Below are 239924 nucleotides of genomic sequence, written 5' to 3' on the forward strand. Positions count from 1 at the left end.
CCCAATTTTTTTGGAGCCAATCTGCAAGGAAAAGGTATTTTAAAGCCCATATCAGAAAATTTAATTTGTGAAATAGACATGTCTCCAGGACATATGCTTATCTCTAGAGGAAGAAACGATCTAGGGAGAAGGTTCGTGAAACACTAGATAATATGGTAGAGGAGTCATTGACTACTGGAAAGGAACTGGAAGATTGGAACGAAGAAACATGGTGGCCTGGATGTAAGGGGGGCTAAATCCAAACCCACTCTCTTCAGTTCTGTGTTAGGAATGAACTGTTATAAGGAGCAAACAATGACTATTTATACAATAATCAGATAACCAGCACTCAACATGAATTTAAAAGGGAATGTCCTGTCTGATCAGTACCTTTGAGCATTTGGCAGCTCAAAATAATCCTAAGATGCTGTGTCTTAAGACTTTTAAAAAGCATTTGATAAAGCTTTCGATTCTGATTTTACCTGTGAAGGTTCAAGGTAATTTGTGGGAATAAATAAGGACCTGGTTTAAAAGTTGTAAACAAAAACTTATGAGCAAAGTTGTGGGGGGTAAATACCGAATGAGATGGTACTAGAGCTTGCTACTGGACATGAAATTTACATTAAATAGGACATAGATCTCAAACAAATTGGTCAAATGTCGAAGATATTCAATGTTAAAACTTGGAAGGCCTGTGAAGGCACAACTCAGTGATACAAAATAAACAAATGCGAAATGAGCAGAGGTAATCTTAATCTTAAATAATCTTTAAATTATTTCTGATATTTACAGTACAGGGCATAGAAGTCAAATGGTGTCAAAGGATGTACAAAAGGACAGTTTCTAATTATGTGCACTTTCTGTCGAGCCAAACCTATTGACACCTTGGTGGTGAATGAGTCACATCTAATCGCACCTTGAGTCCAGTTTAGGTTAAAACTGACAAATGAGCGTTGGAGAGTGCTGAAAAGCAGTTGAAACTGTTTTCAAAGATAAAAATAATGGAGAAAGACTGGAGATCCTTGGGCTTTTTATCCCTGAAATATGGCAAAAACCAGTGATCTCAGGGCTGCACAAGGACACAGAAATGTTGTCTATAGTAAATTGTGGGAGCAAAGCAAGGGATCACCTACTTAAACCTTTTTTTAAAGCTGGAATGCAATAGAAATTCTTCTTACATTAGTTGAATAACAGCTTGATGGTGGTGCTAAAAGTACACATAATATAAGAAATAATTGTTTCATTAATTAACTTTAGATTTTTTCTGGTTCTTACAAACTAAGATGGCTGAATAATCTGCATCCTTGATGAGCTAGAGATAAGGACATATTCTTTCTGATGCATTTGACCTGCACTGATGTAACTAAAGCAGTCAAACCGCTTTCTGTCTTTTTAATGCCGATGGACCTGTGCATTGTCTATAGTCACTTGTGGTTTTCTGATTGTGGATAGTCTAAAGGAAAGTTGCCCTTTATTTATGTTTTGTCTCTCTTTCACATTGCTGTGCAAAGAAAGAACATGTCTGCTGGAGACACCAGGAGTAACTCAGTCATTGTGAGGAAATCCAGTGATGCCCAACACCAGGCAAAGTATTCAAGTAGGTATAAAAACCTTCTGTGTCAAAACCTGACAGCCTTTCTTTCACAAACGTTTGATGTATTTATTGTGATTTAATAAAGTCACACAGCAAATTCAGCTACAATAAGGAATTTTTATCCACATTATCATTAGAACATGCAACAGAACAGCAAAGGAACAGGCCCATTGGCCCACAATGTCCATGCTGAACATGATGCCAAGTTAAACTAATTTCCTCTGCCTCTATGCCCTGCATATCCATGCACTTATGCAAAATTTATTAAATACCCCTGCCATATTTGCCTCCACCACCTTACAGCGTGTTCCAGGCGTCCATCACTTTCCCTGTAAAAATACCTGCCCTGTATATCTCCTTTAAACTTTGCCTCTCACATCTTACAGCAATGCTCTTTGGTTTTTACATTTGCACCCTGGAAAAAAGTTTCTGAGTGTCTCTCTTATCTATGCCACTCATAATTTTGTATACTTCTGCACCACTCTATCCATTTCTGTTGTCACTTTCATCCGTACATGCACTTCTCTCTGTACATCAATGTTCATAACTTCATAAGTTCATAGGTCATAGGAGCAGAATTAGGCTATTCAGCACATCGAGTCTACTCCACCATTCAATCCTGGCTGATCTATCTTTCCCTCTCAACCCCATTCTCCTGCCTTCTCCCCATAACCTCGGACACCCATACTGATCAAGAACCCGTCATTGCTTTAAAAATACCCAATGACGGCCTCCACAGCCGTCTGCGGCAATGAATTCCACAGATTCACCATCCTCTGATTAAAATTCCTTCTCATCTCCTTTCTAAAAGTACACCCCTTTTATTCTGAGGCTGTGCCCTCTGGTCCTAGACTCTCCCACTGGTGGAAACATCCCCTGCATATCCACTTTATCCAGGCCTTTCACTATTTGGTAAGTTTCAATGAGGTCCCCCCTCATCCTTCTAAACCCCAGCAAGTACAGACCCAGTGCCGTCAAACGCTCATCATACATTATCATAGTTTTGTGTACAATAGACAATAGACAATAGACAATAGGTGCAGGAGTAGGCCATTCAGCCCTTCGAGCCAGCACCGCCATTCAATGCGATCATGGCTGATCACTCTCAATCAGTACCCCGTTCCTGCCTTCTCCCCATACCCCCTCACTCCGCTATCCTTAAGAGCTCTATCCAGCTCTCTCTTGAAAGCATCCAACGAACTGGCCTCCACTGCCTTCTGAGGCAGAGAATTCCACACCTTCACCACTCTGACTGAAAAAGTTCTTCCTCATCTCCGTTCTAAACGGCCTACCCCTTATTCTTAAACTGTGGCCCCTTGTTCTGGACTCCCCCAACATTGGGAACATGTTTCCTGCCTCTACTGTGTCCAATCCCCTAATTATCTTATATGTTTCAATAAGATCCCCCCTCATCCTTCTAAATTCCAGTGTATACAAGCCTAATTGCTCCAGCCTTTCAACATACGACAGTCCCGCCATTCCGGGAATTAACCTAGTGAACCTACGCTGCACGCCCTCAATAGCAAGAATATCCTTCCTCAAATTTGGAGACCAAAACTGCACACAGTACTCCAGGTGCGGTCTCACCAGGGCCCGGTACAACTGTAGAAGGACCTCTTTGCTCCTATACTCAACTCCTCTTGTTATGAAGGCCAACATTCCATTGGCTTTCTTCACTGCCTGCTGTACCTGCATGCTTCCTTTCAGTGACTGATGCACTAGGACACCCAGATCTCGTTGAACATCCCCTCTTCCTAACTTGACACCATTCAGATAATAATCTGCCTTTCTATTCTTACTTCCAAAGTGAATAACCTCACACTTATCTACATTAAACTGCATCTGCCATGTATCCGCCCACTCACACAACCTGTCCAAGTCACCCTGCAGCCTTATTGCATCTTCCTCACAATTCACACTACCCCCCAGCTTAGTATCATCTGCAAATTTGCTAACGGTACTTTTAATCCCTTCATCTAAGTCATTAATGTATATCGTAAATAGCTGGGGTCCCAGCACCGAACCTTGCGGTACCCCACTGGTCACTGCCTGCCATTCCGAAAGGGACCCATTTATCCTCACTCTTTGCTTTCTGTCTGTCAACCAATTTTCTATCCATGTCAGTACCCTACCCCCAATACCATGTGCTCTAATTTTGCCCACTAATCTCCTATGTGGGACCTTGTCAAAGGCTTTCTGAAAGTCGAGGTACACCACATCCACTGACTCTACCCTGTCAATTTTCCTAGTTACATCCTCAAAAAAATCCAGTGTGTACGAAGGAACTGCAGATGCTGGTTTACACCGAAGATTGATACTAACTCACCACCTCCCTCTTGATCTCAAATACACCAGCCAATTAGTATTCCCCACACTGATCTCACTATTGTCTATGTCCTTCTCCCTGGTGAGTGCAGATGCAAAGTAACCATTTAGTACCTTGCCTACATCCTCTGACTCTAAGCATAAATTCCTTTATTTATCCTTGAGTCATTCTACCTTCTCATTAGTTACCCTCTCGTTTTTAAAATACATACAAAAAGCCTTGAAATTTTCTTTAATCTAACTCACCAATTACTTTTTATGACCCCTTTTATATTTATTTTATATTTTTCAAGCATTTTTCAAGAATTACCAAGCATTCTTACCAAGGTTGTAGAGGGGTTAAGAAGAAACAATGACTTATCAAAAAGTTAATAATAGTTAAAGTCACATAAAGAAAGAGTTAAAGAGAAAAAGTTACAAAAGAACTCCCGGCATCTATTTCAATACTGGTATTGATGAGAGAGATAAACGAACATCTCATCTGAAAGACAGCACCTACAACATGGATTTTCATTTTTTAAGGGCGGAACAGTAGCATAGCTGGTAGAGTTGCTGCCTCACAACACCAGATAGCCAGGTTCCTGACCTCACGGTGCTATCTGTGTGGAGTTTCCACTTTCTCATAGTCACACAACACAGAAAAAGGCCCTTTGGCCCAACTTGCCCATGCGAGCCAGGGTGTCCCATCTATATTAGTTCCACCTGCCCACATTTGGCCAGTATCCCTCTGAATCTTTTCTATCCATGTACCTGTCCAAATTCTTTTAAATGTTGTTATAGTAAATGATTCAACTACCTCCTCTGGCAGTTCGTTCCATCAACCCACCACCCTCTGGGTGGAAAAGTTGCCCCTCAGGTTTCTATTAAATCTTTCCCCACTCACTTTAAACCTATGTGCCCTGGTTCTTGATTCCCTTACACTGGGTAAAAGACTCTGCATTCCCCCTATCCTCCTCGTGATCTTATACACTTCTATAAGATCACCCCTTAGCCTCCTGCACTCCAAGGAATAAACTCCTAGCCTACCTAACATCTCCCTATACCTCAAGACCTAGCAACATCCTTGTAAATCTTCTCAGTATTCTTTCCAGCTTAACAAAATCCTTCCTATAGCAGGGTGACCAAAACTGAACTTAATACTCCCAATGTGGCCTCACCAATGTCTTGTACAACTGTAATATAACATCCCAAGTTTTATACTCGATACCCTAACTGACGAAGGCCACTGTACCCAAAGCCTTCTTGATTACTATATCTACTTGTGACACCACTTCCAAGGAACATTGTACCTGCACTCTTGGATCCCTCTGCTCTACAACCCTCCCCAAATATTCACTGTGAAGATCCTACCCTGGTGTGACTTGTCAAAACACAACTTCTGACATCTATCTGCATTAAACTCCAATAACCATTCCTCAGCTTACTTGCCCAACTGATTGAGATCCTACTGTAATTTTTGATGACCATCTTCGCTACCTTCGATACCACCCACGTTAATGCAATCTACAAACTTACTAATCATGCCTAATTTTCTCATCCAAATCGTTGCTATAAGCAATCCATGAGGCTCACCACTTGTCAAAGACCTCTGATCTGAAAAACAACCTTCCACCATCACCATCTGCTTCCTTCAATGAAGCAATTCTCTATCCAGTCAACTAGCTCTCCCTGGATCCCAAGCGATCAAACCATTTAGAGCATCCTACCATGTAGAACCTTATCAAATACCATGCCAAAAGCCTATAAAGACAACACCTACGGCTTTGCCCTCACCAACCTTTTTGTTTACTTCTTGAAAAAAATGGAATTAGATTCATAAGACATGATCTCCCATGTACAAAAGCATAACTATCCCTAATCAGCCCCTGACTATCCAAATGTATATATATCTAATACCTCAGAATCCTCTCCTGTAATCTACCTACTACAGATATTAGGCTCACTGGTATGTAGTTTCCAGATTTTTCTTTACAGCCCTTCTTAAATAGATGCACAACATTAGCCATCCTCCAGTCTTCCAGCACCTCCCCCGTGTCTAATGATGATTTATATATCTCAGCCAGGGCACATGCAATTTCCTCTCTAGCTTTCCACTGTGTCCTCTGGTATATATGATAAGCCTTAGGACGTTTCGGTGCCCGGGGCGGCTCGGCCGCGGGGCCTTCCATCCCCTTGCGGGGGCTGTGCGTGTCGGTTGCCTCGGTAGGGGTCGAGCTGCCTGTCCGTGGGTGCGGGGGGAAGAGAGGGGAAGTTTTGTTGCCTCCATCACAGTGAGGGGGTGTTTGGAGTCACTGTGATGGATGTTTGTGTTGGGGTCGTGTGTCCTGTGTTCTTTTCTTTTTTGCTGTGTCTTGTGACTGCTGAAATTTCGTTCGGTATTTATACCGAATGACAATAAAGTTCTGTTATGTTATGTTATGTTATCTCCATTAACTGTTCCAAGTTCCCCAGTCTTCATGTCTTTCTCCCTAATGTGGTCTGTAAGGAAATGTACATGGATACAATTTCCACAGGTGTAGTTATCAGGGATACCAGCAGTTTCCCCGACTTCCCACATAATGCAAGAACATTGCACTATTCTACCTGCCATCTCTACTGCAGTAAAACCAAAAGGAAATAAAGCACTGCAATCACACACAAAAAACAACAGACTGTACCTTTACCTCCTGACCCCCACTGCTCAGCCTTTGCTCAGAGCCTCACACTTGCCCTCTACACAGCACTTCCCTTCAACTACCTTGCTCCCAATAGAATGCTCAGCTACACCTTTTATTCTTTTTATTAGCTGCTCAATTAGCTCATTTTGGTTATTGAACCAAACCAAAGGCAAGCTTTTGAAATCTCCTGCTGGTCTGACACTGAAGTATTCTCCCTATAACCGTGTGGGTTTTCTCCAGGTGCTCCAGTTTCCACCCACATCCCAAAGATATGTGGGTCTCTAAAAATCGGCATTAGTGTGAAGGGAGAGTTGAAATTGGAATAACATAAAATGAGTGTGCACAGGTAATCAATCGTCGACGTGGACTTGGTGGGCTGTAGGGACTGTTTCCTGCTTGCATCACTAAACTAAACCAAACCAATCCAAACCAAACTATGCAGCACTCCATAGTGCTGGGCTAATTATCTGCCCAGGTCTGTAGTGTGGTTTGAACTCAGAACCACCCGACTCACAAGATGAGTGCTATTAATCAAGCTAAAATGACAATTGAAATGTTTTTTTCTAAAAACCTGCACTGAATTTCCCTATGTGAAAACGGAATAAATTATTCACTAACTTAGCACCATGCAATTTGAACACAAATCTGGGGAACACAATTGAGTGAATCCTTCATGTGCTAGGTTATGCACAGAAAATGTGTTCTCACATGTGTGAGTCTAAAATTATTGGCCAGAAATAAAAAAATAAGTAAAAAATAAATCAAATAGGGAATTAAAGACAACAATTCTTTATCCAGAGTGTGGTTAGAACTTGTGGCTGGCTTTCACAGGAGTAAATAAAGTGAACAACATAGAGTCATTGAAGGGCGAAGCTAGATCAACATCGGGGGGATAAAGGAAAGGAAGATATGGAGCCTGGGATAGACGAAGAAGGATGGCAGGAGGTTGGTACAGAGCACAAACACAGGATTAATCCAGCTGGACTGAAGGGCCGAGTTCTGCTGTAAATTCTACATATTATTGTTCTAGGTTCCTGGAGAGATAATGAAAGTAGTGATGAAGTGGAAGAGGATATATTCAGACATAAAGGCACGGAAGATGCAAAACACTTAAATAAATTTAAACTCTCACCAAACAGTCCTTCATCGGGTAAGAACATGCGAATTCAGGCCACAGGTACTTTTATTTCCATTTGCACTATAAACTATTTCTTCTTCATACCTCAATTTTTGTCTCCTTTTGTCTCATAGATGTTGATTTTTTTACTCATCTGTGGTAATCTTTGCTGTCTGAGACTGGTAGAACAGGTTCCAGACGAAGTAGTAACATTACCAGAAAAGCCACTGCAAATAATCGACACAGGAATGAGAAATCGGACTTCTCACATGGTGTTAAAGGGACCAGTGGAAACCTTTTTCAGGTTCTTGGTTTCCTTTCGGGACTCTTTATTAACATTAAAGATGTCAAGCATAACAAAGGCCAATGCTATGGAATGAGTGGAGATCTTTGCATGCTGAGACAGGAGACTCTGAGTTCAGTGATGGAAAGAGAACCAGAAGCAGACTAAAAGCACAATTCCTTGCCCCTCAGGATGAGTCCCATTTCACTCCTGCATTGTCGGTGAGAAAATCAAATGCACCCCTCCCAACCCTTCCAAATTTGGCGGAAAGTTACCGCTTTCTTAATTCATTTCCACCATTCCGATTTCACTTCACATTTTTCCTTAAGACAGTCGGTAATTGCAATTTGTCAATTCGGCAGCTAGAGGTCGCTAGGGGTTCCGCGAGAAATCCCCCATCCCTGGAGGTCTCCCCGAAAATGTGGCACCTAAGCTGGGCAAGGCAGCCAATCTCGACCTCATCGGGACTTCCATGGCCGATCGGTGGGTTGAATTTGCAACCTGCGGCCGGGGCTCTGGAACTCCAGCCCAGCTGGAGCCAACACATTATCCAGCCGTCTTCCTTGGCCAGCTGGATAAACCAGCAAAGCTCTGGAACCAAGAGTGCCAGAAAATCAGTGGTGGAACTGTAATGATTAAATATTACATTTAAATGCAAGATTATATAACTATATTAATTCATTAAGATGGGGTTAAAATATATAACACAGCAGAAAAGCCAATTACCACCTTTTTGGGCTGATTATCAATTAATGTGCAAATTTACTTCAACAAGTACTTCCGTATGCTTAGTCGAGTTGCATATATCAACTCTTTCTTCATAACTTAGTCATACATTTTATGACCATTGTTCTTTTATTCAATACCAAGAGAATTGGGATGTGTAAGGAAAAAGCAAAATAGAAAAAACAAAACAAAACATTTTTTTCTTTGTGTTGCAAAAGGTATGTCTGTTCAATAACCTTTCTATAAATAGCAGAATATACTCATGATAGGCCTGACATTGTACATGTACATGTAGTCCAAGAACTACAGACAGTTGGAAATAATAGTCGTTTTTCACAAATCGTAAATTGAAAATATTGTAAGTCGAAAATGGATTTAATACACCTAACCTATCAAACATCATAGCCACCTAACCTACCGAACATCATAGCATAGCCTAGCCTAACTTAAACTTGCTCAGAACACTTACCGCATATCGCTAGCCCGGGAAATGATCAAAATTCAAAATTCGAAGTACGGTTTCTACTGAATGTGTATCGCTTTTGCACCATCGTAATGTCGAAATATCGTAAGTTGAAGCATCGTAAGTCGAGGAGCATCTATACTGAATGTGTACCACCGCTTCACTTCCTGAAGTCGATCTCTATCTCCTTTGTCTTACTGCGATTGAGAGAAAGGTTGTCTTAACACCAAGTTACAAGATTGTCATTCTCCTTCCTGTACTTCGTCTCATCATTATATGATATCTGGCCCACTACGATGGTGTCATCTGCAAATTTGTAGATTGGATTTGTACCTAGTTTTACAATCGTGGGTGTATAAGGAGTAAAGAAGGGGAGTGAAAATGCATCCTTGCGAAGGATCAGTGTTGACCATTATCATAGAGGTTGACTTGTCCCCTATCTGCACTGATTGTGGTCTGTTGGTCAGGAAGTCATTGATCCAGTTGCAGACTCCAAGTTCCACGAGTTTGGTGATGAGCTTGGATGGGGTAATGGTATTAAAAGCAGAGCTGTAGTCTATGAATAGAAGTCTGATATAAATGTCTCACTTATCCACGTGTTCCAGGGATGAGTGTAGGATCAGGGAGATGACATCAGCCTTGGGCCTGCTGTGGCAAGGTGACCCACTGCATTATCAATATGACATTCTGTATGATGCGATCTAATTACTTGTCGGAATCTCATCCAGCTCTATCCTGAAGGGAAAGAGTCTGTACCCACGATACCAAATGGAAAAATATTCCAAAGGGTTCTCAGGGAAGCAGGAACTGGCCAATATGCATTTTTTCCAAGTTTAAATGAAAGTGTTTGGAATCCAATAACAAATGTAATTTTCTTCTCTTCCAGCGAGATCCAGCCAAAGCCTCTCTCGGATATCAGGAGAAATGGATTCTGATGATTCTGACGATGTCATTTTGTTTTAACTTCATGGCTACTGAAACATCAAGACTGACTTTTAGAGGTGGATTGTTCCACTCCAGGAGCCTTCCAAGAAAAATGTCTTGAGAGTTGATAGGGGAGTAGTCAAGGAATTTAATTTTGTTTGATAGATAAAAATACAGAACTCATGGTGCACAAATGGAAAGGGCTAATTGTTAATGGTGATTTTAATACTGTTTTACAAATATATATGATAAAAGTGACAATTTGCTAGATATGCTCAGCAGGTCAAGTAGCAAATGTGTACATAGAGGTATGTTTTCCGAGGACTACTTAGTGCCATCTACAAAATGCTTTTTCGCAATTCACCAAGGCTGCCTTAACATAATTTCAGAAAACCATTTCCTTTGCCATCTTGAAGGAAGAGGTCAGAAGCCACATGAATATGCCATCACCTGCAAAGTTCATTCCAGGTCACATGCCATTCTGGCTTAGCATTTCATGGAATATGAAATAGCATTTCATATCAGCATTTCATGGATTTCTGGGTCAAAATAATGGAATTCCTCATCCAACAGCAATATGGGAATACCTCCAATAGAGGTTCTGCAGCACGAGAAGACAACGGCTCACCACCACTTTATGAAGACGAATCAGCATATAATTTAAATGCTATGCTTCCAAGCATTGCCTACAATCTATGGTCCAAATTTAGCATCATTATCCCTCAATGGAAAGAAATGTTACCTCAACTTCAGAACTTTTGCTTCTTTGAATTTAACACTACAGCCTATTTCTTTATGTAATAACTCAACCAAAAAAGAAAACACTGAAACAGCTGACATCCGAAGGTTTGAAACATAAATTGCTGAAAGCTACGACCTAATTCCAAGAGGCTATGGAAGATGAGTGTCTTTTCCACCATGGGAAGCAGTCCACGGTAGTAGCCCTGAGCCTCCTGTTGCTGCCACTCACTCTCGCCCTGCCTTGTCTGTCTGTGGCCTCCTGCACTGATTTAATTAGGCCTAATGTAAGCTTGAGGAACAGCACCTCATTTTCCACTTGGGCACATCCTACACATCTGGACCTTGTCATATTCTACAAATTCAGGTCATTTGTTTTCTCTCGAACAGAATGGGCCAAGCCATTCATGTGTGCTCTTGGCTCTCCTCTCTCTCCATTAGGAAAGCCTGACCTACTCTGCCCTGACAAAGTGCCTTCAACTTGAAATATTAACTCTGCTTCTCTTTCCACAGATAATGCCTGATCTGCTGAGTATATCCAACATTTTTTGATCTGGCAAAATAGTGTTATAGGAACTGGCCCCTTCAGCCCACAATGTCTTTGCTGATGCCGACAAACTCTTAGCTAATTCATTTCACTCCATTTTCTGTATATCCATGTGCCTATCCAAAAACCTCTTAAACACCGCGATCATATCTGCCTCCACACTACCCAGGCAGCGCATTCCAGGCATCCACCAACCTCCTGTGTGAAAAAAAAAAAACTTGCCTTCCACATCACCTTTAAATTTTGGCCCTTTCACCTGAAAGCTATGCCCTCTAGTATTGGATATTTTATTCCTGGAAAAAGGTTACAAGTGTCTACACTATTTATGCATCTCATCATTTTTTATACTTCTATCAGACCTCCCCTCAACCTCCAGCTTTCCAGAGAAAACAATCTAAGTCTGTCTAACATCTCCTTGTTGCGAAAAGTTCTTGCTGTTAATTGTATATTTTCCCTTTACATTCGACCTCTCAAAGTGCAAAACGTCACACCTGCTCGGACTAATCGCCATCTTCCATTTCAACGCCCATTTCTGTAGCTGATCTATATCCCGCTGTCTACTTTGACAGCCTTCCTCACAGTCCACGACTCCAGTAATCTTGGTATTATCTGCAAACTTACCAACCAATCCATCTACACTTACGTCCAAGTTATATTCATATATATATTTAATCACAACAGTGGTCTCAGCACCGATCCCTGCGGAACTCCACTGGTCACCAATCACCAGCCTGATTATTATCCTTCCATCACAACCCTCTGTCTTCCAGCAGTAAGCCAGTTATGAATTCATACAACTAAGTCACTGTTAATCCCTTGCATCTTAATTTTCTGGAACAACCTACCATGGTGAACTTTATCAAATGTCTAACTGAAATCTATATAGACAATGTCTACTGCCCTACCCTCTACGATTACCTTCATTACCTCTTCCAAAAAACTCGATCATTAATAAGTCATGACCTGCCGCATACAAAGCCATGCTTACTGTCCCTAATTAGCCCATTCTCTTCAAATTGGAGTAAATCCGATCCTTTAGAATCCTCCCCAATAGCTTCCCTACCACAGACGTGAGGCTCACTAGCCTGTAATTCCCTGGATTTTCTCTACTTCCCTTCTTAAACAAAGGAACACCATTAGCTACTTTCCAGTCCCCCTGGTCCTCGCCTGTGGTTAGAGAAGCTGCAAAACTCTTTGTCAAGGCTCCGGCAATCACCTCTCTTGCCTCTCTCAACAATCTGGGTGAGACCCCATCAGGCCCTGAGAATTTATCCACTTTAATGCTCCCCAACATTACCACCTTTTTAATCTCACACCGCCATTGCATATTAGTATGTTCCACACTGATTTCGCTGTCCTTCTCTGGATGCAAAGTACTTGTTTAGTGCCTTGCCTTCATCCCCGAGAGGTCCAGCTTTTTCCCTGTTTTTAATGTAGGTATAAAAAGACAGGGATTTTCAATAATCCCACTCACTAAAGCCATTTTGTGACCCCTTTTGGCCATTCTAATTACCCGCTTGAGTTCTTTCCTCCTTTCTTTATATTTATCAAAGGCTCTGTCTGCTTTCATTTTCTTAAACTTTGCATACACATCCGTTTACTTTTTGACTAAAGTGACTACTTCTTTAGTTCCCTTACTTTGCCATCCTTATCCTTCCTCCTTACTGGAACATTCCAGTCCTGCACTTTGATGTTGTCATCATTATGCATCTATTCACTAGATCTTGAGGTTTGTTTTACAAACTGCAGTCTGAACAAAACCCCTCAAAAGCCAGAATGCTGTTAGAAAAAGTTGCATCTGACCTTCACGAACATGAACGAGATACTTGTCACCAGGAATGCCATGCAGGTTTAACACTTACGTTTCAATATGGCCTGACCAGTATCTGATTCTGAATAAGACACCCAAGTTTCCTCCCTACATAAAGTACAAGAATTTAAATAGATTGTCAATTGGCTTATAAAGACTCAACGTTCCAAATGGGCAGCGTTGTGGGATTTAGAAATGTGCTGGATGGAATCCATTTTACATGTCTATTATGACAGTGTAATACATTTGACCAGAAAAAGTGTCTCCTACCTTTCCCGTGTATATAAACAAAAACAGAATATTGTGGACGCTGGAAATCAAAATAGTAATGGATATACTCATTTGGTGAGACTATCTGTGGAGAAGCACAACTGTTACATTCGCGTTCTATATCGTTTCATCAGGTCTTTTATTCGCAGATGTGGCCTAACCTGTGTACTGTTACTCGCATTCACATAATTCTGGAAAAGTTTATGACACATAATTTGACCCATGGTGATTGTGCTGGTTAAAACCCCCCGCCTAATTCCAACATTGGGTCCATTACTCTGCAAGTCAAAGCTCTTCAGGTTCACATCACACTCATTAAACGTGATGGTTTTGCTAACTTTGAGCATTAATTTCCTGACTACTGCTTTATGTTTTGTTTCTTCTCCCTGCTACTCCCCCATCCCCATGAACTTTTTTCCTTTCATTAAACTACTTGTGTGCTGACTTGTTAAAAACCTTGCTAGAATCCATATAGACACTGACCTTATTAACCCTCCTTATTATATCTTTCATAAAAAAATTCTCATGCTTGAGCTATTATATCTTATTTCTATGCTTTGTGGTTTTCCTGTTTTAGAAGTGTATGTTGCATGTTTTTTTTTAAATCATTCATGGAATATAAATGGCTAGACTGGCACTTGGTTCCCATGCATAGTTTCCTATGGGAGGAAGATCTTGGGTTTTGAATTGTCACAATGCTATTATGTATGTATATCCATATACATTGATCCAATAACAATTTAAAACATCTAGTCTCAAATTGGAATATTGCAGCCATTGGAGAGAAACTTTTGAAATGGTTTACTCAGGTATCTGCTGCTCTCATACTTTCTAGGTTGTTAAGCGTTGTGATGAAGCTTCGACAAGATTCTGTAGTATATCCAGTAGGTACTCTGCACTTCAGTCACATGGTGATTGAGTTGCCAGAAGAATGGATTACTTTATCATGGATAATGTTGAGCTGCTTGAGTTGGAGCTGAAGCCATCTTGGCAAAGTTGACTGAGTGCTTTCACACTCCTGACTTGTGCCTTGCAAGTGGTAGAGATGCTTTGGCATTATAGAAGAACCATGTATTGGAATATTGGGGGTATTTGCAGTGATGAGCTTGGGTTAAGAAACGGATATAACTTTAGAATAATGTGACCTATCGGAATATTTTGATAATAGCATCTTCCTTGCAATTTATATTGGAAGAGAGGATATTTATGATCTTTTCTGATTCTTATTAATCGTGTATTTATGATGCATAATTTTTGTCGTATTTTTGTAACATAAGATATATATTTTAATTTTTATTGTCAATAGATATTTGAAATAAACTTTTTCTCAAATATTTTACAAATATTCGTGCTGTTGACCTCTATTGGATCTTATCGGGAAAAAACCTGTTCTGCACCTCTTCCAAAGCCTTCGTATACTTCCTGTAGTGATGTGACCAGAACGGCACACAATAATTGAAATGCAGCTTAACCAACATTTTATAAAGCTGCAACATGACTTCCTGACTATTATACTCAATGCCTCGACCGATTAAAGCCAGCATATCATATACTTTCTTTACCATTCTATCTACATCTGCTGCCATTTTTAAGGACCTATATATCCGAACCCTCTGTACATAATGCTTTTAAGGGTCTTGCCATTAACCATATACTTTCTTCTAACATTAAACCTCCCAAATTGCAGCTTTCTTTTTCTAATGGACTTATCGAGGACTTCCAATATAACCCTGCATAGCCAGACTTAAAAGCCCAGGATCTGGTCTTCAGTAGATTACGGACCTCCTGGTTCATCCAAGGCTTTCGTTTTGGGTTCACTCGGATGGTCTTGGTGGGAACACACTCCTCCACACATTTTCTTATGGAGTCGATTACAATTGTGGCATATTCTTTTAAGTCCTTTGCAGAGTTCCTAATCATTGCCCAGTCTATCAAGGCCAATCAATCACAGAGGTGTTCCACTGTCTCCCCTGACCAGCTCTGGACAATCCTCACCGTTGGAGCTGCGCTCTTCAGTCGCTATCTATAACAGGAAGGAGCACAGCCATGTGGTCTGATTTTATAAAGTGAGAGCGAGGGATGGAGTGATAAATCACTGTCTCTGTAGCTACCAGCTTCAAAACTCCGTGGTGCACATTGAACCCTGGGATTTATTAAGTTTGATCTCAGTAACTTCTGTACCATTTTCTTTTACTAATTTTAAAATTAACAGTATACATACATTTAATCTGATTTGTTTACTGAAGTCAGTGGAGTATAAATATTGGCCAGAACACCAGGCAGGCCACACCTGCTATTCTGCCCACGTGCGGCGGGAGAATCCCGGCAAGTCGCGGCCAGACCCACCAGCAGGCCCGGCTTGCCCGCCATGGCCTGTGCTGAGGACCGGGAGCCCACACAGAAGGCCCAGCTTGCTGCCGTGGACTGGGTACCCCAGCCGGGGAGACCCGATGAGTGGGGCGGCCGGATGCAAGAAGATTGCGGCCTACTAGGAGGAAGCCGCGACGGCCAGCCCTTGCCCATCCCATAAACACCGGATTACCAAAGAGGTGGGAGTCGGTGAGGGTGGTCGAGAGAAGCAAGGTCGATCACCGCCATACCGAGGCCATACCCAAGCACAGACATGGCTCGCCTGCCCAGACAGGAGAGAGTAGGACGTAAGCTGACCAGCTGTGGGAGACAGTGTACTGCCTCAACAGCGGAGTGGGCCTTGGAGGCCCTGAAACAGTCTGGGGCTTGACTGGACTAGGCACTGCTCCAAAAGGCCGAGCTCGTGGAACGGATGCGGCCTACACCGGTGAAACAGCGGTGGAGGATGCCACGGCTACTCTTAGCCAGGCCAACCCTGCAACACCATCAGGCCACCAGGCCTTCATGGTCAGGTCAAAAAAATGCTTCACTGACAGCTACTGGGACTTAAGAAATTGCGGCAAATCTTGCGACTGTATACTGTCTAAGTATACTACTGCTATACATTTGTACCGTATCTGAGATACTTATTTAAGATGTACCTAAGTGCTTATGTATTGTGATACTCATACTGCACTGTAAACAAAAATGAATTTTGCTGTACCTCAGTACATGTGACAATAAAGCACCTTTGAACCATTGAAATATTTCCATGGGACCTATTATATCCACTATTGAGAGCAAACAAAATCTCAGTTTAATGATTTATTCAAAAGGATTCACCTCCGACAATGCAAAGCTCTGTCAGAACTGGCACAGGGGTGTCGGCATCTCACTAAAGTATTAATTAGTTAGCCTATTGGAACTAATTAGACTGACTACTGGAATTCAGGAGAAACGTGTGAAATTATAGTGTTTAGTTTACTTAATGCCAGATTTTAACAATTGGGTCCCCAAATCATATTGTCAGACAACTGGACATTAGGCAACACAAATTTTTTGTTGAATGTAAAGGTTGTAAGATCCACTTACTGGAGAGATGCTGAACACAAGAAGGTTTCTGGATCAGACTTGAAATTTGCAGCAATGATTTATGCATGGAAGTTATTTTTAAAAGCAGATTTGCCAGAATATTATTTAGCATTGGAAATTCGTTACATCCCACAATTTTTTGTGGAGCTCTGGAACTCTCTTCTCCCAAATACTTAAGGGTTAATTCGATATTTAAAAATGATAATGATAGATTTTTGTTAATCACTGCCATACGGAACCAAAGTATGCAAAATTGTATAATTTCTCCAATAAACATATCAACATTAAACTAATTAAATGGTGAAATAGCTCAATTGATTAAAAGGTGATAATCATTAATATTTAGAGGTTCAGACATGGGACATGAGATTGATTTATGAAGCTTCTCGTTACCACGAAGCTGTACTCTGAAATAAATCAGCTTCTTCTGAAAGAGATGAGATGGAATGGAGGAGACCTGGAATATAAACACCAGCACAAATTAGATGGGATGACTGGCCAGCCCTTATGATGTAAAATCCACTAACAGGACAAAAAGCTAAAATGAGAATACAGCTCCACTGGATAGCAGGAAGAGAAATGCTGTTTCATAATGTCAGACATTTCACCAGTTTTATCTCTGCAGGTGGCAGTGGCTTGGCTTTTAATCAGAAATCTCTAATGTATTGTTAGAAGCTTGTGATCTGCCTGCTGTTGCCTAGTTCCAACCGGAAGTTTCTATGGTAATGTGTAACCTCAGTAAAATGAAAACTGAGGAGCACATATGAAGAGCAGCAAAGAAACAGGACTTGTGTGACAATGCCACATCAGGGGTCATTCCACTAAAGAGACCTCACTGGAAATGTTTTGATTACGTCAACTAGACAGTTACATCTGAAGTATTCAATGCTGTTTAAACATTACCCAAAGGAACAACACTGCCCCAACATTACTGTGGGGTAGGTAACTTAGTTTACTAAAATGAAGTCTTATCATCTCGAAAGAGGTAATGACAATAAAACCTCATTCTATTTGATGGTACAGGCATAACATTTGCTTCAGTCAAAATGCCTTGGGTTCAACAGCCAAGAATGTTTTATTGTCACATGTACCAAAACTGAACAATGAAACTCTTACTTGCAGCAGCACAAAATATTTGTAAATAGAGTACCCAATAGCTAATATAATAAACAAACATTTTTAAAAATCAATAAATAAAAACCAAATATAGTGTAGAAAACAAACCAAACCCCGAAGTTCCTAGTGCAATCGAAGCAGTTTGTAATTCAGAGTTTACTTGGAGTTCTTAGTGTTCAATAGCCTGTTGGTCATTGAGAAAAAGCTATTCCTGAATCTGAATGTTACAGTTTCCAGACTCCTATACTTTCTTCCCAATAGCAGGAGTGAAAATGAAAGAGTGGCCAGGGTGGTGTGGGCCCTTGATGATGTGGTTCAAGATCCCACCTCAGAGACTTGAGACAAAATTCATTCTGACATGTACAGGGCAAGGACTGGCTGCATTTTTAGAAATAGCTCTGTCAGACAAAACGTTCAATATGACGGGAAAAACTGCACTATTGTTTGGATATTGCTGAAGGATCCACTACTGAGGAGCAGCCAATACCTACAAATGGAAAGAAGGACCATTCTGTCTGGATGATAGGTTTTTACTTCAATAAACAAGATTGTAATATTACCATGTCAATTCTATCGGCCAGCTAATGTCACTCCAACAATTTCTTTCAGGTACTGTTATTTATACTTGTAGGAGATGTCTGATTGCAATCTGACTGCTACATTTGTAGCATTAGAATGATGACCCTTTTTAAAATGTCCTTCATTACTGAAGTTGTGAATGTTACTGTAGAAATGCAATTAGTTTTGTTTAACATAAGGATCTTTTTCTATGCACCTTTTAAAATGAATTATTTTTATTTGGGACTAGATCCTGTTGGCAGCTCACATCTAACAAGCGCAATGGTAATGCATCAATTTTGAGCTGTTTTGGCTGCCGTAAGGACTGCCCCGTCCAAGATCATGATCTTCCAACAACTCTATGTGCCTTTCTTTCCCAGATGGATCAATGAACAGCGATCATAGCTGTTTGTGTTTCATTGCTCATTAGCCCAAGGTGTCTTTAAACCAACTTAGGCCCAGTGTTGATTGCTTGCCCTCTCATAAGTCATGGAATTAAGCAATTCACTAAGGCTTCATTGATTGCCAATCCCAAACTCACCATCCAGGAGGTCAAGGGCAGTAGGTGCATGAAAATAGCATACTTTGCAAGGGACCCTGAGTCATCCAAATCTGGAAATATATTACCATTTTTTCATTATCAATTGATCAAAATTCTAACCACATTACCGGATACTATTAAAGAAGTACTGTGTTCCCATCGCAAAAGTTGGAACCAGTTTTTAAAAGTTAGTCTTCTGAAAGAAGAGACATTAAATGCTGGTCTTTCCAGAGAAATCAGATCAAGTGAACGGATAATAAGGCAATGCCAAATGGAAAATTAGATTGTATAGAAAAAAACTTGCACGTTTTAATGCCTCAGGACTTCCCAAAGTATTCTAGAGCTATTGAACTACTTTTTAAAATGTCTTAGTGAACACAGTAGCTGATTGGATATGGCAAGCTCCTGTATAACATAATAAAATTGATTGTATCTTCTAAGAGATATATACTGACAGAGACATCAGAGAAAACTGCTTTGTTACTTAAGAGATACAGCATGTAAACAGGCACTTCGACCCACTGAGTCCACGACGACCATCGATCGCCCGCACACTAGTTCCACGTTATCCCACTTTCGCATCCTACATACTTGAGGCAATTTACAGAAGCAAAATAACCTAAAAACTTGCACGTCTCTACAAGTCGAGTAGTGATGGAAATTAGGAGGATTAAAGAAGAGGAGGTACGGACACTTTTGAAGAATATAAAAGTGGATAAGTCTCCAGGTCCTGATAGGATATTCCCTAGGACATTGAGGGAAGTTAGTGCAGAAATAGCAGGGGCTATGACGGAAATATTTCAAACGTCATTAGAAACAGGGATGGTGCCGGAAGATTGGCGCATTGCGCATGTTGTGCCGTTGTTTAAAAAAGGTTCTAAAAGTAAACCTAGCAATTATAGACCTATTAGTTTGACGTCTGTGGTGGGAAAATTAATGGAAAAGATACTTAGGGACAATATATATAATTATTTGGATAATCAAGGCCTGATTAGAAACAGTCAACATGGATTTGTGCCTGGAAGGTCATGTTTGACTAATCTTCTTGAATTTTTTGAAGAGGTTACCAGGGAAATTGATAAGGGCAAGGCTGTGGATGTTGTCTATATGGACTTCAGTAAGGCATTTGACAAGGTTCCACATGGAAGGTTGATTAAGAAGGTTAAATCGTTGGGTATTAATAGTGAGGTTGCAAGATGGATTCAACAATGGCTGAATGGGAGATACCAGAGGGTAACGGTTGACAATTGTATGTCAGGTTGGAGGCCAGTGTCTAGTGGAGTGCCCCAAGGATCTGTGTTGGGTCCACTGTTGTTTGTCATTTACATTAATGATCTGGATGATGGTGTGGCAAATTGGATTAGTAAATATGCAGATGATACTAAGATAGGTGGAGTAGTTGATAGTGAGGTAGATTTTCAAAGTCTACAGAGAGACTTGGGCCTTTTGGAAGGGTGGGCTGAAAGATGGCAGATGGAGTTTAATGCTGATAAGTGTGAGGTGCTGCATTTTGGTAGGACAAATCAAAATAGGATGTACAGGGTAAATGGTAGGGAATTGAGGAATGCAGTGGAACAGAGGGATCTGGGAATAACTGTGCATTGTTCCCTGAAGGTGGAATCTCATGTGGATAGGGTGGTGAAGAAGGTGTTTGGTATGCTTGCCTTTATAAATCAGAGCATCGAGTATAGAAGTTGGGATGTAATGTTGAAATTGTACAGGGCATTGGTGAGGCCGAATCTGGAGTATGGTGTGCAGTTCTGGTCGCCAAATTATAGGAAGGATGTCGACAAAATGGAGAGGGTACAGAGGAGATTTACTAGAATGTTGCCTGGGTTTCAGCACTTAGGCTACAGAGAGAGGTTGAACAGGTTGGGTCTTTATTCTTTGGAGCGTAGAAGGTTGAGGGGGGACTTGATAGAGGTTTTTAAAATTTTGAGAGGGACGGACAGAGTTGACGTGGGTAGGCTTTTCCCTTTGAGAGTGGGGAAGATTCCAACAAGGGGACATAGCTTCAGAATTGAGGGACAAAGGTTTAGGGGTAACATGAGGGGGAACTTCTTTACTCAGAGGGTTGTGGCTGTATGGAATGGACTTCCGGTGGAAGTGGTGGAGGCTGGCTCGATTTTATTATTTAAGAGTAAATTGGATAGGTATATGGATAGGAGGGGATTGGAGGGTTATGGTCTGAGTGCAGGTAGATGAGACTAGGTCAGGGAGAATGGTCGGCGTGGACTGGTAGGGCCGGACAGGCCTGTTTCCATGCTGTAGTTGTTATATGTTATATGTTATATGAAATTAGTGCACTCGAAGAAAGCCAATGGGAAGAATGTACTAACTCTGCACAGACAGCATCTGTAGTCAGGATTGAGCTCAGGTCTCTGGCGCTGTGAGGTACCCTAAAATAGTACCATGTCTTTTATGTGCACCTGAGTGGCTAACCTGGGTTTTAATTTAATTTCTCAACTAGGGTGGCACAGTGTCGCAGCAGTAGAACTGCTGCCTCACAGTGCCAGAGATCTGGGTATGATCCTGACTATGGGTGCTGTCTTTGCGGAGTTTGCACGTTCTCCCTATGACCACATGGATTTTTTCCGGTTTCCTCCCACATTCCAAAGATGTGCAGGTCTGGAGGTTAATTGGCTTCTGTAAATTGCCCCCGGTGTGTAGGATGTGAAAGTACGATAACATGGAACTAGTGTGCAGGTAATCAATGGTTGGCATGGACTCAGTGGGCCAAAATGCTTGTTTCCCTGGTGTATCTCTAAAGTAAACTAAAATGATAATGCAATACTGCTCATACTACTTTAGCAAGCCAGTTTAGAGGGGTTTATAAACCCCTGCCATTCTGACATTGGACCGAGGCTAATACAAATTAGTTACTACTAATACATTTATGCCTTAGTCCGAAGCTTGCACTGATCAATGTATAACATCACTAATACTATAGTAAGGAACTACACTCTTTTGATTGCCCTGAACACCATCTTCTCACAATATTCCTCAATCTTTCTGCATTTAGAAGTAAATGAACGATTTTGAAGCATATTTATATTCTCTTTTAAGTGGTCCATCGTTAAATGTGGCACAAGAAGAAATTCCAAAGACGTACAGGTTTGTAGGCTAATTGGCTTGCTATAAATGTAAGTTGTTCTTAGTGTATCTTAGTGTGCGGGAATCGTTGGTCGGCGTGGTCATGGTGGGCCGAAACAACAGACAGTATTGAGATGAAAGTGCATTTAACTTCTGCCTGATTTTATTTGATTGCTAAATATTGGTTGATCTAACTGTGTAGTCACATTGCTGTTCTTCTGGTCTTGGGAGCCATAATGCAGCTCCGAATCACTGCAATGGACATACAAGTTCCATAGAAACATGGAAAATAGGTGCAGGAGGAGGCCATTAAGCCCTTTGAGCCAGCACCACCATTCATTGTGATCATGGCTGATCATCCACAATCAGTAACCTGTGCCTGCCTTCTCCCCATATCCCTTGATTCCACTAGCCCCTAGACCTCCATCCAACTCTCTTTTAAATTCATCCAGTGAATTGGCCTCCACTGCCTTCTGTGGCAGAGAATTCCACAAATTCACAACTCTCTGGGTGAAAAAGTTTCTTCCTACCTCAGTTTTAAATGGCCTCCCCTTTATTCTTAGACTGTGACCCTGGTTCTGGACTCCCCCAACATTGGGAACATTTTTCCTGCATCTACCTTGTCCAGTCCTTTTATAATTTTATACATCTCTTTCAGATCCTCTCTCACCTTTCTAAACTCCAGTGAATACAAGCCCCGTCTTTCTAATCTTTCCTCACATGACAGTCCCGCTATCCCAGGGATTAACCTCGTGAACTTATGCTGCACTGCCTCAAATAGCAAGGATGTCCTTCCTCAAATTAGGAGACCAAAGCTGCACACAATACTCCAGATGTGGTCTCACCAAGGCCCTATACAACTGCAGAAGGACACCTTTACCCCTATACTCAAATCCTCTCGTTATGAAGGCCAACATGGAGGCCAACATTAGCTTCCTTCACTGCCTGCTGTACCTGCACGTCTACTTTTAGTGACTGGTGTACAAGGATACCCAGGTTTCGTTGCACTTCCCCTTTACCTAATCTGGCATCATTGAGATAATAATCTGCCTCCTTGTTTTTGCTGCCAAAGTGGATAACTTCACATTTATCTACATTATACTGCATCTGCCATGCATCTGCCCACTCACTCAACCTGTCCGTCACCCTGCAACCTCCTAACATCCTCTTTGCAGTTCACACTGCCACCCAGCTTTGTGTCATCTGCAAACTTGCTAATGTTACTTCTAATTCCATTATCCAAATCATTAATATATATTGTAAATAGTTGTGGCCCCAGCACTGAGCCTTGCGGCACTCCACTCGCCACTGCCTGCCATTCTGAAAAGGACCCGTTTATTCCTACTCTTTGCTTCCTGTCTGCCAACCAATTCTCTATCCACGTTAATACCCTACTCCCAATACCATGTGCTCTAATTTTGCTCACCAATCTCCCGTGTGGGACCTTATCAAAGGCTTTCTGAAAGTCTAGATACACTAGATCCACTGGCTCTCCTTCATCCATTTTACTTGTCACATCCTCAAAAAATTCCAGAAGATTAGTCAAGCAGGATTTACCCTTCATAAAGCCATGCTGACCTGGACCAATCCTATTACTGCTATCCAAATGCGCCGTTATTACCTCTTTAATAATTGACTCCAGCATCTTCCCCACCACTGATGTCATAATTCCGCATTTTCTCTTTCACTCCTTTCTTGAAAAGTGGGATAACATTAGCTACCCTCCAATCCACAGGAACTGATTCTAAATCTATTGAACATTGGAAAATGATCACCAATGCTTCCACAATTTCTAGAGCCACCTCCTTCAGTACCCTGGGATGTAGACCATCAGGCCCTGGGGATTTATCAGTCTTCCGTCCCATCAATCTACCCAATACTATTTCTCGCCTAATGCAAATTTCTTTCAGTTCCTCTGCCTCCCTAGATCCTCTAGTACATCTGGGAGATTGTTTGTGTCTTCCTTAGTGAAGACAGATCCGAAGTACCTGTTCAACTCTTCTGCCATTTCCTTGTTGCCCATAATAATTTCACCTGTTTCTGCCTTCAAGGGACCCACATTTGTCTTTGCTAATCTTTCATATTTATATTTCAGTTGATGTGCAACCCCAGGGTTTCCAATATCACACAATCATGATTTGATGATGTAATTCTAGTTCTGGCCAGAAGGAGCTGTGCATTGTCTTTCTCTGTAACATGACAAACTGAGAGTGGATTAATCCGCTTGAAGGCGCCTGGTATGCTTGCCTTCATTAGTTGAGGCATTGAGTATGAGTCAGGAAGTCATGTTGTAGTTTTATAAAAGTTTGGTTTAGCTGCATTTGGAGTGCTGTGTGCAGTTCTGGTCACTCCATTACAGGAAGGACGTGGAAGCTTTGGACTGGGTGCAGAAGAGATTTATTATATGGTGCTATCTGGATTAGAGGGTATTAGCTATAAGGAAAGATTGGACAAACAAGGATTGTTTTCTCTGGAGTGGCAGAGGCTGAGGGAAGACCCGATTGAAGTATATACAATATAAGAGGCATAGATAGGAGAGACAGTCAGAGCCATTTTTCCAGGGTGGAATTGGCAAACAGTTCCATAGAGGGCATGGATTTAAGAATGGAGGGGGGGCGTTTAAAGGAAATGTGGCAGAGCAAGTTTTTTACGCAGAGGGTGTTGGGTACCTGAAACGTGCTGCCAGAGGTGGTGAAGGAAGCAGATACAATGGTGATGTCTAAGCCTTTTACGTGGACACATGAATATGGAAGGGAATAGAGGGATATGGATCATGTGTAGGGGGTAGCTTACTTTGTCATCCTGTTCGTCACAAACATCGTGGGCCAAAGAACCTATTCCTGTGCTGTGCTGTTCTTTAACCTATAATTAAGTTCCATCACAGCATTTAAAAAACATTTGGACAGGCACATGGATGGGATTGGATTGGAGGGATATGGGCCAAATGCAGGCAGGTGGGACTAGTGCAGATGGGCCATGTTGGTAGGCAAGTTGGGCCATTGGGCCCGTTTCCACACCACATGACTCTTTGATTCTAATTCTTTGGGTGTATGGGACTGAATGGGAAGATGAGAGATCCAGTTGCATTGTGTGCACTAGGAATGGAAAGAGGGTCGGTCCTCAAATTGTGAACAGAGGGGTGAATTAAAGCAACAACAACTTGAATTTGTATAAGCTTTCATACTATGTTCCTAAAGCATTTTACAATCAATGAAACACCTTTAAAATAGTCACTGTTCTAAAGTTGTGTAATGCGAGCATCTATAGTAGAAAGATAGGCTGAGTGGGTGGTCAAGACATGGGGAAAACAACCTTACTCTTGGAATTAGCATTGCGGGGTCTCACATTCACCTGGAGGCAGAGAGGACCTCAGTATAACATCTCAGAAACACCATTATCTGCTCCCTCATTACAACTCTGGAGTATCACCAGCCTGTTCGTTGAGCAGATATCTGTCTGATGTGAGTAAATGGGAGGGTAATACATCCATATATTCTATAAAATAGGAATAAAATGGAATGAATCACCCATTTGAAACATGTCGGCTCGGAGTGAATACGAAGTGGTGCTATTCTTTAATTGTATTAGCAAATGCAACTAAAGTGTTTGATCCTTTGAAATCCTACTTTGAAATAGGGATGTTGAATGTGAGAAACTGGATATGCCTCCAAATATGTAATTAGTTTTCACAGTGAAAAGAATGTGCCATTTTTAGAAGACGTGACAGGATGACTCTATTTTTTTCCTCACAATAAATCCCCCTTTTCTCTCCTTGTGGGTGCCCATTAGCATTTTAAACAAATCCAGTTATTGTGGATTAACGATGAATTAATCCAACAGGCTTTACACTTCTAATTAAAACATTTATAATTCATTAAGAAAGTGCCCTCATTAGGATGGAGAGCTGGTCATCACCTTTTGGAGCAGGTCCCGATGCGGGCTCCTCCTCTCTTCCCATATTCCCAACACAACCGGACAGCTGCCAGCAGAACTGCATCTGCGAGTCTACCTGACAAGAGGAAGTACCTCTTCACAGGGTCCTCCCTCCCCTGCCCCAGCTGCGAGAAATCTAGGATTTAGCTATGTGAAAAAAAAAACTGTACAGGGTGGACTTCGGAGATTAGTACCCATCCATTTAGATGCCACTGGGTTTTAATTGTTTTTTTTCTCTCTCTTGTGAGTTGGAACAACATGGCTGCTGAGATTGCGCAGAAAGAATGAAGAGTTAATAAAAAATTCTGCATTTTTCCTCTCTCTGGATTTCTGAAGGATCTAGATTTTTTTTATTTTAATCTACCCCACCCCCCACCCCCGTCTTTTTTCCCCCTCTGTCATAAACACACACATTCCCTGTGGAACAGATAAAGAAGACCTGGGAAGCAGAAAATGACTGCAGGTAAATCTTCCAAGCTATTAACAGTGCCCGCAACAACAAAAAAAAAACAAAGCACCTACCCGAGGGCAAAGGATTGCTGTGAATTAATGCGTCTGACTTGATCTAGTGAGCGGGAGGAGGAGGCGGGACCGGGGGGGGGGGGGGGGGTAATGTGGGGGGAAGATCAGAGTCGATCCGAATTCGGATCGGCGTCGCAGAGCTGAGATCCGAAGTGGCCAGTGGTAGCTGGTTTTCCGATCTAACGCATGCTTTGGATGTTCGATTTCTTTCTGCAGCAGGGAGACTGGACAGGATCAGCTGGGCATTTCAGCCGCTGATATTTTCAATTCCAAACTCTAATACCTTTCCAAGAGGAGAAGGGAAAAGTACTGTTTGCAGGGGGAAATCTCTTCAGAAACTGAAGAAGCACCATCCGATGTAAGTCTACTTGGTTTTTCATTTTTTCCCCTCTGCAATGCTTTTCTCTCTTATTTCTCTCTCTCTCTCTCTCTCTCTCTCTCTGGCGTGTCTTTGAAGAGAGGAGAGGCCCCTCGACTGACTGCTGATGCAGTCTGTATTGCCGGCTATACAGAAAGCTCGAACAGGATAACCTGTCTGCTAGTATCTGGAGGGCTGGCAATACAAATTGAAGCCCACGGATTTTTTTTAACTGGTTTTAAGTGCAAGGCTGTCTGTCCTGAGAGGCATTAGCAGAGATCTTAAAGGGAGGATGATTCAACGTAAGGAATCGTTTTATTCATACGTGCATGTACGTATTACATTTGGAATTGTATATTAGGTTTATTAATTTGACTGACTGAAATATAAGGGCAACATGTTACCAGTGGCTTAAGGCACACTCTTGGGCTTGTCTATGTCACTCTGTGTGAGGGGTATGGGAGAAGAGTGGTCCTCTTTTCTCTTCTGTCAAATTAGATAATGAAATTGAAGCATGGTGATAATGGTTAACCACAAGTTATAAATGCATGGTGTTCTGGCTGCATGTCAACATTGATGTACTTGGATAGTATTCTAGATAGTAAAACTCAATCCCCACCCCAGTGAATGGTTGAAAGGTGGTGATAGCACTCTTGCCTCAAGTCCTGCTCTGGAGACTTAAGCAGGACGGTGCAAGTATTGCGGAAATGTTATACTGTGTTAAGTGGTGCCTTTCACAATAGAAAATGGAAATGTAAAAAATATCATGGCCAATATATTGCTGAAGATTTTTTCCCAATCTTTTGTCCAAAATTTATACTTCAACCAGCACAACAATGGTTTGGTTATTATCATAGTGTGGGAGTTTGCTGTGCAAAACTGACTGGTTTTTGTGATATTGCAACAATGATTACACTTTAAAAATAAATCTCCATTTGGATGATCAGCACTTTGGGATGTCTAATTTGATCAAAGGTTCAAGTTTTTTTTTATAACCCTTAATCAAGCAAAAGATGCAAGAATTGTGTTAATTCTGTGCTCATTAATCTGGTATAAGGTTGAACATTCAAGCGGGCCATTCCAATATGCATTACTTTTGAACCAAATGGCAGGTTGTTTCCATGATATGCATGTTATGGGATTCCATCAATTTTAAAAGGAAACCAGGAAATGCTGGAAGTGCCACTGACCTGAAATGCAAATTCTGTTTCTAACATAAGTTTTTTTCTTTGTCAAGCATAAAAACAAATGTCACATCCTATTTTCACTTTTCCAATTGCAAGGAGGGAAGGACTGGGGCATCAGAGGCAGTGACTAGTCCACTGACCATTAATCAGGTGTTGTCCAAATAAGTGAGTATCTAGTGGATTGTAGTTAGAGTCATAGTTACACTCCCACTACAATCATATGTAGTCAATGCACTCCTACTGCCATGTTCTTATTCGTACCATGAATTAGACAAAAGACTATGTTTGCATCAAATCGATTTATTCACAAAATGCTGGAGTAACTCAGCAGGCTCAGAAGGAATGGGCGACGTTTCGGGTCGAGACCCTTCTTCAGACTGAAGAAGGGTCTCGACCCGAAACGTCACCCATTCCTTCTCTCCCGATATGCTGCCTGACCTGCTGAGTTACTCCAGCATTTTGTGAATAAATCGATTTGTACCAGCATCTGCAATTATTTTCTTATACTATATGTTTGCATCAAACTTACACTAAAGTCACCGAACTTCTGAAGTAATAATTCACTCTGTGTTTCTTCTGAAATGCCAAAAGCCTTCAAGTGTACAGAGAATTCACTTCCATGGAAAAGCCCAAAATAATCTGCAATCAGGAAATGAATTTGAGCTCATTATTACACAGGCAAATACAGCACAGATTTTCACCAGCAAGGTTCTACAAACAGAAACGTCATTATATTGGTAGACAAATAAATATTAGTCATGATATATAAGAAAATAACTGCAGATGCTGGTACAAATCGATTTATTCACAAAAAGCTGGAGTAACTCAGCAGGTCAGGCAGCATCTCGGGAGAGAAGGAATGGGTGACGTTTCGGGTCGAGACCCTTCTTCAGACTGATGTCGGGGGTGGGACAAAGGAAGGATATAGGTGGAGACAGGAAGATAGAGGGAGATCTGGGAAGGAGGAGGGGAAGGGAGGGACAGAGGAGCTATCTGAAGTTGGAGAAGTCGACGTTCATACCACCGGGCTGCAAACTGCCCAGGTGAAATATGAGGTGCTGCTCATTATATTAGTCATGATGCTGGAAATACTCTACTGTCCTTTATAAAATCAGATATTCAACATTTACTTCCGCATTAATAGACACTATAAGGTTTTTAAAAATCTGAGATTTGCCTCCACTGACAGTATAGTCCTCCCTCAACATGGCACTGGAATTGATTTAAATTACGTGTACAAGTCTGTCCACTTGTGTTTGAACAAATGTCCTTCTGATAGAGTTCAAATAGGGAGGCAACACATAACATCACCTCTCTCCCATTTCCCCACTAAATTCCTGGTCCTAGAGTGTTGTTTGAAGAATTTTCCTGTTCCTGTGCTGCAATTCTCAGTAAAAACAAAGGAGTTTAAAGAATATTTTTTTTAATCCTGGATGTTCACTAACCCTAATGCAGCTGAATGAAGAACATATTCCTGTTCCCTCTAATATGTGGTTATCTGTGTATACCCTTGCATCCTGAACCAATCAACACCAGTAGAAAACCTGTATGCCCATAATTGCCCCTTTCCCCACTGAGATTATTTGAGATTTCCTTGGAGACATATCACCATGGAGACAGCACAAAATGTATAATGGTTATCTTTGCTTTTTTCTAGAAATTTATCAATGGCTGGAATTTGTTGTCAGTGGTGGGGCTTTCTAGTTTTGCACACACAAGAATTTTCAACTTTATTCTTAATTGTGTACCACTAATAAAACCAAGGTGGAGTGATTAGTGTTGACATGTCATGTTGAATATACTTCTGGTGATTTTACCTTGCAATTCCTAATTTCCTTGTTATTGTATTCCTGATATGTCCATTATTGTGAACCACATCCAATTGTATGGAAATAGAATCCATTAGCAGACTCGATGATCCTTGACTATCAGTCAAACAGCCACCGCTCACTATTTCAAAAATTTCATAACTAATAAATATGTTCAAATGGGGAACAAGTGTTTTTATGATTTTTTTTTACCCCAGTTACATTACAGGAAGGACGTGGAGACATTGGGTGCAAAAAGGTTTACTAGAATCCTGCTTGGATTGATGGGTATTAACTATCCAAGAAGTTGGACCAACTTGGATAGTTTTCTCTGGAATGCTGGAGGTTGAGGGGGAAGCTAATAGAAGTATGTACAATTATGAGAGGCATAGATAGGGTAGGCGATTAGCACCTTTTTTCCCAGGGTGGAAATGTCATAGAGGCCATAGCTTTAAGGTGAGAGGGGCAAAGTTTAAAGGAGATTTTATACAGAAGGTGGTAGATGCTAGAATGTGCCGGCTGGAGTGGTGGTGGAGGCAGATATAATGAGGCATTTAAGAGGTCTTTAGATTCTCACATGAATATGCATGAAATGGAGGGAAATAGATCATGTGCAGGCAGATGAGATAAATTTATCTTAGCATCATGTCTGGCACAGACATTGTAACTTGAAGGGCCTATTCCTGTGCTATACTGTTCTGCTTGTATGTTTGTATGTTTTTTTTAATTTTTCTGTTAATTTGCGTTAAATGGTGCAAGTGGATTTGAGATTGGAGTTGTAACAGGACCAAATATTACACAATATTCTGTAAATATTTGTTATTTTTTCACTTCTATGATTAATACTAATTATATTGAAATCTGATCATACCTTTTAAAATAATGACCATCCAAAACATCAAAGATGGAGGCAATTTTTCTGCCTGTCCTCTCAATAAAACTAACTTAAAAGTTAAAATAATTCTTCCCCATTGATTAACCAATTGATGGTGATATTGGTGACACACGTTTTGAAAACTATTCAAAATTGGAGAGAGTTGGGTGGGTCAGATTGTTTTCTATAAAATAAAGAAGGCCGAGGAACTGTTCTATTAGCAAGTGTGTCATTAACCAAAAGAACCAAATAATCAAATGTGAGATTCACTGTGTGCAATAGAGTCATACGGTCATTGCCACACCCAACAAGTACATGCACAACAAGTATCGCTGCCAGGAATAAGAAGAATGAGAATTTCCTTCCCATAGTCATGGGTGTGTCTGACCGTGTGCCTGAGCCATTATCCTGGGAATCAATAAGATGAGCAATCTACAAATCTATAAATTATTATGATTTGGAATTCAGTTTCTAAAAAGATAAAATTTGAGACGTAACTTTCAGAAGGAATTTAGATAAATACTTGAAAAATATTTGCAGAAAGCAGAACTAATGGTTTACCGTTTCAAGGAGTCTGCTCAGGCACAATGAGTTGAGCAGATGCCACCTTAGGTGAATTAATCTATTCAACATCTAAAACTAATGAATTATCTAGTTTATCCCTCAAAATCCAGGGATAGGAACAGGATGGGGCCAATTTGAGCCTCCAGGCAGTTTTCATGTTTAATGAGATCATGGCTAATGCATAACCTAACTCCACATATCTGTTTCTGTGGTATCTACTGTTTTTCACCTTTTGAAAAATATTCTGATCAGTTTTGGACCATTGTATTTTATTTGCCACAACTTTATCTACTTGTTCATTATCCTTTTATAATTTATTGTTTTCATCAACTCTACTTACAGTTTTGTCTATCTTTGATTATTGCATGAATATCTGAGGCCAGTTGTCACATTATGCTAATTGGATGGCACATCCACGATGTTCTCATCCACTTCCTTCAAAACAATGGGATAGATCAAATTTGTCATTCACCAGTTGCTTTATTTTCATTATTACTGTGATTTTGCTTCTACTAATTTTGTTCCCATCCTTGATTCAATATTACAAGTGATGCCTAGCATGCTATTATCTTCCCTGCTGTAAATTCTGATACATGTAATTAATCGACACAACTGCTGCGGCTTTATTTTCGTTTCAATATTAACATAATCTATTTTCAAGATTTCAACAAATCTGTAAAAATATTTTGTTGTTTTTTATATCCTTTTCATACTCCCTTTTGGTAGATGCTATTGTTTGTCACTGTTTGGAAACTGGGATAGATACAAAGGCCAGTCAGTCATACTATATTTTGCATTAATAGCATTTTTTCTTTGATTTTATTTTGTTCATTTTCTCATTAGTTGTCCATGGCTGGTTTTTATTTGGAAAATAGAGTTCTTGTTTCTTCACAGTATTAACTGTGTTTTATATATATATTTGAACATCTCCCACTGATATTGCAATTTTTCCAGTTTACCATGGGTGGTCTATGTCTCATCAAAGAAATTCTTGCGGAAGTCTAAAAATATAGGAAGTATTGTCACTTTTCCTTTCATGTACAATATTGTATAGCTAGACTATTAGCCAAATCTGACATTACTCATTAATAAATGTAACATGACCTTCTTTCTTTTAATTTCTAGGACCTATTGTTGCAATAAACTTCCTGAATTCTCTCAAGAACATGAGCTAGAATATAATCAGCAGAAGACACGAGTTGGGTTGCTTGTCCCAATCTATATGAAAGTTAAAATTCCTCATACTCTCATTCATACTTGTCTAATGTCTGCATTTATACATTCCACCACTTCACAATTGGTGTTGAAGGCCTCCAAACGTCTCCCACCGTTGTCCTAAATCCTTACGTATTTCTTAAAAGCACTTAAACACTCCACCAACTGCTTTCTAAAATTATGTTGTTTCAGCACAGTGATATTTAATTCTTAATCACGCAATCTGCGGCTCTCCATTTATCAATTATCCCATCTTTCCTACCAAACTTGTACTTGGATTTAGATACCAGGCCAAACCATCTTGGAGCCATGATTCCATAATGCACACCGTTATTATCCTGCAGTTCATTCAATGCTTTCTTTATGATCTCTTGTTGTGCGAAGAATACACGTTATAGCTTCACTTTTAACCTATTTTTCGTGTGTTTTTTGTAGTTCTTCTTGCTTAATTATTTTGTCTTTTAGCTGAATGATTTGTGTACTTCCCTTTGATTTTGATGCTTATTAAGGTCTATGGAAAAAATATTAGCAGGTAAAATCATGTAACATGCTAAGATGCTTATTAAATACATAAAGGGAAATAGAATTAATGAAGAGTAGAAACTATTGCCAACCAAAAAGGTACCCGAGTGTGGAGGCAAAAGAAATATAGAGTTCTAAAATGATGCTTTACACCTGTTTTCATGAAGGAAGATGATGTTAAACATTGTTACTGAAGAGAATATAGTAATATGTTAAATAAGGTAAACGTAGAGAAATAATATCTTAAAAGGGAATAAATTCCCAGGCCGGGATAAAATCTTTCCACACTTGTAAGGAAAAAAGTCCTGGTGGGGAGCAGCAGAGCTGATCATCTTATATGGTCCTTCTAGTCGAGGGATGTATTGCCAGAGGTCTTAAGGACTGCTAATATGGTATTGTCATTTAAAAAGGGAGAAATATATATACTGAGTAAACTACAGGCCATTTTGCCAAAAATAGGTGGTGAAGAAATTATTGCGAAATATTCTAAGATTGTGTTAGTCAAGATGGGGAGGTGGAGATATAATTGAGGATGAAATTATAGAGTGATAAAGGGATATAGTGAGAGAAAGCAGGCTGCAGTTTGTGGATGGATTTAAGAAACAAGCATGGATTTAAGGCTGTGGTGGGAGTTATATGCAGGGCTCTGGCAGCAGCTGTCAAGTAGCACAGGTTATTCAAGGATTTTTTTTAAAGGGAAGGTTCTGTCTGACTAATGGTTAACCCTTTTTTAATTTCCTCAAAAAATTGATGATGAAAGCACAATGACACTGCTGCACAGTAGACTGATCTGGAAATCAGGGATCCAACATCCAGGGAAAGTGGTGTTGCATTCAAAATTAGCTCAGTCGGAAGAAAGCAAAGGGGAATTGTGAAGGAAAGTTTTAGATTGGAGATCTGTACAAAATGCGGTTCTGCAGGGCTCGAGTATATATACCTAACTAGATTCTAATGTAGGGGCTATGTTCACGGTCTTTGCTACATATTTAGGACTAGAAATGGGGTTTAATTTAAGAAAAGCTCTTTTTTTACTTGTATGGATATGGAAGTCTGACTGATATCCTTCCTGTTATTTTCTATGATAACTTTTTCCTACGTCAGCCCTTTCCCACTTGCTCATTTTAAGTCATTCTGACTAACCTTGTCCTTCAACAAAAATGTAGTTCATATGGAGCATTGTCTCAATGTATGCTTCCTTTCTGATCCAGTAATGTACTAGCATCCCACAATACAAACCCTCTTTCCACAGCACTGGGATGTGATGTTAAATGTTTCTCACTCCACAGATCCTATCTCAGCTGCTGAACATGTCCATCATTTTCTGTTATATTTTAAATTTCCAGAATCTGCTTTTTGAATCCTCATTGAAAGTTTGAGATACGACTTTGTCACTTATGTAAGACTTTTAAGATAGATGGATGGTAAATAAAATTGCTGCCCTTTTATTGGGTGAATTACTCACAACTTCTTAGGATTGAAACATGTCCAAAAAGATCCCTATGTTCTGCTTGGTCTCTGGTTTTTAGCAAGATACTGGATCTCCGTGAAAGCAACAGGGTGGGTATTATAATTTGTCTCAGAGCCCCTGGAGTTTGTAAAGGGAAACTGTTATGCTTGGGTGCTGCAAAATGGTGAATCCGTGTATATCACCTGAGGTTTGAATCACACTAGGTATCGATGGTCCTCTTTCACAGTACTATCTCATCCCTAATCAGATATCCTGACCACAGTTACTAACATAGAAGAATTTGGGATTAACAGAGTCAGGTGAAAGAAAATGTAAATCTGTATATACATAGGATTTCAGTGGAAAGAGCAGTATGGTTCCTTAGCTAAGTCTGCATCTGTCTGTTGCCGATTTTATTACACGCAACAGATGGCTCCATTCTGACATCCAGCAGGCTAATGAGGAAGAGACGTGATTCTTGGAGCATCTACAATGTGGAAGAGATGTAATTCCTGGATCATTTCAAGTATAGCAATGTGCAAATGCAGAGGGATTAAAGACAATGACAGATAGTGAGAGTAAGGGCTAATGAGTCTGACACTCAAAAAACAATGAGGTGTATAAAACCATGAGAGGAATAGATAGGGTGAATGCACAGACTCTTATTCTTAGAGAAGAGGAATTATGAATGAGCGGGCATAGGTTTAAGGCGAGAGGGGAAAAATGAATAGGAAACTGATGGGCAACTTTTACACACCCAGTGGGTATATACAATATGCTGCCAGAGGAAATAGTTGAGGCAGGTACAATAACAAGACGTAAAATATATTTGGACAGGTACATGGATAGGAAAGGTTTTGAGGGATATGGACCAATCACATGCAAATAGGGCTAGGTTAGATGGGGCATCTTAATCAAGATGGACGAGTTGGGCCAAAGAGCATGTATCCATTCTATGTGACTCTATGAGAGTCTGAGAGTATGAGACCATTAAGTGGGCAAAAAAGTGATGGAATATGAGAAAGGGGGAAAGAGAAAAAATGTAGAGAGTGATAGAGGAAGTCAGTGCGAACGTATGTGAGGGCAGAGAATTACCTCAGTAGAGAGGAGGTAAGAAATTTGTCATTTGTGAACCGACTGATATATTAGACAGAAAAAAGGGAGGAAAACCTGAAATCAACAGCAGAAAGAAAATCAGAAAATATAGTCTGAAAAGTGAGAGAGCATTTCATCTATTTTGCAGTCTTTAAGCTGATGTAGTTTTAGGTTTTAATGACATTTTGGGCAATACTTCATCCACTGTTGAGGGATCCCTCATTTCATCTCTAAGACTACCTAATATCCACCTCCCTGATAGGAACTGTTTGTAATACTACAGCGTGTCTGTTGCTTGAACTAACTTCAATCCTCATGTTGCCTCCTACTCAATTATTCAGATGAACCCTTGGCTTATTTCCCATCCTTCACCCTCCATCAACAAACTCATCCAGAATTCCTCTCATGACATAAAAGAAAATGATTTGGCCCATCACATCTGTGCCCCTCATAATCCCACTCCTCTTTGTATTTCCCCACAATTGCTCTCTCACATAAACACATTATTTCTCCCCAATTCTCTTACCACCCACTCAGGAGATAAATGTACAGCAGCCAAATTAACATAAACCTTTTTTGAGACATAGGAGGAAACTGAAGGACTCTAGAGAAAGCCACATATTCACAGAAAGAGCATGCAGACTCCATCTGACCTCCACTCAGAAGTTAAGTTTGAATCTAGGTTGCTGGAACAGTGTGGTAACAGGACTACCTGCTTCTTCACTTCAATGTGCCATCTCTATTGCTGCTTTGTAGCTTGTACCATGTTCGTGTATCACCATATGGCCTCATTGACTTCTGTTGGCTGCTAGTCTGCCAGTGCCTCAGGTTAAATTGTTATTCTTGTGTTCATATTTCTCCACGGTCTTCTGCCACCCCCACCCTGTCTCTCCTCTTCCTCTCTCTCTCTCTCTCTCTCTCTCTCTCTCTCTCTCTCTCTCTCTCTCTCTCTCTCTCTCTCTCTCTCTCTCTCTCTCTCTCTCACCTTCTTCCAAAAAGTACCTCCAAGAAGGTTGTATTTCTTCATATCTGAACATTTGGGATGCATCTCATCATTTGCAAACATGCCTACCTATCGACAGCTGTTTTGTCCCTCAGATCAGAGACTTATTCATTAACATTCTGCTTCTCCATCCTCCTCAAGACACATGAACATGAACATCTACCCCATGATTACACTTTGGTCATCTAACCTTCTTTTGTCAGTTTTTTTTGTCACATTATTCTCACGTGAAACCAAGCATTTTCTATCTGTGAAGTTTGCTATATAAATGCAAATTATTGTAAATTCTTATTTAAGATCTGGTTGGCCAAGTTTTGCCATTTAGCCTGCTATTATATTATAGGAGCTCCTTCCTTGGTATTGATCATAGTTTGCGTCTGGGATTTTAGTTGCGTGAGTATCACACAGAATAATCATCTGTCGTTTTAAGCATGAATCTAGACAAGCTGGATCTTGTTGCTGAGGTACACAGTCAGTACCACTATATGCACGTACAGCTATTTATAAAGTATTCCCAAAAAACCTTATATCAAATATTTTAAAAGATGCAAAGTGCTGGAGTAACTCAGCAGATCAGGTAGCATCTCTGGAGAACATGGATAGTTGACGTTGAAGGTTGAAGACTTCTTAAGTCTGAAGAAGGGTCCCAACCCGAAACGTCACCTATCTATAATCTCCAAAGATGCTGCCTGACCCTTGAGTTACTCCAGCAATTTGTGTCTTTTTTTTAACAAGAACCTGCAGTTCCATGTTTCCATGTTTTTCTGTCCAATATAAGTTGCTTGAAGAAAGCTTTCTCAATAATGCTTGATACTTTAAACATCACGTAGGGAGTATGTTTTGATTCATAGAAGTGGGAGAAAGACTTGCAAAGGATATGAAAAAAATCTTTGCAATAATGGCATTTAAAAACCTCCAGCCTCCTAGCAACAAGAAGCAACCATGGAGAGGATTATACTCTCTTGCATTGTGATTCCTGGGTTGGATTAAATGGTTTATGGTTGGTGGTATTTTGAAATGTTAAAGCTTTTAACTCTCACAGGTAAAAAAGGAACTTTGGATGTTCTAAGTTTAACCAACCCTTCGCCGATTCAGCATCCCTTAGGTGCAGAATGTGCAAATTTAACATTGTCCATTGTTTTGGTAGTCATGACATTGTTTTGAAACAAGTTGCCAGTAGTTGCCATGTATAAAATTCAGTTCTGTTTGGGGTGGGGGGGTGAATGATAATTTGAAATCTGGTATTTCTTTTCAGTGATTGCTCTTGTGAAGAGATTATTAATTGGGATTTAAATATAGTGGATTTCTTTAAAAGATCTATATATGGTATATGCTGATAGCATTTATAATTTTACTGATGACATTGCTTCTTGCTGCACCATTCTCCAATAACTGTTTGTGATAAAGGTCGGGCATTTTGCTGGGGTATGGATGAGAATTCAACACATGGAACAGAGGTTGGGAGTTGAGGAGGGGGGGGGAGGGGGTAGGAGGAGGGGGTAGGGCACAAGTATAGCCAAAACATCAAGCCCCACCCAAGGTGACAGATGTTCTGCTTGGAAGATAATGTAAGGTGGATGGGAAGTTGAGGTCGGGAAATGTCAGTCTCATCCACTACTTGCAATCCAATTTTCTTCACCTTCCACAATCACCACTCTGTATAAATGCATTCTGAAGGCCCCAATCCATAACATCATCTATCCACGTCCTCCAGAGATGCTGCTTGAATTGCTGAGTTACTTCAATGCTTTGTGTGTTTTTTTGTAAACCAGCATCTGCAGTTCCTTGGTTCTACTGAATACATTATATGTCTTCTTTCTCATTATTTTTTTCAGTCTCTCCTTCCTTTTCAGTGTCTTTCTTACCTCTCCCCACACTTTTACTGATCTCATTTAAAAATTGAATTCAAATTTTAAATTTGGCCTGAATTGATGCATTCACCAGATTATCATCCTTTTATCTCTCACCTCTTTATAACAGTCACATTCACTCTACATTCTCATTCCTTTTACAGGATCCCAATCTGAAATATTTACAATTTATTTGCCTCCACAGATGGTGTTTGACCCACTGAGTTCCTCTAGCAGTTTGCATTGGATTAAAGTCCAGATCGCTGGAATACTGATCCAATCGTATGCATCATCTTACTTGATAAGATAATGAATATTTTGACTGATTTCATTCTTCCAAATGAACAGGACAGAAAGAAATATTTTAGCCTTCCAGAGATTATTTTACATTTCATGCATTCTGGCAATTTTGTAACAGGTCTCCTGGGCCAGGTGAGTGGTTTCATCTGTTTTGGTTAAAGAGTCAATGCCGATTTTTGACCTCACTTTATCCATTATCTGCATGGGCCTGACTGCAGTTAAGCTCCATTTGTTACTCAGTTAAGGGGTATGCATGCATTTTCTGTGATGCAACTTTTAACAATGAGAAGGTGAGAGTGCAGGGACAGTGTGCAAAGTACTTGCTCTTTATGGGTAATCTCTCAGAGCTAAGGATAACGTCTTTCTACATTGTGGAAGATGTCTCTGTGATTTCTTTTGACATAGGGAGTACAGAGTGAGTACAGATAAGGTTCACTAGATTGATCCCTGGGATGGCAGGACTTTCATATGAAGAAAGTGGATAGACTAGGCTTATACTCGCTGGAATTTAGAAGACTGAGGAGGGATCTTATAGAAACATATAAAATTCTTAAGGGGTTGGAGAGGCTAGATGCGGGAAGATTGTTCCCGATGTTGGGGAAGTCCAGAACCAGGGGTCACAGCTTAAGGATAAGGGGGAAGTCTTTTAGAACCGAGATGATAAAACATTTCTTCACACAGTGAGTGGTGAGTCTGTGGAATTCTCTCCCACAGAAGGTAGTTGAGGCCAGTTCATTGGCTATATTTAAGAGGGAGTTAGATGTGGCCCTTGTGGCTAAAGGGATCAGGGGGTATGGAGAGAAGGCAGGTACAGGTTACTGAGCTGGATGATCAGCCATGATCATATTGAATGGCGGTGCAGGCTCGAAGGGCCGAATGGCCTACTCCTGCACCTATTTTCTATGTTTCTATGTTTCTATAGGATAAACTTTCCACACCAGCCACGACATGGGCTTAAAAGTGTGAGGTCTTGGCTGAGTGACAGGAAAATCTGTGATAATTGGTGACAAGCTCTGCTGCAGACTTAACACGCACACAGAATATGATTCTCTCTCCCCACAGATATATGCTAGCCACACAAACACCCACACAGCTCCTACATCCCACTACCCTAACCATTCCATCCTGCCTCAGTCTCCCCCTCTCTCAAAACACCAGGTTTTCTCAGCCTGCCCCTTTCAATTACCTCTCCAACCTCCATGCCCTCTCACACTACCTTCCTCCAGTTCTTCCCTTTCCCTCACACTTTACCTGCTGCTTTTCCATTCCCTCCCTGTTGTCTTTGCTTCAGCCTCCATTCTATCTTTGGCTTCTATGTCCCTGCCCCATCAGCCTCAAGCCACTCATTCCCTCCTGGAGTGAGATATGACTACTGTCCGTTTACATGGATTGCATATCAGTGCAAAGTGCTATATCGCAAGTAATGGCCCAAGTCACCTTGCAACCACTTTTTGATTTGCCATGGAATCTCAAACGCAGGTAGTGTTGAATGCATAGAATAAAGGCATCATAAGTCTGAAGAAGGGTCTCGACCCGAAATGTCACCCATTCCTTCTCTCCAGAGATGCTGCCTGACCCGCTGAGTTACTCCAGCATTTTGTGTCTACCTTAAGTTCAACCCAGATACTGGGCACTGACCTGTATAATTTGCAACTTATGGTTTGCATGGCAGCTTGACTCTGAGGGAGGGAAAACAATTTACTTTCAGCACAGGCAAGACTAAGAAGCAGCCACTATGCACAGTGGGAAGCTTCCAATCCTAGTACAGCAGAACAACCAAGTAAAAGAGAATGAAATATAGTGGGTTTCCTACGTAAATTGCAACAACGATCTTCCACATGGAACTATGGATAGAAAACTTTGAGATACAGCAGGGAAGCCTTTGGCCCACTGTCTACACTGACCCATCAACAACCTATTTACACTCATCTAATCCAACTTTATTCTTTCAAAAAAAAAAGAAACAATGTGCTGGAGTAACTCAGCAGGTCAGGCAGCATCTCTGGAGAACATGGATAGGTGACATTTCTGGTCACAAACCTTATTCTCTCTTTTTAGTTATCTATTCCCCCAGATTCTACAACTCACCTAGACACAAGGGGCAATTTTGACAGCATCCAATTTAATTATCTATCCATCGGAATTGTCAGACCCCCTTTAAGCCTTTTCCCTCTCAATTTAAACCTATGCCCCTAGTTTTAGACACACTTACCATTGGAAACAGATACCGGGTATTTCCCTTTTCTCTGTCTCTCATACGACTCTGATTTGTCACCTCTCAGCTTCTTTCACTCCAGGGAAAAAAGACCAGGCCTATCCAATCTTTCTTGATAACTCGATTCCTCCAATCCATTAAAAATCTATGTGAATCTTTTCAACACCCTTTCCAATTTAATTAAATGTTCCCAGCAATTTTTGATTTAGATCTTAGAGTTGGCATAGGCACAATGGGCCAAACTGACTCCTGCTGTATTTTATGATTTTTGTACAAATATTAGGAGCTTTATTTATGTGCTGCTACAATTTTCTAATAAAAACAAAATACTCAGCAGGTCAGGCTGGATGTTTCCACTAGTGGAAGAGTCTAGGTCTAAAGGTCATAGCCTCAGAATTAAAGGACATTCTTATAGGAAGATGAGGAGAAATTTCTTTAGTCAGAGGGCGGTGAATCTGTGGAATTCTTAGCCACAGAAGGCTGTAGAGGCCAAGTCAGTGGATTTTTTTAAGGCAGAGATAGATAGATTTTTGATTAGTACAGGCGTCAGAGGTTATGGGGAGAAGACAGAATGGGGTTAGGAGGGAGATATAGATAAGCCATGATTGAATGGCGAAGTAGACGATGGGCCGAATAGTCTAATACTCCTCCTATCATGTATGACCATCCATGGAAATAAATCTTGTTAAGGTTCTACGGTTAAGGTTCTATGATCTTGCAGAACTGAACTGAATGATCTGAAACATTAACTTGTTTTTACTCTTTGCAGATGCTTTGTGATCTACTAAGTATCTCCAGCATTTAAATTTCATTTTACCCCGATTTGTATTATTTTGCTTTTATTGCTGAAAGTATGTATCGTTAAAAGAGTGGTAGAGTAGAAAATAGAGGGAAAGATGATATTCAAAATTAAGGGATTCATGGGATGAAGTGGAAAGTCTTCACCCATTCCTTCTCTCCAGAGATGCTGCTTGTCCCACTGAGTTACTCCAGCTTTTTGTGTCTATCTTCGGATGAAGTAGAAATATCCATTTGGAGTATTGGGTGGAACAAGACTTTCCATTTCTCTTAGTGTCTTCATCTGTGACTAATTTGGATCAATGTCGTGTTGTTGTCTGCAAGAGCTGCTCCTGGATGGAACTGCAACTGTCTCAATAGAGTTACACTTGGAAGTAGCTGCTGCAGTAAACTGCTGTGTTTGATGGTAATTGATTCTGAGCAGGGTTTTCAATCATCTGCTTCCTGCCATCATTGGTACCTACCTTCATCCTGTAACAGCTCACCTCCATCACATCTACCTTACCCCAGCACATTCCAACTGAAATTATCATCCATGCCAATGCTTCAGCCATTCTCAATTACTCCAGAATTCCCTTTTGCATTATACAAAAGGGACGGATTGCACCTTAACAGGTGGGGGACCAGCATTCTGGCAGGCAGGTTTGCCACTGCTACATGGGTGGTTTTAAACTAAATAAGGGGGGGGGGGGGGTCAAATGGGATAGTCAAGGATGGAGTTAAAGGGGAAAGAGAGTAAAGGGATAGTTAATTACCCCAGAATTAATAGGAAAGAAAGCTCACAAAGGGATAGGAGAGTATGGCCAAATGTAATAGGGATCGATGTGAAGGCTGAGATGAGTAAGGAATTAAAAGTATTGTATATGAATGCGCGAAGTATAAGAATTAAAGTAGATGAGCTTGAGGCTCAGTTAGAGGTTGGTAGATATGACATTGTGGGGATTACAGAGATGTGGCTGCAGGAGGATCAGGCCTGGGAACTTAATATTCAGGGTTATACATCCTATAGAAAGGACAGGCAGGTGGGCAGAGGCGGTGGGGTAGCTCTGCTGGTGAGGGATGAAATTCAGTCCCTTGTGAGGGAAGACATAGGGACTGATGAGGTAGAGTCACTGTGGATTGAGTTGAGGAATTGTAAAGGCAAGAAGACACTAATTGGTGTTATCTACAGACCCCCAAATAGTAGCCCGGATGTAGGGTGTAAGATGCAGCAGGAGCTAAAACTGGCATGTAAGAAAGGTGATGCCACTGTGGTGATGGGGGATTTCAATATGCAGGTAGACTGGGAAAATCAGGTTGGTTCTGGACCCCAAGAAAGAGAGTTTGTAGAGTGCCTCCGAGATGGATTCTTCGAGCAGCTTGTAATGGAGCCTACGAGAGAAAAGGCAATTCTGGATTTAGTGTTGTCCAATGAACCAGATTTGATAAAGAGAACTCGAGGTAAAGGAACCGCTTGGAGTGATCATAATATGATTCGTTTTAATCTGCAATTTGAGAAGGAGAAGGTTAAATCGGAAGTGTCAGTGTTGCAGTTGAACAAAGGGGACTATGAAGGCATGAGAGAGGAGCTGGCCAAGGTAGACTGGAAAGGAATCCTAGCAGGAATGACGGTGGAACGGCAATGGCATAATCCGGAAGATGCAGGATCATTTCATTCCAAAAAGGAAGAAAGATTCTAAGGGGAGTAGGAGGCAACCGTGGCTGACAAGGGAAGTTAGGGATGGAATAAAACTAAAAGAAAAGATGTATACAGCAAAGAGTAGCCGGAAGCCAGAGGATTGGGAAACTTTCATAGGACAACAAAAGGTAACAAAACGGGCAATACGGGCTAAAAAGATGAAGTACGAGGGGAAGCTGGCCAAGAATATAAAAAAGGACAGTAAAAGCTTCTTTAGATATGTTAAGACAAAAAGAGTAGCAAAGTCAAATGTGGGTCCCTTGAAGGCAGACACGGGTGAAATTATTATGGGTAACAAGGAAATGGCAGAAGAGTTGAACAGGTACTTCGGATCTGTCTTCACTAAGAAAGACACAATCTCCCAGATGTACTGGAGGACAGAGGATCTAGGGGGGGGGGGGGGGGGGTAGAGGAACTGGAAGAAATTTTCATTAGGCGAGAAATAGTATTGGGTACACTAATGGGACTGAAGGATGATAAATCCCCTGGGCCTGATGGTCTGCATCCCAGGGTCCTCAGGGAGGTGGCTCCAGAAATAGTGGACGCATTGGTGATCATTTTCCAATGTTCAATAGATTCAGGATCAGTTCCTGTGGATTGGACGATAGCTAATGTTATCCCACTTTTGAAGAAAGGAGCGAGAGAGAAAATGGGGAATTACAGACCAGTTAGCCTGACTTCGCTGGTGGGAAAGATGCTGGAGTCAATTATTAAAGAGGTAATAACGGTCCATTTGGATAGCAGTAAAAGGATAGGTCCAAGTCAGCATGGATTTATGAAAGGGAAATCAAGCTTGACTAATCTTTTGGAATTTTGTGAGGATGTGACAAGTAAAATGGATGATGGGGAGCCAGTGGATGTAGTGTATCTAGACTTTCAGAAAGCCTTTGATAAGGTCCCGCATGGGAGATTGGTGCACATGGTATTGGGGGAAGGGTGTTGACATGGATAGAAAATGGGTTGGAAGACAGGAAGCAAAGAGTAGGAGTAAACGGGTCCTTTTCAGAATGGCAGGCAGTGGCGAGTGGAATGCCGCAAGGCTCAGTGTTGGGGCTGCAACTGTTCACCATAAATATTAATGATTTGGAAGAGGGAATTAGAAGCAACACTAGCAAGTTTGCGGATGACACAAAGCTGGGTGGCAGTGTAAGCTGTGAAGAGGATGTTAGGAGGTTGCAGGGTAACCTGGACAGGTTGAGTGAGTGGGCAGATGCGTGGCAGATGCAGTACAATATAGATAAATGTGAGGTTATCCACTTTGGTGGCAAAAACAAAGAGGCAGATTATTATCTCAATGGGGTTAGGTTAGGTAAGGGGGAGGTGCAGCGAGACCTGGGTGTCCTTGTACACCAGTCACTGAAAGTTGGCGTGCAGGTACAGAAGGCAGTGAAGAAAGCTAATGGAATGTTGGCCTTCATAACAAGAGGATTTCAACATAGGAGTAAAGAGGTTCTTCTGCAGTTGTATAGGGCCCTGGTAAAACCACATCTGGATTATAGGGTGCAGTTTAGTGGTTTTGGTCTCCTAATTTGAGGAAGGATGTCCTTGTAATTGAGGCAGTGCAGCGTAGGTTCACGAGATTGATCCCTGGGATGACGGGACTGTCATATGACGAGAGATTGAAAAGACTGGGCTTGTATTCACTGGAGTTTAGAAGGATGAGAGGGGATCTTATAGAAACATATAAAATTATAAAAGGACTGGACAAGCTAGATGCAGGAAAAATGTTCCCAATGTTGGGTGAGCCCAGAACCAGGGGCCACAGTCTTAGAATAAAGGGGAGGCCATTTAAAACTGAGGTGAGAAAAAACTTTTTCACCCAGAGAGTTGTGAATTTGTGGAATTCTCTGCCACAGAGGGCAGTGGAAGCCAAATCACTGGATGGATTTAAGAGAGAGTTAGATAGAGCTCTAGGGGCTAGTGGAATCAAGGGATATGGGGAGAAGGCAGGCACGTGTTATTGATTGGGGACGATCAGCCATGATCACAATGAATGGCGGTTGTGGCTCGAAGGGCCGAATGGCCTCCTCCTGCAGATATTTTCTATGTTTCTATGCATGTTTCATGTTCCCCAGCTTCCACGTCTCATCTCTGTTCTCCATATCCGACCTGCTCTCCAATTCACCTATCTGACTCTTATTTTACTCCCTGTCCTGACAATTCAGATTCATCCATGACCTTGCCTCCTCTTCATCTCTCCAACCTTGTACAGAAGAATGCCCATTGATATATTTAATTTCACAACTTCAGGGTCGTTCACAGCCAATGATGATCATGATGATACTTTATTGTCACTTGCATCTAGCTAGGTGCAGTGAAATTATTTGTGTTTGCATACAAAGTGCACTAAAGCGTTGCCACAAAGGCATCAACAAAGTTACAAAAGGTACAATGAGCAACTTTTAGGGGAGAGTGAATATTGTGATGTGGGGAACTGCAGAAGCTGATTTGTTCACAAATAGCAACAGAGGGATCTGGGAATAACTGTGCATTGTTCCCTGAAGGTGGAATCTCATGTGGATAGGGTGGTGAAGAAGGCGTTTGGTATGCTTGCCTTTATAAATCAGAGCATCGAATATAGAAGTTGGGATGTAATGTTAAAATTGTACAGGGCACTGGTGAGGCCGAATCTGGAGTATGGTGTGCAGTTCTGGTCGCCAAATTATAGGAAGGATGTCGACAAAATGGAGAGGGTACAGAGGAGATTTACTAGAATGTTGCCTGGGTTTCAGCACTTAAACTACAGAGAGAGGTTGAACAGGTTGGGTCTTTATTCTTTGGAGCGTAGAAGGTTGAGGGGGTACTTGATAGAGGTTTTTAAAATTTTAAGAGGGACGGACAGAGTTGACGTGGGTAGGCTTTTCCCTTTGAGAGTGGGGAAGATTCCAACAAGGGGACATAACTTCAGAATTAAGGGACAAAAGTTTAGGGGTAACATGAGGGGTAACTTCTTTACTCAGAGGGTGGTGGCTGTATGGAATGAGCTTCCGGTGGAAGTGGTGGAGGCAGGCTCGATTTTATTATTTAAGAGTAAATTGGATAGGTATATGGATGGGAGGGGATTGGAGGGTTATGGTCTGAGAGCAGGTAGATGAGACTAGATCAGAGAAAGTGGTCGGCGTGGACTGGTAGGGCCGAACGGGCCTGTTTCCGTGCTGTAATTGTTATATGGTTATAAGATAGCATAAAGTCATAGAGACAGGAACAGAATAGCTCCTCAGCCTCCGTCCTAACCCATTTTATTCTCCGAACATTCACATCAACTTCCTCCAGTTACCATCACCACCCACACACTAGGGGCAATTTACAGTGGGCAATTAACCTATCAACCTACGTCTTTGGGACATGATAGGAAACTGTGGCACTCTGCGGAAATGCACATTGCACACAGACTGCACCAGAGACCTGGGTCACTGAAGCTGTGAGGCAGCAGCTCCACTACTGCGTATCACTGAATATGTTGGCCAAAACACCAGCAAGAAATCTGTTGTCTTTTGAATATTGTTAAAGGATTATTTTTATTCATTCGTCACATATGAGCATTGCTGCAATATTTACTGCCTGCCTCTAATTGCTCGTTATTGGTATGCCTGGTAGTGTCTCTGCAGATTGTTTGAGCACAATCCAATTGTACTCTTTGGTAATGCAGCTCTGGTGACATGACACCGTAGCAAAGCGGGATGACCAAAAGTCTTCCACGTGAGGATAATGTGTTGGTTTTGGTTTATTATTGTCATGTGTACTGAGATACAGTGTAAAAACGTTGTTTTGTGTGCTATCCTGGCAAATCATACCATTGATGTGCATAATCAAACTATATATGAGCGTAACATGTAGTGCAAAAGAAAAGGGACGTGAGAGTGCTGAGTATAGTGGTACAGATACAGAGAAAGTGCAAGTAAATAATGTGCAAGTGCCATGATGGGGTGAGTTGGGTGATTGCGAATACATCCTTACCATGTGAGAGGTCCATTCAAGAGTTTGATAACAGCCAGGAAGAAATCGTTCTGAATCTGACGATACATGCAAAAGATACAGGTTTTTTTGTCTCTGCTGCTTCAGGGCAGAGGAGGAGAGGTCATTGATTATGTTGGCAGCTTTTCTGAGGTAGGATGAATGTAGATGGAGTCAGTGGGGGTAGGAGGGAAGACTGGCTTGTGTGATGGCTTCATCCACAACTCTCTGTAATTCTTGTGGTCTTGGCCAGTTGCCAAACCAAGTTACGATGCATTGTGATAGGATGCTTTCTATGATGCATAGTACGTGAATTGAAGGGGTATCTTTTAGAGGTGGTGATATTCCCATGACTCTTTCTTACTTGTCCTTTAAGGTGGTACAGATTGTGGGTTTAAGGAGGTGCATCCAGATAAGCTTTGGTGAGTAAGTGCCGTTTACCTTGTAACCACAGTAGGCAGTGGCAAATACCATAAATACTGAAGGTGCAAGATTGGATACTGATTAAGCAGGATTCTTTGTCCTGGATGACCTAATATTCTTGAAGTTTGAGTGCTTTTGGTGAGGAGGTACCCCGCTCTTCAAGAAGCGAAGTGGTGCACATACCCTGTATGAACTGACAGAGCCAAAGTATGGATACTTCAAGTTCTTAGGAGTAAATATCACCAGCAACTTGACGTGGACCAGCCACATCAAAGCAATGTCCAAGAAAGCACACCAATGTCTACTCCCTTAGAAAGCTTAGGAAGATTGGTATGTCCCCAACGACGCTCACCAATTTCTACAGATTTACCGTAGAAAGCATTTTAGCAGTCGCATCACAGCATGGTTTGGGAACAGCTTCATCCAAGACTGCCAGAAATTGCAGAGTTGTGGACATAACCCAGACAATCATGTAAACTAATCTCCCTTCCATTGACCCCATCTACACCACGCTACCTCGGGAAGGCCATCAGCATTAACAAGGACGAGTCTCACCCTGGTCACTCCCTCTTCTCCTCTCTCCCATCAGGCAAGGGGTACAGAAGTTTCAAAAACAGATACCTCCAGATTCAGGATCAGTTTCATCCTAGCCATTATCAGGCATCTGAATCATCCGATCACCAACTAGAGTGGTCCCGACCTACCATCTACTTCATTGGAGACCCTCAGACTATCTTTAATCGGACTTTACCTTGCACTAAACATTATTTCCTTTATCCTGCATCTGTACAGTGGACACCTTGATTGTAATCATGGATGGTCTTTTTGTAGACTGGATAGCACGCAACAAAAACTTTTCACTCTACCTTGGAACACGTGACAACAAACCTAACTAAAAAGTTGGATTATCCATTCAGCTCTTCTGCCTGCAAATGGTAGTAAATACTACATTTGTTTGCACATGAATGTGCTTCAACAAATGAGTCTGATAGTGGTCAAAGAGTTTCCTGCTCATGGTTGTTCTGCACAATAGGAGCAGGAACAGGCCACCAGGCCCCTCAAACCTCTGTCATTCAATATGATCATGGCTCTCTGTGCTGATCTCGACAACTCCTCTCTACCAGTGCACCATAACCCTCAATTCCTAAATCCTTCAAATATTTATCTATCTCCACCTTAAATACACCGATCAGCCAAAACATTATGACCACTGACAGGCAAAGTGTATAACATTGATTATCTTGTTACAATGGCACCTGTCAAGGGGTGGGATATATTAGGCAGCAAATTGTTATGGCCAGATGACTGGATCAGAGCATCTCTGAAACGGCAAAGCTTGTGGGGTGCTCCCGGTCGGCACTGGTGAGTACCTACCGACTGTGGTCCGAGGAGGGACAAACTGCCAACAGGGTGTTGGGCGCCCAAGGCTCATCGATGCGCGAGGGCAACGAAGGCTATCCCATCAGGTCCGAACCGACAGAAGGTCTACTGTGGTTCAAGTCACAGAAAATTTTAATGGTGGCCATGGGAGGAATGTGTCACAAGACACATTGCACCGCACCACACCCTGCTGCGTATGGGGCTGCACATGGAAGACCAACAGCATATTAGGCAGGTGGTCATAATGTTTTGGCTCATCAGGTCATAATGTTTTGGCTGATCGGTGTATATCCAATGATCTGGCCTCCTCTGCCTGCAAGGTCAGAGTTCCAGAGATTCATTACCTTTTGAGTAATGAAATCCCTGGGCACCTGAGTTTCAAATGGCCATTCCTTATTTTATAGCTATATCTCTTGTTCATGAGATATGAGATACGGCGGCACGGTAGCGCAGCGGTAAAGTTGCTGCTTTACAGCGAATGCAGCGCCGGAGACTCAGGTTCGATCCTGACTACGGGTGCTGCACTGTAAGGAGTTTGTACGTTCTCCCCGTGACCTGCGTGGGTTTTCTCCGAGATCTTCGGTTTCCTCCCACACTCCAAAGATGTACAGGTATGTAGGTTAATTGGCTGGGTAAATGTAAAAATTGTCCCTAGTGGGTGTCCCTAGTGTTAATGTACGGGGATCACTGGGCGGCACGGACTTGGAGGGCCGAAAAGGCCTGTTTCCGGCTGTAGATATATGATATGATATGATGATATGGAGTCTCCCACTCCTGAAAATATGTCACCCATTAGAATCTTCCGTGTTTGAATAAAGCAATCCCTCATTCTTCTAAACTCCAATGCAGATACAAGCTGTTTCATGCCACCCTGATAAGATAGCCTTGTCATTGCACAAATCAGCCTGATGAATTCAATACTGGTCGAACTGCAAAGCTTGAATCTTATCCATTCATTATGGGACTGTTTAGTTCTACTTGCAGTATACTTCTTTTGATGTTTACTACACACATAATTCAGCATTGCAGTTCAAAAGGTTGACTTCACATTTGGTTGCTGAATGCAATTTGGTTGTTGATAATGGGTGGTCTGTTCATTTTATTTTTCATGTTTTATTATTTACAGCTTATTTACAATCTCCTGGTTGCCAAACATTTTAACTCCCCTTCCCATTCCCATTATCTTTCTGTCCTGGGTCTCCTCCACTTTCACAAGGCCACACACAAATTGGAGGAACATCACCTCATATTTTGCTTGGGAGGCTTTATAGCCCAGCGGTATGAATATTGATTTCTATAATTTCAAGTAACCTTTGTACTCCTCTCTCTGTCCCACGCCCACCTGGGTTGCCCTGCAAGTGTCACTGTTCTTATCCCTTTGTTATCACCTGCTCCACAGCCAAAAATGGGCCATTGTGGGCTCCTTAGCCATTGGTGCCACCTCTGATTTATTCTATACCTTTTCATACCTCTAGTTTCTCTCTCCCCTGACTCTCAGTCTGAGGAAGGGTCTCGACCCGAAACGTCACCTATTACTTTTCTCCAGAGATGCTGCCTGACCTGCTGAGTTACTCCATCCCTTTGTGTCTATCTACAATTTACAGCAGTTTGTTACAATTGAATGCCTTACTGAGTCAATCAGGAGATAATTAACATTCTAACACATTTTAAATGAACTCGAGAAGCCTGATGGGGTTTTTGTAAAATCTCTTGCAAAATGTGTCCATATTACTGCACTGTAACATTACCTGAGTCTCTCGAGTGAGACTTGAACTAGTAACCTTCTGACACAGGGGTGAGAGTGCTGCCTATTGAGTTACTGAGTTTTGTATAATATTTGGTGCCCTGCCATTGGCAGGCTTGACATCAACACTAAATGCTCATGGCAATTTTCTCCTCTTTTTACCCCTCTCCTCTTCTTTATGTCTCTCCTTATAACCCACATATTTAAGCTTATGGTGACCTGTCAAGACGTCCAAGAGAGCTTGGTATTTATTTTCTGCCCAATTACTTTTCTGTGAAGGAACATCTTTCAACTTTAATGGTACTATATAAGTGAAAGTTTCTGGTGTCAATCTCATTCAGCAAAGCATACGAGTTTTAGAATGAAAAAGTAGAAACTATCTAATTGGTTCAGCAACTTCTGATTATCTTGACCAAAGCACTTTACAGCCAATTAACTATTTTTTAGGGATATGTAGTCACAGTTGTAAAGATAGAATTGCGGCTTTGAGCACAGAAAACTTCAAATCAGCAAAGTGCAATGACCAGATAATTTATTTTTAATGAGGATTGAGGGATAAATATCAACGGGGACACCAGCAAGAACCCCTACTAGTCTTTGAATTTGCATCCACAGGAGACTAGACAGAGGCTCGACTGATATCTCTACCAACACTCCCTAGGTAATACATGCGGCTAGGGTCTTGAATTTGTATTAAATGTATGGAGTGGGAACTGAACAGTCTGACTCAGAGGTGAACACAATCTACATTCCTACGAGTGACAGCTCGAGGGATCCTTGTAAGTTGTTGACTGTGTACCTGTTACATTTTAACTATAAACATATTTTCTTGTCCTATATTCAAGTGTGTCCCCATAAAGGCCAGAAGATGAGGAAAATCTCCCACAGTGGAGGATATCTCTCTGAGTGTAAACTTTACTGTGTGTTGTACCTGCTGAATCCTGCTGGAGTATTTGATGCTGGCAACAGTGTTCCATCACTTCCTACTTTTTTCATAACCCTGAAATCCCTTAACTCTGATCAACATGAAACATTATTTGAAAAAGAACAATATGATCTAAAACAATAAAAACAAATTGTCCTTCAAACCCGCCGTAAATCTCTGTTCTGCGAGGTGTAAATGTGACTGGGGGGGAAGCTTTATTCCTAGCTGCCTGCTTCAGCGCCTGTGGTTGGTTATCACTGTCAGCACGATTCCTTCTCTCTGAGCGCACATACTAATATACATTGGAAAGATTAAAATGCTAATGATGCGCACAGGCAGCTGCACAGTGACATGGCAGTGAATGCAGCAATGTGTCCCTGATATCAGGTTTCAAGGAACAGAGAGGAATCTTGACAAATTTGGGCACACCAAATTGTGATATTGTAACGTCTGGAACCAGCAATCATATTGTAACAGAAATCATGCCTGCAATCTCCATAAGAGGTGCAGGGGACATGTTATCATTCAGTACCAGATACAGGTATTCTTTGTATCTATAAGGGGATTCTGATAGTTATTAGTACAATTTGCCGAACCTGTGTGTAATTTCTAGAAAATAGCAATGACTGTAGCAGTAATGTGTCAACATAGAGAATAACAGAGACTGCAGGTCATAGTATATATTATGCACTGTCGTGGGGTTCATAGGTCTTAACGTGTATTACAGAGAACAGCAGAGGCTGCTGGGCCCAGAATAGGAGAGACTAGATAAATGTATACATTGAACAGAACAGAACAGAATAGACTATAGGGAAAGGCAGAAACAGTAGATGGCTCTCTATTTTACATAGAATAGTAGGCTCCAAGTGCTTACAGCGTACAGAATTTCAAATTCTGCAAATGCCTGTCTGTCTATGTTAGACAAAATAGCAGAGGCTGCAGTAGCTTGTGTATATTCAATTTAAGAGCAGAGACTGCAGGTGTGTACAGATTGGCACAGCCTGCAGTGTCTGTTAGATTGAATCCTGGAGACAATTGATGCCTGGGTATATTATACTGTATAGCAGCGACAGTGGGTATTTTGTGTACATTGTACAGCATGGTGTAGACCCGTATGTAATATGTAATATTGCAGCGATTCCTGTACATATTGTATTATATAGACTGTAAATGCCTTTGTATTATGCAGTATGTCACAGACTGTGTATGTTGTACAGAGATGCAGAAATTGTAGACGTATTATACACCTTATGTACATTGAACACTATTGCAGAGACTGACGGTTACTGTGTATACTGTACAGATTCAGAGGTCCTTGTATCATTGTATTGAATAGAAGATAATTCAGAGGTGGTATATTCTGGAGAGGAGCGGTGACTACAAGCCTCTTTGTACATTAAAAACAATGCTGACCGGGGGTCCCCGAGACAAAGTGCCCGCCGTTCAACAGCAGGATTTGCGAGTTCGAGGCAGAGTCTGCTTGTTTCATGGACTAACAATGATTGTTTACTCGAGCTTGCTTGTCTAATTCTTCTCTTGTCCGTCCACAGGGCTCAGTAGGGCGAGCTAAGTGGCGATGCAGTCCTTCAGAGACCCGGGCGGCTTCCAGGGCGCCCAGCAAAACTTCCAGCAGCAGGCGCGGGCCGACTCCGCCCGTCTGGAGACCTACAGACAACAGAACGCGGTGGCTCAGACCTACGAGGCACATGGGATGGGCTCAAAGGAATACTACAACCAGCAGACTTACCAGGGTTACGGGAACAGCGCCGCAGGCAGTTACTTCAGTGGCACTAAACAAGTCTCCGTCTCGCACACACAGGGCAGGTCTTCCAACTATCAGAGCGGAGGCTACTCCAGGCAGTTCCAGAGCGAAGGACAGCCCTCGAAATGGGGCTCTCCCACCTCTTCGGTAACAGGCCTATCCCAGTATGTGCAAGACTCCTTCAAAGGCTCCGTCCCTTCCACCACCGCCAGCGTGGCCGTCTACCCACAGCAGCACATGGCAGGCGGCGCGGCCCAGAACCTGCAACACACCCACTTCATGCAGCAGCCTCATCACAAGCCGCTGATGCAGCAAGCCCCCTATGTGTCCAGGCCCACGCATTTCAACCAGGCCTTTCAGTCCTCGCCCAACGCCTACCCCGCGGTGCAGGATTACACCCACGCATCCCGCTCGTACGAGGGCTTCGCACAAATGCCCGCGAGTCCTCACTACGACCAGCAAAGCCCTGCCGCCCCGGACTACCCTGCCCAAGCCGGCTACGGGTACAAAGCGGCCATCAGTAAGGCCGCGGGTTACGAGCAGAATAAGGCAGCTCATGTCAAGCAGCAGAACCTCCAGTACCACAGCCAGCCCAAGATGCACCTCCTGAACCAGTCCCCACAGGTGTACTACCAGCCCGATGCCCCTGTGAAATCTCCGGAACAGTTCTACCAGACCTTCAGCCCCGCGTCCACCCACTCTCCCGTCTCCACGGTGGTCAGATCCCCGTCCTACAGCTCCACCCCGTCTCCGCTGATGTCCAACCCCGAGGCCCTACAGTTTGCGCCGCCCTCCGAGGGGGGCTCCATGGCGCCTGACATCAACAAGGCCAACGTTTCTCACCTAATGCCGGCAGCCGCCACTTCCACCAACCAGGGCTCCAGCAAGACCCAGGCTGACGCCTGCAAAGTTTTCCTCAAGGAAAAAAATTCCGAGAAGTTGCTGTCGGACGGTGCTTTCAGCAGCCTGGTGGCGCTGAGCTCTCAGGTGGAAAACATCCCCCGGACTGTACAGCAGCTCTTGCTTTCCAACACGCTGGCCCCGCACCGGAAGATGGCCAAACGCCTGCCCAAAAAAGCGGAGCTCCTGAAGGAGCTGAGGAGTCCCAAGGAAAGCATGTACTCGGGCGAAGAAGCCCATGGCACGCCTCAAGCCGACCTGCAGGAAGGAGACTATTCCAGCAGCTCCGAAGATCAGATGGAGAAGATACACTTCTTTCAGAACCACGCCGCCAATCTGGACGCACTGAGGAAGAACCTGGACAGTATCCTGGCCTGTTCTGGGACCTCACCGAGCGAGGTGCTGGCCCAGATCAAGTCAGAGGACTCTGTGTTTTGCGGGGAAAGCTGTCCAACATCCTCGGGCCTCTCGAAGTTGGCAACTGATGGACACGCGAGCCTGTTCGGAAATGAGGATGCGAAAACCTCCAGCGTCATTATTCTCAAGGACTCTTTCAAGGAAAGGTTGGAAACAGAACTTAAATTTAATCATCTGGAGGAGGACAAGGAAAGCAAGTGCTCCCCGTTAGATATGGAAAGCGCCGAAAACTTTTTCGGCCACCTCATCCATCCGAAACGCACGGGCCAAACTCATGGCTCAGACTGTAACGACTGTAGGATTAAGAGTGACTGTCCAATGATGACCAGAGGGTTTGCGGATGATAGTGGCAGCGAATCTCAACTCTTCCTCAACAGGTCGGGCTCATCAAACATGCTGCAGCCCATGGCAGATTACAAAGATGACCTGGTGCCCTCACTGCCCGGCAGCAACCGCCAGTACTGTTCCTCGCTGATTTCAAGTGCCTCGCAGGATCTGGAGAAGTTGAATCTTTTCGATTTGCCCGATAAGAGAGGAAGGGAGCAGCCGGGGGAGTGGGGGCAGCTGGGGGACGACATCTCTCAGTGTGACCTTCAGAACCAGTATCTCCAGAAAGTACACGCCAACTCCAGGGAGCAGAGTCCTCTGGAGACGGGCTTGGCTCCACCACAGTTCGCACCACAGGTGGAAGGGACGAGGGAAACAGGGGGCGAGGGAGATCTCGAGGGCGGGGAAGGCAGGAATTCCGAACTAAGACTTCTTGCCAATGACCGGGAGCCATCAATGGTCAAACTGACGGCAGACGAGGAGCCAGAGATAGAACCAATTGATCCCACTGCCCCGCAAGACCCTGCTGCTGCTTCAGCTGAAAGAAAATCCGTCATCTGCGATGTTTCTCCAACGCGATCCGCCGCCAAGGAGGTGGTCTCCCCATACACTCGGGGGAACTGCGAGAGTGCAGAGGGAAACGCGAGCGGCGAGGCGAAGATGGGTGCAATTGTTGGTCCCCGCTTGCTCGGGCACTCCGTTATCCACGTGGGACCAGCTATAGTAGCAGAGTCCAGGGCTGGCGAGGGAGAGCCCTCTGAGGGAGAGTGTGGGCGCCACATGGACCAACTAGCGGAAGGGGTTCTGGACCCCGCGGAGGCAGAAACACCGGACCTGCCGGCACTTTCCTCTGACTTAATCAGCTCGGCGCTGACCGAAATAGAAAATGGTCCCACCACGGAGCCGGCGAGCAGGGGTGCGCGGGTCCGGAGGCTGTCGGCGAGGGTGGCGCAAGGAGCAGGGTCCAGGGGCAAAGATCACTCGCCGCCACGGGGAGAAGACAACATGCAGCATCTAAAGATGGTGCCCACCAAACAAAGGTGCCTGGTTCCACAGAGGGACCGAGCTAGGAGCAAGCTCCCTCAGCAAGGCTTCGCAGCTGCGGAACCCGTGGATAACCCGCCGACCAGAATGTGCACCCGTTCCTCCACCGTCCTGGTGGACGCTGAACTGCCCCTCCAATCCCGGACGCTGCTGAGAAGGAGAATGAGTTCTCAGCGAGAGGACGGCCCGAGGGAGCTGTGTTGTTGCTCCAGGCAGCGGCTACACACCGACCCGGACAAGTGTCTGATCCACAGGCAAGCTCCTAACGCCAATGTCCGAGCGCATCTCCCCACCTCGGTCTCCGCCTGCACCGCCCACCCGGACCAGCAGCTGAAAGGCCGTGACCCCGTCCTCAGGGCCAGGACAAGGGCACAGGGGCAGATTCTGCACAAAGATGCCAAACAACGAAAGAACTGCGATCAGGCTCACAGTCGGTGTCTCGCCGCCAGAAACAACTCGTCGGTGTCGAGGTCTCAAAAACAATTCACAACGGGCAGACAGGAGCCGCTGGACTTGATCGCGACAGAGGTCGCGACAGAGAGGTTAAAAACACGACACTCAGCTTCAAGGCTGGAAGGGGCAGAAGATCAAAGGTTTTCCCTGTCACCTCCTCTAAAAAGAAAAGGTTATTGTTCGTTTCCGTTAATACCGGCGAAAAGGCAACATCAGATGGTAAAAGCGAGTGATACCCGGACAGAGAAACAGAAACAACTGCCTGGCCCTTCCTCAGACATTAACCTTGCAGCTCCAACCAGCGCTGGAGGACCCGGCCAAGGTCCCAGTCGGGAGGGATCTTCAGAGCACGTCGTCAGTAAGGGGGCCTCCCAGACCGATCCCAATTGCCAGTCCGGTATTTCTTTCAAGACCCCGCCGAAAACAAAAGTTCTCCCTCCCCGGAAAGGCAGAGGCCTCAAACTTGAGGCCATTGTGCAGAAGATCACCTCTCCGAACTCGAAATCATTCGCCTGCAGCAACTACTCAGACAGCAGCGCGCCCTGTCTAACCCTGGATCAGATCCTGTCTTTGAAAGAAGACAAACTGAGTGAAAGTGCTATCGGCGAGGCGCACCCGGCACCGGCCGAGCAGAACAAAGCGACGGCCAAAGACGCTGCTCAAAGGACCTCCCCGGTAGATACAAGTAAAAAATGCCTTATCGCTTCTAAAAGACTCAAAGAGGAACACGAATGTAGAACGCAGGAGAAGAGCGGCCCCCGCGGGAAGGGTGAAGTGAAAGCAGCAGAGGAGCCAGGCGCTGGGGAAACTGGAGAACCACCGACAGTCGAGGAGATGGAGGGACAGATCACTACTCTCGACCGTTCCCCTCCGCTCGCTTCCCCCTCCTCGGGGTTGGCTTCCACTTTGGATCCAGGCGCGAGTGTGGAGTTGGAGAGTGGTCAGGACGCCGGGGTGCCCAAGAGGCAGGCGTCTCCCAAATGTTGCCTCCCTCCTGCGAAGAGACGAGGCCACTCGACGGGGAACAAGGCCAAACAAACCAAGAGCAATCCCAAAGTGAAGAGGCCCGGCGGGCGAGGCGCCAGGAGGAGGAGGAAGCATCTCAAAGGAACCAAGGTCACGAAAACTGCCCACAGGCGGAAGAAGCCGCTGAAAAGAAGGAATCTCCCGATGGTCGAAAGCAAGGAACCGGTGATACGCCTGAAATACGTATCGTACAAAATGCCCAGAGCTGGCAATAAAGTCATGGCCTTTTCTCCTTACGTTCGCGTCGAGAAGGATAACGCGGTCTCGTCCATTTGCACCATCATCAACACGCTGTCAGAAGAACAGTCCAGGTTCCAGAAGATGAAGAAGAGGTCTCCGGCCTCGCAGGCGCCTCTGTCAGTCAGCAAGACGCTGCCAACATCTTCGGCGATGTTGCCTGGGCCGGTGGTGCTGGATTCCGCCAAGCAGGGTTATCTGCTCTGCTGTTTGTGTGGCAGGGCCAAGAACCACAAGGAACTCGGAGACCTGTTTGGACCTTATTATCCAGAGGACTACATCCCGCCAGTGGCAAAGAACCAACACATCCGGGGGAAAATCGAGATAAAGAATGGGATTAAGGAGACGCCAAGTCGCCTGAGCATCGAACCTAAAGTTGCTGACTCGGAGAGAGAGAGTCCGGTCAGTAGCAGGGCCGAGGCGCCGTCCCATCTGGAGAAGGCAGCCGAGGTGGAAGATCAGAGCCCGCTTCGGACAAGCTCAAGGGAGAAGTGCAAGAAGATGAGCTGCTACTGCTGCGAGAAGACGACCGAAGACACGGAGCTGAGGAAGGTGAGGAGGAGGGCAGGCGTGGAAGAGGAGTCGCAACCTCCCGAGCTGCCCATCGACCCACAGGAGCGCTGGCTGCACGGCGCCTGTGCTGTGTGGACCAGCGGCGTGTACCTGGCCGCCGGGAAACTCTACGGTCTGCTGGAGGCGGTGGAAATGGCCAGCGAGATGGTGAGCGAATAGGGTTTTGTTTAACAAAAAATAATTGAATCAATAGACAATAGCCAGCACCGCCATTCAATGTGATCATGGCTGATCATTCTCAATCAGTACCCCCTTTTCCCCATACCCCCTGACTCCGCTATCCTTAAGAGCTCTATCCAGCTCTCTCTTGAATGCATTCAGAGAATTGGCCTCCACTGCCTTCTGAGGCAGAGAATTCCACAGATTCACAACTCTCTGACTGAAAAAGTTTTTCCTCATCTCAGTTCTAAATGGCCTACCCTTTATTCTTAAACTGTGGCCCCTTGTTCTGGACTCCCCCAACATTGGGAACACGTTTCCTGCTTCTAACGTGTCAAACCCCTTAATAATCGTATACGTTTCGATAAGATCTCCTCTCATCCTTCTAAATTCCAGTGTATACAAGCCGAATAAATTATTTACAATAATATTTACAGTACGAAATAAATCGAAACAAAACCCCACCACCACCAAATACAAGTCAAACAAATATGCTACATAAACTGTCCCTGGCTAACACCGCCCGGGCGCGGACTTGAACCCGGAAAGGAGGCAATAGACAATAGGTGCAGGAGGAGGCCATTCGGCCATTCGAGACAGCACCACCATTCAATGTGATCATGGCTGATCATTCTCAATCAGTACCCCGTTCCTGCCTTCTCCCCATACCCCCCTGACACCGCTATCCTTAAGAGCTCTATCTAGCTCTCTCTTGAATGCATTCAGAGAATTGGCCTCCACTACCTTGTGAGGCAGGTAGCCGGCTCGGGCTGAGCCCTCTACCGCCTGGAGCCGTGACTCGCGGATGGCCAGCGAGGGCGGGTTACTGCCGTCAGGAAGCTTGGTCTGAAATTATTAAAACACATTCGGAACTCTATAAAGTGAATACGCCGGCAAAACCCAGCGGACGGAGCAGCGTATGTGGAGAGGAAGGCAGCATGTCTCATCGATTAACCCCCCCCCCCGGGCCTCTGGGCTGTCCGTCATTGAAATTAACGCTGCGACCTTGTATAAAATGTGGCATTTCCTTTAACCAGGCCACAATTTACCTAATTCACAATCAATTTTTGAGGGAAACTGGTTTCCAGCATTGCCACTGAAAAACGACATCCCAGTGCGGTAATGTTTGGGGGGGATAGACAGAGACTGCGTTCAGGCCCTCGCCTGAACGCAGTCTCTGTCTATCCCCCCCAAACATCTGCACAGAGTGACACAACTGCACTTCACAGAGTGGGGAGTGCAGGAAAGGGCATTCGGACCACTGTACTTGCTTTGTGTGAGAGCAATCCAATTAATCCCACTCCCTGAACCTCTCTCCCTGAAGAGTCATAATACAACACAGAAACTGGCCCTTCAGCCCAACATATCCACGCCGACGATTAAATGCCTGCCTCTACTCATCTCACTTACCAGCACTTGGTCTGTTGCATTCTATCCATTGATAATTTAAGTGCTCAACTGCATACTTCACAAATGTTGTGAGAGTATCTGCCTCTACCGTCCGGTATCTTCCAGATTGCAACCATTTTATGGATTAAAAAAACCTCCAGTTACCCTCTAAACCTCTCTCTTCACCTTTAATTCCCCTCTGAACCTCTGTCTTCACCTTTAATTCAGATACTCATCCAGCTCTCTTTTGGACACTACATTTGAGTCTGCTCCCTCCACTAACCCTGCCAGTTCATTCCAGATCCCACCAGAGCATCTCAGTTATAGACATATAGCACAGAGAGAGGCCCAACTCGTCCATGATGGCCCATTTAAGTGTGCCCCATTTGCCTGTGTTTGGTCCATGTTCTTCTAATCTTTTCCTATCCATGTACCTGTCCAGGTCTTTTAAATGCTGCCTCATTTCTGTAGCTGCTTCAACTACCTCCTCTGGTAGCTCGAAGGTATTTATTCACAAAATGCTGGAGTAACGAAGGGTCTCGACCCGAAACGTCACCCATTCCTTCTCTCCTGAGATGCTGCCTGACCTGCTGAGTTTTAAACTCTCTCACTCCTCTGGTAGCTCGTCCATGTACCCATCAGCCTCCGAGTGAGAATGTAGCTCCTCAGGTTCCTATTAAATTTTGCTCCTCTCACCTTAAACCTGCCTTCCAGTTTTTGATTCCACTACCCTTGGGGGAAAAAAACTGCACTCACCCTATCTATTCCCCTTATGATTTTCTACACCTCTATAAGATTACCACTCAGCCTCCTGCGCTCCAACAAATAAAGTGCTAGCCTGCCCAATCTCTCCCAAAACTCAGGTCCTCACATCCTGGCAACATCCTCGTACATCTCATCCCTCTTTCATTAAGACAAAGAAATGTGAGGGAACACCAGTTTGCCCTACAGTGCAGCTCAAAAATACTTGAAAATAAATTGTGCAGGTTATGGGGAAAAGAGGGAAATTAGCCGAGGTTTTTGGTCTCTTCTTCAGGCAGAGGACGAAAATGTATCCATGTGTACAGTTTTGATTTCTGAAACTGAGTTAAATTATTTGAAGATTTGGAGTCAAGTTCATATTTTCCCTCCATTATTTATCAGTTTTAGCAACTTTGCTTCCCACTAGCAGGGTAATAACTTACTAATCTGTCCTCTATAAGTCTTAAACTTTGGTGTTAAATCTTCAAACCAATGGTGTGTGCAAAGATATTTCTCCTTTTGCCAGTTCATTAAGTCCTAACAGGTTCTCAGTTTCAGAATGATGTATTCCTATTCCCTTGCCTTGAAAGCCCGTGGTTTTGTTCCACTTCATAGAATCAAAATGATTTACCACCAAAGGAGGCCATTTGGGCCATCTTGTCTGTATTAGCCAAGAAAACGCTGCAGAGCCTAATCCCACCCTTCAGCACTTGGTCCTTAACTAAGTTGTGGCTCTTCAAATGTGCACCCTAATTTTTATTAATGATGTATTAAGAAATCCTGTCTCCATCACTCTTACAGACTGGGAGTTCAAAATGTTGTTGTTGGAAATCTGAAATAAAACCAAAGTGTTAGAAACACTAAATGGCTCAGGCAAGTGTTTGCATGCAGAGTGTTTCCAGCATTTTCTGCTTTTACCTCAGATCTCTTATTTTATGTAGGCACCTTATTTTATGTACCTCAATTAAAATCTTCCCTCGCCTTTCTCTTTTCAAAGAAAGTAACAGCAGCTTAACCAATCTTTCCTCATCCTCATAAATTTCCTCTCCAAGAGCCCCGGTATTTAGATATTTGCAGTCTTTCTGTAATCATAAAGTACCTTCCGATTCCCGTGTCCTCTTTATTTTCCTAATTTTGCTTTTAATTCCCTACCTTTTCCACATTCTCCTCACCTTCTCCATATCAAACTGTCTGACAAGCTTCCCTTTCTCCCTATCCTTTTCCTATGCACCCTGACTTTGAGGGTTTTAGATTTTAGCAGTCTTCACTTCTCCTCTCCCTCCAATCCACCACCACTTTGAGAACATTTGACTCTGAACTCCTTCCTAAATGCTATGGCACTGATTTACTTTCCAGTAGCTGTTTCCAGTTCACTTTTATTAAGTCACTTTGCATCCCAGTAAAATGGGTCTTTCCCCTAAATTATAATCTGTACTCTAATTTTATCCTTTCTATCACAATGCTAAATCTAGATGAATTATGACTCCCACCGCCAAAGCATGCTCCCGCTGATACACAACCATTCAACCAGCCTCATTGCCTAAACATAAACCCAGACGCACCCATTTTGTTGAACCTGCCACTCACTCATTGGATAAAGAAAGTTCATCAAAATTGAGTTTGGGAATTCCCATCTTCTGTACCTGTAGAAGTTGTATTCTGGTTATTGTGAGAATAATTGCAATCATCAAATTAACAGAGCGGAGATCAAATGCTTCAAAGAGTTATTATCAAGTAGAAATTTGACATTGAGACCCATATTAGGAAAAAAGCTAACTTGAAGATGGTTTTCATGGAACAGGTTTTATACGAGGTGGGAGAGGAATAGGATTGGGCCTGGCAAAACAAAAATATTTAGGGAAGGATTTGCTGACCTGGGGCCAAGACACCAAAAGGCAGAGATGGTATGGTGGGATGAAGTTGAAGGAATGGCGAGTTCCTAGAGTCTGAAAAAAACAAGCTTTCGTACATTATTTTGTTTTTGAAGAGTTAGATTTTGTTCCATTTGCTTGATGCAAAGATTATTTTGAGATAATCCTGGAATGTTTTGTGTTGGTATTTATTTATCTTTTTTTCTTTCTCCTCAGAGATGCTCTATGTGTGAGCAGACAGGGGCCACTCTTGGCTGCTATACCAAGGGATGCAATCAGAAATACCATTATATCTGTGCCATTGAGTCGGGTAAGAAAACCAGCAATTCACAGCAACTGTTAATGTAGTTTTCCTCCTAAATTATGATGTTTATTACAATGAAGTGATTTTGATGGGTGAACAGAAACTACTTCATTGGTAGGACAGTTGGTAGCTAGAGAACAACAATGTAAAGATAACTGTAAAGATACGGGTGTCAGAGGTTATGGGGATAAGGCAGGAGAATGGGGTTAAGAGGGAAAGATAGATCAGCCATGATTGAATGGCGGAGTAGATTTGATGGGCCGATTGGCCTAATTCTGCTCCTATCACTTATGAAAAAGGTAGGGAAGAAATGTTTGTAATGCAGGATTTTATTAACAATACGTTGCCTAAAAAGATGTTGGAAGCAGATTCTATAATAATTTTCCATAAAGAATTATAGGTATTGGAGAAAAAACTACTTTTCTTTTACGACGGGAGGGGAGCAGGAAGGCTTTGAGATGTCAAGACAGGGAAGGCAAGCTGAATGGTCTCCTGTGTTCATTGAGAAACAGTAAGCATCTATTGATATTAGGTTCCATTTTATATGATAATTGAAAGTTAAAAGGTGACATTTAACCGTATCTATAGAGGTTACAAATTCATAGTTTCTGTCCGAGGTACAAATTTATATCATTAACTAACTGTAGCTAACTTCAATGATGCATTCCATGGATTAACCAGACACATGCATTTTCTCTGTATCTGCAGGACCATACAATTTCAGAAGAAATTAATGTTTAAGTCATGATAGTGCTAGAAAATTATAAAAATAATTTATACTTGTATAGCAACTTTCACAACCTAAAGATATACCAACATTTTTACAAATTAATGACTTGAAGTTATTTGTAACAAAGCAATGGCAAGAATCGATCATTCCATATAAAAGCTCTACCAACAGCAGTGTAATAATGACCACATTTGTCAAATAGGTTGAGGAGTAAATATTGGAAAACCAGAAAACTCCTGCTGCTCTTTTGACAAAATGTCATGCGATTTTTTATTTTCCTTTTCTCTCAGTTCATGGCAGAGGGCTTAACATCTCATCGAAGTATGCTGCACTGTACTGCATTGGATTTCAGGCTAATGCATTGCATGAGTTCCTGGAGCGTGGTTGAATCTACACCACCTGACTGTGACAGTTAACACTGACTGAGGCACAGTTTACATTGTACCCCAAAAATGTTTCCTCATGTTGTCTCTTTATAAATACTAAATAGACCTGTGCTAATTACTGCTCTCTTGTGTTTTCACACATCCCGTCTCCCTGCAGGTTGCCAATTAAGCGAGGAGAATTTTTCAATGAAGTGCTCGAAGCACAAGGTAAGAAAGAAATGTTTGTGGGGCGCCTTGGTTCAAAAGCAGCATACCTCACTTTCAGCTTTTTCTTCAGAGTGAAGATTACAATATAAACATAAGGCCACTATCATTCCAAACTGCAGGACAGAAACAGACAGGCAGGACAGAATATGAGAATTACCCTTCTATAATTTAATATTACTGTTGCGTTTATTTTAAGGATCCCTGCCACTTTAAAATATAAAACTGTTGTTCCCTCTCTCCCAAAGGCCCAATGCAATGCCAAGTGTGGTGAGACAAACATCAGAACCAAATTTGCAGAGGTGATTACAATTTGCAACCGTTAATCTTGTAACTTTATCGTTGGTAACCACATATTAATTTTTCATTCTAGCAAGTCTCAGGAGCTTCTGATCAAGCTTTAATTTTAAACACAACAATTGTAATGGAGGGAAATATACCAGCTAATTTCTGCAAAGCAAGGATTCATAAATAGCAATTAATGATCAGGTAAAATGTTTTAGGGTTACAAGGAACTGCAGAGTTGGAATCTTGAGCAAAAGTCAAAGTGACGGAGGAACTCAGCAGGTGTGGTCGCATTTGCGGAAGGAATGGAAAGGCTATGTGAGGAAAGGGGAGACAGCAAAGAAATGAGGGACTCTGGGATGGGAGATTAGTGTACAAAGGAGGAGAAAGGTGACTTGGAGGGTGGGAGTTAGTGGTGAATGCTCATTCTTTTGGGTTGTAAGCTGCCCAAGTGAAATACAAGGCGAGTGTGCATGTAGCCTCAACGTGGCAACGGAGGAGGCCAATGACAGAAAGGCAAGTGTGGAAATGGAAGAATTGAAAAGGTTAGCAGCCAGGAGAACCAGCAGACCTTGGCAGTCTACGCACAGGTTTTTGGCAAAACAGTCACCAAGTCTATGCTTGATCTCACCAATGTAAAAGAGGCCACATCAGGAGAACCAAATGCAGTAGACAAAGTTTGAAGAAGTGCAGCTGGACCTTTGTTTCACCGGGAAGGGCTGCCGGGGTCCCTGGATGGAGGCGAGGGAGGAAGTGTAAGGAGGCGGGTGCAGTTGCCAGGGAAAGTACCTGGGGATGTATTGTTCTAAGTGAGAGTAACCCCACATGTAGGTGTTATAACAGACTGCAACCTAATAATGTAGTTAGTTTAAAATTAAATGTTGGTTAAGACACAGAACTCCCTGTAAACCTTCCAATAAAGCAGTAGGATCAGTTCAGTTTGCTACCTTCGTACATTAATGGAATACAAAACCATGTTCTAACTTTAATTAAGATATTACATACTTAAAGATATAATGCTCTTGTATATAACGTCCAATATTCCTGTATATATTATTTTAATAAAAATTCTAATTTCGTATTACTTTCTCCTTTTAGAGCATATTGTCTAAAACACTATAACACCAGGAAAGCTCCACTGTGCCAAGTGACGTTATCCCATAAGTAGGTGTTAAAACAGACTGCAACCTGACAAGTGAATGAATGTATCGTGAAACAGTGCAGTTAATAGGATGGAAGAATGAAACATCCGAAAGCAACATCACCTATCCCAAAATACCAAGAGGATACCAATAGGTTGACACTCTTAGTCAATGTACGTTCTCCTCCATTGAATCCTTGCTGTATTTTTCTCCAGGGGCGATGGGGATAAGGGTGGGTTGGGAAATGAGGGTCAGTGGGTAGATAAATAAACAGTTTTGAGTTTCTCTGAACAGAAAGGTGCCTGTGCCAGCACTTAAAGAAACTCCAAATTGTCAGTTGTCTTAATGTTGCTGTGCAGATAATCTAATGAAGTGGGATCCAGGGAATCTTGCAAGGAAATGTGAGAGGAGTTCGGAACAATACTAATCTGCAGTCTGCTATTAAATGATTTTAAAAAAAAGCTTCATGAATGAGCATAGTCTAATTTGTTAAAGTTGGTAATGAAATACATTTTGAAACAAGGACACAGCTGATTGCCTCACTATGTTTTTTAAAGTTCAGCTCAGTGGTTATTTTATACAGTAAAACGGTGATATTCATGGGCCTTCCAAGTGAAGTACCACGGGAGATTAACAGTATGATTCACAAGGCGCAAGTGTTCCCTTTATCACACTTTGCAGTGTTTGTTTATTGATTTCTAAAGTTAATTTTTAAAAGTTTTTTTTTAAAGGCAAAGGAGGCCAACAGGCACTGTTATGGAAACATTCCCAATATGTCATGTTTGGAACAGGTGGAAATATTCTTCCTAAAATTATTCATGCTACCATTGTGACGATGATTATTAAAAATTCATGGCGCCGGTTATGTCTGGACGGTTTGATACCTACTGAGAACTGATCCATAACTCTTAAGCTTTCTTTCAATGTGTAATGTACTGTACATGTAATGCAATGCCAATTTTTAGGAATAAAAAGCTGCAGGAAGCAATCTGGCCCATAGGGATAATTGAATGGGTCTTTGTAATTACATTTCTCCTGGATTTTGTGGAATTGCTGGTTTAAGGAGTGGTGCAGAACAGGAAACATTCTTGGTTGCATTATCTAGAATCTCCTTTTTCAAAGTGATGCAGATGCGAGGGGGGGGGGGGGCTAATTATATCTGAAACTGACTTTTATTAAGCAGTTAGGAAGCATAAACAAAAATAGAATTGGACACAAAATGCTGGAGTAACTGAGCGGGACAGGCAGCATCTCTGGGGAGAAGGAACGGTGCGACCTTTCTTCAAGAACTGCAAATGCTGTCTATCTTCAATTTAAACCAGCATTTGCAGTTCTTTCCTACATAAATAGAATTGGATATGATCTGGTGGAAGGAGTCAAGGGCAGAGTGGTAATGTTTGCTCCCATTAATCATCGTATCACAGCACAGAAGCAGGCTCCATAGCCCACCACTTGCATTCCAACCAAGTTCCCATCTATACTAATTCCACTTACGAGCATTTGGCTAATGTCTTGGCAATTCAAAAGCTAGCCCAAATACTTAAATGTTGCGAGAATCCACTTCCACCACCAAACAGCACAGGTGAGGAGACTAATGTTGTAACCATCTTCTCTTTGCGTCCCTGACGCTGCCTGGTCAGAATCTCAGGTTAATGCCTTGTTGAAAATAATGCAGTTACAATTATCTAGATTCCCTCAGTACAATCACTCATTCAAATCTTTTGTGGCACAGAGGGCAGGGAGAAATTATTCTTGAAGTACCCTGTCTTTCCAATCTACCAAACAAAGGGAAAAAAAGGAAAAAGGAAAAAGGAAAAAAAAATTGTTCTGAAATTATACTGGTATATGCAAACAATTTAGTGTGAACAAAAGACAACTGCATTGCATTCTTTCATTTCGGTTATTTTAATTATATAAAAGCATATTGCACAGAATACAGCCCAGAAAGGCCTTGTCATTGGTGTAGTATTACACGGGAAGCTAAGCTTCTAGAGAAGTGCTTTTAATTCTACAAAAATGATTTTGCTGCATCCCAACTTTTGACTTAAAAAAATTATAAATATTTTATGTACACTTTTAACCTATGAAAATATGATTTTTATTTTACCAAGTCATTATTTTAATAAGAAGTTAAAAGGGCAGTACTGTTTCATCGGGGGCATATACACTATACAGTCACAGCTTTTTCAGCATATAGGTGGGACCTCCCTTTAAAAGTTACCACCAGTTCAACTTGTGGTGACTGTGGTGCCGCTGCCCAGTTTCATGATCATCTGCTGACAGTCATGAAGAGTCCTTTTGTCACCAATCTTTTCTAGTGTGTGGGCTGCTTCTGCCAGCATGCCAACTCGCTGGCCCGGTGCAGACAGGAAGCTTGGTGGAAGATAGCGGCACGCTAGTAGGAGTGCTTCAGCATGTTCACGCCTGCCAGGATGCGTCTCAGTCTCTCCTTCCAACACACAAAATAGAAGAAAAAAAATGGTCAGAAGGGAATGAAAGTCAAGCATCCTTTGATGAGGCATCAGTGTGGCTGTGGAGGGATCTCATCTTCCATTTCCATTGTAGGTTGAATCAGTTGGTGTAACTGGCATACCAACCTCAATACCTCTGGGATAGAGCAGAGGATGTTAGCCCACCTAGGCATCCTATTACCAATCACTGGTGTGATCATGTTGTCTATCACAGGTCAGCTGCCTGCTGATCAGAGTGTTCAGCAGAGTTTTCCATTGAAAGCAGCCATTTGAGCAAAGTATTGCAGGATTACAAACTGCTCTTACCAAGGTTCAGGGAAACACCAAACAGGTCAACAAACTACACAGGCCCAAACCAGAATGAGCACTCTCAATGTCATTGCACAGAACTTCTCAGAATACTGGAAGCTCCAGGTAAACAAGTGAACAAGGACTTGACCTCAAACAAAAACCCAAGTTTGCATCCAATCTATCTTTGTAACAAGAAAATGCTCAGAACTAAGATGTATTTATGATTTCTGCACATCAAAGGATTCAACCCTGGCTGTTTAATAGCAGTGTCTAACAACCAGGATTCATAGACTATTGCAATATGTCTGTTACCTAAATATAGCTACTCACCACCTTTGGGCATTGGGTTTGTGACCCGCCTCCTGAGACTGCGGTCTAACAGTTGGTGAGTCCGGGTTGGACTGGCTCCTGCCATTAACCTGGCTGTTGCTTCATGCAGGAATACCTGAAAAATAAATAAACTAAGACATTAAATTGCAACTTTTGTACACTAATAAATCTTCCCCTTTAAGCCTCACTATCTCATTCCTCCTACCCAAACCATCACTGCATTGATGTTAAAACTCGCTATGCCAGCTCTGATTTCCACATTTCACATCTCCAAAAAATTCAACTTTGCAGCTTCTTTACCCCAAAAAGCAATAATCCAGAGATCGTGCTGATATATTCAGTTGATATTTTTAAATTCGATCTTCTCTGGTGAAAGACAACGAGCCTTGACTTGTCATTGAGTTACTCCTGGTAATCTGGAGAATATTTAGCCCTTTATTGGCTTTCGTTCCCATTAAGTTTTTAGCTCCTCATTCACTCAACCTGTTGTTCTCCACTGTTTCCAGGAGATCTGCGTCTCCTCCACTGTGTCACACACAAAATATCTGTTTTATTTCTCTGCCATTTCCTTATTCCCCAAATTAATTTCTTCTGCCCCAATCTATAAGAAATGTGCATTCATTATTTGCTAGCCTTTTCCTCATCTGTAGATTTGTTTCTTGTTAAATTACTTTTGCATTCTACTTTCCCTTTCCCCATCAATTTTTTGGGTCCCCTTCTAGTGAAATTTGATGTTTTCCTAGTCCTCAAGCTGTTAGCCTTTCATTCAATATTATCTATAACTTCTCTTATTAGCTGTTGTTAGGCTACTTTGCCTCTAGAGATCTTGTCTTAAGGAAATATGAATTTGATGACAAAGATGTTTTACAAGTTAGCAATTGCTAAACAAAATTCTATACCATGATCCAGAAGACACAAGGACCTGCACAAACTGGAATCTTTCATAGAGCACAAAATACTGGAGTACCACAGTGGGTCAGTCAATATCTCTGGAGAACATGGATAGGAGACATTTCGGGTTGAGACCTTTTTTCAAACTGAAGGCCCTGACCGAAATATTGTCTATCCATGTTCTCCAGAGATGCTGCTGACCTGCTGAGTTGCAGCACTTTGTGACACCATGATCACTCTTCCCTGAAAGCCCTGTATCTACAATTATTAATTAAATCTTTATCATTGCACAATAGTACAGTAAAATGGTCCATACCCTCATTGGTTGCTCAATATATTGATTGAGTAAAACATCTTAGACACTCCAAATATTAATTCTCCAAACTATTATTGTTAAATGAGTTTGCTCAACCTAAATGTAGCATCTATTATATTACTACCCATGTAATGTGGATCTCCAATGTCCTAATGTGTAGGAAGGAACTGCAGATGCTGGTTTAAACCAAAGATAGACACAAATTGTTGGAGTAACTCAATGGGTCAACAGCATCTCTGGGGAAAAAGAATAGGTGACATTTTTGGTCGAGACCCGAACTTTTACTTATGAAAAGTCTTGATATTTTGCTTAATCTCAGCTGGTGAGATTTTTTGGTCCCATTATGACCTCAATTTCTTTTTTATAGCATCCTCCGACACTCTACACTCTCAAAGGTTTAAGATTCACTTGGGTTACATCTAGCACTGCCCTATCTCTAGTACTAAGCTACTCCCTACCAAGCCATAGGTCCCTATATTGTAAGATTTTATAATCTTGATATAAATCCCTTCACATGCCGTGTGAAGGGCACACGGCATGATCCCTTCACATGCCGTTTTCACTGCCCTTCATGTTCCTGGGAACACATTGTGAGCTCCAAGGCACCATTATATTTGTTTCTGATGATGTTTGCTGAAGGAGAGACTGGGAGATTAACACTCCTTTTCAATCAAAGGTACATCATAGAAATCCATTTGAACAGATGAACCAAAATGTAACTGCTGATCCAAAAGATGGCACCATTGACATGGCAAACTTTGTTCTGTTGAGGTTATATTCACCATTCATTGGTTATTTCACAAATTATTGATGCTCAAGTGAGAGCTCTGAAATGAGGTTCTAAGGATCTTTCATGGTCTTTTCTTCCATTTGCAGTATTTGAGCACTATTAGTCTTTCTCCCCTCTATCATGGGCCAAGATCAAGAATTCAATCAGATGACACTGTTCGCAATCTAGAGATCACTATTGAATTAGCAACTATTTTATTTTAATTGTGGTATTCCCCCCAAAATAAGTGTTCCAGTTCCACCAGCTGCACTGGTGCTCCTCAACCCTCGTACCATCACCATGTCACAATTTACTTACCCTACGGAGGGCAGGTTTGAAAGTCTGAGATAACTTCCTGAGACTGCTAAGGTCCTGCTGAAAGCCTCTGAGTTCTAGTGGGGATGCATGATGCATGCCACTCATGGGCTGGCTCCCATTGAACAGTTGCTGCCATACACTGGTCCTGGAGACGAGCAAGAGATCACACAGCAACAGCTGCACTGCCTGGAAAGATAACAGACAACCTCAGACACACAACCTCTCTTCTGGTGGTTAAATGAACCAATGGAATTAGCACTAATTACTTTGCAAGTTTTTATATTACTATGTTTGCTCAGATTTATCTTTTTAAACTTTACTCAAAACCTACTTCAGACCACTTTAATGTGGCTATTTTCAGTATGACCCTAGTTCCACAGGCATGTTACTGAGCTGGGCACTCATTAGGGTGCCACGATTTCCAGTTTGCAGCTACGATTCTCCCCGTTAAGGCAACCAATCCCCAGGTTACAGAGCAGTTACATTCCTAGAAAATGGTCTGTATCATAACTTTCCATAACGCAAAACGTTGTGATCTGTGAATGCATCAAATAATGAGAAAAAATGTGCTTATTCATGTACTTTTTCACATCAATGTGTGAATTTTATTCTGCATTCTCAAATGTTTGGATAAAAGGTTGCAAATTCTCCAAGAACGAATTTCCATTTCCAAAATCGCCATAATGAGGGGATCGTAGTTGGTTTCTATTTCGGTTATCAAACAACAGGGAAATAAAAAGGAGATAGGCCACAGATTGTTTAAAAATAGAAACATCACAGTGACGCAAATACATACAAACTGAGAATTAGACAAGAAATGGAAGAGATTAAAAATTGCAGAAACGTACTATTCAAACAATGCACCATTCACAGAGCTATGGTCAGCTCCGATTTTCAGATATGCGGCTTTTCCTTCTCAGTCAGTGTGTAGAACTGGTGTTGGGGTCTGGCTCTGTATTGCATTGCAGGTGCATTGCACTTCGAGAACACATGCAATGCAACTACAATGCACCACAGCTGCAGCCATTTATCCAATAGAGTGGGGGCGGTGAGGCAAGAAAGAATAAAATACTGAAGGTTCTGAATGTCCCAGGGTTGCTCCATGCTTTGAATTGTCAGCCAATTTCAGCTGTGATGGCACCGCTGTGCTACCTTCTGCTTCAGTGATCTTCAACTCCAGTTGCAGATCACCTCCATTGATCTCTTCTGGTTATACATACAAGTAAGACAGGATGAGGGTGTGCTGTGATGCTTGGTCTATGAATGTGGATGTGTAATATTCTGTGGATGCCTACTACCTTTCCTCACATCTGGATTGTGGCCATGAACTACACATCAAGAGAGCTAATGAACCTGTAGAAACAAACATTTAAATAAACCAGTATTTTCAGTAGAAAAATAAATGTGGTACAGTGGGTAACTACCTGAATAAGTCGCCCAACTGCTGAAGAACATATAATTCAATTTTCGTTAGATTTCAGGAAATGTCAGAACTGCCTATCTTCCTCACCCCCCACACATGTACTTCTCTTCATCTATGCTAGACCTTTCAAATCTATACTAGAATCCTTCCATTGACCCAAAGCAACATTTAACTAGAGCAAAGATGCTGACCCACAGACCTGAGTGGTCACGATTAAGATTAAAGTGAGGAAGGGCAGAAAATAGTGGATAGAAGAATGGTAAGCAAAATGGCAGGCACCTGCTGAGCAATGGAGAACTGGAACCCTTGATGTTTTTGAAAGCAGCAAGACTTGCCGGATATTCCTTTAAAAAGCACGGAGCAGAAATATGGGCTGGACTGGGATATGTGGCACCACCACCACCAACATCCTGACATCTCCCATAAAATTTGAATTTATATCCCCATCAATCCATCTCCCAAGGAATGTCCTCTTTCCATCTCTTTGCAAGAAAAAAAATCTACTTTCGTCATTCAGCAAAGGCATATAAAAAAAAATTAAAAGGACGCAAACACTAGAGCAGTTGTATTTTCCACCCCGCACTAAACACTCTTTAACACTTTCCTCCCTAAACTCATCAATACACAAGGAGCGTTCACCTCTTAATGACAACTGCAAGCTGTTTAAAGACCTAAATTGAAAGGTGATGAGCAGAGGCTGCAATGCCTCCCAGCAGGGAGCAGGGACGATTACAAGGCTGAGTCACACTTGAATAATCTCCGATATCACTTGGCAGTCAGCCTGCCAGCATCTTTTGCATTCAGGAATAAAAGTAAGTAAATTTCACTCCTCACAACCCCCAATATATCATAAAAAGAAAAATGTTCATTATTTATTCAATTGGTAAAGCAGATCATTTTAATTTTGGGGGACAAATAGAATAATTAGAGATAGAACTAGTGACAACATATTGCTAATAGGATATAGGGGGAGCTTTCATCAAGGTTTCTCCAACTTCCATTATAAACATTCTGTTCATCATGATAAAGAATCAGAATATACCCAGTATTTTTTCTACTTTTATTGCATTGAACCATTTGTCACATGAGGTTCCCTTCCCTGCATACCTTATCAACAGTGTTGCTGGTGGAGGATGCCATATTGAGACTGTCCCTCAGGTACCCACTGGCCTTCTCACAGTGCAAGAAGCTCATCTGGTTGCCATCCTGTTTACCCAATATTGCACGTACAGCCTTGAATGCAAACAGCGCGGCCCTTGGCAATTGGCTCCTGCAAGAAGTTAGCATTTAAAAATCAGGATGGAAGTAAAACAACAACTTTTCATTTAGCTTTTCATCTGGTATGGGTAGCTCAATTCTTTACCTTGAACAAGATTCAAACTTATAACTAAATAATCCGATGCCACTCATTATTAAATGGGAAATGCTTGCAATCAAAGAACTACCTTTACCCAGTGGCCATTATTCCATCTATTTATCACCCTTGTCCTAATTTCTGAACCAAAAATGCCTCTGAAGGTCTTTTTCACCAAATGACAGAAGTCTACACAATTACAATTACCGATTTCCGGTCAAGCTCAAATGAAAGCATGTCAAATCCTGGGTATTCTGTGGGGAGCAACGCACTTCTGAACTCCCAATAAACATCTACAAAGCACAAGTCAGGAGTGTAGATTTGAAGATTCATAAAAATGTACAACACAGAAATTAGTCCTTTCGACCCACCTTGCCCAAACGGATGGTTATGCCTATCTACACTAATGCCATATGACCACATTAGGCCCATATCCCTCAATTCCTTTCTTATCGTAAGTACTGTTGAATCACCTTTTAAACATCACCTCCTCCGGCAGTTCATTCTCGACATTCACCTGTGTGCGAAATAAACATACCCCTCAGATTTTGGAATTTGCCAACATGCCTTGGATCCCGTGTGCCCCAGGCTTCATGACCGATCAACCATGTGGGACCTTGTCAAAAGCCTAACTAAAACGCATGTGAACCATGTGTAGGAAAGAACTGCAGATGCTGGTTTAAATCGAAGGTAGACACAAAATGCTGGAGTAACTCAGCGGGACAAGATGCTGCCAGTCCCGCATGTGAACCATGTCTACTGCTCTGCCTTCATCAATGTTATTAGTGATCGAAGAATATCTACCATTCCATTAGTTTCACCATCTGCCACCTAATAAAATGCACTCAAATTCACCAAGTTTTTTATTACAGTACTTCACAATCCATATTCTTGAACACTCAGGACAAGAGTAGAAGAGATACAGGTGCTCCCCGGCTTACGATGCTTCGACTTGCGATATTTCAACTTTGCGATGGTGCAAATGGCAGCGACCTGTAGCGAGCCGCAGCTCGCTTCCGGCCATGTGATCGCGTGTATTAAATGCTTTCGATTTACAATATTTTCGGTTTTCGATGGGTTTCTCGGAACGGAACCCCATAGTAAGCTAAGGAGCACCTGTACAAGGGAATATCACCAAGTTACCCATCTGTTTTCATGGATAAAATCCCAGAACTTCCTCAAAATAGTACAAGTACCTTTTCCACGTAAATTGTTGACATACATTAAGGTCCATTACCACCACCTTCTTAACAAATGAGCAAGCAAAATAAAATACAGATGGCAGAGAAGGGCATAAAATTTCTCAAGGCTACTCCACTGTTCAAAAAGACTGAAAGATTCTATCCCCCATGTCTGCGCTGCGAGATCCCAACATTCTCCGATATCTTTAGTGCTCAGGAAAACGGTGCACTAAGGTGATATCGTAATTTCCCATGATACGAAGTAATGTCATCGTGATTGTGTCAAGAAATGTCAGTTGAAAAAAAGATTTTGTACCAATTTATCTACATTAATTTCCACGCAAATGCTGCGAGTGTGAATTTAAATTTGTATATATCAGATTGTTGTGACTTCTATAAGGGTACATTTCCATAAACTGAACAGCCGTAAATTAGCATGCAAGCCTCTATTAGCATGCTTGGAGCTATCTTTCCTCATATCATGACCACGTCATCTTTGAAATTAGTCTGGTGAATGTATGCTGCACCCACATTGGGCAAGTACTGGGGACCGTCAATAAATGTTGACCTGACCAACACCCATGCCCTGTGATTGAATAAAAGCGAAATAAGATTTTGATGTTCCTTTGCACAGTTATCAGTCATCTAAAATTCTTACCATATTCCAAACAGAGAGTATATTTGATATCCTCAGCCACCTTCCCCACCACTCCCCGCAATGCTACACAGTAATAATGCAATTACAACATTAGATGGATTTTAACATGAGATTACAAATCTATTTGGTGGTGGAAACGATAATACTATAGTTAAGCACAAGCTTAAATTAGAAGCTGTGGTGTTACACAATTAGAACTGATACTGAATCTTATACGTTTGGAACCATCAAATGATCAAGTTAAGTTAGTTAATCTTAAAACACTCTGGGCTAAAACAACATTGTTCAAGATACTGTAGAAGAGGTTATGTGGAGATAATTTAGGCAATGGCACCTACTCTGTTGCATGCAGTGGCTTTGGCATGCATTCCACCATAGGATACAGACGCTCTGCTGCCTCATCATCACCTTGCAACCAGTTGATGGCAACAACAATCATGGAAGTCCACCACTTCATGACTGGATCCATGCCTATGAATATGATGAACACCAAACATTAAAATCAAAAGTAACATAGCCCAGGTGGGCACAAAGCCATATGTACAGGAAGATAAAAGTGTTTGTGCAGTTGTGTAATTACAGAGAAGTGATGACTGGCATCAATGTCCTGATTTGGGACCAGTCGCTTGTTTGCCAAATAAAACATAAGGTGTGGTAATTGATATAATTGAATATCAAACAGCCTCCCACATCAACTGTCAGGGTTCACACAAAGCCAAGCAGATCAATCACACTGTTGCAACTGAACTGTCCTAGTTCATAGGCAAAATATTGCAGAAACCAAAAGCACAAAGTACTGTAATCACTCAGCAAGTTATGCAGAACCTGTAGTAAGGAGAACAGAAATAGCGTAACAGGCGGATCACATTTCATCAAAATTGTCCTTCGTGGATAAAATGATGCAATTTAAGAGTGAAGATGTGGGTTCATAGATTGAGTTGAAAAATCAAGTAGTCAGTGTCATGCCCGCAGATTGTGACAAATAGTTGGAGAAACATACAGCCAGAGTGATGGGTCCATGAGTCCACTGCACAGGGTCAACATACCCAGCCACAGAAACAGCATCAAAAACACAGTTTGGAAAGGATCCACACATTACTTTCTGACATGAATGAAGGCTGTACAGCCCATTGTCTAGGATAGCTCTCTGAGCAATTGTACTTCCCCATGTTATTTCCACATAACCCATTGCCTCTCACAAGCTTAAATTATTTCCTGTTTTTCCCAGCAGGGTCAGTATTCAGGGGTGAATTAACCCGCAGGTAGGTCTTGAGGATGTGAGAGGAAGCCTGAGCACCTGTGGAAATCCACACTATCATTGTCACAGGCAGAATGTGCAAACAGCACACACAAGCAGAGGTCAGGATTGAATTTGGGATACTCGACATCTGTTTGAATTTAAGAATGGTTGATATTTATGATCTTTGACACCTGAAAAGATTAAATAAAACCCCTTTATTTCAAGATCAAATGGGGTGATGGTTGCAGTGGAAGGGACAACACTGTGGAAGTGTCTGAGAGAGGGGGGCAGACAGAGGGAGGCAGGCAGAGGGAGGCAGACAGAGGGAGGCAGACAGAGGGAGGCAGACAGAGGGAGGCAAACAGAGGGAGACAGAGAGTGAGAGAGAGAGAATGAGAGACAGACAGAGAGAGAGAGAGACAGACAGAGAGAGACAGAGAGAGAGACAGAGAGACAGACAGAGAGACAGAGAGAGTGACACAGAGAGTGACACAGAGAGAGAGAGAGATAGAGAGAGACAGAGAGAGAGAGAGACAGAGACAGAGAGAGAGACAGAGAGAGAATTGAAGTTTGGTCATTTATCTGATCAAGTGAACAATTGCTGAGCTGAAACTTGAACTTCACTTTTCTCTCTTCATTCACAGCACTGGAATAACTGAAATAATCAATTATTTGAATTAGACAATGTCCAAGAACTGCAAGAATAATTAAAAGCTAACCTGTGACAGTTGCCATACTAGAGCCGATGGCAAAGGTTTGTGTGGTGATTGCAGCAGCATCAGAGCAACTATTCAGGAGTTGTAAGTACTCAAGAGCATCTGAGAATTCTCTGCAACAGAAAATTCGTCAAAGAATAATAGACATCAGCACAGGATCTTGCTCGGTTGTCCAAGGTCACAATTTAATACATTTGCAGGATTGTGTAACCGATTTAATAGCTACATTTCCAAAATCCAGAGCAGCAACTAAAATAAATAGGGAATAACAGCTGTCAAACAATGCACTATTCCTCTGATAGACTTTTTTCCTGTTATTATTTTTCTGATTGAAACAGAGAAACTAGGTGCAGGAGGAGGCCATTTGGCCCTTCGATTGAGTAACAGACGAGGCAGTACCCTTACCATCCTTCAAAGTCTCAACAATCACATTAGTCACAGACTGTTACATAAAGATGTGAAACATAACTATCTATGAAATCAGGTCTGTGCCTTTCTTGATACTATTGCTGAATTCATTGCTCTTAGCATGACAGTTAAATAGACTGGAGTTGCCATTTAACCCCTAGGATCTCACCAATATTGTACATAAAGCTGATGGGCAAAGGCACTGAATTGCATGGAAACTGTTCCAACACTTCTAGCAGCTCTTTCCTCAGGTATGAATTATTGGTGCTTAGGCCAAGTCTGTGTACACTGTAAAAGCAATTCAGTCAGAAGCCCATGGGTCAAATTTCCAAATCTTAGTGCTGAAAAATCTTAAAACATCAATCTGGCTTTTCACACCCTTTATTCCCTTTATTCTTGCAGCAACTCCATCCCAACAGATTACACAACTCCATTAATTTTTACTCACCCTCCCTCTCCAGTCACCGGCTTGCTGTTCTCCGGTTTGGCAATGCAATACAATGCTTTCTCCAGGAGATGTTCTCGGAAAGCCTGAGTAACCTGAGCCAATGGATCAACTAAGGAGAGAAAATACATTTAACATTGATGGAAACCATGGGTGTTATTACAATAATGACAACAACCCTTGCTGCTGATTAATATGGACCAAATCTTCCAGCATCTATCCTAATTCCCATTCCTCTCCTGTAATATGTAAAGCAAAAGGAGGATGCAATATGAATCTACAAAGGGATGCAAACAGATTGAATGAGTAGGTAAGTTAGTAAATGGAACATAATCTGGGGATACACGAGTATACAATAAAATTTAAATAATTCATTATCCAACTATTTGGTACTCCTGAAGTTTAGGTATCTGACTGACTGGGGCCCTGGTACCCATGTTTCCTCTGCTAAACCAGGGCTAAACTTTTTTCCCCACTCACCAGTGCCCCGATACCAGTACTTCCTTTAAACTCACCGAGGCCCCAGTGAGTTTCCCTGCACTCTCTGGTCCCTGGTCCCAGCGCTAAGGTGAATTAGAGGTAATTGCCCAGGGCCCCAGTTAGTTTCAAGGGAATGCAGCAACTGGGTCCCGGGTGAGTGCAGAGGCAAGGACCCTGGTTTAGCAGATGGAGTGTAATAACCAGGAATATCTGAAGCTCAAAACATGCCAGATTATGGGATTTTTACCATATTTAGTTTGGCAGAAAGAACAGTAGAATCATTTTTAAATGGAGGAGAATAAATGTTCAGATGATTTTGGCATTGTTGCACACAAAACAGTGTCGGGCACAGCAGATTAACGTATTTTATAAAGTGGGTGTCCCACGATGAGGGATTGAGTAGGATGAGCACAAAGAGTTATGAATCCAGAGTTGCTGAGTTTATTCAGGTTGAGAACAATACATCTTCGACTGAAAGGGAATTAAGGAAGTCAGAAAACAGGCAGAAAAGAGACAAAGTAGATGATCATTTAGATTTTATTGAATCTCGGAGCTGGCCAAGGGAGCCATAAGGCTCACAACTGTTCCAACATTTTACATTTCCGAAGCTGCTGTGGGTTTGACTAGCTATTCTAGTCTGGGGACAAACATAAAATATATTCTTCTACTTGGCTTCACTCCAAGAGCGAGCTGCTGTAAGTTTGCTGTGACTGTTCAACTGAAACTCAACATTAATTAGGATCTTCAGGAATGGATGAAGTGAAGGAAAATGCAGAGCATACAAAGTGCCTGATGCCATTATGCACCCTCCTATCAATACGTGGCTGGGATAATTACATCAACTTTTCTTTGTGTTAATAAATGATTCAGTTACCTGGGTTTCCAGTAAAACTATAAATGCTGTCTTTAGGGGTGCTTTTAACAGTCCAGTCCTCATCAACAAAGAACCTATGGCCCTGAGGATGGCACAGCCATTTCATTGCAGGTGGTATGGTTCCGCTCTGTGACAGACAGATTTGCCTGGCACTGCTCAGAAAGATTCGCTGCATGACAAAGATAAATAGAGATCTTAACACAGATAAGAATCAAAAGGCCAAATTAATTAAACAGTATAAAACGTTGAATTACTCTATGCTGAGTTAACTCATTTTAGCCAAGCAGTGGCACGGGGAAATGGTTCCTGCCCCTGATCACCATCCAGCAACCATCTCAAATAAGACAGGCTTTGACTGCGACATCGTTTTTTACACCAAACCCATAATCCCAGCCATCACTTTCATCCCTAAGCTTCAAGTATTAAAGAGATACATGCAATCATAAATAGACAGTTTTCCTGATGTGTTAAACAGGCATTGCCAAAACAATGGGAACTTGCAAATAAAACAGCAACGTTGCAAGTTTTCCGCCATTTCTCATTTTAAATGGGCTTATGGGAGAAATCACTGCTCACTGGTATAAGGGTACATAAAATAATAAAAGTTCGGTAAAATCATTAAATAGACTTGGACTTCCTCGTGGATGTATCAAAAGGTAGGAAAGCAGAATCACGAACATGCAAGTAAAACAAGAGCCTTCAACTGAACCATGAAGGCAGTGGAGTGCAGCCTGCCTCCTCCCTCTATTGGACAGGAGCAGCACAAGGCACTGAGAGTCATGAAGTGATGGAGGGACTACAATTCTCCAACACAAACAGCACGCATAAGTAATTTGCTGTTGTTTTTGTTTCCCTGATTTCTCGCACAACCGAGGTTGAAGTTCATATTGCTTTTTTTCCTTACATTTTTACGTTTTTCTGTACAAACATGACCGTTATGCTATTTTATACCTAACCAGGAAAACAATTAGACCAGATCTTGTAGAGATGCTTCTTTTGTGCCTCCTCACAAGAATGAATGAATGCAATAATCGCCACATAAGGGGCGTTTTCAAAGTGCCAAGTATCCCACACTAGGTCTATCTTTGTTTTTCCCCCCTCCCCTCCCTCACGGCGTTCCCCCCACGCTGGGTCCCCATTGCTCTTTCCCTCCCTCTGGGCGGTCCCCCCCATGCTGGGTCCTCCTTTGTTCCTTCCCTTGGTTGCGGCGCCCTCACTCCATTTGGTCCATCCTCATCCATCGGTCGGAGCCCCCATTGACTGCCGCACCAACCTCTCCACTATCAATAGACAATAGGTGTAGGAGTAGGCCATTCGGCCCTTCGAGCCAGCACCAACATTCAATGTGATCATGACTGATCATTCTCAATCAGTACCCCGTTCCTGCCTTCTCCCCAACCCCCTGACTCCGCTATCCTTAAGAGCTCTATCCAGCTCTCTCTTGAATGCATTCAGAGAATTGCCATCCACTGCCTTCTGAGGCAGAGAATTCCAGATTTACAACTCTCTGACTGAAAAAGTGTTTCCTCATCTCCGTTCTAAATGGCCTACCCCTTATTTTTAAACTGTGGCTCCTGGTTCTGGACTCCCCCAACATTGGGAACATGTTTCCTGCTTCTAACGTGTCCAACCCCTTAATAATCTTATATGTTTCAATAAGATCCCCTCTCACCCTTCTAAATTCCAGTGTATACAAGCCTATTGCTTCTGGGTCCCCGCCGGAGGCCTCCATGAGACCGACTCAGGCCCCAGACATGGGCTCCGCCAACCCAGGCTCTGCCGGCTGCAGACTCTGACCTCCGAGGCCCCGACTCCGACTAGAGGCTCCGACCCGAGGGTGCCTTATTGTCACTACACTTGGATATATCATGCAGTCTCCTCATCTGAATCATTAATATTGATATAAAGCCCAAGCAATGATCCTTGCAGCATTTCTCCAGTTATACCATTTCATCCTAAAAATTATCTTTGAATCCTACTCCGAATGTATTTCTTCATTAACCAATTCTCAATTACATCAAGACTAATTGGGAGAAGCACTTTACTGAATGTCTTCTATCTATTCAAATACATAATGCTGGAGTAACTCAGTGGGACAGGCAGCATCTCCAGAGAGAAGGATTGGGTGACGTTTCATGTCAAGACTCTTTTTCAGACTGAGCACATATGAACATATGTCCTCTTCTTTTTGATTCTCCTGTCCCATGTAAAAAACTGTTCTATTCCCTATCTACTCCCCATCATGATTTTAAATACCTCTATAAGATCACCCCTGAGCCTCCTGCATGCCAAGGAATAAAGTCCTAGCTTGCCCAACCTGTTCCTATAACTCAGCCCAAGTCCTGTCAACATCCTCACAAATCTTCTCTGCACTCTTTCCAACTTAATGGTTTCCTTCCCATGGCAGGGTGACCAAAACAGAACAGTTCCCCAAGTGTGGCCTCACAAACGTCTTGTACAATTGTACCATAATGTCCTAGCTACTATACGCTATACTGTGACTGATAAAGCCCAATACATGCAAAATACTCTTATATTTTTGTTCTGTTTTCTTTAAAGCAATTTCAGTTATTCTTTGTTGGTTTATAAAGCATCAACCAGCGTCACCTTTTAGGTTTGCAACAATGCAAGATACTTCTTTAATCTACCACTTCAGTTATTTTTTCTAGCTGGTCATTGGAGGTTTACACTTTTCAGAATAAAAACTTTTTCTCTGTGATTTAGGAGTTATTCATTTAAATATTTGGGTTTCCTTATCAATGCCTGATCTATTAATCTAATTTTCCAATCTACCTCTGCAACTTTGTGCTTTCTGGTGATCTAGGTTCTACAATTTAAGCAAAGCCAATTAGTTTCTGAAGATCTCAACAAGATCAACCAATACTAAATTCCATCATATAATGATCAATCTTCCCAAGGATTTCTATTATATCAACACAATTCTAGATACAAAATAAATAGCTCCCGCACTCAGAAAATCATCTTCCACAAATTCTTCCTCATGTTACTGTTGCCAATTATTCTAATCTATTTGGTGATAAAAAGCTCACCATGATTAATGCTCCAAGTCTTCTGATTTTAAACCCATTCCTATATTTTGATTACTACTGATAAGGGGTTACTAAATTACTCCTACCAGTCTTTAATTCCTCTTATTATTCTGCAATTTCAAACATAACAAGTCTATCAGCATTTTATGGACCAAAATCTTTTCTCCTTACTGTCTATATTTTACATGCAGTCTATAAAAGCCATTGCTCCTCCCACCTCTTCCAGGGACTTAAAACTATTGTCTAGCAACACCAACCCTGTTCTGTAGCTGCCTGACCTTCTGACTTTTTCAGAAACTTTGTTTTTGTTTTATTTCCATTTTGTCTACCTTTTTTAAAAGTCAAGAATCCCAGAATCTTTAGCAACAAAACTTAGCACTCATTTTTTGGCAAGACCAAGCGCAGGCCCAGCGATCATTTCACTGAACACCCACGTTCAGTCTGCCTAGACCTGTGTGATCTCCCGATTGCTAAACTCTTTAACTCCCCCTCCCATACCCACACTGATGTTTCCGTCCTGGCCTCCCCCATTGTCAGAATGAGGCCCAATGCAAATTGGAGGAACAGCACCTCATATTTCATTTGGGCAGCTTACAACCCAGCGGCAAGAATATTGATTTCTCTAACTTCAAGTAACCATTGCTTTCCCTCTCTCTCCGTCCCCCACTAGTTCTTTGACTAGTTTCACTGAGGACATGTTTCTTCTGGTTAATTTTACTGATTGTGTGCCTTCTTGTCATCTACCCCTCAGCTAATGAACCAATCTACATTTCCTTATCATCGTCTGCTTTGATATGTCATTTTCACTCCTTACCCCTCCATATCTCGTCTCCCTCTCCCCTGACACAGTCTGAAGAAGGGCATTGACCTGAAACATCACCCATTCCTTCGCTCCAGGGATGATGCCTGTCCTGCTGAGTTATTCCAGCATTTGTGGTCTATCTTCGGTGTAAACCACCACCTGCAGTTCCTTCCTACTCTGTATATTCACTGCTTTTTGTATCGAATTTTAGTCTCTTCTCTTTTAATATTCATTCAGTCTGATTCCACTCTCCACATATCCAGTATTCCATCAATTCCAGTAACCAAATCCCTTGAAGGTAGTACCTCCGGAACCCTGCTCTCCACCACTATCATGCTCCGATCTCCCTTTACATTACTAACCAGCACCCTGCTTAGCTTTAAAGTTTTGTAAAGCAAAAAACTAAAGATTTTGAAATCCAAAATAAAAACAGAAAATGCAGAAAATACTCATCCAATCAAGCACCGTCTGTTCAGAGAAAAAGAGAGTTAACGTTTGAGGTCAATAATTTTTCATTAGAACTAGGAAACAAGTGTGTTTTTAATTTGAATGTGTGGAAGAAACTAAGGGAATGTCTACACTAAAGGGGAAGACCAAAGATTGAACATTTGCAATTAGTAAGACTTTACCCTCCTCTTACTGCTAGCTGAACTGCCACTTCATCAGTTTCCCCTGGCCTTCACCCCTCACAGACAATCCCTTTGCTATGTCCACTCCTTCCTTTTTCTCTGAGACTTACTAACTTGCTCAATTCTGATAGAAGGTGGCCAAGCAACTGTGGAAACCTGTTCACATACATGTCCTCGCAGTGTTACCAGATTGGAAGTGTGAAGCTTTGATGCCAAACATAATCATATTCTAACCCGTGCCTCCCATGTGTCCATACACACAGACACAGATGGCACATTCTATAGCAAACATCAACAGAAAGCTTAAGGGAAGATGTGCCATAGCTCAGACTTGCCAATTCAGTATCTTTCAACAAATATAAGAGAACACATAAATATCTACTCACGGTCATGAAATGGAGCCTTCTGTGCAGGCTGATTTTAATACGAATTGCTGCTGCCACGTACATCTCTGCCATAGTGGCAACAGAGATAGCATCTCCAGCACATTCAGCAAGGTTTATTGCACTCAATGCCATGTTAATTGCAGATAAGTAGCTGCCAACCAATTTGCCTAAGAGTTACAAGAAACAAGACGGCTGTTAATAACAAATCCATACTTGTAAATAAGGTAATGCAAGAATAAATTAGTAAAATACCGCCAAAAAAAAAATCTTAGTATCGTTTATACTGCTAGCAATACCCAGCACCCCATCCACTCAATGGGTCTGCATTATTCATAATGGAATCCCACAACCTGAGAAAGCTAAATATGTACAACTGAATTTTTGCTAGCACATTTCTGTCACAATAAAAAGGGACAATTGCTTTCATCAAAATGTTCACAAGCTCCTTACTTTGTTCTATTATTTCCTTTTCTAGACGGTTAGCTTTACAAACTGGAATACACTGCAGTGCAGTACCCTTTGTGCAAGAAAATTCAAGAAAAATCGGAGCAGGAATAGGCCATCAGACCTCTCAAACCTGCTCTACCATTTAATATGAACATGACTGATCTACACTGGCCTCAAATTCTCTTCTGTGCCAATTCCCCATAACCCTTAATTTTCAGTCTTTAAAATATAAATCTATCTCTACATTAAATATGTACAAGAATATAGAGACATGTTAGAACTTCTCCCCAATTTCCAGTTACTCCACCAAAGCTCCATTGTACAGGTAATTTACTAAGTGGAAATGCCAGTTCTAGAGCAGAGTTGTTACCAGTCACGTGTCGAAGTGGCAATGATCCAATTAGACCTCCCAACAGTCAACCAAGTAAGAGACTGGGACCAATAGTAAATGTGTTCACATTCCCCAAAAAACTAAAACTAACGAGTTGAAACTTGTTTCCTGACAATCTCTACAATTGTTTAAAATTCTGAACACAACAGGATGGAGGCCACCAAGCACCAAGGGCGTTAAAACTATATGTGCCATTAAATCCCACATCTCAAGGGCTTTGAAGACTACATCCTGCCATGGAAGAGCATGGAATTTCCACTGGTTTTCTTACCAACCCTCTCGTCATTACCTCATTTGTTGCTTTTATTGTGTAACTGAGTGATGTGTATCCTTCATTACAAAAGCAAACATATTTCAAAAATAATCAATTGACTATGGAGAATACAAGGTATGATATAAATGTAATTTCCTTCTTTCACCAACAAACTCAAAAATCGGCTTTATCTATCATTAACCTGCATTTTCAAGCAGGAGCCACAGGTATAGAATCCAATTTGCCCGCTGTGGTGCAATGGAACATAGAACAATACAGCACAGGTACAAATTCTTTGGCCCACGAAGTCTGTGTCGAACATGATGTCAAGTTAAAATAACCTCTGCCTGCATGCAATTCATATCTCTCCATCCCTATGCAATTCCACATGCACATCTAAAAACCTCTTAGTCGCCACTGTCGTAACTGCTTCCAACACCACTCCTGGCAGATAGGTGGCATTCTAACTGGGACCAGTAAACCTATGGTTGGCTAGGGAATGACTGAGTTTGGATCATTTGATACTGGAGTGCAATATCATTCTATTGATTATTGAACCAGTTCTTTCCCAATATTTATGCCTTCCTCCGAATGGATTCACAATATGGTGAAGTTAACTGACTATAAATTCAATTTTTTTCTTGTTGTCGGGAACCACTAAAATGGTAGACTGTCAAGACTTATTTCATAATTTGTGAACTAATCTGATGTACACTCAATATTATTCCAATATTCCTTCAGTTTTGTATGGATTACATACCAGTCATGTGAAGCTGCTGCAGCTTGTGATAGACCAGCGCAGCCTCTTGAGTGCATTTCTTCATGTCGTCCTTCAGCTCTTGGTCCTGTCTGAAACCACCAGCCTGTGCTGCAAACCAGCGGCCGATCCATAGTCGCTGCAGAATATGTCGGATGACATTCCACATTAGGCTGCAGGCAAAATCTAAATTGGAAGTTGGCAGGGGACGCCCCAACGCTTTCAAACAAATCCAGAGGTTCTGGGAAGCCTGTGCAAAATCTCCCTAATAAAAACATGGACTGTTACTTTTCCACAGAGATTTCAAACTACTACCACACGTTAAAAAAAAATATAGCCCTTTTCTTTTTATTTGCAACGGAAACCACCGCATTCTACTGGCATGTAGCTCCAAGCGTAATATTGCTCCGTGAGCATGCTACTGGCAAGCCTAGTCAGAGTAAATGTCAGGAGGTCATGTGGCATCACAGACTAGGTAAACTCTTCCTTTCCCCTCTATCTCTGACCACAAACCTTCCTCAGCATATGGAACTCCTGACTGCAATTGGCAATGGAAATCAATTCGATTTTCATTCTTTTGTTCAGCAGTGCTTAAGTCCATTGTTGCTATCTACAAATATCCCAGACTGATCTAAGTAACGTTAGGTTCACCAAGATAAATCATAACTTTAACTATTCTTACAAAAGAGATCAAATTATTTAGGTAGGAAAGAACTACAGATGCTGGGTTAAATCGAAGGTAGGCACAAAACGCTGGAGTAACTCAGCGAGACAGGCTGCATCTCTGGACAGAAGGAGCGGGTGACGTTTTGGGTTGAGACGTCTGTGTTTCAGATCGGGTGTGAAGAAGGGTCTTGACCCGAAACATCACCTATTCCTTCTCTCCAGAGATACTGCCTGTCTCGCTGAGTTACTCCAGCACTTTGTGTCTATCTTCAAGTTATTTAGAACCTATACACCAAGCAAGTAACATGGATGAACAACAAGGTAGACACAAAATGCTGGAGTAACTCAGCGGGTCAGGCAGCATTTCGGGAGAGAAGTAATAGGTGACATTTGGGGTCAAGACCGTTCTTCAGATCCGATCTGAAATGCAGCCATCTCAACCCAAAACGCCACCCATTCCTGGGTGACATTTCGGGTCGAGACCCTTCTTCAGTCTGATGTCAGGGGAGGGGGCGGGACAAAGATAGGATGTAGTAGGAGACAGGAAGACAATGGGAGAGCTGGGAAGGGGGAGGGAAAAGAGAGGGACAGAGGAACTATCTGAAGTTAGAGAAGTCAATGTTCATACCGCTGGAGTGTAAACTGCCCAAGCGAAATACGAGATGCTGTTCTTCCAATTTGCGCTGGGCCTCACTATGACAATGGAGGAGGCCCATGACAGAAAGGTCACACTGGAATTGGGAGGGGGAGTTGAAGTGCTGAGCCACTGGGAGATCAGGTTGGTTAAGGCGGACTGAGCGAAGGTGTTGAGCAAAACGATCACCGAGCCAGCGTTTGGTCTCGCCGATGTAGAAAAGTTGACATGTCGAACAGCGGATACAATAGATGAGGTTGAAGGAGGTGCAGGTGAACCTCTGCCTCACCTGGAAAGACTGTTTGGGTCCTTGGATGGAGTCGAGGGGGGAGGTAAAGGGACAGGTGTTGCATCTCCTGTGGTTGCATGGGAAAGTACCTGGGGAGGGGGTGGTTTGGATGGGAAGGGACGTGTGGACCAGGGAGTTACGGAGGGAATGGTTCTGCGGAAAGCAGAAAGGGGTGGAGATGGGAAGATGTGGCCAGTAGTGGGATCCCTTTGGAGGTGACGGAAATGTTGGAGGATAATTTGTTGTATACGACGGTTGATGGGGTGGAAGGCGAAGACAAGGAGGACTCTATCCTTGTTACGAATGAGGAGAGGGGGGGGGAAGCAAGAGCGGAGCTACGGGATATAGAGGAGACCCTAGTGAGAGCCTCATCTATAATGGAAGAGGGGAACCCCCGTTCCCTAAAGAATGAGGACAACTGTGATGCACTAGTGTGAAACACCTCATCCTGGGCACAGATGCGGCGGAGACGGAGGAATTGGAAGTTTTTACAGGAAACAGGGAGGGAAGAAGTTTAGTCAAGATAGCCATGGGAGCCAGTAGGTTTGTAGATGTCGGTCACTAGTCTGTCTCCTGTGATGGAGATGGTAAGATCCAGAAACGGTAAGGAAATGTCGGAGATGGTCCAAGTATATTTAAGAGCAGGATGGAAATTAGTGGTGAAATTTATGGTCAGTGTGTTCTGCATGGGTACAAGAGGTAGCACCAATGCAGTCGTCAATGTAGCGGAGGTAGAGTAGCGGAAACAGACTAGTGACCGACATCTACTACAAACCTACTGCAAACCATCAGGTAATGATCATTTGCAGAACTATCCAGTTATCAGATAAAGGGATGTCAGAGAGAGTGAGAGAGAAATAAAACAAAAGATGCTGTCTCATCTTTCGTTTTGGGGAGCACGCTGGCGCAGCGGTAGCGTTGCTGCCTTACAGCGAATGCAGCGCTGGAGACCCGGGTTCTATCCCAACTACGGGTGCTGTCTGTATGGAATTTGTACTTTCTCCCCGTACTCTGCTTGGGTTTTCTCCGAGATCTTCGGTTTCCTCCCACACTCCAAAGACGTACAGGTACGTAAGTTAATTGGCTTGGTAAATGTAAAAATTGTCCCTAGTGGGTATAGGATAGTGTTAATATGCGGGGACATTAACTTGCTGGTCGGCGCGGACCCGGTGGGCACCATGTATCTCTAAACTAAACAACAACAAAAAAATCTGCTGATGTTTCCAGCACTCTGTTTCAGATTTCCAGCAACTGCTGTGCATCTCACTGTTCCAACATGTTCTTTTGTTCCCCCACCCCCACCCCCCCCCCCCCCCCCCACCAAATGTCTTCATTTAATGATTAACTAAAGACACAAAGGCCTTTGTATGACCCAGACACCATGGCCACACTAGATCACAAAGACTTGCTTTGTTCTTTTCACCCCTTCCCTCCCTGCAACAAAATGGGCTTGTTTTCTCAATTTTCTAGTTCCGATAAAGGATACTAACTAGAAATGTTGACTACATTTCTCTCTCCACAGGGCTGTGCTGTGGCAGTGCAAGTGGTGTAGCAAGCTTACAGATCCAGTGACTGGTGTTCAATCGTGACATCCAGACTTATCCATTGGAGTTTGCACATTCCTACTATGCCCAGGTGGGTTTTCCTCGGTTCTCCAGGATTCTCCCTCACCCCAAGTTCATGCGGATTGGTAGGCTACAGAAAATTGCCTCTCCTAGGTAGGTGGATCAGTTAATAGTTACATCATAGAATCATACAGGACGGAAACAGGCCCTTTAGCCCAACCCGTTCACTCCCAACAAGATGTCTACACGAGGAACCGTGGGCAAACAATACTAATGGGATTGCCCTTAGAGTTAATATCATCGCGATGGGCTGAACAGCCTCCATCCAAGCCATGTAGTATGAAAAATAACATGAGGTACTACCCGTTCTGCTAAGTGTTTCTAGCATTTTTTGTTTGTTGGACTATTAGATACCTGGGCCTTTCACCAAACTGGCACAGCACCTCTCCTGCTATCCATTACTGTGTACCATCACTCTAATGCATGGGAACATGCACCAAAGATTTTTAATGTATATTATTGTTCAGGCTTACTTTGGACTTCATAAATTAAAGGTTTCAACTTGGTTCCAGTAAATAGGAAGGTGCAAATTTTAAGTAATTGCTGCAAAAACAAAAGAATGGTGAGGGAAGGCAAACTTTTATCCATGGTAAGTCAACCATATAAAGAATAGACCAGCATTTGCTTAGCCAAACCATCCTTACCCTTGCCAGGTCCAGATCCGCCTGTTTGCGGTGCCTCCAAAACAAGACAGACGACTCAGAGTGTAGCCTAGTGACCGGCTCGCCGTAGACAAAGATCTTAATGAATACGATCAGGACCATTATTCCATTAATTAACCATAGGATCAGTGTTGGCCACAGCCAGGAAAACCAGCTAGAAGCAGCTATTGGGGAAAAACAAAATCTCCAAAAATTATTAGTTAGGCAAATTAGTTATTGTGCCAAACAGTAACAATGTACCACAGAATAAAACAAGGAGACGCTTAATCCACCTAAATGTCCACCTCAACACACACTTACGTGGATTAGTCCACCATGGGAAACTTGTGCAGTTATCCATACAAGCTTCCAGAACAAAAAAGAGAACAGTCACATCCATCTTCACAATTCAACATAGCAATACTGTTCAGGTCAGTTAAAAAGGTAGCCCTCAAATATAGAAAATTACCAGCTTTAACTCAAGTGCAAATTAATGTAATTAAAAAAATAGCTGCAGTTGCTTTTCAACTTTCTACGGGAAAATAGCACTTATTTCAATTAACCATTGACAAACTTGCAAGGGAAAAGCAACCTATTGGGAGAATACGAAAAGGTTTGAAAAGAATTGTCAAAGAGCTGGATAGTACAAAAGTAAAACCAGCTAAAAATAGAGTCCTTGCTAACACTGTCGCGGGTTTTTTTAAATTGAAAGATACATTGATGAAGGGCTTTAATACTTTATGCTCAGTGACATAAAAGAGATACTGATGCAGGTTTAAATTATGCTCTAAGAGTCCCTCCCAACATCTATTTCATTCCGTAGTTTGTCATGAAAGGTAATTGCAGAAACTTTAGAGGGCAAAGTCATTCCTGGATTGCAAGTTATAGGGGACAGTGGTCAGGAACAGCATAAGCGTCCATCTTCGCAGTTCTAGGCTTCTGGCCAAATGAAGCACAAATATATCCATCATGTCAGAAATATGCAGCATGCAAAAAGGTCATTCATCAGGCTAAAAGATCATGCCTGTGTTTGTGTTTCATACTCCTTTTCATCTAACATCTTTCACGTGCAAATGTATATTGCAGAGTAAAAGATTTTGTTTATTTGCTTTGAATCACTTACCTTCTACAGAAAATCCCAGCATGCTTCTGCCTGCTCCATGATATTCTTCATTCTCCATTGACCTGATGTCTGACCCACCCATCAATGACGCCAGTGGGTTAAAAGAAAGGCAAAGGAATACAAAGGTACAAAGTACTATCCTGGATCGATCCAACATACCAACACCGGTTTGCAGTGTTTGCTCTTGTTTAACGGACATCTAGAAGTTAACAGAATTCACTATGAGTCATAATACATCAGAGTAATCACTGCATTGATGCAACTCTCAGGACTATTAATACAAAGATTTTTTTTAAGCTTAATTTATTGTTCTGGTTTGACATATGCTTTATAATTCACATCACAATGAACTTTATAGCAACCATTTACAATTGTTTCAAGGTTTCAAGGTCAGTTTATTGTCACATGTACCATTAAGGTACAGGGAAATGAGTTACCAATTGTAAGTATAAAATGGTTTCTAATCTCTCAAATGTTAGTAACTTCACCTTTCACTGGATTTGTAGATAAACGTACTCAAATAAATTGCATTTTATGGCTTTCTTTAAAAATAATAATTCAAACAGTCCCCATCTGAATTAAAATATTTATACAGTACAATGCACCAATATATTCAATGCACCTTGAACAAAGCCCAAATAGTTCCCCTCCACCGACTTATGCATTTGGCCAAACTTGTTCAATGCAAGGACAACTTCTCCTTCAACTCTGCTCACTTTCTCCAGATCAAAGATGTAGTTATGGGAATGTATGTAGGCTCAAGCCTCTTCTGACTTTTTGTGCTAATTCCAACCCTTTACTCACCCTCTCTTGGTCTATCTCGACTGTTCAATTCCCCCTCTGGACCTCTGTCACAAACTCAGGGATAGGCTGGTCAGAACCATCCATGACAAGCCCAAAGCCCCCAGAGCTACCTTAACCGTTCTAACTCTGCCGCCTGTATGGACTCCACTCTATTCTCCCAATTCCTTCTTGGAGGAGAGTGGTAGCATTTGCTGACGATGAAACATTCCACAAAAGTGCCTCTGAGACTTCTTCATCCACCCTTACCTGTGGCTTCACTCTACCATGGTTGACCAAACCTCTGATTTTCAATTTATTCATTTAATACTTCTAGGCTCTCATCCAGTTTCATCCTGGACAGAGCAAGGATGGGAAAATGGAATACAGGTGGAATATAGCATAGCAAAGTGTGGAGTCGTGCATTTTAGTAATAGGAATAAAGGCGTAGACTATTTTCTAAATGGGGAGAGAATTCAGAAATTGAAGGTGCAAAGGGACTTGTGAGTGCTGGGACAAGATTCCCAAAAAGTTAATTTGCAAGTCGAATCGGTAATAAAGGAAGGCAAATGCAGTGCTGGCATTTGTTTCGAGAGGACTAAATAAAGACAGGGTTTAATACTGAGGCTTTATAGGGCACTTGTCAGACTGCATTTGGGAAATATTGAGGGCGGTTTTGGTGTCCATATCTGAGGAAGGATGTGCTGGCATTGGAGAGTGGTCCAGAAGAGAATAATCCCAGGAATGATTGAGTTAACATATAATGAAAATTTGACAACACTCGGCCTGTACTTGCTGGAGTTTAGAAGGATGAGGAGGGACCACATTGAAAATTAACGAATAGTGAAAGGCCTTGATAGAGTAGATGTGGAGAGGATATTTCCACTATAGGGAGAGTCTAGGACCAAAGGCCACAGCCTTAGAATAAAAGGACATACATTTAGAAAGATGAAGGAATTTCTTTAATCAGAGGGTGGCGAATCTGTGGAATTCATTGCCACAGAAGGCTGTGGAGGCTCAGTCAATGGATATTTTTAAGGCAGAGATTGACAGGTTCTTGATTAGTACAATTGTCAGGGGTAATGGGAAGAAAGCAGGAGAATGGGGTGAGGGGGAAAGATAGATCAGCCATGGCTCAATTCTTCTACAACTTATGAACTTCCACCTTCCAGCCCAACCACATTCATAGATTGCCCTTTGCAATTTTCACCACCTCCACCACTGGGCATGTGTTCCACTCCCTTTACAACATTCCAAAGGACTTTTCCTTCTCGACCCAATTCTTCAATCCCCACCAACCAATTCCCTTATTTTCCAACACCAGGAGATACACCACCTGTTGTTTCATTTTCCCCTTCCACCATCCAGGGACCTAAGCAGTGCTTCCATGTGAAACAGAGATTCATTTGAGTTTTTCCAATTTAGTGTACTACATTCAGTGTTCACAATGTGGTCTCTTCTACAATGCAGCCTCTTCTACAATGCAGCAAGCAAACACAGATTAGGTGTTGTGGTCAGTCTGCAGGGCAACCAAGGGGTCCTGGTCTCAATATCACTCTGACCTCTCTGTGGTCACCAACTATGATGTAACATGATTCAATGCAAGGCTGAAGAAATGACCATTACAATCTTGTCATCTATCCATGGTACTATCTCTATTTTTCTCTTTCTATTGGCACAGCCTGACCTGCTGGGCAGGACAGCCCTACATTTCACAACTGTTTAGTCTTAGACTCATTTGTTTGTAACTTATTCTCTAGATGCCCCCCCCCCACCTTAACCCAAGAACTGGATGACTATACATCTTTCCCACATGGCAATCCTGGCCTCAGCCCATCACGGACATTCCTTCGCCCCACCTCCACTGCAACTTGTTTTCTCCATTTCTCAGTTTTGATGAACAACCTTAATAATTAAATGTTTATTTTCCACTGATGCTGCCAAACCTGCGGAATGTTTCTAGTAATTAGACAACTGCACATGCACAAGGCATGATTAGTAAGTTTGCAAATTATACTAAAATAGGTATTGTGGACGGTCAAGATGGTTGTCAAGAATTACAGTGGGATCTTGATTAGCTGGGCAAGTGGGCTGAGTAATGACAAATGGAGTTGAATTCAGTTAAGTGTGAGGAGTTGTATTTTGATCGGGATCTTCACAGTGAATGGTAGGGACATGGGGAGTGTGGTAACGCAGAGGGATTAGGAGTACAAATACATAGTTCCCTGAAAATATCATTACAGGTAGATAGAGTAGTGAAGAGGACATTTGACATGCTGGCCTCCATCAGTAAGGGCAATGAGTCAAGAAGCTGGAATATTATATTAAAGTTGTATAAGACAATGGTGAGTCCGCCCTTGGAGTATTGTGTTCAGTTTTGGTCAAGATGGCATTACGCTGGAAAGAGTGCAGAGATTTAAGAGGATGTTGCCAGGACGTGAGGGCTTGAGCTATAGTGGGAGGTTAGGCAGGCTAGGACTTTATTCTGTGGAGTGTAGAACTATAGCAAGTCCCGGTATAGTGCAGAATTGCAAGGACAGAGTTCAAGCTTCAGTCCCTCAAAAAGGTTGGAGCTCAGTCTCCTTAAAGGCAGGATCAAATCAAGCTTAAATTGTTTTGGAAAGTGAAATAGAACAGAATTTAAACTCTTAATATGTTTTCACTTTCCATAATTGTGGGATCACAAATGGATTTTCATTGAATTTTTAGATAATAATATAATTAGATAAGAACTTTTCTTTAGGACAAAAGAGAAAAGCTTTGTTGATTGTTGGACAAAACACTTAAGTTATGTAAAGAAATTAGAATTGAAAAAAAAAATGCCCAAGGTAGTTTTAAGCTAGCTGATCTTAGCTAGGATACTTGCAGAATTAGAATAGCCCCCTGGCTTTCTTACCAAGGCAATGAAAAATATCTAGATGAACATATGACCAGTAACTTAATGGGCTAGGTATTAAAGATGAGGAAGATACACACAATCTCCCAAATGTTCTAGGGGCCGGAGAACCTAGGGTGATGGAGGAACTGAAGGAAATCCACATTAGGCAGGAAATGGTTTTGGGTAGACTGATGGGACTGAAGGCTGATAAATCCCCAGGGCCTGATGGTCTGCATCCCAGAGTACTTAAGGAGGTGGCTCTAGAAATAGTGGAAGCATTGGAGATCATTTTTCAATGTTCTATAGATTCAGGATCAGTTCCTGTGGATTGGAGGATAGCAAATGTTATCCCACTTTTTAAGAAAGGAGTGAGAGAGAAAACGGGTAATTATAGACCAGTTAGTCTGACATCAGTGGTGGGGAAGATGCTGGAGTCAATTATAAAAGACAAAATTGCTGAGCATTTGGATAGCAGTAACGGGATCATTCCGAGTCAGCATGGATTTACGAAGGGGAAATCATGCTTGACAAATCTACTGGAATTTTTTGAGGATGTAACTAGGAAAATTGACAAGGGAGAGTCAGTGGATGTGGTGTACCTCGACTTTCAGAAAGCCTTCGACAAGGTCCCACATAGGAGATTAGTGGGCAAAATTAGGGCACATGGTATTGGGGGTAGGGTACTGACATGGATAGAAAATTGGTTGACAGACAGAAAGCAAAGAGTGGGGATAAATGGGTCCCTTTCGGAATGGCAGGCAGTGACCAGTGGGGTACCGCAAGGTTCGGTGCTGGGACCCCAGCTATTTACGATATACATTAATGACTTAGACGAAGGGATTAAAAGTACCATTAGCAAATTTGCAGATGATACTAAGTTGGGGGGTAGTGTGAATTGTGAGGAAGATGCAATAAGGCTGCAGGGTGACTTGGACAGGTTGTGTGAGTGGGCGGATACATGGCAGATGCAGTTTAATGTAGATAAGTGTGAGGTTATTCACTTTGGAAGTAAGAATAGAAAGGCAGATTATTATCTGAATGGTGTCAAGTTAGGAGGAGGGGGAGTTCAACGAGATCTGGGTGTCCTAGTGCATCAGTCAATGAAAGGAAGCATGCAGGTACAGCAGGCAGTGAAGAAAGCCAATGGAATGTTGGCCTTCGTAACAAGAGGAGTTGAGTATAGGAGCAAAGAGGTCCTTCTACAGTTGTACCGGGCCCTGGTGAGACCGCACCTGGAGTACTGTGTGCAGTTTTGGTCTCCAAATTTGAGGAAGGATATTCTTGCTATGGAGGGCGTGCAGCATAGGTTCACTAGGTTAATTCCCGGAATGGCGGGACTGTCGTATGTTGAAAGGCTGGAGCGATTGGGCTTGTATACACTGGAATTTAGAAGGATGAGGGGGGATCTTATTGAAACGTATAAGATAATTAGGGGATTGGACACATTAGAGGCAGATAACATGTTCCCAATGTTGGGGGAGTCCAGAACAAGGGGCCACAGTTTAAGAATAAGGGGTAGGCCATTTAGAACGGAGATGAGGAAGAACTTTTTCAGTCAGAGGGTGGTGAAGGTGTGGAATTCTCTGCCTCAGAAGGCAGTGGAGGCCAGTTCGTTGGATGCTTTCAAGAGAGAGCTGGATAGAGCTCTTAAGGATAGCGGAGTGAGGGGGTATGGGGAGAAGGCAGGAACGGGGTACTGATTGAGAGTGATCAGCCATGATCGCATTGAATGGCGGTGCTGGCTCGAAGGGCTGAATGGCCTACTCCTGCACCTATTGTCTATTGTCTAAAAGCAAAGGACTACTGTGAAACTCAAACCCAGTAAGCTATGGGGTAAAGTGTGTCAAAGGAAACAAAGGGCTAGGAAGACGGATATTAGTCTTGAGTCATCTGTGAACTCAGAATATGAAAATAATATAACTAGCCCAACAGCAATCTTAAGTACCTTGGCATCATCAAAAAATGGGCTGTCTGTCTCAGAATCACTGCTGCTCACAGAGAATGGGCTGTTCTGAGGTGGTGAACCGGCATCAGACGGTGGTGGGCTGAGTAGATCAGGTTCCTGCTTGAACCCATTCGTCATTGAGTCCAGACTTATTCCAGAGGAAGCCACAATGTCTTTCAGAGACTCTGAAATTGGACAATACATTCAGTGAATGAGACCCATTCTAATAATAAATTCAAATTTACACTTTCATAGAAGATATATATTTGTGATTTAGAAGAAAGAAAAATAGGAATGAAGATATTACATTGAAATGTCACTAAGGTCACTAACCCAGAAATTCAAAATTCTGCAGCATCATGAATTCTTCATTTTAAATGTCTCTAAGTTTACATAGCACTTGCCATTATAAATATGGACATAGGAAATGATATTGGATCGTAAAAGTGAGGACACATCCATGTACAGATCTGTTAGTTTCTAATCCAATTAAAATATCCATGTCCAGACTGCCAAGCGACATGGACTATAGTTAAAAACTTGGCAATCTTCTCAATGCAGTTAAAATGCATCTTTAAGAAAAAAATTCCAATCAAAATCAAGCATTTTAATATTGTACAAAATAACCACTATTTTGTCTTTTACACTTGAGTCATTCAAAAAACCCACCAGGCCAAGCATTCCAGGTAATTTATCAACAGAAAATGTGAGAGAACAGTAGAGATTGTTTCACTAACCTTGGAAGATGAGGTTGGGGGGAGTCTACCTAGGCCAGTTAAGTCAGTGCGGCAGTGCCACACATACATACAGAGTGTAAAGTTCTTCACTAGCATGTTTATGGCCCAAATATTAAACTACTACAAACATAAACAAGTATATTTTATTTACATCCTAATAGGGATTTACTGAACTTTATTTTTGTTTGTGTATTATGTTATCTATTGAGTACTGTGGCAATAAAACATTCTGGACTCTCTCTTGACTCCTATAAAACTGACTGCTCAAGATTCTAGTTTCACCCTTTCTAATCAGCGAGATGTGCGTGCAACACAGAATACTTACGGTTTTTCTGGGTAGCCAATCTTAACACCATGTTCTCTTGTTTCAACTTCTGATTGGCTTGTTTCAAGAAGCGGATATGATCAACAGCCTTCCTGAGTATTGCTGACTTGTTCAACTGCCAGAGTAAAGAAAATAAAAAGGTTTTCAAAAGGCCACACATTTATGTTTTCAAAATGGGAGTATACTGATGCTTCCAGGCTCTAGTGACCTGGGTACCATCCTGATTTCCAGTGCAGTTTGTGTGGAGTTTGCATCTTCTCCCGGGTGCACTCGTGTCTATGCTCGCAGCTTTATCGACCACTGCAATTTACCCCAGCTAATTTGCAAATTGGTGGGTGGCAGGAGAATTAGTGAGTTGATAGGCATGAGAAAGAGAAAGGGTCAGTGGGAAATGAATGGTGTCATACATGTAAGGAGTTATGAAACCCAAGACATGTCATAAGGAAATATGATCTTGTGTGTACCCAATAAAACTGTGCTACAGTGTCATAGGGCAAATGACAGCATCTAATATAACACTCAGGTGGAAAAGTTCCAATTCTGAGCAACCCATTATGACAATTCACTTTGTTGCAAGAACAAGCTTGGAGAGAGCAATGACAACACTATAGCTGTGTGATTAACTACCAGGTGATTACCAGGTGGCATCAACGGTTTCACTGTGCCTGCTTGACAGGTCTCCTTCAGTCAGGGCTGGATGTATTCTGAGTGGGGAAAATGAACTGAAGTTATGTCTATATTTTGACTTGTCTTTCCACTCTAAACCAATAAGTTATTCCACATTGATCTAGAATCTGATTTAGCCATACCAACGACAATGTTCTACCATCATGCTAGGTGCTGAGAAAGGTGAGATACTGCCAAGATACAGGGAAGTTTTTTTTTGAAAGAGAATGCAGATGCAAAGAATCATTTACTGACATATGAAAATCTCATCAAAGCATTTAATTTTTTTTACAGATTATGGACGAATCTTTTACCTTTCCTTCAGTGCCAACTACAAGATCTTTCAGCTCCATAATCTTGTCATTGATAGATGACCTGTAACGTTTCTCAATGGCATTGTGTGCTGTGCGTTTTTCCCCTTTCATTGATGCATGGCCGGGTCTGCCACTTGCAAGTATACGATTGATGGGAAGTTTGTCTGCATCTACCATCAGTGGGACTGTGGTTAAAATTGTGTTCCCACTGACCAGAGTCTGAAGAATACAAGTTTATAATCCAACTTAGATCACATTTTTACAATAATAGAACAAGTTAAAAATAAGATAAATCAAATCATTATTTTATCAGCCAGTAAACGAAGTAATCCGCAGGTTAGTGTTGGGTTCTATTCATGAGAATTGTTAATTACCCGGACAATTCGCAAGTTTGGAAACGCAGCTAGGAATCAAATGCCTACTTGGCAGATGATGCCTACAGGCCCACAGCAGCTGTCAAATCCACACCGCCGATCTCCCACTCACTTGTGGTAGAGAGGTATTACAAACTTCTATAATTATTATTCCATTATGGACTCTATTCTATTCACACCACTTCTGTCATTGATGTTCATTGATTTGCTTCATTGATGAGTCTTTCCATATCAGTGTTTCTAAAATGCCTTCCTTTTCCTGAACTGTGGCATGCCCTGTCTCTTATTCATAAAGCTCCTGACCACATCTCATCAATTTCCTGCACTTCTGCTCTCATCTCCCCTCCACCAAAACAGAACAGAGTAAAGTTTCCAGGTTCTCACCTACCACTCCACAACCACCACATTCAACAGATGATAGTAATTACTGCCACTATCAAAGATTTCACAGTGAAGGCAATCTGTTCTCTGCAATTAATCTTTGCAACTTTGATTTATTGATAGGGGAAAAAAGTCCATTATGGTGTTATTATCTTAATTGTTATCTATCTATAACTGCTGGCTGACAATGGATTTGAGAAAGGAATAGCATTAGGCTTCACACTGAAACAACCGAATTGAAGAGTTTGCAAATGTCCAAATACAGCATTGAGTCTACAGGTGCTCCTCAACTTAAGATGGGGTTACGTTCCGAGAAACCCGTCGTAAACTGAAAATATCGTAAGTCGAAATGCATTTAATACACCTGATCAGGTGGCCGGAAGCAAGCTGTGGCTCGCTGCTGTTGCCCAGCGTTTGCACCATCGTAAAGTCAAAATATCGTAAGTCGAAGCATCGTAAGTTGATGGGCACCTGTACTTTTAAAATCAATTTCAACTCTAGATAATGTGCTTCACCATAATCTATGATCCTTTCGTATTTGTTTTCACAATTTAAAGAAAACGTTGTTCGCTCTTCTGAAATGATGCTGACCGACTTCTCATGACAACTGATCTGGTTGCTTTGTTGTTATCGTCTCCTAGGTGATACAATTATACATTTTCCTTGATCCACGATGTCTTGTTTTCACACCTTATACTTTCCTATCTCGGTATCTCCCTCTCCCAATTCAGTCTGAAGAAGGTTCTCAACCCAAAATCCCACCCATTTCTTCTATCCAGAGATGCTGCCTGGCCTGGAGTTACTCCAACATTTTGTGTCTATTTTCAATAATTAACATGGCTTGTCTGCTTAAAGCTATTGCTTTTCTCTACCGGAGAAGCTGCAATGCTGCTTTTCATGAGGAGAGACCAAATGGCCTCAAGCGCAGAGAAAATGGTTGATAATGACTGACCTGTTCTCCATCTTTGAGGAATTAAACCTGCATTTTTATTTAGTCTAGCCTATCATGACATTCCTGAAGTTAAATTTAACTTCAACCTAAAATGGCCCAGCAAGATGATATTTAAGGGCAATGAGAGGCAATAAATAATTTTGCCAAGTGAGGCATCAGAGAATAAAATGTATAATTAGACAGGAGTCATCCCGGGTCCACTGCATCTTTTTTTAAAAACCTTGATAACGTATTTGGCACTTCTTTTAGCAGTAGTTTTTGGTATTACTTTATTATTATCACATGGGCTGAGATATAAAGAAAAAAATAATTTGCCTGCTACCTAGTCAAATCATACTATTCATGACTATAATCAAACTATACACAAATACAAAAGGTAGTGCAAAGAGATAAATATCAGAGTGCAAAATATAGCATTACAGCATGAGTGTTCCAGTACAGAGAAAGTACAGATATAATAAAGTGCAAATGCCATAGGAAATCATCTGAAGCAATAGAGTGCATAATAGTATTTTGACAAGATTTATCAAAACATCATCAACCTTCCACTCCCTCAATCAATGTAACACAATGATTATAAAAGTCATGGTATATCTACCGGCATCTGAAGGGATGTAGTTTGAATGGGAGTAGTGGTTGTTGGTAAAGCTGTTATAGCAGAGGACTTTACTGATGTCACAACTGTACATCCATCTGGTTTCAAAGCCGTCAGAAGCAATGAGTCAGCTTTAATGAACTGAGGCTGGAAGAGTACCTACAGAGAAATAAAGATGCATTTTCACATTTTTATTTGATTCATTAAATACCTCCTTCCATTGCAACACCATCTCTGGGTTTTCATCAGTGGCATCTCAACCAAACATATTTCAAGAGCAAATAATACAATTTTTTAGAATGTTCTTCAGTATCATGTTTGCAAATTTTCTTCTGATTTTGACAACCAGTGGGAGCGTAAATTAATCCTGTCCTTCAAACAAGATGCTCAACAGATAGCCATTTATAAGTGAGAAATATTGACCTATTGACCCCCCCCCCCCCCCCCATCCAGGGCACTTTGGAAAATTGTACTACATTCTCCCAAACATTATTTTACTACATACACTGATAAGCCAAAACATTATTACCACCTGCCTAATATGCTGTTGGTCCTCCGTGTGTCACCAAAAGAGCACCGACCCGCCGAGGCATGGACTCTACAAGACCACTGAAGGTGTCTTGTGGTATCTGGCACCAAAACATTAGCAGCAGATCCTTCAAGTCCTGTAAGTTGTGAGGTGGAGCCGCCGTGAATCGGACTTGTCGATCCAAAGACGTACAGGTATGTAGGTTAATTGGCTGGGTAAAGGTAAAAAAAATTGTCCCTAGTGGGTGTAGGATAGTGTTAATGTGCGGGGATCGCTGGGCGGCGCGGACTTGGTGGGCCGAAAAGGCCTGTTTCCGGCTGTATATATATGATGATATGATGATCCAGCATATCCAACAGATGCTCAATCGGATTGAGATCTGGAGAATTTGGAGGCCAGGGCAACACCGTGAACACTTCATCATGTTCCTCAAACCATTCCCGAACAATGTGTGCAGTGTGGCAGGGTGCATTATCCTGCTGAAAGAGGCCACTGCCATCATGGAATACCATTGCCATGAAGGGGTGCAACGAGGTTTAGGTAGGAAACACGTGTCAAATTGACATCCACATGAATGGCCAGACCCAGGGCTTCCCAGCAGAACATTGCCCAGAGCATCACACTCCCTCCACCAACTTGTCGTCTTCCCACAGTGCATCCTGGTGCCATCACTTCCCCAGGTAAACAGTGCACACGTACACGGCCATCCACGTGATCTAAAAGAAAACGGGACTTATTGGACCAGGCGACCTTCTTCCAATGCTCCAAAGTCCAGTTCCGATGTTTGCGTGCCCAACGTAGGCACTTTCGACGGTAGACATGGGTCATCATGGGCTACGCAGCCCCATACGCAGCAGGGTGCGATGCACTGCGTATTGTGACACATTCCTCCCGTGACCACCATTAAAAGTTTTTGTGACTTGTGCCACAGTAGACCTTCTGTCGGTTCGGACCAGACGGGACAGCTTTCGTTTCCCACGCGCATCGATGAGCCTTGGGCACCCTGTCGCCGGTTTGTGGATTGTCCCTCCTCGGACCATTGTTGGTAGGTACTCACCACTGCTGACCTGGAGCACCCCACAAGCCCTTCCATTTCAGAGATGCTCTGACCCAGTCGTCTGGCCATAACAATTTGGCCCTTGTCAAAGTCGCTCAGGTCTTTATTCCTGCCCATTTCTCCTGCATCCAACACATCAACTTCAAGAACTGACTATTCACTTGCTGCCTAATATATCCCACCCCTTGACAGGTGCCATTGTAACAAGATAATCAATGTTATTCACTTCACATGTCAGTGGTCATAATGTTTGGCTCATCGGTGTATAATTAGACCTGACCCGAGAACACCACTTCAGATCTTATTGCTCAATTTGGTCAAGTTCCCAATGGCAAACAAAAAACAAGTCGTCAACTTGACATGACAGCAGCCATAATGTTAGACAAATCATTCACTGAACAAGTGTAGGTAAATACTCTTATTTACTCCGCATTGTAAAATATTTGACTATTCACTTGTTGATGAAAATATGAAATCTTACTCCTGGATTCAATATCAGTTTATTATTTCATTCACTAGCTAGTTTTGTACTCATGACTCAATTCACAAGCCAATTTTCATACAATATTCTGCTCATGAACTTCCAGCATATTCACAAAAGATGAACTTTCAGCTATTCAGAGAAATCAGGCTCCATGTCAGTGTGTCCTTAACCAACCCTGCCAACTCCCTGCATTTAAAAGACCTGTGCCTGAAATAGGCAGAATATCCTCCTTTCTAACAACTTAAGTGCCATAATAGCAATACCATCTGTACTCACAAAATGCTGGAGTAACTCAGCAGGACAGGCAGCATCGCTGGAGAGATGCTGCCTGTCTCGCTGAGTTACTCCAGCATTTTGTCTACCTTCGATTTAAACCAGCATATCCAGTTCTTTCCTATTCACCTGTACTCACAATATCAACCATTGCGTGGTTTAGAATAGAGGCAACATAAAGGCAGACAATGGGTACATGAAAGAAATGATTAACATCAACACTCAAATTAACCAGTGATAACTTTTGTACTTAGTTTTCAGATATGACTGGGTGTGCAAATATAATTTCCTACAAAATGTTTGTTTTCTGAATAATCCAATTCTTCTCCTGATTCAATCTCTCAGGACGGCCTTTCTCAGGAAATGTATTTACTTACTGGTACTTGCTGGAGCTGTGCTGAAACAGTTGGTGTAGAACTGGCTGTTGCAGTTGTCAAAAGATGCTGGGCAGAAATATTCTGTACTTGGGCCTGGATGGTCATGGGCTGCATCTGCTGAGGGACTGCAAGACCCTGGAGCTGCTGGGTAGGCATCGCCTGTTGTAGTGCTGCACGAATTAAAGCCAGAGCAAAATTGAATTTCAATACAAAGTACTTTACTGTAGGCGAGTCCCAGTTTTAGTTCAGTGGTAGCACTCTCATTGGTGAGTCAGAATAATGTGCGCAAGCTCCATTCCAGCATATCCTGTCACTGGAATACAAGGAAACGCTACAATATTGAAAGATATTAAGCACAGGTTGTGTATGCTGCCTAAAATAGCATAGTTCTTCCGCCCAACTCATCCATGCCGACCAAAACGCCCCATCTATACTAGTACAAATTGCTCACGTTTGGCATCTTATCTTTCTAAACCTTTCCTGTCCACGTAATGTTGTCATTGTGCCTACTTTAATTACTTCTTCAGGCAGCTCATCCTAAATTCCCACCACATCATGTGTGACCCGTCAGTCTCTGTGCTCCAAGGAATGAAGTCCGAACCTGTCCTACTTCACCTGATAGTTCAGGTCCTCAAGTACTGGCAATATTGTAATATATCTTCTCTGCACTCTTTCCAGCTTCATGACATCTTTCCTCTAGCAGGTGATCAAAACGGAACATAATACTCCAAATGGCACCAACGATATCTTGTGCAAATACAAAATAATGTCCCAACTTCAATACTCACTGGTCTTGCTGATAAAAACAACATGCCAAAGGTCTTCTTCACCACCCTATCTACTTGTGACATCACTTTCAGGGAACTATGTACTTGTACTCCTAGATCTCTGTTTTACAATACTCTCTCATTCTCTATCATTCAATGTAAAGGTCCTGCCCTGGTTTTGACTTCCCAAAATGTAAAACCTCACACTTATCTCTATTTGCATTCTTGTCTCAATTGGCCAGCTGATCAAGATCCTCTTGACAGCTACTTCACTATCTAAGATACCACATATTTTAGTGTCAAACGTACAAATCGTGACTTGTATATTCACATCCAAATCTTTGACACAGATAATAAAACACAATGGGCCCAGTACTGTGCCCTGAGGCACACCACTAGCCACAGCGGAGTGAACTAAAATATAACAATTTAGTATATTTTTAAATGCAAGACATTAAATAAGTATTTTATTGTACATTGGAGAGAATTAACCTAATTAATTTTGTGCAATATCCTAGTGACAGGTGTGAAACAGATTGATTTAAACATACAAAATGCAGGCAGCTTTTTTCAATCCATCTGTCCTCAAATTCTTAATATGTGGGGAAACGAAAAACTGTTAGGATTTACATTTCATTTTGTAGAGTCAGGTGCAAGTTGACAATTATTTTCACATCCTTATCTTCAAATTTATATCCTGTTGCTGAAGTCCAAGACTTTACCTCATTTAAAATGTTCCTCATAACCTATATCTTCAACAAAATTTTAATCATTGGTCCCGTTGTCTCCCTACGAAATTTAGCATCAATTTTAGTTTGTTATTGTTGAGGTGAAACACTGGAATATTTTGCCAAGTTAAAGGTAGTGTATAAATAGAAATTCTTATTCCTTTCTTGCACTTCAAAATTCACACAACCATCTTATATACATTTTCAAAATAATCCTGGTCAAGAAAAAATATTATTCCAGCCATGACTACTGAAATGAAAAAGCAACCGAGAAATAGTTCCAGTGTGGGAGGATTCAACAAGAAATAATCTCCGTTCATGGATTTTGTTTTGCAACACTGCAACTGATCCCCAAGATAACTCACTAATCTACAACTAATGCATGCTGAGTTTATTGAAACAGTGATCTTAAACTCACTAGGATGCGCCTCATTCAGAAATTTGTAATTAATATTTAGTCTTAATTTTCAATCCATTTTTAACTCTATTTTCATTGAGTTCGGAAAGTAGCTTCCGCTGATGGCTTTATATATATTGCACGTGTTATGGCGGCTGATATAAATCATGTTCCATGCCATGTTGCCAGGAAGCCAGTGTTGATTTTAAAACAAAGAAAAACATCCCCCAAGAGCAGCACTTAATCAATGTGATGCCATTAGAATAAGGTCTCTGTTATGAACTGATCACATTAGAATTCTAAATCTAAGCTTTCAAATCCATTTGGTTACTGTGAAGTGGAGTCCAGCGTAATAGAATGCCCCAAATTCAGTCCCGAATATTTCATTGATCTCAAGTACCACAGGAGTAGGATAATTGGGCTTGGATAAGGACTGCGGAACAATTTTAAAATTACATCAGGACCTGTACATCTCACTGCATCCTCTGTTGAAAAGATAGAAATCCATAAACTGAAATAAGCCCCAGCCACATTAAGCAACCTTGGATGGACAAAGACGAAGACTACAAATCTGAGTTTATGATCCTGGTGTGCCACACGAAGCGCTGTGGTTAGGGTGGCAGAGTAATAATACTGCTAGAATTAATATTCTGTAGGCACCAGTTCTGAGATCCAAGAAAATTTCCAACCCATTCAGTTGAATAAATGATATCATCAATCAAAATACTTTGATATTGAAATTGATGATATTTTATCGCAGATAACTAGGTGAATTAGCTCTGCTCCTTATGTATCTCTTACTTGGTCCTAAATACCTGTCCTTTCCATACTCTATAAAATCTTATTACAAAATTGCCATATTAAAAGACATTGTTGACGTCTTGATGAATGTGCCGACATCTAAATTAAGTTGTGGGAAGAAGTTTCCTGACATGGTGATGTTGTCCCTCAATCAACTAGTTCTAAAATTCTGCAGTTTTACTGTATTTCTGAGTCCTGGTATGAGACCAGTGAAAATCTTCTATGCTTTGCCATAACCTTGATGTTGCACCTGAAACTTTATGCTGTGTTCCAGCTGTATACTAACAATCTACCCCTTTGAAAGGCACAGTTTTGTAACCTGCTGTACAAATAGACTGTGCAGACAAGCTCGGCTGCAGTCTAGGTGTCCACTCAATTAACTGGAGTCAGATTAGAGTGATATAACAGCTCGAAGGCAAGGGATGTTACATAATATTATTTAATTGCAGTGAGGTGTCATTTTTCACTGCTTGAGACTTTGCAAAGAGAATGTTGGACCTGCGGAGATCCACAAGGCTCCATCCTAGGCCCCATTCTCTTCTCTCTATACATGCTCCCCCTTGGCCAAATCATTCAAAGGCACGGCATTTCTTTCCACTGCTATGCCGATGACACTCAGCTTTACCTCACCCTGAAACCCAACAACCAGTCAAATTTAAACAGCCTCTTACACTGCCTTGAGGACATAAAATGTTGGATGGCACAGAACTTCCTCCAATTAAATGAGAGCAAGTCTGAGGTCATCCTATTCGGCCCCCCCGACTCCATCAAATCGATAACAGGCAGTCTTGGAAGTCTATCCTGCCTAGTCAAACCGCATGTCAAAAACCTCGGCATGATATTTGACTCTGCATTAAAATTTGATAAGCAAGTCAACGCTGTGGTAAAAGCCAGCTTCTTCCAACTTCGAACCATAGCTAAAATCAAACCTTTCCTCCAATTCGACGACACAGAAAAAATCATTCACGCTTTCATTTCCTCCCGCCTAGACTACTGCAACTCCCTATACACTGGGATCAGCCAATCTTCCCTGTCCCGCCTGCAACTGGTCCAAAACGCCGCAGCGAGACTCCTGACGGGTACCCGTAAAAGGGACCACATCACCCCGATTCTGGCCTCTCTCCACTGGCTCCCTGTACGGTACAGAATCAACTTCAAGCTCCTCCTATTCACGTATAAAACCCTAAATGGACATTCCCCCCCCCTACATCAAAAATCTTCTAACCCCCCTCTCTAACTCCAGGTCCCTCAGGTTGGCCGACTTGGGGCTACTCACTATCCCGCGGTCTAGGCTTAAGCTCAGGGGTGACCGCGCTTTTGCGGTTGCAGCTCCTAGACTGTGGAACAGCATCCCTCTCCCCATCAGAACTGCCCCCGCCATCGACTCCTTTAAGTCCAGGCTCAAAACCTATTTCTACTCCCTAACGTTTGAGGCTCAATGAGGAGGCGCTGTGAACTGTTTGCGTGCTACTGTATGTTTCATTTTTTTTCCTTAGTACCTAATCAGATGTACAGCACTTTGGTCAACGTGGGTTGTTTTTAAATGTGCTATACAAATAAAATTGACTTGACTTGAATAAATATAATTCTAATGGTTCTCCATATTCAAATATCCCGCCAACAAAATCTCAGATGAAGAATGATCAGTGGGATGCCACAGAACCATACAACAAAACAATTTGGTGTCTTCAGAGAGAAGGACAGAAGATAGAAAAACAGAGGTAAAATATAAGTGACTATAATACCATACAATATCCAAAATAATCAGCTGAATATTTTCCCTTAAACAACAACTTCTTGCTTTTGGCTCCTATGGTGAACGAATCTAAAACAAAGTGGTTGCATTTTAATTCACATCAACTGGACACAAGACAAGAAATACCAAACTGGTGTAAGCCATCTTAAAAGCATCAGAAATACTTTCTTTAACGTTACAGATTATTGTAATGTGAATAAGGGTTAGAACAAACATATAATTGTAAGACAATTATATTTAACTTCAAAAAAATTGCATTTAACCATCCTTCTGCACCAAATCATTAAAAATCACTTTGTTTTGTTTAATCCTATTCTAATAATTATAAGTTACCTGTAAATCCATTGGAGTTTTGATAACCCAGCAAAGGCTGCAGTTGAGGCACAAACTGTGGCTGTGATTGTGGAGAAGCTGTAAAACTCTGTGCCATCATGAGAGGCTGCTGTTGTTGGCCCAGTTGCAACTGAACAGCCTCTTGCTTGACGTGTTGTGTAGAAGGGGCCTGAAGGAGTTGTGACTGCTGCAGATGTTGAAGCTGCTGTTGGAGCGGAGGCCCTTGGAACATTTTCACAGGAATTTGAGTCTTACTGCTATTCCCCAAGAGACTGTCAAGGGATATGTTGAGTGAGCCTTGGTTAGATAGGGCTGATGAACTACTATCTTGCAGAGGGGTGCTCGTGCCAAAGTGGTTGTCAAACAACCCAGAGAACTCTCCATCCTGGTTGTTTATCAGCTGCAACATATCTGCAAATCAGACAGAACACAAAGAACAAGACTCGATAAGCAAGTTGCTATCTTTGCATTGGGCCAAAAATAGGGGGGGGGGGGGCGCTGATGGCATAGTTATTGTAAACAATGTGCAGATACAATCCACTTAAAAAAACAAACATCATAACACCGATGGCTGCCCGAATGAACTAATGTGACAATTCACTTTAAATTTACAATATGCACAAACTACGAGATGAAAACTGGTATTTTCTGTTAATCAAAACCTACAAAATAAAAAACTGAAGCTTTTATTTAGAATTAGGAATTAAAACTCAATGAATTTCCAAACACTATAATATCATTAGTGGGTGCCTTTAATTCTACTTACAATAAGTTCTTTGGTATTTATTCACAAAATGCTGGAGTAACTCAGCAGGTCAGGCAGCATCTCGGGAGAGAAGGAATGGGTGACGTTTCGGGTCGAGACCCTTCTTCAGACTGATGTCAGGGGGGCGGGACGAAGGAAGCATATAGGTGGAGACAGGAAGATAGAGGGAGATCTGGAAAGGAGGAGGGGACGGGAGGGACAGAGGAACTATCTAAAATTGGAGAAGTCGATGTTCATACCACTGGGCTGCAAACTGCCCAGGCGAAATATGAGGTGCTGTTCCTCCAATTTCCGGTGGGCCTCACTATGGCACTGGAGGAGGCCCATGACAGAAAGGTCAGACTGGGAATGGGAGGGGGAGTTGAAGTGCTCGGCCACCGGGAGATCAGTTTGGTTAATGCGGACAGAGCGCAGGTGTTCAGCGAAGCGATCGCCGAGCCTGCGCTTGGTTTCGCCGATGTAAATAAGTTGACTTCTAGAGCAGCGGATGCAATAGATGAGGTTGGAGGAGGTGCAGGTGAACCTTGCAGAACTCACTAACTTCATACACTTCACCTCCAATTTCCATCCTGCCCTTAAATATACCTGGACTATCTCCGACATCTCCCTCCCGTTTCTGGACCTCACCATCTCCATCACAGGAGACAGACTAGTGACGGACATTTACTATAAACCCACTGACTCGCACAGCTATCTGGACTACACTTCTTCCCACCCGGTCCCCTGCAAAAAGTCTATCCCCTACTCCCAATTCCTCCGTCTACGCCGCATCTGCGCCCGGGATGAGGTATTTCACACTAGGGCTTCAGAGATGTCCTCGTTCTTCAGGAAACGGGGCTTCCCCTCCTCCATTATAGATGAGGCTCTCACTAGGGTCTCTTCTACATCCCGCAGCTCCATTCTTGCTCCCCCTCCCCCCACTCGCAACAAGGACAGAATCCCCCTCGTTCTCACCTTCCACCCCACCAGCCAGTGGATCCAACAAATCATCCACCAACATTTCCGTCACCTACAACGGGACCCCACCACTGGCCATATCTTCCCATCCCCTCCCCTCTCTGCGTTCCGCAGAGACCGTTCCCTCCGTAACTCCCTGGTCCACTCGTCCCTTCCTACCCAAACCACCCCAACCCCGGGCACTTTCCCCTGCAACCGCACGAGATGCAACACCTGTCCCTTTAACCTCCCCCCTCAACTCCATCCAAGGACCCAACCGGTCTTTCCAGGTGAGACAAAGGTTCACCTGCACCTCCTCCAACCTCATCTATTGCATCTGCTGCTCTAGATGTCAACTTATTTACATCGGCGAAACCAAGCGCAGGCTCGGCGATTGCTTCGCTGAACACCTGCGCTCGGTCCGCATTAACCAAACTGATCTCCCGGTGGCCAAGCACTTCAACTCCCCTCCCATTCCTAGTCTGACCTTTCTGTCATGGGCCTCCTCCAGTGCCATAGTGAGGCCCACCGGAAATTGGAGGAACAGCACCTCATATTTCGCCTGGGCAGTTTGCAGCCCAGTGGTATGAACATCGACTTCTCCAATTTTAGATAGTTCCTCTGTCCCTCCCGTCCCCTCCTCTTTCCCAGATCTCCCTCTATCTTCCTATCTCCACCTATATCCTTCCTTTGTCCCGCCCCCCTGACATCAGTCTGAAGAAGGGTCTCGACCCGAAACGTCACCCATTCCTTCTCTCCCGAGATGCTGCCTGACCTGCTGAGTTACTCCAGCATTTTGTGAATAAATACCTTCGATTTGTACCAGCATCTGCATTTATCTTCTTATATAAGTTCTTTGGACTGTTTTAGATTTTTAATATTTTGCAAATACAAGCAGTTTTCATTGATGGCAACCTGTGCATTTTCAAAGGCATGTCTAAATTCTTGCACTTTCAAAATAGTCCATGGTATTTTGTGATGCATTCAACAGAGCATATTACAACATCTAAAATAAACACCGGTAATGTCTTGGTAATAAACAATAATGAAATGAGGAGGTCGAAACTAACTTGGCTTCTGAAAGATTTTGAACATAATATCCCACATAAATATAATCGTAACAAAGTCAACCTTAGGTCATTGCACCTACTTTTATCTTTATAATAAAACCACATTTTAATAGTTTTACCTTCAAATATGCAATCCATTGCTGCAACCTCTGTTCAAAATTTAAGAATTAAATTGATAGATTTGGAGCAAGATTGTCACTCATGCATATATATATTTAAAATGTTATCTCCAAAGCATTTTCAGATCAGAGCAAGCACGAAAATATTTTGCAGAGCAGTATGGATACAGAACTGCCGACATCACCTCCTTCCAAGAAAAAATGCACTGACTGTATTCAAATTTAGGGGTGGATATTGGATTTTTTTCCATGAGGTGATCTGGTTGAACCAATCACTGCAGTGCCCAATCGCTCGCTATGTTTGGCTTAGTTCTCAGACATGACAGAAATAATTTGTTTAATCGTCGAAATTGGCAGGAGTATTGATTAATTGAGGAAGGTGAATAAAGTAAGGTTACTTTCGGACATCTGTCAATAAAGCTCATTGCAACGGCAAAACACTTACGCGAATTAAAGCTTAAATTTAACATTCTGACACAATTCGAGATTAAAAGAATAAGATTATACTTTTCAAAATCCTCAATATATTTACTTTGTGATGTCGTGAAAAATTCGAACTTTTGTTATTAAAAAAAATCAGAAGCAGCTAATTAAATTGAAATTATGTTAAGGATCAAGTGCTCATAAAAGATACTCCTGTGGTTTGATACCAACTTGGGTTCCGAGTTGTACGTGTCTGAGAGTCGGTGAACTTGAGAATTCCCCCACAGCAGAAAGCAATAACCGCTAGTAACCCTGGCATGATGTCACTGCTTGAAAGGGTGAAAGGGGCTTGGTTCAAACAGAACACACGATTGAGCAAGTGCAATCTTGATAAAGTTGCAGCGTTGCCATGAGGGCAAATAGCATATCCACTTTCCACATTTTAAAAAATCAACTAAAGTCATAACTTTTGGCATGATGGACATTTTGATTAAATCCATAAATGTGTTCCTTTACCAATAACCCACATCAAATCAGATCTAAATATAATTTTTCAAAAATATAATTTATTTCAAACATACCGACTTACTTACTAACTTATTATAATCAAAAGATAGCCGGACAGACAAGATATGGAGTTGTGCGCAACTGTTCGTAAATGTGATTTAAACGCAAACTTCACCTGTTCAAAGTCCCAAAGAAAATAATATAAAACAATGTACAGAAATAAAGGCATTTAAAGGTGTGCAGCACATAACACGTTAATGTCCCTGCATGTCAATACTTTACAAGTACTTTCAAATATTTAACTAAATAATGTTTTTAATTCTTTTCGGACAAAATCCTAATTCTACAAGTGGCCAGGCCCATCCAGCAATTGGTCCAGAAATCAACTCCAGAGATGTGAATTCAGCCCAGTGTGGAAAAAAACCCAATTTCCCAATGCCCAGTTGTCACGCCCGTTGCCGCCAGCTAACAAATATACCTGCCGCACCATTCCAACGGACGCCATTCCATGCCGACCCTCACTCACCCGACCCTTCTCCCCTGCTCTGCCCATCACTCACCATCAATGTCACTGAGCAGCGTGTTATCGATCACGCTGCCCTCGGGCAGAGACGGGTCCAGATTGTCCAGGGAAGAATCGTCGAACATCATGCCCGCGTCAGAGAGTGTCTGGAGATGCTCCCCGTTATTCATGTTCAATGTACCGGAGGGGGTAAGGAGACTTGCGTCGGGGAGGGAGGAAGGGGGTGCTCGGGAATTCCTTGTTTACAGCAGCTTCACGCGCCACCACACCATGTCAATACGCGACAAGACCAACCAAACTCGCTACCCCAACTGCAAGCGGCCAATCGCCTTCCTGGTACCGCCCTCTTGTTGTGATTGACGGCTAATCCAACCGGTGAATAAGCAGAATGGTGGAGGGCACGGCGCTCGCGGGCTGCCCGATTCCACCAATCACGATTCAGGTTTCCCCAGGTTAGGTTGAGAGGGCACGGAGGAGGGTCCGGTCCGCGTGCTGCTGGAACCAGGGAAGAGCAGCCAATCGCCGCGCACACCGCGCTGTGGGGTGATCTCCCGTCATCGCTTCAGGCACCGCCCCTTTTCCTTCTGGCGGTTGCGTCATCACAGCGGTGGAGCCGCCCCACGTGCACGCTGCAACTCACTGGGTTTTACGGTTAACGGTCTAGTGTTTGAAGAAGAGTTCGAAGTGGGAGGGCGCAGTGTATTTATTGTCACAGCTTAAGTGTTTGACTTTATAAAATGTGCTACTGCTACTTTAAAAAGTAATTCAACTCAATACAGAAGTTAACCAGGCCTTAAATTGAAAGAAGAGGCACATATCGCAAAATTGAGTGGTGAGCTGCAGGTTTATAAAAAGAGTGTAAGTGTAACGTTAGATAGACACAAAATGCAGGAGTAACTCAACGGGCCAGAGAACATATCTGGAGAGAAGGATCAGGTGACGTTTTTGGGTCGAGACTTCAGACTACTAATTCTACTACTTTACCCTCCATCTTAATGAAGAATTCTGACATGCGGCTGTTCTTTTCCTAAACAATTATTTGTTACTCTTTTCTCATTGCACAATACCCAGGCTAGGTTCCTCTAGAAACCTTGAAACACACTCCCAAGGAATCCTCCTGCAGTTTTTTTTAATACTTAAAAGAATCATTCCGTGTATAGACTAAAGTAACTCACGAAGGTAACACAAAATGCTGGAGTAACTCAGCGCGTTAGGCAGCATCTAGGAGAGAGGGATTGAGAGAGAGGGAATTCCCTCTCTTCTAGAAGCTGCCTGACCTGCTGAGTTACTCCAGCATTTTGTGATACCTTCGATTTGTACCAGCATCTGCAGTTATTTTCCTCCACAAAGTATCTCACGAATACAGTTGTCATATTCTTGCCATGTATCTAATTTATTGTTTAATTCCTCCCCATCTCACCATTTCTAATTGGCACCTGGGTGTTTCTTGTTTCACCCATAAAGATTTCAAGCCAATATCCTTCCTTGCAACTCCATTGATCTCCTTGACAATAACATCACAACTCCTTTCCCTTTTTGACTGTCTTTCCTAAGTATTGAATTCCACAGGATGTTCAGTTCCCAACCTCGGTCATCCTGTAGCTTTATCTCTTTAACAGCAATTATATCATAACTGTTTATTTGCACTATTATTTATTAATTTAACTGTCTTATTATCTATGCATTAAGGCAAAGTAACTATTGATATGTCATTTTAACATATTGATCTGCTTGGCTTCTTGCATTCTTATACTATTTGCTTTGCATCTTTGTTTTCTCAGCCATCCACTTTGCTTTTTCCTTGTGTTTTTCAAGATAAACTGAAAGATGCCGAACATGGTGCCAAGTTAAACTGATGTCATCTGCCTGTACATGATCCATATCCCTCTATTCCGCTGCTCTCTCATTTATGATGTATTAAAAGTACCACCATGTAAACTTCACCTCACCCTACCCTCTCCAATTACATTGAAGTCCTATCCATAACCCAAGTTATGGAATTTTCCACAACACTATATCCCCAATGGCAGTTTCCTTTTACCCCAGAATTGGTGGCAGTCTGTGTGAATAGGGACCCATTTTTTCCCCACACCAAATTTTGAGCCAGACGGTGTTATTGGCTTCGTATTCCAGAAACCTGATGTAAATATGTAGAGATGAGTTGAAAACCCACTACAAAAGTGTTCTTATAAATTTGGAATTAAAAGCTAGCTGAAGTAATCATTCAAGAGTGAGCTAGATAGAGCTCAAGGATAGCGGAGTCAGGGGGTATGGGGAGAAGGCAGGAACGGGGTACTGATTGAGAATGATCAGCCATGATCACATTGAATGGAGGTGCTGGCTCGAAGAGCCAAATGGCCTCCTCCTGCACCTATTGTCTAAAACTTATCTGATTCCCATTGTCATCTTTGACTTCACTAATATTTCCAATATTCTACTCTAGCCCATCACCACGCTCCAAAATGGCCAGCCTTGGCACTCAAGTTAGGATGAACAATGCCAGACATCCACTGTGAATTAGTAAATTATAATGTAAACTTCTTTCAACATATACAGTGCCTTCCATAATGTTTGGGACAAAGACCCATCATTTATTTATTTGCCTCTGTACTCCACAATTTGAGATTTGTAATAGAAAATATCACGTGGTTAAAGTGCATATTGTCAGATTTATCTATATACTAAAACTCTCATTTGTTTGTTCCTGAACTACAGCCAAAACGGTACACGATAGCGCAACAGCTTTAGGCCCACCTTCCTCACCGTCGTCCCTTTGGTGCAAATTGAAGTTTCATTGAAATCGGTGTTATATTTTTAAAGTTATTCACATTTTAAAGTTTAAATCTTTGTCCGAGGGAGGGGGAGGGTGGAGGGAGGATAAGGGGGGGTTCGGGGGATGGAGAGGAGGGAGGGAGAGGGGGGGGGGGGGAAGGAAAGGATGCTGCATCAATGCAGGAGAGGTTTGAGCCCAACGGGTCCACTTGGTCTCGTTAATTCTAAAACCAAGGAGCTAGAACAAATTAGTTACATTTTGCTAACAAATGCAATATAAAACAAAGTGCGCAACCAACTAAAACGAACAGGTTTGTGGATGCCAAACAGAGGAATATAAAAGGAAAAGCAGGCACTGATGGTAGGGAATCACATGACATCACAATCTCCCCCTCTCCAATTCTGGCAATTTGATGCTGTTGTCCTTACTATGCTGAAAGGTGCTTCTATTGTCCATTAAATACCTCAACCCTACCCCTCTATGCTTCCACTCCCTTATCTACCAGCATCCACAAAGACTCTTCACACCCCTGCAACAGTCTGTTCGAACTCCTTCCATCGGGCAGACGATACAAGGCCTTCTACGCCCGCACCTCCAGACTCAGGAACAGCTTCATCCCCAGGGCCATAGCTGCTATGAACCGGTCCTGCTGAGCCGGATGGCCACAACGCATAGATCAACTTGCACTTTACCCCGTTTCGTTGGGTTGCTGTTAATTACTTAAATTATTGCATCGTATGAGAGGCGCATTCCCAATCTCGTTGTACCCCTGGGTACAATGACAATAAAGATATATTGTATTGTATTGTAAGACAGTTCTCAGCAGTGTTGAAATTTCAAGGAAACTAAACTTGAACAGTCTGCATTCAAACTTCAACCTTGAGTTTGAACATGGAGCATTAACCACTGGTTTTTGCCTAAGGCGAGCAATATACAGAACACTGGATAAAAAAAATACACATATATACACACACACATCAGTCGTGTTTATTTATAATAACATGCAAGGATCATGCACTGCAGAAATTTAAGCAATATTGACAGTTCAGTGCAAACCATACATTCATATCATTCTTATACACATGGTTGACAAAATTCAACATCTGCATTAACACAAAGTCAGTGAAATGCCAGGATATGGGCACAAACGTGGGATTTTTGTATGTGGAACCCAAACTCAACTGTTAATAAATATGAAACCATTCCTGTTCGGATTGACTAACATAGGAATTTAGCTCTTACAGCTAACATAGTTTAGTGTTAGATGAATATAATTGAAGAGATCACACTGTTAAGCGCCATTATTCGGAGTAAGTTATGTGCATACTAAATCCTTGTAAAAAGCAAATCACATCCCTGCAACAGCAACTCAACGTTAGGCAGCAATATTAATCAGGAATCTTGTCTTTTACACATCCTCCCCGTTATCCCACACAGAAAACCAATTCTGGTTAATTCATCTCGCTCCTCTTTCAAATTTAATAAATGGGAAAGGCTAAATAGTGAATCTAATAAAATTAATTCATTTTAAAAGATTACTGAAGACTTGCCTGGCAAAATTAGGTTTGAAACGCAAGTCTGAGGTTGCACACCAACGGTAAGGGATTCTGACCATTGAAATTTTATCCAGGGAGTCCCTGCATTATTTCCTGCTGTCCACAGACATTGCACCTATGGGTTTAAGTGAGGTTGGGGGCTTCTTCAAATGTATGTGTAGAAGGGGAACTAAACCTTATGACTAAACAAACTTGTTCAAATGAAAGATCGCAATGTAAACAGTTTAGGTGTTCCAATCTGCTGGTTAAACCAGAAATTATCAGTACAACTTACTTCTAGAAAACAACTACACATTAATGTGTAGCTGCATACACATTGTGCTATCATAAAATCAAAATTAACTGTCAGTGAAAGGTTAAAATGCCATGATGACTTCTCGATAGTGGGGTGAGAGGGACAGTAGGTCGGAGAGTTCAGAAGGTGGTGTTTGAGGATGGGGGAGGATGTGGGTGGTGGTGGTGGTGACAGGAGACATTCCATACTGGAATCTGTGGCCCAGTGCATCCTCTCTGCTCTTCCTAAAACATTTCAAATAACATATGTTCTTTTGCTAATGAATATTTGATTTTTTAAATAACATTTAACATATCCTGACAAAGGAAAGCTGACACTGACCAGCACTTTGTTAGCTTTGACTAAAATGTCGTTATAATCAGGTATCTTAGAAAATTAGTGTGGTTTGGACATATTAATGTTCTTCCTTCACATTTAGTACCATCTAAAACTTCCATTGGCTTCAATTTAAGTCAAGGCTTCATTAACCATGTCTTGCAAAGTTAACTGCAGTTTTAAAGAACAAAATCACCAGCCAAGATTTCTACGTGCTTCCCTTACGATTTGTGTGTTTCTTTTGAGGGTGGTTAAGTGGGTAGTAGTTGCAATGTGGTGATTCTTTTGCATATTCATAGCATATACATCCTTGACTTATTACCCACCTTATTACCCACTTATTACCCCAAAAATCCAAGGGATGTATTTGGTTGAATTAACCCACATTAAACGATAGGCATTCAAAAGAAAGATTAAGTGTAAACAATTCCCCTCCACATCCCACCCAAATTGGTCACAAAACGCAAGTGAACAATATTCCCATCCTTATAATGGTATCCAGCATTCTCTGTTCATTGCATATAGATTTTTTTTGCAGTAAGTACCAGTTATCTGAAGCATCAGTAATCAATGTATTTCAGCATTGAGTAACAATTTATAATAGATTTAATGATCAATAAAAGGTATCAACTCAAAATATATATATAAACCTCATCAGTACTCGCTGTGAGAATTGGTGAAAGCACACTTTAACTGTCGTGAAAAGGTCAGATGAAACGATTCATAAATAAGGAGACTTTTGTTACTACAGAATAGCATTACTTGGAATAGTTGAGGCTAAGTAGTAATGTTTACAATTCACTTGATGTCATCAATTATTACACCATTTTGAGATGATTAGAACGATGTTCCCAAAGACAGTTGATCAGAAGGAATTTACTGCTTCATACATTATCGTTATACATCATATTATTCTACGAAACAAGACACAATATCTGAAGTTCATTGCAACTAATTATTTGTGCAAATCGCTTATTTTAGTTATGTTCGCAACAATGACGTTATCAAATAATATATACCTCACTACTAACAAATGAATCCTTTCGTAAGTAGACATTAAGAATTTATTTTGTAACCACTTTATTTTTTACAATAAATCCAACTGTACATTAATATTCTTGTTAGTTTTCCTATTAACCCTTAATACACTTTTGAACAATATTTCTTCACAATGGCATTACACTCTGTCCAGATGTACTGGGCTGTTTTTTCCCCATTTTTCTTCCCTTATAAATAATGCTTTACAATAAGTATCTGAACCAGATACATTTCACTAAACTACTGGGTGGCATGTGCAACTGAAACCTTAACTTGCAGACTAGGGGCTGTGGCAATTACAAGCCAAACTAGATTAATCAATCACATAGACTTTAAATTCACGGCAGTTTGATGGAATAGGAAATTAATTTCACAAGCACTCATCTCTAATGACGTTGTAGAGCTATAATCAGCACTGTTCAAATTACCATTTTTATAGATCTTGATGGTTCAATCTGAAGAAGGGTCTCGACCCGAAACGTCTCGACCCAAAACGTCACCCATTCCTTCTCTCCTGAGATGCTGCCTGACCTGCTGAGTTACTCCAGCATTTTGTGAATAAATACCATTGATGGTTCAAACAGTTACACCATTGAGATTACTTCTGCTGTTTTATTCGTTTTTAACTTCTTTTTACCAGTCACATTACTAGAGGGTATTGCTTTAAGGTGAACAGGGCAAAGTTTATAGATGTGCAAAACAAGTTTTTTCAACACACACACACACACACAGGTGGGTGCATGGAACGCATTGCCAGGTGTGGTGGTGGAGGAAGATAAGATAGTGGCATCTAAGAAGCTTTTAGACAGGCACATGGAGATGCAGGAAATGTAGGAATATGGAACGTGCATTAATTTAGCTTGGAACATAAGATTAATTTAGCTTGGCATCATGTTCAGCAGATATTTTGGGCCAAAGGGCCTATTCCTGTGCTGTACTTTTCTATCTTCTATATATTACCTGTGCCCCATAAAGTATAAATAGCATACCAAAATGCAACGTGCACTCACACATAATGAGAATGTACAGAAAAATAACTTTACCATGAAAGTCTATTAAAATTCAGCTGTTGGAAAAAGCTCTGCCAGCCAATTTTGCAACCTCCTTAATATTTTCACATTCTAAAGATATGAATAAAATTAATCATATGCCCCACTTCGTGTCTCCATTTACTGCAAAAATACACGTCAGTAAGGGCCATAACCAGTTTTGTATAATGTTACTCAATCAAAATGGCACTGTTTTGTCAACCCACCAGTTTCATCTGAAGATGCAGCGACATGATTTTGTTTACATGCTGGATGTGCAAGTCATACGCTTTCACTGTATGATTCATTGGCTTTGAGTTACAAACTGCAACCAAGGGAAATTTCAGGATTCAGCTTCAAAGCAGGATCTTGTATCTGGCAGGAGGCCAGATTGAAATGGCTTTCAACAGGTACTTTGGCTGGAAGCAGGGCCTGAATTGATTGACCTTGTACTGTGCAATATGACTGCACACTTCCATTGCATGATCATACATCTTAGCAAAAGGTGTTGTCATGTGCAGCGAGGACTGCAGCAATCAAGATAGTATTGATTGAAAGTCCCCCCCATGAAAGTAGTGCTGGCCTCTATAATACAGAAATATCTTTCCACAAACTATCAGAAAGAATCATGGTTGTGCTCCACAACTCACTCCCAGTAGTTCCAGTTTATCCTTCATAATGTTCGAGTGGAACTTTTCCCCAACTTTAAGAACTGATTTTCCAGTCAGTACTGCTGTCACAGTAAAGTCAAACACCTATTGCATGCACATTGTTGTCACCACTACATAGTCAGAGGCAGAGGTGCATCGTGCATGCAAAAGCAAGCAAATCAAATTATCAATGGGCACCATGCATGCACATGTACCAATTGTATTTAGCAATCAAATTTATACTTCAATCATGCAGACCATAAAAATTTCCCTACACAATGAAATTTCATGCCACAATGTTTCAACCTCTTTTGGATTGTAATCTTATGTAAAACATGCAAGCCAAACATAGATTTATCACACAAATGAATTATTTTGTGTATGCGGGTGCAGACTCTAAAGAGAAACCTCAAACTTTTTTTGCAGTTCAAAATATTTTTGCAGTGCCAGGGAAATTTAAAATGGTCGAACCAAAGAAAATATCTGGAAAGAAGCACTCATTAAGTCCAGTAGTGACTTAGGAAGGTGAAAAGGTTTCAGGAAGATGACCTTGTGAAACTAAACTTTTCTCTCCAAAGCTCCTGGTTGTCTTGTTGCTGAGTGTTTTTAGTTATTGCTGTTTTTTTAGTTTTAGTAAGTTATTGCTGATTAGCAAATACGTGAGAAATTTTGTGGAAAGTTAATTGTTCATAATATTAAAAATGGAACACTTGTGTTACATTCAGACTTGGCTATTCAATACTGGCTAACTTCCCTGGTTTTATCTCCCTCAAATCTACTGTTGTGAGCTACCTCCTAACAATGTCACCCTAACATTGCTCCAGGTAGCAACAACGTAATTTTAATGAGCGAGAGGCTAGAACTGGAGGATCTGGATAATTTGTGCCCCCCTATTCTCTAGTCTTCCAACCTCCCCATGGCTGTGCCCTTCTCCATCTGTCAACTACCAACATATTCAGATCCCCCAATACTAGGATTCAGATCCCCCAGTTCCAGGCTCCTGTTTATCGTTGAATATATTTATCAGCTGTCAAGGCCATATATTTGACAACTACCTTTCTAACCCTTCCACTTATAATCTCATCCGATGTATTTTACATTCACAGTTTTCACCAATTTATGATCATTTGCTTAATAACCTTAGCTGGTCAATTTTTACCAACTAACACACTGGTGAAGCTTGAGGGAATGGACTTGCTTTGATCATGACACTACATAGATAAGATATTTTGTTAAAAAAGTTGAAGGTTTTAAAGATCCTCACAGTTTGACATCCTATTGAAGCACATGGCAAATCTGGTTATTAACAAAAAATGCTCAAATCATGGTGAACACAACGTATTAGTGGTGATTAAAGCTATGGCCTGCTCATTTTTCAGATATGGGATGGGATTGGGAATCTGAACAAACACATGAATGCCAAACAAAGAATCAACTACTTTCCAAGTCCCTGCACCACTCACCACACCTCGCCTAACAAGGGCCCTGGATGTATCTCTCAAATATCTGTGAAACTGTGTGTATTTAACAGATATTGCAGTGATGAATTATTTAACCACACAAACTTTATTCTCCTACAAAACTGGAGAAGATCTATGGAGAAAGTGCAGGCAAGAATTAGAATTGAAAATAGTTCCAAGACTTATTCAATATGAACACACAATAAAATGTCATGGATTTAACTGAGAATAAATTTACTGCTAGTGCACTGTTAGTAATTGTCAGTTCAATAACCTGCATTTATATATTTTAATGTGGGAAAATACCCCAAGATGCTCAAAACAAAAAACACCAAGTCAAAGGACATTAAATTAAATAACATGGTTGATTTTAAGGAGGGTCATAAGGGAGAAGTGAAGGTGGACAACTTAGGCAGAGGATTTCTGAGCCTGAGAACTAAGATGATCTAGCTGTAGGCACCTGTCCCTTTCTTAAGATGAAAGTCACTGCTACCAACATAGCTGGAAAACAAACATTCCAGTGTTACATTAACTCGTGAATATCTTACTTAGTGAGCTCAACTTGTTCCCACAAATAATGACCAATTATTTATATTTTGTTCAAAAACATCTCTGCTGAGACAAACCAAGTTTGAGAAAGAGAAAATTAAATGCAATACTATGTTTTCTAACATTTTCAATAGGTCATGTGGACAAAATTCATTGTTAATTGTTACTTCGATTATAAAAGATAATCATGATATATATCCGTTTTCAGCATTACACAATCCCTTTTCTTAGCTACTCTTAATACAATACATGGTGAAAAAGGTGGATCAAAAAGGCAAGATAAACCTGAGAGAAGATGAACATTTGTATCTACTGTGGCCACATTTGAAAGCAAACGACTGTAGTTAATTCTACTATTCTAACATCACTGTACTTACTACCATGATGGTTACTACGTGGCCAATTCTTTGAAGGCACAAATGTATGCTAAAATAGCCAAATAATTTAAGTTGACAAAAATGTGCATAGGTTTGATTCCAGTACCAAAGGGATGAATGCAAATAAATACACATACACTCCAGCTTTTAAAGGAAGCAAAAAAGAAAGCACCTTGTGCGAAACAGTGAAGAGAAATTTGGAACGTTACTATGAGGCACTGCAAAAGGGATATACAAAAACAATGCAGCTTCCCTTTTCTTTCAATAACCTTTTAAAATCAAAAATGCAAATGTTATAAGTTCTATATAGACCTCACTTATCATTCAAATCTGAAGCAAGCATGAATATTTACATAGACCTGACTTCAGGAAACAGATGATCTTGCAGTGCCAACTTCCTGTAAAAATGGTTATCCCCTCCAAAAGACTACATATACCATCGTGTTTCCTGCAATATCACACTGACACTGGGTGGTATAAACATTCTGTTGAGATAAAACCAATAGCGCTGACCACAAAGCTTTCTCCAGGGTTTAAAGTAAAGGAAAAAAGAGACCCTAGCGCACATACATATGAGAAATTACTATTTACCACTGCATCATACAAAGCACGAGTGGCTACTTGCACAACAGTCAGTATCTTAACAACAGTTTCTCCTGCATTTAATGGTATATTTTCTAGTGCAGTTCTAGCCACAATACATTACTTAGTGTTATACTTTTATACAATTAGTTAAACACTAAGATATAGATTAGAACAAACCTGAATTTTTCTAATGTCCCTTATAACATTGACAACTTCTATGATATCTGTTAATCAGTACAAGGTGCTCTAAGCCAACAGTTTTGAACTCTAGTTAGAGGAAATAGTTTACTGAGATAAAAAATTATTTTTTCAAAAATACTGGTTAAAATGTTAGTGTTTTAAGAACAAATAAACACCACACAATAATGCCAAAGTGGTCTATTTCTTTTCCCACAAATAACCTTTGGCAAGATACAGTTTAATCAGGAAGTAGGTCCTTTGGGGGTCAAACTATTTGGGTCATGGTGCACTGAAACATCTAACTGTATATATGAATAATACTCAATTCTGTGGCAGCATTTAGTGATTTGAAAACAAACTTTGTCAGATTTTAGCTAACATCCACAGCAACAAAGGCAGTTTTTGGGAGGGAGGAGCATTGAAGGAAATGCACAAAGTAATTCAGTGCATCACCAACTGTGTTTTAAGGAACCATAACCACAGCACCTTGCCAAATAACAGATGAACCACACACATGTGCATACACTCAAGAAAAACAGTTATTTACAGAGCAAAGAGGGCGTCCTTGGATCGGTCCTGCTTCTTCATGCTTGCAGCTTGCACTGCTGAAGAAGTAGAGTTGCTTGAAGGAGAAGATGACAGATTTGGGAGTCTCTCTGCTGCTTTTGCTCTTTCTTCCAAAAATTTGTCAAATTCTAAAATGTGAAACACACACAAAATTTAACAAATTCTTGCAGACAGCTTGCTCCTTTTAGATTGAAGCCACGCAAATACCTCAGCCCTAAATGAGAATACGTGCAAATAACCTGGTTCCACATCAATGCAACATGAGACACCAGCAAGAGAACAAAGGGTATGGAAGAGTCATCAGTTTACCTGCCAGTCGTTTCAGCATCTCTTCCATAGACATTGCCAAGCCAACCCACAACAGGAGTAATTACATACGGTGCTTCGATCTCTTTGCCCTGATTATGTCTAAGTTTTATCAATGGACAGTATGACAAGAAATCTCAACCTGCTATTTTAAACACACTTTATGAGTTTAGTTTCACAAAAGCTGATCTACAATATATTGATTTTGGTTTTTTTTTAAACTGTATTAAGATGGTATGATGAACTCACCTTCATTTGTAACCCCTTCTTCCGCATCATCTCCCTTCTGAAATTAAAAACAAAATGTCATTTTAACTTCAGTCTTCCCTAAAGCTGAAGAATACCCCATGGACATCAACAAAATATGGCAAATCTGGAATATTTTGTTCGATTCCCCTGAAAATATGAAACCATGTTTCACTTCATGAAAAAAATCATGCACAGAATTTCACCTATAATTTGTATCCTCCTCAATCTATATTGTCAATTTAGACAAAGAACATAATGTTACCAACTGTTCAAAATATTTAACACACACACACACACACACGAAAATCAGTGAAGATATTATAGCAGAGTTGAGAGCCTGGGGAGAAAGTAATCTTTTAATCACTGCACTAAACATACGCAGTTCATACTCCTCGCCCCTTCAGTTTCATTGGAGTCAATGAAACAATAATAAAATTTGCAGGATTTATTATAAAAAAACAAGGGAGAGAAAATACTGATTTTGAAAAACAGTGCCGGAGGGTCCTGTTATTTTGTCCATCCACAATCACTTTGTAATCCATTTCTGCATAATCCCCACTCAGTCAAAATACAAGAATAGTCTACTCATACTGAGGCGATGTTAGGAATGAAGCCTGCATGATCAAAGCAATGAAAAGATGGTTCAGACACGGTCAACTACTTTGTTTAAAGTAACCTACATTGGTGCACCTTATGTACATTTTTTGTAAACCATTTTTTGTAAATCATTCCAACTGACCCTCTGTTGCTCCAAGACTGGATATTGCTTGTTTATTTGACCTATGAAACAACTATGAAGCAGCAACGATTTTTGAACGTCAACCACACTGCTGATGAGAGAACATTGCACTACCCCACATCAAAAATTAAGATCAGTTTACTGAAATTTTCCCATCTGGAGTTTTACTTGAACAATCTATATAATGATTAGACATGTCACTCACTCTGTGAACATTATGTGCAATGGGAGAAGGAAATGGTTTATATTTGGATCTCCGTTTAAACAGTGCAGTAATATCCAGCACAATTTGCCAAGAATGATGATTTATGACAGTGATCTCAAGTGTAGGAGGGTATAGAGCAACATAATGATACATGAGTGACGTACATTAAAAGAACAAGGCAAAAATAAAAGAGTAGCCATGAAATAAGGCAAATGAATTAATCAAGAATATTGGGAATGAGATGCATGCAAGTTATTCCTCAGCATCATGGTAAGTAGCACATCTGGTTAAAGCACTACTTTAACTTTTTTAGAAATACAAGGATGAGGGACAGAGACCTCAAAGAGAACAGAATCAACATAAAAATATTTAACATAAAAAACTCCTGTTTTTAGTTCAGCCATTACTTGTTATGTACTTCTAAATTAAGATTATTTGCGATGTTGTCCTATTTAGCTCCCTGAAAATCCTTTCCATGCCATATACATTGTGGGTAAGAAAGCAGATAGAATCATACAGCGTGCAAACACGCCCTTCAGCCAACCTTGAGCCCACACTTGATCCATGCCAATCAAGTTGGCACACTGAGCTTGAGTGATTTATTTGCATCTGGCCCAAAGCCCATTAAACCCTTCCTATCCATATATCTGTCCATATGTCTTTTAAAAGCCACTTATATAGCTTCCTCTGGCAGTTCATTCCAGATAAGGACTACCCTATGTGAAAATGTTGCCCCGAGGTCACTCTTATATCTCCTCAAGGCCTATAACATAGTTTTAAAATCCTTTACCCTGGAAAACAGACTGCAAGCATGCACTTTATCTATGCCTCTCATTATCTTGTACACCTCAGTAAGGCCACCCCTCGGCCTCCTATGCTTCAAAGAAAAAAGTCCCAAACTATCCAACCTCTCCCTATAACTCAAGCCCACAAGCACAGGAAACACCCTGGCGACTCTTCTGCACCCTTTCCAACCTAATGACATCCCACAGCCGGGCGACCAGAACTGCACACACTACTCCGAATGTAGTTTCATCAAAGATGAGACCTTTGAACTCATTACCCTTCCATATGAAGGAAAGCATGCCAAGTGCCTTCTTCACCACACTCTCCACCTGACTCTCCATTTTCAGGGTACCTTGCACCAGCACTCCCAGATCTTTTGAAACACCCTCCAGTGCTCTAACCTTACTGTGTAAATCTTGCCATGGTTTGACATATCAAAATGTAATACCACACAATTGTCAGAGTTAAATTCCATTTGCTATTCCTTGGCCCACCTCCCCAACTGATCTCGATCTTGTTGTAAACTTTATTCCTTACTGTGCACTCTACCAAATTTACTAATATGTTAACCACATTTTCATCAAAATGGTTAATGTAGATAACAAATAGTGTATCCAGCAGGGACTCCTGCAGTATTCCACTGGTCACAGGCCTCTAATTTAAAAAAAAACCCACAACTACAATTTCACTCCTTCCTGAAAGGCAATTTGGAATCCAGTTGGCTAACTTACCTTGGATTCCATTTGTCCTAACCTTCCAAACCAGCCTACCATGCAGGATTTAATCAAAGACCTTACTAAAGTCCATATAGACACCGTCCACTGCTCTGCATCATTAATCCTCTTGGTAGCTTCTTCAAAAAAACATCAGATTTGAAAGACACTATTTCTCAATGCACAAATCCTGGCTGACTGTTCCTAATGCGGATAGATCCTTCGACCCCAAGAATCCCCTCCAAAAAAATTCCTGCCACTTACTTGTGCAGTTACCTGCCTTGTCATTGCTACACTTTTAAAATAATGGTACGTTAGTCACCCCTCAGTCATCCGGAACATTGCCTGTTTGCTAAAAATGATGTAAATATCTCCTCAGGGGCATCCGCAATTTCTTCCCTAGCTTCGCACAAGATACCTACCAAATTGAGGTTTTAGGTCTTTCAATCCAGCATCACAACAAATGCAATTTGAGGATTGTTCCCAGGAACACCAATATACATTTAATTGCTTTCCTTTCTCTCTTTACCAATCCTTCCCGAGCACAACAACAGAAATGTATGCAATACAGATTAACATTATCGTGCATCAACATGATTGTGATTCACAATTTAGTTGATGTTAGCCTGTGCCAAAAGCAAATAAGAAAAGGATGGTTAAACCTATCACTTTTCACTGAGGGTCAAGAATTATTTTTTTCTTTCCAGTGCCAAGAAGGGTCTTAATTATCAGTTTTCCATACAGCTACTTCCTGATATTAATTGTGTTGGAAGGAACTGCAAATGCTAGTTTAAATCGTAAACACAAAATGCTGGAGTAACTCAGCGGGACAGGCAGCATCTCTGGAGAGAAGGAATGAGTGAAGCTTAGGGGCGAGCCCCTTCTTCAGACTGATGTCAGGGGAGTGTGCGGTACATAAATAAGGAAGCGTATAGATAAGGAAGTTCAAGGTATGAAAACAGGACAAAGGGAATGGAGATCAAGGAAAATGTAGATCATTGTTAGTTGGGAGAAGGTAACAATAAAGCAAACGGAGATAAAATGTAGTTGGAGACAGTAAGACTGGTCAGAGAACTGGGAAGGGGGAGGGGGATGGAGAGAGAGGGAAAGCAAGGGCTACTTGAAGTTAGAGAAGTCAATGTTCATACTGCTGGGGTGTAAGCTCCCAAGCGAAATACAAGGTGCTGTTTCTCCAATTTGCGCCGTGCCTCACTCACAATGGAGGAGGCCCAGGACAGAAAGGTTAGTGTGGGAATGGGAGGGGGAGTGAAAGTGTTGAGCAACAGCTTAAGTCTATCCTGATATTAATTGTCCATTTCAGTTACTGGAACTTCTTCTGAGTTGAGTACGATGAGGAATGAATAGCGCTTGTTTAACGAGTGTCCAAAATGGAATATATACCTATTGGTCTCTTTTTTATGCAATTTAAGAATACTAGTCCTCATGCATAAGATATTTAATGTTTCCTTCTGTTCTCTTCTGAGTTAGAAAGCCATTTGACCTGTCAACTTTACACAGATTGACAGAGCTATTCTTTTTGGGGGGAAAAGGAGGATGCACCAGCACAAATTAGTCCAGCAAATACAAGATACATGGGCTGTTTTTGGACATGGATTTGAATTTGTGACGCTTTGGTTTGCCAGGGCTATGACACTTTTTAAGAATTGACTTCTTCTAAGGAGATAACAAGAGTCTGCAGATGCTGGAATCAGGGGCAGTCTTGATGCAGGGTCTCAACCCGAAACGTGACAATTTCATCCCCCACATAGATGCTGTTCGACCTACTGAGTTTCGCCAGCAGTTTGTTTTGAGCTCCACTTTTCCAATTTCCTTACTGTATAGCTTCTTCCTAGTATCAAGAACTCCTCAATTCCTCACCAAAATGGTCACAGTTCATATCTCACTTCAAACAAGAATATCAATTGTTATTTAACAATGAAGCACATCCAAATTAAACCATATCTTATTTTTAATGAACTACTTACTATATGTGCATAATCCTAGAGTCGATGGATAGGAGTCAAGAGAAGAAATCATCTGATCCTTAATTTCTTGGATGTTAAAAGTATTTTCAGCCTCTCGCCCATCACCCCTAAGAGCTGACATCACAATTCATTTCGCAATTATTGTTTGATGCGCTTCTATAGGCATGATGCATGGATTAAATCTGAATGATAGCTTCAACTTTTGTTTACTTTTTTGGGAAGCAAACACATTGATGAAGTACCTTGAACAGACAGTTCCATGCACTAGAACTACAGTATACAGAACCTTTGTAAACCTTGAAAATATTTAAACGTCACTCTTCTCTTTGACCGGTCATAAAATGTGATTATTGAGTAGTGGTGATTTCATTAAATCTTGCAACAGGCAGCTATGGGAACATAACGTTTCCACAGTGGAAAATATAAAAAAAATTCAAACTCTGTGGGTGAACTGGATCTCTCCTCATGGTTGTTTTTTTTTTTAAAGTCTCACAAAAGTTATGTAAATGCATATGCACAAGGATAGATTTCATTTATCCCTACAAAGATTTAGACAGTTTTCCACCAGTACAACACAGAGTAGGATGCCATTCACATTAAGACAATGTAATACACAATCTAGTATTTTTTTTTGATAATTTCAAAATAAAATAGTAAGTATAGTTTTACTAGAAGCACCCCAGTCACTCCTGATGTAAATAGTATGAGGGTGGGGGAAATATAAAAAAGAAAAAGCACCAGGAAAAGTTCAATCCAAAACAAAAGTAAAATAGCTATAGGCCCTCACCATATCAGTGCTGAGCCATTCTTCAACGTCGTCCATGAGTGACTGTGAAACAGGAATCTACACAGCGATGGGAGAACCAAACCAGACAACCAAAGTATAACACAGAAAATAAAACAAAACATAATAGAAATGTAAAAATTCTAAATTTACAAAAAATATTGCAGAAAAATATAAACAAAGAAATAACAGGATCATATTTTTAAAACTACCAAGCCGATGTATAAAATTCAATGTATATGAAGCACCTGAGGGCTTTTTTTGGTCGAGGTACCAAGAGGACTCAATGGTTCAATGATACTTTACTCTAATTCATTGGTGAAAATTTTACAGATGACCAGCTTTTTCAAACAAATGCCTCAAAACTCATTGGCCGGCAGTTCATTCTACAGCAAGACAATGATCCCAAACATACTGCTGAAGTAGCAAAGGAGTTTTTCAAAGCTAAAAAATGGTCAATTCTGGAGTGGCCAAGTCAATCACCCAATTTGAACCCAATTGAGCATGCCTTTTATATGCTGAAGAGAAAACTGAAGGGTACTAGCCCCTAAAACAAGCAGAAGCTAAAGATGGCTACAACACAGGCCTAGCAGAGCATCACCAGAGAAGACACCCAGCAACTGGTGATGCCCATGAATCGCAGACTTCAAGCAGTCATTGCATGCAAAGGATATGCAACAAAATATTAAACATGACTACTTTCATTTACATGACATTGCTGTGTCTCAAACATTATGGTGCCCATAAACAATGCTGTAATTTCTACATGGTGAAACCAAAATGTATAAAAATGGCCTTTATTAAAACCTGACAATTGGCATTTTAACAACGTGATCTTTTCTATTACAAATCTCAAATTGTGGAGTACAGAGGCAAATAAATAAATGATGGGTCTTTGTCCCAAATATTATGGAGGGCACTGTATAACCTCAACAATTATATACTTTGTGTTTAGGGTTGTACCAAGGACTTCTGTTTTTACATTATTATGTTTTTACTTAGTGTTATTCTTATTAATTTATTGATTTTTTTTTTTTTTTTTTAAATTTTTGTGCATGTCGCATTTTCAGGCCTGCGAAGCAGCTGCAAGTAAGAATTTAATTGTTCCGTTGTCGGCACATATGACAATTAAACTCTCGACTTGGAATTGTGAAATCTCACACATTAGAGTTTGTAGCTTCCATTCTCCAGAGCAAGTTTCAAATGTCAGAACACATTTAGAACTTCAAAATATTTTCTGACGGAAAGGGGATAATTACAAGGTATTGGCGTGTTAAGTAATCATTAAGGTCTTCAAAGTTGTAACATCTTAATTTATTACTGTCGATGAGTCTAGATGGAAAGAGGAGAAATCTGGTCCATGAGTTTTTGGGAACGTGGGGTGTTTTCTGCCATTGCTGAAGCCTTGCTGAATGCTGAAGAGTATTCAGCAAGGCTTTCTAGATCAATTGAATATTATGAACTCCAATAAAGAAATGCATCTCCAAAGCGATCTTCCACAAACCCATACAGGTTGCATTCACAGTTATCCATTATTCTTTAAAAAAAATTATTAACATTACATCTTACCCATACTGTATAATACATACCCATACAATGGAAGCATCCCACCAACAACTAGAGAGCAGTCCGAAGCTACTATCTACCTTATCAGAGATCCTCGGACTATCTTTGATCAGACTTGCTATTGAGGGCGTGCAGCGTAGGTTTACTAGGTTAATTCCCGGAATGGCGGGACTGTCATATGTTGAAAGACTGGAGCGACTAGGCTTGTATACACTGGAATTTAGAAGGATGAGAGGGGATCTTATCGAAATGTATAAGATTATTAAGGGATTGGACACGTTACAGGCAGGAAACATGTTCCCAATGTTGGGGGAGTCCAGAACAAGGGGCCACAGTTTAAGAATAAGGGGTAGGTCATTTAGAACTGAGATGAGGAAAAACTTTTTCAGTCAGTGAGTTGTGAATCTGTTGAATTTTCTGCCTCAGAAGGCAGTGGAGGCCAATTCTCTGAATGCATTCAAGAGAGAGCTAGATAGAGCTCTTAAGGATAGCGGAGTCAGGGGGTATGGGGAGAAGGCAGGAACGGGGTACTGATTAAGAATGATCAGCCATGATCACATTGAATGGCGGTGCTGGCTCGTAGGGCCGAATGGCCTCCTCCAGCACCTATTGTCTATTGACTTTACCTTGCACTAAACATTATTCCCTTGATCAAGTATCTGCACTCTGGGGATGGCTTGATTATAATGATGTATTGTCTTTCCGCTGACTGGTTAGCACGCAACAAAAGCTTTTCACTCTACCTTGGTACACGCGACAATAAACTAAACTAAACTCTAGCAAAGGTCATGTTGGTCAGCTTTCATCCCCCCACCCCCCCCCCTCCCCCCCCTCCCCCTCCCCACCCCCAAAACAACACCAATTCAGGATACATAATTACCCCATTGGGTCAGGTTTAGAATGTAGAAGTAGCTACGTTTACATTAGGAGTCAGTAATCAGATTTAGGTCAACATCAAGTTCATTGCAAGGATGCTTGCACAACGGAAGTGCAAAGTCTGAGTAGAAGAGCAGATTTGAAACAGATCTTTTGGGAAGGAAACCAAGAAAAATGTTTAAATACACTGCTGAATTGCAATGAACATAACATCTTTGAACAAATAACAGGGAGGAGCATGGGGGAACGAAAAACTCTGGATCGTGGTCATACAATATAGAATCCATAGAGGAAAAACTGCAAAAACAAAAATTGCAATAAGAAACAGGAAGTGATTTTTATGGGCCAAATTATTGTAAAGCTACAATGTAAAATAGTTAATCAAATTATTTGCCTCTAGGATGTAGACAATTAGTATTTATTAAATGTTAATTTTAATATGATAAAAGGAACCTGTTCAATTATTCCAAAACCGCACAGTAAGTGACCTATTGACACTATGTCATAAAAAATATGGCAAGCACAAATTAAATATGATTCCTCTCTGTTACCCATCTCCACCTCCCTACTCCACCTTCAACAAGGAAAAATTAATAACTTTGTGTTTTCCCATTTTCTATTCACCTCAAAATTATTCAAAATTGTAGTTTCTTTCTATCAAAGGATAAGAGAATTATTCATTTGACTTTATAAATTTACACAAATTGGATATTGGTTGTGCAAACTGGTCCTTATTGACATAGATGGAAAACACACTGCTTTCTGTAACATGCGCATTAAATGAATTCCTGAAGACCAAAATGACACTGATACAATCAGTGGAAAGATTTATCAGGCAAAATGCAGTTGAGGTATGGTGAAGTGGTGATTGTGCTATCCTTAATCTGGTTAAATAGTGACACCAAGTGACAAACTAAAAGTGAATAGGACTGATTAGAATGCTCCAAGACCTGGCTTAAACTCAATATGCTAAATGGCCTCCACCCAAGCCATTTTTATAAAATATAAAAATACAAAATAAAATGTGTAACAAATTTGCATTCATTGGTACACGTACAGGAGACAATTCACATCCTATCCCTCTCTACACCAATGCATCTTCAATATCATCTACATAAAGGTAGTTGCAAACTGGTGGAAAACAGATTTAGATCTATGGAAGTTACACTGCAAGGATGCACAAGTCTAAATTCTGCCCACCTTGGTCTTTTACTGTGCAGTATTGGATCAGAAAGATTGCGATTAATGGAGAGAAGCTGTTGAGCAGTGTACAGCAAATCAATGTGGTGAAAGCTCACCAGTCCTTGTGTCATGAGCCACTTGTCTATAGGCTCGATGGCTGGATTGTCAACTCTAATGTTCAGCTGCATCAGTTACAGAATATTCCCAAAGGCCCCGCAGTAACAAAAATCAGAACAAAGCCAAGAAAGGAAAAGATAAATTAAAGGGAAATCCACATGAGATTACTATATTTTTAAATACACCTGTGCTGCATCACTACTAAAGTTCTTTTGAATGAATTTCAATGCTTAATAATAAAGTTAACTCCAAAGTAATAAAAATAGTGGTCACACATACATCAAAAAGAAGTTGGTTTTAGATTGATTCAAGCTTAATATAATAATAATTCCTATCAATTTGTAACATATTCCCTGTAGGAAAGATGGTTTACTGATTGGGATAATCAACAGATTACATGGACATGCAGAACAATGAACTGGTTTGAAAACAGATGCATGGGAAGCTTCTAAAATCCACGAGAAAATTGATGCACATTTGGATACTTGAAAAGGAAATTATTTCATTCAATGTGCATGGATTTTTAATATTATTGTATTAGCAGCAGAATAACTGAAATGATTAACTTAGTTCAATTCGTGTGCATTTATTGGAGCTCAATTGGTATTTTTTCTCTATAATACATCCATAATCCTGTTCTGCACATAAATTATTATGGCTGGAAGCAAAAAGGAGACAAAAGGGTTAAGAAGAGGAGTGAAATATTAAGCCAGAGGAAGGGATAGAGAGGGAAGGGGGACAGGATAATGGGAGAAATAGGTGAATATTCAGGTGGGCACAGTGGAGAAAGAGATTGGGGGAGGATGGTGGCAAACCTCAAACATACTCAGGCCAAAAGCCAGCTCTCACACATGGCAAACACACTGTTTCTGCCTGACTCTGCCGAACCCAAACTCATCTCCAAGTGCAACAATTCTGTCAATCCCTTCTGACCTACATCCACGAACACCTCTTCAACATCTCAATAACATTCAATTCCAATGGCCCCATTGCTTCATCTTTGCCGTGGACACCCAGTTCCTTTGCTCCTCCATTCTCCATCAGGAAGATCTCGGGCCCTCTGTTTCTTCCTTGAATAGAGAACCAATTGGTTCCTCTCTACTAACAGTCTCCTCAACCTGGCAGAGCTTGTTCTCACCCTCAACAGCTTATTTTTTGACTCCTTTCACTTTCTTAGAGTTAAAGGTGTAGACATGAACACCTGCAAGGGTCCCAGCTAAGCTTGCCTTTTTGTTGACTACATCGTACAGTCCTTGTTCCAAAATGGCAGCATCAACCAGCTCTTTCTCCATTGTATTCATGACTGTATCGGGACTGCTTCCGATACCTGTGCAGAACTTATTCATTTCATCAACTTTGCCACTTACTTCCACCCTGCCCTCTAGTTCAATTGGACTGTCTCTGAAACCTTTCCCCCCTTTCTTGATCTCCCTGTCTCTATCGTAGGAGACACACTACCGACTGACGCCTCTTATCCACCCATTGACTCCCAGTTATCTGGACTACACCTCCTCTTGCAGAGGCATCATCCCGTACTCTCAGTTTCTTCACCCCATCTGCTCCTGGGATGAAGCTTTCCACTCTCAGACATCTGCGATGTCCCCTTTATTTAACAAGTATTCTTTCCCCCCTGCATTATGGATGGATCCCTCACATGTGTCTCCTCTGTGTCCCATAGTTCCGCTGTTGCTCCTCCTCCCCCCAACGGAATAATTTAGAGTACCCCTGGTCCTATCCTTTCATCCAGCCAACCTCTACATCCAACACATAATTCTTCGACATTTCTACTACCTTCAATGTGATCCCACCACCAATCACATCTTCCCATCCACATTATTTTCCGCTTTCTGTAGACACAACTCTCTCTGCAACTGTTGGCTCACTCATCCCTTCCCACTCAAAATACCCCCTTCCCATGTACTTTCCCCTGAAACCACAGGAGATGTATCACCTACCCCTACTCCTGCTCCCTCACATCATCCAGAGAGCCCAGCAGCCATTCCAGAAGAGACAATGGTGGTTATTTAGTGAAACACACAATACAGAAAAATAAGAACAAGTTAGCTGTACCTTAGTAGCAATATACTACGCACAGGAATTTATTACTAATCCTCGAGGACACATAATTATCCAGAAACATATGTGGAGAAGTCTTTGTGGAGTTTGCACCTTCACCTTGTGACTTGTGGGTTATGCACAGTTACCTCAAAATAAAGTAACATTTGCCTTCAAGCCTCCAAAGTGCTGTCAAAACTAACATTTGTCGTAACCAGTTTTCCACAATATTTGTGTATGTATTGCACCAACTCTTTAAACCCCGACAAGTCATTGTTAATTTATTAAAAGATTGGCAAGAGTTATTTTTATTGCTTCCCAAGCCAATTTCCACGGAATTAAAATTATGTACAGAAGGCAGAATCAATAACATTAATAAAGCTCAGTCACAACTTCAAGACAATTTTATTGAAGTGAAACTCAGTCACTCAGAGAAGTAATGTACACTATGTCCGAGGACATTGTGGGAAACTAGAGAGAAAATTGCGGGAGCCCTGGTTGAAATTTACGAGTTGTCCTTAAATACAGGAAAGGTGCCGGAAGACTGGAGGGTGGCAAATGTTGTACCTCTTTTCAAGGGCTGCAGGGAAAATGTTGGGAACTATAGGCCAGTGAGCTTAACAAGTTAACAAGTTGGTAAGTTACTGGAGAGTATTCTGAGGGATAGGATATACAGGCATTTGGATGGACAGGGATAGTCTGCATGGTTTTGTACGTGGGAGGTCGTGTCTCACAAATCTAATTGATTTTTTTACCGACGTGACCAAAAAGGTTGATGAGGGCAGACCTGTACATGTTGTGTGCATGGACTTCAGTATGGCGTGCAACAAGGTTCCGCATGGTAGGCTGCTCTGAAAGGTTAGATCGCATGGGATCCATGGAGAGATAGCTGAATGGATAGCAAATTGGCTCCATGGAAGGAAGCAGAGGGTAATGGTGGAAGGTTGCTTCGCAAACTGGATGCTTGTGACTAGTGGTGTGCCTCAGGGTTCAGTGCTGGGCCCATTACTGTTTGTCATCTGCATCAATGATTTGGATGATAACATACAGGGCAAGATTAGCAAGTTTGCTGATGATACAAAAGTTACTGGTTTTGCAGATAGTGAAGATGGTTGTAAACGATTGCAACAGGATCTGGATCGATTGGTCAGGTGGGCAGAGGAATGGTTGATGGAATTTAATACAGAGAAGTGTGAGGTGTTGCATTTTGGGACGTCGAACAAGAGCAGGACCGACACAGTAAATGGTAGACCTCTGGGTAGTGTTGTAGAGCAGAGGGATCTAGGAGTACAGGTGCATGGTTCCTTGAAGGTGAAGTTGCAGGTAGATACGGTGATCAAAAAGGCTTTTGGCACTTTGGCCTTCATCAGTCAGAGTACTGAGTATAGAAGTTGGGAGGTCATGTTGCAGTGTATGGTGAGACCCCATTTAGAATATTGTGTTCAGTTCTGGGCACCATATTATAGGAAAGATATTGACAAGCTTGAAAGGGTTCAGAAGAGATTTACGAGGATGTTGCCAGGACTAGAGGGTGTGACCTTTCGGGAGAGGTTGAGTAGGCTGGGTCTCTATTCCATAGAGCGCAGGAGGATGAGGGGAGATCTTACAGAGGTATACAAAATCATGAGAGGAATAGATCAGGTAGATACAAAGAGTCTTTTGCCCAGAGTAGGGGAATCAAGGACATAGGTTCAAGGTGAAGGGGAAAAGATTTCATGGGAATCCAAGGGGGTAACCTTTTCACACAAAGGGTGTTGGGTGTATGGAACAAGCTGTCAGAGGATGTAGTTGAGGCTGGGATTATCCCATCGTTTAAGAAACAGTTAGACAGGTACATGGATAGGACAGGTTTGGAGGGATATGGACCAAGTGCACGAAAGTGGGACTAGTGTAGCTGGGACATTGTTGGCCAATGTGGGTGAGTTGGACAGAAGGGCCTGTTTCCACACTGTATCACTCTATGATTCTATGACTCTAAATGCATAGTGTATTCTAAGATTCCAAAAAGTTCCTTTAAAAAAATCTGAGTCATCAATTAAAATTTTCAACTACATTTGTCACAACTGAACTACTTTATCTGGCTTTCAAATGCAACATTAAAGTGGTTTGCCACTGTGATGAAATATATTTAACTTCAGCAGTAGTTTTAAAACAAAGTTGAAGTTCTTACCTCTTCTGTATTATTATCCTGAGCATCAAGGGCAGTTGCCAATCCTCCAACTGACTGTGAGTCTGTGTATATTACACTACAAACAAGAGATATATTTCAGACATCCAAAGTATATTTGGCAGCCAGTGGAATAGAAAGTTATAATACTAAATCTGTACTGCAAGTACTGCACATATTCAGAGATAGACCTCAAAATGTAGAGATACTTCAGCAAGAGACTTACTTTTGATGCTGATCGGTTAGGGAACAGCTTGTGGTTTGTGCAAACGTATCAAAGTTAGCAGAATCATGAGTGTCCGGATGGCAATTGGGCAAAGAGCTCAGGGTTCCACTAACACTATCCGTACCCAGGTCTGGAAGAAAAATTCCAGCGGCAGTTATACCAACAGCAGGGAGAGCTAACAGACATATTTTATTGCATTTGGTTATAAGCTATTCAATATACTTTTTCAAAAATGTAGCTTCAGAATTATACTTGAGAAAAATATGTTAGGCTTACTTTCACTTCTATTTCAGCCACTTGTTTTTAAAGAAAAAGCTAATTTCCTTTGTCGGACAGTGGCTGTAACACTGATCGCACTTTCACCTTGGGCTCAGAAGGTTGTGGGTTTGCTTCCTATTCCAATGTATTCAATGGAATATCGGAGCAAATAAATAAGTGCAGGTGCAAGTAAACTCGTACCCAATCCCCTTTCTCAGGTTGGGTAAAAGGTATGTTTTGAGAAACAGCAGTTAGTTTCCTTTGGTGTTCTGGCTGATATTTGCCCCTGAACCTCATCAATACAAATTCTCTTTTCCTCATCTTACATTTGCACCATACTGGGGTGTAAAAATTAGCCCTATGTTATAGCAATGACTATACTTCTCAAGTTACAATGTAATGACATTGATAAAGACACTAAATAAAACAATCTTACTTTCCTAGATGTTCATTATTCATCGATATGCATTCACGTAATAACAATACGTTTACAATGTGCCTCCATAGGGGACAAGAAGAAATTGCTTTATAATTCTCACCAATGAAGTAAAAATATGGTCTTAACAAATTATTAAACTTAATAAGGCTCAAGGAATGACCTTCAGTATTTGTCAAGATGGTTGATTCAACTGAGGTTCACAGGGATCCAATACATGTACAATTCCTCTGGCTTCCCCAATTCCTTAAGCTGCCCAAACAAAATTTGAGCTTACAACCCTGCAGTATGAAAGTTGATTTCTTTAATTTTAAGTAACCCCTGCATTCCCTCCCCTCCCTCCTTCTGGTCATCCTCCTAGTTCCACTGTTCGTATCCCTCTTGTTAACTCATCTTCGACACCCAACAATGGTCCATTATGGGTTCCACCCTTCCTGAAGTCATCGGTTGCCAGCTCTGATTTGTTCTGGCCTTTTCTTGCCCCGAGTCCCCACCCCCAGCCTCAATCTTTCAGTCTGAAGAAGGGTTCGACCCGAAAAGTCACCTATTCCTTTTCACCAGATATGCTGCCTGACTTGCTGAGCCGCTCCAGCATTTTGTGTCCACCACAATGTTATGAGATTGATAAGGAAACTATATTAAAAACTTCCTTTCTTATCATTCAATGCCTTTTTTAGTGCAATTACGTAATAACAATGTTTACAATGTGCCTACACAGGGGACTAGAAGAAATTGTGTCTCTTCAGAGAAACGATGAATAATTCGCAGAATTCTTCGTGCCCAAAGGCAATGTGTTTGCACTTGGTTTCAGTAATTCTTGGTATTTATCAACCATGATCATATTTTATTGATTTTAGTACTGGGATTCTAAATAGGAATTAGCGAATTTGATCAATTTTGGATGGATTAACTATCCCAAGTAAAACAATTAAACCAACTATTTACCTAGACCCGCAAGCTGCGAGGACAGACTGGGAGCAGCCATATTTCCGACCATGAGGCTGACAACCGCAGGGGACCCTGGACCCAAATCTATTAGATTATCCGTATCTGTAACCTCATTCATGACCTGAAGGAAAAAGAAGGTAATACCTTATTAGTACCTTCTAGCCCTTGAACAATCTGAAAATTTGCAATTACAACTGGTCTTTTTTCTTATTCTAGTCAAAAGAATCATTGACAGAAATACACACACACACACTGCTTTTTGTATCGTATACATTTTTAGCACAAGAGTCTATTCTTTCTCAAAAGCTTGCCTAATAGGAACTTATGCAGTATAGTTAAGAGTTATCCAAGGACCAGTCCTGTAAATTAACTCTGGGGTTACTGGAAATATTGCTTTACAAGAAGTGACACCATGTATGAATAAGCAATCCATGGTTAATGCCGATTCCATCAAATTTGGTTCAGAAAGTGTTTCAGCCATCAAAAACCTTTTGATAGTGTCACTACTTACACTATCATCTGTGCCTGGACTTCCACATCCTGTTCTGCATCGTTCAAATCTGCAGAGAAAACATGGAAAATTACAAAAAGGTTATCTTCAAAGGTTCCAGACCCTTGCTTGAAAATCAAGCAGACATCTTTATATTTGATCAGTTAGTGTCGGAATCTGCTGTGGCATTTCTAATATTGATTATACACTAGTTTTTGGTCCTTACCTCCAACCCATAATCCTCCATCATCTTGTCCTGAATTTTGTTACCAAAATTTCCCAATTAAAAAAAAAAAAGCAAATACACCTACTACTTCTGGCTTCTATCTGCTCCAGGTCATCATTTATGGATTCAAAGTACAACTTAATTTCCCATTTTTCATTCCTTCATTTTGTAGCAGCCAACAACTTAAATTTGGTGGAATCTCAAAAATTCAGGAGCTGATGCATGGCCTCACCCAAAATGATGACTATCCCTCTTCCTCCATAGATGCCGCCTAGCCTCCAGAGTTTGCTTGTCACTCCAAATGCCAGCATCTGCTGTCTTTTGGGTCTCCATCTCTTATTTTATGCTCTGTCAACAAATTTCTGCTGATCTCTTATTTATTTTGCATTAATAATCTGATCATTGATAACATAGTATAAGAAAATAACTGCAGATGCTGGTACAAATCGATTTATTCACAAAATGCTGGAGTAACTCAGCAGGTCAGGCAGCATCTCGGGAGGGAAGGAATGGGTCTCGACCCGAAACATCACCCATTCCTTCCCTCCCGAGATGCTGCCTGACCTGCTGAGTTACTCCAGCATTTTGTGATCACTGAGAGCCCAACCAAAGGCAGTAGCCTTTTCCTATGCTACAAATAATTTAAAACACAAAGTCCCCATTTAACCTTCTCTCCTCTAGAATAAGTAGTCCCATAGTTGTTGATTCTCTTGTAAATATGTCTTAAATCATGGAAATTTAAAAGTTCTTAAGATTTGTTGGCTACAAAACATTGCACATGATTCACAAGCACTATGATGGTGATGTACAAATTTGTAACCTTGTCACAAATAAGCTAATTATTTTATTCAAAAAAACATTTACCTTTCATATCGAAGGAAAACATTATTAAGATCATCATTGACATGCAAAAGTTCCTCTGTGATTTCTTCATTGGTTACGTTGCAAAGAAGTTCAACAACTCTTTGTTGCATTGCTCGGCAGGTACGATTTAGCTCCTTAGTAAAAGAGCAAAGACAAGTTTAATACTTTCTGGCTACTTATCGAACAATAAAACAAATTATTTTTTCAAGTTGTATTTTAATGAATGAATATTATAGATGAGGAGTTAAAAATAGAATGTAAAATTGAAAATAGAATGACGTTTTCTCTCCAAAAATAGATTTGTTTTCTCCTTTCAGTATCACAATAAGCAATTGCATGACAGATAATGCCCAATATCAAATGCTCCTTCAGATTGTCCGTGAATACATATATTTTTAATTCACATGAATTACCCATTGATTTTTCAGTTAACCTGTGAATTCAGCAGTTGAGCTGCAGTGAGTTAGTATACATTTTTGCACGTTGGAATTAAAGGTCAAGATAGCCACAAACATAATATGGTGCGCCCTGTGGAAGACGGGAGAAGGACTTGAAAAATATTAAAATAAATAATACTGGCAAAAATCAAGGGTTGGAATTTGAATAGATGGTTTTTGTTTAAGAATGCGCCAGTGTAAACATTAATCCAATAGATTCAGGTTGTTACACAGTCATAGAGCATGGATACAGGCAATTTAACGCACCTTGTAGTCCAATGGGCACCAGCCATATCGAGTCCATCTTCAAGCACTTGGCCCGTAGCCATCTGTGCCTGGGCAATTCAAGTGCTCATCTAGACACTGCTTAATAGCCCTAAATGACTCTACTTCACCACTCTCTCCAGCAGTGCAATCCAGCTACTTACCACATTCTGGGCGAAAAAGCACCTCCTCGAATTGCCTCTAAACCACTTTCCCCTAACTCTAAATCTATATCTTCGAGCTTTATTTATCCCTCAAGATATTTTTTTTTGTTGCAGTCTACCCTATCTATCCTCATAATTTTATGTACCTCAATCATGTACAAAAACTACTTCTACTTCAGGGAAAACAGACCTAACCTGAAATGTTCCATCCCAGGCAACATCCTGGTAATTATACGAAAGGACACAAAGTCTTGGAGTAACTCAGCAGGTCAGGCAACATTTCTGGAGAACATGGATAGGTGGTGGATTTCCTCTGCACTTTCTTCAGCAGTATCAAATCCTTCCCACAGTGTGGTGACCTGAACTGCACACAATGTTCCAACTGAGGATCAACCAAAATTTTACAAAGTTAGAGCATGACCTCCCTGCTCTTGTATCAAATGCCCTGATTAATGAAGGCCAGAATCCCACATGCCTTCTTAAACACATTATCTAACTGCGTTGCCACCTTCAAGGATCTTTGGACTTGTATGCTAAGGTACCTGTGTTCCTCAATACTCCAAGCACCTTGCCATGCGTGGTGTATCTCGTAGCTTTATTAGTATTTCCAAAATGCATCAACTCATACTTACCTGGATTAAACTCCATCTGCCATTTCTCAGACTATTCTACCAACATATTGATGTAACCTTTTAACCCAAGGCTACCTTCCACGCTGTCAACAACTCCACCAATCTTAGTGTTATCTGCAAATTTATTGATAGGGTCACCTACATCCACATTCAAATTATTCACGTATATTACAAACTGCAATTGCAACTACAAACTCCTATGGAACACCACCAGTTATAGGCATCCTGTCATTAAAAAATACAACCCCATATAATCAGCTTTTGTCAAGCCAATTTTGGATCCAATTAACCTTTTGGATCAGTTTTCCATGTGGAACCTTGTCGAAACCCTTACTGAAGTCCATTTAAACCACATCTGCTGTAGTACCATTGTCAGTCCATAGCTCCTCAAAAACCTCATTCAGATTGGTCAGAAAAGGTTTGCTCTCAACAATGCCATGCTGGTTATTTCTAAAAATTGTCCCAGAAAATGGTCTCAGATGTTTTTCAATAACTTCCACACTACCTTCATCAGGCTCACAGATCTGTAATTGCCAGGCTTTTCCCAGCTCTCCCTCTTGAAAAAGGGACCACATTTGTTTTTTTCTAGTTATCTGGTATCTAGTTTGTGATCATATAAAAATCTCAGCCAATGCCCTACAATCTCATCCTTTCCCTCCCAAAGTGGTCAGATAAATCTCATCGATATGTACACAGAACTATGCCATTGTATTCAAATAACCTCACATCACATAAAATCAGTTATACTGTGAAATGTTGGTTTTAACCCCTGATAAGTAAAAAATCTACAAACAGTTTAGATTAGTGTGTCTGACTAGGATGTTTGGACACTAAAATATTCTGGTGGACACAAAATGCTGGAGCAACTTAGCGGGTCAGGCAGCATCTCTGCAGAGAAGGAATGGGTGACGTTTCGGGCCGAGACCCTTCTTCAGATTGAAGAAGGGTCTCTGCCCGAAACGTCACCCATACCTTCCCTCCAGAGATGCTGCCTGACCCGCTGAGTTACTCCAGCATTTTGTGTCAACCTTCGATTTAGACCAGCATCTGCAGTTCTTTCCTCCACTAAAATATTCTTATGAGTTGTAAGCATTCCAAAACAATGTTGAGAATTTAGCCTGGAAATTAATCAACATGGTTGCACACTTTTTCTTCAAAAAATAATATGCATTGCACCATACGGTGATGTAAATTGCAACTAACAAGTCTTCAGTATTCCTACCTGCAGCAACTCCAAATCGGATTGATTTTCCTCCCCAGAGACTGTTTCTGTCAACATCTCAGACATCACTTTTGTATTTCCACGGACAACCTCCAGCTCACTGCGCAACCTGGTAAGCTGCCATGCAAAAATTCAATTTAAAACTGAACACAGCAAATACTGCAAACACAGAAATAGACTCACTCACAATTTGAAAACACAATGAGAACGTCTAACCCATTCCATCACACCTGTCATATTCATTTTTCCGGCGCAGCATCATATCACAGACAGGATAGGTCCAGCATCACATTTGTTGTTAGCCATAAAACGAGCAAGAACTAGTTCAAAGTATACATTCCATTATATATTCCTTGCAGTGCAATCACCAGAGGGTTAAGACTATATACCCAATTGGTCCCCAAAATACAGCACAAAATATATTGTTAACTCTTTGCACTGGTTTTTGTACCTGCTCAACAGTCACAGTGATTGGTCTAGATGAAAGGCTTTGAGGGACTGAATAACCAGTCAGTGTGTTTGGTGCTGATGGAAAGCTCATTGTGGAAGTGTTTTTTTGCAGGGATTGAGGTATTGGTTTGTTCGTTGCAGGATCAACGTCAGGAACACACTGTAACAAAAAAACGATGTTTAGTATAATATTTACAAATACTGTGAGATCAACAACTTCCATTTCTGAATGAACATTTAATAAAGTCTAGCAGGTGCTTAGTAATAAAAGTACCAAAAGAGAAAAGTTGAAAAAACAACCTCATCAATTATCTGCTGCAAGGACAAGATTGATTAGACTGACCTCTGCGCAACTTGTCGAACCAAAGAACTGTCATCACACTGTCGATGCTTGCCAAGTTGTTTGATAATACCACGCTAAATGAGATAGCTTCAGAACAGATCGGAGGCATACGGTCTTAGAATTATGTAGCTTGGAAACAGACCATTCAGCCCAACCCATCTACGCTGACAAATGAGCACCCATCCATATTAATCTCACCTTCCAGTACTTGGCCTTTTGCCTTCTATGCCTAGGTGTTTTAAGTGGTCATTTAGACACTTTTTTAAATGCCCTCCTACTACTCTCGCAGGCAGTGCATTCCAGGTCACGCTCAGATCTCTTCTGAATCTCTTACTCCCTTATCCACCACTTCTCAGCCTATTTGACCAACAGATCAACATCACCATGTAGCATAAAACTACCCTCCACACTGTCAACAACTCTAGCAATCTTCTAGTCTTCTGTGAACTTATTGAACATGCCTCCGACATCCATATGCAAATCAGTTGCGTATATTTCAAACGGCCACAGTCTATGGAACACTAACAGTCAAAAACCACCTTCCACCATTAACCTTTGAATCTGATTGCCAATCTAATTTTGCATCCAACTTGCCAACCTGCCCTGGATCTCTTGGGCCCTAACAGTTTGGACTCATCTCTCATGTTACACCTTTCAGGCCTTACTGAAATCCCACTTACTGCTCTACCCGTCTCAATATACTTTGTCACCTCCTCAAACAATATAGCAGATTGGTCAATCAAGATCTGCTCTTGACAAAGTCATGCTGGCTGTCTCTGATCAGACCCCACATTTCCAATTCGAAATTTGACTTCTAGGAAGTTCTGTGGGATACTTACAGCAGAACTGTAATCTCAGGTGCTCAGGTCATAATGATGTGGATGTGGATCAAAAGGGAAAGTATTCAACTCAGCAAATATGAAAATATGGTGTAGCATACCTTAGTTTAGACATTCTTAGAAACAAAACTTGAAATTTAGCAACTAATTTCTTCCTATGTCAAAAGAAGTGACCAACAACTCCAGCCCTAATCAAATGTATCAATGACCACATTATGGAAATGACAGCCTTTGAGGGACTTTGCACACATTTCCAATACTTTACACTTATTACTTTGTAAATATCAAAGTCGTAAATGTTGCTGTAGAATAAAAACTGATTTCTATTTTCTAAAAAAATATTATGTAATTTAAACCAGAAAAGCTATCAACTTAAACGTAGTGACATGCGTGGAGTTTGTACACTAAGCTAAATCCCTCTCCCTTAAAAAATAGACAGCCAGCTATATTTATCTCCTCACCGAAATAATAATACAGGTATACTCTGCAATTTTATAATAATTTGTGACCAGATAATTAGGTAACTTTATTATAATTTTCAGCAAGTCACACAGCATCTGTGGAAAGAGAAACACTATGAAGTAGTGATTTACATGCACTTCTTCAAATTTAGAGTGCTACATTTGCTGCTCAAGATATGGTCTTCTCTACATTAAATGTAGATTGGGGGTGAATGTTTGGAGAGAAATCTCCGTTGTGATTGCCTGAGATTCCAAATGTCTGTCAATGTCAATCTCACTTTCATTTCAATTTCCTTCCTGTTCTTACAAAGTTTAAAACAAGCTTGAGGAACAACACATCTTCTGACTGGGTATATTGCAGTCATATATATATATATATATATTGCAGTATATAACACCATTTGCAATTCTCCCATTTACAACCTCTGGGCTGACCAATATCTTTACCTCTCTCTTTCTTACTATCACCTAATCACCCCTGACTTTCATACTGTCAAAGACCTTCATTTTCACGGCATCATAAAACTTGCTCAATTTAAATATTACCCTTATCTACAAAATGTTGTTGACCTAAAATGTCAATTATCTTTTTCTTTTCTCAACGGATGCTATGTGATCTGCTAAGAATTTCCAGCTGCAAGCCGAACTTCAACAAATTAAATAATAATTTCAGAAGTGAGAGATACATGCACATCAATATTTGGAAGCATTTAACTAACACACTAACACCTTAATACTTACTCTCCCAGGTGTGTGTATTGGAGACAGTGCATCCAAGTCTGCCATAGGGAATTCCATCCCTTTTCTCTTCAATTCTTCATAAATATGAACAACACCAGTCAGATCTGGACTGCTTCTGAAAGCATCTGCCCAAGCCTGGGAATGAAAACAATATAACAGATTTTTGCTGACATATGTGGAAAGTTTAAAAAAATGTTGCTGTTCATTATCTTATAATGACTTGTCACAGTCCTCTGCTACTTTTAAGTTGCCTGGGAATTCCAGAGAGCAGAACAGGGCAGCCCCTGTATTAAATGCAGCCCAGTCTGCCTTTGTTAACATGAATAGTCACGGTCTTGCATTTAACATATTATATGTTTATGGCTCATTGCTCAGAAATGTAAAGCTTACTGAGCTGCTGGGTGTGGGTTTTCCACTCTGACCAACATCAAATTTACGTGTGGCTAGTTTTAAACAGCGCAGCACACTTTCACTCCATAATTTACCAGTCTGACACCTAGATAAAGAATGAAGGGAATTTTGGTCAGACTGTGCATGCATTTGGGGGATGGGGTAAGAAAATAATCACCTCAATGCAAGATCTTCAGAAGATGGCATAACTATACTATCAGTATATAGCATATTTACTGACGAAGTCACTAATCCTGTATCTAGCTCATGAAATGCCACTATGGGTTTTGGCAATTTTCATCACACTCATTGAAGAGACGAATTAATAAGATCACTGATGGACCATGTTTAAAACATGCCATGTTTGCGGTTGTATTTACAAATTGCAAAAAATATGGGTTCTGAAATGCAATTGGTTTGAAACCATTTATCCGGTTTCACCTCTACAGACCTAGAGGGATAGCAAAGTTAAGGCCTAATGTTCCTTTGAAACTAATTCTCTCAGTGATGGCTGTTGGCTCTCTAGTTGTTATTTTAAGTTGACTGTGAGAGCAAATTAACAAATGTATCTTCATGCTCTTTATGTTTGTTGTGATTTGCACATGCTTTATACTGGGCTGCCCAACAATACGGACGAAGAAAACTTTTTTTTACTGTTGGGACGAAAGAGGTGCCCACGCATTACCAAACGAGGAGATAGAGGTTATTGAACATGCAGTGATGTCAAGTTAACAGAATGCATATTTGACATATTTAGGTAAACTTTCCTAATCCATATGAAACCCACAAGAACACTAACCATCACATAACCATTAGTTGAAGGCCGTCATCCCCCCACCACTCTACCCCCACAACCCACCTGAACCTGGGCTGTTGCTAGTAATCCTGCTTCACCTTTCAAAAGTAAAAAGTCTATTCTTTGCAATGGTAGGAGATTGCAGAGAGAAAACATGAATTACCTAAAACTCCTTGGGCTGTTGGCTAAATATGACCCCTTGCTTTGTATGTCCCTGCTTTAGAACAAATGTAACATTTTGGGATAAAGAAAGTCAAGTTAACTTTTTCACAGCAGCGAAAGTGAAAAAAAACACACACACCTGTATCAGTCCAAGCACTTTATCCTGTACGATAGCTGGTGGATTATTCTTGGGCAAGACAATTTTGACCAAAATGCCATCAATGAAGTCCCGGTTAGCTACAAGAACATGGAAACGATGACCACAGTTCTTAACACAGGTCTCCAAAATCTAATTATGAAAGTGAGAAAAATGCATATTTTCGATTAATTTAATTCTCCTATTGAAACAAGAAATGTGAGAAAACAAGTGTGATTTAAATTGCAAAGTGGGGATGGCAGGAACAAAAGAAATGTCCATGATAACATGCAAAATGAGATTATCAAGGTAGCACAAATGTTGCTGACGCCATTTTAGAGAGGCTGGTGAAAGGTTGTTGATCATAACTGATATTTCTGGAGCAGCATAAATGTGCGAGATGAATTAGGGCATCTAGAGTTTTTAAAAAAAATACTGGAAGAGTGAGACACATTTCACTGGCACAAGAACAATCCTGCTATTCCCACTACACCCTCCATACAGAAAATGCAAAGGCTCTCTTCAGATATATATAAGAAAATAACTGCAGATGCTGGTACAAATCGATTTATTCACAAAATGCTGGAGTAACTCAGCAGGTCAGGCAGCATCTCGGGAGAGAAGGAATGGGTGACGTTTCGGGTCGAGACTCTTCAGATATGTTGTGCACTGTTACTGAAAGCACCTCAACTGCCATCATAACGGTGCATTCCAAATCCTACTTATTCCCTGAATAAATACATCTTTCTTTAGGCTCTTTTGCCAACATTCTCATTCTACATTGGAAGAGAATGGGTCAGCATGGCTTTGTACAAAGCAGGTTGTGTCTTACTAACTTGATCGTGTTTTTATGAGAAGGTGACGAAAGTGATTGGGTGGGGCAGTGGATGTTGTCTATGTGGAATCTAACACGGCATTTGATAAAAATCCCCCATGGTAGGTGATCCAGAAGATTATGTTGCTGATAGAAGAATGAGGGTTGTGGTGGAAGAACAATATTCAGGCTGGAAGTCTGCGACCAGTGGATTTCCGCAAGGATCTGTGCTGGGACTACTGCCTTTCGTGAGTTAAATGAGCTGGGCGTAGACAGGTTCATTGGTAAGTTTGCAGATGATAACAAGATTGCTGGGGTCGCGGTCTGTGAGGAAGGCTGTCAAAGTGTACAGTGGGATATAGATCGGCTAGAAATCGGCAGATCAATGGTTTAATCCAAGCCGGCGTGAGGTGTTGCAGTGAGTGATCTAATGCAAGGGGGAAATATACAACAAACGGCATGACCCTTAACAGCATTGATGTACAGAGATAATTTAGGGTCTATGTTCATATATCCCTGAAAGTGGTAACACAAATAGATAGAGTGGTAAAGAAGGCATATGGTATGCTTGCTTTCATAGGTCAGGGCATTGAGTACAAGAGTCAGGATGTCATGATGTAGCTTTAAGATTTTGGTTACTGTGCGCAGTTCTGCTTGCCCCATTTGTTGACAATTGTATGTCAGGTTGGAGGCCAGTGTCTAGTGGAGTGCCCCAAGGATCTGTGTTGGGTCCACTGTTGTTTGTCATTTACATTAATGATCTGGATGATGGTGTGGCAAATTGGATTAGTAAATATGCAGATGATACTAAGATAGGTGGAGTAGTTGATAGTGAGGTAGATTTTCAAAGTCTACAGAGAGACTTGGGCCTTTTGGAAGGGTGGGCTGAAAGATGGCAGATGGAGTTTAATACTGATAAGTGTGAGGTGCTGCATTTTGGTAGGACAAATCAAAATAGGACGTACAGGGTAAATGGTAGGGAATTGAGGAATGCAGTGGAACAGAGGGATCTGGGAATAACTGTGCATTGTTCCCTGAAGGTGGAATCTCATGTGGATAGGGTGGTGAAGAAGGCGTTTGGTATGCTTGCCTTTATAAATCAGAGCATCGAGTATAGAAGTTGGGATGTAATGTTGAAATTGTACAGGGCATTGGTGAGGCCGAATCTGGAGTATGGTGTGCAGTTCTGGTCGCCAAATTATAGGAAGGATGTCGACAAAATGGAGAGGGTACAGAGGAGATTTACTAGAATGTTGCCTGGGTTTCAGCACTTAGGCTACAGAGAGAGGTTGAACAGGTTGGGTCTTTATTCTTTGGAGCGTAGAAGGTTGAGGGGGGACTTGATAGAGGTTTTTTAAATTTTGAGAGGGACGGACAGAGTTGACGTGGGTAGGCTTTTCCCTTTTAGAGTGGGGAAGATTCCAACAAGGGGACATAGCTTCAGAATTGAGGGACAAAGGTTTAGGGGTAACATGAGGGGGAACTTCTTTACTCAGAGGGTTGTGGCTGTATGGAATGGGCTTCCGGTGGAAGTGGTGGAGGCTGGCTCGATTTTATTATTTAAGAGTAAATTGGATAGGTATATGGATAGGAGGGGATTGGAGGGTTATGGTCTGAGTGCAGGTAGATGAGACTAGGTCAGGGAGAATGGTCGGCGTGGACTGGTAGGGCCGGACAGGCCTGTTTCCATGCTGTAGTTGTTATATGTTATTGCAGGAAGGATGTGGAAGCTTTGGAAAGGGCACAGAGGATAGAGAAAAATGGATGGAAAAAAAGAGAACAGAAGCCAGTTGGGAGGGGGGTGGGGATGGAGATAGATGAAAAGAGGCTGAAAGGTGATGCGAAGACAAATGGGGCTGCAGATACTGGAATCTGATAAGCAAGGAAAGTGATTAATGGGATCAGATGAGGGAGGGACAATAGACAAATGGATAGACGCAAAATGCTGGAATAACTCAGCAGGTCAAGCAGCACCTCTGGAGAGAATAGGTCATGTTTCGGGTCGAGACACCTTCTTCAGTCTGCATTGGCGAAGGTCATGGATAGACAGATCAGTGTGGGAATGGGGAGTCGAAATAGCATGAATCCAGTAGCTCCATTGCTGACAGAGTGCATGTGCTTCACAAAACAATCACCTATTCCACATTTGATCTTATCAATATAAAGGAGGCTACATCGAGAGCATTGATTGCATACACAAGGTTGAAGGGATGGTAAGGAAGGAAGTGTAGGGACAAGTGTTACACCTTCCTTGGTTGCAGGGAATGTGCCAGAGGGCAGGAGGTGTGGGTGGGGAGGAACGAGCAAACAAGAAAGTCACAGAGAGAATGGCCCTTCCGGCAAGGAGAAAATGGGTGGGGTTGATGTGACTGGTGATAGGATCCTATTGCAGATGGCAGAAATGCCAAATCATGTACTGATCTAGAAAATGATAGGATAGAAGATGGGATCTAAGGGAATTCGTATCTCTGTTCTCTAGGGAGCGAGGAGTGAAAGCAGAGAGGGGCAAAAGCAAAAAGTCTAGGAAATTGACAATATACGAGTGAGACCACCTTTAATATAAATAGGAGGTTATGTTTTCTGAATGAGTACATTTCAGATGTCCCAGAATGGAAAACTTCATCTTGAGAACAGAGGCGGTAGGGACAAAAAAAACTGAGGGACCAGGTTAGCGAAGGTGTAGAGGAGGTAGCTGTCAGAGTTAGTGGATGTATAGCGAATGCCAGGAGTCATAGTTTATCTACTGAGGTGAAAACAAAGAGATCCACAAAAGAAGGGGAGGTGTCAGGAATGGTCAAAGTGAACTTGAGATCAGGGTGGAAGTTAGAAGTGAAGGGCAATAAAATTGGCGAGCTCTACAGGTAAACATACAGAAAGCAGCATAAATACAATCGCCAATATAGCACAGAAAGAGCTGAAGAATGGTGCATAATAGATTTGGAACAAGTTCTGTTCAGCCTAGCCAACAAAAAGGCAGGCATAGCTCCAGCAAAGTTAAAATTATAAGAGGCATAGATAGGGTAGTCAATTGTTTTTCCCAGAGTGAGAGAGGTTTAAGGTGAGAAGGGGAAAATTTAAAGGAAAATTGCAAGGGAAGTTTTTTTTAAATACACAAAGTGGTAGATGCCAGAAACCACACTGCCAGGGGAGGTGCTGGAAGCAAATATGACAGCAGTATTAAAGTGGCATTTAGACAGATACATGAACATGCAAGAAATAGAAGGATACCAAAAGGTGCAGGTAGATGGGATCAGTTGGATTGGTATTATTGGCAGTCGACATGGTGCACTAAGGGGTGTGTTTTGTGCTGTACAGTCCAATGTTTTATGTTCTATGGGTCATTGTGTGCAGCAGTTGAATCTGATTGAATAATTCATGGTTGGCCATTTTCTGAGCCATACACATTAAGCCTGAGCTGGCTGTCTTTGTATGTTGCGTGTGATACGAGATAACCCTCAACTAGCTGACTTCTGTGAAGTTGTTTCACTATAACATAATGCACAAATCACAGGAACCAGTACCATAGCCCCCAAATAGATCAGCTGCCCAGCTGGCAATATTGCAACACCTGCCAACAGTTGCAGAGGTGTTTAAACCAAAAGCATGTTCAAAACTGGGTGGGGGATTTCCTGTGCTCCTTTTACACCCACAACTCTGCCTCTTGGGTTCTTTTTTAATTTACCAGGACCACTTGCATTGCCTTTTTCCTGGGACTGCAGAGCTATATACAAGGGACTACTTATCTAATTTCACTTGGTTGCAACAGAATTTCTTAATGTCTAAATTCAATACCAAAGATTTTGATTTATGTACATTAATTTAATAGGGTGCTTAATCACACTGGAATATTCCAAAGAACCACTTGAATGTATACCAGCAGCTATAACTAAACTCCACATTAAGAATTATTTTTTTGTATTATGAGAACATAATTAATAATAATTTGCATTTATGAAGCAGCCCAAGAAGTCCAAATGATAGTGCAATGTTTCTATCTGCTATGCAAGTGAATTTCAATGGTTTTGTGCATCCATCAAAGGTCAATTTATTGTCACATGTACCATTAAGTTACAGTGAAACATAAAGGCAGTAAGTGTTCTTTGAAGCATGCAAAATTCTATTCAACATGTGTATGCATTAGCAGATGAACCTTGTGTGGATGACTTTAGACCTTCTGTAATGTTCTTCTTGAACCTTCGTCGAAAATGTATCTCAATTGCCTGATTAAGAAACATTGTGAGTCATTCTCAGCTGTGAACCAGCTTGTCACAGCAACCACACTATTCAAAGAGATACTCAACCACTTTTCACACAAGAATTTGAGAAGTTGTCAAACAGGACAGCCCAAGTTGCAAACGTCAGCTTTGGCACAATGCACATTTCTTCAGGTATTGTTTTCTGCAAAACGTTCTGTGGGATGTGCTGTACAAATGGAGGGGACAGATATTGGCAGATTCCAAGTTAGAAGTGAAGAGGAGTTAGTGGCTATACACCCTGTCCTTCATGACTAAAGTGGAGATCACAGTCCTATATTCAGATTCCAAGGAGCAAAGCATTCAGAGGCAAATATTCTCCTTCAGGTGTAGTGCCAGCCATGAACCCTTGCCTGCACCACAACAAGAGCTCGGCCTTTATTTGATGTCCTCCATCAGGAGGCAATGGTCGAGAAGAACAGCAAATGGTGATGAAGCAAGGGCAGTTTAGAATGCATGCAACCTTCATGAACTTTGTTCTTTCAAGGATCTCGCTTTGCACCAATGCAGGGTAAAAAGGGGGCAATGGCAGCCCATTTTGACAAATTCGATTCTGAGAGTGACCAAGCTCTTTATAAAAAGACAAAGTGCAAGAGTAAGTCAGCAGGTCAGGCAGCATCTCTGGAGAACATGGATAGGTGATGTTTCCCGTCTGTATCCCACTGTGTCTTCAGTTAATGGCAAGACCCTTAACAACATTGATTTTCAGAGAGATCTTGGAATCCTGGTTCAAAACTCACTAAAAGTGGCAGCACAAGTAGATAGAGTGATAAAGAAGGCATATGATTTGCTTACCTTCATTGTTAGGGGCATCGAATATAAAAGTCAGGAAGTCACGATGTATTTTGATAGAACTTTGGTTAGGCTATATTTGGAGTATCACATGCAGTTCTGGTTAACCCTTTACAGGAAAGATATGCAGGCTTTGGAGAAGGTGCAAGGAAGTTTACCAGAATGCCGCCTGGATTGGAGGGTTTCTGCTCTGGGAGAGGTTGGATAGACGGAAAAAACCAGTGGTGGAGGCCTGGTACACATTGCCACTGGTGGTGGATGAGATGGATACAATAGTTGCGTTTAATAGGATTTTTGGATAGGCACATGGGAGTGCAAGGAATAGAAGGATATGGATCACGTAGAGGCAGTTGAGTTCAATTCAACTTGGCATCATATTTGGCACAAACATTACAGGCCAAAGAGCCCGTTCCTGTGCTGTACTATTCTATGGTAGGCACAAAATGCTTGAGTAACTCAGCGGGTCAGGCAGCATCTCGGGAGAGAAAGAATGGGTGACGTTTCGGGTCGAAACCCTTCTTCAGACTGATGTCAGGGGAGGGGGCGGGACAAAGATTGAATTTAGTCGGAGACAGGAAGACTAGTGGGAGAACTGGGAAAGGACTAAGAGGGAAAGCAGGGACTATCTGAAGTTAGAAAAGTCAATGTTCATACTGCTGGGGTGTAAACTACCCAAGCGAAATACGAGGTGCTGTTCCTCCAATTTGCGCTGGGCCTCACTCTTACAATGGAGGAGGCCCAGGACAGAAAGGTCAGGTTGGGAATGGGAGGGGGAGTTGAAGTGCTGAACCACCGGGAGATCAAGTAGGTTATGACGGACTGAGCAGAGGTGTTCAGTGAAACGATCGCCGAGCCTGCGCTTGATCTCGCCGATGTAGAGAAGTTGACACCTGGAACTGCGGATACAGTAGATGAGGTTGAAGGAGGTGCAGGTGAACCTCTGCCTCCTCTGGAAAGGCTGTTTGGGACCTTGGATGGAGTCGAGGGGGGAGGTAAAGGGACAGGTGTTGCATCTCCTGTGTTTGCAAGGGAAAGTACCTGGGGAGGGGGTGGTTTGGGTGGGAAGGGACGAGTTGACCAGTGAGTTTCGGAGGGAACGGTTTCTGCAGAAAGCAGAAAGGGGTGGAGATGGGAAGATGTGGCCAGTAGTGGAATCCCGTTGGAGGTGGTGAAAATGTTAGAGGATTATATGTTGTATATGTTTCCTGTACTTTTGTATGCTCTATGTTACAATATAAACATAAGTTGGTATTTGTTAGCAGTTTATCATGGAACAAAACATCCAAAGGGATCATGAACACAAATTCAGTAATACATTATTTAAAATGGAATCAGTAAGAGAAAGTTGCTTGATTATGAGGAATTGGCTATCTCTTTAAAATGAGGCACTACACAAGGAGATAAATGGCTTCCTTTTGTCCTTTCCACCCCCCTCGATGATCCGCACCATAATTAATCACCACATTTACCCATTCTGCAGTGACTGCACCTAAAATATAATTTGTGCCAAATGCTTGAAGATCTCTCACAGACATACCTGCAATTAGTTTCTTTCCTACTCACCGTTAAAGCAAACATCACTTCCCTATAATTTTTATTTCCACTCAGCCTTTTCTTCAGAGCCTTTATTGCATCTTTTGGCCTACAGAGGAGAATAATTTTCTTTGAGTCTTTTCTTCTATGAAGGATGCATTTTAAAAGTTAAACAGTTGCCAAAAATTAATTTCATGGCCAGTCAACCTTGAATTAAGAATTAAACATATTGGTGACTTTAGGAGGCAGATAATGACTTTTACAAGAATTACTAATTTAGGATAAAAACAATATTTGCACATATTGAAATATTTAAAAAAGCATTTGTCATTAAAGCCATTAAACCATGCATCATTTTGCTGATTCAAAGGGCTTCTAACGAATCCATCCAGAATGTGTTTATGTTGAATGAGTCCATCTTAAAACCAGTCAATTGATTTTTTACAATAATCTAACTCATCAAAAAAAATTCAAAGGGCAAAGAATTACCATCTTCATTTTTTTTTCCTACATTAACAATTTCACTTATTTATTCCTGGTTCTGTTAAAAATATATATTTCCTCTCCACAAATTCTGGCCGACCTGCTGAGTATTTGATTCATCCTTAGTCACATGTGGTAGCAGAAGATGGGTGGGTGGGTGGGTAATGTACCGTTATTTAAGATGGGACCAAAGGGAACTGCACGCTAGTGAGTCTGACATACGTTAGTGGAGAGGATTTCGAGGGATAGGTGCTGTCTTGGAGGGCCAGAGACACAGGTTTGTACGGAGTTTGTAAGTGCTGTCTTGGAGGGCCAGAGACACAGGTTTGTACGGAGTTTGTAAGTGCTCCCATGAGTTTTATCTGTGTGCTCCAGTTTCCTCTAACATTCCAAGGATGTGCAGGTATGCAAGTTAACTGGCTTCTGTAAAATTGGCCCTAATGTGTAGGATAAAGCAAGTGTACCGGTGAGTGTTGGTGGGAGCGGACTCGGTGGGCCAAAGGGCCTGTTTCCATGTTGTTCCTCTAAAATCTAACGATGCAAAAATAAGAGGTATCATTGAATGTGAAAGTGGATGTAAAAATTACAGCAGGATCTTCATCAGCTAGATAAATAAGCCAAAGAATGATAAATAGCAATCAATTCAGGTGTGAGGTGTTACATTTTGGGTAGTCAAACAAGGGCTGGCCCTTCACATGGAATGGTAGGGCCCTGGAGAGTGTTGTACAACAGAAGAACCCAAGGGTATAAGACAAGGTTTGGCATGTTGGTCTTCATTTGTTAAGGTATTGAGTGCACGAGATGGGATATTGTGTTGCGGTTGTACCAGAAGTTACTGAGGTGTCACCTGGAGTATTGTGCACAATTTTGGTTACCCCGCTGTAGGAAAGACATAGTTATATTAAGAAGAAGCATGTTGCCAGGATCCGAGGGCCAGGGTTATAAGGAAAGGTTGAGCAGGCTCTTTATTCTTTGATTGCAAGTACTGACCTTGTTAGTGTATAAAATCATAAAAGGGCATAGGTAAGATGAACGAACGGAGTCTTTTTCCTCCGGGAAGGGTAATCAAAATCTAGAAGATAGAGATTTAAGATGATAGGGAAAGATTTAAAAGGGACTCTAGGCATAACTTCTTTACACAGAGAGTGGTGTGTATGTAGAACAAGCTTCTAGAGGAATTGGTTGAGGCAGCTACAATAACATTTCAAAAGACATTTGGACAGAATAGGAAAGGTTTAGAGGGATGCAGTACTAATGCTGGCAAATTGAATTTAATAAATTTTATTAGCCAAATATGTATACATACAAGGAATTTGCCTTGGTGCTTTACTCGCAAGTAACAACACGATATGGCTGCACCTAACGGCTGCGGCTCGCTGGCAGTCTGTTTGTCTTTTTTCCTTTTTTTTTTTGTGTGTCGGTGTTGGGATGGTTTTTGTTTCTGTTTTTGGCTGTGTATGTGTGGGGGGGGGGGTGGGGCGGGGCGGGGGGTGGTGGGGTGGGGGAAACATTTATTTTATTAGGTCTCATCCCCGGGGCGCAGCTCGGCCGCTGGGCCTTCCATCGCGCGGCGCAGCCGCTGGACTTAACATCGCCGGCGCGGCTCGGCCGCGGGACCTAACAGTGCCCGGCGCGGCTCGGCCGCGGGGCCTTCCATCGCCCGGTACAGCCGCGGGACGTTTCAGCGCTGCTCGGCCGCTGGACTTAACATCGCCGGCGCGGCTCGGCCGCGGGACTTGGCCAGTTCTGCTGTCGGTCAAAAAAAAGCCAAGTGAACAAAGCGATGGCAAACAGAAAGTGGCCTCAGCTGGTGAGAGGGGAGGGAACTCCACGGTGGCCTTGCACGTCCTGTCGGTGGCAGCGGCATGAAACTAACGCGCTGTCCCCATGGGGCTACAATGTGAGCTGCAGTCGCTTCCAACTGGACCTTGCGGTAGGTGAAGAAGGACTCGCTGGTGCACCTTGCAAGCTGGGGTTAGCATCGAAAGCTGGGGCGGCGGTGCAAGTCAGGGATGGGTCAGTAGGTCCGTCTGCTATTAAAAAACTCCATTATAAAGGGAGCTGGTAAACTGAGGGTTTACTGAACTCTGACAGTAACTCAAACTAACTTGTTTTGCTTCTTCTCAATCTAACAAAGGATCATTGGCCTGAAACATTAACTGTTTCCCGTCCACTGGCCTTCCATCGCCCGGCGCGGCTCGGCCGCGGAACGGTTCAGCGCCCGGCGCGGCCGCGGGTCCTTCCATCGCACGGCGAGGCTCGGCCGCTGGACTTAACATCACCAGCGCGGCTTGGCCGCGGGACTTGGCAGCCCCCGGTGCGGCTCGGCCGCGGGGCCTTCCATCGCCCGGCGCGGCTCGGCCGCTGGACTTAACATCGCCGGCGCGGGACTTGCCAGCGCTTTGTGCGGCTCGGCCGCGGGGCCTTCCATCGCCCGGCGCGGCTCGGCTGCTGGACTTAACATCGCCGGCGAGGCTCGACCGCGGGACTTGGCAGCGCCCGGTGCGGCTCGGCCGCGGGGCCTTCCATCCCCTTGCGGGGGCTGTCCATGTCGGTCGCCTCGGTAGGGGTCGAGCTGTCTGTCCGTGGGCGTGGGGGGAAGAGAGTGGAAGTTTTGTTGCTTTCCATCACAGTGAGGGGGTGTTTGGAGTCACTGTGATGGATGTTTGTGTTGGGGTCATGTGTCCTGTGTTCTTTTCTTTTTTGTTGTGTTCTGTGACTGCTGTAATTTCGAATGACAATAAAGTTCTGTATTGATATACAGTAACAATTAAAAATAAAACATTATAATTTAAACATGTGAAGAATGAAATAAAACACTAGAGCCAAAGGAGGCTACAGACTTTTGGCTGTTGTGTAGAGCTCGTGGAAAAAAGCTGGTTTTATTTCTGGCTGTGACGGCTTTGACAGTTCGGAGTCGCTTTCCAAAGTGAGAGGGGTCTGAGATGATCTTACCCGCTTGCTTCCTGGCCCTTGCAGTGTAGAGTTTATCGATGGGGGGGGGGAAGGTTGCAGCCAACAACCTTCTCGGCTGATCGAACAATGCGCTGCAGCCTCCGGATGTCATGCTTGGTGGCTGAGCCAAACCAGACCATTTTGGAGAAGGCGAGGACAGACTCTATGATGGCAGTATAAAACTGAACCATCATTGCCTGTGGCAGGTTGTGTTTTCTCAGCTGCCACAGGAAGTACATCCTCTATTGGGACTTTTTGACTGTGGAGTTGATGGTGGCCTCCATTTAAGGTTCCTGGAGATGATGGTTCCAAGAAACTTAAATGACTCCATGGATGTGACTGTGGTGTTGTTGATGGTGAGTGGGGGGAGGGGAGGGGGAGCTTTCCTAAAGTCTACAATCAATTCCATTGTCTTAAGAGCATTGAGCTCCAGGTTGTTACGATGGCACCAGGATGCCAGACTTCCTGTCTGTAGGCAGATTCCTCCCCATCCTGAATCAGCCCAATCAGGGTTGTGTCATCCACAAACTTGTGAAGCTTGACAGAGTCTGTGGAGATGCAGTCATTGGTGTAGAGAGAATAAAGGAGAGGGGAGAGTGCACAGCCTTGCAGTGCTCCTAGGCTGTGGGTCAGCGAGATGTGTTTTCGCAACCTTACATGCTGCTGCCTGTCTGTCGGGAAGTTGGTGATCCACTGACAGAGGGGTTCAGGCACAGTCAACTGGGAGAGGTTAGTGTAGTAGCTCTGGCACAATGGTGTTGAATGCAGAGCTAAAATCCACAATCAAAATCCTTACATAGGTCCCCTGGCGGTCGAGGTGCTGGAGGATGAAGTGCAGGCCTAGGTTGACTGCGTCATCCACTGATCTATTTGTCCAGTATGCAAACTGCAGGGGGTCCAACAGGGCGTTTGTGATATTTTTCTGTTGGGCCAGCACAAGTCTTTTGAGGGTCTTCATGACTTGTGCGACTAGCTTAGATGGGCATCTTGGTCAGCATTTACCATGGATGAGTTGGGCTGAAAGGCCCGTTTCCATTTTTCCATCACTCTATTTCCAGAATTATCTGCCTTTGTGCAGGTTTACCAATTTTTTTCTGTTGTGATGCTAAATATTGGTGGAATTGGCAAGAGCCAACTGTTGTTCGTGTTCTCTTCATACATCATAGTGTTTCCATCTGCCTAACGGGTTAATGGATTCCTAAGTCCCTCATGGTGGGCTGATCCAAAAGATTAAAATGCACAGTGACTTGATCGTATGGATTCAGAACTGGATTATTCATAGAAGACAGAGTTGTGATGGAAGGAAGATATTCTGGCTGGAGGTTGAATCTGTATGACTTGGACGCAAATGTGGATGTGTTGGTGAGTACGTTTGCTGACAAGACCAAAAATGGAGTTGCAGACAGTGAGGAAGGTTGTCAGAAAACACAGTGGGATATAGATCAGCAGCAAAAATGGGTGGAGAAATGGCAGAGGGAGTTAATCTGAGCATGTGTGAGGTGTTGCACTTTAGATGCTTGAATGCAAGGGGAAAGCATGCACTTAATGGCAAGACCCTTAACAGCATTGATGTGCAACGGGATCTTAAGAGTCCAACTTCATAGTTCATTGAAGGTGGCAGCACAAATAGATAGGGTGGTAGAGAATGCATATGGTAAGCTTGCCTTTATTTCTAGGGTATTGAGTATAAGAGTCAGGAAATCATGATGCATCTCTATAAAACTTTGATTAGATCACATTTGGAGAATTGCATATAGTTGCAATCATGCAAGGGTGTGGACGCTCTGGAGAGGGTGCAGAGGAGGTTTACCAAAATGCTGCTTGGAATAGGGTGTCAGCTACAAAGAGAGATTGGCTAGACTTGCATTGTTTTCTCTGGAACATCAGAGTTTGTGGAAAGTCTTCCATCAAGTTCTAACAAGTTCTATACTTCTATCAAGTATATAAATTATGCAAGGCATTGATATGGTAGACCATCAGAAGCTTTTTCGCCAGGGTGGTAATGTCCAACACTAGAGGGCGGAGTTATTAGGTGAGAGGGGGAAAGTTTAATGGGGATGTGTGGGGCAAGTTTTTTAAAATTTTTGTTTACACTGTGGTGGGTGCCTGGAATGCATTGCCAAGGGTGGTGATGAAGGCAGATATGATAGTGATTATTATTTTTAAGATCAGCACATAAAAGTGCAGGGAATAGAGGGAAATGGATCATTTTCAGGTATTGATTAGTAGGACTAGATGTTACAATCCCCAAGGTTTGCACTACAATTGACTGGTGTTGTTCTTGGGGGTGACCACTAGGTGATGTTGCTGCCATTCAGACACATCTTCAGTTGTGTACCTCAACGTCACTGGGTGTTTCGGCCTTTTATCACAAGACACCCTCAGTCAAGGCAGGCCCACCACAGGGTGATCAGCCCTGGGTGTGTGTCTTATGGTTAGCCTCTCGATGGTCACGTGGCAGCCCAGACAGTATCTCTTCTTTTCAGCCACAGCCAGTGACTGCTCCGTTCGGCGGCATTTGCAAGTTCTTTGATTGCCCTCCTTTGGGCCTGCCCTCTGACTCCAACTTCCCTCAGGAGCCTTGCAGTGGAACTGGCTACAAAGCCCCTGCACCCCACCTCCACTGGACACACTCTTACACTCCAACCTCGCTCCTCTGCCTCTACTGCAAGGTTGGAATATCTCAGCCTTTTCCTTTCAAATGCCTCGTCCACAGCCTCCTCCCAGGGCACCGTCAACTCAATGACGTAAACACGCCGACAGGAGCTGGACCAGAGGACGAGGTCTGGTTTAACCTGGCATCATGTTTGGCACAAACATTAAGGGCCGAAAGACCTGTTACTGTGCTATCATGTTCTAAGTTCGATGAATCCATTCCAGCAGCATGCAAAGTGAAAGAAGGAAATTGTTGCATGCAAGTTCTACCACATCAGAATACATTAATTCTTTTTAATAATTCAGAATAACTAGAAATAATCTTCAGGAATTATAATGGTGGAGCGGCATTATTTGTCCTTGATACCACAGTACTGCATGCTGTTATGACCCATGATTCCGTTGTGCACAGGATAACTAGTGGTGAACAAAGCCAAGCCACTAAACAACCCAAGGTTTGCAGAGTGCAGGCAAATATATCAGCTGCAAGTAAATGAAAAGGTTTCATAGCTACAAAGTTCAAGCATCATTTAATTTGTAAGTAATAAATTATATGTTAAGGTAGCATTAGAAATCAAGGCCAGAGTAACATGTAGGAGCAGAGGCCAAAGCATGTTTTTTTTGTAACTGCACATTAATCGCTATTGTTGCAAATGAAAGTAATGCATTGGAAGAATATTGTTGCTTAGACTGGAATTGGATGAGAAATAATAGATCAAACAAGCTAGAAAATGAATCATTTAAGCTATTATTTTCATAACAGAAGAAACAATGAATATTTAAACAATATAAAGCAGCAAAAAGTATTGTCATGAAAGCATGCTCCACTCCATATTTGGACAGATCAGAAATATCAAAGTATTTCTGTTATAGATTTCTTCCCAAAAATGTTCAACCTGCTAGTTTTTTTTGTTTCCTATTTGATGCACAAAAATAAGTTACATTATTACTCAGATCATACTTGGATCTTACCCTTCTTCAGTCTCATTAATAATGTCACAGATTTCCATATTGAGAGCCCAATCCTCTGACTGCAAGGATCCATCGGTTGCTCGTTCTGTAATTAAGGATTAACAACATCTCAGAATTTTACAGAAAACAAACACATCCTCGTGCGAAAACCCCTATCAAGAAGCAAATATTGAAGAGGATTGTTTTGGGCTCCGGCTTTTTGACCACTATCTACCTGTGATGCCACAGTCAGAGAAGTATATACCCGCATCCCTCTGCCCCACAACATTCCCCAGGCCCTTACCATTCACTGTGAAGGTCCTGCCTTGGTTTTGACTTCCCAAAATGTATTTTGAATGTGAAAGGAAACAGATGCAACCCAAAGAAACCCACGCGGTCACAAGGAAAATGTACAAACTCGACACAGCCAACACCCAAATCAAGATCAAACCAGAATCTCTGGCGCTTTGAGGCATTTGAAATCTGATTGATTTAAAATTTGATATCCTTTCTGATTTGTATTATATCTGACAAGTTCAGACGAAAAATCATTAATCTACAACAAAAATTATTTCTCTCCATTGTTGCTGCTCGATTTGTTGAACACTTCAATCATCATGTATATTTTTCACATTTCCAGAATGTAATGTTTTGTTTCTCCAGATTACATCTCAGTTCCATCTATTGTTCCTCTCCCGTTTCTTTTCCGCTCCTTACAACTGCTCCAGTCAGATAATCTGTGATTAACAAGTGTTCACCACATTATCATGCATCACAACATCAAGTTCCTTCTGTTGTTGAGTCTCTCCTGGTCACCATCTTTTCACAGACATTCTAAGTTCTCGCTGCCCCTCTCTGCAAATCAAAACATATTTGATTTCTAACTTCTTAGTTCTTACGAAAAGTAATTGGCCTGAAATATTGATCATTTTATTTTTCACAGATGCTACCTGACCTATTGAATATTTCCAATGTTGTTTTTATTTCATATTTCAAGCACCTGCAGTTTTATCTTTTTCTTTTTCAATACAATAGAACATTGTTGCATGAATAACAGATCACAATGCGTCAGAATGCAGGAGTGAGTTTGACAATACAATTGAATAACAGAACGACAATCATGCTCTCAACGTTCGCAAGACCAAGAAGCTGATTGTTGACTTCAGAATGCAAAAGCCAGAAATCCATCATGAAGATGGCAGTGGAAAGAGCCAACGGCATCGGGATCAGAGGAGAGTACATTTCTGAAGATCTGTCCAAGACCCACACCACACTCTCACCTCACTACTACCATCGGGAAGAAGGTACAACAGCCTGAAAACTATGACCTCCTAGTTTAAGAACAGCTTCCAGCAATCATCAGGCTCTTGAATACTACACAACACTAACCACAACCCAACCTCAGCTACGATGACCTACTATGGACTTCAGTTTTACACTATTATGATCTGGTTATCTAGTATCACTGATTATGAATTTATTATATTATTGTACACGTGTGTATGTTCTGGCATTAATGACCCTGTAAAGTCACAGCAAATAAAACATTTTTTGTTCCGCTGCCGATACATACGATAATTTAACATTCTTAACTCTGGACTACCATGAGACTACAGTAGGAAAAGGGAAAAACAATGGTTTATCTTTCCACAGTAATAAAAACTGGACGCAAATGAAGATCAGATTTTCATTAATAATACAGAACTTACTAATGTGCCATTATCCTGCAGAAATACCACTACTTATGAATATTAGTTGTAATACATGAAGCCTTTTGGGCTTCAATCAACACATAATCTGCAGTTCATTCTGGCTAGACTATCAAGCTACTCAATAATAAATCTATATTTATTATTAAGGACCACTTATACTGCAAGCAATTAAGGGAGCAATAGATTATCAAAAGATGGAAAATAAAAATTCATGTCAGACACTATAACATCAACATATTGTAAGAGCAGAGATTTGAAGGAATGCCTCAGTCAGGAATTACACCTATTTCTGCAGATTGATTGGGGTTCAAATTGTTTTTTGCATTCTCTTTTCCACTTCACAGGGCAAGAACACGAGTACAGTTCCACAAGTCCTGGTAGTTTTTCCTTCATCCATCTGAGGAGCCATATTCCATACCTGATCTAAACAGTAATGGGCACACAAGGAAGAAAAATGAGGAAGCATTTAGGGCCTGTCCCACTTAGGCGATTTTTTAGGCGACTGCCGGCGGCCGTCAAAATCGTAGCAGATCGCCAACATTTTCTTTTACCCGACGACAATGCCTAGTCAGGTCGAGATTACACCGTCTTCTGACATATCGCGAAATTCCCATGCTGTCAATGCTTCTCCAGCATCCTCATTTTCGCTGAAATCACTGACAAGTCGGTAAGTACTTGAGAGTTTTGAAATATGACATCTTGCCCGGGTTACTTGAAAACCAAGCTTCATGGTAACAAGGCATAAACTGGATTGACTTCCAGTTTACTAATAGTAGTATTAAGAAATTTAATTTTAAAAATGGTTAAATGTATTTTTGTGAAAAGTGTGTGGGCATTCTTTGAAAATGTACGGGAGATGCATATCTGGTTTCTGGGTTGCATATCTGGGTTGGGAGCCTACTTTAAATGTAATCGCTGATGGCCATGAACATCGCTAATTTTGATGATTCACCACCCTTTGGATAAAAACATCTCGTCTCTTGTACTCAGTAGATAGCAGCCAGCAATTGAATTGCCAATATTGGATTTGTGCCCTTCTACACTGTGCCGATGAGGCTCAGTGCAAGCTTGAAGAAGATCTAATCTATCAGCCTGTGTAGGAAAGAACTGCAGATGCTGGTTTAAATTGAAGGTAGACACAAAATGCAGGAGTAACTCAGCGGGACAGGCAGCATCTCTGGTGAGAAGAAATGGAGAATGTTTTGGATCGAGACCCTTCTTCAGACTGATGTCAGGGGAGAAGGCAGGACAGAGATAGAATGTAGTTGGAGATATTAGGACTGATGGGAGAACTGGGAAGGGGGAGGGGATGGAGAGGGAAAGGAAGGGCTATTTGAAGTCAATGTTCATACCGCTGGGGTGAAAACTACCCAAGCGAAATATGAGGTGCTGTTCCTCCAATTTGCACTGAGCCTCACTCTGACAATGGAGGAGGCCCAGGACAGAAAGGTCAGATTGGGAATGGGAGGGGGAATTAAAGTGCTGAGCAACCGGGAGATCAGGTAGGTTAAGGCGGACTGAGCGGAAGTGTTCAGCGAAACGATCACCGAGCACACGCTCGGTCAATAGTCTGTCTCCTGTGATGGAGACGGGGAGATCTAGAAATGGTAGGGAGATGTTGGAGATGGTCCAAGTGAATTTGAGTGCAGGATGGAAATTAGTTGTGATGTTGATGAAGTCAGCGAGTTCTGCATGGGTGCAGGAGGCAGCACAGAAGCAGTCATCAATGTAGCGGAGGTAGAGTTCGGGGATAGGTACAGTGTATGCCTGTAACAGTGATTGTTCAACGTACCCTACAAAGAGGCAGGCATAGCTGGGGCCCATGCAAGTGCCCATAGCTACGCCTTGAATTTGGAGGAAGTGGGAGGAGTCGAAGGAGAAGTTGTTGAGGGCAAGGACCAGCTCTGCTAGGCGGAGGAGAGTATTAGCAGACGGAAATGAATGAATAAGTTTATTGACCAAGTACGTGCATATACAAGGAATGTGCCTTGGTGCTCTGCTCACAAATGACAACACAAACCTAGTTAACAATTAAGAATAAAGCATAAACACATCAAAACAATAAGAATACAACATTACGGTCTAAACATGTGGGTGAAAATAAACCAGAGCAAAGAAGAAACTACAGACTTTGGTTATTGAGTAGAACTACCCTCGTGGAAAAATACTATTTTTATGTCTGGCTGTGGCTGCTTTGACAGTCCGGAGTCATCTGCCAGGGGGAAGTGCTTCAAAGCGTTTGTGGCCAGGGTGAGAGGGGTCAGAGATGATCTTGCCCGCTCGCTTCCTGGCCCTTGCAGTGTACAGTTCGTCAATGGGGGGGAAGGTTACAGCCAACAATTGGCTGGTTCTGTAGTCAAGGAAGAAACGGAGGGCATTAAGACCTTCCTGGTGGGGGATGGAGGTGTAGAGTGACTGGACATCCATAGTAAAGATGAGGGAGTGGGGCCTGGAAAACAGAAGTCATTGAAGAGACGAAGAACGTGTGAGGTGTCTTGGACATAGGTAGGGAGGGATTGGACCGGGGGGATAGGATGGAGTCGAGGTATGTGGAAAGTAATTCAGTAGGACATGAACAAGCAGAAACAATGGATCTGCTAGGATAGTTCTGTTTGTGGATTTTGGGGAGAAGATAAAATCGGGCTGTGCGGGGCTGGGGAACGATAAGGCTGGAGGTTTTAGAGAGCAGAGAGCCAGAAGTAATGAAATCAGAAATGGTGTGTGACATTAAGGTCTGGTGCTCCTCTGTGAGGTCATGGTCCAAGGATTGGTAGGAGGAGGTGTCCGAGAGTTGTCGCCTGGCAGTAGAGGTCAGCGCACCAGACTACCACGGCACCTTCCTCGTTTGATTATCAAGTCGGGGTTGCTGCAGACTGAGCGAAGGGTTGTCCGTTCAGGGGGGGAGAGGTTAGAGTAAGTGAGGAGAGTGGAAATGTTGAGGCGGTTGATGTCCGGCCGGCAGTTGGAACTGAAAAGGTCTAAAGAAGGTAGAGGGTCATCTGGGGTGTCCAAGAGGGGGTCCAGTGGAGATGGGAGAAGGGGGTCATCACTGGGTGGTGAGGATTCCTTCCCATAGAAAAAGGCACAGAGGCTACAGAGGAGATGTACATCGTGGCCCAGACCCGGAACTCGTTGAGGTGATCTATCAGCGTTCTGGATTCAATGTTTCAGAAATGGCCAGCTCTGCTGTCGGTCAAAAAAAAGCCAAGTGGACAAAGCGATTGCAAACAGAAAGCGGCCTCAGCTGGTGAGAGGGGAGGGAACCCCACGGTGGCCTTGCACGTCCTATCGGTGGCAGCGGCATGAAACTAAAGCGCTGTCCCCATGGGGCTACAATGTGGGCTGCAGTCGCTTCCAACTGGACCTTGCGGTAGGTGAAGAAGGACTCGCTGGTGCACCTTGCAAGCTGGGGTTAGCATCGAAAGCTGGGACGGCGGTGCAAGTCAGGGATGGGTCAGTAGGTCCGTCCGCTATTAAAAAACTCCATTTTAAAGGGAGCTGGTAAACTGAGGGCTTACTGAACTCTGACAGTAACTCAAACTAACTTGTTTTGCTTCTTCAGTCTAACAAAGGATCATTGGCCTGAAACATTAACTGTTTCCCGTCCACTGGTGCTGCCTGACCTACTGCTTCCAGCATTTTCGTTTTTTGATTTTTAATTGAATTGCTAGTTCGCTTCATTATTTGACAATGGATAATGAGCAACAGCAGCTGATTCTTATCTCCTTATTAAAAAGATAAGATCAACTAATACAACAAATAAAAATCACTTTGCACTCAGCTCAATCATATGCTTACCTTATTTCTTAAACATCATTAAGAGAACACCCAATGAAAGTAATACAAAGAGTAGCAATGTGATATGATACAAAGCAAAAATGAGTTGATTTGCTTGCTACAAGCATAGGATGGGCTCAGTACTGTCAACAATGACATATGTGCATATTTTTGTTCAATTTCAGAACTGGAGTACTGATTTTTTTCATCTTTACTGATACTGTGCCCAAAGTAAATTAGCAAGCACTCTAAAGTGGTTTATTTTAATCTTATATGTAGTCTCTCTGCGCAGCGGTCTGATATATTTTCCATTTACGAGGTTAATAACTTCCTGTAACTGTAAGAGGTGAAGTCCCAATTGCTTCCAACTATGTTTTTAAGCAGAGAAGGATCCAATAGATATTCAGAGCCTAAGTGTTTAATAAACCATGTCATATCTATATCCACTTAAAATGTATAGAACAAATAGCAACAGATATGGCTCTAATGCAGAAACAGAAAAAGTATTATATTCACATATTAAATTAATTTTGCTGACTGCATTCAAGTCGGAGTCACAAAACAATGGATTCAAGCTTCCTAATGGGACAAGAATACTTTTTCCAGGCTCAAACTGCTGTTTAGTATCAATGGGAATTTATCACTGACAGGGTTGTTATCACCTTGATGAGACAAAAGTGAAGGTTCACCAATGCACAAGAGTTTTATTATGCAGGTCAGGTGAAGAACTTTATTTATTCCAGGAGGGAAATTGATTTCCCAACAGTGATGAAACACAAGACACATGAAATTAAAGTGACGAGTGGAAAGAATTGGGGATGTGCAAAGATTGGGGAGGGGGGGGTCAGTCTACCCCTCCCCCGACAGAAGGGGGAGGAGTTGTACAGTTTGATAGCCACAGCGAAGAAGGATCTCCTGTGACATTCTGTACTGCATCTTGGTGGAACCAGTCTGTTGCTGAGGTTGACCTCAGGTTGACCAGTGTCATGAAGGGGGTGAGCTGCATTGTCCAAGATGCTCTGTTTTGAGGAGCATCCTGCCTCCAAGACCACCTCCCATGAATTCACCTCCACCAGCCTTCCTGACGAGTTTGTTAATCCTGTTGGCGTCCATGGCCTTCGCTCTGCTGCCCTAGCACACGACAGCGAAGATAATGGCACTGGCTACCACCAATTGGTAGAAGATCTGCAGCATCTTACTACAGACGTTGAAGGAGCAGTGCCTGCTCAAAAAGTACAGCTGGCTTTGTACATCAGGCAGATGTCCCTTTCCTCCAATTGAAATTCTGTTTGTCGATTGTGTAAGCTGTAATGGATCAAGATTGTGTTCTAAGTAGAACACAATCTTGATCCATTACAGCAGAATCTTTTAGTTGCTTTGGAATTTTTATAAATATCTACTCCAAGGTCACCTCCAGCAGCAAATGAGACAGGTTTGACAACTATTACTGTTACAGCAAGTTTAAAAACATGAAATCAATTATAAAATCTATACGCAAAAAAGCAAGCCAACAGAAATCATCTCCTGTCAATTAAAAATGTTTCCGCTCTTCACATTTACAAATGGGTACAATACATCATTCAAAAATGCTGAATGAAGTAGTGATAACATAGCACAATGGTACCAGGTATGCCTGCACTTAAAAAAAGGTTATAGTTATCTGTGAAATTCTGGGATATAAATAATGAAATAAATCACACACCACCGCAGTTGATTGGTCCTTCCTATTAAAATAAGTAAATGGGAAAATTTCCCTGATTTGTGTAAGTAGATCAGTTATTTAACCACTCACTGCCCGATTAAAAATACTTGCCATCGCCAGCAAATTTAGTGTCAAGATGATCCCATCATGGAACAGCCACACAATCACAACAATTCAATTGCCTCTGGAAGCAGATTTTTCTCATTTTAAAGAATTACAAGATAAAATTAATTATATTTTCATAAACTGACTATATCTTTGGTTAGTCAGCTGTTTCTCTGAAGAAGGGTCTCGACCAGAAACGCCACTGATTCTTTCTTTCCAGAGATGCTGCCTGTCCCACTATGTTACTCCAGTATTTTGTGTCTGCCTTAGTTATACTCCACATTGACAAACCAAAACACTGCTATCTCAGTGAACCTGTGGGAAAAAAATTAAAAAATTATGTCTGTTAACAATACACAATAGTTTCTAGGCCAGTGCATCTTCTTTGGAAATTCTTCAGGATTAAGGTTGATATTTCTATTTTGGTTTGAGGGCTCAAAGTTGAAGAAGAGGTTCCCAATGGGGTTGGGTAGTTGAGAGATATTATACTTCTGTGCTCCTGATGAACCAAGGATTTCAATGTCATCAAGAATGCTCCTTCTCCATTTTGAGCAGTCATGAATTAGGGATATTAGGGATTCCAAGAAATCATTGGAGATGTTGGAGGTTTTGAGCAGATACCTGTCCAGATATGACCTTGATAAGGCCATGAGAAAGGCTAAACAGGACCGCTATAAGCAAGAGGATGAGGTGGATGTTCAGCAACTGTGTCAGGGTTTATACGCCATCACTTCATACAAGGTGAAATCAGGGGTCAGCTCAAGCAACAGTGAAGCATCGCTCCCAGACGAGCTCAACGCTTTCTACCCAACCTTTGATAGGCAGAATGCTGATGTGTCTACCCGGGCCCCCATAGCCCCCAAGGCTATTACAATCACAGTCACAGAGGCTGACATCAGAAGATCCTTCAGGGAGGTGAACTCCTGGAAAGCATCTGGACCTGATGGCATACCTGGTCGTGTTCTTAAAACCTGTCCATGCCAACTTGCTGGAGGTTTTGCAGACATCTTCAATATCTCATTATTGAGGTCTGAGGTTCGTACCTGCTTTAAGAGGGCATCAATAATAAGTGCCCAAGAAGAGTAAGGTGACATGCCTCAATGAATATCAATAGGTGGCACTAACGACCGTGGTGAAGAAGTGCTCTGAGAGGTTGGTTATGGCGCATATTAACTCCGACCTCATCCAGAACCTCGACCCATTATAATTTGCCTCAACAGGTTAAGTGAGGATGCAATCTCACTACTCTGCACTGGTCTATTTGGACGATAAACACACGTATATCAGGCTGTTGTTTATAAACTACAGTTCAGCAGGAAAATAACTGCAGATGCTGGTACAAATCGAAGGTATCAAAAAAAGCTGGAGTAACTCAGCGGGTCAGGCAGCATCTCACGAGTAGTTCTAGACTACAGTTCAGCGTTCAATACTATCATCCCCTCCAAGCTTGTTATCAAACTCACAAAACTGGGTCTCCACACAGCTCTCTGCAACTGGATCCTCGACTTCCTCATCAACAGACCAGTCTGTACGAATTGGCAGCAACACTTCTTCCCCCGATAACGATCAGTACGGGAGCACCTCAAGGCTGCGTGCTCAGCTTCCTGCACTACTGACTCCATGCTCACGACTGTGTAGCCGGGCACAGTGCGAACTCACTCCATCTTCATGTTTGCTGGCGACACCACTGTTTGTTAGATGAATTACAGATGATGATGATGAGTATAGAAGGGAGATCGATCGACTGACCAAATGGTGCCAGCACAATAACCTGGATCGCAAAGAACTAATTGTGGATTTTGGAAAAGGATGAGGACCCACAAATCTGTCTATATTGACGGGACAATGATGATGGGTCAAAAGCTTCAAATTCCTGGGCGTGCATATCTCAGAAGATTTTCCCTGGATCCAGCACACTGATGGAATTAGAAAGAAAGCCCATCAATGCCTTTACTGCCCCAGTAGAATGCCAAGATTTGGTATGTCAGAGGACTCTCATAAACTTCTTCAGGTGTACATATTGACTGGTTGCATCATGGCCTGGTTCGGCAACACAAATGCTCAGGAGCGAAAGAGATTACAGAAAGTCGTGAACATTGCCCAGTCCATCACAGGTTCTGACCTCCGTATCAAAGTGATTTACAGGAGTCGCTGCCTCAAAAAGGCAACCAGCATCAGAGACCCACAACACCCTCATCACGCACTCCCGCCATCGTAAAGAAGATATAGTAGCCTGAAAACTGTAAAGTCCAGGTTTAGGAACAGCTTCTTCCCTACAGCCATCAGGCTATTAAACACTCCAACCTCCAAATAAGCTCTGAACTACGTAGACTTGGGGCATTGGTTTAATCTTTTTGCACTATTATAGTTTGTGCACCCACACACGTGTGTTTATATGTACACACACATATATATGCACTATACATTTTTTTCTCATTTATTATATTGTTTACAGAGTACCATGTTTACATATTCTCGTGCTGCTGCAGTAAGAATTACATTGTTTTAGGTTGGATATATGACAACAATACACTCTTGAACCATTTCATTACCATTATGTTTACATATTGCTGAAATTTAACTACATACAATAGCCAATCCTGAAAATTAATTTCAGGTGTTATTTAACTTGTTTCAAATGCCTTAAATTTTGTTAAGGGGATAATGTGATACAAATGAGATTGCATCTTATGTTATTGCTTCAGTACTCATCCAATTTGTTGACGTCGACTAAAGTTGATAGTACCTGTGGGCAAGCAGTGAAAATAAAACTCTGCCAACCATTTTAGCTCTGGTTTTCTTTAGATCTGTTCTTAATTTTACATCCAACCAAAACATTTCACGTGTGCGTCATCTAATTGCGACTAAACCAATTTACAACGATTCATGATTTCCCGATCCTGGAAGTAAATGGATCTCGTGTGTTGAAATTCTCAATTGCAGTATATGCCTTGATTCATTCAGCTCCTAAAATTACACAGATTTTGGAATGGATTTTATTTTTGTGTTCGTATATAGTTAAGACAAGTAAAATAATATTGTGCACTTAAAGAATGCATCGACGCAAACGGTCCAAGCTGGCGTCAGGGGCGTCAATATCCAACAAGGGCCAAGGATAATAGGGCAATCTAATTGTTTTTAACTACCATTCCTCTTAAACATTACAGCATAGACAAAACAATAAATGTATTTATGAAATCAAAATATGAATGAACGAGTATGCTCTATTTCGTTTTACAATGACATTGCATAAGTGTAAACAAACATTTTTCTTTTGGGCGGAAACCTTCAACCTTACGCCATTCGTTATTTGGGAAAAACAAAAAATACTGCTTAATTAATGGGCTTTGTAGTTACTTTACAAAAACTCTGTCAGTAAAGGTTTTCAAGCAAATTAAGTGCAAAGATGATGCGACACTCGCGTGATGAATGATTTAAAGCAACAAACACGTATTTCACCTTGGATGAAGTAGAAGCAATCACATACAAGGAGTTAAATAAGACAACTGGATGTGAAACACTCACCTACACATTGTCCTACTGGAGTACTAAAAGGGTTCCCAATGAAGAACTCCATCTTGGTGCTTCCCCTCCCCCCTCCCAAACATCAGTGAGACCCGAATATCGTTGACTCGGCCTCAACCTAACTTCATGGGCTGAACATGAACCAAGAACATGGTTTCTCCCTTCCAATGTTGTGATTGGCTCGTCTTTCCATTGTCCCGCCTCCAGCATCGCCGTCCTCATCTTCTATAGGTCAATATCCATATCAATCAATGTTGCCATCAAGTTTGTTCGGTTTCATCGAGGCCGGTAACGACATTGCCCACCCCCATTCACGAATTATTTTATTTTAGATCATTTTTCACTTAAAAAAACAAAACAATTTCACTTAGTAATTGCCCTACGATGCCGTGGTGGCGATGACGATAGCGCGAGTACTGCGGTGGAGGTGGGACGTGCTAGGATCACGTGATATTTATCCTAGCAACCAAGAGAAGCTGGGCTCAGGCAGCACTCACTGGATGAATAATCTGATGCTTGCAACGAAATATATTAAAATAACAGAGGAGGTATGTATTGTTTTAAATATGATCATTTCTGAATATTCCGAAGGCATTCATTAATTTTCAGTTTAAAGCTTAGAGGCAAATGAGAAAAGAAAATGTGTGCAGGAAGGAACTGCAGATGCTAGTTTTCACCGAAGATAGACACAAAATGCTGGACAGGCAGCATCTCTGGAGAGAAGGATACAACGTCATCCATTCCTTCTATCCAGAGCAGCTGCCTGTCCCGCTGTTACGCCAGCATTTTGTGTCTATCTTCCAATAAAATGTGTGTCTCGTTAAGAATACTGTATTCATTATGCCCTCTTAAAAATCTCCGAATAAATCAAAGAGCTTCACAGTGTATGAAATAGTCAGTTTGTGAACTAATGCCACTACGCCAGTAAATATTTTTTAACCTTGTTGACTGAAGATAACTAGAAACAAGGAACTGCAGATGCTGGTTCACAAAATAAGGCACAGAGTGCTGGAGTAGCTCAGCAGGTCAAGCAGCATCACAGGAGAACACGGATAAGATTTTTTTTTGTCGGGACCATTCTTCAGACTGATTTGGGGCGAGGGGGGATGAAATCTGGCAGAGAGGAGAGGCATGACAAAGTGTAGTGTGGCTGGACACAGGTGAGGGGGGCTTTGATAGGCAGATGTTTGGAACAAAAGTTAAAGGCAGAAGGTGTGAGGCAGGATTAAAGAGTGCACATTTTACCTCGAACAGAGAACCAATGCATTTCCCTCTACAAACACACTTCTCCTTTGGTGGAACATCCTCAACAACCTTTCTTTTCACTCCTCTCACTTTCTCCAAGTTAAACTCGCATGGGCTTCAACTGTGCAGGCCTTTTTGTTGGTTACTTCGACCAGTCCTCGATTCACTGTATGGATTTGTGCTGGGATCCCAGTTTATCACAATTTATATTAATATTAATTATATTAATTAATTGATTAAGGGAATCTCGTGAGATAAAATATACCAGACCAAGTGGACCCATTGGGCCCATTCCTCGTAGGGTTTCCATTGTGACTTGGGGAAATCGCGTTTCTTCTTTAAAATAAATTGTTTAAAAAAAAAAAAATCTCAATGAAATAAATATCCTATGTAAAATAAAGAGACCGAGATGGATCCGAGGTCTTTTCCAAAAATGGGTGTCTCCCGGGGCCATGGGCGGGCGAGGTGGGACAGGGAAGGGGAGAGGGTGCCACTCACCTCGGCTCCGTGACCCCAGCGCTGCAGCCAGAGCGAGCCGTGGACCCAAAGCCTCTCCTGTATTGGTCTAGCACCGTCACCCCTCCCATTCACCCTTTCTTTAAAGTAAATTGGTTTTTTTTTAAAAATGAAATGAATCTCAATGAAATAAAGAACCTATGTAAAAGAGGTCGAGCGGGAGGTTGTAGCCAATCAATGGACTCTAGGTTGTGGTGAGCAGCAGGAGCAAATCAGGACTTGCTGGCGAGCAATCAGAGCGGGGCGCGGGGGGGGGGGGGGGGGGGGGGTGTCAGAGCACCCCCCACGTGGGGATCTGGGCCAATCGGGCGTCGAGCGGGAGGTCGTAGCCAATCAATGGACCTGATCAGTGGGGGTGACCTCAATCAGTGGGGGTGAGCAGCAGGAGCAAATCAGGATGCGCTGTGGAATGTGGAAAAGCTCAGGGTCCTGATAATATTCCCCCAGAATTCCTGAAACACTGCGGTCCGAAATGCCTGGTCTGGCTCCGTGAGTTTTACTCCTCTTGCCTCATTGGTCAGTCCATTCCGAAGATCTGGCGGAAAACCACCGTCATTGCGCTACCAAAACCAAACAAGCCTGCGGACGATCCAAGGAACTATCGGCCCATCTCACTCTGTGTCCCGTACAAGCTCCTCGAATGGCTTCTCCTGGCCCGGCTCGATCCAATCGTTGACCCTCAACTACCCGCTGAACAAGCCGGATTTCGACGCTGCACCACCCACCAAATAGTCAAGCTGACCAACGACATCGAAGACAGTTTCGAAAAGGGTCACAAGGCGGGCATCACACTGGTGGACCTCACCGCCGCCTTTGATACTGTGTGGCACCAGGGCCTGATCTTGAAGCTCCTCTGAACCATCCCTGACCGTCATTTAGTGCGGTTCCTTGCCAACCGCAGTTTTGTATTCAAGACCAGCGACGGACAATCTAGCCGACTGCGACGCCTAAGAAACGCCTAAGGCTCGGTACTGGCCCCCATGCTCTTCAACTTCTATATCAGTGATCTGCCACACTCGCGCCAGTATGGATACACAGATGACTTGGCCCTACTGCACTCGGACAGGAGTTGGTCAAATGTTGAGGATGTGCTTTCGGCGGATATGGAACTTGTTGCGGGCTACCTTAAGACCTGGAGACTAAAACTGAGTGTGGCAAAAACCACCACAACGGCCTTTCACCTGAACAACAAGGAAGCTCAACGCCAGCTCACCGTCACCCTCAATGGGTCACCCCTACCCTACAACCCATTTCCTACATACCTCGGGGTGAAACTAGATCGACAGCTGACCTCCAAGCAACACCTTGAAGCTCTCCGTGCTAAAGTCTCGGCACGGAATAACCTCCTGCGTTGCTTGGCCGGATCGTCATGGGGCACCAGGACATCTACTCTTCGAACCAGTGCTCTTGCACTCGTGTACAGCACCGCTGAGTACGCCGCCCCAGCATGGTGCCGCAGCGCTCATACTAGCAAGCTAGATGCCATCCTCAACGACACCATGCGGATCATCACAGGCTGCCTATGCCCTACTCCGATGGACCTCCCGCCGGTGCTCGCAGTTATTGCACCCGCCAAGCTTCGCAGAGAGTTCTTCACTCATAAGCTGGTGTGCAAGGCCCCATCGGATGCCAAACATCTTTTGCACCACCTCGCCCAGGATCCACAGCAACTGGGACCTCAACGCCTCCACCAAGGGGACGGAGGCGTCACCCTTTCTCCCGTCATGCAGCAACCCTCTGTGGCCCCGGTTTCAACATACGAGGAGCATGGAGAACCAGCTGGGAACAGACATTGTGACCTCCTCAATTCACTGTCACACCGAACACCACAGCCCCAACCGGCTCGGACATGCCCCGCAAAGAATGGGTCGCCCTGAACCGGCTCTGCACAGGGGTCGGCCGGTTCAATGCCAACATGCATTGTCATGTTCAACTGCACTGTCCTCCGTCCCCCTAGTGGAGGGGTAGACCTCACAGCCCTCGACAACAGTACATTGCACTGGCTACAGCGCCTGGAGGGCGTTACATAATTTCTGCTGCCTCAAACGCAAAAAAAGAAGAAGGATGCGCTGGTGACCAATCAGAGCGGGGAGCGCCGGCGCCCCCCCCACGTCAGACCTGGACCAATTGGACGTCGAACATGTGGTCGGAGTTGAACACAAAATGGCAACCCTCCCGCAACTGCGCAAGTGCCGGAGCTGAAAACAACATGACAACCCTCCCCCAACTGTGGACGCGCCGGAGCAGAACCCAAAATGGCAACCCTCCCCCAACTGCGCATTCGCTGATCCGGAGGACATCCGTTGAGCCCAAAGCTCTCCTGCATTGATGTCGCTCCCTCCCCAACTCCCCCCTCCCCAACTCCCCCCCTCCTCCCCTCCCCCCTACTCACCCACTCCATCCCCCCCTCAACTCCCCTTTTGACCCCCTCCCCCCTTACCCACCATCCCCCCACCCCCCACCCCCCCCCACCCCCCCCCACCCCCCCCCCCTCCAGTCAGGGACTCTCCGTCAGTCTCCCCCCACTCACCAACTCCATCCCTCCACTCACCCACTCTATCCCCCTTCCCTCCTCCCCCACTCATCCACTTCATCCCCTCCCCCCCACTCAAACACTCCAACCCCCCTCACCCACTCCATCCCCCCTCCCTCCCCCACTCCTTCCCCCTCATCCCTCCATCCCCACTCACCCACTCCATCCCACCTCCCTCACCCACTCCTTCCCCCCTCACCCACTCCTTCCCCCCTCACCCACTCCCTCCCCCTCCCTCCCCACTCCTCACCCACCACTCCCCATCACTCACCCACTCCATCCCCCCCTCTCCCACGCATCCCACTCACCCACTCCATCCTCCCCTCCCTCCTCCCACTCCTTCCCCCCTCCATCCCCACTCACCCACTCCATCCACCCACCCTCCCCCATTCACCCACTCCTTCCCCTCTCACCCCTCCATCCCCTCTCACCCATTCCATCCCCCTCCTTCCCCACCTCACCCCCTCCCTCACCCACTCCATTCCCCCTCCCTCCCCCCACTCACCCACTCCTTCCCCCTCACCCCTCCACCTCCTCCTCCTCCCCTCCCTCCCCCCCACTCACCCACTCTATCCCCCCTCCCCCTCCCATTCAGCCCCCTTCCCCCTTACCCACTCCATCCCCCCCACTCACCCACTCCATCCCCCCTCCCTCCCCCCAACACCCATTCCATCCTCTTCCTCCCCATTCCCTAGTCACCTACTCCCCCCCCACTCTTCTCCCCCCACCCCCACTCCCCCTCTACCCCACCCCCACTCCCCTCCTCTGCCCTCCCCCCCACCTCCACCACCCCTTCCCCCCCACTCCCCCCTCCCCCTCCACTCCTCTTCCCAGTTAAACATCGCAGTAACAGTAGTCGGAGCTGAATTTTCAAATGTTAAAGCATAATGTCCTCGCCTAAATCCAATGGATAACATATTTTTGTGCATTGAACTGAGTCTTTTCGATGACATAAAGGATGAATGTTAAAGCATATTTTAAAACTTCAATATTGCCTTATTCACATTCTGAACAATTGATGTTGATCATATTAATAATTTAGTTCTAACTTCAGTGCTTTATTACAAGGCAAAAAATTGCAGAATATGAAAGTGTTAAATGAAAGTGTTAGATATACTCAACAGGCCAGGCAGCATTTTTGGATTGAGAAACAGAGTTAACATTGTAGTTTGATCAACTAGAAAATGTTATAAATAAAAGACCACATGAGACTGTACGACGGTGGTGCAGGCGTAGAGAAGATGGTGATGGCTTGTTAATCCTTTATGTGAGGTATGATCTGATTCATTGGTGTGTTTCTTCTTACTTCCTATTAATTTCAGTTTTACCAGGGCTCCTTCATGCCACATGTGGCCAAATACTGCTTTGATGTCAAAGGCAGCCAATCCTCAGGAAACTAGCTTTTTAGTTGTGCTGTGAGAAAGTCTGGAGCCAGGTGTTCTTGGGAAATCCAAATTTAGCATCAGTGAGCAGATTGTTGGTGAGTAACTACTGCAGATTTGTGTAATGGGAGGTATGTGAGCAGCTGAGGGTCACACATCTTTCAGCTTTACCACTTTTGCTGAGAAGCACTGAGAAGCACAATCTCTGATGATCATTGCAACATCAGAATTTCAATTTCATTGATAATATTGTTGAAGAAACACAATGCTATTCCTATGTTTTCCTTTTAAGTGAATACAGCTGTTTAAAATGAGCCAGCCTTTTAGAACAATTGAACCCAGTGTCATTGATGATAAAATGCTTGAAGAGATGGTGAAGAAACAGGGACCATCGGGAAGAGCAGGACAGATAGCCCAAATGGAAGGAATTGACTTCAAAGATGTTGACCACCTTCAACTTGATTTTCAAAGTATGTTTTACCAGTGACAACTTATGTGACGATACTTTGTGGTATAAATACTACCTATGTATTGTTAAAGGATTTACATTTAATTGCCAGAGAATGTGCTCTTGCATTTATTTAAATATGAAAATATCTATTCCTATATACTGAAAGATATTTGAATCTGAGTGGCCAGTGATTACCCTGTGATTGTTAATAATAACATGTATTTCACAGTAAACAAAATAGGAAATGTGTTGGACGGGGATGGAAAGGCTTGAGAAACAATGAACAGAGTCTGAATAATAGTCATTCTGTAAAAAGTGATGATACAAAGATTGACGTACAAAAATTTTAAGAAGGCTTTATAAGAAAGGAAGATCGGGATAAAATCTGAGCTTTTTCTCCCTGGTATAGATATACTAAAGATTGACAATTTGTGGCAGTTCACATCATTGACTAAACTCCAGTTAGACAACAATGTCATTGAAAAGATTGAAGGACTGAACACACTGAGCAACCTGATATGGCTAGGTAAGCTTAAAAACTCAGAATATTAGCACTGCCATTTTATTTTAATTTAGCTATATTTTTGTATTATTAAAATTGATTCATTCAGTGAAGTAACATAACAGTCAAGAGGAGGTTGATTTGTGGAACAACCTGGAGGTGTTGAAAAACCTGCATGAGTCAGGTCAGAGAAGGTTGCAGGTAATAGTGAATTACTCCATGGATTCAGTCTATCTATTCCTGTCATGATTTTACACACCTGTATATGATCACCCTCAGTCTCCTGTACTCCAATAAATAAAGTTCTTGCATTCCCAACCTCTCCCTATAGTTTAGCCCCTCAAGTCCTTGCAACGTCGTTGAAAATCTTCTCAGCATTCTTTCCAGCTTAATGACATGTTTCCTATAACAGAGCGACCTAAAATTAAACACATTACTGCATATGTGGCCATTCCAATGGCTTGTACAAATGTAACATAACTTACCAACTTTTGTACTCCATACTCTAACTGATAAAGGCTAATGTACCAAAAGCCTTCTTTACCACCGGTCTACCTGTGATGCCATTTTCAGTGATCCGTCTACTTTACAATACTCTCCAGGGCCATTCTTTGTTAAAGTCCTGCCCTGGTTTGACTTCCCAAATGCAACACCCTACACTTGTCTGCATTAAACTACATTAGCCATTCTTCAGCCCGCTTGCCCAGCTGATCAAGCCTGTTGTAATTTTTGATAATCATTTTCATTATGTGTCCTCTCCATTCTTACTAATCATGCCTTGTACATTCTCATACAAATCGTTGATAGAAACCACAAACAGCAATGGGCCCAGCATCCATGTGGTACCTGACAAGGTACCACATGATGGACAGGGCTGGTAGGGGTGACCTAGCCAATTGGATACAAAATTGGCTTGGTGTGAGTCAGAGAATGATCGTGCAGGTTTGTTTTTCAGATTGACGGCTTGTGACAAGTGATGTACTAAAGGAGGTCAGTGCAGGCCCCCTTTTGATTGTCATCTATTTTAATGATTTTGATGAGAATTTTGGTGGCATGATTAATGAGTATATGGATGTCACCAAAATTTGTGGTGTGACGGACAGTGAAGAAGGTTGTCTAAGGTTATTACAGGATCCAGATTGACTCCAAAAATGGACAAAGGAATGGCAGATGGAATTTAACTTGGTTAAGTACAAAGTGATACATCTTTGGAAGTTAAACCATGGCAGGACATGCACAGTAAGTGACATGGCTCTGGGGAATGTTGTCGGACAGAGAAACCTGGTTCCCTGAAAGTGGTAACACGGGTAGATAAGGTGGTGAGTAACACGTATTAGGTCATAGAACAGTCCCTATGGCTCACAATGTATGTGCCAAACATGATGCTATAACCTTCACATCTCTACCTGCACATAACCCAGAAACCTCCATTTCCTGCATATTCAGATGGCTTTCCAAAAGTATTTTAGATGCCACTAACTTATCTGCTTCAACCAGCAACCACAGTAACGCGTTCCGGGCACTCACTGCCCTCAGTAGAGTCATATAGCATGGAAATTGGCTCAACTTGCCCACGCTGACCAACTACACTATTTCCACATGCCCACGCTTGGCCCATAGCCCTCTAAAGCAATCCTATCCGTGTACCTGTCCAAATGTCTTTTAAATGTTGTCATTGTACCTGCCTCAACTATTTTCTCTGGCAGCTCATTCCATCTATCCACCGCCCTTTGTGTGGGGAAAAAAAAAGTAATGAATAAATAATTCCAAAAAACATCAATCTTTTTTTCTAGATTTATCTTTTAACAACATCGAAATGATTGAAGGCCTGGATGAACTGGTTAAACTGGAAGACCTTAGTCTGTACAGTAACAGAATTTCCAAATTTGAAAACATGGACTCATTAGTAAACCTGCAAATTTTCTCCATTGGAAAAAATCATATCAGTGACCTGGAATCTGTAAGCGATTTAATTTAACTGGAGTTGATTTTGTTGTTTTCTTTAAACATTTTCAGTACATTATGTTTCTGTACAGTTTTCTAAATTAGAATAAAGTTTTTTTTGCAGGTTGTCTATTTAAGAAGATTTAAGAGGCTGCGGACTCTGAATCTGGCTGGAAACCCTGTTAGTGAAAATGAACGGTACAGTATGTACATCCCTGCCTTTCTGCCTAATTTGATGTACCTGGACTTCAGATTAATAGATAAAGTGACTGTAAGTATTACATAAGAGTGGATTGGTGATAAACATTATATGATGATGATTATTATGCGCAGTCATTAAGGAGTTATCTGATTGAATGTCATATTATGTTTAGCATCCAGCTTTGTAATTGTAAAGAATTAGTTAAACAATAATTTGTAACAAGATCTTCATTCATAATTTAACTGTCCAGTGTTCTGTGCTACACAAAGATATGGGAGTCTTCAGGTGCTTGTCCTTTCACGTGCGTTTCAAACTTGTAACATTAAGTGAAAATTATGTGAAATCTATTAGACAAATATCCCTTGTGATTTTTGCTGATTTTGCAACATCATTTGACGAATCTGTGTGATCCAACGCTTAGAATTTAAGAAACATTTGCTGCTTAACATTTGCACCAATTTTCTCCCCTTTCTTCCTCTTTATTGTGCTGAGTCCTTGTTGAGGTACAATTTTAAAAATGACAATCATTCTCTGGTACCTCTCTCTCTCCCGGTGATTCTTCTGGGAATGTTCACATACCTCTTGGATGCTTGATTGGCAAGATGTAATGAGTGATGTGTCACAGGGATCGTTGCTGGGCCTCAACTTTTTACATTGACTTGGCAGAAGATAGAGGGTGATTGTTAAATTTGCTGAGTTTCACAAAGATAGGATGGAAAGGAAGTTGTGAAGAGAATATTTGGGAGTGGGACAAAATAGTGTCACAGCATTAATAGAAACATAGAAAATAGGTGCAAGAGTGGGCCATGTGGCCCATCAAGCAGGCATCCCATTCAATATGATCATGGCTGATCATCCAAAATCAGTACCCCATTCCTGCTTTTCCCCATATCCCTTGACTCTGTTAGCCCCAAGAGCTAAATATAACTCTCTCTTGAAAACATCCAGTGAATTGGCCTCTACTGCCTTCCACAGATTCATAACTCTGGGTGAAAAAGTTTTTCCTCATCTCAGTCCTAAATGGTCTATCCCTCATCCTCAAACTGTGACCCCTGGTTCTGGACTCCCCCAACATGGGGAATATTTGTCTTGCATCTAGCCTGTCCGATCCCTTAAGAATTCTTTTGTTTCTATAAGATCCCCCCTCATCTTTCTCAATTCCAGTGAATACAAGCCCAGTCGACCCATTCTTTCATCATATGTTAGTCCACATCCCGGGAATTAACCTGGTAAATCAACACTGCACTTCCTCAATAGCAAGAATGTCCTTCCTCAAATTAGGAGACCAAAACGGCACGCAATACTCCAGGTGTGGTCTGGCCAGAGTCCTGTACAACTGCAGTAGAATCTCCTTGCTCCTAAACACAAATCCTCACGCAATGAAGGCCAACATGCCTTTAGCTTTCTTAACTGCCTGCTGTACCTGCATGCTTACTTTCAGTGACAGATGCACAAGTATATCCAGGTCTCGTTGCACCACCTCTTTTCCTAATCTGACACCATTCAGATAATAATCTGCTTTCCTGTTCTTGCCACCAAAGTGGATAACCTCACATTTATCCACATTATCTGCATCTGCCCACTCATCCAACCTATCCAAGTCGCCCTGTAGCCTCATAGCATCCTCCTCACGGCTCACACTGCCACCCAGCTTTGTGTCATTCGCAAACTTGGAAATGTTACATTTAATTCCCTTGTCTAAATCATTAATATATGTTGTAAATAACTGGGGTCCCAGCACTAAGCTTTGTGGCACCCCACTAGTCACTACCTGCCATGTGACTTCTGTCTTCAGTCACGTTAATGTGGGAAATTGTCCGTTTTGGCAAAACAAAAACATCACCTAAATGATAGAGCTCTGAGATGCAGAGGGTTCTGAGTATCCCAGTGCATGATTTACAAAGAGGTACACCATGTAATTAGGAAAGCTAACCATGTTATCTTTTACTGCATACTATACTGTGGTTGGTCACATTTTGTCTTCCGTCACATTGATTATTGGTAATACCACCCCTGGTATACCGTGTACAGTAATGTCTCTTTTTATTTATTAAAAAAGGAACTTAATATGTTGGAAAAAGTTTAGACAGGATTTACTGGACTAATACTTGGAATCTGTTGGGTATCTCATGAGAAAGATTTGAAAGGCTAGGCTTGTATTGTTTGGAATTTAGAAGAGTAAATGGGGACGATTGAAATAGATAAGATCCTATATATTAGGATAAGGAGAAATGTATATTATCCTTTTATATATTTGACAGGATGGATGTGTAGAGAGGGTTTTCTCTTGTGAAATAATTTAAAATTAGGTATCACTGTTTAAAGCTTAGGGATCACCCATTTTAGTTTAGTTATTGTACAAGTATCGGGATACAGTGAAATGCTTGTTCTGCTTGTTATTCGTCCAGTGAAATAATATTGTACACGAGTACAATAGATCCTCTTCTGGAACAGCACACAGAGTTGTCATGTTCTGGTGCCATCTTGCAACTTCCAAGTTTCTGAAAAGTCCGAGCTTGGCCCTCAGAGATATGTGATTTTTTATTTTCTTACTTTAATGCCCAGTATCCTGGCGGCACTGGATCAATGAAGTAGATCGGCATGGCCTTATCAGCTCCTTCCATTGCCACACCATTCAGCTGCTACAAGCTGTGCTTTACTCACTTGCTCACCCAGCTGCAGTAGGATCTCCAGCAGTCACCTTCTCCAACACTACAACCCGTGACCACTACAATTGGAAGTCTGTCGCTTCCAACATGCTTTGAATCAAATCAGCCATAATCTTATTAAATTGCACAGCAGATTTGAGAAGCTGAGTGGCTTCCTCTATTTCTAATGTTTGTGTTCGTATGTTTCTTTATTTGTTCTTTGGAGGCTGCTGACTTGACATTATCATTGTAGACATTTGGGAACCTAATGCATTGGGAGAATAACTAACTGAGAGGAGGGAAGAAAGAAAACAATAGGGAAAAAATAGTTTTGCAATTGTGATAAATAAAACAAATGTCTATTTGTTAAAGAAAGAACTTGCTTTACAAATGCATAACTCTGCCATTGCGAACCTGGTACAAGAAGAAAGTTTGGAATTTAAATCCCTCGAAAGGATGAGATTGGAAGAAGAAGAGCTGGCTTTACATCAGGTAAACCTCTTGCACCATAAAGTAATACAAACAACCATCAAATCTTCACTTAAGTATTTACTCCAACAGCAGCTCAGTTCCCTATAAGAGTTATATCGATGTATATCAAAAAGTTTGGATTTAGCCAGTTTTGGTTATGAACGAAAATTGCATGAAAAGCGAAGATAGCATCAAATGTAAAAATGGAAAATGCTATTCCGTGGGAGGGTGCCTAACCCAAAAGGCTAACAGATTTCTCTTTCCACAAATGCTACTGAACTGATTGTGTTCTTCCAGCGCTTTGTGTTTTTGTCTCAGATTCCAGCATCTGCAGTTGTATTTATTTTCCAGAACATCAATTATATTTCTTATGTTTAATCACTGTTCAGATCTTTGCTGGTAATTATAGTTTTAAGATGTACTAGGTCAAGATCAGACAATTCACACTCTCTTCCTACAATTAAGAAACCTGTCAATACGCAGTTCAGACTCATTCATCAATCATTTGGAAAGCCTGATGACCCAACCATGATAAGGCAAAAGAAAAAAAAATTAGATATTTGGAATTAGCAAAAATATAAGTGCAGGACTCATGCATAGTGATGCTCATTCACTTGTATGCTGAAGAATCAGAATTTCACTTGTTCCCAGGTACTTCCCCATGTATTATGATAACTTTATTGAATTCCCATGCACCACTTAATGATTTGCAACAGAGAGCAGGGCTAGAGTTTAGTTTAATTTAGCATTTTATCATTTATTTTAGAGAGTCATATATCAGCGAAGCAAGCCTTTGGTGTGCTTTTTTGGTCATTGTTTCAATATGGCTGTTCCAGGAGAAGTTGTTGGTGATATTTACTACTAGGAATTTAGATGCTGCCTGACCTGCTGAATTACTCCAGCATTTTGTGATAACTAGGAATTTGAAGCTTTCAACCAACCGCTGTCAATGCAAACCAGGGTATCGCTTCCTGAAGTTGAACACTATCTCCTGCTGACATTGAGAGAAAGGTTGTTGTCTCGACATCAGGTCACAAGGTTCTCAATCTGCTTCCTTGTAAATGACATGCCTGATAATGAAAATCAAAAATTTATATATTTAAAACAATACTTGAACCAGGTAAGTCTGCAGTTCATTGATTGATCAATGGTTTGCAAATAGAACCTGTAAAGGGCAGACTGATCAACACAAGGATTCCTTCCACACAGGTCTGGATAATGCTTCAAACCAAAACCAAGTGGGCAATTTTCTAGGGTTAGCAAGCAGTGGGAAGGTAAGCTCTGTTTATTGGATCAGTAGACACTAACCTTCATGGGAGAGAAGGTAGACACAAAATGCTGGAGTAACACAGCGGGTCAGGCAGCATCTTGAGAGAGGAGGATGACGTTTCGTGTCGAGACCCTTCTTCAGACTGATGTCAGGAGAGGTGGCGGAACAAATATAGGATGTAGTAGGAGACAGAAAGACTGGGGGGAGGGAGAAGAGAGGGACAGAGGAACTATCTGAAGTTAGAGAAGTCAATGTTCATACCGCTGGGGTGTAAACTGCTCAAGCGAAATATGAGATGCTGTTCCTCCAATTTGCGCTGGGCCTCACTATGACAATGCAGGAGGCCCATGATAGAAATGTCTGACTGGGAATGGGAGGGGGAGTTGAAGTGCTGAGCCACCGGGAGATCAGGTTCGTTAAGGCGGACTGAGCTAAGGTGTTGAGCGAAACGATAGCTGAGCCTGCGTTTGGTCTCGCCGATGTAGAGAAGTTGACATGTGGAACAGTGGATACAATAGATGAGGTTGGAGGAGGTGCAGATGAACCTCTGCCTCACCTGGAAAGACGGTTTGGGTCCTTGGATAGTCGAAGGGAGAGGTAAAGGGACAGGTGTTGCATCTCCTGCGGTTGCAGGGGAAAGTACCTGGGGAGGGGGTGGTTTGGGTGGGAAGGGACGTGGACCAGGGAGTTATGGAGGGAACTGTCTCTGCGGAAAGCAGAAAGGGGTGGAGATGGGAAGATGTGGCCAGTAGTGGGATCCTGTTGGAGGTGTTGCTTTGTCCTGCCCCCTCCCCTGACATCAGTCTGAAGGGTCTCGACCCGAAACGTCATCCATTCCTTCTCTCCCGAGATGCTGCCTGACCCACTGAGTTACTCCAGCATTTTGTGTCTACCTTTGATTTAAACCAGCATCTGCAGGTTTTTTTCCTACACTTTATGGGAGAGAATGTATCTCTGACAAAGAGAAGGTTAACTTGGATTCTTCAATAATTTGCTGAATCTTGAAAATAGTGATGCCTTATTGTTCCCTCAAATGGTTGTGTAGATAAACAATCAGCATGATTTGTGTAAGACCAAGAACATTTTGAGGTTGAGTCAGGGCATTAAGTTGAATTCATTTATTTCATACTTTTGTTCCTTGAATGATGAGCTGTACTCATCTGCCAAATTCCAGTGAAGTACACCATGTTGTTTCTTGACCTTTCCAAGCATCCCTTTTCAGTCTTTCTTAAATTGTTAAATTCAGAGCTAAAGAGTAAAACTGGAAAAATAAAGATACTAAAGTTGAAAAATGTTACATATAAGGATCTATCAACCCATGTAGTTTAAGAAACTTCCCAAATTGAATAAAAATATAGATAATATTAATTTCCATGTCTTGCTATTTAAACTTAGATTAATTTGCACATAAATGAACAGTAGGATGAGACCATATATGTTTGTTGGCACTGTAGTTTCCATTGTGGTGGAATTGTATTTTAATTGATGAAGCCCCAGAATGCAACTGCTAACAATTAAATTATGATTCATTATTTACTTCACTGTACAGTCAAATGGTTTGCAGTATTGGTGTGTGGTTCCCCTTGTAGTGTAACAAGTTCTCTTGGTTTAATAATTCCATTCTGCAATTAGGACGCATATGTGGAATATCTGAATGGGCCAGGTCTGTTTGACAGCATGTATACAGAAGATCTTGAAGCACTAAAGTTTTTACTGCTTCCCGGAGTGTCAGAATTTGTGGAACAATATCCTTTTACAAGAGTTATGAATATATTAAGCACATTAAGATACACCATTAGTGTATCCAACTTTGCGTCTTTTCCAACTTTACATCTGTTAGTAATGTGCTGGGTTTCCAGATTTAAACATAAGAACATTTTTGTGCAGGTGTTTGGTAAAGACAAATGCCATCAGAACAATCCCATACAATCCCCCTGAGGCCAAATTTGCAAGCCTGCCTTCAATACTGCTTTCAAATAGGACCTCATTTCACTTTTCCTATGCAGCGATGATTAGAGCAATTGTCTAGTTTTTAGTTAAGTTCAGTTTAGAGATACACCATCAAGAAAGGCTCTTTGGCCCAGTGTCCAAGCCCACCAACAGTCACCCATACATTGTTCCTAGTCTGTAGGGTAGAACCAAATATCAGAAGCCATTTAACCTACAAACCTGCATGTCATTGGAATCTGGGTGGAAACTAGAGCACCAGGAGGAAATCCACCGGGTCACTGGGAGAACATACAAACTGTAAAGACAGCACCAGTAGTCAGGATGAAACCCAGGTCTCTGGCACTGCAAGGCAGGAACTCTGCCACTACTCCACTGTGCTGCCCTAACCCAGTAGTACGTCAGTAGTTGCCTGCATTCAAACTTTCTGATATTCTTCAGAGGTCAAATATTTATTTCAAGAAGAAACAAAATGAGGAACCATATCTATTTTTGATGTTTAAACTTGCAAAACGTCAGTGGCTTTTTAAACTTGAATTTTAGGATATTGGCAGGTTAAGATGAAAGACAGTGTAAATTTACCAAACAAGATGTCTCCAAGGTAAAAACCACCATGTGGTGATTGTTGCCCATGGAACATCTGATCTTTGGGTTAATACTTTTGATTCTTAATGCTTTTTATGTCTGACAAATCAGTTCTGATAACAGCAGTTGGGGAATGAACTGCAGCATCCAATGTCTCAATGAAAGGATTGAGATTGATTATTAGTGAAAGTCACATTTTAGAAATTTACACACCACCTTTCCAGTCTGTACAACATAGCATCTTTGACAATTTGCCACATACAAAATTGAGTTCACCGAAGTTTGCCAGAAACTCTTTAAATATGGACTCGAAGGGTACGACACACGCAATAAAGAAGTGGAAAGTTTTTTGGAATGCTTGCGAGAAGCAAACGAAGATAATCAGCAAAATGGAGTAAAGATTATCAAGGAATTTGAGGAGAAGAACAAAGAGGTAGGTTGAAAATTAAATCCAAAAGGTAAAGTAAATCCAAATAGTGCTGGAAAACAATCAGTCATCATATATAGAGAGGTTCTTGATGTTGGAGTGGATGTTTACAGTATTTGTTAAAGAAATGAAATAGCTGTTGAACAGAGAGACCTTGAAAATATATGTCAAGCAGGGGAATGATACTATCTTATAGAGTCATAGAATATGTACAGCACAAAAATAGCTCAACTTATCCAAGCTGACTGTGATGCCATCTATGCTAATTTCACTTACCTGCATTAGACATGTATCCCTCTATTCCTTTCCTATCCAAGTACTTGTCCAAATGCCTTTTAAAAATTGTACTTTGCCTTGCAAATTCAAGTTTATGACATAAGCGTTGTTATCCACAGTATGAGCATTCACAAGCCTACTTGTTTGATTAGGTATTTAATTAAAATATTTATCTTACTGAAATGTTGCAATTCTGCAGGATTCTTTGATGCCTTAGTGTACAGTAATGAAATACTGAGCCATAGAAACCAAGTAAATGCAACTTTTGTAGATTTCAAGCAAAGTAACAATATCAACATACCTATTGAAGGAAGATCACTGGCTGGGAATCGGTACCACAGCCTGGTTTAAACCACTTCCCCCTTCCTTCCTTCACCTGATGAACAATAGTACATGTTTACATTCATACTGTGTGATTTATTTGTTATTTAAATTAATATTCACCTTTTTCTATGAGCTGGGGGCAGGAGGGTAGAGGGTGTTGGTCAAGTGTTAACAATTAGATGTTTACAAATCTCATTAATACAGAAAATTCTGGTAGCTGTCAGTAGCTCAGCCAGCATCTATGGAAAGCATATATAGTATGTGAAGGAATGAGTTCTCAGTGCTTATGGTCCAAGATAAAAAAGTTGCAGTGAAGGTTGTGCTATTTGAAAGTTCTCCAAAATCATGGTTTAGATTTGGCCTTAATAATAGTTTCTCCTGTGAGACTTTTCCCATGATTTAAATATACATTTAATATACATTTGACCATGAGGACAAAATTTATAAGAATGGAACTATTGCTGAAGACAAGTTAATGCACAATTGGCTCCATGAATCTTGATGAGTCAGTTGATTATTGTCAATCCGTGTCCATCAATTGATGAATCTCCTATAATATGAGTTCATTAAATTAATGCTTAAGAGAGCTATTTTTAGTCAACTTTTTCAATGCATTGGGTAAATTTACGTTAAAGCTTTGCATCAAACAAAAAAATCATATAAAGGCATGATACATCGACCCTTCCCTTTGCCTCCACAAATGCTAGCCAACCGGCTGAGTTCCTCCAAAAATTTGTTTTTGTTGTTCCAAATTTCAGCATCTTCAGTGTTTTGTGACTCCACAAAAAATCTTTGCTGTAAATATTACATTGCACCTTATCCATGTGTGAGCACTTGTGTGGTTACCATTTACACGGTACCTAATTTAATACCTTTACAAATACTCTTCCTAGTCATTCCACCATTCCATTGCTACTGAATGAAATAGAACTTAGACAGTTAGCAACTGTGGTGTCATGTTTAAGCCTGAGCAGCTAAACTTTCCAGATCAACATCACATTTTTTTTTTAACCTGGGCCAATTTATCCAATTCCTGTCCTGCATTGTTATTGCTGAAATTCTCATCTAGAAATTTGTGACCTCGACACTGAGCAATCAAATGCAGTGTTGATTGTATTTTCTCTCTAAACCCAAGGACATTCAAAATACTGCTGCCTCATTTAAGCTATGCCAGTCTTTAAATTCTATTTCATGTTATCAGCTCTATCAATCGTCTTGCCCTTTGCTATCTTTGTAATTTGCTTCAGCTATACCTTTTTTAGATATGTTCATAAGTTATAGGAGCACTATTAGGCCATTCTGCCATTCAATCATGGCTGATCTATCTTTCACTCTTAACCCAATTCTCCTATCCTCTCCCCATAACCCCTGACATCTATACTAATCAAGACTCTGTCAATCTCTGCCATAAAATTATTCATTGACTTGGCCTCCACAGCATTCTGTGGCAAATAATTCCACAGATTCACCACCATCTGACTAAAAGAATTTCCTCTTCATCTCCTTTCTAAAGGTGTACCTTTTTATTCTGTGGCTATGGCCTCTGGTTCTAGACGGTCCCACTAGTGAAAGTGGTAGCTCTCCACATCCACTCTATCCAGGCCTTTCACGATTCAATGTTTGAATGAGGTCCCCCCTCATTCTTCTAAACTCCCGTGGTTACAGGCCCAAAGCTGTCAAACGCTCATCATATGTTAACCCAATCGTTCCTGTGATCTTTCTCATAACCTCCTCCAGACCCTCTGCAATACCAGCACATCGTTCCTCAGATATAGAAAAAAATTGTAGGCCATTCGGCCCTTCGAGCCAGCACTGCCATTCAATATGATCATGGCTGATCATCCAAAATCATAACCCTGTTCCTGCTTTCTCCCCATATCCCTTGATTCCGTATGGAATACATGGGGCCCAAAACTGGTCAAAATATTCAGAATGCAGTCCGACAAGTGTCTCATAAAGCCTAAATTAAATCCCTGTTTTTATATTCTAGTCCTCTCAAAGTAACGCATTGTATTTCCCTTTCTTTCTACTGACTTGCAAATAATCTTCTTGGAAATCCTGTACCAGCATTCCCAAGTCGCTTTGCACCTCTGATTTCTGAATTCTCTCCCCATTTAGGAAATAGTCTATACCTTTTTTCATACTACCAAAATGCATGACTCCACACTTTGCTATGCTGAATTCCATCTGCCACTTCTTTTCCCACTCCCCCAACCTGCCAAGTCCTTCTGCATTGTCCCTGATTTATTTTCACTACCTGTCCCTCCACCTATTTTCATAACATCTGCAAACTTGGCCACAAAAAATTCAATTCTCTCATCCAAATCATTGATATACAATATCTTCTACAATTCTGCAAAATTCCACTTTTTCCAAATTAATGCTTTTAGCTGTGAAAATCCAAAGCTGTGGAATTCCATTACTAATCCTGTCAGCCTCTCGTTCTACCTTTAACACGACTTGTTCTTAGACAGTCCCTTCCAAACCCTTGACCTCTACCAGTTAAAAGAAAAGGACAGTAAAAGCATGGCATCATCACCAATTGGATAATGTCCCCCAAGTCACACACCATGTTGACTTGGAAATGTGCCATTCCTTCACCATCACTGGATCAAATCCCTAACATCATTGTAGATATACCCACAACTTGGAGACTCCAGTGGTTCAAGAAGGAATCTGACCATATTCTCAAGGGTAATTCAGTCACTGAAAGGAAGCATGCAGGTACAACAGGCAGTGAAGAAAGCTAATGGAATGTTGGCCTTCGTAACAAGAGGAGTTGAGTATAGGAGCAAAGAGGTCCTTCTACAGTTGTACCGGGCCCTGGTGAGACCGCACCTGGAGTACTGTGTGCAGTTTTGGTCTCCAAATTTGAGGAAGGATATTCTTGCTATTGAGGGCGTGCAGCGTAGGTTCACTAGGTTGATTCCCGGAATGGCGGGACTGTCGTATGTTGAAAGGCTGGAGCAATTAGGCTTGTATACACTGGAATTTAGAAGGATGAGGGGGGATCTTATTGAAACATATAAGATAATTAGGGGATTGGACACATTAGAGGCAGGAAACATGTTCCCAATGTTGGGGGAGTCCAGAACAAGGGGCCACAGTTTAAGAATAAGGGGTAGGCCATTTAGAACGGAGATGAGGAAGAACTTTTTCAGTCAGAGAGTGGTGAAGGTGTGGAATTCTCTGCCTCAGAAGGCAGTGGAGGCCAGTTCGTTGGATGCTTTCAAGAGAGAGCTGGATAGAGCTCTTAAGGATAGCGGAGTGAGGGGGTATGGGGAGAAGGCAGGAACGGGGTACTGATTGAGAGTGATCAGCCATGATCGCATTGAATGGCGGTGCTGGCTCGAAGGGCTGAATGGCCTACTCCTGCACCTATTGTCTATTGCCTATTGTAATTGTGGATGGGAAATTAATTGCTGGCTCAACATGTAAAAGCTGCTTAAATGTGTTTCTTTGATGAAGCTTTTGATCATCTTCCCTGGTATCACCTTGTGGGATCTGACAGCAATTATTTTGTTTGAAAATGCTTCAGTGGAGCATCTTAGGATATTTTTGCTGCAGTAAATATGCTATACAAGCTGAAGTTATTGAAGGCAAAAGAGTAGGCATTGTATTTAGTAACAAGTGGTTATGTTTAAACTATTCTATCCATGCAGTCATTGAATGAAATGCAGCACATTACTGAGAGCTTGATCATGGAGAGTAAGACTCGACATTTGAGGGCGAAAATCAACAAATTATGGAGTAGACTGATGAGCCTGGAAATGCAACTGGTTGACCAACTGGAGGTAAGAATTGATAACATTTCATTGCAATTAAAACTGTATACCTATTCCCCACATAAACATTTTTGAAATGAGAACAGAAAATGTGGTAAGCTCTCAGCAAGCCAGTCAGCATCTCTCAAGATAGAAGCACAGTTAATGTTTTGGTCTGAACAAGACAAATGTCATATTTAATAAGCCAGTTCAGAGTTAGAGCTAGCGTTTGTGTATGAGTAGAAAAGAGGGATGACAAAAATTGATAATTCTCTTCAAAGTGCTGATTGTATACTCTATTGATGAAGGACCATTCCTCAGCACTACAGGTAGCAGTGAGTCTCTTGTACTAGATTCATATGCACTTTTTTCAAGTGTGAACTTGGATAGATTGAGCAGTGATCAGGTATTCAACAGTGTTGAGGTCACAGCCACCTCTCATCCTGCCTTAACCCGATGTACACAAGTGCCAGAACTCCAGGAAGAATTGGATTTCTACATGTTTCTTCCCCTCTTCAGCTCAGGATCAGTCAGATGATACTCTGTAAGCTAGGATTTGTCATGAAACTAAAAGATTCTGCTTCCACCACTATTTGAGGAAGAGAGTTCTAAAAGCTCATTATCCTTTGTCAAAATGTCACCTGATCTTTTCTTAAATGGAAGACCCCTTATTTTTGAAGTGTCCTCCAGTGCTAGATAATCCCACAAGCAAGGGGATACATCCTTCCAAGATTCACCATCTTTCATTTTTCAATCAATCCAACTCTCACTGTTATAAACTCCAGCAAAAACAAGCTTAGCCTCTTCAACATTTGTTCATTAGGTAACCAATCCATTCTATCAGTTCAGATCAGTTGCCCATTCACAATCTATTGCTATCCCTTTTCCAACTTCTTCATCACCTCTTATTTTTCTGTCCATCTTTGTATCATCAGTAACTTTAGCAGTGATACTCCAGTGCCATCGTCCAAGTCATTTACCTAATGTGCAAAAAGTTGAAGCCTCGACTGATCCCTGTAACATATCACACATTACATATTGTCGACCAGAAAATTATGCAACTATTATTTACATACTAAGATATTGTTTCCAATATGATGAGCTTTTGTCTTTCAAAATGTGTTTTGTTGCACCAGGTCTCTGTTAACTCCCAGTCTTGTCTGATCCACCTTCTCACTGAAAAGTTAGATGTTCACCATGTACCAGGTTTAGGCTAGAGTAATGATCTCATCATTCTAGTAAATTTGAAACAAAATGGCATTTTTACTGCTCAAAGATTTACAGTATCATCTAAAGTTGGACAGGAAATTGCACACACAGAAGAAATAAGGAAAATCATAAGATTTTTCTTAGCCCTCAGTTTTAATTTAGCTTTTAAAATGTTATCTTGTATTTAAATGTTTTTTTTACTTTTCGCTCAAAGAAAGATTGGTTAGCAAAGTCCAAAGCCCGACCATAGGACTAAATTAGAAGATAACAAATGGGTTAGATCAGGCATGAATTTAAAATATGTATGTTAAGGGGGGTGGGGAGATGAAGAGGTTCCTCTGCATTGAAACCCGGAAGCAGAAGGAAATAGAACAGAAGATTGGACATTGATTTCAATGCAGTGAGGATAGAAAATGAATAGGTGATGTTTTGGGTTGAAAAAATAGACAACAGGTGCAGGAGTAGGCCATTCGGCCCTTCGAGCCAGTACCACCATTCAAAGTGATCATGGCTGATCATTCTCAATCAGTACCTCGTTCCTGCCTTCTCCCCATACCCCCTGACTCCACTATCCTAGAGCTCTATCTAGCTCTCTCTTGAAAGCATTCAGAGAATTGGCCTCCACTGCCAACTGAGGCAGAGAATTCCACAGATTTACAACTCTCTGACCGAAAACGTTTTTCCTCATCTCTGTTCTAAATGGCCTACCCCTTATTCTTAAACTGTGGTCCCTGGTTCTGGACTCCCTCAACATTGGGAACATGTTTCCTGCCTCTAATGTGTCCAACGCCTTAATAATCTAATATGTTTCAATAAGATCCCCTCTCATCCTTCTAAATTCCAGTGTATACAAGCCTAGTCGCTCCAGTCTTTCAACATACGACAGTCCCGCCATTCCGGGAATTAACCTAGTGAACCTACGCTGCGCGCCCTCAATAGCAAGAATATCCTTCCTCAAATTTGGAGACCAAAACTCCACACAGTACTCCAGGTGCGGTCTCACTAGGGCCCTGTACAACTGCAGAAGGACCTCTTTGCTCCTATACTCAACTCCTCTTGTTATGAAGGCCAACATTCCATCGGCTTTCTTCACTGCCTGCTGTACCCGCATGCTTCCTTTCAGTGACTGATGCACTAGGACACCCAGATCTCGTTGTACGTTCCCTTTTCCTAACTTGACACCATTCAGCTAATAATCTGCCTTCCTATTCCTACCACCAAAGTGGATAACCTCACACTTATCCACATTAAACTGTATCTACCATGCATCCGCCCACTCATACAACCTGTCCAAGTCATCCTGCAACCTCATAGCATCTTCCTCACAGTTCACACTACCACCCAGCTTTGTGTCATCTGCAAGTTTGCTAATGTTACTTTTAATCCCTTCATCCAAGTCATTCATGTACATTGTAAATAGCTGAGGTCCCAGCACCGAGCCTTGCGGTACCCCACTAGTCACTGCCTGCCATTTATCCCCACTCTGCTTTCTGTCTGCCAACCAATTTTCTATCCATGTCAGTACCCTACCCCCAATACCATGTGCTCTAATTTTGCCCACTAATCTCCAATGTGGGACCTTGTCGAAGGCTTTCTGAAAGTCAAGGTACACTACACCAACCGGCTCTCCCCTGTCCATTTACCAAGTTACATCCTCAAAAAATTCCAGAAGATTAGTCAAGCATGATTTCCCCTTCGTAAATCCATGCTGACTCGGAACAATCCTGTTACTGCTATCCAAATGCTCTGCAATTTCGTCTTTTATAATTGGCTCCAGCATCTTCCCCACCACTGATGTTAGACTAACTGGTCTATAATTTCCTTTTTTCTCTCTCCCTCCTTTCTTAAAAAGCGGGATAACATTAGCTACCCTCCAATCCACAGGAACTGATCCTGAATCTATTGAACATTGGAAGATGATCACCATTGCGTCCATGATTTCTAGAGCCACCTCCTTAAGTACCCTGGGATGCAGACCATCAGGTCCTGGGGATTTATCAGCCTTCAGTCCCAATAGTCCACCCAACACCATTTCCTGCCTAATATGAATTTCTGAGACCCTTCTACTGAAAACCCTTCGGTCTGAAGAAAGGTTTCAACCCGAATCGTCACCTATTCCTATTCTCCAAAGATGCTGCCTGACCTGCTGAGTTACTCCAGCATTTTGTGTCTAACTTTGGTATAAACTATCATCTGTAGTTCTTTCCTACACAGTGAGGATACATGTCAGTCAGTGCTTCCTGGAGACGATGGTCAAATGTTGGTTATTTTACACTATTCGCTTAATCTGTTGGCTTTTAATTATTTTTTTTGCTTGGTTTTGTAGGAAGCATCCAGAGAATTTGAAGGAAATATTTCAGAAATGGTATCAACCTACGTTGAAAATGTACAAGCTCTATATCCTTTAATGTAAACACTTCATACTTATCACCTTAAATTGAAGGAATAAGAGAAACTTATTGATCCTATGAAAACAGGTCCTTCCACAAACCAAATGCACATTACCTGTTATAGACTGTATCCATTCTAATTTGTTACCTTAGGGAGCACTTAATATAAATGCCTTTCGATGCACAAATGACATTGTAGCAAAACTTTACAGTATTTATCCATGCTTTTATCTCACCACAAGAATCACCTGAATCTCACAAAATGTTTGAACACCTTCGCATGTCTTTACAATTTTTAATCTTAATCAGATATACTTTATTTTCAGTGGTAACTTTCAATTGATTAGCTACATTGCCAAGTAGCCCTTAGTTTGAAACAAAAATTATTTTCATCTTTTGTCATCCTTCAGATCTATTACCTTTCTGGTTGCATTCTTTAATTCTGCCCTTGTGCTCCAGGACGGCATTACACTGCTCAAAAAAATAACAACAATCTTCCCAAACTCTACATAACTATTCATTAAATATACAGTCAGATAGCTATACTGTATTTCATAAGTATTTTTGACTGAATGCTATTTTGTGTGGAGCATAGCATTCAGTTCTGATTCAAATACAACTTGAGAGTTATTGTTCATTTGTTCAACTTCCAATAAGGCTTTTTAAACGTTTATTCAATATAAGAGAATTTGAATCCGATGCCAATATCATTCTAAAATAATGGTAAAAATATTTGATGCAGGTTTTGTCTTTCCCCAGAATATAAACTATAAATACATTTATTTCTCTGTATGCTTGCTATATAGAAACATTCTGTGGAATGTAACGTTTGATACTAAATGCTGAAGCGATACAGAAAAATAAATTGCTGTATTTATTTTACAGGGAGGGGGGAGGGGGGAGGGAGGGGGGAGGGGGAGGGTGCTGCACCAATGCAGGAGAGGTTTGGGCCCACTTGGTCTATAATATGATAAAATTCAACCTGCAGTTTGAGATGGCGAAGATGAAATCAGATATGTTGGTATTTCCAAAATGTACAGGCCACTGTAGAGGTGAATAAGCAAGGAGCTGGCTCAAGTTGATTGGAAAGGGATTCTAGCAGAAATGACAGTGGAGCAGCAATGGCAGGAGTTTCTGGCAGTAATTCTGATGATGCAGGATCGTTTCATCCCAAAGAGGAAGAAAGATTCTAAGGGGAGAATGAGGTGACTGTGGCTGACAAAGGAAATAAAAGACAGCATAAAATGTACAGAGGTACTGAAATTCTCTTTTTTTTTTTGCATACAGTTCAGTAAAGTATTACGTTACCTAAGTTACACCAATTAGTACAAAGTGTATAGAAATAGTCCACTGAGAAAGTATAAAAGAGTCACCAGGTTTTGGCACCATTTTCAAAGTCCAGTCCAGTCCATGCTCTTGGTCTTCTCCTGTGGCACCCCATCAGGTGATCTCCAGGTTGATGCAGGGCCTCCAGCCATTGTCTCGGTCCAGATCAGTCAGCGAACCATCCCTCTCCTTGTCTGGCCACCTTCAACCTTTGTGCCCCAGAGGCGTCTCCCGCAGCCGACCTTCAGGGACGTGAGGAACTACCTGGGTTCTCTTACCGGCCCTTTCCTCTTGCATCTGCTGTCATCTCCCTGCACTCTCCTCCCTAGTCCTCGGGCTGAACAGGGAATGGGCTTGACTGCTCCCCTCTACAGGCTGAGACGATTTAAAGTCCATTATTATGGATGAGCTTTCCGAGTACTTATAAGCACATGAGAAAATAGGCCAAAGTCAGTAGTGTTGCGAAGGGGAGATCTTGCCTGACAAATCGGTTGGAATTTGTTTGAGGAAATAAATAGCAGGATACCCAGAGAGTCAGTGGACGTTGTAACACTGAGGCTTTATAAAGCACTGGTCGGACCGCATTTGGAGTATTGTGAGCAGATTTAGGCCCCATGATCTGAGGATGGATGTGCTGGTGTTGGAGAGGGTCCAGAGGAGGTTTACGACAATGTTCCAGGGCGGGGATGATTGGGTTAATGTTTAATGAGCATTTGACGGCTCTGGGCCTGTACATTTTGGAATTTAGAAGGATGAGGGTGACATTGAAACTTACTGAATAATGAAAAGCCTGGATGGAATGGATTGGAGAGGATGTTTCAACTAGGACAAGAGGGCACAGACAGAATAAAAGGGCATATCTTTAGAAAGGAGATTTTAGTCAGAGGGTAGTGAATCTGTGGAATTCATTCAGACAACTGTGGAGGCCAAGTCTTCAGGAATTGTTAAAACAGAGATTGACAGGTTCTTGATTAGCAAGGGTTTAAAGGATCGTGGGGAGAAGGCAGGAGAAAGGGGTTGAGAGTGAAAGATAAATTAGCCATGAAAGTGTATTTATCAAGAAGTTATTGTGCTTTATCTTTGATCTGTGTGGATTTGGTCTCAACAATTGAGGCAAAGCATTTGACTTTCTCTGCTGAATGTGCGGATATTAGGATTTGGTTGAATATGTTGCCCCAATAAGAGTTTAATATTTACTTATGAATCAAATATTTTTTTTCACTGGTGGATGTCTTTGCAACTTTAACACTATCTACAATAGCACAGTGCCGGGACCTGGAGAACCGTAACCACGAGAACATGTTAGAAATTGCTATGAGCAGTTATGACAAGATGGGAAAGACTGAAGGGGATGAGGAAATGCCAGAGGAACTCCGAGCTGTAAGAGCATTTGCCGCTTACCTGTTCAGCTTTTGGTACTAAATGTTTTTCATAAAATGCCATGTTTAATATTTTCTCTTCCATTCCCTTGATCTGTGCAGCAGGACGAGTGGGTTGCATTTACATTTTCCATTGGATAAGTGAATGCAACCCAAAAGAATGCTCCATCTTGCACCTTTTCCATCTAATGGCTTCTGTCTTGTACCAGAGTCCATAAATTGGTGGGTTAATTCACCAGTGTATATTGCCCAAATGTGCAGCTGAGTGGCAGAACCTCTGATTTAGTGAGAATGGTAGGGTGGGGGGGGGGGGGGGGGGGAGGAGAAAACGTGTGAAGTAAAAGTGGGGTTAATGTAAAAGTAGTATAAATTAAAGATAGACACAAAATACTGGAGGAACTCAACGGGACAGGCAGTATCTCTGGAGAGAAGGAATGGGTGACGTTTTGGGTTGAGCCTTCTTCCCTTCCAACTGAGCCACATCACAGGTTTGCAGCTTTGACTACTGCCCATGATCTGAATTCAGATACCAGCTTCCAGAAGATTCTAGTGAAGTTCATCAGTTTGAACCTACCAAAGATAAATGGGTCAAGATCTGATGACCATTTAAATATTGTTTAATGATAGAGGACGGAAGCACTGGATGCAAAATGTGAGGTAATACAAGAGTGGCAGGTTGGTCATTAGTCTCAGTGAGCAAACAAATTACTTGTTACATTCATTACTGTGCAATATGAATAAAATTGTGTTCAATCTCTTGTGATGTTACTCATGGTAAAGGATCCTGTTTAATAAAAGATGGTTAACAGTAAAGTGCAAGAAAGTGTTACATGACACTCAAGCAACATACGTCCTACAACTTTGAATAGTCCATTGCTAACCTTACGATTGGTAATCATCATTGTTCATCTGATTACTAAGGACCAACATGCCATTTTGCACAAATTTGTCCATGTGAGTAATTCTATTATAATTTGAAGAGTTGGGCTATTTATACTGTTGATATATTGCATGGATATACAGTGGTATACATCAATATGTAATACTTTATATTTAAAGGATATTATAACCATTCACACGTGGCATTGTTCCTTCAAACATCATAACACTCACCCTCTTATAGTTTATGGTTAACAGTTGATAAAAAACACAACCCTTCACCATGAGCAACATTACAAATTATCAACTAAGATAACATTTTATTCATGTCCTCAGCTTTGAATGAGCTATGCTAACCATGCAAAGTAATAAATGTTGTTAACATGATTACCTGTGATAATCAACCCAGCAAACCTTGCTCTGATACCACAGCCAATACCAAAGAGGAAATGTCAATTTCCAGAAAAAGACCTGTTCATTTCTGCAGTTATCATTAACTCATCCTGCACTTTTAAATTAATTGTTACTTGTGAATCACTTTGGGACCGGGCCCTGGTGAGACCGCACCTGGAGTACTGTGTGCAGTTTTGGTCTCCAAATTTGAGGAAGGATATTCTTGCTATTGAGGGCGTGCAGCGTAGGTTCACTAGGTTAATTCCCGGAATGGCGGGACTGTCGTATGTTGAAAGGCTGGAGCAATTGGGCTTGTATACACTGGAATTTAGAAGGATGAGGGGGGATCTTATTGAAACATATAAGATAATTAGGGGATTGGACACATTAGAGGCAGGAAACATGTTCCCAATGTTGGGGGAGTCCAGAACAAGGGGCCACAGTTTAAGAATAAGGGGTAGGCCATTTAGAATGGAGATGAGGAAGAACTTTTTCAGTCAGAGAGTGGTGAAGGTGTGGAATTCTCTGCCTCAGAAGGCAGTGGAGGCCAGTTCGTTGGATGCTTTCAAGAGAGAGCTGGATAGAGCTCTTAAGGATAGCTGAGTGAGGGGGTATGGGGAGAAGGCAGGAACGGGGTACTGATTGAGAGTGATCAGCCATGATCGTATTGAATGGCGGTGCTGGCTCGAAGGGCTGAATGGCCTACTCCTGCACCTATTGTCTATTGTCTATTGATGGTTAAAAACAAAAATGAAAATGAAAGTTTAGTTTAAGTTTCCAAGCATGCTCTATATATGTTTTGTTTGATTTTTATGCAGCTCTTTATTGATAAAGATACAGTGGTTAATACCGTCAATGCTTCACATGACTTACATCTACTTAAGATTGACAACCAAGAAGACAAAATGGTTACAAAGGGAAATGGCTGGGTCAGGGATACTCTCGAGAAGGTAAAATGCTTTAATTCTGTAATTTTATTTCTTTGGGTACATTTTAGATGAATAGAATAAACTGAGGATAAACAGTTCTTCAAATTGGAGTAGATTTGATGGATCAAATCGCCTTATTCTGCTCCTTTTACTGGTGAACTTGTGAAATTGTTCCTCCAATGTAGAGGAACAAATGGAAACCAGCAGCATTTTAAAATTTGATGTTGTTACAAGTAATATTAATTCACTTGTCATTAGTCTTGTAAAGAATTGCAGCCAATTTTTACATTGCTAGACCCTATGGCAATGTGGTGCATGACTGGATGCATTTGAGACTCTTAGTTGAGGGTTGGATATTGGCTAGGAAATAGAACTCTGCTTCCCTTCAGAGTAGTCCAGTGTGATTTTTTTTTTACATCACAATTCTCAATTTAGCTTCTTAATCTGACTGGTAGCACTCCGAGAGCTTTGATCAAGTGCGAAGCATAAAAATCCACACTGTGGCTCAAATGCAAAACCTTTTACAAGATCACTACAGCTGATCCATGGCTGGTCAGTGTAGTGTCAGCAGATTTGTGAAAGTTACTATAATACTCCAGAGCTTGGTTAGAGGAAGAAGAAGGGAACACTCATTCTCCTGATCACTGCCATTAAGCAATTCCATCTTGGGAGAGGGTGTGATCAGACTGGGTCATAACAACTCACACCCGAGAAGTCATTCAACAGGAGTTGGACATTGAGTGTAGTGATGGTAAGACAAAAGTGGTATCTGAAAACAAATGTGAAGTCGAATAGCTACAGTGATTGAAAGAAAAATTGGGGTTAGGGAAAGGAAAGTAAATTTGCCAAAAAGAAAACTCAAAAGTTCAATAAAATGGAGTAAGAAAAGAGTAAAAAACAAAGTCCTGGAGGAACTCATCGGGGTCAGCCAGCATCTGTTGAGGGAATGGACAGATGATGTTTCTGGTCGGGATCCTTCTTCAGACTGTAGTAATGGGGAGAAACCTGAAAATGAGGTGGGGTGGGGTGGGCTTAACATATGATAGGTGCACACAGGTGGGGGTGATTAGCAGGTGGGTGGAGACAGTGACCCAGACTCAAGATAAAAAGGAGTCAAAAGGGTATAAAATATAAAGGAGACGAAAGGAGTAAGAATAGTTTATCATATGAAAAAATTATAATCTGCCAAATTTGGTACCTTCATATCTTAGAGTCCAGATGACTACTCTGTCACCATGTTATTCTGTTTTGTGACAGAACCCCGACATTTACAGATTGGTGCTCGACCTTCTACAATTGTCTTTTCCCCCTCTGGGCCAGTTAACTTACAATCTGAGTTGGTGCTGTTTAAATGAACTAACTGTAAATATGTGCTTTCTCTGCTTGGAGGAATGTGTGTGAGGGGGTGTTTGGGGCATGGGAAGAAAAATCAAGACAGTTATCAACTTACACCGGGTTTCCCTTACTAACCTATGTCAACGTTAGTGCATTGAACATTCAAGATAAATGAGTAGCATAAGATCAGATGCTTCATCAAATCTCAGGTCACTTACTGTCTTGATCCCATGTAATCTTCAAAAGCCTCAGGGCTTTTAAGGCAAAAATTGCAAAGATCTCTAAGCTCTGATCACCTTTTTAATTAGAAGTAAATAGATGAGATTGGAGAAAATTAGATAGCAAGAATATACTTCAAGAAACAAGAGTGGGGAATTTGCAGATGTTTAAATTTACAAGATTGTAACATACTTTTTGTTTGGCAGCTGCATACAGATGAAATAGGCCGCAATCGTAAGCGAGTTCTGGAAATTAACATTTACATCAATCATTGGCGGGATGAACTAGATTTCCTTGAGATTCAGTAGACGTAAAGTGAAGTGAGAGCTGTGGTTTCATGAATTGTGTTGTGGGAGTTTAACCAGGAACCTGGATGACTGTGACTTTTAAAGGTGGTTTCTTCTCTATGACAGTTTGTATATGAGATAGCTTCTTGATTTCCACTGTTGTCTCTGATTGTTTGTAACCTTAGCAGAGGGATTGGACTACACTACTTAGTAGTCCCCTGAACTACTTCTTTCCTAGAAATTCCCATGGCTGGGAATGAATCTTTCAGCAGATATGAAAACCTTATGTTTCAGCAAATATACATTTTCAGACCTAATAAAGAGTAGGTGAGTACACGATCTAAAGAGTAGTGGATCGTGTACTCTAACTCCTATCTTCCTGCTGGGTTGCATTTTTTTTTTTAATGCAGGTTTGGTGCTTTTCCATTCACCACTTTTGCCAATTTCTCTCCCAGCCTTCACAGCCTTGGTGGAGATTTGGATTATTAAATTTGTTTTCAACTCTTTTTTTAATATTTAGAATACACTCAGTTATTGTTCTGAAGGAAGCAGATAACTTTATTACACCTTATCTGGTGTACCTCAATGAAAAATAAACGTTATTTTTAAATAAAACTATATTTAAAGGAAGTTTATTCGCTTTCCTTAAGTAACCTCATGGCCTTCCTTTGCAAATTACTTGACTCACTCCTTTTTTAAATAATGCATTATTTAACAAAATTCAAATAAATTTAAAATACATATTTGAAAATCATGTCCTGTCATAGCAGCAAATTCACAGATGACCAAGTTGGCATACTGAGCTAGTCGCATTTGCCTCATTTGGCCAGTAGCCCTCTAAATATCTATATATCTATCCAAATATCTTTTAAAGATATTAAAAATATTAATCAATAAATTGGAACTATATGGGATTAGGGGGTTGGCTTTAGAGTGGGTTAGAAGTTATTTAAAGAACAGGAAACAATTCGTGAAGATGGGAGAATATCAGTCTGGATGTTTGGACATTGTGTGTGGAGTCCCCCAGGGGTCAGTGTTGGGTCCTAAACTCTTCATCATCTACATCAATGATATATGTAAATTATAAAAAATATTGAAATTCATCCTATTTGCTGATGACACTAACATTCTTGGTTCTGGTGAAAATTTACAGCAACTTTTGGACAGTATCACCTCAGAATTTTGCAAAATTAAAAAATGGTTTGACATTAACAAATTATCACTAAACTTGAGCAAAACAAAAATTATGATATTTGGGAACAGTAAAATAAACAATCAAGCACAGTACATAGAAAGAGTAAATAAAACTAAATTCCTTGGGGTGATAATAGATGAAAAAATTTGCTGGAAATCTCACATTAAACATATCCACAGTAAAGTATCTAGAAGCATTTCAGTTCTAGCCAAAGCAAAACATTTCCTAGATAACAAATCACTTTGCATTCTGTTCTGTTCACTAGTTTCACCTTATTTAAGTTACTGTATAGAGGTGTGGGGAAGTACATATATAAGTTCACTACAACCACTATTCATACTGCAAAAAAGAGCCATTAGAATAATTCATAATGTCGGTTTTTGTGAACACACCAACTCATTATTTATAAAGTCTAAAATAATTAAATTTTATGACATTGTGGAATATCAATCAGCTCAATTCATGTACAAAGTGAGAAACAATTTGCTACCAAGTAACTTACAGGAAATGTTTTATGAAAGAGAGGGAGGGGGGTATAATTTGAGGGGAACATTAAATTTCAAGATTCGCAATACTCGAACAACAATGAAAAGATTTTCTATATCAATCAGTGGAGTAAAGCTATGGAACAGAATGAATGCGGAATTAAAACAATGTTCAAACATCATCCAGTTTAAAAACAAATATAAACACATGATTTTTTCTAGGTACAGTGAGGAGGGGGATTAACAGTCACCAGGGGCCTACATATGATAACACATCATTATTTAAATAAGTATATCTATATGAACATATAAGGGTGTATGAGTATTTTTGTATTAATATCTGATACTTGATAAATATTGATTAGGGAATGGGGGTAGGATTAAATAAGTTCACACTTCTTCCTACTCCTTTTCGCACATGTTAAGTAATGGATGAAATTCCTTGTATTTCTTCTGTTTTTTTGTTTATTTTGTTTTTTAATTGATGTCTTTTAACATGTTCGAAATAAAATAAAATGAAATGAAATAATTATATCCACCTCTCTAGCTTCATCTGGTAACTCATTCTAGATATAAACTACCCTCTGAGTGAAAAGTTGCCCCCGAAGTCCCTCTAAAATTTCTCCTCTCACCTTAAACATATTATGCCCTCTATTTTACAATCTTCTCTCTTGGGAAAAAGATTGTAAACATTCATTTTTCCCATACTCATGATATTATATACCTCAATTACATCATCGCTCAACCTCCTGTGCTCCAACGAATAAAGTCTCAGCCTATCCGTTGTATCCCTGCAATTCAATCCAACAAGCCCAGGTAATAAATTGAATCTCTTCTGTACCTTTTCCAACACAGAGATTCTTCCTATAGCTGGTTGACAAGAACTGCACACAACACTCTCCCACAGATGCCATCTTACCTGCTGAATATTTCTGACATTTAGTTTTGTACCAAATTTAAGATGAAGGTTTGCCAAGAATAGTGCATGAATCAAGTCTAAAACACTATAAGATTTGGAAGTGAAGTTTTAAATGCAGTTCTCTGGAATAAAAGGTTGCATGGACATTTACATTCACAAAGTGGTAATCGTGAAATTCCAAATATTAAGGGCAACAAGAAACCAACGAATAATGAAAGCAATTTATTATAACAAGGAATTGTAGTTTCTGGTTTATACGAAAGGACAAAATGCTGCAGTAACTCAATGGGTCAGACAGCATCTCTGGAGTTAATGGATAGATGACATTTCAGATCAGGTTCATGTTCTCTAGAAATGCTACCTGGCCTGCTGAGTTAGTCCAGCATTTTGTGTTTTTAGTTAAATAACGAAAGCAGACTGCATCAATAGTGCTGATATAAACGAGAGAGAAAGCCTGATGTTAATGCCCTAATCTTTACCAAAATATAATCGCACTTTGGCCAAAATGAAGAATTACGAACCAATGGCAAAATTAACTACCTGCTGTAGTGAGAAATGACAAAATAAATTATCACATGGGTTCAGAATGATGGAAGTGATATTCCTAAATTACTATTGAGAGGTTGTAAACTATGACTTTTGCGGAATTAGAACAGCAACAGAAACCATTCTTCGAAAATAGTTCAAAACTTAATATTGCTCATGCATATATGATTTGTTAATGAGGCTTGCTTTTTCTCCTGTATGATTAACAATTCTTAAATGTATGAAATTAATGAATGTTTATGAAATCAATGTTTATAGTTATCAATACAAAAAAACATCCACAAGCGATTTTAAAAATCTCAATGGATAGAAATGTTCAGAGAAAAACTTTTAATTTTATATTTTTAAATTACAATAATTTAACCAACAACGAAAAGAATCCCAGTTACAGGAAGGAACTGAATAAACAATCAGCCACTTCAGTCTTGCAGCAGTTTAAGTTTCATGGTGGAACTCTCCGAACATAGAAGGACAAACAAGGCTCCTGCTGCAGTTCGTGATCGTAGTTCGTAGAGATCGTAGTCGTGTGCCCATTCAACATTTCCCCAGAACTCGATCTACAAACAAAAATAATCACCACCTTGCTTACAACAGAGCAGTGCGAGTGATCAGCATAATATCTAAGATAAAAGGTTTTAGCAACCAAGTACACTTACTAGCTCACCTGTTTTGAGCTTAAATATATAGCATTTGTTACACAAAAACAAATTTGCAATTTGTACCTACAAGGGATTCACAGCTTGTTCCTGCTTTGAGGTCTGTTACCCCTCTCGATTTCCCTAAAGGAGTAAATCTAACAAGATCCCATTGTGAAAATAACATTTGCAATTCAACTCTGAAAGTTTACACAGATGTTTGATTTTTGTTTAATAACTAATTTCCCCAGTTTCAATATATTTGGACCAATTCTTGCAGGAGTACTTTTCAAAGGCAGTGCCACCCGAGTAACATTAATGCACAAATCTAGGGAGCTGCTGATAATCTGAAACATCAGACACTTAAACCTTATCCTTCCTTTGTCCCACCCCCGACATCAGTCTGAAGAAGGGTCTCGACCCGAAACGTCACCCATTCCTTCTCTCCCGAGATGCTGCCTGACCTGCTGAGTTACTCCAGCATTTTGTGAATAAGACACTTAAACCTTTACTGTTCTCTCAGGGCTTTTTCATGGAGGAGTCATAGATCAACAATATAGAAGCAGACAAAATGTGTACAAAGAAACTGCAGGTGCTGATTTACACCAAAGATGGACACAAAATGCTGGAGTAACTCGGGACTAGGCCTAAAACATCACCCATTCCTTATCTCCAGAGATGCTGCCTGTCCCGCTGAGTTTCTCCAGAATTTTGTGTCTATCTTCAATTTAGAAGCAGATCTCTGCTCAAATAAACTCATATTACCTTCCTGCCAATTTTTCTATTCTGCACTCATTTTCACAAGTACATATCTGACTTCCTTTCTTGACACCTCCACCTCAGATGATAGTTTCAGATGCAATATCCATTATGAGCTCAGCAACTCCCACAGGTACAGTAAACAATCGCAATAACAGGCCTCTTGATAACGGATTTCGGTTTTAGTGGACCAAATCTGTTTTAGACTGAATTGATTGTTTCATGGAATGACAACAAGGTAGATGGAGCGATTCTATTGGTTTAGTTTACTTTTAGAGATACAGGTACAGTACTGTACATTGATGTTGCTCTTTCTTCCACTGTGCTTACACTATTAAAAGAGTTTTGAACTCTTTGAAGAACTACACATTTAAATACAGTTTGAATCATTTTAGCTTAGTTTAGTTTAGAGTTACAATGTGGAAACAAACAGTCCGTGCTGACCAGCGACCACCCGTACACTAGTTCTATCCTACACACACTAGGAACAATTCACAGTATGTAGGATAGAACTACCACAGTGGTTCTATCTTTCCTCCCACATTGTAATGCCAAAGACATTGTGACAGTGTGGGTCATCCCCCACCTCCCCAGACACGTGCAGGCCTACAGCCCAACTGGCTTCCATGAACCGTCGGTTTCCTCCGCACAATCCGCTGAACCTAGGCTTCGCATGCTAGGTAGACAAGCCCTAAGCCGCTGGAACCAACGACTTGCTGACTGTACTTGTGGCATGCACACAAGACAGTGGAGACATCGTGGGGATGGGGGTAGTCCTGCGGCTGATCCCACGGCTTGGGGGGACGGTCGAGACTGGGGCGGGTCTTCCGGGCGGTGGTTCGCAGCCCCCACGGGCGGGGAGCGCTGTCCGCTGTTGCTCCTCAGGCCTCGGGTACGGGCCCCAGGCCGCCGGCTCGAGTCTCCCCGGGGCGCCGGCGAGGCGTCTGTCCCGGCCCGGGAGACCCGGCCTCCAGTCGCCTCCAACCCGGGAGGCAGGGTCGTCCTGGCCCTGGCTGCCCGCGTTGTTCGAGGGGTGGCGGCCATGGCAGTGCGGCAGGGCGAAGGAGGCGGCCGCCGGAGGCCCGCGGTAAGATGGCGGCGCACACTCCATGGCCGACTCCGCCACCCCCCGCTAACCGGACTGGTCCTTCGCTTCCCTCTCCCTTCCTCAGGCTCCCGGTCTCTGGCTCCTCGACCAAGCGGGGGGGGTCCCACGAACCCGGGGAGCCGTGAACGGCTGCGACCGGGACCTGCAGAGCCCGCAAAAGTCCCGCCACACCTATATTATTGTGTAGTATATGTTTATTGACTGTTTTTCCATTAATACTGTACATATTTACCTAACCCCTTATTCGGTTGTAGCGGACCATTGGTAATAACGGACACCATCTTCCCCCGTGTAGTCCGTTATAGCGAGGGTTTACTTTACTTCAATCACACCTCCTCCCACCCTCCTTCCTGCAAGGACACTATTCCATTCTTCCAATCTTTCCACTGCGTCTGTTCGGATGACAAGGTTTTACACACCAGCATCTTTAATATGTCTTCCTTCACTTTGTCTTTTAAGAATTCTTTCAGTTTAAGTTAGGATTATTATGGTCACGTGTATCGAGGTACACTGAGAAGCTTGGTTTTACATGCTGTCCAAACCGATCAGATTGACAATCGTCAAGAATTCATCCCTCGGCCTGAAAGGTCAATCCTATTGCCTGTTCTGCTGAGAGCCTTCAGCATTGTGCTTATTTGTCAGCATCAGTAAGTAGAAGTTTATAGTGTGGAGAACATGACATGATATACTCTGTCAACAATACATCTCCTACCTGATACTGTTCTTCCAGCCGAGACAGCAGCACAGCATTTTCTACACTGAGGTTTCGGTCAATTAAATTTAGTGAAAGAACTATAGATTTAAGCTGATGGATGACATACTCCAGACCTAAAATAATGGAAAAACAACCAAAGCAATAATTTCAAGAAATTTTCAACTTTCAAAGACATTTTTAAGTTACAAGCGAAAGACCAGCTGTATTATGCACTTGGTACTCAAATTACTGTTTTAATTATTTAAGAAATAATTTAAAAAGGAATTGCCACTGGTAGTTAAGGAAGACTACTCCCTCATTCAATGAGTTGCAAGGTTCCATTAGACTCACATGGCACATTGGAGGAAACAATATGTGGGAAGGAACTGCAGATGCTGGTTTAAACCGAAGATAGATGTAAACAACTGAAGATAGATGTAACCAAACAGTGAAACTAGTACAACAACTCAGTGGGTCAGACAGCATCTCTGGAGAAAAGGAATAGGTGACATTTTGAGTCGAGACCCTTCTTCAGACAGAGTCAGGACAAAGGGAAACAAGAGATGTAGACCGTGATGTAGAGATATAGAAGAAATGAATGAAAGATATGCAAAAAAGTAACGATGATCAAGGAAACGGTCCATTGTTAGCGGTGGGCTCGGTGAAAATAAGTTATACAGACAATGAAACTCACCAGAACGAACAGTGAAACCAGTACAACAACTCGGGTGGGGAAGGGACAGAGAGAGAGAGGGTGGATGCAAAGATTACTTGAAGTTGGAAAAATCAATATTCATACCAGCAGCTTACAACCCAGCGATATAAATATTGATTTTCCTAACTTCAAGTAACCCTTGCATCCCCTCTCTCTCTCTCCATCGCACCCCCACCCTAGTCGTTGTACTAGTTTCACTGTCATCCTGGTGTTTCATTGTCTGTATAACTCGTTTTCACCTAGCCCACAGCTGACAATGGACCATTTTATTGATCATCGTTATTTTTTCACATATCTTTCATTCTTGTTTTATGTCTCTCTATATCACCGTCTATATCTCTCGTTTCCCTTTCCCCTGACTCTCAGTCTGAAGAAGGGTCTTGATCCGAAACATCACCTATTCTTTTTCTCCAGAGACGCTGTCTGATCCATTGAATTACTCCATTTTTTTTGTGTCTAACATTATAGGACACCCCAAATGACTGGTATAAAGTTGGTCAGGTCACAGCAGCTGGGGTCATGTTTGTTACATTCAAGCTTTCACATCTTTGTGCTATTATCTGAGGAAATAGCAAGATGTAGAAATGACAACCCATCCTGTTTTGGTGATTGTCTCCAGCCTGAATGTACATGCCACTCTTTGGACACTCAACTACTCTCAGGCCGTGATCGAACCCCTCACATTTCTGCTTCTAATACCACCTGGTTATTTAAAATCTCTCCGATTTGGATCTGCAAGTATTGCTGAGAAATTCATTTGGCTCTTTTTCCCAGATTGTACAATCAAAAATCGACTTCCCCAAGAGTGAAAAGTGATGAGCATTTCCAGATCGCTCCAGAAATTCAACTGGGCACATCCAGGCACTGGTCCCCTAGGAATGCTGAGGATGATGTCAAGTTCCCACCCAGCATTCCTTTCTAAGTACTGCAGAAAAAATCTGGTCCGTATTATCCTGGTATCATCTGTCTTGAGTGCGTCTGAGACAATGTTTTCTTCCAGGCACAGTGCTCATCCAGGATGGTTAGCGTGTAAGTCAATTACCTGCCTTCATTTTTGAATGTTCAATCCCTGGAATGCACCAGCCAACCACTTCATGAAGACCCAGCCCTCCCTTAATCCCACAAACTCCTGACTCTCTGGCTTTAACCATCCAACCTCCTATTTCCCCCACTAACCCCCCCCCCTCCCCCACTTACCTCACAGCTTCCCCCATGCCCAAACCCTTCCACCCAAACTTTGCTGTTATACCGAGTTCTTTTCTCTCCAACCATAAAGCTGTTGGCAATTTCCTGATCCTTCAGCATTAGCACAGGGTCTGTTCAATTCTTTTGTCCTGAGGCAGCTTGAGCTCAGTCTCTGAATGGAGTACCAGGCAGTATTTAGTTGATACCTTAAATGTGCAAAAGTGCCATTGGTGCACCCTAAGGGTGCATAAGAATTTCTTAGTATCAAAAGAAAACACACTTAAAAATACATAGGACAGCTTGAGTGTAGACAGGTCTTTTTCAGTTCATCATTCACGTGTTCAAAAATCCTCATTTTCCCTCTTGCTGACTACCTACCGTTTCTCTTCACAACTATGCACTTCAAGATACTGTGGAACAAATGAAGCAATACAACAATTTCAATTGTGACTGTTGTTCAAAGTATGAAGAGAATGAAACCACCATAGTGGGAACTATAAGCTGCTTAGCCTGACTTCAGTGGTTGGTAAGATTATCAGTCAATTATAAAGGATGAGGTTACAAAGTACTTAGAAGTTAACAATAAAATAGGCCAAAGTCAGCATGGCTTTGTGAAGGAGAGGTCTTGCTTAATAAATCTGCTGGAATTCTTTGAAGAAGTAAATAGCAGGACAGATAAAGGAGTCAGTAGATGTTGTTTACTTAAGAGTTTCAGAAAGCCTTTGATAAGGTGCCACACGTGAGGCTGCCAAGGAAGATGCGAGCCCACAGTATCAAAGGTTGGCTGGATGGCAGAAGACAAAGAGTGGCAATAAAGGGGGCATTTTCTGGTTGGCTGCCAGTGACTAGTGGAGTTCCGCAGAGGTCGTTGCTGGGGCCGCTACCCTTCGCGTTATATATTAATGATTTGAACGAGAGGATTGAAGGCTTTGTGGCCAAGTTTGTGGATGATATGAAAATAGGTGGAAGGGCAGGTAGTGTAGAGAAGCAGGGACTATGCAGAAGGACTTGGATAGGTTGGGAGAGTGGGCAGAGAAGTGGAGATGGAATATAGTGTAGCAAAGTGTGGAGTCAAGCATTTTGGTAGTAGGAATAAAGGCGTAGACTATTTTCTAAATGGGGAGAGAATCCAGAAATCAGAGGTTCAAAGGGACTTGGGTGTGCTGGCGCAAGATTCCCAAAAAATTACTCTGCAAGTCGAATCAGTAGAAAAGAAGGCAAACTCAATGCTATCATTTATTTCAAGAGGACTTTTATCCAAAACAGGGGTGTTAATGCTGAGGCTCTCTCAGGAGTTGGTAAGGCTGCATTTGGAATATTGTGAGCAATTTTGGGCACCATATCTGAGGAAGGATATGCTGGCTCTGGAGAGGGTCCAGAGGAGGTTCACAAGAATGATCCCAGGAATGAGTAGTTTAACCTATGATGAGTGTTGGTCCTCACTGGGCCTCGACTTGCTGGAGTTGAGAAGGACGAGGGTGGGGGGGGGCTCATTGAAACATACAGAATAGTGAAATGCTTGGATAGAGTGGATGTGGAGAGGATGTTTCCACGAGTGGGAGAGTTTTGAACCAGAGGTCATCATCTCAAAATTAAAGGACGTTCTTTTAGGAAGGAGTTGAGGAGTAATTTATTTAGTCAGAGTGTGGTGAATCTGTGGAATTCTTTGCCACAGAAGGCTGCGGAGGCCAAGTCAGTGGATATTTTTGAGGCATAGATTCTTGATTAGTACAGGTGTCAGAGGTCATGGAGAGAGATAGATCAGCCATGATTGAATGGCGGAGAAACTTGATGGGCCGAATAGCCTAATTCTTCTCCTACCACTTATGACCTTATGACCATAATTTACATCATATCTTAAAAGGATATTCACGAGGTATTATTGAATAAAACTTGACATTGTGCCACGTGTTGAGAAATCAGATGAATGATCAAAAAATAATCCAGAGAGGAATGTCTTAAAGGAAGAAAAGAGAGAAAGACCTGGAAGGTACCACCAAAGGTGGATTAACTAAAATCAGGGATTGCCTGAATTGAAAGAATGCGCATGTCTAAGTGCTTTGAGCATGAAGGAAGTGACATGGATGAGGACATGAAGAGACTCAGAAACAGTAAGATTTTAAAAATCATAGCACAGCCAGACGAGGAGTGAATGCAGGAGTGTGCTGAATGACGCGTGGAAAGGGTCAAAATGTGGGTAGAATCATTTAGGATCATTTTAGTTTGTGACGCACAGACAATCCACCACTAAGCTGGGAAACAAGGAATTCTTATTTTAAGTTCTATCATTTGATCCAGAATATCTAGCCGAGACAAGGATTTAACTGATCACATACCAATTAGTGCCCAAAAATTATATGAGGAAAGATGCTGTTCGAAGGTCTCTTTTGTCTCCTTTGGAATATTTGGTCCCAAGATATTTGTAGAAGAGCCAATCACAACGTTGTACCTGTTAGGGGAAAGATCATAAATCAATTTTAAACAGAACAAATCAGAAAAATGGCAGAGCGCCCATGGCTCGGAGACATCTCCCCGCACACCACCCACCCCACACCGGAGCCCCTCCACCCCCACACCTCAAAATGAAGACAACGGCTTGGAGAGTCTCCACCTCACTCCCCGCAGCTCGGAGACTCCCCATCCCCACCCCGCGGCTTGGACATCTCTCATCAGGGAGCGATAGGTATATGGAATGAGCTGCTGGCGGAAGTCGTTGAAGAGTAGGCACAATAAGAACATTTAAGGGACATTTGGGTAGGTACAGTGACAGAAAAGGTTCATAGGGGGCAAATGCAGGAAAAATGGGACTTGCTTAGAGGGGACTTCTTAATTGTCATGGATGAGTTGGACCAAAGGGCCTGTTCCCGTGCTGTATGACTTTATAAGTCACGTTTGTCCCCCCATCACAAATTGGATATAACATGATTGATGAATCAGGGAACACCATTTCTATTATGCGGGCCAAATTAGTTACAATGAGACATTGCTCGGGTACTAGAGAACTACTTCAAAGGTTTCATGGTCTTTTATTGTCACGCGTACCAATTAAGGTACAGTGATGTGTGAATTACCATACAGCCATACTAAAAAAGCAACAAGACACACAACTGCATAAAAGTTAAAATAAACATCCATCACAGTGGATTCCCCACATTCCTCACTGTGATGGAAGGCAACAAAGTCTAATCTTCTTCCCTCATTTTTCTCCTGCGGTCGGGGCAGTCGAACCATCCATCAGGGTGATCGATGCTCCCGCAGCCAGTGGTCGAAGCTCCCACGTCGGGGCGGTCAAAGCTTCCGCATCGGGGCAAAGTCCCAAAGTCGGCCTCTGGCCAGAGACCGCGAGCACCATGTTGTTAAAGTCCGCAGGCTCCCGTGGTTGGAGCCCCAAAGACGACCCCCCGACAGGGATCGCAAGCTTTGCGATGTTAAAGTCTGCAGGCTCCCGTGGTGGAGCTCTCGAAGTCGGTCTCCAGCAAAGGCCACCAACTCCTCGATGTTACGCCGTAGTGCGGAGGGAGATTTAATCCAGGAAAAAAAATTGCATCTCCGTCGAGGTAAGAGATTAGAAGTTTCCTCCAACCCCCTCCGCCACCCCCAACATAAAACAAGCTAAAGAACACTAAAAACATACACTGAACACATACTAAAACCCCCCCCAAAAAAAAACAAAGAAGGAAGGGACAGACTGTTGGCGAGGTAGCCATTGCTGGCGCCACTTTGGAAATTGACAAGCAGAAAAAAAGCTGTCTTGGGTGGGGTAGGGGGTAGAGTCTAAGGGAAAAAACATCTTTCCATGTAACCTTCCTGCAGTAACCAGATACTGCGGGAGGCCATTGAAATTAACTAAGCAAGCATTCCTTCCTTTGACATGTGTGCAATGAAATAGTGAGACATGCAGCCTCTAGTATTTTTAACTTGCATTAACAAAAATAAACACAGCTGTTAAGGACTTTGTATTTGAAAATTTTGTAGGAAAAAAAACTTGTTATTGTGAGTCTGAAACTCTAATCCCAACCACTTTTCCCCCTATCATTGTTTTTATAACTTGATTTTCTCCAAAGAGAGGTTGCAAAGGAATGCAACTATCATCTTATAGCAGAATTACCGGTACACCAATTGTGCATAGATTTTAAACACCATCCCTCATTCCTTCAACAGTCAGGGCACATGGTGAACAAGCACGTGAACTGTCCAAGGAAAATACACAAGATCAAACTTTACCTGTTTTCTATCCATTCAACAGCAGGATTCCATTCATTTTTCTGAAGCTCCACTAAGCCAGGTGGCTCCTCCACTCTGTAACTACATAAACAAACACCAGTGTGGATGAAGGTTAGTTGAAACCCAGTGTTTAAGGAAGACCCTGATTCACCCCCATTGCTCTATCCAGTAGTTACTTTAACTTCTATGAGTTGTGCAGCCTTTTCACTATTAAAGTATCAACGCAATCTTTCATCATTATAGTTTGCTTCTGCAGCCTCAATTTCCTCCTCCATCTCAAAATCATTCCGGTCTTCTCAAACTTGTGGCAGTTCTATTTTCATTTCCTAAATCCTGTTTATCAATCTTCCAGAAGATGATGATGATGGTTCAACCAGTGAATCTAAATTAGACATACAGTAGTAAAAAATTAGTTCCACTGAGAGGTCATCAACTGTCTTTCCCACCACAGATGCTATCTGACCTGCTATTTCCGGCACCTGCCTTTATTACACAGATGTCCATCGTAAAAGTGATGATTTTTTTGCCAATTTGCAACCACTAACTGGATTTTGGGATTTACATATCAATCAATATTTATCTTCTGACAGAAGAATCTACAACTACAAATAGTGCAGGAGAGTGTTATTATCTTTCAGCAAACAATACCATGATTATAGTGATGGAAAATGAATCCAAATCAAGTTGCCAAAGTTTGTGTTTGCCCATAATCATATTCAAAGTCCATACATCCAGAAAGATCTGGTACAGACTGCCAGGGGTGAACCATGCTGAAGGGAGTATTTACATGCAGTATCTCTAAACCAAGTTCAATTGAGCTATAGTTTTTTTTTTTTAAAGACCAATTGTCATTTTAAGTTGAAATTATTAATATTAATGATCAACTACCTACAAACATTTCATTTCCTCAGGAAATTCCCAAACTGCCCTTCTTCATCTCACCATTGAAAATGTACTTTGCTGATGATGGGCATCAGGAACATAGAAGAAAGACCAATAGGATAAGATGAAACTAAATAGCAAGAAGTGATAGGTGGCCTGCCACCATTCCTAAGCAATTGCATTCATAAATCTTTCAAAATGTTTCAGTGACATGCCTTTTCCATCCACATGGCCACCTAGTCACTTTTACCCTGTTTCCCCAAAGACTTTGCCACGATTAATCAACCCAACCCAACATTGGTCCATTTCCGCTCACCCCAACCCCACTCTGCACACCTCAAAATGAAGACAATGTCTGAAGACAATGTTAGTAGATTCATTCATTAATTGAATTGGTATAGATTGAATGTTGAGTCTGCATGCACATGCAAAATGTAACCATCTCATCTATAGCAAATACAACTCACCACACGGTGTCTGTGTCCAGGAATTTGAGAGATGATCTAATCAACTGTTCTTTTGTTCTTTGCGTTGGATTATCCAGTGCAGTATTGCACAAATTTGTCTAATCAAAGAGAATATTGCCAGTTTAGCTTCAAAAATCAAGGCCAATCATTCATTGCAGCGCTGATGTCATTTTGCACATTTGAAGGTGCCACCTACTGGATAAGATGTTGAACCAAGACAGTCTTAGGTGGAAGCAAAATGCTTCACAGCACAATCTTGAAGAACATGGGAATTATCTGATATGTATCGGCCAAGATTAAAACTTCACCTTCAAACAATATCTAATCAGTCTCGACCCGAAACGTCACCCATCCTTCTCTCCTGAGATGCTGCCTGACCTGCTGAGTTACTCCAGCATTTTGTGAATCTAATAAATATCTTATAATTATCATATTGCTGTTGAGGTTTGCTTTGTGCGAGTTGGAAGACATTAGTCACCACACTTAAAAACACAGGCTCAAAGATGCTCTGGGATGACCAGGCCTGAGAGGGACACTATGGACAATTTAAGTTATAATTTTATATCCTCAGGCAGCGATAAATTTCTTGTATGATTTTCTATGTAGTTTTATATCCTTTGAAAATGCAGAATTGCCATGTTAATAAAGATGGGAGCTGTGTTGGTACTTACTCCCTAAGTAGGATTTATGTGGTGTAGGTTAATTCCCGGAATGGCGGGACTGTCGTATGTTGAAAGGCTGGAGCGATTGGGCTTGTATACACTGGAATTTAGAAGGATGAGGGGGGATCTTATTGAAACATATAAGATAATTAGGGGATTGGACACATTAGAGGCAGATAACATGTTCCCAATGTTGGGGGAGTCCAGAACAAGGGGCCACAGTTTGAGAATAAGGGGTAGGCCATTTAGAACGGAGATGAGGAAGAACTTTTTCAGTCAGAGGGTGGTGAAGGTGTGGAATTCTCTGCCTCAGAAGGCAGTGGAGGCCAGTTCGTTGGATGCTTTCAAGAGAGAGCTGGATAGAGCTCTTAAGGATAGCGGAGTGAGGGGGTATGGGGAGAAGGCAGGAACGGGGTACTGATTGAGAGTGATCAGCCATGATCGCATTGAATGGCGGTGCTGGCTCGAAGGGCTGAATGGCCTACTCCTGCACCTATTGTCTATTGTCTATTGAAGTTCATCTCATTTACCTGCACTCTAAAACAAACACTGATTATAAATGAAATATCAGGGAAAATCACAGGCACATGAAATTAGTTGTCATGCTGGGTGAGGTGCTGGTTGTAAGACCAGCAAGCTGCGCGAGCGGACGTCATAAGACCAGCGGGCCGCAGCCTGTCGAAGGAACTCAGTCCTGCTCATCTCCAAATTCCTGAGGAGACACCCGTGAAGATAAACACAAGGCCGCACGGCAGAAGCTCTCAGAGGGCCATGCAAGCAGTTGCCAAACCCCCACAGGCAAGCAGCCGCAGAACTGGGGGAGCCCGCCTAGAGTGGGTCTGAGCACCAGCTCGCCCCAGAGGGCCGGGAGCCTAAGGAGAGTCTCTGACACTGGAGGAAGTTAGACAAAGGGCCGGTCGGAGAACCGGGGTCCAACCTTCCACATCAGATTGGCTGCGGGAGTCGCAGCTAGGAGCACAAAGGCTGAAGGCCCAGAGAGAAGGACAGCTCGCTGGCGAACCAAATGAGGTGATGGCTGTAATGGGCCTTTATGGCCAGCTGCAGCTTGGACTAAAATGGTGCCAAAATCTGGCGACTGTTGCACATGGACTCAGTTGGCTGTTTCTATTCATGGGGTACTTAATTAGGGATTGTCTTTGTGTACGGCAATAATATCACTGAACTATGCGCAAAAAATGTATTTCACTGTTCCTTTTGTACATGTGACAATAAAAGAATCATTGAACCATATGCATTCGGATAAACAGGGGTTGATTAGGGATAGTCAGTTTTTGTGCATTGGAGATCATGTCTCACAAATCTGAGTTTTTTTTATGAAGTAACCCAAAAAGGTTGATGAGGGCAGAGCTGTCTATGTGGATTTATTCACAAAATGCTGGAGTAACTCAGCAGGTCAGGCAGCATCTCGGGAGAGAAGGAATGGGTGACGTTTCGGGTCGAGACCCTTCTTCGGACTGATGTCAGGGGGGCGGGACAAAGGAAGGATATAGGTGGAGACAGGAAGATAGAGGGAGATCTGGGAAGGAGGAGGGGAAGGGAGGGACAGAGGAACTATCTAAAGTTGGAAAAGTCGATGTTCTTACCACTGGGCTGCAAACTGCCCAGGCGAAATATGAGGTGCTGTTCCTCCAATTTCCGGTGGGCCTCACTATGGCACTGGAGGAGGCCCAGGACAGAAAGGTCAGACTGGAAATGGGAGGGGGAGTTGATGTCTATGTGGATTTCAGCAAGGCATTTGATAGGGTTACACATCGTAGGCTGCTCTGGAAGGTTAGATCAAACAGGATCCAGGGAGAGCCAGGCAACTGGTTAGAAAATTGGCTTCATGAAAGGAAGCAGAGGGTGATGGTAGAAGGTTGTTTCAGGGGGTGGAATCCTATGACTAGTGGTGTGCCTCAGGGATTGATGGGGCCTACAATGTACTATCAAGTTTCCCCCCAACCTCAAGTTCCAGAGAGAATAATCCAAGTCTATCCAACCTCTCCCTGTAGCTGAATTACTCCAGCACTTTATGCCCTTTGTCTATTAAATATTATCGGTCATCATTGGCAATAATGGACACCACTTTCCCGCCTATGGTCTATTATAACAAAAGTTTACTGTAAACGGACCATAGCGGAGGGAGTGGTGTCTGTTATTGCCGATGACTGCAGATGATGGTTAATAGACAAAGGTACACAAAGTGCTGGAGCAATTCAGCCGGTCAAGATCTTTGGAGGACATGGATAGGTGGCGTCAGGACTCTTCCCACTGAGTTATTCCAGCACTTTGTGTCTCTCTTCAGTATAAACCAGCATCTGCCGTTCTTTGTTTCTATACTTTCTGATTTTATTTCAATTTAATTTGCCTACAATGAAATGTTAAACATTTTTGGTCCATGTTAAAAAAATAATGAAAACACACGTATCTACCAGATGCATGGTAAAGTGCTGCAGTGTGTCTCCTTGGGACTCCCATTCAGTGGCAACTGCAATCGCCAGGGCTTCATTCGGAACTGTGAACAACTTGCCCAGAGGAGTCTTCAGCTTTCTGCGGTCAAGGTTTATCTCGAATATTCCTCCTGCAGCAGCCAGGAAAACAAAACCAGAGCCTTACAAAGCATAGCAGCCTTCAAACAAAGTTGTTTGAAAAGGAAAAGGAATACTTTACATTTCTACCAAGAAAGTTCAGTTGCCGTTTAAAAAAAGTCTGGCCAGCGCAAGCATATCTTTTCGGCAAACCTTGAGACGTGCACTCAAACAGTTTAACAAAGACACTATCTGTAGTAACATAAATACTACACAATCATGTACAAATTTCAATTTTTCAATTAATTCTATTTGTTGGCACCAATTACGTTGAAATTATCTAATTATTAAAGTAGTTTGCAATTATTTTCAGCAATATAACTGCTATCCAATGAGGAGGAAGAGGACGGCAAAGTAAAGAAACCGTAGATGACCAAGGAGATTTGATCAGGTAGAAAAAGGAAGTTAGATCAGGTTTAAGAAGGTTGCATCAGAGGAGGCTTATGAGGAATATAAAGTGAGTGGGAAAGAACTCAAGCAGGCAATTAGAAGGGCTAAAAGGGACCAGAAAATGCTGTCGGCGAGTTGGATTAAGGAAAATCCCAAGGCTGTTTATATACATGTTAAAAATAAGAGGGTGACCAGGGAGAAGGTAGAACTGTTGAAATACAAAAGAAGCGAATCTGTGCTCGGAGTTGAAGGATGTAGGCGAGGTACTAAATGAGTACTTTGCTTTTATAGTCACCGAGGTGAAGGACTAGGTGGACGGCGAAATCAGTGTGGTGAATACATATGTGCTAGGGCAGTTTGAGATCGAGAAGGAGGTGGTGCTGAAGCTCTTGAAGAGCATTAAGGTGGATAAATCCCTAGGCCCTGATTCATCCCAAGTTATTAAGGGAGGCAAGAGATGAGATTGTGGAGGCCTTGAAGAGGATCTTTGTTTCTGCCCTAGCCACAGGCGAGATCCCAGAGGACTGGTGAGTGGCCAATGTTGTTCTTTTGTTTAAGAAAGGAAGTAGAGAGAATCCAGGGAACCAAGCGTTGGTGAGTGTCACATCAGTAGTAAAAATCTATTGGAGATAATTATTTGAGATAGGATTTATTCCCATTTGGAAGAGAATGGGCTAATTAGGGATAGCCAGCACGACTTTGTACGCAACAGATTGTGTCTCACTAACTTGATTGAGTTTTTTTGAGAAGATGACGAAGGAAGTTGATGCTGGTAGGGTGGTGAATATTGTGTACATTGGATTTTAGTAAGGCTTTTGATAAGGTCCTTCATGGTAGGTTGATCCAGAAGATTAAGATGTACGGGGTTTACGATGACTTGGTCATGTGGATTCAAAACTTGCTTAAGAGAGCAGCCGGTTGTGGTGGAAGGAAGATATTCAGGCTGGAGTCTATGATCAGTGAAGTTCCGCAGGGATCTATGCTGTGTTCTCTGCTGTTTGTGATATGTTTCAATGACCTCGACATAAATGTAGATGGATTGGCAAGTAAGTTTGCTGGTGACACCAAAATAGGAGGTGCAGATAATGAGGAAGGCTGTGATATATAGATCGGGTGCAGTAATGGGCAGAAAAATGGCAGATGGGTTTTAACCCAAGCAAGTATGATGTGTTGCACATTGGGACGTTGAATGTAAGAGAATATACAGTTAATAGCCAGACTCTTAACATCATTGATGGACAGAGGGATCTTGGAGTTCAAGTTCATAGTCCACTGAAGGTGGCACCACAAGTAGATAGGGTGATGAAGAAAGCATATGGTATGCTTGCCTTTATTGCTAGGGGCATTGAATATCAGAGTCAGGAAGTCATGATGCAGTTCTGTAGGACTCTGGTTAAGCCCCATTAGGAGTATTGCGTGCAGTTCTGGTCACCCTATATAGGAAAGATGTGAAGGCTTTGGGGAGGGTGCAGAGCTAGGTTTACCAGAATGTTGCTTGGATTAAAAGGTTTTGGCTACATGGAGAGGTTGGATAGATTTGGATTGTTTTCTCTGGAACATTGGAAGTTGAGGAGAGACTTGATCGACGTATATAAAATTATGCGAGACATAGATAGGGGAAAGACGGAACTGTTTTCCCAGGGTGGAAATGTCCAACTCTAGAGGGCATAAATATAACATGGGACGGAGAAACTTTAATGGAGATGTGCGAGGCAGGGTTTTTTTTTTACACAGAGAGTAGTGGAGGCCTGGCTCGCACTGCCAGGGATGGTGTGGAGGCAGACACAATAGTGCCGTGTAAGAGGCTTTTAGATAGGTACTTGGAAGTGCAGGGAATAGAGGGATATGAATCATGTATAGACAGATGAGATCAGTTTAACTTAGCATCATGTTTGGCACAATCATTGTGGGCAAAAGGACTTGTTACTTTGCTGCATTATTCTATGTTCTATGTAAAGTTCCCACAATGGTTAAAGTGGGAGAAAATTTTCAAAGGTCTGGCAGATTGAAAAAGTTCACAGACTGCCCAATATCAATAAGCATCTACCATTATACAAGCTGCATTTACAAAGCCTTTTGCAACATCAAGATATCCCATAATTCCCTAAATTTCTAATACCATTGGGAGTTTGGGGATTTTGAACTGACAGTGTATTAGCAGCAAGGGGAATTTGTAGGGGCAGGTTGTGTTATTCCCAGACACCAACCACCCCCATCCCCCTTGATGTTCGAAATGGAAAGTTTTGTTGAAGAAGCCTTTGCATCATACTGTGCTGAAACTTGACCAATGCCAAGATGGCAGTTGTGGCCCAGCAGTGGAAGAGTTGAGAAACAGAATACCAATTAGGAGGGCTGCTTGATGCATAGGATTGAACTTTTTGAATGTCAGCAGAGACATTTATCCAATAACTGGATAACAACAAAAACAAAAAAGAGTGGAATAATCTCAGATCAAAAAGCTTTGTGGCAAGAGAAACAGAGTGCAGTACATGCGTGAGCCAAAAACAAACTGCTGGAGGCTCTCAACGGTGACCCTTCTTCAAACTGTCCTTTTCTGGCTTTCGATGCTGTCTGACAGCCTGAGCTCCTTCAGCAGTTTGTTTATTTGCTCAAGATTCCAGCATTTGCAGTTGATTGTCTCTTTGGATCAGGCTCCTGATCTAACTCTTGGAGATGATGAATGGGTTTTAAAGAGTTAGGAGGGTATTCAATCACAAAAATCTTACCTTCTCCTTGCGAAATGCTCACATTCTGATAAAACTTCTTTCGTTCTACAAAATTAGAGAACATTTTGAGAAATCAGACAATTTATTTACAAACAAACATGATGCAAGGCTTGTATCTGCTGTGAACCAATACAGGGGGAGGGGGGGAAGGGAGGGGGGGAGGGGGGGAAGGGAGGGGGGGGAAGGGAGGGGGGGGAAGGGAGGGGAGGGGGGGAAGGGAGGGGAGGGGGGGAAGGGAGGGGAGGGGGGGAAGGGAGGGGAGGGGGGGAAGGGAAGGGAGGGGAGGGAAGGGAGGGGAGGGGGGGAAGGGGGAGGGGAGGAAGGGAGGGGAGGGGGGGAAGGGAGGGAAGGGAGGGAGGGGGGGAAGGGAGGGAAGGGAGGGAGGGGGGGGAAGGGAGGGAAGGGGGGAAGGGAGGGAAGGGGGGAAGGGAGGGAAGGGGGGAAGGGAGTGAAGGGGAGGAAGGGGGAAAGTATGTTATACTTTAACATTCTTTTGCACAACTTGGATTTTGCATGACAATCTTTGCATTATTCTGCTGTTTTGCACTCAGTGTTGTATTTCAGTCTCCATCGGGTAGCACCACCCAAATTCAATCAGGTGGCACCACCAGCATTGACTGCCTCACCAACAGTCTGTCTGTCCTTCTACTGTTTTTATTATTTTAAGTTTTGTATTAAAAGTATGTTTTAGTGTTTCTTGGTTTGTTTTATGTGGGGGGTGGGGGAAATTGGGAGAAACTTTGTTTCAATCTCTTACCTCAACGGAGATGTGATTTTTCTCTGTATCGTATCTCTGTCCCCACTGCGGCCTAACATCGAGGAGTTGGCGGCCTTTCCTGGAGACCGGCCCGGCGCTTCAAGCCACGGGTATGGTGCGGACTTTAACATCGTGGAGCTTGCGATCCTTTGTCGAGGATCGACTGTGGAGAGCTCCAACCACGGGGCCTGTGGACTTTAACATCGTGAAGCCCGCGGTCTCTGGTAAGAAGAGGCCGGCTCTGGAGCTCCATGCTGCGGAGAGTTTTTTTCAACCGTCTCGACGCGGGGAGTTTTGATCACCCCGACGCGAGGGCTTGGACAGTTGGCAGCGGCGACTACAGATGGTTCAACAGCCCCGACCGCAGGTGAACAAAGAGGAAGGTGATTGAACTTTGTTACCTTCCATCACAGTGAGGAAGGTGGAATCCGCTGTGGTGGATGTTTTTGTTAAATTTTATATTATGCGGCTGTGTGTCTTGTTGCTTTTTACTTAGTATGGCTGTATGATAATTCAAATTTCACTGTACCTTAATTGGTATATGTGACAATAAATTGATCTTGAAATCTTGAATCTTGTATTTTTCTCTCACAGAAGCTGATCTGCCAAGCATCTGCTGCAATTTTATGTGTTTGTTTCAGATTGACAGCAGCTAGCTTTCAGCTTCATTTCTTCTATTTTGTTTTCTGATCTAGGACTTTCTTCTCTTTTAACTTTTAACTATCCTTTATTATTGGGACTATAATTCGTGTTCCTTTTTGCTATTTTTCTCTAAAAGTTAATTATCTGGGAATATTATATTCATATTGTAATAGAGTCTCTGTAACGGCTATTATATAAAACTAATTTGCTTGAAATCAGCATAGTTTGGATTGAGCTTGGACTCCAAACCTTGGACCCAGAGGCTGTGGTTTCCGCTCGACAGCATTGGTACAATTATATAGTTGTGTAGGAAGGAACTGCAGATGTTGGTTTCAAACAGCTGGAGTAACTCGGCGGGTCAGACAGCATCTCTGGAGAAACTTCAGATAGCTCCTCTGTCCCTCCCTTCCCCTCCTCCTTCCCAGATCTCCCTCTATCTTCCTGTCTCCACCTATATCCTTCCTTTGTCCCACCCCCGACATCAGTCTGAAGAAGGGTCTCGACCCGAAACGTCACCCATTCCTTCTCTCCCGAGATGCTGCCTTACCTGCTGAGTTACTCCAGCATTTTGTGAATAAATCGATTTGTAGCAGCATCTGCAGTTATTTTCTTATAGCATCTCTGGAGAAATTGGCGACGTTTCGGGTCGAGACCCGTTTTCCCCCCAGTTGGAGTCAGAGTAGAAGAAATGTTGCATACAGGATACAGGATTCATAACATGATAGACAATTAGCTCAAGCAAATTAGTTTTATATAATAGTTTTACATAGTTGTCCCCGCTGTTACTCTTGCTCACCTGCGGTCGGGTATCGCCGCCTGCACTCCACCGTGCCTCCCGTCACACGTAAACCCAGCCTGAAGCCTGCGGGAGCCCGGGCCCAAAGGCGGGCCAGCATCCTCCCACAGTAACGGGGAAACCCTGGGCACGGGTCACCTCTCACCAGCCGCAACACGCTGACAATGATCTTTCATATCAACGTACATCTCCTTGTGGGCGCCGCCATCTTCCCGACCTTTCACCTCCACTAGACCCGCCCAGGTTGGCCATGGCCCAATCGCTTGCCGTCTCTGGTATCCAATCATCTCGGAATGTCACTGCCAAACCACCCGTCCGGGAGGAACTGCAGATGCTGGTTTACACTGAAGACAGACACAAAAAGCTGGAGTAACTCAGCGGTGCAGGCAGCATCTCTGAAGAAAAGGCTGAATCTGAAGGAGGGTCTCGACCGAAACGTCACATTCATTCACTCCAGAGATGCTATCTGAACCGCTGAGTTACTCCAGCTTCTTGTGTCTATCGCCCATTTGGGAGGCAGGATTCTTATCAATATTACTGCATTTGTGCGAATAACCGAGACTTAATGTACAATACAGAGAATAAGGGAAATAATGCACCAAATGCCGTCGTCGTTTTGATGTCAGCTTTTGTGCGTGGCTACAAGGAGCTGCATTGTGGCTACATTGATTGACTCTGGAGATATAAACACATTGCAGCACTGCAAACCCAGGTTCTATGTATTTTGCCAGCAAAAGGTCGGAGCGCCGTATAGACACGAACCGACCCTTTCAGCTGAACGGTCCTTTACTGCCCGTTCCTTGGAGCAAAGACAATGAAAACGTAATCATTTGATATTAACAGAATCAAGCAATGGTTTCATAAAGAATTAAGATATAATTTCATTTTACGGTTGCCGGTGCATACGACAGTATATACTTTTTTACTTCAGTACTCTTCACTCTCTTGAAATGTCCTTGAATCATTGATTTGAAAACAATCAAAATGCAGAAGGATCCCAACCCGAAACGTCACCTATGTGTTCTCCAGCGATGCTGAGTTACTCCAGCGTTTTCCAACGAAAACAGTCAAGTCGCATTTATTGTTATGTGCACAAGTATGGCGAGGTACAGGTACAATGAACAACGTGTTTGTAAGCAGGTAGACTCAGACAACATGTAAACTCAGACAACACACAGGACATAATTATTCACAAATTATTGGGGGATTGCACAGCAGGCGAGGTCACGACTTAATATGCTGATTTCTCTCGGATGGGACACCCTAGAGCTCCACAGAATCAGGCTAAGACTTATTGCAAATACAAAATCATGCCATCAAATCTTCCGTCATCCCAGAGCACCAACCGCCATGAAACAAGACAAAATACCAGTCCCTACATATTCAACTTGCTAAATTTCAATAAACTTTGCTACCAATATTCCCTTCACCCAAGGACGATAATGGAATATGTTACCACCCAACACACATGCCACTCGCGATGTTCAGTCATTTTAAAAGGGGATTGAGCAACTAGATCTCCTCAACTTGGTCAAAAAGGCCCACTTCAAAATCTAATCACTACTCTACTCACTCCGTCCTGTGCAAGATAACCACTAATGAGGTGTTTGCGCAGTAATCAACCAGAACGGACCACTGACCCTACTGTTGCCATGCAACGCCTTCTGGGAGGCAAGCCGTGTACTGCAGACAATCACTTACTATGGCTTTGCTAAGTCTTTTTCTTCTATTTTATGTTTGGAATGACTTCTATTGTGGAACAATTCGTCAGTCCTAATTTGAGAGGGTGTTGCAGTTGAATGTTGCGGCTGCACTTTGCTGCAGCTTCGCCCTTTTTCTCCCATCAGCGCGTTTCTGGCTCCCTCCCGGCGCTCAGAGCGTCCCAACACCTCTCCCCGTTCTTGCGCTCCTCGCTCCTCCAGGCTCAGTGCCTCTGCTCCGCGCCTTGCTTCCTGTGGCTCTTCGGCCCCTCACCGCTCTTGCTAGCCCTCCAGCCCTTCTCCCCGCTCGCCATCTCCGTCAGCCGGGCTCCATTTCCACTTGATCGACGCTCAACACCTCGTGGCTAGGGCCGCCGAGCAGAGCAGTGGCCTAGTCCTCCACCTCGGCTCCCAGCGCCCAGCCCAGCCCTCGCTGCTGCTCGGCCTCTGCTGCCCATCGGCCTCTCCCCAGTCCTCTGCTTACTCCACTTCGAGCTCGACACTCCGTTCCTCCTCCTCTTCCACCGCCTCCTCCTCCAAGGCCGTCAAGCACGGCATAGGCCCTTCGCCCTCCAGCGGGTCACCAACCTCCAGCGCTCGCTGCTTCTGCCCCTGCAGACCCCTCAGCTCGGGTTCTTCCCGCTGCTCCTCTCGCTCAACCCCGTCCTCTCCTCCTTCTCCTCCTCCTCTTCTTCTACCCCCAGCGGCCCTCTGCTTCTCGGCCTTGCTCTCCTGCCTCCCTTCCCAGCCGTGTTTCCCCTTCTCCCGCCGGCTGGCCTGATGTGTTCCCAGCTGCTTCTTGCTTCCGCGGGCTTTGCAGCTCTTCTCTCGGTTCCTCTTCCTCCGCCGGATCCTCCAGCTTCTTCCCCATTTTTTTACAGCACAAAAACTGACCATTTTGGCATTTTTTTCAAGGTAGGAACGTATGTGTTACATGTGTTACTAGTGTATGCTGGAAGCTGCCCTGTCCTCCAGGTGGCTTGAGCGACTCCGTGCGTCACGCCCTTTGAACTTACGACCTTACATGCAATCCCCCTATAAAGGTCGAGGACACACATGTTCCTGTTAGAGTGAATGGTAAGGTGGATGGGTGTAAAGCAGCTTGGATGACGAAAGAAATTGGGGCTCCCTCAAGAATAAGAAGGAGCATAGGGCAGGTACAGGCAGCTGGGATCAAGTGTTTACCTGGAAATTTGGGATATGAGGAGCAAGGTAAAAAAGGAAATCAAGATGATAAGAAAGGGACAGGAGATGGCTCTGGCAGATAATATTAAGTGTAATCCCAAACGATTTTGTAAGTACATTAAGGGAAAAGGAGTATCCTGAGAGACAATGGGGACCCTCAATGAGTATTTCTCCTTTGTTTTACCATGGAGAAAGACCTTGAGAGGACCAAGGAACTCGGGGCAGCAAATGGAAGTCTCTCGAGGACACTTTGAGGAACAACTGCTTCTCCTCTGTTATTAGACTATTGAAGAGTCCTCTTGTATGCTATTGGTATAGTCCTAATCTCCAAACCTACCTCACATCAGCATGCACCTTGTTATCTGCTATTTCTCTGTAACAGTAACACTATATTTTGCACTCTGGTATTTTGTTCTCTGCACTACCTGTTGTACTTGTGCAATGACTTGAATGTACTCTTGTATCGTATGATTTGACCAGAGAGCATGCAAAGATTTTCACTGCATTTCAGTGCATGCAACAATAAGAAACCAAATTTGATACAAATAACAATGGGAAGAAGCCCTTCATGAACCTGGAGGTAATGGTTCTCAGGCTCCTGTATCATCTTCCCAATGGTGGGGACCAAGGTGTTGTGGGTCCTCGAAGACAATAGCTGCCTTCTTGAGGCAGCGGTTCCTATAGCTCCCTTTGATGGTGGGGAGGTCAATACCCATTATGGACGAGACAATGTCCACTACTTTCTGCAGCCTCTTTCATTCTTGGGTGTTTGAGTTACCAAACCAGGCTGTGAATCAACCAGTAGCTCATTGTTTCTTGAGATTGCTGTGAACAAATATATTAAAGGTTTTAATAGGATAGATGTTGATTTGTGAATGAGAACAGTCCAGCTGACCTAAATACGAGATGGTATTTTGCCACATTTAGCCCAGGAAAAATTCTGGCTAAAATATTGATGTCCATTTTGCAAACCTCTTTCAAATTCATGCTGTCCGGTCTTAAGGTCTCTTGAACCAGGGTCGGTCTCTAAATTAAGGCTTGGTCATTAATTACTGATCCGAGGAAAAAATCTTTACACAGAGGGAATCACAATAAAACTTTATTAGCCAAGTATGTTTTGCAGCATACGAGGAACTTCATTTGCCATACAGCCATAACAGTAAAAAACAACAGGACACACAAAATACATTTTAACATGAACATCCACCACAGTGACTCCTCCACATTCCTCACTGTGATAGAAGTTGAAAACAATTCAATCTCTCCCTTCTTTGTCCTCTAGCGGTCGGGGACTCTAACCTGTTGACGGGATGATCTTGACTCCCGTAGCCGGCAGCGAGCCTTCCTCGTCGGGGCGAACAAGCTCCTTCACCGGGGGGCAATCTCAGCTCCCCCGCGCCGGCGATCTATCCCGGGTCGGGACCAGTTGAACCTCGTGCAGCTTTTGGAGCTCCCGACTGGTCTCAACCCGAGATTGTGAGCTCTGATGTTAAAGTCCACAGGCTGCATTGGAGTGTCGATCCCAGGCAAGGGATTGCAGGGTCAGATGATAAGTCCACGCCCCCGCGGGGACTCAAGGTCCAGGCAAGACCCTCCAGCTCCGTGACCAGAGATACGATCCAGAAAACAATCGCATCTCCGGCAAGGTAAGAGATTAAAAAAAAGTTCCCCCCCGACCCCCTCGCCCACCCCCACATAAAACAAACCAGAGAACATTTTCTTTACACAATGGCTAAAAAAAGCTCATTTGCTGAGTTAAGCAAGGTGGAGATTAATAGATTTGATGGCATTAATAAAAGGTTAGTACAGGGAAGTGGTGCTATGGTAAAAGACAAATATATCACCTGAAGCTTTGCTGCCGCCTGGTGGAATTTCTGAAAATCTACATGTTGTCATAAAATGAGGTTAACAAAAATATTATTTCTGATATTTAAATATTGTAAACCCCAGTTATCTGTAATGTTAAAACATCAGCATTGAGTTCTATTATAAAAACATTTTTTAACACAAAAATATCATGTTGCAAGCATCAAATTTGGCACAGAGACAACCCTTGGTATTGACTTCTGGTGATAGTCGAAGGAAAAACCTTCGAATCAGTTAAAATAAACAATTGGATGTCGTAGTAAAGAGACCACCAGTCTTTCTGAAGTCTGAAAGACAGGCTTTACCGATTATTGTTTTGCAATCTGGCATTTGTATCATCCCTGCGATACCTAAAAATGTCAATGAGTGATGCAGTTGTCATAGAGTCATAGAGTCCTACAGCACAGAAAGAGGCCCTTCGGCCCATCGTGTCCGCGCCGCCCGTTACCAAACACAGTCTAATTTTAATCCCATTTTCCCGCATTTGGACTGTAGCCCTGAATGTTGTAGCATTTCAAGTGCCCATCCAAATGCCTCTTAAACGTTGTGAGTGTTCCCGCCTCCACCACCACCCCAGGCAGTGAGTTCCAGACTCCAACCACCCTCTGGGTGAAAAAGTTATTTCTCACATCCCCCTGAAACCTCCCTCCCCTTACCCTGTATCTATGTCCCCTCGTTGTTGAACCTTCCACCAGTGGAAGAAGTTCCCCGCCATCTACCTTATCCATGCCCCTCATGATCTTGTACACCTCGATCATGTCCCCTCTCAGCCTTCTCTGCTCCAGGGAAAACAACCCCAGTCTGCCCAGTCTCTCCTCATAGCCGAGGCCCTTCATCCCTGGCAGCATCCTGGTGAATCTCCTCTGCACCCTCTGCAAAGCTATCACATCCTTTCTATAATGTGGTGACCAGAACTGTACACAATACTCCAGCTGTGGCCTCACCAGTGTTCTGTACAATTCCATCATTACCCCGCTACTTTTATATTCGATGGCCCGGCTAATGAAGGCCAGTAACCCATATGCCTTTTTAACCACCCTATCCACCTTCAAGGACTTGTGTACCTGTACTCCAAGGTCCCTCTGTACCCCTGTCTTCCCTAGGGTCCTTCCATTCATGGTGTACTCCCTCTCCAAGTTATTTCTGCCAAAGTGCATCACCTCGCACTTTTCAGGATTAAATTCCATCTGCCACTGCTCCGCCCATCTGACCATCTCATCTATATTTTCCTGCAGCTTGCAGATCCCTTCTTCGCTATTCACCACCCCCCCTTCCTTTGTGTCATCTGCAAACTTGCTGATCATGCCCTGTACGTTGACATCCAGATCATTTATGTAGATTACAAACAGTAAGGGACCCAACACCGATCCCTGCGGCACCCCACTGGACACCGGCCTCCAGTCACAGAAGCACCCTTCTACCATCACCCTCTGCCTTCTGTCACTAAGTTGTATCAGAGGTATTACAAATTTTATTTTAAAATAATTTGCTTTTACGTTTTACATACTTACTATCAAGATGTTTAAAGTAGCTGTGACTTGCTTTTACCTTAAACCCATGCCATCATGTTTTTGGCGCCCTTATCTTCGGATAAAGATTGTGACTCCCTATCCTCTCTATCCTTTCTATGTCTCAGTGTGCAAATAGCCCACAGAGCACAGAGTCCTGCATAATGCAACTGAGCAGCATGAATCTTGATAAACAACACTGTTTTACCTTTCAGACTTTTTTGCTAAATGCACATTCCAGAATGAAAATGCATGATAATCGCATAGCCATTGCTGCTGCCATTCTGGCTGTGTTTGAAGTTCAGACAGAGAGAGTCCTTCTTATCATCAGCCAAGGAAGGTCTGCGATTTGTCTGAGAGTTCTGTTTATGAAGCAGTTTGCAAAATGACTTTGACAACCTTCTTGGGGAAGACAAGATCCACCTGCTTGGGGATCTGACCAGATCCACTATCTCACCTTTCCATGCACATCCTACTTGCTTTTTGACTTGCAGTTATTATGTACAAATTTTGCCACAAGTGACTAGTTGATTTCTCTGTCCATCCGAATGGAGTGTTCTATGTGGCCAGACCATTCTTTCACAACACAGTTGTTGTTTGGACGTTCACGAATGACCAAAGCTTGATGCAGCCACACAGTTAGCCAAAAGGATGCAACACACTACAGGTACAGTTTTCTTCCCTTTTTCTGGAGTTTTGTTCATTATATTCCATGTGTGATCTACAGATGAAAGGGAAATTAGCTTAGGTGACTGTTGCAATAAGAACCATGCCTGGGTAACACCGAGCATCTGATGGCGGGGTGTTTTCGTACAATTGAGAGTGAATGCCGATCAACTGTATCAACCTTAATAGAGTGGACATTAAAATATCCTCAACTTAAATCTTTACAAGACCAATAGTAGGCATTTTGGGAATTCAAACTGGGGCGGGACCTACACAGTGAATGGCAGGGCTCTGGGGAGTGTTGAAGAGCAGAGGGATCTAGGAGTGCAGGTACATAGTTCCTTGAAAGTGGCGTCACAGGTAGATAGGCTGGTAAAAAAGGCTTTTGGCGCATTGGCCTTCATCAGTCTGACTGTAGAAGTTGGGAGGTCATGTTACAGTTGTACAAGACATTGGTGAGACCACATTTAGAGTATTGCATTCACTCTGTTGGAGGAAAGATATTGTTAAGCTGAAAAGGGTGTAGAGATGATTTATGATGTCAGGACTTAAGTGCCTAAGCTATAGGGAGAGGTTGAACTGGCCAAGACTTTATACCGTGGAACGCAGGAGGATGACGGGAGATTTTATGGAGGTGAATAAGATTATGAGGGGGATAGGGTAAATGCACAGTCTTTTCCTCAGAGAAGGGGAAATCGAGAACCAGAGAACCGTTGTCATGGGAATGATTTAATAGGAACCTGAGGAGCAACCTTTTTTACACAAAGGATGGTAGGTACATGGAACAAGCTGCTGAAGGAAGTAGTTGAGGCAGGCATTATCACAACATTTAAGAAACATTTGAACAGGTACATGGATAGGATAGGTTTAGAGATATATGGGCTAAACGTAGTGCAGATGGAGCATGTTTGTCAGAGTGGGCAAATTGGGCCGAAGGGCCTGTTTCCACGCTGTATGACTCTGACTATGGTGGAATTTGGCATGCTTGTTGAAAAAGCAAGTGTAACATTGAGTTTCTTTGGCACAATATTAAACTTATCATTAGGTCAATCACTGGTATTGTTCTGTGCTAATTTAAGTCAAATTTTCTTTCCTTAGTTGGCCCTTACTGAATTCAATTAATAATAACTGTCCATCTTTCGCCGTGCATGTCCTCAGACATTAACTGCATGCTAAAGGGCCCAAACCCGAGGAGAATGCTACATTTGAAGTCATGGCTCAGTGATGGGGTGGAAGGTAAGGAATTGGGGGACTCTGTCTCTGTTGTGACAAGGGGGAGGGGGAGAAGGGCGGAGCCCCGGGGTACTGAGGAGACACGAGTGAGGGCCTCATCTATGATGGGAGAGGGGAACTCCCGTTCCCTAAAGAATGAGGACATCTCGGATGTTCTAGTATGGAACACTTCATCCTGGGTGCAGATGCGGCGTATATAGAGGATTTGGGAGTAAGAGATAGAGTCTTTGCAGGAAGCAGGATGGGAAGAAGTGCAGTCGAGATAGTTGTGGGAGTCAGTGGGTTTGTAATAGACGTCAGTCAATAGTCTATTTCCTGTGATGGAGGTTGTGAGATCAAGAAAGGGGAGGGAGGTGTCGGAGATTGTCCAAGTAAATTTGAGTGCAGGATGAAAATTGGTGGTGAAGTTGATGAAGTCCATGTGTTCTGCATGGGGGCAGGAGGTACCATTAATGCAGTCATCAATGTAATGGAGATAGATTTCCGGGATAGGGCCAGTGTGTGCCTGGAATAGGGATTGTTCAACGTACCCTACAAAGAGGCAGGCATAGCTGGGGCCCATACGGGTGCCCATAGCTACGCCTTGGACTTGGAGGAAGTGGGAGGAGTCAAAGGAGAATTTGTTGAGGATGAGGACCAGCTCCACGAGGTGGAGTAGAGTGTTAAGTGAGGGAAATTGGATGGTTCTGCAGTCAAGGAAGATACGGAGGGCTTTAAGGCCTTTCTGGTGGGGGATGGTGTAGAGTGACTGAATGTCCATAGTAAAGATGAGGGAGTGGGGGCTCGGAAAGCAGAAGTCATTAAAGAGACGACGGGCGTGTGAGGTATCTTAGACATAGGTCAGGAGAGATTGGACCAGGGGGGATAGGATGGAGTCAAGGTACGTGGAAATCATTTCTGTGAGACAGGAGCAGGCAGAAACAATGGGTCTGCCGCGGCAATTGTGTTTGTGGATTTTGGGGAGAAGGTAAAACCGGGCTGTGTGGGGCTGGGAAACGATAAGGTTGGAGGCTGTGAGGGGGTGAGGTACATTCAGTGGGGGTGAGGTTAGGGCAAGTAAGGGGAGTGGAAAAGTTGAGCTGGCAGTTAGAAATAAAGAGGTCTTGAGAGGGTAGAAGGCCTTTCTGGGGAATCCAAGAGGAGGGGGACCGGTGGAGACAGGAGAAGGGGTCATCACTGGATGGTGAGGATTCCTTCCCATAGAAAAAGGCACGGAGGCGGAGGTAACGGAAGAAAAGCTCTACGTTCTTCTGAGCTCAGTTCTAAATGACATACTTTGTTTCTTGAGGGTCTGACCTCCAGTTATGGACTCTCCAAATATCAAGAACACCCTCTCTTTATCTAATCCGTCTTGACTTGATGGAATTTTCTGGATTGCTAGGAGTTCCTCTCATTCTTCCAAACTTCAGTGAATTTAGGAATTCTCTGTCTTCTCATATGTCTTCTCATATGCCAGGCCTATCATTCTAGGATTCAATCTGGTCACTTGTGACACAGTCTCCCCCCCCCCTGTGCTTCCTCAAATGAGGCAACCAAAACTGCACATTATACTCCAGATGATATATCACTAAGGTCCTGTATAACCAAACCCTCTTGCAATCGAGCCCAACATGCCATTTGCTTCCGAACTGCTTGCTGCACCGAAACTTTTGCTTTCAGCAACTGGTGTACAAGGACATCCAGGTATTGATGCACCTTCGCTTTTCCTAACCCATTACCTCCTAAATAATAATCTGCCTTTCTTTGGGCAATAATTTCCCACCCTGCTTTGTATCATTTGTAAACTTGGTCATATCACATCCTTACTTTTCATTTGTCATTAACATAATTTATGAATTATGAGGGTCAGCATAAATAGGTCAGAATATTTGAAAGCAATCAGTTTTTACCTACTCTCTGATTTCTGTCCTATAACTAGTCTATGCTAATGAGGTCAGCACAGTGGCTCACTGCCCAACAATTCCAGAGAAACACGTTCAATCCTGATCTCAGGTGCTGTTTTGTGTGGAATTTGCACATTCTCCCTGAGACTGCAGGGATTTCCTCCGGTTTCCTTTCATATCCCAAGGGTTGGCAGGTTAACAGCCACTGTGGGATACAAAGTGCTGAAGTAACTCAGTAGGTCAGACAGCATCCCTGGAGAACATGGATAGGTGGCGTATTGGGTTGAGACCCTTCTTTATAAACACTTTAAATTAGGTGGATGGTAGAATCAGAGGGGTTAATGAGAATTAAATGGAACTAATGTAAAATTGGGTGTTTGATGGTTAGTTTAGACTTGTGGCCTGTTTTCATTCTGTATTGGTCAATACCTTAATGACACCCAGGTATCTCATCTTGTGCATTTTGAAATATATAGACAATAGGTGCAGGAGTAGGCCATTCAGCCCTTCGAGCCAGCACCGCCATTCAATGCGATCATGGCTGATCACTCTCAATCAGTACCCCGTTCCTGCCTTCTCCCCATACCCCCTCACTCCGCTATCCTTAAGAGCTCTATCCAGCTCTCTCTTGAAAGCATCCAACTGGCTTTCACTGCCTTCTGAGGCAGAGAATTCCACACCTTCACCACTCTCTGACTGAAAATGTTCTTCCTCATCTCCGTTCTAAATGGCCTACCCCTTATTCTTAAACTGTGGCCCCTTGTTCTGGACTCCCCCAACATTGGGAACCTGTTTCCTGCCTCTAATGTGTCCAATCCCCTAATTATCTTATATGTTTCAATAAGATCCACCCTCATCCTTCTAATACTGCATACATTTATTTTCCCTGTTTATCCTACTCACTGCAAACTCAAATGGGTTTAGATTTATCAACCATGCATCTCCCTTCATAAAACCAAATTGACTGCCTGATCTGAATACCCAAGGAATCAAGGGCCACTACATGTCCTAAATGACACAGCAACTTGCAATGGTGTGTTACCATTTTCTCCCTCCTTTCTTAAACAGGGGCATTATGTTCCTGCCTTCAAAGATGCTAGGACTGTTTCAATGTATCAGAAACTTTGAATACATCATTAATGTATCCACTAACTCCTTAACCAATTCTTTTCACACGTTAGAATAGTTTTCGTTTACCAATGTTTTCCCTATCATTTACTGTCTGCTCCTCGTTCTCACAGAAACCTCAATTTCCCTGCCATTTCTGTTACCATTATTTGCCTTCTGTCAAGAAGGCAGAAATATTTATTTTATGTTTCTAACATTGTTAGAAGGTGCAGTGGCATTCTCACACAATGGAGACTAACGTGATCAGTTAGTGGCCACATTGCTGAGATTGAAATTTAAAACTGCAATGGGTGGGAGTGACAAAGGCCAAAGTGGGTGAGGGCAGCAGATTTCCTTCCTTGAAGAAAACCAGTGGATTATTCATCCTGTTCTTATACCGTCAGATGTTCAATTAAACTCCTGACAATAGACCCCATAACCCAGTGCCCCACCAGCATTTTGCTCACAACTTTGATACAAATCACCACATCGTTAGTCATCATTGCTCTCGAGATCTCGCTGTGTATAAAGTACTTTGATTGCCTATGACAAATGGATGTACTTAAGTTCATCAGATCATCCTCTGGAATAGCAACAAAAAAAATGCAGGTGCAACCAGTAAAACCTAGTCCAAAAAGAATGAAAAAAAAGTGTGTATGTATATATATATATATATGTGTGTGCATATATACACACATACACAATGTCCGCTTCCCAAGCAGCCTGAATCATTAATACAGACCAGAGAATGGAGATGGTGGGGAGAATACATACAATGAGACAATTTAAAGAGATTTAATAGGTGGCATAAATCACAAATGACTGCACGTTGGTTGCTGCTGCAGGGCGCGGCCAATCTAATGGACAGACGCTACCCGACACCACACTCTTCAATTGCAACGTCCATTCATCGTGGTAAGTAGGGTGTTCCTGGGAGGAGGGGAGGTCGGTGGGAGTGGACATTGTGAAAGAGAAAATGTTTACTGGGAGCGAGGGAGGAGAAAGAAAAAGCCATTGACAATGGCCTAGAGCCTCACTACGCACAGGCTGCATCCACAGTCATATCTCCACGGCAACCGCCAAAAACTGAAGGTAAACGGAAAGAATAAAAATAGGGAATCATTATTTATCCCGCTTTCGGGATG

General features: G+C 42.1%; 6 protein-coding genes across 23 annotated transcripts in view; 3 read left to right on the top strand and 3 right to left on the bottom strand.

The window, feature by feature from the left end:
* Positions 1-14678, top strand: part of iqce (IQ motif containing E) — a 51697-nt gene extending 37019 nt beyond the window's left edge. The window contains exons 21-23 of the mRNA XM_078417846.1: positions 1491-1576; positions 7586-7732; positions 10031-14678. Coding sequence (XP_078273972.1) covers positions 1491-1576; positions 7586-7732; positions 10031-10107 — 310 coding nt within the window. The 3' untranslated portion in view covers positions 10108-14678. The remainder of the gene's footprint in view (positions 1-1490; positions 1577-7585; positions 7733-10030) is intronic.
* An 11489-nt stretch (positions 14679-26167) lies between these two features.
* rai1 (retinoic acid induced 1) lies at positions 26168-66921 on the top strand. Of its 4 annotated transcripts, none has more exons than XM_078417843.1 (5): positions 26168-26578; positions 53528-58863; positions 63093-63186; positions 64454-64503; positions 65884-66921. In XM_078417843.1, the coding sequence occupies exons 2-5, from the start codon at positions 53554-53556 to the stop codon at positions 65905-65907; spliced, it is 5478 nt and encodes a 1825-aa protein (XP_078273969.1). In that variant the 5' UTR covers positions 26168-26578; positions 53528-53553; the 3' UTR covers positions 65908-66921. The 4 variants fall into 4 exon arrangements, with proteins under 4 accessions (XP_078273969.1, XP_078273968.1, XP_078273971.1 ...); XM_078417842.1 differs by lacking the exon at positions 26168-26578 and adding an exon at positions 26781-26995; XM_078417845.1 differs by lacking the exon at positions 26168-26578 and adding an exon at positions 27183-27326.
* An 899-nt stretch (positions 66922-67820) lies between these two features.
* srebf1 (sterol regulatory element binding transcription factor 1) lies at positions 67821-113832 on the bottom strand. Of its 4 annotated transcripts, none has more exons than XM_078417851.1 (19): positions 113616-113831; positions 109235-109645; positions 104453-104622; positions 101736-101891; positions 99431-99649; positions 98451-98565; positions 97389-97573; positions 91786-91984; positions 90666-90847; positions 86811-87072; positions 84960-85126; positions 80093-80261; positions 78742-78850; positions 77889-77998; positions 76268-76400; positions 73844-74006; positions 71314-71499; positions 69020-69134; positions 67821-68376 (listed from the first exon to the last, which is right to left on the bottom strand). In XM_078417851.1, exons 1-19 carry the CDS (start codon positions 113746-113748, stop codon positions 68156-68158), a joined length of 3405 nt encoding a protein of 1134 aa, XP_078273977.1. In that variant the 5' UTR covers positions 113749-113831; the 3' UTR covers positions 67821-68155. The 4 variants fall into 4 exon arrangements, with proteins under 4 accessions (XP_078273977.1, XP_078273978.1, XP_078273980.1 ...); XM_078417852.1 differs by lacking the exon at positions 113616-113831 and adding an exon at positions 112126-112237; XM_078417854.1 differs by lacking the exons at positions 104453-104622; positions 113616-113831 and having other exon boundaries at positions 109235-109378.
* A 3492-nt stretch (positions 113833-117324) lies between these two features.
* tom1l2b (target of myb1 like 2 membrane trafficking protein b) lies at positions 117325-174552 on the bottom strand. Of its 5 annotated transcripts, none has more exons than XM_078417855.1 (16): positions 174424-174552; positions 163624-163708; positions 156589-156667; positions 149170-149319; positions 147683-147817; positions 145300-145458; positions 144849-144965; positions 142130-142263; positions 141061-141109; positions 140547-140670; positions 138908-139037; positions 138685-138760; positions 134459-134524; positions 130722-130778; positions 125507-125543; positions 117325-125079 (listed from the first exon to the last, which is right to left on the bottom strand). In XM_078417855.1, the coding sequence occupies exons 1-16, from the start codon at positions 174473-174475 to the stop codon at positions 124928-124930; spliced, it is 1602 nt and encodes a 533-aa protein (XP_078273981.1). In that variant the 5' UTR covers positions 174476-174552; the 3' UTR covers positions 117325-124927. The 5 variants fall into 5 exon arrangements, with proteins under 5 accessions (XP_078273981.1, XP_078273984.1, XP_078273982.1 ...); XM_078417858.1 differs by lacking the exon at positions 174424-174552 and adding an exon at positions 165598-165731; XM_078417857.1 differs by having other exon boundaries at positions 124986-125079; positions 134361-134524.
* Positions 174553-174702: 150 nt separating this feature from the next.
* Positions 174703-226711, top strand: drc3 (dynein regulatory complex subunit 3). Of its 8 annotated transcripts, none has more exons than XR_013548673.1 (15): positions 174703-174971; positions 180040-180197; positions 180392-180569; positions 180960-181076; positions 182846-183012; positions 183109-183267; positions 186219-186338; positions 189220-189332; positions 190378-190552; positions 194809-194940; positions 198446-198516; positions 201092-201250; positions 203305-203436; positions 222634-222711; positions 226257-226711. XR_013548673.1 is itself a non-coding variant. In XM_078417866.1 (15 exons), exons 3-14 carry the CDS (start codon positions 180410-180412, stop codon positions 222676-222678), a joined length of 1515 nt encoding a protein of 504 aa, XP_078273992.1. In that variant the 5' UTR covers positions 174703-174971; positions 180040-180197; positions 180392-180409; the 3' UTR covers positions 222679-222711; positions 226257-226711. The 8 variants fall into 8 exon arrangements, 7 of the variants coding, with proteins under 7 accessions (XP_078273992.1, XP_078273990.1, XP_078273991.1 ...); XM_078417866.1 differs by having other exon boundaries at positions 201092-201215; XM_078417864.1 differs by lacking the exon at positions 226257-226711 and having other exon boundaries at positions 222634-222763.
* Positions 202842-230000, bottom strand: atpaf2 (ATP synthase mitochondrial F1 complex assembly factor 2). Its single transcript, XM_078417868.1, has 9 exons — positions 229333-230000; positions 227632-227975; positions 225437-225481; positions 222165-222313; positions 219071-219168; positions 217722-217802; positions 215834-215946; positions 211616-211731; positions 202842-208958 (listed from the first exon to the last, which is right to left on the bottom strand). The coding sequence occupies exons 2-9, from the start codon at positions 227729-227731 to the stop codon at positions 208821-208823; spliced, it is 840 nt and encodes a 279-aa protein (XP_078273994.1). The 5' UTR covers positions 227732-227975; positions 229333-230000; the 3' UTR covers positions 202842-208820.
* Positions 230001-239924: the final 9924 nt, after the last annotated feature.

The sequence above is a fragment of the Rhinoraja longicauda genome, chromosome 21 (assembly GCF_053455715.1).
Source record: "Rhinoraja longicauda isolate Sanriku21f chromosome 21, sRhiLon1.1, whole genome shotgun sequence".
In the NCBI taxonomy this organism is placed as follows: Eukaryota; Metazoa; Chordata; class Chondrichthyes; order Rajiformes; family Arhynchobatidae; genus Rhinoraja; species Rhinoraja longicauda.

What these genes read in the sequence shown, in the direction of transcription:
- rai1 (XM_078417843.1), top strand. Translation starts at nt 53,554, where the DNA reads ATGCAGTCCTTCAGAGACCCGGGCGGCTTCCAGGGCGCCCAGCAAAAC. An exon ending in TATCTGTGCCATTGAGTCGG is followed by an intron (nt 63,187 to 64,453) that starts GTAAGAAAACCA and finishes GTCTCCCTGCAG; the next exon opens with GTTGCCAATTAAGCGAGGAG. An exon ending in TGAAGTGCTCGAAGCACAAG is followed by an intron (nt 64,504 to 65,883) that starts GTAAGAAAGAAA and finishes TTCTCCTTTTAG; the next exon opens with AGCATATTGTCTAAAACACT.
- tom1l2b (XM_078417855.1), bottom strand. Translation starts at nt 174,475, where the DNA reads ATGGAGTTCTTCATTGGGAACCCTTTTAGTACTCCAGTAGGACAATGT. An exon ending in TCCAGTAGGACAATGTGTAG is followed by an intron (nt 163,709 to 174,423) that starts GTGAGTGTTTCA and finishes CCTTAATTACAG; the next exon opens with AACGAGCAACCGATGGATCC. An exon ending in CCGATTTGGAGTTGCTGCAG is followed by an intron (nt 142,264 to 144,848) that starts GTAGGAATACTG and finishes TCTTTTACTAAG; the next exon opens with GAGCTAAATCGTACCTGCCG.
- drc3 (XM_078417860.1), top strand. Translation starts at nt 180,410, where the DNA reads ATGAGCCAGCCTTTTAGAACAATTGAACCCAGTGTCATTGATGATAAA. An exon ending in TTGAGGAGAAGAACAAAGAG is followed by an intron (nt 190,553 to 194,808) that starts GTAGGTTGAAAA and finishes CTATCCATGCAG; the next exon opens with TCATTGAATGAAATGCAGCA. An exon ending in GTTGAAAATGTACAAGCTCT is followed by an intron (nt 198,517 to 201,091) that starts ATATCCTTTAAT and finishes AACACTATCTAC; the next exon opens with AATAGCACAGTGCCGGGACC.
- atpaf2 (XM_078417868.1), bottom strand. Translation starts at nt 227,731, where the DNA reads ATGCTGGCCCGCCTTTGGGCCCGGGCTCCCGCAGGCTTCAGGCTGGGT. An exon ending in CTGGACACAGACACCGTGTG is followed by an intron (nt 217,803 to 219,070) that starts GTGAGTTGTATT and finishes TTGTTTATGTAG; the next exon opens with TTACAGAGTGGAGGAGCCAC. An exon ending in GTTGAATGGATAGAAAACAG is followed by an intron (nt 215,947 to 217,721) that starts GTAAAGTTTGAT and finishes TTCCCCTAACAG; the next exon opens with GTACAACGTTGTGATTGGCT.
- srebf1 (XM_078417851.1), bottom strand. Translation starts at nt 113,748, where the DNA reads ATGAATAACGGGGAGCATCTCCAGACACTCTCTGACGCGGGCATGATG. An exon ending in CACAGCTCCAGCAAGTACCA is followed by an intron (nt 101,892 to 104,452) that starts GTAAGTAAATAC and finishes ATTTCTCTGTAG; the next exon opens with GTACTCTTCCAGCCTCAGTT. An exon ending in CGGATCTGGACCTGGCAAGG is followed by an intron (nt 87,073 to 90,665) that starts GTAAGGATGGTT and finishes TGTTTTTATTAG; the next exon opens with GGAGATTTTGCACAGGCTTC.